At 50.6% G+C, this 272516-nt stretch overlaps 12 protein-coding genes, 2 long non-coding RNA genes and 1 pseudogene across 26 annotated transcripts; 10 read left to right on the top strand and 5 right to left on the bottom strand.

Annotated features, from left to right (window-relative positions):
• The first annotated feature begins 23864 nt into the window (after positions 1 to 23864).
• MLXIPL (MLX interacting protein like) lies at positions 23865 to 45482 on the top strand. 2 transcript variants are annotated; one of them, XM_082776150.1, is made up of 17 exons: positions 23865 to 24325; positions 32035 to 32141; positions 32316 to 32398; positions 32666 to 32755; positions 33503 to 33547; positions 33847 to 34045; positions 34693 to 34773; positions 39426 to 39580; positions 39659 to 40256; positions 41120 to 41193; positions 41613 to 41796; positions 42483 to 42595; positions 42781 to 42900; positions 43119 to 43246; positions 43629 to 43752; positions 44884 to 45013; positions 45232 to 45482. In XM_082776150.1, exons 1-17 carry the CDS (start codon positions 24030 to 24032, stop codon positions 45348 to 45350), a joined length of 2646 nt encoding a protein of 881 aa, XP_082632276.1. In that variant the 5' UTR covers positions 23865 to 24029; the 3' UTR covers positions 45351 to 45482. The 2 variants fall into 2 exon arrangements, with proteins under 2 accessions (XP_082632276.1, XP_082632275.1); XM_082776149.1 differs by having other exon boundaries at positions 39426 to 40256; positions 41616 to 41796.
• A 228-nt stretch (positions 45483 to 45710) lies between these two features.
• On the top strand, positions 45711 to 50098 carry TBL2 (transducin beta like 2). The gene is made up of 7 exons (XM_082776072.1): positions 45711 to 45878; positions 45956 to 46083; positions 46158 to 46342; positions 46986 to 47137; positions 47999 to 48125; positions 49009 to 49161; positions 49523 to 50098. Exons 1-7 carry the CDS (start codon positions 45737 to 45739, stop codon positions 49977 to 49979), a joined length of 1344 nt encoding a protein of 447 aa, XP_082632198.1. The 5' UTR covers positions 45711 to 45736; the 3' UTR covers positions 49980 to 50098.
• A 392-nt stretch (positions 50099 to 50490) lies between these two features.
• On the top strand, positions 50491 to 56083 carry BCL7B (BAF chromatin remodeling complex subunit BCL7B). Of its 2 annotated transcripts, none has more exons than XM_082776377.1 (6): positions 50491 to 50824; positions 51086 to 51161; positions 51412 to 51508; positions 52843 to 53028; positions 53255 to 53334; positions 53790 to 56083. In XM_082776377.1, the coding sequence occupies exons 1-6, from the start codon at positions 50733 to 50735 to the stop codon at positions 53880 to 53882; spliced, it is 624 nt and encodes a 207-aa protein (XP_082632503.1). In that variant the 5' UTR covers positions 50491 to 50732; the 3' UTR covers positions 53883 to 56083. The 2 variants fall into 2 exon arrangements, with proteins under 2 accessions (XP_082632503.1, XP_082632504.1); XM_082776378.1 differs by having other exon boundaries at positions 50528 to 50824; positions 52858 to 53028.
• LOC309885948 lies at positions 51519 to 52661 on the top strand. Its single transcript, XR_014318870.1, has 2 exons — positions 51519 to 52471; positions 52572 to 52661. It is a non-coding gene; the product is annotated as an uncharacterized lncRNA (long non-coding RNA).
• On the top strand, positions 56039 to 59535 carry LOC309886112 (protein SLFN14-like; annotated as a pseudogene). The gene is made up of 3 exons: positions 56039 to 56662; positions 56781 to 56963; positions 57509 to 59535. The product of its transcript is annotated as a protein SLFN14-like (transcript).
• A 7848-nt stretch (positions 59536 to 67383) lies between these two features.
• Positions 67384 to 82996, top strand: MKS1 (MKS transition zone complex subunit 1; the record flags this gene model as incomplete). The annotated part of the gene is made up of 18 exons (XM_082776302.1): positions 67384 to 67463; positions 67537 to 67658; positions 67726 to 67793; positions 68364 to 68519; positions 69600 to 69697; positions 69897 to 70025; positions 70344 to 70448; positions 70873 to 70981; positions 71839 to 71895; positions 72877 to 72919; positions 73434 to 73496; positions 74249 to 74319; positions 75176 to 75245; positions 76575 to 76682; positions 77228 to 77361; positions 78544 to 78626; positions 78707 to 78804; positions 79286 to 82996. The coding sequence occupies 18 exons, from the start codon at positions 67384 to 67386 to the stop codon at positions 79390 to 79392; spliced, it is 1701 nt and encodes a 566-aa protein (XP_082632428.1). The 3' UTR covers positions 79393 to 82996.
• Positions 82997 to 97440: 14444 nt separating this feature from the next.
• STX1A (syntaxin 1A) lies at positions 97441 to 206900 on the top strand. Of its 4 annotated transcripts, none has more exons than XM_082776610.1 (10): positions 97441 to 97541; positions 122777 to 122854; positions 124115 to 124214; positions 161868 to 161942; positions 166301 to 166374; positions 182994 to 183102; positions 199121 to 199194; positions 199865 to 200002; positions 202558 to 202668; positions 203374 to 206900. In XM_082776610.1, exons 1-10 carry the CDS (start codon positions 97512 to 97514, stop codon positions 203449 to 203451), a joined length of 867 nt encoding a protein of 288 aa, XP_082632736.1. In that variant the 5' UTR covers positions 97441 to 97511; the 3' UTR covers positions 203452 to 206900. The 4 variants fall into 4 exon arrangements, 3 of the variants coding, with proteins under 3 accessions (XP_082632736.1, XP_082632734.1, XP_082632735.1); XR_014318889.1 differs by having other exon boundaries at positions 97450 to 97541; positions 202454 to 202668; XM_082776608.1 differs by lacking the exons at positions 202558 to 202668; positions 203374 to 206900 and adding an exon at positions 200806 to 201296 and having other exon boundaries at positions 97442 to 97541.
• A 124-nt stretch (positions 206901 to 207024) lies between these two features.
• Positions 207025 to 212262, bottom strand: BUD23 (BUD23 rRNA methyltransferase and ribosome maturation factor). The gene is made up of 12 exons (XM_082776607.1): positions 212123 to 212262; positions 211996 to 212033; positions 211796 to 211891; positions 211510 to 211592; positions 211320 to 211416; positions 210400 to 210496; positions 210016 to 210066; positions 209336 to 209421; positions 209073 to 209118; positions 208725 to 208786; positions 207542 to 207631; positions 207025 to 207395 (listed from the first exon to the last, which is right to left on the bottom strand). The coding sequence occupies exons 1-12, from the start codon at positions 212168 to 212170 to the stop codon at positions 207341 to 207343; spliced, it is 849 nt and encodes a 282-aa protein (XP_082632733.1). The 5' UTR covers positions 212171 to 212262; the 3' UTR covers positions 207025 to 207340.
• Positions 212263 to 212271: 9 nt separating this feature from the next.
• On the top strand, positions 212272 to 213391 carry DNAJC30 (DnaJ heat shock protein family (Hsp40) member C30; the record flags this gene model as incomplete). Its single annotated transcript, XM_082776611.1, has 1 exon — positions 212272 to 213391. The coding sequence occupies one exon, from the start codon at positions 212272 to 212274 to the stop codon at positions 212899 to 212901; it is 630 nt and encodes a 209-aa protein (XP_082632737.1). The 3' UTR covers positions 212902 to 213391.
• A 6051-nt stretch (positions 213392 to 219442) lies between these two features.
• On the bottom strand, positions 219443 to 221984 carry VPS37D (VPS37D subunit of ESCRT-I). 2 transcript variants are annotated; one of them, XM_082776009.1, is made up of 4 exons: positions 221345 to 221860; positions 220845 to 221016; positions 220429 to 220511; positions 219443 to 220265 (listed from the first exon to the last, which is right to left on the bottom strand). In XM_082776009.1, the coding sequence occupies exons 2-4, from the start codon at positions 220987 to 220989 to the stop codon at positions 219780 to 219782; spliced, it is 714 nt and encodes a 237-aa protein (XP_082632135.1). In that variant the 5' UTR covers positions 220990 to 221016; positions 221345 to 221860; the 3' UTR covers positions 219443 to 219779. The 2 variants fall into 2 exon arrangements, with proteins under 2 accessions (XP_082632135.1, XP_082632134.1); XM_082776008.1 differs by having other exon boundaries at positions 219444 to 220265; positions 221730 to 221984.
• A 4146-nt stretch (positions 221985 to 226130) lies between these two features.
• LOC309885886 (fibrinogen-like protein 1-like protein) lies at positions 226131 to 232581 on the bottom strand. The gene is made up of 4 exons (XM_082776269.1): positions 232421 to 232581; positions 230679 to 230819; positions 228172 to 228234; positions 226131 to 227188 (listed from the first exon to the last, which is right to left on the bottom strand). The coding sequence occupies exons 1-4, from the start codon at positions 232422 to 232424 to the stop codon at positions 226560 to 226562; spliced, it is 837 nt and encodes a 278-aa protein (XP_082632395.1). The 5' UTR covers positions 232425 to 232581; the 3' UTR covers positions 226131 to 226559.
• A 3705-nt stretch (positions 232582 to 236286) lies between these two features.
• LOC309885885 (fibrinogen-like protein 1-like protein) lies at positions 236287 to 239305 on the top strand. Of its 4 annotated transcripts, none has more exons than XM_082776266.1 (3): positions 236287 to 236414; positions 237023 to 237139; positions 238284 to 239305. In XM_082776266.1, exons 1-3 carry the CDS (start codon positions 236345 to 236347, stop codon positions 238925 to 238927), a joined length of 831 nt encoding a protein of 276 aa, XP_082632392.1. In that variant the 5' UTR covers positions 236287 to 236344; the 3' UTR covers positions 238928 to 239305. The 4 variants fall into 4 exon arrangements, with proteins under 4 accessions (XP_082632392.1, XP_082632391.1, XP_082632394.1 ...); XM_082776265.1 differs by having other exon boundaries at positions 238272 to 239305; XM_082776268.1 differs by having other exon boundaries at positions 236348 to 236482.
• Positions 239306 to 242230: 2925 nt separating this feature from the next.
• Positions 242231 to 245170, bottom strand: LOC309885887 (fibrinogen-like protein 1-like protein). Of its 3 annotated transcripts, none has more exons than XM_082776271.1 (3): positions 245072 to 245130; positions 244382 to 244462; positions 242231 to 243451 (listed from the first exon to the last, which is right to left on the bottom strand). In XM_082776271.1, exons 1-3 carry the CDS (start codon positions 245073 to 245075, stop codon positions 242823 to 242825), a joined length of 714 nt encoding a protein of 237 aa, XP_082632397.1. In that variant the 5' UTR covers positions 245076 to 245130; the 3' UTR covers positions 242231 to 242822. The 3 variants fall into 3 exon arrangements, with proteins under 3 accessions (XP_082632397.1, XP_082632396.1, XP_082632398.1); XM_082776270.1 differs by having other exon boundaries at positions 242232 to 243451; positions 244382 to 244513; positions 245072 to 245170; XM_082776272.1 differs by lacking the exon at positions 245072 to 245130 and adding an exon at positions 244724 to 244783 and having other exon boundaries at positions 242232 to 243451.
• Positions 245171 to 245313: 143 nt separating this feature from the next.
• On the top strand, positions 245314 to 255212 carry LOC309886078. Its single transcript, XR_014318890.1, has 3 exons — positions 245314 to 245516; positions 248092 to 248300; positions 254979 to 255212. It is a non-coding gene; the product is annotated as an uncharacterized lncRNA (long non-coding RNA).
• Positions 250253 to 253750, bottom strand: SPACA6 (sperm acrosome associated 6; the record flags this gene model as incomplete). The annotated part of the gene is made up of 8 exons (XM_082776626.1): positions 250253 to 250644; positions 250968 to 251121; positions 251600 to 251703; positions 251970 to 252047; positions 252134 to 252157; positions 252412 to 252480; positions 252821 to 252895; positions 253477 to 253750. 8 exons carry the CDS (start codon positions 253748 to 253750, stop codon positions 250490 to 250492), a joined length of 933 nt encoding a protein of 310 aa, XP_082632752.1. The 3' UTR covers positions 250253 to 250489.
• Positions 255213 to 272516: the final 17304 nt, after the last annotated feature.

Raw genomic sequence — 272516 nt, 5'->3', positions numbered from 1 at the left:
GGGCCGCTTGCTGGGCTTTGTCCTCCGCGCTCGGCTCGTCCCGCTCCCCCCTCCCCCGGCTCTTAAAGGGGCAGGGGCGGGCGGGGCGTCGCGGAACGGCGGCCGTCGCTCGTGTGGGGGCCGCTGCCTTCGGGAAGGGGTCCGGCCGGGGAGGTAGCGAGGGTCCCGGTCCCGTTTCCTCGGTGCGGGGCTCAGTCGGTGACTGCGGGTCGCGGTGCTGCCAGGCCCGCCCGTTCGTGCCGGTAGCCGCCGGGCTGGCGTGGGGCCGGGTCTCGGCTCTGAGGCACGGCGCGGGGCTGTGCCGGCGGCCGCCGCGGTCGGGGTGCCGTGAGGCGGAAGGCCTGGGCATCCTCTCGGGTGCTGCTTCTGTGCGAGGATGTAAGTCCAGGAACTGTGTGATTTTTTGTTGTTGTAGTGTGCTTGTTTTTAATCCAAAATCGAATGTTGTTGTTTCTTTTATTACAATAAAGCATTCGTGCCAAGTTCATGTTACATGTGTTCTTACTAGTGATCCCAGGGGCAGCAGCTCAAGTGCAGCCTGCCAAAAGCTGTCACATAAACACGAGCCCAGGAGTGCACCTTCTAGCCCCTTTTTCAGTGATCAGGAATGCTGATTTTACCCAACATCTAGCGTATTAAATAAGTATGTTTTAGCAATCCCAGATCCCCACTGCCTCATTGCACTGAGGAATATGTTTGCTTTGCATAGACCTGCTATTACTACTTCAGAGTGAAAAGAAGAAGCCTTAATGAACAGTGGGATTTGTGGGACAAATTCATCTTTTCAGACCATAAAGTTAGGTGAAGTTGGACAACGTGGTACATCAACACTATATCCTGCCATTATGCATCTCCACTGAAAAAGCAGCACTGCATAAAACAAGGAGTTACTGTTTTATCATGATTCCTTCCTCTACCACAGAAAAGCATAGGTAAAAACAAGTCCCCTCTTCGCCACCTTGCAAGCAATCAGTGAAAGCACACAGAAATACAGTGCTCCCTAAATGCTAGCAGCTGAAGCTCTAACAAGGTCCTCAAGGGTGAAGCCTCTCCACCTCCTCAGGCCAAAGAAGCCTGTCTTAATGGCTTGTTTTTTGACCATCTGACTCCAGCCACCTATTACTTATATGCTAGAGCAGTGAGAAACTCAAAACAAAGAACACCTTCTCCCCATCCATCTTCTTCCATGTCCTCCCACTGAGTGACTCAGGGGAATGGGGAATGGAGGCTGAGGTCAGTCCTTGATGCTTTGTCTTTGCCGCTCCTTCACAGTCCCTCTCTGCCCCTGCTCCCTGTGGGGGCCCTCCCACGGGATGCCATCCTTCCCAAACTGAGCCTGTGGGGGCTGCCCACAGGCAGCAGCTCTTCAAGTACTGCTCCCACATGGCTCTGTACCACGGGGTCCATCTGTCAGGAGCAAACTGCTCCAGCACGGGTCCCCCACGGGCAGCGGCTCCCCCCAGACCCCTGCTCCTGCATGGGCTCCTCTGCATGGGCTGCAGCGTGGAGATCTGCTCCATGTGGGACCCATGGGCTGCAGGGGGACAGCCTGCTCCACCAGGGGCCTCTGCAGGGGAACTTGTGCTGTGTGCCTGGAGCACTTCCAGCTGCACTCACCTTGGTGGCTGCAGGGTGTTTCTCACTCCTTTCTCTCCCAGCTGCTGTTGTGCAGCAGTTTTTTGTTTGTTTGTTTGTTTGTTTGTTTCCCTTTCTTATACATGTATGTCTGCTCTTGCAGAGGCACAAACAGTATCACTTATTGGCTTGGCTCTGGCCAGTGGCAGGTCCCTTTGCAGCTGGCTGAAATGGGCTCTTATCTAACACGGGGCAGATTCTGGATTCTTCCCACAGAAGCCACCCCTGGAGCCCCCCACTGCCAAAACCTTGCCATGTAAACCCAATACAAGTAGGCATGGGTTTTGGCACAAATAGCTGTGCAAAATGTGCTGTTCTCAAGCAACAGAGCCAAAACTGTTATCCATTTCTGTAACAGACACAACAGTTTCTGTATCACACCCTTCACATGGGAAAATGTATTTACCAGATTATTTTAATAGAAGAAGTATCACATCATTTCTGCTGGTGGAGTGGGAAAAGAAATTAATTTCATGGGGCATTTATTTGTTTAAGGTACTTGTAACCTCAGAAAGCTTTGAGCCTCCCTTGAACATGTCAGTTACCGTACTGAACACAGTGCCAGCTGACATACAGAAATCAGCTGAAAGTATGTTTAAATGATTGTTTAACAAGCTGGAGATAGTGGTAATGCTGTAATGTAAGGATAAAGTTAATTAACAGAATAAGAGTGCCTAAGATGCAGCTACAAATGCATCTCTCTCTCTAACTCCACAAGATGTAATGCAGGGATCAAATAGCGTGCTTAGAGAAAGGAGACAACAGAAATCAGCTCTGTCCTGGATGCTCTCATGGTGCCAGGGAGGATCCAGGTACATGGTGATGGACCTCACTTGGCAATGGGTGCTGAGGAGCGCAGAGCTCCTGTTATTCCCCTGTGCACATGCTGTGCCATGCAGGAGTAATTGACTTCACAGGGTAACTTAATAGTAGAAATGCAGTCACAGAGGGGGCATTCAGTTGGCTTCTCTTTCTCTCTTTATCTGATAGTCTGTATACAGTTGCTAGAAATAGTCTGTCTCTTCACTGCATTGCTACACTTGTTGTCTTTAACCTGGCATCTGTGTTTGGACTAAATTTGGTGTTGTCCTTCGTACATCAAAAGGCACATCGGTGTCCTGCTGTGCTTGGCTACATCTCAGCCCCTCCAAGATCAGCCACCCCACTGTCTGCTCTGTGGTTCACCCTCTGCTTATGCTCAGATCGGTCCCAACAAACACAAACAGTTCTCACTTGGTTCCTACATCCTGCTTTGGTACTGCCAACCCCCAGGCCTGTCCTGCCAGTGTGTGGGGCAGGACCCACCAGGGTTTCCCCCCACTCCATACCTGGCTCCCTGCACACATTAACAGAGCACAGAATTAATGCTGAGATAAGTGAATCTCTATTATGCTAACACTTGTCCTTATTTACTTCTGCTACCAGAACTGGGATTTAATGCCATAAATATAATGGTGAGTTTAGGAATTTCTGTTGAGGTTTCTCTTTACCTTGGTCAGGTGCTGTAGGAGCTATAGGAGTTATTTTCAAAGCAGAGTGGGATCACAGCCATTGAAAGAGGATTGCGTGGTACATCCCATAAGTGTTGCTTTCATTGCTTGCAGCTTTATCAGACCTCAGTTTCTTGGGCTGAACTTTCCTGTCCACTTCCACGGGCTGCAGGGTAAAGTGAGGATGAGAAGGAAAAATGGTGTGTAAGGAAAGCAGATGGGAGTTTGGGTTTTGCGGGGGTCAGGTGCAGATCCGGACCACAGCATAGCTTGGGGTGAGGGGGCTGGACCCATGGGGAGGGGTGGGAGCAGAGCTGCAGTCCCCTGAACCCAGTGCCAGTCCAGTGCCTCTGTCCTGCCAACACCCTTCAGCCATGGTGCAGGGCCACCCAGCTCGGCCTGGTGTCTTTCCGCCCTTCAGGAACGGCAGAGGTGTGCAGGAAACTGCTCCAAAGAGGCAGGCAGGGATACAGCAGTGCTGAGCACTCAGGAAGCAGCCTGCTTGGCCCATCTGGCTCTCTAATTTCTGGTTGAGAGCCCAAAGACACTGCTCATGCTCTGCTTAGTGCATGGGTTAAACACAGAGAAGGCCAGATTTGCTTTCGAAGTAGCCCAATGCTGTGTCTCTCCTCCTTGGGCCATACCCACCATGGCTGTGGCTTCTTGGTCACATGGCCTCTGAATTATTCCAGGGTGGTTTTCAGGGGCTGTTGTAGACTGAGTTTCCCAGCTGCCCAGGAGATGGCAGTCCTGCATTTGGACAATGTATGCAGGCATTCCCCAGACCATGCTTGAGATTTTTTGAAGAGTGGTTTGAAGCTTGGAATAAAACCCAAGTTGTAGGTCATGTGCTTGTCTCTGCTGAGGAAAAGAGAGGGCTATGTCTGCAGCAGGTGATGGTCCATGCTGTGGGATATAAAGTGATAAATCAGGGCAGTGAGCCATCAGCAATGAGTACAGTAGGCTCATCAGAGAATGTATTGATGGTGCAAACATCAGGAATGGCACAGCATCCTTGTCACGGAAGTATCACCACAGAGGACCTGGAGATGGGAGGCTTGTGCAGTTTCAGTGCCTCCAAGTTTGAGGGCTTTAATCAAAGCCAGGTAAAAGCCTTATTGCAAGAATTTAGCTCACACTAAAAAGCCTTCCCAGTCAGAGCCATGGCTACTGCCATTACCTGTTTGTGCAGTGAGTACATGATAGGAACTTTCCCTCCCTACCCTTCCTGACAGCCCAGTCCCCACCAGGAGGTGTAGGAGTTCCCTCTGCTCCACGCTCCCACCCCTCAGCCACTGTCACACTTCCCTTTTGTCCCTGTCCTCCCTTGCCTGCACCAGCAACCCCATGTAATCCTCATCCTGTCCAGGGCTTTCTGTCCCCTTTCCAATCCAACTCAGGGGCTGCATCCTCACTCCAACTCATGTCCCATACTCATTCACCTTTCTTGCCCTTTGGTCTAGGAGAGGTGACAGTTTTTTGCTCAAAGCAAGAAGAGTGGAGATGAGCAAGAGGCACAGTTGCTGGAAGGGTGCCAGGGGCAGTCTTGGATGAACAGCCCATCACAGAGGCTGCTGGACATAACTAGCATCAGTTTGGGATCTAATTCTGGTCATCCTCCTACACTTAGGTGTATTCAGGTAGAATGGTTCCAGTTGGAAGTGATCTGCAGTGATCATCAAGTCCAATTGTCAGACTACTTAGGTGCTATCACAAAGTTAAAATATATTATTAAGGGTATTATCCAAATTCACAGACAGGCACAGGGCATCAATCACCTCTCTAGGAAGCTTGATCTAGAGTCTAACTACCCTCTCAGTGAAAGATTCTTTCCTAGTGTTCAGTGTGAACCTCCCGTAATGCAACTTTGTGCCATTCCTACGTGTCATGTTACTAAATACCAGGCAGAAGAGACCAGCACCTCCCTGTCCACTTCCCCTCCTCAGGCAGTTGTAAAAAGCAACGTGGTCACCCCTCAACCTACTTTTCTCCAAGCTCAACAAACCCAGTGTCCTCAGCCTCGCCTCACAGGGCATGCCTTCAAGCCCTTCTGTGAGCTTTTTTGCTCTCCTCTGTATGCTTTTAAGTATCTTAATATCCTTTTCAATTTGTGGAGCCCAGAACTGCACACAGTACTCAAGGTGAGGACACACCAATGCTAAATACAGTGGGATATTCTGAGCTACTAAAACTTGCCTTTGGCTGTATGTATTAGGAGGCACCTAAATGACTTTTACTCTTGGGATAATGGCAAATGTTCTGTCTGCTAAGGAAAAAGCTTAACCCATCAAGGAAACCCTTCATTGAATCAATTTCAGTTCTCCCTGGGTACAAGCAGATGTGTCTCACATTCCAGGTGCCTGTCCTAGGCTGCAGCTTCAAAATTCTTTTTCTCTTTGTTGTTCTCCTAGAAATACATCATCAGTGTTAGGGTTCATGATGTGGTGCTGCACACAGCAACTGCAAGGCGACTTGAAGAAGATCCCTAGCAAGAGAAGTCATCTAGGGACCTTCAAGGCAAGAAAGCAGACTTTGTAGGATTATTTATAGGGTAGAAACAGAACTTCATAGTGGAAAACACTGTCAACAGTGCTCTGCTCAGCGCTCCAAAGAATGATGGTGGCAGTCACGTTTCAGAGCTATAAAATCCTTCGGGAAATGAGGCCTCTTCATCTCATTTCTCTTTAAAATCACAAAAGCAACTCTAAAAATCCCCTTCTTGAAATCCTGTTATTTAATAGATGCTTTGTAGTCTTTATTTTTTAAACTATGCAAATGTTTATGGTTATATAATGCTGTGCTGATGTTATCAGTTACTTCTTAGTACTCTTCTACTTAAGGATGGGAGACTTCATTGTTCTTCAAACTTTTTTCAAGCCTAAGAGCTTCTTTTCAAATGTTTCTTTGCAAATGTAGGAGAGCAGTGCCTTTATACAATAGCTGCCAGATGACATCTCAGTATGAACAAGGAAATAACTCCATGTACAGACACACTCCCTAAAACCTCCTGAGAATGGTTACTATGAAGTAACCATTTTAGCAAGAAATATTCCCACTAGCTGGGGGAATTTATAGCTATCTGCTATCTTGTGATTCTTTTGCAAAACCAAGACAAGAAGGCAGCCTGCTCTCCTGACTGGTCAGTTCTTCCATTGATGCCTGCCTCAGGCTGAAGGCTCTTTAAGAATCACTGGCAATTAAACAGTCTGTTTTGAAGTTGAAAGTTGTTCATATAGGAAATAGAAGTATTTGGACTCATTTGAAACAGCCTTCAACTCCTGTTAAACCCTGGTGGAAGTAAAGGGATTTATCGAAAAAAAAGAGTTGAATAAAAGGAGATAAAGCTGCCTCTCAGAGGATGTTCTCAGATTTCTCCTCTGCAGAGACAAAAGCAGATTTACAGATCTGGCAGATGCATAGAGTATGAGTCTAAGCAGCAGGTGATCCACAGGAGCAAGCAGCCAGCTACTAGTGGTGGAGGTGACACGTAGGGTGTGCCAGAGTGATCCTGGCAGCTTTCAAACACAGGCTTTAGCTTTCATCTGCTGGCTTGCAAGGTCCTTCCTTGGGTCACTTCCTCCCTCCCTGAATGAATCTTTATTTACACAGGATCCACAGATGTGGCATCCTGCTGATCTTTCAGCTGTTCTTAGGATCTGCACTTGAAAACTCTTTCCTCCTCTGTCTCTACACCATGATCCATGATGAGCAATTCTTCCTCAGCTTCTCCATCTCTCCCATGACTAATCAGACATCCCAGCCATCCCTGCCTAGGCTGGTGGCAGCACCACAGCCCTGTGGCAGCAAGACTGGTGCATGTTCTGCTGCCACCACTCTCACAGTGGACTGCAGCTTGGCACGTGGACCCTGGCCCAGCCTGGAGCCTGAGAGCACCTCATGGTGCCTGCACCCAAACTGAAGGCTGCAGCAGAAAGCCCTGCTGGGCTGTGAGTCTTGGTCTTGCAGACTTTCACCTTCCTGAACCAGGGGCTTGATTGAATGAAATCCATGGACAGGAAGAAAGAGGAGTACAAAAAGACCCAAACAGCTCTGCCGACAGAAAGCTGGAGTCCTGCAGCAGCTCCCAGAATTTCTCTCTGTGCAGTGCTTTGCTTAAATGTGCACTGATGTAAAATGGCACATCTTCCTGTGGTTCATGCTTCAAGCACAAATCTTTATGGTCCTTCTGGGGCCCCTTGGCCTTTTATCTCCACATATAAGCAGATGAGGTTACTGCGGATGTCTTTTCAACCCTTCTTTGTGAGTCTCTTTTTTCTCCTGCCCTGTGTATCCAATGGAAGACTTCTGTTTTTTTTTTTTTTTTTTTTTTTTTTTTTTTTTTTGTTTTTTTTTTTTTTTGGGAGGGGGGAGGGGGGAGAGGGGATGCACTGACTACCAGAAGTCAACCCTGCCAGTCAGAATGACCCTGGGCCATGGCATGCATGTTGCCTGCACCCTGAGTAGGTATTAGCAACCAAAATCAGGGCTTGCCACAAATCCTAGTGGCTGCTGGACCACACAGTGCCAGTATGAGGGCTGAGCACCAGCTTGCCAGGCACTGCGCAGGGCAGGAGCTGCAGACAATAATGCATGACCTCTCCACTGTGCTCACTGGGAGGGCAACGCATGCTCCCTTGGTGCTTTGTGTTCACAGCCATGGGCAGCCAAGGGCCTCATGTCTTTCAGATAAAAACGAGAGAGATGATTTATCCTGAAGCCAGAAGAGCCACAGAAGAGGGGACTCTGGGGAGGATTTAGCTAGCAGTGGCCCAGATACATCAAACTGTCTCCTGCATAAAGCAATATCCCATTAGAGCTCCTCTTGGAGTAACAGCTTACATTGCTTATCACAGAATCACAGAATTCTCTAGATTGGAAGAGACTTCAAGATCATCAAGTCCAACCTCTGACCTAACACTAACAAGTCCTTCACTAAACCATATCACTAAGTTCAACATCTAAATGTCTTTTAAAGACCTCCAGGGATGGTGACTCCACCACTTCCCTGGGCAGCCCATTCCAATGCCTCACAACCCTCTCAGTAAAGAAGTTCTTCCTAATATCCAACCTAAAACACACCTGGCACAACTTTAGCCCATTACCCCTCATCATATCACCAGGCACATGGGAGAATAGACCAACCCCCACCTCGCTACAGCCTCCTTTAATGTACTTATAAAGAGCGATTATCCTATTAGATGACTGATGCTTCTTTGATATGTTCATAGAACCATAGAATCATAGAATATCCCAAGTTGGAAGGGACTCACAAGGATCATTGAGTCCAACTCCTGGGTCCACACAGGTCTACCCGAAAATCAGAATTCAGACCGTATGACTGAGAGCACAGTCCAAATGCTTCTTAAACTCCAACAGGCTCGGTGCAGTGACTACTTCCCTGGGGAGCCTGTTCCAGTGTGTGACAACCCTCTCGGTGAAGAACCTCTTCCTGATGTCTAGCCTGAACCTCCCCTGCCACAGCTTGGCAACATTCCCACGGGTCCTATCACTGGTCATTAAAGAGAATAGACCGGTACCTGCCCCTCCACTCCCCCTCATGAGGAAGCTGTAGACTGCAATGAGGTCTCCTCTCAGCCTCCTCTTTTCCAGGCTGAACAGGCCCAGTGACCTCAGCTGCTCCTCATATGTCTTCCCCTCTAGGCCCTTCACCATCTTCGTAGCCCTCCTCTGGACACTCTCCAACAGTTTAATGTTTTTTTTTTTTTGTACTGTGGTACCCAGAACTGCACACAGTGCTTGAGGTGAGGCCGCACCAGCGCAGAGTAGAGCAGGACAATAACCTCCTTCGACCAACCAGTGATGCCGTGCCTGATGCATCCCAGGATACGGTTGGCCCTCCTGGCTGCCAGGGCACACTGCTGGCTCATATTCAACTTGCTGTCAACCACCGCCTCCGGATCCCTCTCTGCGGTGCTGCTCTCCAGTGTCTCGTCGACCAGTCTGTACATATAACCAGGGTTACCCCATCCCAGGTGCAGGACCCGACACTTGCTCTTGTTAAACTTTGTGCGGTTGGTGATTGCCCAGCTCTCCAATCTGTCCAGATCTCTCTGCAAGGCCTTTCCACCCTCAACAGAGTCCACAACTCCTCCAAGTTTGGTGTTGTTGGCAAATTTGTTCAAAACACCTTCTATTCCTACATCCAAATCATTTATAAAAACATTGAAGAAGACTGGCTCTAAAATGGAACCCTGGGGCACCCCACTAGTGACCATCCACCATCCTGATGCAGCCCCATTTACCACAACCCTTTGAGCCCTGCCCATCAGCCAACTGCTCACCCATCATATGATGTTTTTGTTTAGCTGTATGCTGGACATTTTGTCCAGTAGGATCATATGGGAATCTGTGTCAAAAGCTTCACTGAAACCCAAAAAGATCACATCAGCTGGTTTTCCTTGATCGACTAGATGGGTGATATCATAAAAGGAAATCAAGTTAGTCAAACAGGAACCTAACCCTCATGAACCCATGTTGACTGGGACAAATGACCACATTGTCCCCCAGGTATGCTTCGATAACTTCAAGGATCATCTTCTCCATAATTTTACCATGCACTGACGTGAGGCTGACAGGCCTGTAATTGCCAGTGTCTTTTTTATTGCCCTTCTTGAAATTAGGTACAACATTTGCCAGCTTCCAGTCTGCTGGGACCTCTACAGATTCCCAAGACTGTTGAAAAATAATTGAGAGAGGTCCCGTGATGACGTCAGCCAGCTCTCTACCCTGGGATGAATCCCATCCGGACCCAGGGACTTGTATGGATGCAGGTGGAGCAGCAAATCCTGCACACATACCGACCCTGGTTGGGAGTTTATCATTCCCACCATCATGGTCCTCTAGCTCAGGGCACCCGGGGTCCCGAAGTCCATCATCAGCATTGAAGATAGAGGCAAAGAAGACATTAAACATCTTTGCTTTGCCTATGTCCTTGTCTGTGAGGTGACCTTCCCCATCAAGTAGTGAACCTATGTTTTATTTAGTCCCCCTTTTTCTGTTCACATAATTAAAAAACAGAGAAGCAAAAAAACTTTTTATTGTCTCCCACAGACATGGCCAGCTTCAACTCTAATTGGACTTTGGCCACACAAATTTTCTCCCTACAAATGTGAACAGTGTCCCTGTATCCCTTCCACATTGCCTGACCCTCCTTCCAGCAGCTGTACACTTTCTTTTTCTGCCTAAGCTCCAGCAGAAGATCCCTGGTCAGCCAGGCTGGCCTTCTGCCCCACCTGCTTGACTTCCAATATTTTGGAGTTGCCTGATCCTGTGCTTTTAGGAGGCAGTGCTTAAAGACTGACCAGCACTGATGGATGTCAACACCTTCAAAAGCAGTTTCCCATTGGACCTTGCTAACTAGTTCCCTAAGCAGCCTGTCTGCTCTTCCCATATCCAGGGCTGAAGTTTTGGTGGCAGTTTTCCTTCTGTCACCATAAATTCTAAACTCAACCCCTTCATGGTCACTATGACCAAGACAGCTGTCAATTACCACAACCCCCACAAGACCCTCTCTGCTCTCCAGCAACAGATCCAGGAGGACACCCTTCCTAGTTGGCTCCCATAGCACCTGCACCAAGAAGTTATCATCAAGGTGCTTTAGGAATCTTCTGGACCTGCTCGTTTTGGCTGTGTGGTAATCCCAGTTGATGTCTGACAAGTTGAAATCTCCCATAAGGACAAGGGCAGTTGATCTAAAGGTATTTCTTAGTTCCTCAAAGAATAATTCATCAGCGTCATTATCCTGGCCGGGTGGTCTGTAATAGACTCCCACAACAATATCCCCTTTATTTGTTTGTCCCTTAATCCTTACCCAGAGGCTCTCAACTTTGCCATCACCGACTGCAAGCTCCACAAAGTCCAGCCTCTTCTTCATGTACATTGCCACCCCCCCACCTTGCCTGCCCTGTCTGTCCCTTCTGAGGAGCCTGTAACCATCTATTGCAACACACCAGTCACAGGACTTATCCCACCAGGTTTCGCTTATGCTGATGATGTCGTAGCTGTGGGACTGGGCCAAGACTTCTAGCTCATCCATTTTATTCCTCATACTGTGTGCATTTGTGTAGAGCACTTCAAATGTGTGTCATTGCATGCAGCACCTAGTAGAGCACACCGAAGGACCTCACTAGCACACAGTCCCTCTGATTCTAGTGTGCCATCACTTAGCTTATCACCAGCATGCCTGTTTTTACCCCTTTCCCCCTTCAACTCTAGTTCAAAGCCCTATCTATCACTGCCAACTCCCGAGCCAAAATCCTTACCCCTCTCTGAGAGAGGTGCATCCCATCTGGTGACAGCAGCCCCAATGTCATGTAGACCTTCCCATGATCAACAAAACCAAAGTTCTGCCGGTTGCACCAGTTCTGAAGCCATGTGTTAATGTGACAAGTCTGCTTGTCATCATTGATCCCTCCTATTGGAAGGACAGAGGCAAACACAACCTGTGCCCCTGATCCTTTAACTAGCCGCCCTAAAGCCCTAAAGTCCCTTTTGATCGCTCTTGGACTTCTCCTTGCTACTTCGCCATTACCAGCTTAAAAAAACAGTAGTGGGTAGTAGTCAGTGGGCCGTACCAGGCGAGTGACTTTCCTGGCAATGCCTCTCACATGAGCCCCAGGGAGGCAGCAGACTTTCCTGTGGATAGGATCCAGATGGCATATTGGGCCTTCTGTCCCTTTCAGAAGGGAGTCCGCCATGATGATAACCCTTCTTTCTTTCTTGACAGAAGATGTAGCAATGCGGAGGGTAGATTGCCTTGCCTTCCAACTGGGATGGGCTTTCGTCTACTTCATTGTTCTGTCATGTATTAGAGCCTCATGCCTGTTACATAAGAGTAGATGGGAAAGCGAGGTGGGCAGGGATAGGGCTTGCCTACCCCAAGTAGGAACCTGCTTCCATTCCCTGCCTTGGTCTAGGTCCCCTCCTACTGCCTGGTGGGATGGGGGAACTTTTGTCTTCTGCATAGCAGGAGGCACTGGTGTCATGGCAGGCTTGTGAGTCTGTCTCAGGGAGGGTAGAGTACAGCTCCACCAGTCAATTTTCCTCTCTGGCTCCCTTGTGCTCCTCAGCCTACTCACCTCCTCCTGAAGCTCCACCACCAGGCTGAGCAATTCTGGGCACACCTCCCACAGGCATACCCACTGCTGCTGCTGTTGGACACCAACAGAAGACTCGGACACACCCTGCAGCCTAAGACTTGTAGGGCTGCATGTTTCCCCAAGAGCTCTGTCTGGGTAGCCACATTAGCTGTGGCTGGAGAGGCTGCAAAAGATGTGGAGGCCATGGTCTTCTGCCTGGTGGATACCATTGCTGGGCTTTTCATGAACAGGTTACGACCACTGCTGGAAAAGACCATTGGAGAAGAGCGGTGAGAGCGCCCTCTCCTAGAGGACTGTTCCAAGAGGACTGTGATAAACTTTCTGCCACAGTTTCTGTCTGTTCTGCCTGATTTCAGTCACCTCCAACGGTGATGGCCATCTGCCTGGAGGTGAGGTGGTGTCCATGCCTTGCCAGACAGGCAGGATCCCGCATGCCCAAGGTGGCATGGGCAGAGCAGCATCTGTGTCAAAGACAAGCCTGTGGGGGGGTCTTGATGTGGGGAAACCCCACATCAGATACCACAGTTCATGCAGGTCTCTTGGAGGAAGTCCTAGAACAGCACCAACATCACTGAGCCTCTCCCAGATGTGGCAGTGAGCACTGCTTGGCTCCTGGCTCACAACATATGTGCTGATTACAGATCCTATGGTGACACCTACAGACACTCCTTCTCTTTGCTGCTAGTGGCAAAGCATCAACCAAGGTGTCACTGCATCACCCCACCTTCCCCTGCAGTGCTGGACAGGCTCAGTGGCAATCAAGGAAGGTAACACTTTTCTGCTGGATGCTGGCCTCATACCTGAGCTCTTCTGGCTCCAGCCTGGAGTTAATCCAGTTGGACTCTAGTTTCCTTCTAACATCAGTGACCTATTCAGATGAATCAAAAGGTTGATGTTTTTCCTAATCAAAATCCGTTCTGAGGTTTGTATTGACATATTTCTGTTGGCATTACCTCTTTAACTTCCCTCATGTCCTCCAAGTCCATTTAATAGACATCCCCACACATCCTCTGTCTTTGCCATATCACATGTCCAAAATTGCCAGCTGCTCAGTTATCTTTTTGACTTACCGTCCTGGTCACATTAAAGCTATTTACAAAGCACACCAAGATATGTGGACAGTGTGGACAGCTTTACTTATACCTTCTGTCACCCGAACAGCAGAGAAGTGCTTCATGATAGTCAGAAGGAACCTCCTGCGCTCCTGTTAGTGCCCACTGACTCTTGTCCTGGCACTGGGCACCACTGAAAGGAGCCTGGCTCTGTCCTCTTTGCACCTTCACATCAGGTATTTATGGACATTGATAGGGTCCCCCTGTGCCTGCTCTTCTCCAGGCTGAGCAGTGCCAGATCTCTCCTCACAGCAGAGGGCTTCAGCATCTCCATGTCCCTTTGTTGAACTCCCTCCAGTAGCTCCAGGTCTCTGTCGTGCTGGGAAGCCCAGCACTGGACACAGGTCTCCAGGTGTGGTCTCACCAACACTGAGTGGAGGGGAAGGATCACCTCTCTCCACCTGCTGGAAGCACTTTGGCTAATGCAGCCCAGGATACCACTGGCCTTCTTTGCCCAAGGGCACGCTGCTGGCTCATGGTCAGCTTGGTGCCCACCAGACTCCCTGGGCCTTCTCTGCCAGGCTGCTTTCCAGATGGGTGCCCCAGCCTGTCCTGGGGCCTAGGCTTGTTCCTACCCAGAGCAGGACTCTGTGCTTCTCCTTGCTGAACTGCAGGAGGTTCCATTTCTCCAGCCTGGCCAGGTCCCTCTGGATGGCAGCACAGTCCCCTGGTTATGTCTGACACTCCTCCCATTTTGCCATCACCTGCAAACTTATTGAGAGTGCATTCTACCACATCATCCAGATCATTAATGAAGATGTCAAACAGAATTGTATTGACCCCTGGGGTACTCATCTTTAGTGGCCTCCAACTAGGCTTTTTGCTGTTGACCACCACCCTTTAGGCCTGGCAGTTCAATTTTCAATCCACCTCAGCTCAACCTTGTGGGGTCCCACTCTCCTTTACATAGCATCTGAATAGACAAAAACGTGTTGTCCTTTATTTGTCCACCACTCAGAGCTTTCAAGGTGTGCGTAAGCAGTGCATTTTCACATCACTTACAGTGTGACTGTAATTGCTACTTGTGTTAAGCGCATGAAAATACTACCCAGAGGGTGCTGGTGGCTGGGACTGTACCTGGAGGAAGTGGTGGTGGGTGGTTTGTAACCTTGCGATGCATTAAGCAGGGTTGATCTGTGGGTCTTCCTAGGAGCAAGGGTGAATCACTGATCTCCTTTTATTCTGCCCTGGAGGACACACACCAGATGGCTCCTGTCAGGTTATTTATGGGAGCAGTGTCTTGGTGTAGGTGTTCAGTCAGGACAGCTCATGGCATAGGGTCTGTCTGAGAGGCAAGGGGAAGCACTGAGTTCTGAGGGTCAGCTCTGACCCTGCATCTGGCTGGGGAAAGTGTTAATAAGGAGCTTGCTCAGCCCTGGAGCTGCTTTTCCTTCTGGCTCTCCTGCTTTCCTCTGCCACTCTTGGGACAGCAGACAGGTGAACTGGCCTGTCTAACCTGATAGCAAGGGGGGTGGCGCAGCCCTATAGCTGCTTGTCCTTAGTGAGAGATGATACCCGCTGGCCTTGCCATTTGCTACTTCCTCTCACTACAAGCATACCCTTGGCCCTGATTCCTCCCAAGGCCACATCAGCTGGTGTCTGTGCAAAGAATTTCTTTTGGCACCTAGCCAAGCAGAGTGAGGCAGAACATGGTGTGATGCAGGTGCCTTGTGCTGTGCATCAGTCTGCATTTGCCATAGTGCTCTTGCAAACAAGGATTTTACCCCACAGAGTCTCAGTATGGGCTTGCTTCCTGCCACGGCTGAAGCAACTGCTCGGATGACTTTGTGCTTTTATGCCTTCTGTGGAACAGGGATAACAGAGAGGTGTTTCCAGTTCCTAAATTTCCCTTTTGTGGGTTATCTCCCTCTTCCAATTCAGAGCAATCTGGTGAAACTTTGGCTGTCACACTGTCACTGGGATTCAAATGCCTATTAAGTAAGTCTGCAGGTGATACTAAATTAGAAGGAACTGTTGACTCCCTCAAGGGTGGAGGGGCCTTGCACAGAGATCTTGACAAATTAGAGAGCTGGGAAATGACGAACAATAAGAAGCTTAACAATAGCAAGTGCTGGATTCTATATCTGTAATTCAGCAATCCTGGATATACTTACTGACTGGGGGATGAGAGGCTGATCAACACCATGGAAAGGAATCTGGGGGTTTTGGCCCACAAAAGTGGAACCTGAGTCAGCAGTGTGCCGTGGCAGCCAAAAGGGCCAAGTGTATCCTGGGCTGTGGTAAGCACAGCAGAGCTAGCCAGTTGAGGGGGCTGCTTGTCCCACTCCACTCTGCACTGGTGTAGCCTCACCTTGAGTACTGTGTGCCACTTGGACTGTGTGCCACTTGGGGAGCCACAAGAGAAGAAGGACATCAACCTCTTAGAGAGGTCCCAAAGATATATTTAGCCTTATTACTTGTGACTGACATAATCCAGCTGCTATTCATTTCCTGAAAAACAGCAGGAAAATGAGTTCCTGTCAGAAATGTTCAAAAATGTAAAAGAAAATAAAAAAATCATAGAATAGAACCATTAAGGTTAGAAAAGACCTCCAAGATCATCTGGTCCATCCACCCCCCTACCACCAGTATCACCCACTAAACCATGTCCCAAAGCAGCACATCCAACCTTTCCTTAAACACCCCCAGGGATGGTGACTCTACCACCTCCCTGGGCAGCCCATCCCAATGCCTGACTGCTCTTTCTGAGAAGAAATGTTTCCTCATTTCCAATCTCCCAGACACAACTTGGGACACAGCATTCCCTCTAGTCCTATCACTAGTTATCTGTGAGAAAAGGCTGACCCTTGGCTCCCCATACCTCCCTTTCAGGTAGTTGTGAAGAGCAGTAAGGTCTCCTCTGAGTCTCCTTTTCCCCAGACTAGAAAAAAAAAACAAACAGTTCCCTCAGCTGCTCCTCATAGGATTTGTGTTCCAGACCATCCACCAGCTTCATAGCCCTTCTCTGGACAAGCTCCATGGCCTCAGTGTCCTTCTTGTAGTGAGGGGTCCAAAACTGAACACAGTACTCAAGGTGCGGCCTCACCAGAGCAGAATACAAGGGGACGATCACCTCCCTGGTCCTGCTGACCACACTATTCCTGACAAAAGCCAGGATGCCATTGGCCTTCTTGGCCACCTGGGCACACTGAAGGTTCGTGTTCAGGTGTGCATAAATCAGCACCCCCAGATCCTTTACCTCTGCACAGCTTTCCAGACACTCTCTCCCAAGCCTGTAGCATTGCATGGGGTTGTTGTGGCCAAAGTGCAGGACCTGGCACTTAGCCATGTTGAACCTCATGCCATTGGCCTCTGCCCATCGACTGAACCTGTCCAGGTCCCTCTGTAGGGCCTTCCTACCCTGCAGCAGATCGACACTCCCCCGCAGCTTGGTGTTGTCTGCAAATTTACTGGGGGTGTACTCAGTCCCCTCATCCAAATCATCAGTATGAATGTTAAAGAGGATGGACCCCAACACCAACCCCTGGGGAACATCACTGGTGAATAGATACCAGCTGGATTTCACTCCAATCATCACTACTCTCTGGACCCAGCGGTTCAACCAGTTCTTAACCCAGCAAAGAGTGTGCCTGTCCAAGCCACGGACATTGCCATCTTATCGAGGAGAAAAGTGTGGGAGACTGTGCCAAAGGCTTTGCTGAAATCTAGGTAGACTACGTCAACAGGCTTTCCTTCATCCACCAGGTGGGTCACCTGGTCATAGGAGGAGATGAGTTTGGTCAGGCAGGACTTTTCTTTCATGAACTGATGCTGACTGGGCCTGATCCCCCAGTTGTCCCACGTATGCTGTGTGATTGCATTCAAGATGACCTGTTCCATCACCTTTCCTGGCACCAAGGTCAGGCTGACAGGCCTATAGTTCTCCGGGTCCTCCTTATGACCCATCTTACATGTATATATGGGTGTCACATTAGCAACTCTCTAGTCATCCAGAGAAAGAAGGGCAACAGAGATTGTTGCCCTCCTGCTCTAAGGAACCTGCTTTGGCAGGGAGGTTGGACCCGATGATCTTTGAAGGTTCCTTCCAACACCTACAATTCTGTGATTCTGATTCTGTGATTGTGAAAGACCCAGAGAGCACGACGTAGGAGGAGAGTTTGATGTGGCTTGGTTTGTTAAAGAAGAGAAGGCACGGGGTGACCTCATGGTGGCCTACATCTTCCTCACTGGGGGAGCAGAGGGGCAGGCACTGATCTCAAGTACAGGAACAGCAGGAAGCTGCCTCAGAGCAGGTTCAGAAAGGAACTGTCAGGAAAAGGCTCTTCACCAGGAGGTTTGTCAGGCACTGGAACAGGCTCCCCAGGGAAGCGGTCACGGCACCAAAGCTGCCGGAGGTCCAGAGGCACTTGCACAAGGCTCTCAGACATATGGCTTAATTTTCAGGTAGTTCTATGTGGAACCAGGAGTTGGACTCAATGATCCTCATAGGTCCCTTCCAACTTGGGATAATTTATGATTCTGTGAAATCCTGCCCAGATGGATAAATCCATCTCCAAAAGCGTTCACGCTGTCAGGGCAACCAAGGGCTGGCCCCATCTACAAGTACAGCAAGCAGAAAAGTGAAGCCCTTTAAGCATGATACAGCAGCATCACCACAACTGGGACTGTCACAAGGTGTCAGCCCTCCCCAGATGGCTTCACTTGCAGAGGAGAGAGGACTTCCAGCAGCAGCTAGGGACAGAAACAGGGCCAGATCCCCACAGTGAGTTGCATATCTTCAGAATTAAGAGGAAAAGTCCCCAGTGATTCTGACAAAGCCATCGTCCTTTGCCTGCAATTTCTCATTAAGGTCATATTTGACTTCCACTACTCATAATTACAAGGTCTCTGTTTCTAGCTGGAATGCTGTACTTTATCTGGATGCTGTAGCTGTGCATTTCCCAAGCAGACCACAGAGACATTTTTGGTGATGTGCAAAGTTCATGCAAGGTGACCTTCTCACTTATGTGGTGGTACTTGGCCACACCACAGGTGAGCCTGCCTTGGTGTCTGGACTCTTCAGTGACTTTGGAGTTTGTCATAAGATCATAAGATTAAGGGCTGATATCCAATCCATATAACAGCACTAAGCCAACTGGCTGTACTCTGGGTGGGAAAACTGCAGCAGTACCTCCTGCTTCCACCTCCTCCAACCTCTGCTAATTGAGCTCTGGGACAATAATGGCTTCCGGGGTACTTGTTGACATTTTCTTGATTACAGAAAATCCTAGGAAACAGATAGCAACAGGCACAGTGTATCCGGTTCCAGGCCATTTGGGATGTACGTGATTACTGCTACATCAATTTGGAGATCCAGCCTTCCCAAATTAATGTTTTTCACAGCAGTATTGCAGATGACAATAAACTGGAACACGTCACCATGGGTCCTCAGCCTTACATGTGACAGTATCTCAGCAACACCTTTGTCAGGATTTCCCTCCTATGGCCATCTGTGGCCTCACACACTAGGGCCATGTCATGGTTTCAGCTAAGATAGAGTTAATTTTCTTCTTAGTAGCTGGTGTGGTGTTGTGTTCTGGGTTTAGGATGAAAATATTGATTGATCTTCTTCTTCTTCTTCTTCCTCCTTCTTCCTTCCTTTTCTGTCCTATTAAACTGTCTTTATCTCCACCCACAAGTTTTACTTTATTCTGATTCTCCCTTCTCACTGGGGGCTGGTGAGCAAACAGCTTGTATGGTGCTGAGCTGCCTGCCAGGTTAAACTACTACAGGCTGTGGAAGGTCAAGGTATTCCCAGCAATTCGGGGACAGACACGCTAACTCCTGTTGAAGAGCCTCAGCTCCATAGGCAAGTGGGCACCGTGAGTCCATGACAAGAGATTTCAGTCTCTTTCTCCATTCTTCAACTGTCCAACATTCTCCAACAATGAGGAGACAGCGACCCAATGTGCCAAACATGCCATCACCCCCAGCCCTCCTTCCACAGCTCCCTCATCACTGCTGGGAGGAATACAAACTGTTGGCTGCTATAGTGTGAGTAGCACCACCATTTCCAAGGAAAGGCTAATGCCACACCAACTCCAGGCCAAAGTCCATGCACTGTCTTAGAGAGCAGTCTGCTTTGTTGGCACTTGGCTCCTTATAGATGCTGGTGGCAAGGTAGATATTTGAGTTCTAGTCTGAATTAATGCTGCAAGAGAAAGAAGTGCCAAACAGCACTTCTGGGACATGTGGCTAAATGGCATGGCACCATCTCCTTTCATCCACACCTACAAGGAGAACCTCTGGGTGGTGGACTGCATCCATTCTTCATTTGCCAGCATCCTGCATCCTTTAATATTAATCTCATCTCCTCTGTTGGCCACCATTTGGTGTCAGGGATGTAGCCCAACTACAGGAAGTTCATCCACATCCTGTTGGAAACATGGGTCTCAGAATCATGTTCTAGGACATGTGTCAAGCTTTCATGAGCAGGTGTGATGGATTCAGGAGTTCAGATCCCAGGCTATCTTCTGTTACACTGTATTGGGTTGTAGAGGCAGAGGCACCAGTATGGCAGTCAAAAAAGAAGATTGGAAAAATTTCTTACTGCTTGTCCCAAACATCCTTCTCACTTCAGTGAAGTAGTGAAGGCTGAGAGAAGTTCTGAAGGTCAACAGCATCCATAGCACCATTACTTGTTCATGTTCTGGGTGAGATAGAGCAGTTCATTTATATTTTACAGCAAAAAATACAGGGAAAAAGAGAATGATAGAAAGATATATATATATATATATATATGTATATTTCCAGATCATTTATGCATCTGCAGCCAAAGGAGAAAAGTACAAAAACTTTCTCTGCAGACTTTTGCATGGGCCTGTGGAGCAGATCTCCATGGTCAGTGCAGGCAGTTTTGACAAGATGGAGATGCCTTGCACTCTTAAGTGTTTGGAAGGTCTCATCCTGCACTCACCAACTTCTGTCCATGCAACAGGAAACTGAGTGCGAGCTTGTACCCATGCCCAGAGTTCCCAGGAGGAAGCTTTTATTTGTACATGCAGCATACAGAGACTGTCTAGTTTAATAGTTCCAGTGCTACACCAATTTATCTAATTTCTGTTTGACTTTTAGATTCACAATGCCATGAGATAAACTCACTCGCCATTCCTTTGCCTCGTGCCTGTGGCTCTTGGGTTGCTAAAACTGCCAGATAACCATTCTCCAATCACTCTTTATTCCTACTGCATCAGGTTTATACATCTATAGCACTTACCACCTCATTTGTTTCTTCATGGATAGTCCTAATATATTCTTCATGGATATATTCAGTTTTTTATTGCATGGATTTCATTCTCACCTCTGATTGCCCAGTTTTCTCATCTCTGGTGACTTTTTCCATCTCTTCTAGATCTTTTCTTTGGAGGCAGGCACCAAAACAGTCAGTATACATCTATGATTACCTTCTAGTTTATACAGTCACAAGTGATGTCTTCTGCTGCCTATTCCTTTCCTTGCAGTTTTTAAAGCCTGTATACTCTATAATTGATTGATGTTTTCAGAAAATTGCCCATGATTACCCTCAAAACTGACTCTCCAATTGTAACAGCTAATTTAGAGTCCCTCGTGGAGCACAGTTAGGGATGTACTATCAACATAGAATTTAATTTGCCATTTTATCATCCACTCACTCAGCAGCCTGAAATCCTTCTGCAGCTTTCTCCAGTCACCTCTAGATTTGACTGTTCCAAACTATTTTATCCACCAGAAAATGTTGGCATCATGCTGTTTACTCACTTTTCTCCCTCATTTATTAATGTGCTGAAAAATTCAGCTCCAGTACAGGTACATGTAGCATTCAATAAGTTATCTCTACACTGTGAAAACTTTCCAATTAGTCTTACTGTTGCTTCTGAGCTTTGTAAGACATCAATCTATTCCATCTCAGTGTCGTTGGAGATTCTATGACAGATATTTTTAAAAGCTTAAAAACTTTTTTTTGATTACATTATATTAATCAGATCACTGTTGTCCACATACACCTCCTTCCAAAAAAATTAAACTGATCTCCTTTATAAAATCCATATCAACTCTTCCTCAAGTTATTGGATTTATCCAAGAGTTTCCATTAATTCTATGTTTATTGAAATTTCCGCTGCTTTGGTAGATGTAGAAATGAGACCTCTGACTCTGGAGAGCTTTAGATTAATGACTGAGACTTTCAAGCACTGACAATCTCTGTGTCATCTCCATTCCCTTAGTAGCTAAGTAGCAGGTCACAGCCCACTATGAGCAGATCAGAAATGTCCTGATGGAGTTTGGTTAGAGCTCCTGGCAATGTTCATCTAATGAGTGAGGTTTGTGACTTCTTTGCACTGACTTTTCAATCTGAATTCTCACCACCACCTCTTACAAGGGCTCAGATGAGGGAAACCCTCTCCACTGCCACTTCTGCACTGTGAGTAGTGTCCCCATAGTGAGCACTGCAGCTGTTTTGCCCTGCCTCAGTGCTCAGTGTAGGGATCATTCTAGAGAATTGCTCCAGGGACTTGGAGCTTTAACCTCCCATGTGGCAGTGCCCCTTTGGAACATCCCTTTTGCATTGCACCAAGGACCACAGCTTCCTCACCATCTCTCTCAGAGACTGTGTTGCACCCATATAGCTGTAATTGGCATCACATAATGTGAGATCCAAAGGGCCAGTTACAAAATCCCTCAGCGATTCAGATGGCTCATTCCTGTGTAGGATCGTTGCTCCCACAGGGCATACATCTGGGCCATACCTGGGCCACTGTCTGCTGGGGAAGGTCCCTCTGTGCGGTCTGTCTCTCCTTTCCCCAGCCTGGACGTACTTCACTCATAAACTTTCCCTCCTCTGAAGTGCAAGTACTGTTGGACTGGGGATGAGCACATTATAATGTTCCTAAAAGCCTCACTGATGTACTTCTCTGCTTCTCTTAGACATCTGCTGTTCCAGAAAAACAAAGTCTGCCTGCAGCAGGTGAACAGATGGCAAATGATCCTGAGGAAAAACCTGGAAAGTCCCTTTAGCACAGTGTGGCCCTGGCACAGGAGAGCTCTCAAAAATCCTGAGTGTTTCCAATATTTTTGTTTCTTTTATTTCCTTGCCTAATTCTTAGTTTCCCAGGAAATCCACATGACATTATTGCTCTCAAATGACTGCACACAGTAATTTTTAAATTGCTGCTCTCTTCAGCATTGACAGGCAGCCTGGGAGAAGCTGACACATTTGTAATCAGTCACAAAGGGGAAAAAGAGAGCTACAGAGCAATGTAGACCTGCCTAGATAATGAAGAAATGTCTCCTGAATGAGGTTTGCATCAATCAGTGAGAAAAATATCCAAAGCAACTATTTGTGCATATTCTTCTTCCAGCTCTACAAAATATTCTGGATGGCTGCTCACTCATCTGCAGCACTGGCAGGACCCACCTTTGTGGTACAAAGGGTGTTCAGCTCCAGCTGAGAGCTGGATTAAAGTTCAGATGCCTGAGGCCACCTGATGTTAGCTTTATGCAACTGTTTATCCCAAGTTTTCATTAGGGGCATCCAAAAGCTATGTCTGGGTGCTTCCTATGCACCTATGCTTGTGTCGGATTATGGAACTGTGGGAAGAAGTTGCCAGATACTAGATATAAAACAGATTATTTAAATTTAAAATTATATCTACTTTATCCCCATGTGACTGACCAGTGAGGATGTGCTTGTGGCACAGGTCTAGATGGCTTGGGAAATGCTAAGCCCTGGCAAAAACTCCCAGCATTTATCAAAGATCAGCTACACCAGGTCAGCTCTGGGCCCAGAAGAGGCATGAGCAAGAGCCCTGCCTAGCTGCTTCCCTTGGGCCACCACAGCCACAGAGGGAATCAGTCGGCTTTAAGGACAGCATGCCTACAAGGTATATGAATCCTGAGCACCTGAGCTCATCATAGTCCTCTCCACGGGTCTCGCACACAGTGTTTGCATCCTCTCTCCTGCTGGGTCATGTCTTGGAGCCGGCTTTTGCCTCAGTTGTTCCATAGCTTCGTGGCACGGCTCAGTGACTTGGTGTGCATTGTGCTGAGCTGGATGCCCGTTGCTATAATTTTACTTGTTTGTGTCCCTTAATCTGTATTTGTTCCCTTGGAAGTGCAGGGAGACACGTTAGGGCAGAGGCACTAGGTAAATAACATGTGCTCCTCTCCCCACCGGTGCTCTGGGAGCAGCGATTAGCCCAGGGTAAACAGAGCTGACTGTGCTCCTCCTGCCAGCAAGCCCTGCTGGCAAGGGGTGGGCCAGGGGACCTGGAGCTGATCTTCCCCAGATCTGCGGGGGAAATAAAAGTCAGGGCAGTCGGGCACATGGTGAGAACATGGCAGTGGCACAGAGCTGGAGCACCTGTGGCTAGTGGTGGCCTGTGGCAAGCGCTGCAGCCTGGCTGTGGGTGCGCCATGGGCGGGATCACTGCCACTGCTATAAATAGGGCTCACAGAGAGCTGGCCTGGCAAACCCAGAGCTGAACCAAGCAGCGTGGAGGAGACGGCGTGGGACAGGGGTGGGGCGAGCCACGCTGAGGAGGAGGTGCCTGTGCAGTGCTGGGGAGGGCAATAGTGCGTGCTCCATGCCAGTGCAGCATCTGTAGGGCTCGGGCACTTGCCAGAATATGGACTGCAGTGCTGGGGCAGACCACTAAGGGCTTCCCAGCTTGTGCGGCTCCTGCAGCAGGCACTGGGCAATGGCACAAGCTCAGGTGGGGCTCCCAGGACCCTTCCCGGAACCCCTCGTTGGGTCATGCCCTGACTCCGACTTCGACTCTGACTCTGAGGATGCGACCACGGGTGGTGCAGGGCCTGGTGCTGGGGTGCAGAAACCCTCCCAGGTCATCCATAGTGGCCACTTCATGGTGTCGTCGCCGCACAGCGACTCGCTGCCCCGTCGGCGCCACCGCCATGCTGATCCCGAGGCGGCTGATCCACGGAGCATCGACCCGACCCTGACCCGGCTCTTTGAGTGCATGAGCCTAGAGTACAGGTGAGTCCGAGAGTCTTCGCGCCCAGCATGCGTCTCACTGATCCCCCAGTTCTCTGAAGGTGTGAGTCTGGCATGCTGGAAAAGCTGGGTTCCCCCAGCCCTGCTCCATCTCCAGGAACCTCATCTGCTTGTCCATTGGGTTGTAGTGGGGAATCTGCTCACAGAACACCATCCTGGGAGGTTTCAGGGAAAAAGAGCTGGTGCTGGAGAACTGCTATGGAGCCAGATGAGTTCTTCCTCTCTTAGCACATAGCTTAACCATCCTCCATCAGGAGATCTGGAGTTACTGCACTTGTATGCAGCACCCTGCACCCCAGCCTTGCACACTCTGTAGAGCAGCAGTAACCTGTATGCAGACAACACTTAGTCTTTGGCAATCCAGGACAGAGCTGTGCCCACTTGTCCCAAGGTTATTCTAGGTCATGTGGCAGTGGCAGCACTCCAGCCTGGACGGCTACACAGGGCTTTATCTACGACCTGCTGAAAGCTTCCCCCCTTCTCTCCAGCAAAACCAGATGGGTGACTGTGTCGTTCCCCCAAACATACAAATCACCCAAGCCCAGGGTGCAAGGGACATGCTCAGCCCACATACAGCTCCTCAGTGACAACAGGAGAGCCTGCAACTTGTTTCTTAGCACCTTGGGCCATGTTCTTGGAGGTAGCTCCCCTCTTCCACAAAGACCTCAAGGCTTTGCAATCTCTCAAAGGTTGACTTGCTCTACAGACCTCAGTGCAAAATTATTTGCACAGCTCCCAAAAATCCAAGTGAAAACCTGGAGTGATGATTACCTATTGATACCTTGTGAAAACAAAACCCGGACAAAACAGCCTTGAAGAATTGCCCATGTCCTGGTCCCACGTTGGCCTCTCAGGTGTGCCTTGAAGTCCTTTGGAGCTTGGCATGATGGAATATGTGGTCAGTCTCAGAGTAGTCCTGGTGATGCCAGGTGCTGTGACGGTACTGCGCAGGGTACTAGTTGCCACGTAGCTGTGTACGTTTGGCCCATCGCCATGCGTCTGTGTGCCAGCCTGCATGGTTTGCTTATAGTTGGTGAGGCACAGCTCTCATCTGAGGTGCAGGTGAGGCTGATGCTCTACAGAAATATGGTAAACTTCAGCATAGGGTGGCCCATCCAAGGGTTGGTTGCACTTACTGCCAGCTACTCAGGCAATTAGTAGCCTCGCTTTCCTTTGCTCTCCCAGCCCCACACTTGCCTTACTGTGAGTCTTGCTGCATGGGGCTGGAGGAGCGGACACTGCTGCACCCCAGAATGTGTAGGCTCCTGGCTCCTGAGCAGCCTCCATGTGCTCCTGAGCAATGAATGATGTGTCCCAGGCAGAAGGGAGAGGGGCAGGATGTGAGTGCTTTGGTGGGTGGAGCAGACCAGAAGAGCCAGGACTGGCCTTTTTGATGCAGACATGACTCCATCCCTCCAGATATCTGTACTCCTTAGACTCCTGGGCCTCACTTTCTTCTTGCATGACAAAGCATGAACCAGCCCCAAGCCCAGCAGCATGGCAAACCATAACTGCAGTTGAACAGTAGCACTCAGTGAGGAAGATCCACATCAGCTACAAAGTTTTACTGCCACCACTGTTGGCTACCCCAGAGCCCAGAACAGTAGAGACTTCTTTTGTCTGTCTTGGCGCAAGAGTAGGTCTTGCTCAGCACCTGTGAGAGCATGTCTTTGTCAACCCTGGAGCCAGGGCAGCTGCCAGTTGTGGAATACAGCAGGGAGATTTTGACATTAGATGATACCCAAATTCATGCTCAGTTCTTCTCTTTCTTGAAGGCCCTTCCATGCTTACATGCTCCCCTCCTCCATCTCACAGCCATTGTGCTCTACAGCTTTGGAGCATCCTAAAAACAGATCGACAAGAAGCATTGATCAGAGCTCAGGTTCAGGTGAACTTGGACCTGCAATGCAGCGCTGGATATGCTTCTCCACACATGAGACTGGACCCTGACTGTGGAGCCAACCACTCCCCAGGGCGGGGAGAAGCAGCAAATCTGGACACAATATCCAGACATGGCCTTAGAGGTGCTGAATAGAGTGGAACTATCACTTCTTGACCTACTTGCTGAGAGGTGTCTGTTGCAGCCACATACTCCTTGTTGTTCAAGGCCTGGCTCACACCATATTAAAAGAAGGTAAATAATGCTAAACTGTCTCTAAAAATACTGTTTTTTTTTGTTTGTTTGTTTGTTTTTGTTTTTGTTTTTTTTTTACAACTGTTTTTTAATGACTGTAGCTGAACAGTGTTTTGACTAGCTGTAACTCCACCCCTCTCCATCATTCCTCTGTGGTACTTCACACGTTTATGGCAGTCCCATCTCAGCTTGAGCCATTGCCTTGAGGATCTCTCATATCATCCATGGGTCAGACAGTTCATCACCTCCTTTGTGAGCAAGAAGCACCCTCTCCACATCAGGGCTTGCTTCCAGCAGTAGCTTGTTTCTTCAGCTCCCTCAAAAAGCAGCATCTCCCCCCACCATGGTCTTCCTCTTGGTGCTAGGGGCTGGCGTGAAGCAGTTCCAAGGCTCTTTGTAACCATTTTTCAGGACACTATTCTCTTTTCAGCAGCTCTCCTGCCAAAGAGTTAAGGATTGTCATCCACTCCTTCCTTGCAAGTAATCATCTTGCTGCTTTTCTTGAGTCTCTTCCTCAGACTGCTGTTTCTCATGTCTGTCACGGGTGGACCTCCCTGCAGTAGTACACTTGGATTCCCCAGGTTTCCCCAAGAAGCTGCACGTGTGGAGCCAAGCTCCTTCAGGAACTGTTCACACCTTCGCCCCAGCATAATCGCCCCAGCTGAGCAAACTCTTTCTCCCCACAAGCACGGTGCTACTCCCCATCATTCTGCCTTTCAGGGGCTCCTGGGCTCACACACCATCCCACCTCATCCTGTCCCGCCCCATCCTTTAAAGAATTGGAGGGAATCACTGGGTGGCTGTCCTGAGGAACTGTCCTTCTAAGGGAGAAAAATCGAGTGCAGATGGGAACTGCAGACTGCAGGTTTGTGTGGTCCCATCTTGTGCAGGTCTGTCTTGTGCTTCAGGAAAAACAAAACAAAACAAACAAAACCTCTTGTAGTTTTTTCCAGAGTGTGTTTTAGAATAACCTCCTCTTCTTCCCTTCCTGTACTGGAATGGGAGATTTAGCAGGTAGGGACATCGGAGTGGAGTATCAACTCTGCCACTCTCATACGATTTAAAACAAGACAGGCTTGTTTTGTCGTCTTGGCAAGCTGATAGCAGCCTCTAAGGCTTTCCTAGGAGAAGTGGAATTGCCGCTGTAGCTTTGCCATTACTGATTCTCTAATTCACATTGTCTTAAACACTGATGCACAGAGCAGGAAGAATACAGCAACTTAGCAGGCAGGGACCACCCCAGTGATGAACACACTGAACTATCCTCTTCCTTTCTCTTTCTGTCAGGATTAGTCTGCACTTTCCTTTGCCCTCCCTCCCGGCAAATCACTCAGAATCAATTCACTACAATTCACCAGCATTCGCCTGTGCAAAGTGCGTTCCTATGAACTAGTTCAGGCTGGTTGGAAGTGGCTAGTGCAGATTTGGTTGCATCCATCTGATGAGGCTGCAAGACCGAAGACTGTCTCAATGCTGTGTATGCCTGATCTGCAAGGAGCCAGGGCACTCTGGCCAGAGGAGCAGAGCTCAGTGCTGACAGCAGCCCCAGCTCTGCAGATCTCCACGGGCTTTGCAGCAGTCGGTGCAGCTCCTGCTGTGAATTGTCAACATGAGGGGCAGCAGCAGGCCTGCAGAGGGGGCAAGGTTTGGGCACGGCTGAGCCTATCTGTGCTGCAGTGCGGGTGTGCTGTTGTTTGCAGCAGGAAACTGCTTGTGTTTTCTCAGCCATTTCCCAAAGATTTGGGGGCTGTTCATGCCCAAGCAGAGTGTGGAGCGCAAAGGAGTTGGTCCGGTGTGCAAACCTGTTCCCATGCTGAACCTAGCCTGACTTGCAAGCTGTCCAGCTTCCCAGACAATTATTTGCAAGAGGATTTAAATGAATTCCCTTCTCATCTGGGGCACATTGTGCTTTCTTTGCACTGAGGTAAATGGCTGCCCACAAAGCAGAGCTGTAAGGATGTAGTCACTCCTATCTGCGAGAAAATACACAGCGCACCTCCATATCTAATCCTCAGCATTACCCACACTCTGTTAACACATCTGTCACAGCACTGCCCTCAAATCATCCCAGATACACCCACACCAGCCTCCACCACACGCCTGCCAGGGCAAAGCACATACTTCCCTGGAGGCAGTAGAGCAAAACAGACAAGCTGGCAGAACATTTTTTTTTTCATCAATACCAAAAAAAAAAAAAAAAAAAAAAAAAGCTCATGCAGATAGTAGAGGCATTTTCACAACTGTCTGATTTGAGCACAATCACTTTTTGCTTTGGGGCAATTTTTGGAAAACTGTGGCGCTAGATTTTTAACTTTATCTCCCAGATTCTGGATTATCTATGTTAAAAACAAACAAACAAACAAAAACACCATGATTTTGGTACCAAAATTTGCAAGAAATGGTGTATGAGCTGTTAGGACTTACAGGAAAGGCTGTCATTTTTCAGCCAGCCTGGGGCCAATGGGGTCGCTGCTGCCTGTGGAACAAGGGGGTTCTGGTGGCCCCAGGGGGGCCTGCTTCTGGCCACTGTTTCTGTGTACTTGGGAAGGTCAAGCAGTCTCGTGCCTGCAGGAGGACCTTCAGCTTAGCCTTTCCCCTCCTGCTACAGCCCATTTCCTTTCATGCAGCTCTGCATCTCACCAAGTCATTCCTTCCCCCTCTTCTTGGCATTGATGGAGAGCAAAACACTCATTTTGCCATGGAAGTAGGGGCTGCAATTCTTAAACTTCTGGGCAGGCTAAATAAATCATGGAACAAACAGGTGCTACTGGCTGAGCCAGAGGTGCTGCTGGCCAGTGCCAGGGTTGGTCACAGAGCAAGCTCCACTCCCTGTCACACAGAAACCCCTTTGCCAGTTATGGGATCCAGGTCCCCATTCCTCAAGCTCTTCAGGGCAGCAGGACACATGAACTGTGCCAAGGCACACCAGGGCATCCCAAACCTTTCTCATGTCTCAGTGCAGTGTTTCCATCCATCTCCTTGGGACATAATTTCAGGAAAGGGTGGGGCTTCTTTCAAGGCAAACCAGTGAGCAAAGATCAGCGTGATAAGCTCCAAAACTGAAAGGATCGTTAATGGAAGAAAAAGGCAATTTGTGGTGAGGCTCACAGGCATTCTCTTTCTGCCTCCATGTCCCATGGTGCTTGGTAGCCATGGCCCCACCGGCCTCATGCATGGCCAAGGCACCCAGCTACAGCCCTAGGGCTTGGGGCCACAGTTTCTGGCTGCTCCTTTAAGCTGGCTGGTGACATGGGCAGCACTAGCAAGGAGTGTGTCTGGGTAGCCTTGACCAGCAGGAACTGGCCACGTGCCCAGGAAACCTGTCCTTTCCATTGGCTCCTCTGCTTGGCACCACCGCACTGTTTGCATTGTGCCACTGGGGAAAGTTCAAAATCCCTGGTGATAGTGGAGTGGCCAATGCATAGACAAGTCCTTAACTCTCTATGGGCCAGAGCCATGGGGATGTGGGTCCTTCTCCAGCCCCCTGGGGCCATGGGTCAGGGCTGGGTGAGTGGCCCGCAACCATGGCTCTCCCTGGGGATGGTGTCCCCCCTTGCACCCCTGTGGCTCAGAGCTCTAGCTCCCAGACATGTTCCTACATCAGGCTCTGGAGTTGTGGGGCACCTTGGGGGTCCCTGCGCCTTCTCCCAGCCCCAGCCAGAAGGCACAGGTAGCGCTTACCTCCCATACACAGAGACAGCTGGGGACAGCATGGAGCATTTTGCTATAGGTACTGCTGCCTGATTGGGACACCTGTATGTAACAGCAGCGATGTCTCCCTGTTGCCCAAAAAGCCACCTCACTCTGTGGGGCAGAGGGACAGGAGCACCCTGGAGTCTTAGCCACCATGTCTGGCAGTAGGTGGGTCTTGAGGGAAGCACCATGGGGATGTGGCTATGTCGCTGGCTCTACTACACTGAGCTCCTCCTCGCCAAGTCGCTCAGCCGTAGAGGGAGGGAGCCTTGCGGGCAGGACTGAGACAATTTCTGCCATGGGACTGAGCTGAGTCAAGACATGGGAAGCAGATTTCAAGGCACAGTTAATGCAGTATTGGCCAGAGTCTTCATTAGAGCCTGCACAACAGAGCTTTCAGGAGTTTGAATAGGAAGTGTGCTGCTGCTTAAAGCATTGGTAGGGCCCAGCTCTCCTCCTCCAGCACCTCCCCGTGGACACCTGTCCCATCATCTGCAGGGTACATCCAAGGAGATGTGGCAACAGGGGAATATGCCCACACACACTCAAGCCCAGCCTTTACCTTTCCTCTTCTTTGCATGTATAGGGGATAAGAGGGACCTGAAGCAGCACTGAGATTTTCAAGGGAGAAACTTTTAGCTGGAGAGGGACAGGAAGAACTGCAGCTGTGGCCTTTCACATGCACTGTACTGTGTGTGTGAATGCTGCCCATGGGGAGCAGCCCAGCCTTCGTGAAGCTGTGGGTGAAGCTGTCATCACCCAGGGCCATGTGCTGGCAGGTGGGAGAGCAGGAAGAAGAGGAAAGGAAACAGTTGGGATCCCAAACCTGCGACAGAGAGGCTGGCCGGAGGATCAGGAGAGCCAGGCAATAAGAGACCCTGGCCTCTCTCACAGGGCCCCATGGGACAGCATAACTTTGGGAACCTTTGTGCAGTGCAGTTGGGTGCACAGGAGGGTAATGGGTCCCTCAGATGGAAGGAAATGAGCTGCACTGCTGGCTTCATGAAAGGAAGCTTCCCACACTGCAGGCTGTGTGAGGGACCTCACCACCACCATGGAAAGCTGCACAACAAACACCGCTGCCTCCAGAAGCCTGGAAACATGGAAGGAGGGAGCCCAGGCTGGGCTGGGAGATAGGGTGAGGGGGTGCAGAGTGGCACCAGGTGTAGGGTTGGGTGGAAAAGGAGCCCGTGGCAGTGCTGGGCTGAGGACAGGGCTGGTCCTGTCTCTGCCCCTCCTAGGGCAGAAGCAAGTGTCCCGTGATGTCCTCAAGCTGCATGTCCTTCTGTCCCCAGACCCACACAGACAGCTGTCCCTGCCTGTCTTGCTGCCCATGCCTGATGCTGGCTGAAGGCAGAGTTTCCAAACCTTGCCTGGAGTTAAAAAGAGGCAAAAAAATAGCAGTCCCAATGCTGCGATGAGGCAAGAGCCACAGTAGCACATGCTCCCAGTGACTTGGCTGGGTGGGCGACTTCCCTTCCTGTCCCCTGGGGAGCTAGAACACAGCTCGGGGAGGATGGGGTCCCACCTTGGAGCAATGTTTAGAGTCTCGGTCAGTGAATTCTCGTGTATGCTGTGCTTTAATCCCAGGGGCTCCAGAAGCCTAATGTGGGTCTGCAAAGCTCCTGACTTAGGCCTGTGCTGCTCTCAGTGAACAGGAGCTCAGGGTGCTCCTATGGTGCTCCAATGGGTCCCTAGCAAGAAGCCTGCAACAGAGCTGTGAAGCTGAGCCACATGGCTGTGCCTGCTCCCAGACCTGCTGGCAGCCCTCAGTCTGTCTCAAGGCATGGCCTCCTTGCAAGGCCCCAAAATGGGAGGGCTCTAGCATGGTCCCCTTCAGCCTCTCTTTTGCCTGGCATTTTAGTGGGAAGCTGGTGTCGCCAAAGTGGAAGAATTTCAAGGGGCAGCGGCTGCTTTGCCGGGATAAAATCCGTCTCAACAATGCTATCTGGAGAGCGTGGTACATCCAGTGTGAGTACGGGGCCAGACCCTGCTGCCCATGTCGAGTGCCGGGCAATGCCATGTGGGGTGGGGCTGATGCTGGGGCAGCAGAGCCACAGCAGGCACCCAGCCCTAGAGCGTGCCGGCTCCCTCCCCTGTGCAGGGAGGAGGCTGTGGGCAAAGCTGGCTGTTTTCCCTGGACAGATGTGGAGCAGAGGAAGAACCCCATGTGTGGTTTCATCACCCCCCTGGAAGGATCAGAGGCTGACGAGCATCGAAAACCAGAGGTAGGGTGTGGGCCCTCATTGCTCCTGTAGCCAGGAGCAGGTTGGGAGGGGCAGGGGTTGTGCAGCTGGGAGATGGGGACATCAGAGGAGGTAGAGCCCCCATCCCAGCTTGCTGTCTTTGCAAGATTTGCTGGGGAAGGCATTTATGATGTGGCCCAAGGAAACCAGTCCCATCTGTGGGGGGCCTGGGGTTGGCAGGGGCTGGCTGTGGGGTGCCAGACTGGGGGATCAGCTCCCAGGGTGCTGCAGTACTGTCCACTCCTGCAGGCTGTCGTGCTGGAGGGCAATTACTGGAAACGCCGCATTGAGGTGGTAATGAGGGAGTATCACAAGTGGAGGATCTACTACAAGAAGCGGGTGAGTGGCCCTGTCCCTGCTGCTCCCTGCCCCAGTGCGACGATGGTGGGACAGGATAGCGGCATTCCTGGTGCAGAGACATGGCTGCCTGGGAGCTGGCCAATGGTTGCCCCCATGGTGATGGTGGAGGGGACTTGGCAGGGTCCCGTCCCTGGCTGCCTGTGGTGCTGTGGCATACTCTCGCAGTCTGACCTGAGCTGGTTCTGCCTTGCCTGCTGCATGGCCTGGGGCTGGGCTTGGCAGCACACCTGCAGTGCACGTGCTGGGGTGGGACAAGCGGCGCTCACTGCATCACCCTGGCTGGGCCACGATTCGCTGGCAGCAGCGGCTCAGCCAGGCAGCACGTGCCAGCAGGCCGGCTGGCCCAGTGTCACCCTGAGAGTCATTCCCGGGCAGAATAATCTAGCGGTGGCCCGGGTGGCACCGGCCTTGGCCACCCGCCATGCAGGGAGGAGCATGATGCCAGCCTCCTCCCCAGCCGCTCGCTCAGCCTGAAAAAGGCCAGGGTGCCACGGGAGGCAGTGTGCAGGCAGCCTCGCACCGCCACGCACCTCTCCACCAGCCTCACTACTGTCCTGTGCAGTAAAGGCAGATGTGAAGGGGTGGTGGCCAGGACCAGACCCTAGAGCAGGCAGTGCGCGTGGTCCTGCTCGCTGGCAGGAAGTGACTGAGGGGTAGGACCCACTGCCCTCGCTGCCCTGCCCTGGATCTGCCCACACCCCAGCTGTCACCTTCTTCTCCTTCCAGCTCCGAAAGTCCAGCCGGGAGGGAGAGCTCTCCAGCCCAAAGCAGGTGAGTCTTCTGGGGAAGGATGGGCAGTGGCGAGAGGGGCATGATGTGGAGCCCTGTGCCAGGCAGCTCCGGAAAAGCATAGTTGAAAGCCCCCTGTCCCTGATGTCTGTGGTGGCCACTGGATGGGAGGGAGCTGGGATGTTGATTCACCCTCCAGAAGCACCAGTGTGCCAGGCTGGAGGCCCTGGGATGAGGGAGGCTGCAGTTGTCTGGGAACTGCCGGGGCAGCAGCCAGGGAGGCAGGCATGGGCCCTGCCTGCAGGAGGTGCCCACCAGCTCCTTTTCTCCATCTCACCCAGGACGAGGATGCCTGGAGACCAACGGAGAAATGGTGCAACCAGCTCTTCTGCAACGTGGTGCCCATGCTGCTTGGGAACGAGGAAGAGGAGCTGGGGGGCCGGCAGCACTTCGACTTGGACACCTTCCTATCAGACATCTCTGACACGCTCTTCACCATGACACAGACACCCAGCACCCACCAGGCACTCCCAGAGGATGGTAGGTGCCCCAAGCCATGCTGGAATTGGAAGAGGAGGTCCAGGCAGACAGCATGCCCAAGGCAGATCTCTGCCTCTTGGCTTCAAACTGAGAGCTGCTGCCTTTGGCAGACAGGGCCCCCACCAGTGCTGGACAACCCCAACACTGCTGCTGCCCTGGAAACACAGAGCTCCCAGTGGCTGCACGTGCTGTCCAGGGCAAGATGGGCTGTGGTGCCACAGGTAGCTGCCAGGGAGGCCAGGACTCACCTCATACCAGACTCCATGGCAGCACTGCCAGTCTGGGACTGCTCCTCATTGTCCCTACTGGCCCGGTTCCAGGCAGCTCCTGCAGCACCAGCCAGCGCCAGCTCCTGCACCTGGATCAGCTGTTTTTTCTCCTCTTTCATGGAGGGTTTTGGGTGGATGAGGCCTCAGACGTGCTGGTGGGCAGTATGGTGGGATAGGATGGACCTGGAGGCTGGGTTCCGGCAGGGAGAGAACCCATCTGGCTGGCTTTGCTCTGCTGTGGGGCAAGGTGCAGCAATGCAGGGTGACAATGGTGTGTTGGCAGTGGCAATAGGGCAGGTTTGAGGACAGCCCTGGGGGACAGAGGACACAGGATGACTGGGGGTGCAGTGCCCTAATGCTGTATCTCTGCTCTTCCAGCATATATTGGGAATGCCGACATGATCCAGCCAGACTTGGCTCCCCTGCAGCCCAGCCTGGATGATACCATGGAGATCTCAGGTAAGAGCCAGGCTGGATGCAGAACCACATCCATACAGCCTGGTGCACTGTGCACACCATGGCAGCCCAAAGTGAATGTGAGAATTCTGGCCAGGACCAAGAGCTGATGGGGCCAGAAAGTGCTGAACATAGAAAGAGCAGCAAGAAAGGGCTGGGGTGCCCTGGTCTGCTGTAGCAGCTGAGGAGGAGCTTGGCCAAGAGCTGGTGAAAGGGACTTCTACAGAGTGTCTTTCCAGGTGTACGAAAACACATGAATTTGGCTGCAGACAGAGGAAGGACAATTGTCAAAGAAAAAGAAAAAAAGAAAGAGGAAACCTCTAGAGAGCAGGTTCTGTGCTGCCACGTCCCGCTCCTCAGCCCTCTCTTGCTGGCCAGCCCCAGGCACTGCAGCCTGCATTGGAGCTGGGCCCCTATGATGGGCTGTGCTACATCCCTTGAGGACATGTCACTATCCCTGCCAGGTTGGCCCCAAAAACCAAAACTGCCACTGGTGTCCAGGCCAGACAGCTGGGGCAACGGGGCTGCTGAGGAGGATGAGTGAGCAATGTCAGCCTCTTCCCATGGGATCAGTGCTGCCAGTCATGGTCTGCCTGCGACACAGAACATGGTGCACTCTTTTGTAGCAGTACAGTGTCTGTGAGCACTAGTTGAGCGCTAGTTGAGCACTCTAGTGAGCACTAGAGTATCAGCTGGGACATGTTCTGGTCCCATCTGTGCTGTGCTGTGTACCCATGGGTGGTGTAAGGGCCAGGCACTGCTGGCACACACTGCACCAGAGACTACCTCTGCCCTTGAGTGTGCTGAAGCCAGTAGCCTGGGAGCACTTTCTAGGGGGGGCAGCTGATGTGGCCTGGTGGCTGCAGGCCTCCCATGTAGCTGGTGGCCTCAGACAGCACCAGCATCTCTGGACCCCTCGGTGTGTCTTTCAGTGCCCTGTGAATGGAGCCTGGCTGGGACTCCTGGAGCTCCCTGGCCAGCCTCTCTATTTCCTCCTTCCCTCCACTGGAGGAAACAAAGTGGCTTGCGCCATACAGCTGTGGGCTGATGCAAGACCAGATGCTGACGGGGAGCAGAGGCAATAGTGGGCACCCTCATGTGCGGGGGCAGGTGGTGGGATGCCCCAGGGGTAGATGGGTTGGAAGCTCTTGCCAGCCCTTCCAGCACATTCGCTCCATGTATCCCATTGGGGTGAGCCATGCTGGGAAAAGGATCTGCCCTCACTGCTAGCCGTTGGCCTGTCCCTGGGTGCCCCTGGTGGGCACCAGTTGCTGGGTGGTGGGACAGCTCTGAAGGGGTCAAAATAACACTTGCCATTCCACAAGGAGGTCCTGCATGGCATTGGAAGGCTGCACTGACCCCTTTTAAGCAGCACCTCACAGCAGTGGTGTCACAACAGCAGCCCCAGTGCCTCTTTTTCATGGGCCACACTGTCATCTATGCTGCTGTTGTGCACCCAGTGCGGCCCAGCCTCATGATCAGCAGGAATTGTCAAGTATCACTATGGTACCCATCTGAAGCAACGCATTTCTATGAACAGACAAATTGTCTGTCTTTTCCTGGGGTAGAGGTCTGCATTTTACTCCAGGGTGCTGCCTGCAAATGGGCTGGGTCTTACCACAAGCCACTAAATGGCAGGAAAGCCTCCACACCAGGATGTGTGAGTGTGCCAGGGAGCAGAGAGGAGTGCACACCTCAGGCTGGGCTGGGAGTCTGAACTTGTATTAGGCAGCACAGCTGGGGTGTGCAGGGCCCTAAGTGTGACCACAGGGCCATGGGGTGAGTAGGGAGAGGACATGGTGGTCCTTTTCCAGGAAGGGGAGGCTGATGCTGAAAGCTGGGTGCCGGGTGCCAGAGTAGCAGGTGCCAGTCAGCTTAGGACCCAGGGCTGCATTTGCAGTGTGTGTGATGGCTGATGGTGGCTTGAGCAGGGATCCCCCGGCAGCCTTGCGCAGAGCAGCATGGTGTAAGTGTGCGGGGTGGACACCACAACAGCCCTACTGGGGCTGTGCCCAGAGTCTACACATCTCATGAACAAGGCAAGTGGAGCAGAGATGGGGGCTCAGGACTCCTCAAGGGTCACAGGACTGTCACTGTGCCTGGTGGCTGTCATAGAGCTCAGTGCCTGTCAGTCAGCAAGTGCAAGCCAATCCCCAAATGAGGAACCACCTCATGTCCCCAGCGGGTGCCGGAGCATGGTGTGGGGCAGATGGAGAAGTCCTGATGGCAGAGGCAAGGGAACAACCCGGTGCGGTGCCCGAGCTCTGCTGGCACCGCACTCCAGGTAGGACCTGCTCTGGGTACTGGGTTACAGGGGCCAAGTTGGCCAGCTCATGGGGTGGCATCACCTTGCAGTACCGCAGGGCTTGCCTGGAGCCCAGGGTCAGTGCTGGAGGGTCCTGTATTTGGGAACAGGCTCTGTAACCTGGATCCCTTTGGAGAGCAGCTCCAGGATTGAGAATGATGCCAAAGGCTTAGTGTGCTGACCGCACAGGCTCTTGTCCACCAAGCAGCAGTGTGTCCTGGACACACTGCACAGCCCGTGAGCAGATTAGGTCAATGTGACAGTGGAGAGGAGCATGGGCGAGAGCTACAGGGTGGGTAAGGGGCAGGAGAAGGGGAGGACAGAATGCCCAGGAGGTTGCCAGCTGCTGTGCTGCGCAGGATCCACCATCCATCCTGGCAACACAGTGAGAGGCACAAGAGGAATCGAATCTGCAGTGCTGGGCACCAGAAATGCCTATAAATACACACAGAGCTGCGGTGCTGGTGGCAGGGGACAGCTTGGCATGGGCACAGAGAAGGGCCAGAGGCAGCAAGGAGCTGGGTGCTGCACCTTGGGGAATGCTGAGACCCTTCCTGGCCATGCCACAGCCCACACCATGTACTGGCCCTGGAGGGGCAGGAGTGGCTCTGCTGTGCTCCCAGGCATTTGCCATGCCCCTGGCCTCGGTCCAGGTGGGACTGGGAACAGGGTCTGAGGAGGATGTGCTGCAGCCTCTGAGGACAGTGGGGCCATAAGGACCTGAGCACCTCAGAAGCCATTTCCATCATGAGGGCTCTGGTGCCAACAGCAGCCAACTCTGTCTTGAAACAACCTGTAGCAGTGGGTTGGGAAGAAGTGGAGTGTGAATGTTGCTGCCCATCCCTGCAAGAGACATGTAGACAAATGCTGTCCCCAGCCTGGGGTACGTGGGCTGCAGCTCCTCTCTGCAGGGCTCATGGGGAAGGGGAAGAGTCAAGGAGAGCAGGGCACCTGCCCTGTGTCACACCAGTGTTACCCTCAGCCAACAGTGTGCTGTGCAGTATGGCACTGCTGGGATTGCCACGGCATCCCTCTCTGCTGGCATTTCCTCCTCCAGTGTAGACTCAAAAGGGTCTCAGGCCCAAAGGTTTTGCCTCTCCCAATGAGGACACTCCAGGCACTGGAGCCTGTGCCAGAGCTCAGAGGAGTCATTGCAGGCCTCCTGGTGCCCAGAGCACAGCTGGGCAAGCTGGGCAGGCAGGGTCAGCCTGGTTGTTCTTGAACTGGCTCTGCTGTCAGCAGCATGAGGGCCTGAAGGCAGAGGTGCCCATGTCAGCTGAGGATTTGGCCCTGGGCTGGAGTTGCTCCCCAGCAGACATATGGGTGCTTGTGTACTGGACCAGCTGCTTGGATGCAGAACCTGTGCCACAGGCTGTCGGGCAGCTGCTTGCAAGTCCGTCCAGTGCTCCTGCTCCACCTTACAGGGAAACGTACATCCAGCAGCCCCATCCCCACCCCCTAGTCATTCTCACTGGGGAAAAACCCTCCTGGTGGTCATGTTTGGTCCAGTGCTGGCACAGGCGATGGTAGCCCCAGCACAGAGCTGAAGTGTGTGTGGGGCTGATGTGCCCATGGAGCATGTTTAACAGGGGAGGTGATTGCCCCAGGCATAACGCCAGTGCTTTGTGCCGTGGTGTCTGGGCCTGCGGAAGAAGCAGGGTTGTGGGAAGGAGACAGGAAGGGAGAGGGAGTCGCAGCAAGGTCACGGGGCTCGGCTTCGGGAAGGCCATGGGATGTGGTTAGCCACAGGCTGCACGCAAGGCAGCACCAGACCAGAGATGCAAATGCTTGCCTCAACCCCAGCAGGACTGTGTCGCGTGGCTCAGGGACAGTGCGACCTGATCCTCTGAGTTATGTTGTGTTGGCGGTGAGACCAGCTCCACAGCTGCCCCACAGCCTGGGTGGCATGGTCCCAGCCACCAGGGCTGGCTCAGGAGGAGTGGGAAGGGCCCAAACCCCCAGGGAGTAGCTGGAACATGCAGCTCTCAGCTGGGTGTCAGGGACAGGGACAGGGATGGGGTCCCCACCCCTGGGTGGCGTCCTTGGGTGGGTTTTCCTGTCCCAGTGCCTGTGGCAAGGCTGGGCCTAGGCGCGTGAGTTGCTTCTTCCCTCTCACCATGTGAAACTCCAGTGTTTCACAACAAGGGCACCAAATCTGCCCATGGAGCCAGCAGCTGTCATGCCCCCCCAAGGTGAAGGTGAAACAGGCAAATCTGCACCAGCACCAGGCATGGAGTCTCTCTCCAGTGTGCCCTGGGCTTGTCACCCCTCTCCAGGAGCAACTCATGGCAGCAGGAGCACTCCTCTGGGCCCTCACTGCCCATCACCACCTCTCCACTTTGTCCCGCAGATATTTTCATCAGCCATCGGCCATTGCCTGCACAGACACAACTGGGCTACCAGGAGCCACCCTGCTTTGTGACTATGGCTGAGCCCCTCTATGGTGGCGGAGGGGCCATGCCTACCAGCCCCAATGCCCTGCTCCCTCCCAGCACCCTCCTCCAGGTGAGCATGACCCCAGTTCATGGCCCATGGCTGCCAGTGTCCAAGCCACCCCTCCTGACATGTCCCTATTTCCCACAGCCTGGCAGTGCCTCCCAGCTCAGCCTCCATGGTGCCTTCCTCAGCTCCGAGCAACCCCCGCCACCCCTGGCCCCCGAGCCCCCTGCTGCAGTTCCTGGCAGCCTCAGCCCCCAGCTCAAACACAAGCCCTTGCTGCAGTACAACTTCCCTGGCAAGTGCGTCGGCATGGAGCCGCTTGGCCTCCCCTACACCCCCCCCAGCCCATCCCCTGGGCCCCCACTGCTGGGCCCAGAGCCCTCATTTTCCCCCACCTCCACCCCCTGCTCCAAGTTTCCCTACACTGCATCACCCAGCCCCTCACTCCTTGCCCACCCTGTGTCCCCACTCTCCACACCATGCTTTGCCCAGCACACCCCAGGCATAGGCTATGCTGTAGACATGGTGCCCCCAGGGTACTCTGGCCCAGCTGCCCCCCAGCACCTGCCCCACACCACACCGGGCAGCCCCAGGTTTGCCACCCCAAAAGGGCCATCCCCTGGCGGGAGCGGGCGGTCGAAGGCAAAGGCTGGCAGCACCAAGGCGAAGAGGCTGCCAGGATCCTCCATACCGCCACACCTGGCTGTGCCCAACCCCTGCCTGACCCAGCTGCTGACCACAGGTGAGGGGCCGCAGGAGACCCTTGGGGGGGGGTTGCAGGGTTGGGGTGAGTCAGTGGTGGGTGGGGGTGCTTGAGGGTGTTGGGAGAGCTGCTTCCTCCCTGGGATTTGGATGCTGGGGATGTGGAACTGGGTGTGTGGCTGTCCCCATGGTGAGGCAGGGAGTGGGCAAACAGTGCCAAGCCCATAGGCAAAGACACGTGGGTGAACCCCCCCGCCCTTTGCTCCTGGGATGGAGATGGGGACCAGTTGGCTCCAGGGCTTGACTACCAGCACTGGTGCAAAGTCCCTGTGTCCCCAGCCTGGTGTCTACAGCCTACTTGGTGTGAAAGGGCTGAGGGGACGGCTGTGTCTGCTCACCCTGCTGCCCATGTGTGTGATGGGACAGGTGCCATGGAGGATGTTTTGTCCGTTCCTTTGTTTGGCCAAAACTTGCTGGGGGTATGTGACTGCACCAAGGCTCCCAGGCTCACAACACATGAGGATTTAAGGGGCTGGCTGTAGCCTAGTGGTTGTGCTGCTCGCCTCCCCCTTAGCGGCATGCTGGGGTTGTAGGTTCAAGCTACACCCTAGGATGCCTTGCGGGCTTCTTTTTTGTAGGATGATGGTTGGACCAGATGATCTCAAAGGTCTTTTACAACCTTAATGATTCTATGATCCTATAATTCTATAGAATGTCCCCGATGCAGGGAGCAAAGGCACCTCTCTCCAGTGTCTGCTTCAGTCTTCCCTGGAGCAGATGGGCAGTGAAAGGGCTGCAGCAATGTTGGTGCTCAGGGCTGGCACCCCCATGGGGCAGGAAAAGTTCACCCAAGCACCGGCAGCCTGACGCAGAAGCACCCTTCTAATCCCCTCTCTCTTGCAGCCAAGCAGGAGCCAGCCCTGGATACCTCGCCTGCGCATGGTCCGTCACTCCTGCCTGCATCCCCTGTCTCCCCGGTAAGCACTTGCATACCCTTTTACCAGTTGCCCCCTCTCCCCCTTCCAGGTTGAGAATTGCCCTTCTGGTTGCTGGGGAATGGGTAGGGCCACCACATAGCAGGTGGAGAGAAGGGGGCTTCACGGGGACCCCACTGCAAAATGGAGCTGGATGCAGATGGGGCATGTGGCTGGGGTGCCAAGGAGGCTTAGAGCAGCACTGGGTGGGAGTCGCCCAAGCATCTTTTCAGGTAAAAGAAACTGGGCAGAGCTCGCAAACGTCTCACTTGCAAGGCCCCTGCAGGTCCCCCTGCAGTGTTTGGCTGTTAGTGCTGGGGCGCTGACCAACCAGAGGGGCTCTGTGCTGCGGGTGAGGTTTGGTCCCTGATGCACACAGGACACTGGCCTCCAACCTCTTGCTTCCTTCTACCTTCTCTCAGCAGCAGAGTAGTGTCCCTGACGTCCCTGTCACCTTCCTGTCCAGAGTGGCCCAGCTGAGCCCAGGGCTGTCTCCTGGCTCCAGCCCTTCCCAGGCAGTGCCAGTGCCAGTGATGCTGGCAGGTGCTGCGCCGGGGCCGCTGCTGGTCCCCAAGGTGGAGCGGCTGTCCCCCACATCATCTTGCGGTGAGTCTGGGCACCCCAAGGAGTGGGGTGACTGGGAACTCCCCCAGGGCACCCTGTTTCCTGCAGGGAGCCTGGGCCAAACACAAATTGCTTCTGGGAAAAAATAATTTCTGCTTTGATTCCAGCTTTTTGCAGTTACCTATCTGAGTAAGAATGACTTCTTTCTGCTGAGGAGGGCACAGACCTTTTTATCTGGCTCTTTCTCCAGGGAAAAAAAAAAAAAAAAAAAAAAAAAAAACAGAAAGAGGAAAAGACAAAAGCAGAAAAAAGTCAGAGTGTGGCTTTGAAAACCCAGAGCTTGGTTTTCGAGTGGGAAGCACTCTGCTTTCACCCACAGAAACCAGAGTGGGGGCTGGAAAACCGGCTCCCATGTCATGTCCAGTTTCAGTTTGGTGCTGCAAATCACAGCCTTACTGCCCTCAGGACTCTATCCTGGTGGTTCCCACCCAAAGAAACATTGGGAATTTAAAATATCACTTACCAGATGTTCCCATTTTCTGAGCAGTTGTAAAACGAATGTGATTTGGACAAAGACAGGACAAGAAAAGGTTGGGAACTGGACCATCAGCTGAGGGGGTAGCTGCCCTGGAGCCAGGGCAATGCTGCAGATTGCTCCCCACTGCCCATCCCAGCACAGGACCCTGGTGTCAGCCTGTCTTCCCTAAGCATCCTCTTTTATTATCCAGGCAGTGACTGGCCCAAGCCCAGACAGGCCTCCTTGGGACCCAATGCAGGGCTTGGCACTGGCATCTCCCTGCATCACCCCACATCCCGTAGGGGCAGACCCGAGTCCAGCAAGGTATGGCAGGAGCAAGCGCTGCCTTCTTTACGGGGGCAGCATCTCCATGTGCACCCCCTTCCCTGCTGCCCAACCAAATTCACCCCCACCCTCACTGCAAGCTTTGGGTCAGCCCATATCCAGTGTGGCAGGAGGCCCAGGGCCACCTCCGCTGCCAGGAGGTGCCTGACAGTGCTGGCCCACAGATAGAAAGCCGGCGTATCACACACATCTCTGCTGAGCAGAAGAGACGCTTCAACATCAAGCTGGGCTTTGACACACTGCACAGCCTGGTGAGCACACTGAGCACCCAGCCCAGCATCAAGGTAAGTGTGCAGGGCAGAGCAGACCAGCTGGCCAGCTCTGGGCACGCAGGGGCACAGGGCATCTCCTGGAGATCGTGTGCCCCCAGGCTGCACCAGTATTCATGGAGTCATGCCCAGGTTGCCTCAGGTCTGCAGCCTGTTGCAGAGACTTCCAAGGCTTGGCAGTGGGGCGCACAAGACCTCATGCCTTTTGCTGCCTCAGCCCTGCTCTCCTGCAGGTCAGCAAGGCCACCACCTTGCAGAAGACAGCTGAGTACATATGCAAGCTGCAGCAGGAGCGGGCAGCCCTCCAGGATGAGGCACAGCGGCTGCGGGAGCAGATCGAGGAGCTCAACAGCTCAATCAAGTAGGGAGACACAGCCAGGGGAGGTGGGAGGGAGCTGCTACCTGTGTCGGGGAAGCAAGGCGGGGCAAGCAGCAGTGCCATGGCCAGCAGCCACAGCAAATCTTCTGAGCACCTCCATGGACCTCCATTTGTCTGTGTCCCCCTCCCCCCCCGCCTCAAACCCTACCTGGGGGATTTGCTCAAGAAGTAGAGCTGTGTGGGATGAGTGTGTGGGCACATGCCCCACCACTACCCTGAGAGCAGGACAGTACCAGCTCTAAACAGGCAGAGCTACTGAGCCCCGCTGAGAGCTGATGGCCTGCTGGAGCCTCTCCCTACAGGGTGGCTGCCACAACTCCCAGCCTCCTGACCACAGACTCATACTGCTGCTTGTGCACCACAGCCTGTGCCAGGAGCAGCTGCCAGCCACAGGGGTGCCCATCACACGCCAGCGCTTCGACCAGATGCGCAGCATGTTCGACGAGTACATCCGCTCCTCCACACTGCAAAACTGGAAGTTCTGGATCGTATCCTTTGGGGCTGGTGCCTGTTCCTGGCTCTGCTCCCTCCACCGAACACTGGGTCCACTGGTCTGCCCACTCAGCCCACTGCTATGTCCCTCCGGCTCAAGAGGCTCTGGGGATGATGCACGGTGGGAGCCCATTGAGATGCTGTGGCTAAGGGGAAGCTTCTTTTACAAGGGAGTGAACAGAGTAGGAATAAATGATCAGTCCTTGGGGAAAAGGGAGGTCACCAGTGGAGCTGAGCTCACTGTTGCCATGCAGGGAAGAGCTCCTGATGACCTGAAGAAAGGACCAGGCACAAACCTGGTGACATGAGGACTTCACCTTGGTGGCCAGTATAGCACACCCTGGAAACCAAGTTGTGCCCATGCCTGGGATACAAGTCTGGACTCCACACAGTGGAAAGGACAAAGAGGGCCAAAGGCCAAGGAGTGGCAGACAGGATGGTCAAAGACCTGGGCCAGCTTCTTCATGAATGGGGATTAGACACACTGAGACCATCAAGTCTGCAGAAACCATGAGGTCAGCCAAACCCCGGGTAGCAGAAGCAGCCAGGGCAAAGCAGAGGTGGTCCCTGACACGGACTGGGAGAGGGCTTTGTGATTCCTTCCACACAACAGTAGGGATCCTAAGGCTGACATGGGCATGCTCATGGTGGAGGAGGTGCCTCCCGTGGATTACTACACACACATTCACCAGCCCCCGGTGTTGTTCCCTGAAGCTGGGTATAGCTTGGGAAGCACATGTGCTGGTGTCATGTTCTGCTTTTGGGTACCTGCAGAGGACACAGCACAAGCCAACTCCTTGATCTGGTCTGGAAGAGCTGTGATGCAGATTGTGCAGCTCTCCTGTTGCCTGCCCTTAGCTGTGTGGTGCAGGCCATAAGCTGGACCTGGCTCCCCAGGGCGCCCACATGCCAGAGCTGCAGTGCTGCAGCACCTGGCCTGGCGGGGTGGTTGGGATGGTGGTGCTGGGCCCTTTCCTGGTCCACAGAATGGTCCTGCTGACACTCACATCCCTGTCACCCCAGCGGGAGGCCTGTCCTGCCGCCTGTGGGAGGATGCTACCCACACCAGGAGCTGGTGGGTGGGAGACCATGACCAAGCTGGCCCTTAACTCCTCTGTTCCCCTCAGTTCAGCATCATCATCCGGCCCCTGTTCGAGTCTTTCAACGGCATGGTGTCCACAGCCAGCATGGAGAGCCTCACCCAGACATCTCTCGCCTGGCTGGACCAGCACTGCTCCCTCCCAGCGCTTCGGCCCAGTAGGTAGCCCCGTCCCCGCCCGGCGCCCCAGCGGCAGGGCCGGCCAGGTGGCCCGCACCGACCGGCTCTGCAGCTCCTGGGGGAAAACCAGAGAGAAAGCGGCCGGGGCACGCTGGGGCCGAGGCTGCGACACACGCGGCACCTCCGCACGGGAGGGCGGCGTGCGCCGAGCTCGCCGCCGGCCGCGGGCACCGACGAGCCCCGCGTCTCCCCGCAGCCGTCCTGAGCTCCCTGCGGCAGCTGAGCATCTCCACCTCCATCCTGAGCGACCCGGCGCGCATCCCCGAGCAGGCGACGCGGGCAGTGACCGGGCCGCCCCGCGGCAGCTCCTCGTAGCCGCCTCGGGGCTGCCGCGCGGGCCCAGCCTGAGGCCGCCCGGACGCCCACCGACGGCGGCGGGGAGCCCCCAGCGGGGCTGCGGGGGCGATGGCGGGCGGGGGCGGTGTTCGCGTGCCGGGGCCATAAAGGAGCGCGTGCTGAACAGCCCAAAGCCTCTTCCTGCCGCGGGGCGGGGCGGGGCGGGGCGGGGCGAGGGTGGACGCGCACCGGGGCAGAAGGGGCGGGGTCAATCAGCGGGGTGGGAAGGGGCGGGGCCAGGCAGCGGGACGGAAGGGGCGGGGCGGGGCCAGCCAGCGCGGCGGGAGGGGGCGGGGCGTGCCTCAGCCTCTGTCGCCGTCCGGCGCAGGCGCACTGGGCCCCGCCACGCGCGGTGGGGCGGGAGGATGGAGCCGGCGGCGCTGACGGGGTGGGGGCCGTTGGGGGCCCTCGTCCTGGTCCTGGTCCTGGTCCCGGTCCTGGTCCCGCTGCTGGCGGCCGCTCTTCGCCGCGCCGCCCCGCGGGGGCTGCCCGCCGCGCCGCCAGCCGGTGAGTACCGCGGGGGGCTGAGCTGGGCGGTGCTGCCCCCGTAGACCCCCTCCCCGCTGATTCCCCGCTCCTCCCAGGCCCCGGGGCGAGCAGCGCCGCCGCCAGGCCGGAGGGCCTCAGGAAGGCGAAGTTGCCGGCGCGGGCCCGCAGGGACAAGCCGCAGCCTCACAGCTTCACGCACCGGCTCCTGGTCGCCGCCCTCAAGGTACCTTGCCGTCCCCGCAGCGGCGCTGCCGGGCGCCTCTTGCTCTCCTTCTCCTGACCGCGCGCTCTCCGCAGGGCCACAGCGGCTCCGTGTCCTGCCTGGACTTCAGCAGCAGCGGCAAGTACCTGGCGTCGTGTGCTGACGACCGCACCGTCCGCCTGTGGAGCACCCGCGACTTCACAGCACGCGAGCACCGGTGTCTGCGTGCCAACGTGGAGCTGGACCACGCTGAGCTTGTCCGCTTCAGCCCAGACTGCAGGTGGGGCCTGGCCTCCCTGCACCTCATCTCTGCCCAGCCCAGGGACTGTGAGAGGTGCTGCTGCACCCCAAGGCCCCGCAGATGGAGCTGCCAGACACATGACCCGAGCCCTGGTTGAAATCAGGGCTGCATCACCTAGGCTGCAAGGAGGCTGTACCCCTCTAAGAAGTCTTGCAGGGTTTTGACGGTACCACTGATCTGTGGCTTCTCCCGAAAGCAGCTGGCACTTCAGTACGGTGCTTGGGGCATATATCCCAATGTCCAGCTTGCTGCCCCTGTGGGAGGTGCTTGTTAAGGTCTCTGTCAGCAAGCCAGCTTGAACTGCTAGGCCTCTCTGGAGAACTGGGGTGAGAGCTCTTGCTGCCTGGGGAGGTTGCTTGAAAAGCCTGCCTTGGCATTTTGCAAAGTGGCCTCCTTTAGAGAGAGGAAAGGATCTGGTTTCCAGATGTTGTTTTCCATTCAGTGTTGCAATTGAGCTAACACAGGGAGAACTTGATACCCTCATAAAAGAAAGCTTTTTATCCATCACTGTGTATCCCTTTCTCCAGGTGTCACTGAATGACCTGTTAACTTACGTTATAGATAGACTGAACTGAGGTATCTTGTTTCTTAATGGTTCAGAGTGACATGTCCTTCCACTTAGGGCATTCATTGTCTGGCTGGCGAATGGTGAGACTATTCGTGTCTACAAAATGACTAAGAAGGATGATGGTACCTTCACCTTCACTGCGACTTCTGAGGACTTCCCAAAGAAACACAAAGCTCCTGTCATCAATATAGGAATTGCAGAGACAGGTATGGTGATGACAATCTGCTCGCTTGTCAAGGCTCTCCAGATCTGCTTTGATTTTCCTTTAAAGCAATGGGTGCTGGGTTTAAAGTGTTAGGGTTTTTGGCTTAATTAAGACCCACTTGATTCTCTGTTCTTCTAGATGTGATTTTTTAGCCTTTGTTTACTAGTAAGTAAATAGGAAGGCATAGGTTGCAAAGAAACAATTTTCATGTAAACACAGTGTTACCTCCCTGATACGCACAATCTTTTAATTTAGATTTTCAAGGATACTGTTGCAAAGAGGTCTTGTCTCAATATTGAGAGCATTTCTGTTCTCTGTCTCACCTGTCTCTTTAACCAGTCAGAAATCTCCCCAGTAAGTTCATAGATTAGGAAATGTAGGATCTATCTTGGACTTCTCGGATTTTTCAGACCAGAGCCTGGGAGGGAGTTTGTTAGCAATGAGGGAACTGATGGATGGTTCAGGTATGTGACAATGGGCAGTTGAAAGTAGGTAGATACAAGTTCTCCTCTGCAATAGAAGAGTAGAGAAAATGTTAACTGAGGCCCTTGTTCAGCTGCAAAAGTGAAAATGGAAAGGGACTCGAAAGGTCCTGGGGTGAGAAGCACGCAGCGTTGCCAGCTGACAGCTGCTGAAGCCACAGGTTTGAGCATTAAGTTATTAACCAGGAGCTGAGCCTTCTGACACTGCTTTTCACTCTGTGCCAGGAGATCAGCACTCGAATTCTGGTGTTACTTTTGCTTTTCTTGATTCTTCTGGTGCAGAGAGAGATTGCTCTGCTTAGGGACTGTTCTAGTCCTTTGGAAAGTCTGTGACAGCTTTAGGCCTAGATGCTCTCCTCATCTCTGTCTTTTTTCCCCAGGAAAGTTTATCATGACAGCTTCCAGTGATACTACCATCCTTATCTGGAACCTGAAAGGTGAAGTCCTTGCCAGCATTAACACTAACCAGATGAACAATGCCTATGCTACAGTGTCACCCTGTGGGAGGTGAGGTGCATGCAGGTATTCCAAGCTGTTCCTGCTGAGAAGTGGGAGGCCACAAGAATAAACAACCTTGCTCCTTCTCAGAGGAAATTATCAGATCATCTGCAGCTTGCTGTTACTATAATGCAGTTTTCTGAGGGTTCCACATTATTTTATTTTTATTTTTTTAAAAAAGATTCCTGCCCCCAAGAGCAGTCCCTCCAGGAGTGCTGATTCCCACCTGCACGATCTCAGACACTTAGTGGTTTGTCATTGTGTTTGAGGAACTGCTGTTCCCGTTAACCATCTCTTGAAGAGCTGAGGGAGAGAACAGCACTGGCTTTGGGTGGCAAAGTGGGTGGGCCAATGTAAACGGTGTGTACATAGCAAATAACATTTTTAGTGCAGTTTTTAACCTTTTAAATGTTAATTACAAAATTAAAATCTTTATTACCTAAAGGTTGTTTATCAGGAAAATCTTGTTCTCAGCTCTGTCTCTAACCTGTTGCTGTAGCAAGCCTGTTAGTATGCACTGATCCCACTGAGTTCGGGGATCACAGCACTTAGGTTTTTTATTTTGTCTGAGTAGTTTCTCAACGTTAAGTTGTTGAGTTGCTGCTCTTGTCCCTGGTGGCCTTCCTTGGCGTTCCCTTTACTAGTCTTCCGGTGAAAACTTTTTCAGCAGATCAAAGCAAAGTTCCGAATGTAGGTGTCCAGATAGGATTGACTTCACAGAGCCCTTTCTTATGCGTTCCTCTGCGAGGCACCCTGTAGGACTGCAAGTGGCCTCTGCCTCCCTCAGGAGGCTAGAGGAGAGCTCTGTGTGGCTGTGGCTATAGAGCTCCATGGCCCAGCCAAAATAACAAATTTGTAACAAATACCCTGTCTCACTCTTTCTTCTACCCAGGTTTGTGGCATCGTGTGGCTTTACCCCTGATGTAAAGGTGTGGGAAGTGTGTTTTGGCAAGAGTGGAGACTTTCGGGAAGTGATCAGGGCTTTTGAGTTGAAAGGCCACACTGCTGGCATACATTACTTCTCCTTCTCTAATGACTCGAGGCGGTAAGTTAGTGTTATTTCACTGCCTGAAATAGCACCATCAGGACATGTATGCTCACCCCTTCCAGTGTGCCTGAGCAGCTCATCCGAACAGGCTGCAGCCCTGCACAGTGTGGGGGAACTCTGCTGTGTGTGTGCTCCTGGGAGCACAGGGAGTGCCTTGGGCCATCTTCGCCTTCCACAAGGGTTTCCTCCTGGTGGGTGACCATTGCTCTAGAAAGGAGGATGAAGTACACATGCATACAGGCTCACACTGCCCAAAAGAGCGCTCTATCCACAAAGGAAAGGATTCCTTCTTTGCAGATGTGGAAGGGGATTAGGGGGATTTTTCCTTGCAGTCATGTGGTTTATGTCCTGCCTGTAGGATGGCAACTGTTTCGAAGGACGGTACATGGAAATTCTGGGACACAGATGTGGAATATAAGAAGCAACAAGATCCATACCTGCTTCTGACAGGGAAGTGTGAAGTAACAGAACCATGTCACATTGCCCTGTCCCCTGATGCTCATGTCGCAGCCATCTCTTGTGGTACAAGCATTATGGTGTACAACACTCGAAGAGGAGAAGAGGAGGAGCGCTTTGTTGGTGTTCATGGACAGTGTATAACAGACTTGGCTTTTGACACTAGCAGCCGCTACCTGGTGTCTTGTGGAGACCGGGCCATCCGGGTGTTCCACAACACCGCTGGCTACCGGGCGGTGGTGGAGGAGATGGAGACCATGCTGAAAAAAACTGCCAACAAAGCCACCCGAGAGAGACTGGAGCAGCAGATCACCAGTGCCAAGAAAGCACTGGCAGCAATCTATGGCAGGAAGCACTAGTCCTCTTTGCCCACAGTAGCATTTTCCAGTTCCCTGCAGTTGTAGGGAGCAGTGTGCTGCAGTTGGTTTTTAATAACACTGAACAATTTGTAATAAAAGAGCACTTTGACTGCTCACGCAGAGCCTTCCTTCTGTGCTTTCCGAGTGTGGTAATACAGAGCTGGATGATGCAGGGCTGACGGGGGGGGGGGGGGGGGGGGGGGGGGGGGGAGGGCCTCTGGCTGTCTCCAGCTGCTTGGTCCCGCCCAGCGGTCGCTGTTGTTGCCGGGGGGGCCGTCGTAGTCTCCCCGGCTTCACGGGGCGGGCTGTTTCCACTCCAGAGGAGAGCCGGCGGCGGCGGGGGCTGCGTGCCGGCAGCGGGGAGGGAGAGCAGCGCCGGGCCGCCTCCCCGGCCCCAAAGCCGGCAGCGGGGAGGGGCGAGGGGGCGCTCCACCGCACCGGGGGCTGGGCACGTGGACGCCTCCGCGGGCACGGGGCCCCGGGCCGCGGCCCCGCCCCGGGCCGGCCACCGTTCAAGATGGCGGCGGCCGCCTCGCCCCACCTTCGCGCCTCCTCCTCCTCGCGCGCCGGCGGGCGGGGCGAGCCGCGCAGGCGCAGTGCGCGCCGCTACGCTGAGGCCTCCCTCCTCCCTTCCCCCGGGCACGGCGTTACGCGTTGACGCAGCGCGCGGGGCGTAGGTGGGGCGGAGCCTGCGCATGCGCAGGGTGCGGCGGCGGGTGCTGCGGAGCCGGGGCTGCCGGGGCTGCGGGCGCCATGTCGGGCCGCTCGGTGCGCGCCGAGACCCGCAGCCGCGCCAAGGATGACATCAAAAAAGTGATGGCGGCCATCGAGCGCGTCCGCAGATGGTGAGAGGCGGGGCCCGGGGGGCGGGGCCTGCCGACCCGCAGCCAATCACCGCGCCACACGGCTGTCGGCGGAGGTGCTCCGGGGCCGAGCCTCCAATCGGAGCGCCGCGCGGGGCGGCGGGCGGTGCTAGGGAAGCGGCGGCCAATTAGCGCGCTCGGCTGCTCGGGAGCGGGGGGGGTTGGAGCAGAAGCGCCGCTGACGGGCGGGCCGCGGGACCAATCGCGAGGGGGCGGCGCGGCGCTGACGGCCGTGTGGCGCAGGGAGAAGAAGTGGGTGACGGTGGGCGACACCTCGCTGCGCATCTTCAAGTGGGTGCCGGTGGCCGACAGCAAGGAGGTGAGCGCCGCCCTGCGGCAGCCCCCCCGCCGGTTTCCTCGCGCTGCCCGCGGCCTTGCCGGCCCCGCAGGAGCCGCCCCGGCCGGGCTCTGCCGCCCCCCCGCATCGCCTCTTCCCTCGCTCCCGGTGGGGGCCCGCGGGCTGCCGGGACGGGGAGGGAGCGGGCCTGGGGGGCGGCCTCTGCGGGGCGTGTCCCGCAGCCCGGCCCCGTCGCCTCGTCTTGTGCTTTTTTTTTATTTTTTTCCTCAAGAAAGAGAAATCCAAGTCAAGCGGCAGCACTGCCCGAGAGCCCAACGGTTTCCCAGCTGACACTTCTGCCAACTCCTCGCTCCTCCTGGAGTTTCAAGGTGAGCCTGGCAGAGTCTGCTTCCCTGCCGAGCTGGGGGAAGACTTTAAGGCCTTACAGCAGGGGGGATGTTACTGGCTGATGCATGCTGCCTGTTGGGAAGAGCAGCACACATCTTCAGTGCAGAGTTGTGCTGTTCCACTTCTGGACTGTTCCTGCTGAAACTGCTGACTCTTGCCGTCAAAAAGAATCATAATCAGCCGCTTCTGGAATGTTTCTGTGAGCAGTTTAATGGGGAACTGGAGGAGTGGGGATTCCTATTCCCACTTTGCAGTCTCTGCTGGGGGACAGATGAGTGGCTGCCTGCAGCTGAGGCCCCTGCTTACTGTAAGGACTGGCACAGACTTTGGGATGAAAGCACAGAGGACCTTTAGTTGCTGCCAGCCTGAGGGAAGGCAGTGTAAGATGACAAAGGAGAGGTTTTCTGTGAATGTAATGCTACACCTCCCTTGTTGCCGGATGTGCTGCAGTGGCAAGATGGGCTTGTTTCCTCTTCCCTGGTACTGTTAGCGTGCTTTGGCTGGGTTGGCGTGGTGATTCAGGGTTTTGCTTTCAGACCTACTCAGACCTTTCCTTGTGGAGCAGCATCTCTGTCCTGCGGGTTGCTGCTTGTGATCCAAGAGTGCTGTAGCAGCGATGAGCAATCTCTGATGGAGCTGATCAGTGCACGAGCCCACTGCTGGAGCAGAGTGTATGCCTGTCCCCAGACAACACAATCAACCCTCATTGTGGCTAAGGGACATCAGGCATTGTGTTGGTGCTTCCAGTAGATGCAGTTAACAAGCTAGCACTGCAGGTCTGCAGTTTACCCCCCATGGAACAGCTTTACCTGGAAAAACAGGATTGCCTTCCCTTGTGGGGCAGGTGTGGAGTCTTGCTCTGATGTTAGTTTGCTGCCTTGCAAACAGAAGAGGTACAAAACTCTGGTACAGAAGCAAGAGGCCTCTTGCCCTCAAATGCCCAGGTGCGGGTGCCCACCACAAGCTGCAGATGTGAGATTTCGCATTGCAGAGCTTTGTGTCACCCTTGCATTTTGTGCTCATTTTTTTTTTTTGTCTGAATAGACCCAGGTTGCTTTCCTCTGCCTTACTCAGCCTCTCCAGTTCCCTGGGCAGAAGCTCCCTCTCTTCTGTGGGGCAACTGTGGATCTGGTGCTAGCTGTGTCCCAGTGGGGAGTGCTGCGTCAGGATGCTCTGACTGTTGATGAGTGACTGTGAATCCTTTGTATGAATGCCACTGACTGTTCTTCTGTTTCCATGAGCCCTCCATGGCCCTGGATCTCAGTGCTGCCTTTGGCTGCTTGTGCTGCTGGATCAAGGTACTCTTCTTCACTAGGTGCTGTTTCTGCAGATGAGAACAGTAACCAGAGCTCCCTGTCGGATGTCTACCAGCTCAAGGTGGACAGCAGCCCCAACTCCAGCCCCAGTCCCCAGCAGAGTGAGTCCATGAGTCCTGCCCACACATCTGACTTCCGCACGGACGATTCACAGCCACCCACACTGGGACAGGAGACTCTGGAAGGTGGGCTCTGGGACACCTGGGCATGGCTGCTGGGCTGGGAAGAGAGGAGGTGGCCAGCTGAGGCAGGGGAAAGCACTGCTGGATGGCCTTGTGACAGGGCTTGTGTCTTTCTTATAAGGCGGGTGACTGAGGCACCTCTGCTGGAGGTCTTCTTTCCTGGCTCAGTGGGCTGGGTACCACTGTGCTTCTGGGTCTGCACTGTTGTTAACCCTTCTGTTCCCTCCAGAGCCATCCCTGCCTTCCTCAGAAGTTGCAGATGAGCCTCCCACTCTCACAAAGGAAGAACCGGTCCCCCTTGAGACTCAGGTAAGGGAAGGAGGATTGATACCATGTTAAAATGTGCATGCGTCAAGCTTGCCCTTTTTTACCAGGGCACCTTTACTATTTCATTAGTTGTCTATTGTAGCAGAAACATGAAGATGTATAGACTTGATCTGCAGTCCCAAACTGCCCCCAGGAGCTCCCCAAACCTCCTGGCTTCCTGCAGGGTCCTGTGGTTTAGTTCATGTTTTAGGGCATAAATTGTGTGTGGAAAATGTGTGGAGATGGAGTAGAATAATAATTATAGCTGACTCCAGGACTGGGGTGGATTCTCACTGCTAATGCCCAGGAGCTCATTAACAGCTTGGCTCCTGCTGAGGCTGCCTCAGGAAAACTCAGGGTGTCCCCGCAGGGTGAGAGACAGCCTTGTCCAGCAGGTCAGCACGACCTCGTGGGCGCAGTGAGCTCCTGTCACTGCCAGTGACCTCTGGGTTTTGCAGGTAACTGAAGAGGAGGAGGACTCTGGTGCGCCACCTCTGAAGAGATTTTGTGCTGATCAGAACTCTGTGTGCCACACGGCCTCGGAGAGCTAGCCTGCCCGTCCCTGGGGAGAGCCTTCGCCAGCCCCTCGCAGAGCCGCCTGCCCTCCCCTGGGGGCCGGGGTGCTTCCCCCCAGCCTGCCCTTCCTGAAGGACAGGGCCCTCCTGCCACCTTGCTATCCAGCCTGCCCTGCCCTCAGGGGCAGGAGCCTCCTGCCAGCCCCTGCAGAGGCAGCCTGCAAATGATTCCCCCAGCCAGATGGGGCTGCCACCAGTACCTACAAATTTGCCTCTATTTATTGGCTCCCACTCTCCCTGCTGACCTGTACTATAGTGGTGTGGGGTCTCTGGTGGGTGGTCTGCATGTACAGAGGGAGGGATCCTTGGGGCTTCCCAGTGTCTATCACCCCTACGGCGCTGGCAGATGCTGTTTGCCTGTTTCTGGATCTCATGTCTGCCCTCCACACCAGCTGCTGCGTGCTGGGAACCAAAGAGCTGTGTTCTACCTGCACGAAGTGATTTGTCTGCTCCCTTGTGACCGTAGGCTGGGGTGTTCCTGCCATAGGTTTAAAGTGCAATGAAGGGTGGGGGGAGAGCACCCTGGGAATAAAGACAACAGCCCTTCATGCTGCTGGGCAGGGATCCCATGCTGGGACGCTGTGCAATAAGCTGCTAGTTTAAGCCATTAGTATTGGAAGAGAGAGGAGCGCTACCACTGTGGAGGGCAGGTACTGAACACATCAGTGCAGCTTGCTGCTGCTCTGCTGCCGGGTCCTCACAGAGCCCCTGCTGCCCTTTGCAGAGGGTGAGCGGGGGCTGGAGCGCAGAGAGGCTGGCAGGGGAGGGGGCAGCCAGCGTGGCTGTGTCCTGACTGGGTTTGCACCCCACTCCCCTCCTGCTGCCCTGTACCCTGCACCTGGCTGGCAGAGCAGGGGGAGCTGCCCCTGAGGTACACCCTGTCCGGGCAAGATGTAGGAACCCCCAGGGAGCCCTCCCATGCCCATGTCCCTAAGCTCCCCGCACCAGCACCCTGGCCCACAGCACCACACTGGGCCTCCCCGCCACCACTGCATGTCCTGCCGAGTCTGTCTGTGATCGAGCCTGGCGAAGCCGAAGGTGCGGCCGCGTGTGGAAATGAAAAGATATTTTAGCACTGAATAGAATATTTTTAAAATTAAAACTATTTGAAATACAGTGCTGGGTGACTGTGGGGGCAGGTGGGAGATGAGTGCTGGGGTGGGAGCTTGGGAATGGGTGGTGGGCAGCACTGGGATTTGTGTCCACCCCCCAGCCCCACGGGACAAGCTGGTGTGGAGCCCTCACTCCACCAGACTGGTACTGTTGCCCCCTTCCCACACCACAACTTGCAGGCCTGCTGCCTATTGCCTGTCTTTCTAGTCAAGCCCAGTGCCCCTTGTCAGGAGGTGGGTTGGTGGCCATGGAGCATGAAACCCAGTGGGGCACAGAGCCTGCCCTTCCCAGACCCGGTCCCAGCACATCCACATGGTGCTGCCACCCCCACATGCAGCTGCAGGGGGCTCAACCAAGGGGCTCGGTGCGGAGGCAGCTAAGCTTTACCATTGCCAGTGCTGTGTGGTGCATGCAGTTCCAGTGGGCTCATGAGCTGCTTCTGCTTCACCACCAGGCTCCAGTCTGTGTTCCTGCAAGCTGCGCCTAAATCCAGTGGTGTCCCGCATGGCCCCACAATACTGCCACAGTCATGTCACAAAACTTGTGGCATTTATATCAAATGGTGATGAAGAGGAGGTTCAAGGTTGCTCTTCAGTTATGACAGTGCTGGAGATAATTTTGGAACTCCTGGAGAAACCAATCCTTTACATGGACACTTAGAGCAGCCTTGTGCATAGTCAAAATGGCTGGATTGCGTTTTGCACGCAGCTTTAAGATAACATTTAGAGATGGATCATGGATATACTAAAGTGGCCACACAGGGCCAGGGCAGCTGGATTGTAATAATTCATCAAGGACACAGCTGGGGAGTGTCGGGTCACCCAGCCAAAGGAGCTGTGGTGCAGAGGCTTGCAGAGGAGACCGTCACCTCTACCTGTACAGTGACTGGCACATTCAAGAGCCTTGCCTTCCCACGTAAGCCTTACCTTATGCAAAAGAGCCCAATAAATTAGGTTAATTAACATGATGTCCCTGGGTATCTTTGCAACAGTCTGATTTGTCTTTGTGCATTGCAAGTAATGGTTTTTATTTTCCATTTATTAAATGTAGTGTATAAGCCTGAACTATGGGTGTATGGTTCCTTTTGTTACACTGCCATGTATAATTGCCAAGTGTTTTTAATAATTTCTCATTTCAGGATCCTGATGGCCAGACAAGAAGGGCAGCTGCTGGTAGATTTGAAAACAAACCATCCTGATGTAGTTACAGATATTAGGAAAATAGTTTTAGGAGAGAGATACAGAGGGAGAGCTTCTTGTAATCAGAGAAAGCAGAGATGAGCTTTCTAAAGCAGTGTGTGTATTGCTGAGTTCAGGAGGAGGAGGAGTGAGGATGGAGATAGAGGACAATAATTACTGTTGCCAATAGCATTGTATTGGCCTGGACATATTGCTCAGGGAGTGCATTGTCTGCACGGAGACCGGCAAATACTTCATGAAGATGCAGCAGTAGAGTCACTTTCTGTGTGTTATTAAAATTCAGAGCTGTGGAGGTCCAGAGCATAAAAGTGCATTCACAAAGCCACATATCTATAGCATGAGCACTGGTTTGTCCCACAGGTCTGTCATTTCCATTTTGCCTATTGCTCCAAGTAGAGCTGCTAGACTTCTCAGGCAAAGGGAAAGCTGTGCCAATGAGAATGAGTGAAGCACTGAGAAAGTTCTGCTGAATTTTGAAAGGAGAGCGAATGAGACTGCTTTGAGCACTGAAGAGCACTACATGCAAGATGCCATTGCCAGGATTTTAAGGAGAGAAAAACTGATGGGTTGGAAAGGTCCTGGATTTCAATGAGACAACACACATTGAATTTATGAACTCTATAGAGAATGTCTTGGAATATATTAGCAAAAAACATCCAAAGTATGTCTCTGCCTTTGCAAACACTCAGGGTGGTGGTTTGTTTTGTTGTTTTTTTGTTTGTTTGTTTTGTTTTTTTTTGAGCAGGTGACAGCAGAAAAGTGGAAGCCATAGTAAAATACAGGAAAAAGCTTTAGAAAAAAACAATAGCTGATATCGAGATCAAAGCCCATCTGTCACTTCAGACATATCCTAAGCATTTATGACAAAGAATGCTTGCAGGACCACATATGTGCATTGAGAACTGGTTTGTTCAGCTTGGAAAAGAGGAGGCTGAGGGGAGACCTCATCGTGGTCTACAGCTTCCTCATGAGGAGAGGGGCAGGTGCCGGTCTATTCTCTCTGGTGAACAGTGATAGGACCTGTGGGAATGGTGTCAAGCTGCGGGAGGGGAGGTTCAGGCTAGACATCAGGAAGAGGTTCTTCACTGAGAGGGTTGCCACACACTGGAACAGGCTCCCCAAGGACATAGTCACGGCACCGAGCCTGTTGGAGTTTAAGCAGTGTTTGGACTGTGCTCTCAGTCACATGGTCTGAATTTTTGGGTAGACCTGTGCAGTCTCAGGAGTTGGACTCAATGATCCTTGTGGGTCCCTTCCAACTTAGGATATTCTGTGATTCTATTCTATGAGAGCTAAACCATTTTGCTGTGTTGTTTTACATGACAACCCTGAATCATGGATTGTGATAGGTGACACAGTTGAAAGACTGAGCAGCAAAAAAACAGATGGAGTTCATGACAGGTGCAGATTCCGGTAAAAATTGTGGGAAGTCCGCATTTATGTTAGTGCCAACTTAATTTCTGCCTTGGTTTGTAAACATTTGGGAGTGAAGACCAGCTTCTTTTGTTCTGTGTTCTCACCAAATCTAGAAAAGGGGCTTTGCCATGTAGCATAATTCTATGCAGTAGTGGTCAATGTATTTTAAATGGTCCCCAACCTCAAACCATTCTCTGAAGCACTGCTCTCTGAACTGTCTCAGCAGGACTTTCTGAAGCACTCCCAACTGAAAGAAGACTTTCTAGGGATCCCATATACCTGTAAGTGAAGTTGATAGATTCAAAATTGCGTAGGAGCTTCCATTAATTCTTAATGAGAATTGCAAAAGACTTCTGAAACTAGCTTTGTCTGTTCAGATGCTTAGCATGTTGGAAATCTGGCCACTTTATCTGCCTAAAATTATCTATTTTGGAAAAAAAAAATAATAATTAAGTCCTTACTGGCGCTGAGCACCATGGAGTGAAATTCCCAGTGCTTGATGCACTAGTGAGGATTAATCTCCATACCCTGGCTTGGTTAGTGTAGATGCAACAACTTCCCACAAGCTGTTTGGTGCCGGCTGTAAAACAAAATAGTAATTTTAGCTGTAATGATTGTATCAAAGGACCTGCCTGCAACTTTTCTTCTCCTTTCCCACGTCAAGTACTAATAACATCTGTAATGATGTTAGCAACACTGAAGTAGCTACTAAAGCCTCTTCAGTCCTCTATTCAGAGAATGGCTGGAGGTAGAGGAAAGTCCTTTTAATTCTACAGCACAGCAAGCACAATGCTCAGTACACAGCAGGTTGCAAACTGCTTCCCCTTTTGAGGTGCTCACACATTTCAGGTGTCAATTGAAATTCATTTTGCATACCCAGTGTGGCTCCATAGTTGTTAAGACCCGTGTTTTGAAGGAGCAGGGATGTAAGGCTCTGCTTGTTTTAATTGTGTTGTCCCACTTCATTTTGAAATTTTTCCTTTTCAAAAGCTGTGTCCTGCATTTTCTTCCATCACCCCACAGCAAGACCCGTATAGCAGGTCCTACAGATCTTAATCTGTTATTTGATAGTCCACAGGTTTGGATAAGAATTTTTCAATTTAAGACAAAACTAGCCGTTCTTTCCCTGTGGTTCCCTGTAACATGAACCTCGCACCCATGTGTGCTCATGGCAACAATGGAACAAGTAAAGAATACACTGTCCAAATGGCACCTCTGTCCCAAGCAGACCCCAGGCAGCTTCTCATGTTGTGCACAATCTATCCTGTACTCACTGTCTGCATGTAGATCTGAGACATCTTGTCTCTGCAGATGGTTGTTTCCTGGCAGTGATGATCAGAGCTGCAGATCTTTGACCAATGGATGCTGTTCACAGACCAGCACAGGATTATTCAGAGGCTCAGGTCTTTTATCAAAGGCAGCAACTCTGTCCTTGCTGCAATCCCAGCCCACTGAGAGAAGGAGGTTTAAAGGACAGAGTCAGGTAAAACACCAAGAGATTGATGCTGATGGGAGAACAAAACAGCAAGGTCTTTAGGAGAGGTATATCTACTGAAGAAACTCGTGGTACATGCAGGTAATTCCTGTAGGATGCTGGTGTGCTGAACTGGCATTTCATGTGTCTCTTACATGTGCACTGGAGTCTCAACAAACTCATCTTATGTGGGCCTAGATCTTGCATTTGAACTTTGTCATCTGTGCTTTGAGCCCTCTTCTACAGCAAATCAAGATCATGTTGCTTTGACACAATATTACAGAATCACAGAATTTCTAGTTTGGAAGAGACCTCAAGATCATCGAGTCCAACCTCTGACCTAACGCTAGCAGTCCCCACTAAACCATATCCCTAAGCTCTACATCTAAACATCTTTTAAAGACTTCCAGGGATGGTGACTCCACCACTTCCCTGGGCAGCCTGTTCCAATGCCTCACAACCCTTTCAGTAAAGAAGTTCTTCCTAACATCTAACCTAAAACTCCCCTGGCTCAATTTAAGCCCATTCCCCCTCGTCCTGTCACCAGGCACGTGGGAGAACAGACCAACCCCCACCTCGCTACAGCCTCCCTTGAGGTACCCATAGAGAGCGATAAGGTCGCCCCTGAGCCTCCTCTTCTCCAGGCTGAACAAGCCCAGCTCCCTCAGCCGCTCCTCGTAGGACTTGTTCTCCAGGCCCCTCACCAGCTTCGTCGCCCTTCTCTGCACCCGCTCAAAATATTGTCATTCTTAACTATGTATGCTGTATTTTCTTGAGCAGGATTGAGAAGGGAGGTTTCAAAATATTAATTTCAGTTATTTAGTGTTGTGTTTTAAAAGTTCCCATGGAAGAATGTTGATAGATATAACATATTTTTCCATCCAAGATATTTCAAATCTGCATGAGGAACTTGCAAATAAACTGAGCTTGGCAAATGGTCCTCCATATGAGAGATATGTGTATTCAAAAGCACATATCAAATGTGTGTCTGAACTCCAAGAACACCCCTCTCCTGGTATGCCATTTATTCTGGATATATCTTGGAATTTAAGATTGTGTTTGAGAGAACTTCTAAGAAGATAATGCAGCATAAAATTTAAGATTTTATGTTAAAAAACAAACAAACAAAAACTAAAAACACAACCACTGTTGAGGTATCTAAAAGTTAAAGTGCTCCAAGAATGTTGATTTCCCTAACTTTTCAGGTGTTTTGATCTCTTCTCCCTCATTTTTTCCACTAACTATGATCACAACTATGAGAATATACTCAATGTCACAACGGCTTAGGCACTGGCTGCCACCTGCTATGCTTAGAAATCTTCTCATGGGCAAAATGTAAACAGAAAAGAGAATAATTTATTTCTAGTAAATGAGATTTCTATAGTCTCATCAAATAATTATTATTAGTCTAGATCTAATAATTATAGATGAAGAAAGGGGCAATATATGAATACCACTACATAAATAAATTATCAATAATAATAGTTGCCTGCACTTTTCCTAATATCCAATTCTGCTCTGGGTGTTATGCTCAGCCTTCCTCTGCCACTTGGGGTCCTAATGTTACAGCTTCAGTCTGCTGGGGTCTTTATCGCAAGTTGTCAGCATCCACAGTTACTTTCATGAGGAGTAAGTACATAGTTGAGTAATGAGTTGAGTCTTTTGTCAGGAGTAAGTACATGCTTTTTCCTCATTCCAGGTTCCACTTCAGGTCACTTGCTATTTGTTTACTAAGACACTTTTACACCTTGTTCTTTCTTCACTGGTCTGCAACTTCACCATTGCATCTGAATTTAGTAAGCCCAGTGTGTTTCACAAAAGTTTGATGCTTGTTCTTTATTATCCTTAGAAACAGTTTTGTTGAGCTCTGGGACAGTTCTTTGTCATGTGGCAATCAGATAGCTGTTTCTGGCCTTGGAATCTCCTGTGCCCCATCTCTTACCATCCTGCACCTATGCTCAGCGCCACATCCTGTATCCTGCTTCTCAAGGTATCTGCTTTCCTACCAGAGCTGTATTTCCCTACTCTATTATGGTACAGGCAGAAATATCTCATGATGCACATGACACAGAAAACTTGCTTGTTGTTAATGTCTGTATAAAGCCATGGTTGCACTGCATGAAGATAAACAAAGTGAAATAAACTATCCACAGCCACCTGGCCATTAGAAAAATTGCTATTAGAAGTCCCTCGACCTCCTGTCAACACCCTTCCTAATACAGCTCATTGGCCTTCTTGGCCACAAGGGCACAATGCTGGCTCATGGTTAACTTGCTGTCCACCAGGACTCCCAGGTCCTCCTCCGCAAGGCTGTTTTCCAGTAGGTCAGCTCCAACCTGTAATGGTGCATGGGGTTATTCTGCCCTAGGTGCATTGGCCCTTGTTGAACTTAATGAGGTTCTTCTCTGCCCAATGCTCCAGCCAGTCCAGGTCTCTCTGAATGGCAGCACAGTCCTCTGGTGTGTCAGTTTGCCAGCTACTCTTCTCAGTTTTGTATCATCCACATACTTGCTGAGGGTTAACTCTGTTTCATCGTCCAAATCATTGATGAATAAGTTGAACAGTACAGTCCTGTACCTCTAGTGAGAGAGGGAGTTAGGAGAATACAATAAATCACTAACCTTTTAGCAAAAGAATTTACTAACTTTTAGAAAAGGTGGAACTGAGAGAGGAAGTTAGAGGAATCTTATCAAGTAGAGATTGAGTGATAGACAGCATGAAACTAGGATGCTCAAATTAATTAAAGCAAGAAGCCTTGGGCCCCTTTACCAAGGTCAGTCTTCTAATAAGAGTGTGAGCCTGTCTTAAGAAACTGTTCCTGCGGATGGACAAGAACCAAGAAGCAACTGAATCTGCACAGAGACAAGAGGTCAACTAGCAGTGATGAGGAAGAGTCATCAATCTTCATCCCCATGACCCCCAAAGACCACCACCAGAATACACTGCGCAAGCACAGATGGGAGAAGTTTATGGAAATGACTCCTTGGAATTAATTTTAATATGAAGCGGGGACAGGTTATGAATATGTATAGGCATAGTGTGAAACTTCATGCATATGTAACTCTTTGCTGCATATAACCATGGCAAGTTGCCACGTCAGGTGTGCACAATTTCGGTGGGGTTACCCCCCCCCCCCCATTGCCCAGCACTGAATAAACATACCTACTTTACAATCTTACTAATTGTGGAGTCCATTTTCCGCATGTCACTAGGTTTGATTGTTGAACAGTGTAGTGAGCTGGGAACTCTTTTTTTTTTTTTTTTTTTTTTTAGTGGTGTTTTTGTTTGTTTGTTTGTTTTGGTCCTTTTTGTTTTGTTTTGTGGTTTGTTTTTTTTTTTTTTTGGTTTTAGCAAATTAGTCTTCAGATGGGTCAGCTGCACCTGATCATTCAGCTGTCCAAGTGCTAGAGATGGCATGAAAGTCAGCAGGAATGTACTTCTTGGGGAAGGAAGCACCACAGGATCATGGGCTGCGTTAGGTTAGAAGGGACCTCTGGAGGTCATCCTGCCCAAACACCTGCTTAAGCAGGGACACCTGGACCCAGGATCTTGTCCAGATGGCTTTTGACCATCTCCAAGGAGACTCCACAGCCTCCACAACTGGCAGCCTGTTCCAGTGCTCAGTCACCGGCACAGCACACAAGTGCTTCCTGACGGTCAGAGGGAACGTCTTGTGTTTCGGTTTGTGCCCATTGCCTCTTGTCCCAGTGTTGGGCACCACTGAAAAGAATCTGGTTCTCTCAGCCTTTCTTCATACAAGAGATGTTCAACTTGGACTCAGTCCCAACAGGACTCCCACGGCCTTCTCTGCCAGGCTGCTTTCCAGCTGGGTGCCCCAGCCTGTCCTGGGGCCTGGGGTTGTTCCTCTCCAGGGCAGGACTTTGTGCTTCTCCTTGCTGAACTGCAGAAGGTTCCTGTCACCCATTTCTCTAGCCTGGCCAGGTCCTTTACTCAACATCTCCATCATGCTCCTCACTTGTTACCTGCTCACATTTCTACTCACTCAAGCTGTTTAGAAACTGCAGTGAGTCATGCAGATTTCCCATCTAATCGGGACTATTGAAGTTAACAATCTGTTGCAATATTGTGTCTATGTTGACTGCCCAATTCTTACTGTCATGTCAAATTTGACAAAAGCAATATAGCTATTAAAACTCCAATTGTGTAGAAACCTGTTGAGAATCTACCACATACATGTAATTACATCTTTTCTTTGTCTCAGATGCCAACAGTTGCCAGAGCTTTGCCAAAGTTTTTATTATGACATAGTTCCTGTTACCACTTTATTAAATTTTTAAAAGCTGAAAAAATAGTCGCATGATAATGTCATACTTGCCCAGAAAAAAAAATAATATAATATATATATATATATAGGATATTTTGCTGTGACTTTTGTACAATTGTACCAGTGTCTGTTATATATATATATATAAATATATTTTTTTTTTCTTTTTTCTTTTTTTTTTTTTTTTTTTCTGATTTTGCATTTGTATTTGTAATGGCCAGCATTCCAGGTCTGAAAATGTAAGGGCCTTACAATACCAGCAGGAACTGCTGAGAAATTTCTGTAACAACTAGTCTGAGAAGGTGAGATATCTGAATCCTATCAGGCTTTACACTTCAAACTATGTGTGTGTGTAGTGGTGGCTTTACTTTGTCAGGCAGCTGAACTCCACCACAACCGCTCTCTCACTCCCCCTCCTCTTCTGAGGAGGGGAAGAAGAAAAGGAAAGAAACAACTCATGGGTTGAGATAAGGATATTTTAATTAAAGGAAAAAATAATTATTAAGGAAAAAAAAAATTATTAATTAGATATTTTAACTGAAGGGAAAAAAGGAAAGAGGAAAAGGGGGAAAAAAACAACAAGTAAAGGCTATGTAGAAGTGCAGAGGAAAGAAATTACTCTCTACTTCCCACAAATGAGCAATGCTTGATGCAGGATGCAGGGGCTTGAAGCAGGGACTCAATGCACATAGCCATTGTTTGGGAGGACAGACGTTTTCACAACAGGAGCCCACCCCTCCCCTCTTCTTCCATTTTCCACCTTTTATTGCTGAGTCTGACATCATATGGTATGAAATATCCCTTTGGTTGCCTTAGGTCAGCTGCCCTGGTGATGTGCCTTCCTTACCTCTTGCCCACCCCCAGCCTGCTGGCTCTCTGGGGGTTAGAGGGAGTCTTGATGCTGTGCCAGCACTGCTCAGCAATAGACACCACACCGTTGTGATACCAATGCTGTTCTAGCTACAAGTGCAGAGCACAGCACTGTGTGGGCTGCTGCAGAGAAAGTTAACTCCATCCCAGCCAGACCCGGTACAGTGTGCCAGTTTGATGTGGCACGTCATGTCAGCATTGCAGCACATTTAAGTGAATATGCCCTCCTGCAGTATTTAAACTTGCCTTGACCAAAACATCCCAAGAGTAGCAGTGGGAAGCAACTCCTACCCCAGCAGGCCTGTAACAGGGGAACTCCTCAGAAGTGGGGCCCTGGCTGGCGGAGGTGGGTTGCTGAGCTGGGCCCCGCACTCAGGCATGCCAGGCTGGAGGTAGAGACTTATCTGAAGAATCATAGAATCATCAAATGGCTTGTTTTGGAAGGGACCTTAAAGATCACCTAGTTCCACCTCCCCTGCCATAGGCAGGGATGCCACTGACTAGATCAGGTTGCTCAGGGCCTCATCTAACCTGGCCTTGAACACCTCCAGGATTGTGGAATCTACAACCTCTCTGAGCAGCCTGTTCCAGTGCCTCACCACCCTCTGAGTGAAAAATTTCCTTCTAACCTCTAATCTAAATCTCCCTTCTTTTAGTTTAAAACCATTCCCCCTTGTCCTGTCATTATCTACCTGAGTAAAGAGTCCTTCTCCATCCTTTTTATAAGACAACTTTAAGTACTGAAAAGCTGCAATGAGGGCAATGATGTCACCCCTGGAGCCATATCTTCTGAAGGCTGAACCGTCCCAGCTCTCTCAGCCTTTCTTCATAGGAGAGATGCTCCAGCCCCTTTATCATCTTTGTGGCTCTCCCCTGGACTTGCTTGAACAGGCCCACATCCTTCTTGTGCTGGAGGCTCTAGACCTGGACGCAGTACTCCAAGTGGGTCCTCACGAGTGCAGGGTAGACAGGGGCAATCCCCTCCCTCGATCTGCTGCCCACTCTTCTTTTAATGCAGCCCAGGATGCAGTTGGCCTTCTGGGCTGCAAGCGTGTACTGCTGGCTCATGCTTTCATCCATCAGAACACGCAGGTCCTTCTCTGTGGGGCTGCTCTCAGTGAGTTCTCCTAGCCTGTTGCTCATGTCCAGGATTGCCCCATCCCAGGTGCATCACCCTGCATTTAGACTTGCTAAACCTCATTAGGTTCACATGGGCCCACTTCTCCAGCCTGTCCAGGTCCCTTTGGATGGCATCCTAAACAGCACCGGTCCAAGAACAGACCCCTGAGGGACACCACTTGTCACCGGCTTCCACTTGGACATAGACCCATTGACCACTACCCTCTGGGTGCGACCTTCAAGCCTTATCCACTGAATGGTTCTCTCATCAAATCCATCTTTCTCCAATTTGGAGGCCGGGATGTCATGTGGGACCATGTCAAAGGCCTTGCAGAAGTCCAAGTAGATGACATTGATCGGTCTTCCTTTATCAACTGATGCAGTCACTCCATCATAGAAAGCCACTAGATTGGTCAGGCACAATTTGCCCTTGTTGAAGATCTGCTGGCTGTCTCGGATCACCTCTTTGTCTTGCACGTGCCTTGACATTTTCCATGAATATGCCAGGCACAGAGGTGAGGCTCACTGGTCTGTAGTTCCCCGGTTTCTCTTTTCCACCTTTTTTAAAAATGGGAGTGAAACATGAGAGACCCAGTGAGTAGGCCTCCAGTTAAATCATAGGATGGGGAAAGGTGGCAGCGGGACAAGAGGCTGCAACTCAGGTGAGGCCACAGTAGCTGCCTTGCAGTAGGACAAGGAGTAGCAGCAGTCCTATGAGAAATAAAAAATAAACCCAAGGAAGACTTCAAGAAGATACAGAGAGACCTGAAGTGGTGGTATGCAACTTCTACAGGATGCCAGGCAGTCTGGGAAAGGAGTCGGGTACTTGAATGCAAGTTGCTGCAAAGGTACTGATATGCCAGGTCTGTTGGAGATGTGGTAGAGGAACAAGGACCAGGGAGATGTGTGACCATAGCTAGCTGTGCTGCGCAGCATGATGTTGTGTGTCGGAAAGTATTTGGAGTAAAATCAGACTATCATTGTGAGCATGTCAGTGAGCAGCACAGCCCCACTGGTTGAAATCCCAAGGCACAGCAAGTGCAGTTTGAGCAAAATTGCGTTGGACTGTGCTGCAAACTCTGACCTTTTATAAAAGCCTGAGCAATGTTTCATGTCCAGCTAGGCATGGAGCTGTGAAAGACGATGGCTACTTTGCAATGGGGGACATCACACTGCTAGCGCCAACAGCATGCTTGGCCCCTGCCTTCTTGCAGGAACAACACAACCCCACAATCCCCTCTGTGCTGCTCCCCTTCAGAAACTGCAACTGCATAAAGTGAAGTTTGTTTAACAGGTGCTGCTAAAAGGGGCTCATTTAGCTATTAACTCCTTGCATGCTGCATGCACACTGCCCAGAGACCTAAGAAAATGGCAGACCTGGTTGCCACAGACCAGGTGGGTTTCCATGACGTTTTCACCAGATCCCACCGCAAGCCACGCAGACAGGGCAGGCAGGAGGCTAGGGTGGGTGGTACTGGGTAGGTGGCTGCGAAATGGCAGTGATGCTTAGTGTGCTGGCAGCAGGGCGCAGCACCAGCTCACATCAAGAGAGAGAGAGGCCCACTGCTACGTGGTAGTGAGGCCCTAGCCGACAGCAGTGATGTCCCCTTGAAGATGTCCGTTCCTTAGTAACGTGGTGGGCAGGAGCAGGGAAACAAGCAGCGAGAGGCAAAGGTTCGCAGTCGGCTCCTCACAGCTCTCAGAGCCTTCAGCTCCGCGTATCAGGCTCCGTGGCGCGCAGCCCATCTTCTCGGCCAGCATCGCCAGCGGGCGGCTGTGGGGGCTTCTCTCTGGGGGGCCGCGGGGGGGCTGCGGACACCGCGCTCGCGGGAAGCGCCCTGCCGCGGCCGCGCCGCAAGAGCGCTTCGAGGCCGAGCCGGAGGCCCGCGGGGGAACGGGCCCTGCCGCAGCCCGGCCGGGGCGGAGCCACGGCCGCTCGGCGCCCTCCGGCCGGGTGGAGGCGCCGCGGCCGCCACCGCCCCGTGTCTATGGTGAGGGGCCATGGCGGAGCGGCTGTGGGGCGCTGAGGCGGGCGGCGCCGTGTACCGCTCCCGCGACCCAGTGCGCAACCTGCGCCTCCGGTGAGCGCCCGGCGTGGCTCGGCCCGGCTCCGGGGGTTGCTCCCTCTCACTCTTCCTCCCTGTCCCCCCGCAGGGTCCGTATCCAGCGGGTCACGGCCGCCGGGCCCCTCCCGGCTCAGGCCTCGCCGCCGCCGCCGCCGCTCTCCGCACCGCGCGGCCCCGAGCTCCTGGCGCTGGCCGCCCGCGCCTCGCCAGGTAAGTGGGAAGCCCCGCGGGGCGGCGCTCCTGGGCGCTGCCGGTGGTGACCGACCCCTTACCGCAGATGCCCGGCGGCCCCCGGACGAGGAAGAGGAGGCCGAGGTCGGGTGGCAGGAGAAGCTCTTCAGCCAGGTGGGTGTGCGGCGGCTGTTTCTCCTCGCTGTACCGACCGACGGCTCCCCTGTGTCGGGGCGAGCGGGGCCCCAGCAGGGGGACAGCTTTCAGGCAGATCTAGAGAGTGATGAGTTCTCTCCTTAGCGTCTTCTTCTCCAGACTAAACGGCCCCAGTTCCCACAGCCACTCCTCATAAGTCCTGTTTTCTAGCTCTGTTGCTCTTCTCTGGATGTGTTCCAGCAGCCCAGTATCCTTCTTGTAGTGGTCTTACCAGTATAGGGGACTATCCCCTTGTTCGACTCAGTGATCTTGAAGGTCTTTTCTCCCTAGTCCTGCTGGCTATGCTGTTTCTGATGCCGGCCAGTCTGTTGTTAACCCTCTTGGCCACCCGGGCACACCACCAGCACCCCCAGGTCCTTTTCTGCTGGGCAGCTTTGCAGCCGCCCTTCTCCAAGTCTGTATTGCTGCACTGGGTTGTTGTGACCCAAGTGCAGCATTTTGGTGTCTCCACAAATCTCAGCTGAAAAACTTTGGCCCTGAGCTTGCTGATGAAATGCAGCTTTTACGTTTTACCTGTGGTGCTCTCAGTTTGAGGTAGATCTTTATCAAAATGAGTCAGCCTGTCAAACTCACCTGGACCGGCAGTACCACAAGGAGATCCTGAAACTGGAGAAGGCTGGGGGTCGGAAGAACTATCGCATCTTCACCTACACTGATCATGACCGATTCACCAACCTAGAGGAGGTACCAGCTTTTTGTTTTGCATAATCTTTACAGCAGTATCTGTCAACAACACTAGGCCCACTGCAGAGGGAATGTTTGTCATTTCTTGGCCATGGAGAAGCAATCCATATATCTTGGGAGCAGGAGAACATACTGCTTCTGCAGGCAGCTTCACCTGGCATCCCAGACCCAGCATGAGGTCTCCCTGTTTCAGTGCAATGTACAGGTTGGAGGGACTTGGCATTGTAGAGTTGCTCTGTTAGAAAAATGCTGGCTTGTTACCAACCAAGGTGAGAAGTCTGGACACAGAATACAGAATTACAAGGCACACGTTTATTCATATGCATGAGGTGATTCATGCACAATGCTTTCTAGCAGTCTTAATTCATGCTGTCTTAATGGCCCAAGGATGGGAAGAGACCCCTTTATCCTGTTTACTGTTCAGCCTCACTGGCAGGAAATTGTGAGGGGCAGCATGACCCTGCCTGGAAAACTGGGGATGTTTAGATGGATGATTTGTAATGTAGCTGAGTGAAACTTAAAACAGCTTCTGATCCAGTCATTCCTGGATTGATATTGTAATAGTTGTGACCCCAAATGTGGGGCGTGAGGTTTCAAGTGGATTTTAGAGGGGCTTAGGGTGCTAGGATCTTGGTTGTCTGCAGTTCTGCTTCTTTGATCATCCAAGTAGCAGAATAGCAAAGTACTTACCCCAAGGTTGGGCTGTCTCTGGACCTTGTGATGAGCAGGTGTCTTTTAGTTTGCTTACTGTATGAACAAGAAATTCCACTCATGAGCATAAAATGCAAACTAATATATATACATACATGCCATATGCATACCAACAAAGTTAACACACATTCCTATTACAAGGACCAATCAGTAAAATAGGGAGGGAAACTTTCATCACATCTGTACGTAACTTGCTGGATGGACTTCACCTCTGCTTTTCCACAAGAGCAGTGAATCAACTCTATGGTCTTTTAGCAGTTTGTCCATGTATATGTATGTAAATACCTGTTCTATTCTCCAGGAGTGGAGATGTTTGAGAAAGAAGTCCTGTTGTATTTAAGCTGTTTCTATTCTGTTTCTCTCCTTCAGCACTGCCAGAAGGTAACTGACTCAGATCATGAGGTGCCGTCATATCTGGCAGAGAGGATGGCCAATGTGAGGAGGAGAAGACAAGACCGTAAACCAATGTGAGTGCAACCGGGTTGGAGCTTGCTAATGCAGGTTTCCTGTTGTCCCAGCTGCAGAGCAGCCTGGTCCGTGGAAGTTGGTGGCTTGAGCTGTGTTGCACTCAGAGTCTGGCAGTTTGACTCCTCATTGTGGGAGAGTCAATTGCTGGCTACCTCAGTGAGTTCTGTTGACAATAAGTTGTGCTTGTGTTGTTGACAGAGAAGCGAATTCTCTTAAGTCAAAAATCATCACCTGGGAGCCCTCAGAAGAATTTATAAAGAACAATCATGTGATTAACACTCCTGTTCAGACTATGTACATCATGGGGGACTTGGGACCTTATGGGAAGTAAGTAAAATTCCCAAATAATCTTAATTTCCCAGAAACAAACCCATCTCCTCTCCTTACTCGACTCTGTTTCTCTCAGTAGTTAAGGGGAGGGAATTCAAAGAGCACAGTAACTCAAGCTGCTGTTTTCTCTCTACTTCTTGGGAGGTATGGAATGTATCCCTCCAAAAGGCTTCTTAAACTAATGTAGGGAAGTATTGGTATATTTATTCCCTTATGTACCTCCATGTGCTTTTACCAGCTCTGCTGTTCCGGAGCAAGAAAATGTCCACGTGCTCTGTTTAGACTGTCTTTGTGTTTCTTGATGTCTTCCATTAGGCTTGGTCAAAGGGAATATGAACGTGTTCTTTGTACAATCAAGGTGGATGGCAATGGGGTGATCACAGTGAAGCCTGACTTTACTGGCACCAAAGGAGCCTACTGGTGAGCGGGACAGGGCTGGTACCACATTTGGGACTGGTATGGAGGGCTGAAATTGCTGTCTCCTGATTACCCCTTAGGCAGTGAGTCTGCACTTAAATTGAGGGCTATTATTTAGGTTTATTCCAAAGGTTTCTAAGACAGGGCTATTGTTTCCTTGTGCTTGGTGTTACTGTGCATATGATGTGTGGGGCTTTGGAGCCAGTTCCTAGGAATACAGGTTATGTGTACAATGGACAAAAGCAAGTCTCTCTGAGTTATTGATGCTGTCAGGCACTCAAGAATGAGGAGAGGGCTGTTAGTGACATTTTGTTTCTGTTCAGGCCTTGATGGGGCGATTGGTGTTTTATGATGGAACAGCTGATAATATTGCTGGGTCTGTTTTCTGCATAATGGGGTTTTCCCCGTGCATTTTGGGGTTCTGCAGGATTGAGCTGGATAGACAGAAGCGAGAGCTGTGGAAATACACCATTGAGAATGCATCCATCCAAGTGCAGCAAGAGGAGGAGGAACGTGAGCAGCGTGTGTTCAGAGATGTAAGGACTGGCCTCTGTTGATTATATTGGCTAGTCGTCCTGATTTGACCAAGGGAATAAAGACCTTCAACTAGACATAATTGTTAGAGCTACAAAATGAATGTCGCTTGCAGTGAGTTTCATCATGTTCAGTGATACAAGAACTCCAATAAATACTCCCTGACTGCTTCATTCCTTAAACTAGGTTGAGGGCCTTGTCTTTTTGCCACTGGTAAACTTGTGTTGGCTATTGACTGTAGTTGATATATGTAGCAGGAGCTGATGAAAGAAACCATCAATAGCGTCACCTGCCAGTGGTTTTTCTTCCCTTTCAAGCAGTGGGCAAACCCTTTCATTGGGTTTCCTCCTGCTGCCTGTATATTTCCTGAATGATTTCTCATGACCCATGATGTTCCAGGATACTTGAGATACTCTTTTTGTGCCTTGACCTTTTTTAATTGTCTTTTTGCCTGTGGCAGTCTATAAGGATACTTAGTCTGTTTTCATTTTTAATTTTAGTTTGTACAGTTCCTTATTGGTTTTGTGGCCAATTAGGAAATCCTGACCTAGGTACACTAATCTCCCATTATGTCACATAAGAACTGCTGATTCTTTGGAGCTTCTTTTTACCTCATATTGACCTTTGATGAGGTTTCTTCTGAAGCTGGAGCTTCATGCAGTGCTAGCAGTTATGCATCTTTTGTTCTATTAAATTCTTACATTCTCCGTATCTACTATAAAAGCAAAAAACTGTTAGCTGAGCCTGTCAACAGTTTAAGTTGGTTTTAAGTTACATATCCATTACATTTTTTTGCAGTAATATAAGTAAAAACCTATAATCAAGAAGACACTCTAATCCACTTGTTCTGTGTTTTCAGCTGTACAGTCGACACAAGGAGTACCTCAGTGGTCTTGTAGGCTCAGAATTTGAGACGGTGAGTACCAGCAGCACTCAGCAGGGACCTGGAGCCTTTGCAGGCTGTTCACATGGCTGGCTTCTGTACCAGTCTCCAAAGATTGTGTTGTTCTGGGGGTGTGTTGGCAGCTTTTACCTCATGGCCTCCTACTGAAAATTGGATTGAAAGAGTATGATTGCAATGGATATGGGGCCTGAGAAGGTCCAACATGCATCTATCAGACCTGTAGCAGAGCATGCTGAATGCTACAGTCTCAGTGAGACTGCATCCGTTGTTTGAAGGTCTTTGACTGTAGTAAGACAGAAAGAGGATTTGTATCTTTTGGGATAGAGATTGCTGTTAACTTCTTGAATATCAAATGTATCCATGTCCCACTTTGCTCAAGTAAACAGCTCCTCCCAACCTTCAAACTCATTAAATTTTTCTTTTCTCATGCACAGTTTTCTTGCTCACTAAGTTACCTAGGCTGCAGCCTTTTTTGTTTGTTTGTTTGTTTGTTTGTTTTTTGCTAAAGTATTGTTTGCCAAAGTAGGAAAGTTGTTGTACTCTTTCCTGCAGCTAGTTAAGCTAAGTGTGTTTCAATTTGTCCTATGGATTTTTGGCTTTGTTATTTTGGTTGTTGTTATTTTTTTTCACACTCTTGAGCATATGCAAGAACACTACAGGAGAACCAGGACTATGATTTTATGATTTTTGCAAGTGACTTCTCACTACATTTTTATATCCATCTAGAAATCTGTAGATCTGCTTTACAGAGTAGTGAATTCCTGCAGTACAGGAATTTGGTCTTCATAGGGAGCCTCTATCCAGAGGGACTGCTGACTTCTGGAAAGGATGACAGGTTGATGCAAGAAGTGATGATTTCTCCCTGACCAGCAAAGCAAAGCATTCAAGTACAAATGTCTGTAGGATATCCATGTGAGACCCTGAAGGGGCGGGGGGGAACTGAAAGAGGTTCCACCAGCGGTCTCTAAGCCCTTTATCTGCTTGTTTTTACAGACTCTTCCTGGTACATTGCGTCTTTTTGTGAATGGAGAAGTAGGTGAGTCCTCATTATGAACAGTAACTGTAGGGGCAAATCTAGGTGTGCTGGGATGGCTGAGGCTATGAAAGGTCTAAAGATTTTTGGTTCACAACCTGGTCTAGAGTAGGTGATTCTCTCCCTAAAATTCTCTACTTACTCCCTCTTCTCCACTGTTTTTGCAGACTAACCCTCAAGTGGCATTTACTGATTGGAGGTTTATAGATACTGCAGCTTTTCTAGGAAGACAGAGTTCTGAATAAAGGACAACAGATAGGGGAATTAACAGACATAGCAAAGAAGGCAATTAATTTTGTGATCTCTCTAATCTGGTTAGTTATATGTGGATAGGCTAGTCTTGAGAAAATCTTTTCTGAGGTCTTATTCTTTTACTTCAAAGACCTAGCCTTTTCCCAGCTTCTAGCAGTAACTGGTTGTGCTGAGGTTATTTGTGATGCCTCTCCCAAAAGTCTTCAGTGTATAATGGAGGAGTTAGTGTGGAAGTTAGCTGCTGAAATTCATTCTCTCTTCTCAGTTTCAGCTCAAGGCTATGAGTATGACAACCTCTATGTTCATTTCTTCCTGGAGCTGCCTGGCCGTGAGTATTCATGCTTCCAGCCATATCACAAAGAATAAAGCATGCTTAAGCTAGTCAGTCAGATCAGCTTTGCTAAAAGTTAGTAAAAGGTAATGTAGGGTCTGAGATCTAAATAGAAATCTTCAGAGCTAAAAGTGCAGAACTCGGTGGTTTGAACTAAACTGACATGTTTGAATATGTCAGCATCTTCCCCTCTTGTCTGTTCCAAATTTGGCTGGATTTGGTCCACAGACTTCTTAACCAGAGGTGATCGTTTCCAGCAAACTACCCCAGGTTCATTCCTGATGCTGCAGAGAAAAGCCTTCCTGTCTTTTCTGCCTCAGCAATGACCTTGTCTGATTTCACTGCCCAGCATTGTGTTTTTATGTTTTGTGTTGACACTGATGTATTCAGCTTTGACTGATAAATAAGCTTCCCAACACTAACATGCACGTCCTGCTATGTGTTTAATCCCCCTGAAGCTATGGCCCTGGCTCCCTTCTGGTTATAGCCTGATGTTTGCCTGAGATGCTGCTTTTGCTTCTATGTGCATTTCGAAAAGGTTCTACCATTGTCCAAAGATGGAGTTGGTGCTCTCATATGTCCAGGGTGTTCTGGAGAGCACCTGGAACAAGATGGGGCAGGATGCCCCTAGGGAAATTCAGTGTGGAGGAACATCTGGTTCTGACTTTCTCCTTTGAGCTGCTCTGGTATATGAATCATTCCTCTTACCCAAAGTATTCACCCCCTGCGCTCACATTCTCTTCTCCCAGACTGGTCAAGCCCCGCATTCCAGCAGCTATCAGGAGTGACACAGACCTGTGCCACCAAGACAGAGGACTGGGTAAGGATGCTTTCAGACCTGCAGAGCAGAGTTTGAACAGTCATTCTCTGAACTGAAATGTATAACAACTTACAGATTTATTCAACCAAGATTCTAGCATGATAGCTCCCTTCAAGAGCAGAGCATATTTGGAATCCTCCTTGTTGTTATACTTGAAAAAAAGCATGAAAAACGTCATGTTTTACATGTTCTGCTGTATTCAGATAAAAGGTCAGAGCAGTTTCTGGAACCTTACTTTTTCCTTTCTTCTGGCTGATTGCCTTTGGATCTTTGATTTTTGTGTTCTCAAATGTGCAGAGTTAATGGAGAATTGTTCTGGCTTGCCTGAGTCTGGAGTGCAAACAGTCTCAAAACTGATTTATCAGAATCAACCTTTCTTCCAGCTCTTCTCTGAGAGACAGTAAAATCTGAATTTTATAAAGTTTTAATGTATTAATATAATCAATAAAATTTAATGTATTTTTATGTATTTGATGTGAACTGACTTGCATATTAAAATCATTATCATACAACATTTTGGTAGGACTGTTGTTTGAGGTATTTTGCTTGGCTCCTGTATAGACTGTAGCATTCTGTAATAGTTATGCAAATGGCTGAATGATCATTTGAGGTGTGTTTTGCTCTTTTTCATTATTTTCATTATTTTTATTTTAGCCTGTTCTGTCAACATGGCATAGGATTGTGTGCAGATCCATTGTGCAGTCAAGTGTTTCTTAGCGTGATGAGATTGATCTTGTCTGGATATCATTAGTGCTCTACCATTATTTCTTTTCTCCCTGCTTTCTGTACCCCCTGTGATACCAGTGATGGAACTTTCTCCTCCAGGAATCTGATCTCTGTCTCATTCCTTTTCTAGGATAATGTGGCGTACTTCTGCTACCCCTTCACTTTGGAGATGTTTTTCTCCCAAGAAAATGAATCAGAAGGTACGTCTCCTTGTTTCTCTGAAATATAAAGCTCTGACGTCTCTTGGTTGCAGTGTAGGCATCATGCTGTTTGACTTGTTGATGACTTGTTTGACTTGTTTGACTTGCCAAGGTGAAAGGACATCTGTAAACAAAGGGAATCACAGAATTGTAAAACTATAGAATCATAGAATATCCCTAGCTGGAAGTGGCGCACAAGGATTGTGTTGTCCAACTCCACACAGGACCACCCAAAAATCAGAGTATATTTCTGACAACGTTGTCCAAATGCTTCTTGAACTCCAGCAGGCTTAGTGCCATGACCACTTCAGGGAAACGTTGCTCAATCAGAAGATGTTCACCCCATCACCGCGTAAGCTCAGGACACATACTAAGTTTGCCCTCCCCAGCAATGTGTTAGTATTTGTATGTATTCATTGACATTGTTCTGCTTCCAGGTTGTAGTCAGCTTCATCCATATGCAAAACTACTTGGGTCTTAGCATGTCTGTCTCAAAATGCCTGACATGCTGGTCTGCATTGCCGTGCATGTTGTACTGCATAGAGCAGTGGAAGAAATGGGCCTATTTTTGTACACAGCTAAAACTATGTGCTGAATCTTAAGTTAGTAGACACACTCAGTGACCTGTATAATCTTCATATTGTCTATGTCACTTCGAAATTTCCATCTCTATTTTAGGCTGGACTTCTCTGCTGCCTTTTTCTACTGCTTCATTGTGTTGCTACTGTTTCCTCACCAACCCCTCTGCTCTTTGTTTTGCAATCACCAGGGACAGCTTTACAGCATGTCTGCCACTTGAATCCAGTGTATGCATTGTATTTGAGTATTCAGCCAACACTTTGGATTGGAGTATTCAACATTAACAAACTTTCAGCCTAGAATAAATATGATGAGTTTGTTTCACCATGGAGAAAATAAATGAATGCTTGGAGGCGGGTAGGGCAATCCAAGTTAATAATCCCCCAACAATGATGAGAAAGGTCAGAGATAAAAAGGTTCCCATGTTTTGCATCAATTGTTTGCAGAAGAGTGCCTTGTCTGCCCAAACGATAGAGAAACCGGTTTGGACTTGCTGTCAGAGACTCATCAAAGCAAAGAATTTTCCCAAATTTTTAGCAACTTACCAATAATTTTGTTTTCAGTCTCAAGTCTGAGGGTTCAGCTTTTATAGGGGAAAATAATCACCCATACACCTATGTCTGTCATTTTAGGAGAAATACAGAAAGGGCTCCTTGCTAGCAGAGTTAGTCATTTAGTATTTTTTTCCCCGCTATGATGATCTCCCTCTACAGCTTTTAAAAAGTTGCAATCTGCTCCTTTTCCTTGCAGACTGTCTCCCTCAATGGCCTGTTCTCTACTTTGAGGTTCTGTCCCTTGATTTCTGGCAGAGATACCGTGTTGAAGGGTATGGTTCATTGGTGCTGCCAGCATCTCCAGGTAAAACATCCTTGGGACATTATGTTAAGTGTCTAGGGAAATGAGAGTTGAATGGTTCTCTTGGGAACGGATGCATCCCGTCCTGGCGTTGCTTTACCTTTGCATACTGAAGGGAATAGCTAGCTGTCTGTGAGGCAGCAAAGAGAGATTTTATGTATCGTGCACTGTTATACCTTGTTGAGAAGCATCATGTGTTGCTGTCCTTTCTCCTTCAGTGGTTCCATTGCAAAATTGCATGTTATGATGCTTTTGTGTAGTGCTGCATGTCCATCTTTATACTAGCAATAGACTCCCTTTGTCCCAGATGGAATCTGAGGCTCACAACTAGTCTGACATTCTCATGTATTAATAAGTAGATGCTCCTCATAGGCAAGGGTAGTTTCAATGCTGTCTGTGTGACGGGGGCTTGCTTATTGGGAAGACATTGGGGATCAGTAGGTATCCATCTACTGTGATGACCTCTGTGACTTTACATTGTTGGTCAGAGCAGCTAAATTGTTCTGCTAAATTGTTCTGTTGTCTAAATTGTGCTGTCCCGTGGTCAGGTCTCCATATACTCACCATCCCTACCTGGCGCCCTGTGGAACTGGGGACTGTTGCTGAACTGAGGAGATTTTTCATTGGTGGATCTCCTGAGTTAGAGGATATGACCTATGTCAGGATACCAGCAACCTTCAAGGTAGGCTCAACTGCAGGACATTGCTCTTGCTGGGAAAAGGTGGATTACGCTCTTGAAACTGCAGAATCATAAACTATCCCAAGTTGGAAGGGACCCACGAGGATCACTGAGCCCAACTCCTGGCTCCACACAGAACTACCTGAAAATTAAGCCATGTGTCTGAGAGCCTTGTGCAAGCACTTCTGGACCTCTGGCAGCTTTGGTGCCGTGACCACTTCCGTGGGGAGCCTGTTCCAGTGCCTGACAAGCCTCCTGGTGAAGAGCCTTTTCCCGACAGCTCCTGTCTGAGCCTGCCCTGAGGCAGCATCCTGCTGTTCCCTCAGGTCCTCTCACTGGGCACCATAGAGAAGAGATCAGTGCCTGCCCCTCCGCTCCCCCTGGTGAGGAAGATGAAGGCTGCCATGAGGTCACCCCTGTGCCTTCTCTTCTTTAAGCTGAACAAACCAAGCCACATCGAACTCTCTTCTTACGCCATGCCCTCTAGGCCTTTCATCATGTCTGTTGCCCTTCTTTGGGACTTCTCTGAGAGGTTGATGTCCTTCTCTCATGGCTCCCAAGGTAGCCCACAGTCCTCAAGGTGAGGCTGCACCAGTGCAGAGTGGAGCAGGACAAGCACTCCCCTTGACCGGCTAATTCTGCTGTGCTTACTGCAGCCCAGGATACACTTGGTCCTTTTGGCTGCCAGGGCACACTGCTAACTCAGGTTCCACTTGTTGTTGACCATAACCCCCAGATCCCTTTGCATAGGGCTGATCTCCAGCCTCTCATTCACAGGCTGTACTTATATCCATGGCTGCCCCATCCCAGGTACAGAATCTGGTGTCTCTTGACTTCAGATGTCTGTGGACAGTTTGGACTGGACTTGAACAGATACTCTGGTGGTCATGTCCCTCTGGCTAAATAAATGGATCCCCTTTGATACTTATGAGTAAGACAAGAATGGGCAAACCCTGAGATAGAGCTCTCTGCCTTTTGAGGTGTGTGTAACCTAGAGAAGTGGTTGTATGTGTTCCGAAATCTTGCCTTGCCCTTGCTTGTGCTGTCCTTGTCTGAAAATTGTCTGTCAGGTCACCATTTTTTTTAATCAAGTATGAACTTCTGGTGGGGCATGCTCATTTTTGCCAGGGTCAGCCTGCTGCAACAGGTTGCAGGTTGTTAGGAGAACTTTTGCTGTCTTTGCAGGGAGAGCGTCTGAGCCGCTTTGGTTTTCACACAGAGACAACAGGGAGTGTCACGTTCCGGCTTTACTGCCTGCAGCAATCCAAGTGAGTGCTGCAGTGATTGCAAGTTCCATCTTCACAGCAGTGTTCTTCCAGCCCTGACTTCAAACTGTACTTCTGTGCAGAGCCTTTCTGGAGACCAGTGCCTCGAGGCATCGCATGCAGAGTGTACTGGACCGGCTTGGAGGCTTCAGCCAGCAGAGCTCTGTCTACAATGTTTTGGGTAGGGCTTTTAGTCTCATTCTGCCTGGGGAGCCTCGGGCTCACTTTTGCCCACAGAGTGGGCAGAGAGAATCCATTGCTGTGGGGTTGATTGTCTCCCACTGTGAGCTCTCTTGGGTCTGAGTCCATAGCAGAGGTTAAATGTTCTGACCTGAAATTGCTGGAAACTTGAGGCATCAGCCCTCAGCAGGCAGGAGGGATAGTCACTCCATGACGGCAAAGCCTAGGCTGGGTTGCCTGGTCATTCCTGGCACAAAACATAGCTTGTGGCTGTGGTGCACAGGCTCTGTCTCTGATTCCATTATGCACAGAGCAAAGACAGGGCTGGAAGTCAAGAGAGCAGCAAGATCCTGGTGCTTTGTTGGTGGTACTTAGTGAGACTCCTATTCTGAGAGAGATGATGTTCAGTGGGCAGACTTATCCTTCCTCTTCTCTGAGGCTGTCTGATGCATTCTGACTTGCTGTCACCTGCTGTGTTGCAGAGGCTTTCCAGAAGGCACGGTGCCGGATGCAGGAAGCACGTGAGAGCCTTCCCCAAGACCTCATCAACAGCTCTTTCTACACTGTGCACAAGACACAAGAACCGTGATTGACCACCTCCACTGCCTCTAGCCTGGGAGCACTTAGCATCTTCTCTCTGATACAAGCTTCCCTTGTTCAGGAGGAGTCCCAAGGCCAGTGCCTGCAAGCTTTTTGATTCCCTTCTTTTGTAGCTTTCTCTGGATGGGGGCAGGAGTCTGCCTCACATCTAGATCTAGAGTCTTTGTGTTTCCATACGTATCTGTGGAAGGAACCCTGTTTTTTCAAGTCATTTTGTTACCAGGCCCTAACAGTACAGCTAATTGTTCCCATTTCTGAGGAGCAGACTAAAATGGGACATGGGACCTGTGAAACCTTTAACACATTTTCAAGTATTGAACAGTAAGTGATTAGAAAACATTTCAAGTCTACTGGACTTGGTAAATGTACTTTTCTTCTTAAAGAAGAGGTTACTGTTGAAGGTCAAGGCATGAATATTGTTTGGTATTTAATTAAATGAATAGTTGACTTCTTGAGAAATGCTGATAATTCTTGTCAGGTCAATCTTCAGTAAAATGAATCTGTCCAACTGTGTTTTTAAGATTTATTCATTCCTAGAGAGAGGTCTCTGCCACCTTTGTGTGAAATCAAAGCAAAGTGATGTACGACAGATTCAGAACTGGTGAAAAGGGTTACATTCTGTATTTCTTTGTGTCTGAAATTGCTGGCTCTTGCGTCTCTGTATCAGTTAGCAGAAGGACTTCAAGAATACAACTGACAACATGTGTTCCCTTTAGCTCATAGCAGAACTTTGGCTGGAGCTGGACAGTTTGCAGACAATGAGAACAGATTGTAATGTTTGCACAAGAGCTGAACTTTGAACTGTTCAAGCTATTCTTTTTAACTATGGTTCATTGTATCATCTCTGCTTGCAATTCATTGCTTTAATTGTTTTTACCCAGGTTCTTCTCCTGTTCTTTTCTCAGCCTATTTCATTCCCCTATTTTTGTTCCTCTCTCAAATCCATGTGAACGAAGCTACCTGCAGACTGACAATACTGCGTAGATTTGTACACAAGTCACATCTCCACATGTTCTACTCTGCTCCCAACAGAAGGGATAGGAAGAAAAATCTCAGGATGAGATCACAGATGTATCTGTAAAGCTAGAAGTCACAGGCAGAATAAGAAATAGGAACTGGCTTTCTTTTGCATGTTCCTCACTAGCAGGGGATGTGAGACTCATGGTTGCAGCCATGTGTGTGACTATTAGAACATCGCACTCCTTCCTCATGCTCCGTTGGTATCTTCACCTCATGCTTTCCATTTTGATCTTGTTATCAGCCTTCACTAGGAAAACCAAACTCCCCAGTTTGTTCGTCTTTGTTTTTTCTCATAATTCCTGGCAGAATTGTCTGGCAACTTGAAATGTACCTGGTAATTTCACTTACAAAAGAGGACTTTTGCTCATCTACCTTCCCTGCTACCCCTGCTTTTTCATGGAAGAAACTACCAGAATGTATTACATAGCTTGGCCTGTTAAGCAGAGCAGTGTCCTTGGCCTAGAGCTGGCTGCTGCATCTTGTGCATGAGTCAGATCTCCATTTATGCTTTTTGGTGTGATGTGGCAGATGAGGCATTATAGTTGTGAAGGTAAACACCCAGTTCTGTAACAGCAGAATCAAGGCTTGTCAGGGTAGGGTGTATGTGTGTAGTGGATTTACGTGGCAAGGTTTTGGTAGCAGGGGGCCATAGGGGTGGTTTCCGTGAGAAAGATCTAGAAGCTGCCCCATGTTTGGGAAGGGCCCCATTGTTTTCCAGAGCTGAGCCAATAACCGATGTTGTTTTGCGCCTCTGTGACAGCATATTTAAGACAGGGAAAAAATGCTGCGCCACACAGCAGCTGGGAGAGTGAAAGGAGTGAGGAACGGCCTTGCAGACACCAAGGTCAGTGCAGAAGGAGGGGGAGAGGTGCTCCAGGCGCCGGAGCAGAAGTCCCCTGCGGCCTGTGGTGAGGACCATGGTGAAGCAGGATGTCCCCCTGCAGCCCATGGAGTACCACGGTGGAGCAGGGTTCCACGCTGCAGCCCGTGGAGGAGACCACAGTGGAGCAGGTGGCCCTGCACCGATGGAGGCTGCCACCTGTGGAAGACCCCTGCCAGAGCAGATTCCGGGCCGGACCTGTAGCCCGTGGAGAGGAGCCCACGCAGGAGCAGGTGACCTGGCAGGAGCTGCTGCCCGTGGGGGAGTCAGGTTGGAGCAGTGTTCTCCTGAGGGATGGACCCCGTGGTACAGACCCATATCTGGAGCAGTTCTGGAAGAGCTGCTGCCTGTGGGAAGCCCACGCTGGATCAGTTCATCAAGGACTGCATCCCGTGGGAGGGACCCCACAGCACAGGGGACGAGAGTGACCGAGAAGGAGCGGCAGAGAAGAAGCTCTGTAGACTGACCATAACCCCCATTCCCCCGTTCCCCTGCGCCGCTCGGGGGGAGGAGGTGGAAGAGGATGGGTGGGGGGGAAGGTGCTTTTGTTTTCTTTCCTTTGTTTCTCACTTCTCTAGCTTGTTAGTAATAGGCAATAAATCTTACTATCTCCTTATGCCGAGTCTGTTTTGCCCGTTACAATAATTACTGAGTGATTTTCTCGTCCTTATACCAACCTTTGAGCCCTTTTCACATATTTTCTCCTCATTCCTCTTTGAGGAGGGGGAGTGAGAGAGCGGCTGTGGTGGAGCTTGGCTGCCCACTTGAGCGGAACCACAACAATGCGCTATCAGTCTTTAATGATATGGTCACATTTCACAAGAGATTGATTCATTCAGTGCCCAGGATGAAAAGTGTTCAATGAATTTGTAGCCACTCACCTTCTTTTTCTTTTTTTCTTTTTTTTTTTTTTTTTTTAATCACAGTTCACTTCATGACTCTGTATGTTTATTGCATGTTTATAAGCAATGCTTAATTTCCTTTAGGGTGTTTCTATTGTGCTTATCACTAATAGCTGAATCTCATGTATCTGAAACATGTTTCAGGATTGAGTTACAAGGTAAGAGAATATGCATTTTAGCAGTAAAGTAATAAAACACTCAATTGAGTGAGATGATGCTGAAGGCTGACCCTGAGAGAATGGGCTCTTCTAATTAGGTGACCATTTCCCCAGCTTGTGCTTGCTGCTCAGAGTTTATATGGCAGGATTTGGTGGGTTGAATGTTAAGGTTACACAGAGATACAGTAAGGTTTACATAATTATACTAGTTTTGATAGTTAAAACTCTGACTAGTATAAAATTTTACAGAAACTCAAGAGCAAAATTTAATAATAAAAATCAGTTACAACCAAATAAATATTCTTCTGAAGCAACATATGGTTATCAGTGTTTCATCTTCATACTTGCAGCCTCCTTGGCCTGACAGAACAAACTGACTGATGCTTGTAAAAAAACCTTCAGCAAGTGTTCTTCGAATATGCCCTTTTATAAATTAAATTATGTGATTTCCATATACATGTATATGTATAAAAATATCACTGATCTTTTAAACAAAACTGACACCTGGTGCAGGGTTTGTTCTCTGAGCTTGCTGAGATGCCTGGCCAGTTGGAATGGGGGTTGTGTATACACCAGGTATACGTGGATTAAATAACAGATAGTAGATGGGGATAGATAGGAAGAAGGGGAGGTTGGTGTTTTTCCTCCAATGGTGAATATTTTCCCAGAGGAGTCTCCCTAGAGTTTTCAATGGAGGGGCACCTCTGCAGTGACATTTAGTTGAAACTCAACAGGAGAAGAGAGGGGAAGGGACAGAAGTTGTGGGCACACAAAAACTTGGGGCAACAGAGCAGCATGCTTAGTGGGACTGCCCCAGGCACTCATGGCAAGGGAGCCTGGCAGGCTGCAGGATGCTGTGGACTGAAGATAGAGGCTGGAGTGCAGGCGGAGCAGTTGACGCAAGCTGGGCAATGCTGTGGTCTCTGCAGGTGACCTCTGTGTCTAGCAATGAGACAGGTCTGTGCTGTCTGTGGTGCATGGCCAGCGGTCCCCAGATCTGGTCACATCTGCTGCAGCTGGTTACTCCTGAGCATCAATGTCTTCTGCCTACAGGACAGACTAGAGCTGTAATGTTCAGCACCAGCCAAACTTCCTCATGGGCACCTATGGGAGGCTGAATCCTGCAGCCTTAGCAGTGATGTGGTCTGTGTGGGGGCAGGAGCCAGCTGAGAGTCCCTGGGGGTCTTCCAGGCTTTTCATTAAATAAACTATGCAAAAAAAGGGTAATTGAAGAAATGGCTCGGTGGAAGAAAAGGCTGCCAGCAGTTGGCAGAGCTTGCAGGATGCACATCAACAGTGTCTTAGAAAGTCCAAAATTGCAGTGTAAATAGAACAGAAAAGGAACATGTAGAAATTAGTCATTTGCATGACTGGAGGAACAACTTTGCACAAAAGTCAGACTCCAGAAAGGGGTTTCACTCGACTGAGGAAGACTCATAACTTCAAACTACAGCCTTGCCAGCAAACCTCAAACACCCCTTTGTCTCAGCCCTGACCAACCGTTTGTGGTGGACCAGGGGCTACCAAAGTCTTCTGGTGTGGTTTGGGGGGTGGTCTGTGCTGCCCACCTTCCTGCACTGTTCAGTTGGAAGCCCAGTAGTAACAAGGAGCACTGCAGCAGGGAGGGGAATGTGCTGGCAGGCAGGCGATGTGCACCTCAGAGGTGCATTTGGGAAGGACAGTGGGTTGGCATGTGAAGTGCTGTCGCTGGCTTTGGGAGGAAGAAGCTGCAGCAGACACATCCTACAGGGATTTGTCTTGTCATTGCATGGTATGTTGGGAGGGAGAAGTATTTTTTATCTGCACTTATGTGGGGCTTATGTGATCTTTATTAAATGACTGCTTGTTGCTTGTGGTCTCAGTATGTTTTTATTTTAGCCAGGGGCTTAGGGTATCAGATGAAAGCTTGCTGCAAGCCCTCTCCTGGAAGTGAGGTGAAGGAGTGGGCTGATCTGCCTTCCACCACCAGTTACCTTTTTATTATGCTTGTCTTCTCAAGGTACAGCCTGTATTCTCTAAAGTCAATATCAACATTTCAATACAAGAGTGCAGCTGAGAGTACAAAAGAATACAAAATCACACTTCATTAGATCAATCAAAAATAAGTGTCTGTATATTCCTTTTCCTGTATTGAAATCACTGGTTTAGTTGGAATGAATTTCTTTTACTGCTTTGTTTCAGGCAGTATTCTAAGTGAACCCTAGTACTGTGTAGACCACAGGTACTTCTCTTTCTCTCATCTGTGAAGATCTTGTTCTAAAGTAGCACAGAAAATCAGAAAGTCTGTGATTGTAGCAGACCTATAATTCATTCACAGTTTCTTAAATGTTGAAAAAAAAAATGACTTCCAAAACAGTTGTGAGGATGTCTGTAGTATGTCAAAGAGAAACTTTTGTGTTCTTTTATGCTTTCCAGGTGTTTGAGAATGTGAGGATCAGCCTTTTGGGTAGGTGGGAAAGGTGTATTTTTTATGATTTGTTCTGACCTTAGAAAGACAGAAAGGTCAAGTTGGACACCGAGGTCTAGTCCAGGCAAGGTCACCTTAACTTAATATCAGCCTGAGATGTTTGTCCAAGCTTTCTTTAAATGAAGATGGAGATCACAGAATCACAGAATTGTCTAGGTTGGAAGAGACTTCAAGGTCATTGAGTCCAACCTCTGACCTAACACTAACAAGTCCTCCACTAAACCATATCGCTAAGTTCAACATCTAAATGTCTTTTGAAGACCTCCAGGGATGGTGACTCCACCACTTCCCTGGGCAGCCCATTCCAATGCCTCACAACCTTTTCAGTAAAAAAAGTTCTTCCTAATATCCAACCTAAAACACCCCTGGCGCAACTTAAGCCCATTCCCCCTCGTCCTGTCACCAGGCACACGGGAGAACAGACCAACCCCCACCTCACTACAGCCTCCTTTAATGTACTTATAAAGAGCGATGAGGTTGCCCCTGAGCCTCCTTTTCTCCAGGCTGAACAAGCCCAGCTCCCTCAGCCGCTCCTCATAAGACTTGTTCTCCAGACCCCTCACCAGCTTCGTCACCCTTCTCTGGACTCGCTCAAGCACCTCGATGTCCTTCTTGTACTGAGGGGCCCAAAACTGAACACAGTACTTGAGGTGCGGCCTCACCAGAGCTGAGTACAGGGGGATGATCACTTCCCTAGTCCTGCTGGCCACACTGTTTCTTATGCAAGCCAGGATGCTGTTGGCCTTCTTGGCCACCTGAGCACACTGCTGGCTCATATTCAGCCGACTATCCACCAATACTCCCAGGTCCTTCTCCACCAGGCAGCTTTCCAACCACTCATCTCCCAGCCTGTAGTGCTGCTTGGGGTTATTGCACCCCAGGTGCAGGACCCAGCACTTGGCCTTGTTGAACTTCATGCAGTTGGCCTCAGCCCATCAGTCCAGCCTATCCAGATCCTCCTGCAGAGCCTTCCTAGCCTCGAGAGATCAACACACACACCTAACTTGGTGTCATCTGCAAACTTACTGAGGGTGCACTCAATCCCCTCTTCCAGATCATCGATAAAGATATTAAAGAGAACTGGCCCTAATACTGAGCCCTGGGGAACGCCACTAGTGACCAGCCTCCAGCTAGATTTGACTCCGTTCACCACAACTCTTTGGGTCCGGCCATCCAGCCAGTTTTTAACGCAACGAAGTGTACGCCTGTCCAAGCCATGAGCAGCCAGTTTCTTGAGGAGAATGCTGTGGGAGACAGTGTCAAAAGCCTTGCTGAAGTCAAGGTAGACCACATCCACAGCCTTTTCCTCATCCACCAAGTACGTCACTTTGTCATAGAAGGAGATCAGGTTCGTCAAGCAGGACCTGCCTTTCATAAACCCATGCTGACTGGGCCTGATCACCTGGTTGCCCTGTAAGTGCTGTGTGATGACTCTCAAGATAATCTGCTCCATGAGCTTCCCTGGCACTGAGGTCAAACTAACAGGCCTATAGTTTCCTGGGTCTACCCTCCGGCCCTTCTTGTAGATAGTCATCGCGTTTGCTAGCTGCCAGTCGACTGGGACCTTCCCTGATAGCCAGGACTGTTGATAAATGATGGAAAGCGGCTTGGCCAGCTCCTCCGCCAGTTTTCTCAGTATCCTCAGGTGGATCCCATCCGGCCCCATTGACTTGTGTACATCCAAGTGCCATAGCAGGTTGCCAACCATTTCCTCATGGATAGTGAGGGCCACATTCTGCTCCCCATCCCCTTCCACCAGTTCAGGGTACTGGGTATCCAGAGAGCAACTGGTTTTGCCACTAAAGACTGAGGCAAAGAAGGCATTAAGCACCTCCGCCTTTTCCTCATCTCTTGTAACTAACTTTCCCTCCGCAACCAGTAAAGGCTGGAGATTCTCCTTAGTCGTGTTTTGCGTTGATATATTTGTAAAATTTTTTTTTGTTGTCTTTAACAGCAGTAGCCAGATTGAGCTCCAGATGAGCTTTGGCCTTTCTAGTTTTGTCCCTGCACTGCCTTGCAACATCCTTATAGTCCTCCCTAGTGGCCCGCCCTCTTTTCCAACGATTGTAAACCCTCTTTTTTCTCCTAAGCTCAAGCCATAATTCGCTGTTCAACCAGGCCGGTCTTCTTCCCTGCTGGCTCGTCTTTGGGCACATGGGGACAGACCGCTCCTGTGCCATTAAGATTTCCTTCTTGAAGAGTGCCCAGCCTTCCTGGACTCCTCTGCCCTTCAGAACTGCCTCCCAAGTGACTCTGCCATCCTGAACAGTTCAAAGTCAGCCCTCCAGAAGTCCAATACAGCAGTTTTACTGGTCCCCTTCCTGGCTTCTCCAAGAATGGAGAACTCTACCATTTCATGGTCATTCTGCCCAAGACAGTTTCCAACCACCATATCTCCCACCAGTCCTTCTCTGTTTGTGAAGAGAATGTCTAGCGGGGCACCTCCCAAGGTAGGCTCACTAACCAGCTGTGTCAGGAAGCTATCTTCCACGCTCTCCAGAAACCTCCTAGACTGCTTCCTCTGGGCTGTGTTGTGCTTCCAGGATATGTCTGGGAAGTTGAAGTCCCCCACAAGAACAAACGCTGATGATTTTGCAACTTCTGTCAGCTGCCTGTAGAACTCCTCATCAGTCTCCTCATCCTGGTTCAGCGGTCTATAACAGACCCCCCACCAGGATGCTTGCTTTGTTGGCCTTCCCACTGATCCTAACCCATAGGGACTCAACCTTATCATTCCCAGCCTCAAGTTCCATGACATCAAAACTCTCTCTGATATAGAGAGCCACACCACCACCCCTTCTGAAGAGCCTATAGCCAGACATTGCAGCACTCCAGTCACGAGAGTGGTCCCACCACATTTCTGTGACAGCAAACAAGTTGTAGCCTGCCTGCCACACGATGGCTTCCAGCTCCTCCTGTTTGTTACCCATGCTGCATGCATTACAGAATCACAGAATTTTCTAGGTTGGAAGAGACCTCAAGATCATCGAGTCCAACCTCTGACCTAACGCTAACAGTCCCCACTAAACCATTTCCCTAAGCTCTACATCTAAACGTCTTTTGAAGACTTCCAGGGATGGTGACTCCACCACTTCCCTGGGCAGCCTGTTCTAGTGCCTCACAACCCTTTCAGTGAAGAAGTTCTTCCTAACATCCAACCTAAAACTCCCCTGGCTCAACTTAAGCCCATTCCCCCTCGTCCTGTCACCAGGCACGTGGGAGAACAGGCCAACCCCCACCTCGCTACAGCCTCCCTTGAGGTACCCATAGAGAGCGATAAGGTCGCCCCTGAGCCTCCTCTTCTCCAGGCTGAACAAGCCCAGCTCCCTCAGCCGCTCCTCGTAGGACTTGTTCTCCAGGCACCTCGCCAGCTTCGTTGCCCTTCTCTGCACCCGCTCAAGCACCTCGATGTCCTTCTTGTAGTGAGGGGCCCAAAACTGAACACAGTACTCGAGGTGCGGCCTCACCAGAGCTGAGTACAGGGGGACGATCACCTCCCTAGCCCTGCTGGTCACACTGTTCCTGATACAAGCCAGGATGCCGTTGGCCTTCTTGGCCACCTGAGCACACTGCTAGTGTGCTAGCATGGGTAACAAACAGGAGGAGCTGGAAGCCATCGTGTGGCAGGCAGGCTACAACTTGTTTGCTGTCACAGAAACGTGGTGGGACCACTCTCGTGACTGGAGTGCTGCAATGTCTGGCTATAGGCTCTTCAGAAGGGGTGGTGGTGTGGCTCTCTATATCAGAGAGAGTTTTGATGTCATGGAACTTGAGGCTGGGAATGATAAGTGCATCTATTAGTGTAGATGCACTTCAGTTGGGCCATTGCCTTCTCTCCTGGCCTTGCCATTGTTCCCCCTGGCACAGCTCTAACAAGCCTTGTTTCAGCCCCGTCCCCCTTCTTACCTAGTTTAAAGCCGTCTCAATGAGCCCCATCAGCTCCTGGCCTAGGATCCGTTTTCCCTTTAGAGATAGGGACCCGTCTGTGGCCATCAGGCTGGGTGCCAAGTAAAGCGCCCCACTGTCAAAAAACAACAACAAAATTTCTATGTTGGCACCAGCCTCTGAGCCACGTGTTTACCAGGTGGGCTTTCTGTGTCCTCTCTGTACCCCTCCCTGCCACTGCAGGGATGGACGAAAACACCACCTGTACTCCTGCTCCATCCACTAACCCTCCCAGTCCCCTAAAGTCCCATTTGACAGTCTTCAGGCTTCTCTCTTCAGCGTCATCACTGCCAGCCTGGACTATTAAAAGAGGATAATAGTCAGAGAGGTGAACCAGGTTGGGAAGCTTTCTGGCAATGTTCCTGACCCTGGCCCCAGGCAGGCAGCAGACTTCCCTACGGGTAGGGTCAGGCCAACAAATAGGTCCCTCTGTTCCCCTGAGAAGGGAGTTGCCCACAACAATCACCTGTCTTTCTGTCTTGGTGGGGGCAGTCCTGAGGCGTGGAGTCGAATTCCTCACCCTAGGCATCCTCCTGGGTGCACTTCCTACCTCTTCCTCACCTACCAGTCTCTCAAGCTCCAGGGCCTCAAACCTGTTGTGTAAGGGCACCTGGGAAGGTGGGGCCAGTAGGGGGGGGCATCATCTGCGATGTCGAGCAGGGGCCTGTCTCCATTCCTCCTCAACTCCTAGGTCCCCTGCCTCTGCCGGACAGCAACAGGGCAGGGGGTCCACCCCCATTTGGGGTGTCTCACCCCGGTACCTGTCCTTCAGGCCGCACAGGGAGTTGCTCCACCAATCTATCTCCCGCTCACACTCCCTGATATCCCTCAACCTCTCGACCACCTCCTTGAGTTCTGCCTCTCCTATGATGGAGACTATCCATCGTCCCTCACAGATTTTTTTTTCTCTTGTGAATTTTCTGGGGCACAACAGTTGACGGTGTCAGCTTGTGGATGAGCTGAGCAAAGCCTGTTGTAAGGCTGCTGGTGGAGGTGTGCAGAGGAGGGAGTGTGTGTGTGATTCCTACTCAGTGGTTATTGTTTCTCTGGGGTGTTCCCATCCCAGGTTGCCAATGAGTCTGTGATACATTGTTCTCTCTGCTGTAAATCTTGTGAGCACTGTGGTGCTCTCATGGCTCTGAAGACCGCATTGTGAGTCTGAGAGATCAGGCAAGCTGTTGACAAAAGTAAATGGCCATTTTTCTTGCTGCTGCTGGAAGCACATTGAGTCTGGCTTGCTGGATTCTCTCTAGTTCTGTTCACAACATTTTCCACCTTAGCTGTACCTGCAAGGGCTGGATTCCCTCCATGTTCCTTGGTCACTTCTCCTCCATCCTTTATCTTCTCCAGTACCATGTACATAGAAACCTGTGTTTATTCCTTTCTGGAATGAGTAGTGGCTTTAAACTAAAAGAGGGAAGATTTAGATTACACATAAGGAAAAAAATCTTTACTCTGAAGGTGGTGAGGCACTGAAACAGGTTGCCCAGAGAAGCTGTGGATTCCCCATCCCTGAAAGTGCTCAAGACCAGGCTGGACAGGGCTTTGGGCAACCTGGCCTAGTGGCAGGTGTCCCTGCAGGGGATTAGTACTGGAACAGTCTTTAAGGTCTCTTCCAACCCAGACCATTCTGTGATTCTATGAAGGTTTGTCTCTGCTTTGTCTTTTCTCCCAGCTACCAACCCTTGCCCTGATTATTAGCAGAAAAGCCAATCTGACCCCTTCTTTTGCACCACTGAAGCATTTCCACTCTGAGAGAGCACTGAGCTGCGCTCACCATGACACCAGCCTCTGCCATCAATGCCTTCCTGTGGTTCCTTGCCTTGCCGAGCATTGTGGATTGTGCAGAAACACTGAGACAGTCCAAGGTGTGCAGAACAGCCAGGTGATGTGGATCTGGGATGCCCTACCAGCATGGGCTAGGCAAAACAGCAGCCTGGGGAGGGATCCCTCAGGGGCAAAGTTTTTCTCATATCTGGCACAACAGATATTTACATAAACCTTCCCTCAACCTCTGCAAGTCTTAGCACAGATTCTCTCCCCTCCTTACCTCCTTTCTGTTTTTGCTGAACTCCCCCACTCCTGCCAGGCTGGGCTGGACTCTTGCCCCAAAGGCAGTGTTAAGACAGAAATCTTGCTATCATAAAGAAGGTGGCAAAACATCCTCCTGTCACTTGGGCATATGAGACAGTAGACAATATTAGCTTTTCAAAAGCAACTTTTTAATGACTATTGGCATGGAGGCAAGCATTTTGTGTAATCTCTGTTCAAATTATCTCTGCTTTCCTAGCATGGGGAGTGGGAACCTGCAGCTCATTGGCTGGATCCACTTGTGACTGCAGTCATGTATGCCCTTCTCTGCACTGCTCCTCCCCAGGATGTCCGTGCTGGCATGGGCACATACGGGCAGCAGGGCACTGGTGTGAAGCTTACCGTGCATGGGGCAGCAGGTGGTGCAGAGTGGCCTATCTTAATGACCTACTGCCTGCTCTTGGCCTGTGTTCTTGGCACTAAGTGAGTCTAGTTGGCTCTATCAGCACTGCTGTGCTTACTGGCTCCAGTCTTCACCCTCACTGAGCAGTTTTCCAGTATATTCCTTGACATACTACTTCTGGCAGCTGTTGCAGGACTTCTGTCCTTTGCCTCTGAAGACAGTAGTTCCCCTGAAGTGGCAGCAGTGACTGCAAGATGAATGAACAGCTTCAGCTGCTTTCTAAGTCTCAGCCAAGCTGCAAGTCCTGCAAGCCCCTGCTCCTGTCATGCAGAGTCCGTACTTCAGTCTTGTCTGCACCTTCAGCCTTGCTCAGGGCCAACAGCTTCCTTTTCTCTGCATGTCTGCATGCTTTGGCGAGAATTTATTCTGCACCACCTTGTTGTGCACATCCAAGCTCATCACTCCATTTGCAGTCACAATCCAGTCTCTATGGATACAAGTCCTCAGAAACAGCAAGATCAATCTTAGATCAGTTGCATACTTCAGCAGCCATCCTCCTGCAATCTCTGCTCAAAATACCATAGTAATTTTTCATGTATGAGGAATATATGAGCTTCCTTGGGTTTCTGTGCTGCATTTTCAGTTGATGTCAGGTGCCTGACTCACCTGACAGCTCTTACATACATCAAGTGCTGCAGAAGTAGGCACTGTTAGAATTAAGGGGATGTCTGACTTCCTTTATCGTGGTCCCTGTTGCTTGTACAAATGAAGTGCTGTTTGAGCTTCTTCCAGTTAGTCTTTGTGTCTCCAGGGCTCTTAGGAATCTAGTCCCCCCCCACATCTGAGTCTGAATTCCTGGGGTCAGATGGTGCTCTGAGAGGGTATTTGAAAGGTGTTTGTTCTGTTGTCTCGGTTCCAGTTCTCGCTGCTCAACAGAACAAGTTCCTGTAGCATTCTCTAGTGCCACAGATGAGAGAGAGCTCTGCACCTGTGAGGGCATGTAGCACTGGAGGAAGGGTGCATGGTCCACAGCTGGCTGGAAGGGAGAGGGATCTGCAGTTTTTAGTGGAGGGAGCCCCTGCTGGGCTGCACATGGGAAAGGATGTGTAGGAGACTGGAAGGGACTTGGTTACAGAGTGGGAATATTGGCTTCTATGATTCTCTGCGGAGCTTAAGAGAGGAGGGAAATGTTTATGTGGGATCCTCTTGATAAGACTTAACTAAAAAGGGTGCTTCACGTGGAAGTTCAAAGGCTGTCGTGGAGGAGGATGCTGAGCTGTCTTGCTGGCAGGGGTCCCTGCTCTGACGTCTTGAAACTGGTACTGGAGATCTTCTGGGCAGCAGCAAGGTGGAGAGAGCTGAAAGCCATGCGGCCACCACAGTGCCATGAGATTACAGGCAAAATGAGCTGTTCAGCATTAGCTCTAGCAGGGAAAAGGACTCTGCAGTGTGATGACACACAAAAGCATGGTCAGACCAATCCATGATCTCAGCTGGGACAAGCAGAGCATGGCATCCTGGCTTTTGTGAGAGGTGAGGATTGAGAGCTGGGTTTGGAAGGCTTTTGACCTGCCTCAGGGAGCAGTGAGCACAGGGCATGTGGAATTGTCCCAGGAGCAGCCAATTCCCATAGCAGGAGGCAATGAGCTGCTAGCAGTGGTGGAGATAGGGACAGAGAGGTGTGAGGCCTTGTGGTGGGCAGTTGAGAGCTGAGCTGCCACAGTGTGCATGGACAGCAGGCATGGCTAGGCCAGCAAAGAGTCTGCATGAGCCAGCAGGCTGGGCTTTCTTTGCTGCATTTTGCTGGCTTTGTGTGTGTCCTTCCAACAGTGGGTGAGACCACCCTTTGTGTTAGAAGGATTGGCAGCAACTAGGCCTTTTGTGCCACCAGTGCATGAACACACAGTGAAGTGAGACCCTGCCCTAACAAGCTGCAGCAAATCAGTGCAGTACAAAAATATGAGAGGTGCTGTAACAGCTGATTGGTACAAGGTAAGACATACAGTTAAGCCCAACACTTAAGCTCCACCAGTATGACCTTTCCTTTCATTGAGACCCTTGTTTCTGTGCTCCCAGCTGAGGTGTCTACAATTTTTCTTCGATTTTAGAGCTCTTGAAAGGTACATGGATGTCTAATGACACAAAGACAGACCCAGATGTGTGTTGCACTTCTTTCTAATTGACTAAAGAACTGTTTTTGGAGCTGGTAGGTGTTTGTGATGGGAGCAAGAGCTTCAAATCCTCTGAGAGAAAAACTGATCCCTTTACCTGCAGGAACACCTTGACCAAGACTGTCCCAGCTCTCCACAGAAGCCAATGGGCCACAGCACACTCTGAAGGACACTGGCCCTCTCAGAGTGATCAGAGCCCCAGTATGCATGGAGCAGATCTGTCTATGGAGGAGAGAAGGCTGCCCATGGCAGCATGGGCTCTGGGGGATGTGAGAAGGCACCAGCAGTGTGTCACAGCATGCACGCCATGCTCAGAACTGTAAGCAGGAACCCTCGGGGTGGCTGGAGAAGGTGCTGAGGATGGAGTGCTGAGAAAGTTGCACCAGGAGTGCTTACAGCTGTGTGCATGCTCACATATAGCACAGGTGGGAGCAAAGCAGCCAAGCTGCACAGATTCCCCTCACATGGAACCGGTTTCATGTGCAGTTGGTGGATGAGTGAGTGGGTCTGCACTCACTGCTGCAGCTCCTCCCAGATGAGAAGGGAGCTTGTGTGGGCAAGTGTGAGCCTGGGGACTAAATCAGTGCTGCTCTTCAGGGGGAGCTGCTGTCAGTAGAGACAGCTCCTTGATGGGCCTGCCCAGCCTCCCCAGGCACATTTTGGGGGTGGCAGAGAGAGAAGACAAAAGAACAAGAAGGTGGGCTCCACAGCTCCAGCCATGGGGAGGGCTCATGGGGGTGATGGCAGAGGGGGTGATTTCTCTTTTAGAAATGCACAGCGCTCTTGTAACTTGATTAAATTAAGCCTTGTTCCTGTTGAAGAGAACTCTCCCTGCTGGTAGGTTGTGTGGTAAAGCTCCTCTGCACACCCACAGAGGAGCACGGAGACAATGGCAGGCGGGGACCCCAAGTAACACCCTGCAGAGCTACTCCCAGGCCCCTCAGAGGGGCTGCCAGCCCGTCAGAGTCTATCTCCAGGAACCTGGAGGAGCACAGTGACACAAAGGCAGGCAGGAGCCCAAACTAGGGCTCAGGAAGGGCTACCTTCTCCAGGCCCTTCCTGTGGAGCCTCGGCCCCAGGGCTAGGGCATGAAAGCACAAAGTGTTATTTCTGCCTGAGGGCAGGGAATACAGGGGAAGAGCATGTGGACATTGTACAGAACATGGTATATGATGTTTAAGAGAGGAACCAAAGGTGGGGAAAGGGGTGGATCTGAATGATGTGGAGAAGACCAAGAATGGGAAAGTAGAATATGGGGGCAAAAAAGGCTGGTTGCATGTGGACAGGTTGCTGGCCAGAATGCTTGTCTGGCTGTGCTCTATGCCAGTGATCAGCATAGTCTGTCTTATTAAATTCCATTTCTAACTTTGTTTTGGGTGAGGGCTCTCTGTTCTGTGTACACATATGTGTATGAGGTGTGAGTGCAGCAGCCAGGGTCAGATGCAGTGGGGAGGGCTGGTGTGTTGGCAGTGCATCCCCTGGAGCCTGTGTACCTGTGGAGACATGTGGAGATGTGGGTGGACCTGGGTGATGGGTGGGGTGGCCCTGAAGCAGGGGCTGATGGTGAGGGTAAGTGTGAGAGCTGTCTCTGGGGGACCAGCTGTGTGTCAGGTGTGTGGGGCCAGCCGTGCATGTATGTATGTGCTGTGCATGCATGTGCTCAGCAGAAATGCATGCTCAGCCTCACTGCTGGCTATAACAGCGGCATGGGGCTGCAGCAGCCTCACCACCAGCAGATGCTGGACCCAGCCCAGCTCCCTAACAACTGCTTTCTCCTGTCACTTCTCCTCCCGGGTCAGTCAGGCCTCCACCTGTGCCCCTGCCATGGTCAGGGCTCTGAGTGTCCCCAAAGACTTGCAGAGCAGACAAGTCCTGGGACAGTCTGCTCTGTCTTGCTCCAGGCATGGGACTGGGAGCAGGGAGGGGTGAGATGGCTCACCTGACAGAGCAACATGGGTGTGATGGAGGCCCACTGTATATCTTGTCTGGTCAAAATTACCTTTTTCCTAAATCAACAGTCACTGTTTCTCTGGCATAGATTCCTGCCCAGCACTGGTTCCATTCTCCCTGTTATTTATCTCATGCCCGTGGCTAAACTGCCAAACTGGCAACAGACCCAAATCCACAGCACCAGGATGGGCAAAACCCTCCTGCTAATGTCCCAGCAAGGTGTCAGGAGGGATATAGCCAGAAACCAAGCACCTCTTGTCTGTCCTGCAGAGCTCCCAAGGCTCCTGGCTTGGGCCGCAGGGCTGAGGGTTTTCCCAGGCCCTTGCCAAAGCTGGGACAAAGCTGGCAGGAGAAGAGCTGCTGGCCAAGTCCTCCCGTGGGCTCCTGAGCACCCTGCTCTCCTCCACACACCTGCAGGAGAAGCCTTGCAGGCTCTGGATGCAGTTGTGCAGAGCAGAGGCCTAATATCCAGGCTGCTCGTGACAGGGCCCCGTGCAAAGGTCCCTTTGCCTCGTCAAAGGGCCCGCTGGGCCCGCTGCCGCTCATGTCCCTGCTCTGGAGGGGCCCCACTCCGAGGCGTGGAGGGGGAGAGGCCGGGGGATGGGCACCGGGCTGCGCGGCCCGGGGGCTGAGCCTGGCGGCCCGTGGCCAAGGCGTTGGAGCCGGACCGGCCCCGCTCGGCGCCTCAGCAGGGTTTCGTCGCGGCCGCCAGAGGGCGCCATGCCCCAGCACTGCCTCGGGGGGCTCGGCCCGGCTCGGCCCCGCCGCCGTCCCCGAGCGCCCCCAGCGGGCCCTCGCGCTGCAGCCGCGGGACGGGGCACGCGCAAGGACGCGCGCACGGTGCCGGGGCTCGCGGAGGCACCGGGGAGGTCACGTCCCCTCGTCGGAGCTGAGGGCAGCGCTGAGCGGAAGCGGGCGGCAGGGAAGAACCGCAAGTATCCCGCAAGACCGAAGTCAACTGACAAAAAAAGCTGTGGTGCAGTAGGAAAAAAAGAATAAAAGCTCGCAATGGCTGCACGGGGCACAAGTGATGTGCCCCTGTTGGGGTGATGGGAGCACTGCAGGGGACCCCTTCTGTGTCCCCCGAGCACCTGTACGGCACGTGGCTCTTGCCTGAAGAAGGCTGCAGCTCCCGAAGAGCCACCACAGGAGCAGGCCCGTGGAGAGAACTTGTGCTGGAGCAGGGGGAGAACTGCGGGAAGAATGGGCAGCAGAGACAAAGGGTTATGAGCTGACTGTCACCTCCATTCCCCTGCACTGCTTGGGGGAGGGAGGCTGAAGAGTCAGGAGCGTGGCTGGGGAAGTCCATCTTCCCCAAGCTAAGTTAGTTTTGCCCGTGATGGTAGTGAGCAGTCTCCAAATACATATCACAAGCGACCAGCTTTATAACCTTAATTTCTCCCCCTGCCCTGCCGAGAAGGGGGAATAGTGCAGTTCAGGGACTGTCTGTATGAAGTCTCTGTCATGGCACTGACTTGTGATGAGTGGACATTTCCCAGGGAACAGGGGCAGAGTTTTGCTGGGACGATAATGCCTGGCTGACATATGGCTGCTGCAACACCCAGAGGCTGTTCCTGTAGCATTGCCTTTTGCCATGGTGCCTCTGGAGCTTCTCCCTGGTGAAGGACTGCAGGCAGGAGCAGATCCAGCCATTCTCACCGGGTGTACCCCAGCGCTCTGCTTGTCCCAGGAATCCTGGGGAGCTCTGTCCCACCTCAGGCTGCCCCAGAGCCTCCTATTGTGCCCTGCTGGCAGAGTGAGGTGGGCGGTGGGCACAGGGGAGCCTCCCGACAGTGGCAAGGCCCCTCCCCCAGCAGCCACCTGGCGCCGTTGTTTTGGGCCTGGGTCGCCTCAAGGCTCCTCCAGAGCCCAGCTCCAGGGCCCCCGGGGACCCTGCCCTGCCCCACTGCTGTCCCAGCCCCTCCTGCGGGTGCCCTCCGGGCTGCAGAGTCTGCTGCACCCCCCGGTACGACCCCTCCAGGTGTGACCCGCTCCCAGCGTACCCCCACGCGTGGCACCCCTCAGCGCCACGCCGCTCTCGTGAGACCCCCCCCGCGAGCTGCGCCCCCGCCCTGGCCGCTCCCAGCGTCTCGGGGGCCGCTCCGCTCCGCCGGGCTGCGCGCATGTGCCGCGCCCGCCCCTCCCCCGAGCGGCGGCCGGGCTGAGCGGCGGCGGGGCGCGATGAAGGACCGGACCGGGGAGCTGCGCGCTGTAAGTGGGGGGCACGCGGCAGGACGGGGATCGCCTCGCCCCCGGTACCGAGCGGAGGCGCCGGGGGCGTCCTGGGTTCCCGGGGCCTGCGGAGCGCGGCCGCGATCTCCCCTCCCCCCCCCCCCAACCCCTCCGGGCCGTGTCTCTGCACCGGCAGGGGGCCCCGGCCCCACCCGCCCCGGGGCGAGCCGGGTGCCGGGGGCGCGGGGCACGGAGCGGTCCCCGCGGGCCGGGCAGTGCGGCCGTTCCCTGAGGGCTCCCGCGGCGCCTCTGTCCGCCGCTGCCTCGTTTCAGGCCTTGGTGCCCGGTGCTCGTTCGAGGTGCTCGTCCAGCGCCCGCCGCCGCCGCACCTGCGGCCCCGCTGCTCGCCGAACACTTTTGGCTGTCGCGGCCGCTGCGGGACGGCATCTTGCCTTGTGGTCCTGCCCCGTGTGCCAGCTGTTCGGGAGGCCGGGTGAGCTCCCGTGGCCAAAAAACGGCTCGCTTCCACCTGGACTGGGTGTAGGCTATGTGGGGTGCTGGGTGCGGGGGCTGTCCCATGGCCCCTGCAGGCGGTGGCCTCTCCTTTCCTCTCGCGTTTTGCTTTTTCATCCCTCTTGCTCTGCTGATGTCATCTGGCCTGGGAAGAGCCTGGAGCTGCGCAGCCGTTCAGGTGTGGCCACGCGGGTGGGTGACATGAGTTGGCACCCTTGTCATGGAATGGGTGCTCGTCCCCCGTGGCAGGGCACTGCAGGATGCTTTGTGAGAGAGGAGGGAATGAGATGGGTGATGCGGCTGTGACACTGCATGAGGGTGACTTGAAACAGTATCAGAAATGCACCAGGAGCGTCAGCAAACATTCACCTGGCAGGTCCTGTGCTCTAAAAATAACCATTCCCAGCTTGGCTGTTTCAGGTTTTGCACTGTGCCATAAACCAAGGGCTTTGCTTGGGCTGGCAGGTCTCGTAGCTCCAGACAAAGATGCATGTTGGGGCTGAGTGTTGTCTGGAGAGACCTAGCTGAGGCCACCTGAAATGGGAGGCTGGCTTTGTCTGGAAGGTGCCAGGAATACAGAGCTCTCCTACCGGTGACGCCAGTGAGGTGAAGAGGGGGTGGCTGTAGATGCTTGAGGAGGAAGGGGCTATAAAAAGAAAATCTGCACCCTTCCTGCTCAGCCTGGGTGCTTGGAAAGCACCCAAACAAGGGACTCTTTCTCCATGAACAGTGCAGGCTGTGGAAACAGAATTGGAAAATAGGCTTTTTAATAATAATAGTGAAACCCAGCTCTGTAAGTGTCTTCTTGGCAGCCAGTGCTGGCTGAGAAGTGATGCTGTAGAGTATTTTAAAATCTCTCCATTCCTTTAAATATCTTAAACAAAAACAAAAACCATGCTGCTTTTTGCATTAGGAGATTTTTGCATCTCTCCTGCAGATGATCCTTACTCAGCGGTGGCATGAAGTACCTCCAGCCATAACACTGAAGGGTCTGCAGCCCCTGCGTGCAGGAGCTTTTCTGGGGCTGTTTCTGGCACCTGCTGGGGGGGAGGGTAGGGGGACACACTGCCTGTGCCCCTGCACTCAGAGGGGTCCGCGTGGGGCTGCTGGGTACAGTGCTCGGCTCGGGGTATGTAGGTGCCCCGGGGCTGAACAGAGGTGTGTGCTGTGGCTGGCTTAGAGCCTGCCAGGGCTGCATGAGCAGGGCAGCACATGAGAAGTTCTGGTATAGAGCCGTGCTGGCAGGAGGGGTGTGTTCCGGTATGGGGCGTTGGGGCCCACTTTGTGCTAATGATCTGCTGCCTGTAGCCAGCCTTGTTAACAGCCTCAGACAATTCCTCCCTGTTTTAATACAGCATCTAAATTCTGCCAGGGAGATGATTTAAAAGAAGAAAAAAGCTGTCTTTTTTGGAGTTGAGGAGGGGATGCAGGGCTTTTGCTGCTGTGCAGAACATGAGCTTCCTATCTTAATGGGATTTTTAAAATGATGCTTGACGTTCAACATGCTGATCTGTGTCTTTTCTGAACCTTTGGACCCTGATTGTTTTCAAACTCATTTTAGCATATCTGGTGCTTGGAGGTGGCAGCACTCCCAGGCCTGCTCTGAACTGCCTTGGAACAGGGAAACTTACATTTGCAAAGTGTACTCTGCTATGGAGGAGGAACAACCTGCAGGCCTGATTGTGGAAGATGACCAGCAGAGCTCTGTGCTCTTTGTAGGTGGTTCCCACATGCCATTGAGGCCAACAGGAGCAAACCTGTTTGCCCTGAGCCTGGATTTGGCCCTCTGCTTGACGAGTGCAGATTAACACCTGCCCCGTAGTGTGTTGAAGTCCTGGCCTGTGGGGTGTCCTTCGTGGCTGATGGCACAACCCTATCTCCTGAGTACTCCCGACCTGTGCTGTGTCAGCGCTGTTCTGCTTTGTTGGGTGTTTTAGGGGCTGCTTGGCAAGCCAGGTCCTCTTGTCGTGTTGTCACCTTATTGTAGCTGGGATTTGTCTCTGTGTTACTGGGCAGGAAGAAATGCACCCCGCCTTGCTGCATGAAGAGATTCAACATGACATCTAGGTCAGCCCTAAAGACACTCTGGCCTCCTGCAGGAGGTGTGTCCTCCCAGCAACAGAACTGCATCTTCTCTGCAGCGGTGTTTGTTGGGGATCCCCAGCTGATGGAGTGGGGAGCAGCTACCTGTGATGGGGCCAGGCTGCTGCTGCAGGGGGTGAGGAGGAGCCTTCAGATCCCGCCAATGTGAGTGTGAGCAGTGGTTGTTCAGGGGGATAATGCCAGCAGGCCATGATGGCCTGTCACTGCCGCGTAGTACATCTGTGCTAAATGCACAAAGCTCTGCTGTCAGCAGGGCTCAACATCAGGGGTGCCGTGGGGCCGTGAGACCAGGGCTGGCGTGTGTGTGCAGGGCTTCTAGAGTCACGTGGTGTGCCATCCCCCAGGGAGCCAATGGGTCTACTAGGGTGTGAGGCTTTGCGATCTCTGGGGTGCAAGACAGGTCCAAATGGTAAAATGAATGTGAGGAGAGCAGGAGGAGGTGAGGGATAGCAAGCATCAGGCCATGAAGGTGGTGTTTGGGAATTCCTGGTCCCTGAGTGCTCCATTTCTTGCTGAGTGTGGCTTGCTTCCCCCCTGTTGAAGTAGAGAGATGGCTGCGCAAACCTGGTTGGGTGGGGGTCCCTGTCTCTGGACAAATGCCATGTACTCGGCACTGTGCGCAGTTAAGAAATGTGTGTCTAGGTGATTTCAGGAGGACAGGACTCAGCTTTCAGCTTTTCATGCAGACAATTAGGTTTTCTAATATTTATAGATCTTTGATGACCATGTTAGTTGTTATTCTCTAACAGGGCTGGGAAGGACCATTTGTCGGTCGACAGATCCTTTCCTTGTTTCCTACCAGAAGGTGCTTGCCTGATGTCTTATTATGCAGTGGCCTGAGAAAGTGGTCCTTGAGATGTTGAAATGGATGCTGCTCAAAGAGCATGTTCAGGTGCTGAGTGGGGAGAGGTTGACAAGGAGACTGCGCTTGTGGGATGTTGTCCAGGCTTGTCAGGTTTCCATGCCAGCAGAAGCTTCACCAGTGTGACAAAGACCTTCTTTGGAGCAGCATCAGGAGAGAAGAGCAGCCTGTGTCTGGCTGAACCCTCACCCCAGAGGCAGAGATATGGACCTCATGTACATGGCATTTACCTGCTGGTGGGACTGTGTGTCTGTTTGGAATTGGGTACACATGCAGGGGTTTGTAGGGCCAAAGCCTCAGTGGTTGCTTGTAGCCTACAGCAGTACATGAAGTGAGTGTAAAATTTCTGGTGATCTTCTGATTGAGTCTGAAGACCCTCCTTCCTCAAGTGACATTCATTGAGAACAACCCCGTGGGAGGTAGAAGAGTTGCTCTTTAATGTCTAGTGTTCATTTCCCATCATGCTGCGTTTCAGAGCCGAGGCATGTCCCAAACTGTGGCAGTCACTTTCCTGGCGCTGGCTGGCGGTGGAGGCAGTGCAGCCCTCATGCCCAGCCTGCTGGCAGTGGCAGCAGTGGGACTTTGTGTGGCTGGGAATAGCACATCTCTGTGGGCTTCTTCCATGTCAGTGGGAGAGATGTGGGGATGTGGCCCGCTTGTACACGTTTCTGTTCCATAAAACTGGGTTTGCCTTTCTCAGGAGGTGTCCATGCATTTGTATGATAGCATCCTTCCCACAACAGGATGGAAGCACCTCATTCCTGTCAATGTTGCGTCCCTATTTCATGTGGCCTCCTGTGTGTGGAAGCTGTGGGGAGGAGTACGTTAAAATAAAAGCAGAAAGCAAGGCCAGCCTCAGGTCTGGCTCTGCAGATCCACACTGTTTTCTTCTGCAGCAGCTAGAATCTGCATCTCAGCCCCCTTGTATGCTTTGACTTGCAACTGGGCCTTGTGCCATCTCTTGTCATTGGTAATACATTGATGCTCCTGTAGATGATTTTTTCTCTTGCAGGTACAATAGTAAAGTCGTCTGAAGTTGCTCTTTTTAACAGGAGTTGTGTGCCTTTGTTCTCTGTTTGGACAGGGAGATGTTTCCGTAGCACAGAATTGTCAAACTCCAGTATACAAAACTCACCATTGACCCTGTGAATAGATGTATTTGCTTATTTAAATACTGTCTTCTTTTCCTTAATTTTTAATAACCCTAATAACCCTTTATGTATGTATTTATTTATTTATTTTTACTCCTCTTGGTTGCATACCATGCTTTCAAGCTCTTCTGTTTGACCAGAAGGGTGATGTCGATAATTCAGCTTCACTCTGTCCTTCACCCATGTTGGAGCCGGGCTTGTTGCGTGGAGCACCAACAGAGCTGTGTGCTCCATGTGACATCTGCAGCAGCCAAAGCTGCACAGGCTGGCTGCAGCTTTGTGGCGCAGCTGGGGAGGCGGGTGGTGGTCCTTTTGTGGGATCTGAAGGGAAGAAAGCTGCTCAGGAAGGGTGTGTACTGACCACCTTTGGGCCATGCCTGGCCCTGCTGTGTCCCCGCGGTGCTGCTGTCTGCAGCAGGGCAGCTGCTACATTGGCTTGTTTGTGAGGTCTGCAGAACTGGAGGAGGTGAAGCATGGGTAGTCACTGTTCCTTGGGGTCTACTGGCTGTATGAGCAGGATGTGCTGAGAAATGACCGATGTGACATGAGCGAGCCCACAGCAGTGCGTGCGCCACCGGACTTGCGTGCTGTCCTTTTGGAGCATAGTTCTGCTCCCCAGCAGTTGTGGGATCCCACATGCAGGCATGTCTCTGCTGCTGTGACAGCCCTGCTTCGGGCAAGCCAAGGAACAGCTGAAATCAAGAAGACCCCCTGACATGCTTTCCATAGTCTGGTATGCAAAGCCCATGTTGAGACCCCAGTCTCTGGGTCATCTCTGGACAATGTTTCATGTCCCCTTCCTGGGAGGTTTGCAGGGAAGTGGGAACACAGGAAGTAGGATAGAGGCACAGGGGGGTATGGAGTCATGGAGGCCTCAAGGGGCCTGCCTGTGCCGTGCCCTCGCAGGAGGCACAGCACAGCCAGCACAGGGCATGCATCCCTTTCACGTCTCACAGTCCCCAGTGAGTATCACACTGTCACTGTGGCCCCTATGGATCACAAGGAGTGGCCACATCCAATGGGCAGTCGCAGCCTGAATCCCGAGGTGCTTACGCTGTGCAGGGCAGCAACTGGCACTGTCCTTGGGGTGAGCTGAGGGCTCGTGGCAGAGAGGATGCCTTTTTCCCTGTCTCAGCCTCTGCTGGCACCATCCTTGGAGGGGCTGGAAAAGCAAGACGCTGAGTCCCGGCGTCCTGGGGAAGGGTGGCACTGTCTGCTTGAAAGCTCTTGTCGAGACTCTGGGGGCTTGGTGGTGCTGCTGAATTTAGCCAGAGGTCAGAAATATTCCTTGCCACCTGAAACTTTGTGCCACAATGTGAATGTGATGTGATCTTTTTGGGCTTCAGTAAAGCTTTTGACACAGGTTCCCATAGGATTCTACTGGACAAAATGTCCAGCATACAGCTAAACAAAAACATCATACCATGGGTGAGCAGTTGGCTGATGGGCAGGGCTCAAAGGGTTGTGGTAAATGGGGCCACATCAGGCTGGCTGCCAGTCACCAGTGGGGTCCCCCAGGGTTCCATTTCAGGGCCGGCCCTCTTCAATGTTTTTATAAGCGATGTGGATGTAGGACTAGAAGGTGTTTTTGAGCAAATTTGCTGATGACACTAAACTTGGAGAAGCTGTAGACTCTGTTGAAGGTGGAAAGGCCTTGCAGAGAGATCTGAACAGATTGGAGAGCTGGGCGATCACCAACCGCATGAAGCTTAACAAGAGCAAGTGTCGGGTCCTGCACCTGGGACGGGGCAACCCTGGCTATATGTACAGACTGGTTGATGAGACGCTGGAGAGCAGCCCCACAGAGAGGGATCTGGGGGTTGTGGTTGATAACAAGATGGACATGAGCCAGCAGTGTGCCAGCAGTGTGCCAGCAGCCAGGAGGGCCAACCGTATCCTGGGATGCATCAAGCACAGCATCACTGGTTGGTCGAGGGAGGTTATTGTCCCGCTCTACTCTGCGCTGGTGCGGCCTCACCTCAAGCACTGTGTGCAGTTCTGGGCACCACAGTACAAAAAAAAAACATTAAACTGTTGGAGAGTGTCCAGAGGAGGGCTACAAAGATGGTGAAGGGCCTAGAGGGGAAGACATATGAGGAGCAGCTGAGGTCACTGGGCCTGTTCAGCCTGGAAAAGAGGAGGCTGAGAGGAGACCTCATTGCAGTCTACAGCTTCCTCATGAGGGGGAGTGGAGGGGCAGGTGCCGGTCTATTCTCTTTAATGACCAGTGATAGGACCCGTGGGAATGTTGCCAAGCTGTGGCAGGGGAGGTTCAGGCTAGACATCAGGAAGAGGTTCTTCACCGAGAGGGTTGTCACACACTGGAACAGGCTCCCCAGGGAAGTAGTCACTGCACCGAGCCTGTTGGAGTTTAAGAAGATGTATGGTAGGGCTCATTAAGCTAAATACTATGATAAATTGCTACTTCCAGAAAATTATGTATATTAACAAAAAGGAGGAGAGTAAGCACAAGTGCAGGACCCAGGAAGACTGAGTGCGCCATGCTGCCTTGGCTTCAGATGGTCACCTGAGTGAAAATGTAGGAATGGTCATTTGGATGTCCTCTGACTGCTGAGTCTGCATTATCATCCTTAAGGCAAACACATGGGGAGCAGGTGGCTTGGGAAACAGAAACAGGGCAATGCGGTGTGAATATCAGACCAGGCATAAGGCCAAGGAGAGCGTTTTTACTTAAAGAAATATAAAGAGCCAACTCTGGAAGGGCAAAGGTTGGAATGGCTTTCAGAGCAGCAGGGGCAATGTGCTGCAAACAGCCTGTGCATGTGCCATCAGCGAGCGGAATGGCTGGCTGTGGCTGCAAAGGATGAGCCCCTGGGGGTGGCACTGGGTGACAGGGGATGAGCCCATGGCCAATCAAGCACTGCTGGCTTTGCCTGGGTGGGAGCGTGGAGCAGAGTGGTGGCAGTGAGCTGATGTTGGGCTCTTCTGGCTCGCTGCAGGTGGTGCTGTCTGAAGGGTGGGCACTTTCCCCCAGGTGGGGACCAGTATGTTTGCTGACAGCTGAGGATGGGCATGTGGCACATCTCACTGTGGCATCTGGATAGTGCAGGTGTGAATACACAGGCACCATCTACCACTCCTGCAGCAGGTGCTGCCTTTCTTTGCTACACTTCTTTGCACCTTCCCTGTGCTACTGATTGTGAAAGCCAGCAAGTCACATTGTGGAGAAAGCTTCTTTGAAGCCTCAAATTTGCAGGACTGACACTGGTGCTGTGCACAGTGCTTCAGGTGACAGGCTTCACTGGTGAAGCATCCAGTGGCATCTTTGGGGTTTGGTTTGTGATGAGTGGGTTCATTGTGGTTTACTTTAGTTTTGGCACCCATCTTGAACTGCATACCTGTGTTGTCCATTAGGAATGTCATAAATAAATACTATTATTTGCTTCTTTTGCAAAACAAAACAGCAGCACAGCAAGCTCTGCCTTCCTCACAGCACCAGCCAAAGTTCTAAAAACATTTTGGCTTTCCTGCAGTGCTTTTCTCTGTGAGGTGTTGAGTGAGCTGGGCAGCCTTGAGAGGAGCCCGCATTGTCCTGCCTCATTCTGAATACCTGCACTGCCATCCCAGTCAACTCCAGCTGGGGTGGATTGGCCTCGCTGTGAGTGGGTTGCCTGCTGAGTAGGACACTGAGCAGTGTGACTCTTGGCATTATCTTCTGGGAAAGCTGTGTGCTGCTGTACAGGGAAGCTGATTTAGCTGATTGGGTATGGTGTATTTTTAGGCAAACATCTTCCTTTGGGTGTCAGATCTCAGTCGCCAAGCTGCGGTATTATGGTACTGGCACTGCCAGTGGAGAAAGGACAAACTTGTCCAGGTTCTTTTTGTAAACCAGGGGAAGCTGATGGCAAACCTCTGCACTGGGGGTTAGATTTGTAGAGAGCGTGTTAAAGCTGATGCATTTCTGGTGAAGTGGCTTCAGCAGTAGCTTGAGGTGACTTGTGTGGCAGAGGTCACAGAATGGCTGAAGTTGGCAGGGACCTCTGGGTACTTCTGGTCCAACCCTGCTCAAGCAGGGCCACCCAGAGCACATTGTCAAGGACCACATCCAGGTGGCTTTTGAAGGCCTCCAAGGGTGAGATCCACAACCTCTTTTGGCAGCCTATGCCAGTGCTTGGTCACTCGCACAGCACACAAGTGCTTCCTGATGGTCAGACAGAGCCTATTCTGCCTGTGGTCCAGGCACTGGGCACCTCTGAAAGGAGCCTGGCTCTGTCCTCTTTGCACCCTCCTGTCAGGTATTTATGGACATTGATGAGGTCCTCCCTGACCTCCTGTCAAACCTGAGAGTGTGTCACGTTTTTAGAGGCAATTCACGTGGATGAGTGAAGCCACCCAGCTCAGGGGGTTACCAAGTCCACATCTGGGTTTCCTTGGTCCTCCATAAGGCAACAGGCTGTCCCCTCACCCTGGAGGCCGGTGCCCTCTCTGCTGCTGGGCGCAGGGATGGCAGCACAGCAAATCTGGGAGAGGAGGAGCCGTGTGAAAATGTTCCTGAAGGGCAACCCTGGCTACTCTTGCCTTTGAACCAAACGTGTGACAGTAATGAAGACACTGAGCCAGGTGTGACAGTCCATTTTGTCTTGGAACCAGCTTTCCTGGTTATTTTTGCCATCCTGTCCGTTGACCCTGTCTGTTGGCCTGCACAGCTCTCCGAGGCACCTCAGTGCATTCCCTGAGGCTGTTGCTGTGTGCACATGGGCACATCAAGGCTGTGCTACTGCCCGTGACCTCACTGACCTGTTTCACAGCCACAAACAATGTGGTTTGGCTTTGCTGCTATTGGACTGTTGTTGCTGTGCTACAGTCCTGAGTGGGTTACAAATTCCAAATTTCCTGCCCAGAATTATTTGTGAGGAGTTTAATGTTAATTTGTTCTTACACCAGTGTTTCCCTTTAATTGAGAGAGGTTTCTCCTCCCTGCCGCATTCTGTGCGGAAGCCATTGGGCTGTCTTTGCTGCCGCTGTTTGGCACAAGAGAACAGACTGAGGCTGCATCACATCAGTCTGCTGCAGGGCAGAAATAAGCTTTCTTCATGAGTCTTTCCCTTAATAGTACAGTGTTTCAGTTTTTAGTGGATGTTTACAGGCTCAAGCTTATTTTCATAAGGACTAACTTAAAAAAAAATAAATCTTCTGTCCATGTTGTGTGAGTTTTCTGATGTTAGCTTCGGCCATTTCCCATCCTGCTGTGATGTCTGTTAGAAATTCTTTAATATTAAATCTTTCTTTTTGTCTGCTTTTATTTTCAGATCTTCCATCAAGTCCTGTCAGACATGCAGTATGTGATGTACAAAACAAATGTTCATTTCATTTTTCCAGAAGACATTTCATCTTTGCCTTCTGGGAGGACTGGTGTCTCTCCTGAATCGTGCTTAAGCTTCCTTTACAATCTAGACAAAGGCACCAAAGAAATTCATTGTCATGTTTATAGCCAGTGCAGTCTCATTTGACAGTTGTCGTTTTTATGGACTGCACTGATTTTCTCATCTCTTCTGGTGAAATCAACCAAGGGGGCTAAGGTGCCAGCTGCATCGCTGCCTCTGCCTGAGGCTTTATTTCAAGCAAATATATATGGCTTGCAAACGCAATGCCTCATTTTCTGCATTCATAGAATCATAGAATATCCCAAGTTGGAAGGGACCCACAAGGATCATTGAGTCCAACTCCTGGGTCCACACAGGTCTACCCGAAAATCAGAATTCAGACCGTATGACTGAGAGCACAGTCCAAATGCTTCTTAAACTCCAACAGGCTCGGTGCAGTGACTACTTCCCTGGGGAGCCTGTTCCAGTGTGTGACAACCCTCTCGGTGAAGAACCTCTTCCTGATGTCTAGCCTGAACCTCCCCTGCCACAGCTTGGCAACATTCCCACGGGTCCTATCACTGGTCATTAAAGAGAATAGACCGGCACCTGCCCCTCCACTCCCCCTCATGAGGAAGCTGTAGACTGCAATGAGGTCTCCTCTCAGCCTCCTCTTTTCCAGGCTGAACAGGCCCAGTGACCTCAGCTGCTCCTCATATGTCTTCCCCTCTAGGCCCTTCACCATCTTTGTAGCCCTCCTCTGGACACTCTCCAACAGTTTAATGTTTTTTTTTTGTACTGTGGTGCCCAGAACTGCACACAGTGCTTGAGGTGAGGCCGCACCAGCGCAGAGTAGAGCGGGACAATAACCTCCCTCGACCAACCAGTGATGCTGTGCTTGATGCATCCCAGGATACGGTTGGCCCTCCTGGCTGCTGGCACACTGCTGGCACACTGCTGGCTCATGTCCATCTTGTTATCAACCACAACCCCCAGATCCCTCTCTGTGGGGCTGCTCTCCAGCGTCTCATCAACCAGTCTGTACATATAGCCAGGGTTGCCCCGTCCCAGGTGCAGGACCCGACACTTGCTCTTGTTAAGCTTCATGCGGTTGGTGATCGCCCAGCTCTCCAATCTGTTCAGATCTCTCTGCAAGGCCTTTCCACCTTCAACAGAGTCTACAGCTTCTCCAAGTTTAGTGTCATCAGCAAATTTGCTCAAAAACACCTTCTAGTCCTACATCCACATCGCTTATAAAAACATTGAAGAGGGCCGGCCCTGAAATGGAACCCTGGGGGACCCCACTGGTGACTGGCAGCCAGCCTGATGTGGCCCCATTTACCACAACCCTTTGAGCCCTGCCCATCAGCCAACTGCTCACCCATGGTATGATGTTTTTGTTTAGCTGTATGCTGGACATTTTGTCCAGTAGAATCCTATGGGAACCTGTGTCAAAAGCTTTACTGAAGCCCAAAAAGATCACATCACATTCACATTGTGGCACAAAGTTTCAGGTGGCAAGGAATATTTCTGACCTCTGGCTAAATTCAGCAGCACCACCAAGCCCCCAGAGTCTCGACAAGAGCTTTCAAGCAGACAGTGCCACCCTTCCCCAGGACGCCGGGACTCAGCGTCTTGCTTTTCCAGCCCCTCCAAGGATGGTGCCAGCAGAGGCTGAGACAGGGAAAAAGGCATCCTCTCTGCCACGAGCCCTCAGCTCACCCCAAGGACAGTGCCAGTTGCTGCCCTGCACAGCGTAAGCACCTCGGGATTCAGGCTGCGACTGCCCATTGGATGTGGCCACTCCTTGTGATCCATAGGGGCCACAGTGACAGTGTGATACTCACTGGGGACTGTGAGACGTGAAAGGGATGCATGCCCTGTGCTGGCTGTGCTGTGCCTCCTGCGAGGGCACGGCACAGGCAGGCCCCTTGAGGCCTCCATGACTCCATACCCCCCTGTGCCTCTATCCTACTTCCTGTGTTCCCACTTCCCTGCAAACCTCCCAGGAAGGGGACATGAAACATTGTCCAGAGATGACCCAGAGACTGGGGTCTCAACATGGGCTTTGCATACCAGACTATGGAAAGCATGTCAGGGGGTCTTCTTGATTTCAGCTGTTCCTTGGCTTGCCCGAAGCAGGGCTGTCACAGCAGCAGAGACATGCCTGCATGTGGGATCCCACAACTGCTGGGGAGCAGAACTATGCTCCAAAAGGACAGCACGCAAGTCCGGTGGCGCACGCACTGCTGTGGGCTCGCTCATGTCACATCGGTCATTTCTCAGCACATCCTGCTCATACAGCCAGTAGACCCCAAGGAACAGTGACTACCCATGCTTCACCTCCTCCAGTTCTGCAGACCTCACAAACAAGCCAATGTAGCAGCTGCCCTGCTGCAGACAGCAGCACCGCGGGGACACAGCAGGGCCAGGCATGGCCCAAAGGTGGTCAGTACACACCCTTCCTGAGCAGCTTTCTTCCCTTCAGATCCCACAAAAGGACCACCACCCGCCTCCCCAGCTGCGCCACAAAGCTGCAGCCAGCCTGTGCAGCTTTGGCTGCTGCAGATGTCACATGGAGCACACAGCTCTGTTGGTGCTCCACGCAACAAGCCCGGCTCCAACATGGGTGAAGGACAGAGTGAAGCTGAATTATCGACATCACCCTTCTGGTCAAACAGAAGAGCTTGAAAGCATGGTATGCAACCAAGAGGAGTAAAAATAAATAAATAAATACATACATAAAGGGTTATTAGGGTTATTAAAAATTAAGGAAAAGAAGACAGTATTTAAATAAGCAAATACATCTATTCACAGGGTCAATGGTGAGTTTTGTATACTGGAGTTTGACAATTCTGTGCTACGGAAACATCTCCCTGTCCAAACAGAGAACAAAGGCACACAACTCCTGTTAAAAAGAGCAACTTCAGACGACTTTACTATTGTACCTGCAAGAGAAAAAATCATCTACAGGAGCATCAATGTATTACCAATGACAAGAGATGGCACAAGGCCCAGTTGCAAGTCAAAGCATACAAGGGGGCTGAGATGCAGATTCTAGCTGCTGCAGAAGAAAACAGTGTGGATCTGCAGAGCCAGACCTGAGGCTGGCCTTGCTTTCTGCTTTTATTTTAACGTACTCCTCCCCACAGCTTCCACACACAGGAGGCCACATGAAATAGGGACGCAACATTGACAGGAATGAGGTGCTTCCATCCTGTTGTGGGAAGGATGCTATCATACAAATGCATGGACACCTCCTGAGAAAGGCAAACCCAGTTTTATGGAACAGAAACGTGTACAAGCGGGCCACATCCCCACATCTCTCCCACTGACATGGAAGAAGCCCACAGAGATGTGCTATTCCCAGCCACACAAAGTCCCACTGCTGCCACTGCCAGCAGGCTGGGCATGAGGGCTGCACTGCCTCCACCGCCAGCCAGCGCCAGGAAAGTGACTGCCACAGTTTGGGACATGCCTCGGCTCTGAAACGCAGCATGATGGGAAATGAACACTAGACATTAAAGAGCAACTCTTCTACCTCCCACGGGGTTGTTCTCAATGAATGTCACTTGAGGAAGGAGGGTCTTCAGACTCAATCAGAAGATCACCAGAAATTTTACACTCACTTCATGTACTGCTGTAGGCTACAAGCAACCACTGAGGCTTTGGCCCTACAAACCCCTGCATGTGTACCCAATTCCAAACAGACACACAGTCCCACCAGCAGGTAAATGCCATGTACATGAGGTCCATATCTCTGCCTCTGGGGTGAGGGTTCAGCCAGACACAGGCTGCTCTTCTCTCCTGATGCTGCTCCAAAGAAGGTCTTTGTCACACTGGTGAAGCTTCTGCTGGCATGGAAACCTGACAAGCCTGGACAACATCCCACAAGCGCAGTCTCCTTGTCAACCTCTCCCCACTCAGCACCTGAACATGCTCTTTGAGCAGCATCCATTTCAACATCTCAAGGACCACTTTCTCAGGCCACTGCATAATAAGACATCAGGCAAGCACCTTCTGGTAGGAAACAAGGAAAGGATCTGTCGACCGACAAATGGTCCTTCCCAGCCCTGTTAGAGAATAACAACTAACATGGTCATCAAAGATCTATAAATATTAGAAAACCTAATTGTCTGCATGAAAAGCTGAAAGCTGAGTCCTGTCCTCCTGAAATCACCTAGACACACATTTCTTAACTGCGCACAGTGCCGAGTACATGGCATTTGTCCAGAGACAGGGACCCCCACCCAACCAGGTTTGCGCAGCCATCTCTCTACTTCAACAGGGGGGAAGCAAGCCACACTCAGCAAGAAATGGAGCACTCAGGGACCAGGAATTCCCAAACACCACCTTCATGGCCTGATGCTTGCTATCCCTCACCTCCTCCTGCTCTCCTCACATTCATTTTACCATTTGGACCTGTCTTGCACCCCAGAGATCGCAAAGCCTCACACCCTAGTAGACCCATTGGCTCCCTGGGGGATGGCACACCACGTGACTCTAGAAGCCCTGCACACACACGCCAGCCCTGGTCTCACGGCCCCACGGCACCCCTGATGTTGAGCCCTGCTGACAGCAGAGCTTTGTGCATTTAGCACAGATGTACTATGCGAGAAGACCGAGGGAGACCTCATTAATGTGTATAAATATCTGAGGGGAGGGTGTCAAGAAGATGATTTTAGTCTCTTCTCAGTTGTTCCCAGTGACAGGACGAGAGACAATGGGCACAAACTGAAGCACAGGAGGTTCTGACTCCAAATGAGGGGGCACATCTTTACTGGGAGGGTGACAGAGCACTACAACAGGTTGCCCAGTGAGGTTGTGGTGTCTCCTCCTCTGGAGATAATCAAAACCCACCTGGATGCTATCCTGTGCAAGGTGCTTTAGGTGATCCTGCTCGGCAGGCATTTGGACCAGATGATCTTCAGAGGTCCCTTCAAACCCCGTGCATTCTGTGATTCTGTAAAAGGAGGCAGCAGTTGTTGTGGCATTTTTTTTCCTTCCTTTGTGCCTTTGTGAAGCTTGCATTACCTTTGGTGGACATGAGGTAGCACATGACATGGGACCCCACTGTCATGCATGACATGTGGTAGCAGGAGGCAGGGAAGGGGCTGGCTGCCTCCCGTGTGCTGCCTGGTACAGGCATTTCCTAGGAAGAGTTTGGCTTGCAGGCTGGGGGTGCTGCTGATGGGGCTCATCAGATGATGGGGCTTGGCACTGTCCCTCAGGGCACAGAGGTAGCCAGCGGTAGGTAGCCAAGCCACTGCCCTTGTGAAGCTCTACTGCCAGCTCCACCTATACATCCAGGTGCAGGCAAATTGATCTGTAATGCTAGCAGAGTAGAGCAGGAGAAAAAACTTGCATGTGCCTCTTGCAGAGATAAGAGACCTCATTGCTGTCATGTCACAGCTCTCCCTGCCTGTTGCCTGGGCCTCTTAATTTTCAGGGGAGAGCAGTCTTTGAGTCTTTCCAGTTGCTTTGTGGTTCTCTGCCATTTTTCAGAAAGCATCTGCTGAAGGAATGAGGCTTGTTTGAATCAGAGGGATGTAATCCACTTGATAATGAATTTATTAGCAGTGTGCCTATTACAAAACCCACAGAGCCAGGGCTCTGGACACCCTTCCCATCCCCTGCTCTGCTGTGAGGGTTTTGGTGTTGGCTCTGCCCCCCCTTGGGTTTCAGTCTTCCCAGGCCAGTATTTAGCTGTCTGAAGCTGGTATGGGTGTGAAGGGAAATCATTCAGCCTCTTGGAGCAGATGCTTGTGCTTCAGAGCACACTCACTGAGCCTGTGTAGTGAAGGGATCAGCCTTACTCACTGGTTTCCATGTGCAAAGGCAGGCAGTGCCGTTGGCCTTGTCACATAGATGCTGTGGGGCTTCAGGGTCACAGTGCTAAGCGTGGCCTGCTACCTGGCTAACTATGTTAATTCACTTGGGCTCATCATCTTCTGTCAACTGATTTTAGAGCTGCCCTCCCTGAAAGACACTTAGGCTCACTGTGCTTCATTATGGCTCCTCTTCCTCTCTCCCTGTAAGCCACTGCAGAGCTGAGGTGATCACGGGCTGGCTGCCTGCCTGCAGCACGGAGCCAGGTCAGGAGAAGCACTCAGTTGGGATAAGCGGTGTCTGCAGAAGTAACCCTGTACTGCCTGCACCAACTTTGCCCTGCAGAGGTGCATTGGCAGCCAGGCTTTTGTGGCTTTCAGAGGCAGGGTGGCTTCTGTCACTGGGTGCTGCAAATGTGTCCTGAGCAGGGCAGGCGCGGAGTTGGGTGGGTGGTTGTTACAGCAGGGTGAAGCAGCAGTAGCATGCACAGAGTACTTGTGTGGCTTTGGGAACATGTGTTCCTTGCTTGACTGGACTTTTTAAGGCAATGAATTGTTTGTTGCTGGTGGTGAGTGCAGCCTGCAGGTAGCATTGACCTAGACCAGAGCTTTCGAGATTACTGACCATGGCTTTGAGAATCCGGGATGCCTGCACTAGGGGTCTGTTTGTGGCAGCTTTTGGTAATGTTTCTTATGGGGAAGTTTCTTTGGTTCTCTTTTGGGCTGAAGGCAGTGGGGCAGGGAAACAGCTGGACATCGTGTATTAGACGTGGCATAGCACTGAGGGTATTTCCAGTGATGTGGTTTGAACAGATGGTGCCCTTATCCAGCCTGCAGTGACTTCACAGTAGTGACACATGCCTTTCCTGCCATCAGGCTCCATCCTTGTAATTTCCTCTTTGCAGGGCCCCCAGCCGGGCTTTTGTGCTGCTTTCCATGTGCACAGTAGGGCAGCACCTGGCCTAGATAACCACCATCATGCTGCCTATGCATCAACACTGTGGTGCAGGAGGGGAGAAGGTGATTTGAAAATAAAAGGGCCTTTAACAAGGCTGTGCGTGGCTTTGCCAGAAGCCCTCTCTTTGGGTTGTGTGTTGTTTTCGTCCAGGATTTATTGGCCTAACAAATGGCAGGATCCAGTGATCAGCAGGGTGTGATGAGAACAGGCAGGAACATAGCCTCCTGTGTGCAATGAGCCAGGACCATTCCAGATATGGAAGAGATAGGCTAGTGGCAATGAGGAATGGGCATCTAGGCAGGAAGCATGTTAACCTTCAGTGTTTCCTCCTCTGTTAGTATCCTGTAGCCTGTGTGGTCACATTGGAAGTCTGCACTTAAAATTAGTGATAGGGAATGCTTTCCTCACAGGCTTCGGTAAAGGGCTAAAAATTCCTGAGAATTAAGATACTCTTGGAATGAAAACAAAAAAAATGTGGAAAGGTTCAGAAGAAGCTGTGATGGAGATGGATTTCCCTGTGTGGGACTGTAGAAGCTTGCTCCTGCTTCCCAACATGCATGTCCTGATGGCCCTGGAAGGGTGGGTGCTCTGGATGGATGGCGGGTGCATTGGGTATGCTTGGGAGTGGACAGGCCGTGGACAGGACACATGGCATCTGACAAAGCTGCCCAGTATGCAGAGCCTTTGGGTGCTGTACACTGAGTCTGGGCTGCAGCATGTGACCCCCATGCTGCGAGGGAAATCTCCAGTCAGGACAACTAACTGTGGTGGTGGCATGTCATGGTGCAGAGGGCCAGCAGGCTGTGCACTGGGAGGTCCAGGGATGAGCCAGCCCCATGGTAAAAAGCATCTGTGTGCTTTATGGCATGGAGGTAGAAAGACCCAGCCCAATTGGAAAGAACACAGAAAAGGAGTGGTAGGACTGGGGAAGGAAGGGGCTGAATGGTGCAGGAGGTTAACTGGAGTAACAACCCTACTGTGAGAAAGTTCCACAAAACACTGTCCATCAGCATAACAACTGCACTGAGTTAATGAGGAAGAAACCCCATAGATGAAATCCTCTGTGCTGAGACTGTCTTGCTACTGGCTGCAGTGGCCAACAGAGATGACCTTACTGGCAGGAGAGTCTGGGCAGCGTGGTGGGAAGGAGGCTGCCATGAGCCTGGGGCAGTGTTGACACTGGAGGCTCGGCTTCCTGACCAGGGGTGTGTTTTCTGCCACTTGGTGCTTGTGTCCCCTGGATCTGGTTGCATTTTGTATTTCTGAGATCCCTAGGGAGAGTGTAGATGGGAACTTATGACATTTGTGCTGCTTAGGATAACACCAGCACAAAGAAGGCAGAAAACGCACTCGTTTTTGTGTGCCCAGATGGAGATCTTCTGACAAACTGACCCTTGGTCTGTGTAGGAGTAAAGGGTATGAGACTGCCACTGCCTGTATGTTGGGCTTTGGATTCCCCCAGCAGCCAGCTGTGCTGGCAGTGCAGTCTGTCTTAATTAAAGTCAGACAGTCGATGCTGAAAATGAAGCATGGCACAAACCAAGCAGTATTTCTAGTCACATGTAAACCAAAATGCAAACGTGGATCCAAAGGATTTTGGTAGCTTTTAGAGATAATGCTTTTTAACCTCCTCGGTCACCTTCTGGGGAGAAGGTGACTGCACAGTGCATGGAGGTGGAAGGGCTCATGCGAGGCTGCCACTGGGCATGGATGATATTTGAAAAGGAAAAACGTATTTATCTTTTTGTTTGCATTTTTCCATTTTTGGTTTTCAAGCAGTGCCAAGGCAGGGGCTAGCTGAGGCTGAGGTCTCAGGGTGGCCACTCCCCAGGGCTGCAGCAGGTCTGCAGACTTTGGCGTACAGCTGCAAGGGATGTGCTGGCTTTGCTTGGAGCGTCAAATTAATGAATAGTACAATCGGTGATGGAGCTGGGAAGCTTGAGGGTGGTACCCTTTAGTTTACTAATGAGGGTTTGGGGCGAGGTTGGATCAGCAATAGCAGAGGGATAGAGGGAGGAGAGGATGCCAGGTGCCAATCCTGCTCAGAGGTACTCAGAGTAGGTGGTTGTGGTCTGGCTGCTTAGTGGCGTTGGGGTTTCATAGAGCCCATGCCCAAATCCTGCTTCTGGATCCAGGGCTTCATGGTCGCTGCTGGATGCAGCCCCCATGCTGCACTGCTGCTCTGGCTGCTGGAGCCTTCTTCCCTCACCTCCAAGGGAGCTGGGCTAGCTTCTCCTGCAAGCTGATCCTGTGATAGGGCTTTCTGGGCAACTGCTGTGAGGAATTCAGAGGAATTTGCACAAGTGGTGCTGCTGATGGGTCGGGAGGAGGTCAGCTGCCCTCCATTGTGGGAACCAAACAGGTCCTGTATGGCAGCCAAATCTGAAGCAGAAAGTGTGGCCCCGGCCCTGGCCTCAGCTCAGTAGCAACCCTGGGAGTGTGTCCCCAGGGAGCCCCAGCTCCATGCTTGGCACCACGTGCCCCTTGGTGCTATCAGGGTTGTCTTCTATCACATGGAGCAGGGCCTGATGCTTTTTGGCATGCTCTTTGGCTGTGCAGGCTTGGGTGCACCTGGCTCCATGGGGAGCTGTGACCACTTGCACAGTACCACTTGGAACAGCAATGTCTGTGTGTGTGGAGTGGAGGAGGTTTGCATATACCTCTACTCCCTGATGCAAGAGCGAACTATTGAATTTTGAAAGTGGAAAAACTTCAGGGAAGAAGCTGGATACTGCTTGTTGCAAAGGACATTACCTTGTGGGGGGCTTCTGGGCTCTCACCAAGTTAAGATGGGTAAAGGCTTGCCTGGTAGCCAGAACATGTGCAGGCAGCAGGCTGTAGACCTTGTTCTCTGGGTCCATACTTTTAGCACAATGGTGTATTTTTACAGCAAAGCAGCAGCACAGGGAAGAGTCCAAGTCAGAGCAAGAGTGAGCTCTAGGTGCTCATCCTCAGCTTAATCTTGACCAGCTCCATCAAAATCTAAATGGATTCACCCATTCCTGTTCTGGTGGCTTTCACCATGTCCCAGGCTGACTGTGCAGGCAACTTGTGCCTGCCAAGCCTGGGTCATGAGGGCCCAGCTCTGGCTGCTGCAGGAAGGAGGTGTAGAAGTCCAGATGAACAGCTCTTGAATTCCAGGCTTCAGGAAATGGAATCACATGCTGGTTGAGGCTGGAAGGAACCTCGGGAAATCATTTGGTCCAACCTGGGTCTGCCACCCAGAGCAGGTTGCACAGGACCATGTCCAGGTGGTTTTTGAAGATCTTCAAGGAGGGAGACTCCACAGCTTCTCTGGGCAGCCTGTGACAGTGCTTGATCACTCATGGAATAAAGTGTTTCCTGATGCTCAGAGGGAACCTCTTGTGTTCCAGTTTGTGCACATTGTCTCTTGTCCTGACACTGGGCATCACTGAAAGGAGCTTGGCTCTGTCCTCTTTGCACCCTCCCTTCAGATATTTATGTACATTGATGAGGTCCCCCTGAGCCTGCTCTTCTCCAGGCTGAGCAGTCCCAGCTCTCTCAGTCTCTCCTTATAGCACAGGTGCTCCAGTCCCTTAATTATCTTTGTGGCCTTTCACAGGACTCTCTGCAGTAGTTCCATGTCTCACTTGTCCTGGGGGACTCAGAGCTGGATACAGGTCTCTAGGTGCAACATTGAGTGGAGAGGAAGGATCACCTCCCTCAACCTGTTGGCAGCACTTTGGCTAATGCAGCCCAGGATACCATCAGCCTTCTTTGCCCAAGGGCACGCTGCTGGCTCATGGCCAGCTTGGTGCCCACCAGGACCCCCAGGGCCTTCTCTGCCAGGCTATTTTCCAGCTGTGTGCCCCAGCCTGTCCTGGGGCCTGGGCTTATTCCTACCCAGGGGCAGGACTGCGCTTCTCCTTGCTGAACTGCAGGAGGTTCCTGTCACCTGTTTCTCCAGCCTGGCCAGGTCCCTCTGGATGGCAGCATGGTCCTCTGTTGTATCTGCCACTCCTCCCAGTTCAGTGTCACCTGCAAATTTGCTGAGGGTACACTGTCCTCCATTACTGAGACTGTTAATGAAGATGTCAAACAAGACTGGACCCAGTATGGACCCCTGGGAGTACACTGGTAGTTATTGGCCACCAGCTAGGCTTTGTGCTACTGATCACTACCTTTTGTGCCTGGCCATTCAGCCAGTTTTCAACCCACCTCATTGTCTGTCCTTCCAGCCCATACATCAACATAGATACTTGAGGATCTAATGGATGAGTGTGAAGGGCCTTCCTAAAGTCTAGATAGACAATATCCACTGCTCTTCCATCATACGTCAGGCTGGTCATTTCGTTATAGAAGCTTATCAGGTTGGTCAGGCATGACTACCCCCTTGTGAATCCATGCTCACTACTCCTGATGATTTTCTTCTCCTTCATGTGCCTGAAAATGGTTTCCAGGATTAGCTGTTTCATCACCTTTCCAGGGAATGAGGTAAGGGTGACTGGCTTTTAGTTATTGGGTGAACATTTTTTCCTAATATCTAACATAAACCTCCCGTGGTGCAACTTGAGGCCATTTCTTCTTGTCCTATCACTTGCTGCTTGGGAGAAGAGACCAATCATTACCTTGCTACAAGCTGCTGTGAGGTAACTGTAGAGAGTGATAAGGTCTCCTCGAGCCTCCTTTTCCCTAGGCTAAATAACCCCAGTTCCCTCAGCTACTTCTCATAAAACTTGTTCTCTAGACCCTTCACCAGCTTCCTTGCCATTCTTTGGACATGATCCAGCATCTCAAAGTCCTTCTTTTAGGGAGGGGCCCAAAACTGAACACAGTATTTGAGATGTGGCCTCACCAGAGAAAAGTATGGCGGACAGTCACTTCCCTAGTCCTGGGGGCCACACAATTTCTGATACAAGTCAGGAGGCTGTTGGCCTTCTTGGCCACCTGAACACACTGCTGGCTGATATTTAGCTGGCTATCAACCAATACCCCGGGTCCCTTTCCACCAGACAGCTTTCCCATGCACTCTTCCCCCAGCCTGTAGTGTTGCGTGGGGTTGTTGTGACTCAAGTGCAGGTCCTGGCACTTGGCCTTATTGAACCTCATACTGTTGGCTTCAGCCCATCATTCCAGCATATTCAGGTGTCTCTGCAGACCCCTCCTACACTTGAGCAGGTCAGCATTCCTGCCTAACTTGGTGTTGTCTGCAAGCTTACTGAGGGTGCACTTGACTCCTGGGGATGGTTTTACCCAGCCGGGCGGCTGAGCTCTACCACAACTGCTCTCTCACTCACCCTTCTCAAAGCAAATGGGGGAGAAAATATGATGTAAAGGGCTCAAGAGTTGAGATAAAGACTGGGAAATCACTCAACAATTATTATCATGGGCAAAACAGACTCAGCACAGGGAGATTAATATAATCTATTACCCATCACTAACAGATTAGAGCAGTGAGAAACTCAAAACAAGCTAAGAACATCTTCCCCCCATCCACCCTCTTCTACATCCTCCCCTGGGTGGTGCAGGGAAATGGAGAATGAGGGCTGAGGTCAGTCCTTGATGCTTTGTCTCTGCCGCCCCTCACGGTCCCTCTCTGCCCCTGCTCCCTGTGGGGGCCCTCCCACAGGATACCATCCTTCCTGAACTGAGCCTGTGGGGGCTGCCCACAGGCAGCAGCTCTTCAAGAACTGCTCCCACACAGCTCTGTACCACAGGGTCCATCCCCCAGGACCAAACTGCTCCAGCACGGGTACCCCATGGGTGGCAATTCGCCCCAGGCCCCTGCTCCTGCATGGGCTCCTCTCCATGGGCTGCAGCTCTGGCCCAGGGCCTGCTCCTGCGGGGGCTCTCCATGGGCTGCAGCCTCCTCCAGGCCACATCCACCTGCTCCACTGGGGGCTCCTCCACAGGCTGCAGTGTGGAGATCTGCTCCACGTGGGACCCATGGGTGCAGGGGGACAGCCTGCTGCACCAGGGGCCTCTCCACGGGCCGCAGGGGAACTTGTGCTGCGTGCCTGGAGCACCTCCTGCTGCACTGACCTTGGGGTCTGCAAGGCTGTTTCTCACTCCTCTCTCTCCCAGCTGCTGTTGTGCAGCAGTTTTGTTTTTTTCTTTTTCTTTTTCTCTTCCTTAAATCTGCTCTCACAGAGGCACAACCTTGCTCACTGGCTCAACTCTGGCCATCAGCAGGTCCCTTTTGGAGCTGGCTGGGCACAGGACAGCTTCTGGAGTCTTCTAACAGAGGCCATCCCTGCAACCCCCTCTGCTATCAAAACCTTGCCACATAAACCCAATGCAATCCCCTTGTGCAGATCATTGATAAATACATTAAACAAAACTGGCCCCAGTACTGAGCCCTGGGGGACACTACACACCTCTTCATGCCCACAGAGTGAATACTGGGTTTGGGCAGCAACATTCCTGTTTTTACTTGTCAAGATGAGATTTTCATGTGATCTCAGTATCTCTCAGATCTTTATGTTTGTGAATATGCCTTTCATGAACTGGTTACCAAAGCAAAAGGTGCCATGAGCAGTGGCAAGAATGAAAGCTGGGACCTTCTCTAGAAGAATCCACCCAAATCAGTCATCCTAGGTTGAAAAGATAATTTTAGGGGGAAAAAATAGGCAGTTCATCTGACATTCTTCAGTGTAAGAGGAATTCTTCAAAGTCTACTGACTGTATTGGTTAGGTCGCTGCAGATGTGGAGTGGCCAAAGAGTGTTGAGTGCCTGGGTAACAGCTGACAAAATGTGTGACAATTATTAGATGAGTAAAGACAGTCCTCTGTTTTAGGTGGATAAAGAATTGGTTGGCTGGTCGCAGCCAAAGGGTTGTTGTGGTCAACAGTTCTATGTCTGGGTGGAGGCCAGTCACAAGTCATGTCCCTCAAGGGTCGGTCTTGGGTCCAGTGCTCTTTAACATCTTTATCAATGACACAGACGGTGGAATTCTACGATTGTATGAATCGAGTGCACCCTCAGCAAGTTTGCATATGACACCAAGCTGACGGTGCAGTCAATACAACAGAGGGAAAAGATGCCATCCAGAGGGACCTGGACAGGCTGGAGAAGTGGGCCTATGATAACCTAATGTGGTTCAACTTGAGGTGTTGCACTGGGGCTGGGGCAATCCCAGGTATTTATATAGACTGGAAGAAGAAGAACTTAAGAGCAGCCCTGCAAAGAAGGACTTGGGAGTCCTGATGAATGAGAAGCTGGACATGAGCCAGCAGTGTGCGCTTGCAGCCTGGAAGGACAACTGTGTCCTGGGCTGCATCAAAAAAGGGGTGGCCAGCAGGGAGAGGGAGGTGATTATCCCCGTCTACTCTTGTGAGACCCCACCTGGGGGCCCCAGCATAAGAAGGATGTGGAGCTCTTGGAACGGGTCCAGAGGAGGGCCACTAAGACGATCAGAGGGCTGGAGCACCTCTCTTATGCAGAAAGGTTGAGGAAATTGTTTGTTTAGCTTGGAGAAAAGAAGGCTCCGGGGAGACCTCATTGCAGCCTTCCAGCTGCAGCCTTCCATCCTTTGAAGGGAGGATATAAACAGGAGGGGGAATGCCTGTTTACATGTGTTGATAGTGATAGGACAAGGGGGAATGGTTTTAAACTAAGATGGGAGATTTAGGTTGGAAATTAGGAAAGCTTTTCACTTAGAGGGTGGTGAGGTACTGGAACAGGTTGCCCAGGGAGGTTGTGGATGCCCCATCCCTGGAGGCATTCAAGGCCAGGGTGGATGCGACTCTGGGCAGCCTGCTCTAGTGGTTGGCAAACCTGCCCAGAGCAGGGGGGTTGAAACTAGATGATCTTTAAGGTCCTTTTCAACCCAGGCCATTCTATGATTCTATGATCTTAAATTTTATCCTTTCCACTGGCTATTTCTCTCTAGTGAAGACAGAGTAATAAGAAACTTTTCTACCCAATTATTTTCCATTTCCATCTGTCATCTGTTGGCTTTACATGTTATCTTTTAAGTGTCTCCTTACACAGAGGACATCAAGACTAATTTTTCTTCCCACTGCAAGCTTGTGTTCTCTGCCTTCTTGGGATGTGAGGTGACAGTGACACACATTCTGCTCCTACCCCTCTCAAGGACACCCCGTCACTTGTCTGCTGTGGTTTTACTAGTTCTGATGTATTTTCTGTTCCATCCCTTCTTTCCTACATTCTAACATCTGTTGTGTTTTCTCATCACTGCTGTTTGTGGAGCCATTGTGCTCATGCACAGCTGGGAATAGCTCAATGAGCACATAAAGTTCTCCCTTCAGGTATGCTGTAAATGTGTAGGTATCATAAATCTTCCATGCTTGACTCAGAAGGCCGAGTGGTGGGACAGCCAGCTGCAGCGGTACTTTTCATTGTACTGTTTTTGCTGGAGCTGGATGTTATCTACTCTTCTGGTCTCCCTGCAGTGCTCTGATGTGGTAGTGCCTCTCTCACTGGTGTTTGTCCCAGCTCACAGGAGCAAGTGAGCAAGGTGAAGAGGAAAATTCACCCAAGATAATCTCCTGAAATGGATCTGCAAGATTTGCAGGAAGCACTTGTTGATACTTCTTCCTATCTTGTTGCAGGCGAAGGATAGTGATGATGATGATGAAGTCACTGTTAGTGTGGACCGGGACCGCTTCATGGATGAGTTCTTTGAACAGGTGAGTTTTGTTTTTCCAGTGCAGCTCTGACACCAGTTCAAAACTTCCTGTAAATGCTGGAGCAGACTGTGTGTCAATGATATGGGTTCCCATGGCAGGCAGGTAGCAGTTGAGTGCAGGTATGGGTGTTGTGCCTTGGCTGATGCCTCTCAGGTGGTGCTCAGGCTCTGGGTTCTCAGGGCTTACACTGAGAGCAGTGACTAGTGGGAGCCAGGCTTCCATGCAGACCTGAGGCTGTTTTGTTGTGTTGTACCTAACCCAAGGGCTGCTTTGCTGCTCCACCTGCTCCTGTAGAAACCAACAGGGCAGCTGAGGCAATTAACCACCAAGTGGTAGTGTGGGAGCCTGTGGACACAGGCTGCATTGTAGGAGGCTTTCTTGTTGCAGTGTGCATGCCTCTAGACTGCCATGAAATCAAACAGTTTCTAAAATATCTCCAGAAAGCACCTCTGCAGAGTAAAAATTTCTGCATGGGATTGATGTAATTTTGTGCCTCTCATTACCAAACATGAGGTTGTTTTCTGGCATGTGGGTGGCTGTAAGATATGCATGTGGATTTTTAGCATACCTTTAGTATGACATGTGTGTAGGGGGTGTAAAAATGTATCTGTGCAGGCAATGGAGTGTGGAATGAAAAATATGACATACAGATGGATGAAGATGAGCAAAGTGGTGGTATGAGTCAAAGAAAAAGATGGAGTTGGAGTGTGTGCAGATTGGCAGGCAGAAGGCACAAGTACAGGTTCTCAGTGTCCATGATGCTGGCATGTTTTCTTATAGTGCAGGGAAAATGCCAGTACAGAGAGGCACAGTATCATTTGGCTTCCCTACTATTTGGGGTGAGGCTCAAAACAGACTTCTCAGCCCCTGAAGCTGGGTGACTGAGCTGGGAAGAATCCTGGCTTATGTAACTTGAACAACACACTCCATGCTGGAAATGCTGAGTCTGGAAATTCATAGATCTGATGCTCATTTGGATATACCCTACAAGTTTCTTAGTGTATGACAAAGCATATGGGAAACACAGTCTATATTACCTTGCTCTGACTGCAAAGCTGGTTGCTGTGATATGGAAAGTTGTCTGATTTCACATCAGTCCTACAGTTTAAGAATCCAGATGGAAAATATTTGTCCAGGAGGATGTTTGCTGTGGTTCAGCCATACCATGGTTGTTTTTGGATAGGGTTTAATAATCATGCCCCTTTCCAAAAGTCCAGGCCTCTCACAGGATACCTGTCTTGTTCTTTTCTGTCTCCACAGGTAGAAGAAATTCGAGGGTTCATTGATAAAATCTCAGAGAACGTGGAGGAAGTGAAGAGGAAGCACAGTGCCATTCTTGCTTCGCCTAACCCTGATGAGAGTGAGTGAGCTGGGATCTGCTTGTGTCTCTGCAGGGCTTGGGCCTGTGTGTGGCTGCTCTGTGCGCTGCTGGTTGTGCAGTAGATAGATACAGGCAGAAATCCTCTTGTCTCTCTTGGCCTCTCCCAGAGGCATAACCTTGCTTTTTGGCTCAGCTTTGGCTGACAGTGGGTCCCTTTTGGAGCTGGCTAGACACAGGGCAGCTTCTGGACTCTTCTCACAGAAGCCACCCCAGCAGCTCCCCCACTACCAAAACATTGCCACACAAACCCAATACATGAGGGAGGAATGGGGCCTATGTGGAAGGGAGATGGAAGGACTGCTGATGGCTTTCTGACCTTGAGAGAGAAAGTGAGGTTTCAGAGTGGCTGGTGGAGACTTCCTGAAGGACAGGGCAGCATAGAGGCTGAAAATAGCAAATGACAATTTTGTATCCAGGGTGTTGCTTTCTTACTCTGCCCAGACAAAGTGCTTGTTCTGCATTCCCTTCTGTATCAGTTACAAATAACTGCAGGCAGTGCTGGACCTCTGGGCTGTCACAACTTCAGTGGAAGCTGCAGGAGGATCTCTGTACAGCATTATTATGCCTTGGCATTGCAGAAAATTCAGTATATAATGCCAAAAGCAATTTGGGCAACAAATGAGAACTTCTACCTTGTTAAGTAATCGGTTTTCTGTAATACTGTGGTGCATCAAGAAGGTACAGGTGGAACTTGTGTCTTAAATAGCTATACTTAGGCAAACATGACCTCAGTGCTATACTGTATGTGCTCTACTGTTGCAGAAGACTCAGGTGGCCAGGACTCTGCCTGAGACCGGGATGTGCCCACCTGCCCTGAGCTGGGTTGGAGGTTCTGGGCTCGAGCCTTGTGTCTGTAGGGCTCATCTCTTCCCTCCCGCTGATCTCTCTTCTAGCTGCACAGGCTGTTCTTGGATCCACGTGCCACTGCTGCCTGTGCTTATTTTGGTGCCCTGTGGGTGGGCATCTGTCTCGCTTTGCCATCGTTCCTGTGAGGTGGCAGCCCACCCGCCTGCAGCTCCAGCATGCTTATGCCCAGGGCAGAGTGGTTGTGGGGGGATGGGGAACATCTCCCAGCTCAGCAGCTCTGCGCTGCATGGCCAGTGGTTCTGCAGCTTCATGTCCAGGCTTGGGATGTGCTTGGAGAGGCCCTTGGAGCGGCCAAGGGGCTGTATTCCTCATTGGAGAGGGGCTGTTCTCCTGATTTGAATAAATTTCTGCTAAATCTGTTCCTAAAATCCTTCTCAGTGGGCTGCTGCATCTGTTGCTACTCCTGGTGCTTGAAGAAGCAGGCTGTTGCTGCTTTGGTCCTTTGTCTGGGCTGGTTCCCAGAAGAGGTGGCTTTGAACAGTAAGCCACCAAATTGAGAGGAATTAAATGATGTTTTTCTGGAGCAGTCAGGATGGACTTCTCTGCCATTCATCTTCTCTGTGCACAGCTTTCCTCCTTGCTTCCATGCTCATGATCTCCTCAAGTGCTTTGTTATATAATAGATGCTGTTTGGTGAATGAATCACCTCCGGGAACATAAATCGTCAAATCTGAAGGTCTTTCAGCCTGTCAGATCTGCACACTTCAGAAGACCTGATAAATATTTCAAACCTCGAAGCAGGTCCATTACTGATCTGCAGCAAGAACAGAAGGGGAGGTTCAGTTGCATGTACATTTACCCCCTGTTTTTATAGATTTAAGCTGTGTGAACTCGAGGTGGTAGCTTCAGACACCAGGGTACAGTTCCCACATGACTTGGTTCAGATTCTGTCTGCTGAAGGAGATGCAAGTTATTTGACCTCTAATTTCTAACAGAACTACTTCTGGCAGAGGGATGTTCCAGGTGGTCAAGGAGATTAATTGTAGTTGTTCACCTCTGTCCAACATGAGGAAGCAAAGCTATCCAGTGCTAAAAAGGCAATTCTGGATTGTCTTGATGTCTAGGCTCTGGCTAGATTTCTCCGAACAGGCTCTGTGCTTTCACTGTCAGTATAACCTTGGGGCTCACCACGGCTTTTTGCAAACAGGTGCTTTTGCAACGTGTCACAGCTGAAAGCCTGCTTTGTGTGGAGGAGATGCTGCTGGGGCATTGCCTGAAGGAAGGAAGGCTACTGACTGTGGTTGGTTTTTGCTGGAGCTGCTCTCCCCTGGTGCTGCTTTCTGTGGCCCCTTAACTTCTGCCTCCACTGTGCAGTCATTTTTCTGGGGCATGTGTTCCTGCTGGTGCCTGGTTCAGCCTGGGCAGAGGGGAGGTTTCCCTGAAGACCCTGAGCTGCAGTTGTGCTGTGTTATACAACAGGTTGGAGGCTTCAGGCTCGTGTGATGCTCCTTTGGGAAAAGAAGTGTGAGAGGAAAAAAGGCATGGATTTCTGTGAAAAGCTTGGTTTTGTTCTCCTGTCCTCAGAGCTGTCTTCATTCCTCTGCCCTCTGTGCTGCTGCTTTTCCTGGCTTCCCTGGGGCTGGACATCAGAGCTACTGCAGACTTCATCAGTCCTTGGAGGTGGAGGCAGAGCACCTGCAAAAAAGGCACAGAACAAGGGACCTGTCAAAGGATGTCTGGGCACATTCTGTGCCCAGAAAGCAAATTGATGTGTTCCTGCTGCTCATTGTGCTGCCCTCACCCCTGTTCTGCCACCTTGCAGGTTCCTCCCCTGCCCTGGTTGCATCCTGCTCAGGCCTGGCGGTGCATGGTGTTTGGCATGGGAAGGGCTGTGGTGTTTGTACTTGGTGACATAAAGGGGCATGGTAAAGGCAGCTTCAGCTCCTGAACCTGCAGTGGGGTTGGTGAGGTGTGGAGTGGATCTGATGGACATGAAGGGACCCAGAGGATTGGACAGCATCTACTGGTGCAGGACTGGGGAAGAGGATGGGGCACAAATATAGCCAGTAGCTGACAGGTTCCCCCCTCCAGAAGAGGGATTCTTCAGCCACATGCTGTTAAGCTCTGTGTGTGTGGGGCTCTTCACCGCAGGGTGCTGGTGGGAGTTGTCAGGTTTGGGGTGAGCCTGGGCAGGCTCCTGGAAGACAAACCACCATGGTGTGGGGAGCCCAAGCCAAAACTGGCCAGGACTATGGTGAGGTATTTTCTGTGTGCACTCACTCTTCTCTCTTTTAGCACATGCTTTTGGCTGATGTGAAAGAGGCCCCCCCCCGCCCTGCCCTGTGCAGAGTGCTCGCCTGTGGAGAGCCAGGTGCAGCCCTTCCGTGGAGCAGGGCAGGGCTCAGCAGCAGAGCTGCTCTCTCATCAAAGTCCTCATTTAACTGAACCCTGCTCATCTGGGGAGGGGGTGTCCTCTTCCTCTGTAGCACCCTCTCTTGCTTTCAGTGCAGTGGACATGGGGCCATGGTGTCTGCTGCTCATGTGCCACGTCCTCCTGCAGCAGGTGAGAGGTGCCAGAGCTGGAAGCTGCATCATTTGTGATTCTGTGATTCTGTGATTTTGCTGTGCTGACTTTGCTGTGTATGGAAAGGACTCAGGCACTGCTGGGGACAGCGTGAGAGGAGGTGCCATCTGCTGCCCCGGTTCTCAGCATCTTGCCTGCCTGTGTCCCCAGCTCCTCTTTCTCCTCTGAGCATGTATGTTAGGGGGAAGGCGGGGATGATGCTATGGGGAGCAGGATCCTGACCCTGCTATCAGGAGGGCAGCAGGTTTGCTCCTGACATCCATCCTGTGGGATGAATGAGTTCCTGTATTTCGTATCTCATTTCTCATGTTCTATAGATAATTTCCAATATTTTGCACAGCTGCAGGGGTTTTTGCTGTGCATTTCCTGGCAACAGCTTGGTCAAGGGGGAGTGTGCTTTCCAAGCGTCGGGGCTGGGATAGCAAAGGACTTTGGCCCTTCAGTGCTGCACAGGACGACGTGTCAGCCTGGCATCAGTGGCAGTGGAAGGGTGCTGCTGTCCACAGACTTTCGTGTCTGTTTTGGGTTGTGCTGTCAGGGCTGCCTGTCCAGGCAGCTCTGGTGCAGAACCTGGTGCTGGGGTAGGTCAGGCTGCAGTCCCAGTGCCTGCAAAGGGGAAGGCTACTGTATTTCGGAGCAGTGGTGGGTGGGTAAAGTGACTCTTCCGCTGGTAATTGGGCCTGTGTGAATTGCAGGACACAGTATGAAGCCTGAACTGCTTCACTGGAAATGAGAAAATCAGGTAGCTCTGCACACAGGGAGAGCAGGAGTGGTCCCCTCTACAATCCCTGTGTGCTCGGTGCTGATGCAGCAGGGGATGGGCCAATGGTTCTGCCCAGAGTAGCAAATCCGGTGTGAAATGGGGAAGCTTGAGAGGTGACTGAAGGCAGGGAGGGGGTGCTCCTTTGCAAGCTGGAGTTGGTCCAGGAGCTCCACAGCAATGTGGACATGGGAGCACAGCTGGTCTGGTAGGGGAAGAGCTGGGCAGAGTGGCACAAAGTGATCCCTGAGACGTGTTCCTGCAGCTGATCTCACCGATCCTATCTCTAAAAAGCATCAGTGTAGGACAGGGTTCAGTCAAGCCCTCTGTTGGGTGCTCAGGAAGTACCACCAGATACTGTGCTGCTCTCCTGCTAGTCCTGCACAGCACCTGGCCCTGGGGGCTGCTTGCAGGCACCTGTTCTAAGCATGCTGTTCTTTAGGTAGGACATCTGCATATGTCTTCTGGTCCCTTGGAGACACTGGGAAGCTGCATTTCTCCATGCTATGAAGTGGAGGCCAGGAGCTACTGATGCATTTGGACAATGCTCTCAGAAATATGGTTTGAGTTTTGGGTGGTTCCAAAAGATTTTGCTGTGGCTCAGAGGAAGCTTCCTTTCCTCTGAAGCAGAAAATCTTCCTGGAAATGCAACTCTGGTCACCTGGTTGCTGCAGAGTGGCTCCAGGGCCTTGCTCTGCCTTGTCTTGGACGTCCTGAGCAGAGCTGTGCTTGTGATGTCCATGGTTATTAAAGCACTACTGTAATAACCTGGCAGGAACCGCCTGCAATTCAGCAAGGAGAAGCACAGAGTCCTGTCCCCGGGGAGGAACAAGCCGAGGCCCCAGGGGAGGCTGGGGCACACAGCTGGAAAGCAGCCTGGCAGAGAAGGCGCTGGGAGTCCTGGTGGGCACCAAGCTGGCCATGAGCCAGCAGCGTGCCCTTAGGCAAAGGCTGATGGTATGGTATCACTTTGGCTGTATTAGCCAAAGGGCTGCCAGCAGGTTGAGGGAGGTGACAAACTGGTGTACAAAGTGGAGCACAGGAGGTTCCCTCCGAACATTAGGAAGCGCTTCCTTGCTGTGAGGGTGCTGGAGCCTTCTCACAGGCTGCCCAGAGAGGTTGTAGAGTCTCCTCCTTGGTGATCTTCTAAAGCTGCCTAGATGTGGTCCTGGGCACCCTGCTTAGGGTTTCTCTGCTTGAGCAGGGGTTGGACCAGGTGGATCCAGACATCCCTGCCAACCATTCTATCATCCTGTGAATGCCCAGGATTTGCTAAGGAAAGGGCTTTGCTCAGGTATTGTCTCTGGGTTACTGCATCTTGTCTGTCTCGCACAGAGATGCTTTTCATAGTCCTTTTGTGCATTTCTGCATTTCTCCCGCTCCATCTTGAACTAGTTTTGTTTCTTGTCCCAGTAATTCTTGTTGAAAGGCCACTCTAGGATTTAACCTTCAATGGTCAGGATCCATCTTCTCATTTCCAGCCTGAGTCTATTTACGATCAATTTAAATACCAACGTCATCACAAGAACAAATATAGTTAGCTTAAGTAGCTGTTTGCCCTTCTTGCTTCATCCTGTCAGGTCTGTGCAACAGTTTGTTCATTTTACAAGGGCTTTACACAATCACTGCCTTCCTGGTCTCCCTCCTTCTGCTGGAGGACTGTCTTTCTTGTACCCTGGAGCTCAGTTTGCTGGAATGGAGCTTTTCCCCTCATTTTACCTGAATGTCTGCGCAGTCTGGGATCAGACTTCTCAGCTGCCCTGAGCTCCTGTAGCTGGCTGTTCCATGACAGTCTCCAGGTCCTCACTCTTCTTTTCCCATGTAGCTTTTCTATTTGTGTCCCCTTGATGTGCCATGCGTTAGTCCAGGTAAGATTGCCTTTTTACCATGCAGCTACTTTAAGCTCCCTTGCATGCCTAGGCTTTGTGATCACTGGTGCCTATTGTCTGCTCTGTCATCCTGAACAATGCTGGATGATCTGTAACACTGAGTGAATGCAGAGTAAATATCAATTAACTGTAGTCTGATTCATGGCAACAACAAAAAGAATCTGCTGCTCTGTAATTATTTTTGGCTTAATGTAGACCAGACAGTTAGTGGTCCTCCTGGAAGATGTGTTCTCATTGTCACAAGGTGATTGCAGTAAAGATGGGATGCTTTGGTGAAAATGCTTCTGCTAAAAAAACTTACCTCCTTTGGGCTGTGCACCCTTGGGCCCTGTTACACTGCACTTCTGCTTGTCAGCATCCTTGTAGGAAGTATGTTTTGGAGCAGAAGCCCACCTTTACTGCCAGAGGTAGCAAAGGAGAGCTCCCATGTCTCTTTGGCTCTGTGCAATTTGTAGCAGTGTAGGCAGTATAATAATGCTGCCCCTGGTTTTGTTACTTCTTGAGTGGTTTAATCTACATGTTACTTTAATGCCCAGGTCCCCTGGGGCTTCAGGAACCCTCCTGAAGGGCTTGGTGCTGTGCTGAGTGTTTACCTGCTGGGCAGCTGCAGGCAGGAATGTGCCACCTGGTAACCTGCAGGACTGTTCTGGTAGTTTTGCTGTTGTGCTTTTTATTCTGCTTGTGTTTGTGCAGGACATGCTGGGTCCCAGACTTGCCTGCATGACAGCAGGATCATGAGCTGGACTTCTTATGAAATGGAGTGGCTAAGGTAATCCAAGTGCTGGATTGGGCATAGATTGCTCCTCTTCTGTCTGTGTGAAATAATTTTACTTACAAGTACAGGGTGAACTGTGAGGCAGAGTGAGTAAGACGCAGGGCAGAGCCAGCAGATCAGCAGCTCTGGGAGTCAGAGGGGACAGGGCCATCTCTCCCTTGGGCCCTGCTGCAGTGTTGCTGGCTGTCACACGTTCAGGTGCCCCTCCACTGACTACTCTTGTTTGTGTCCCAATTAACCCCTGCTCCCCACTCCACTTCTGCCCCTCTTTGGCTTAGCTTGTGCTTTCTAGTGCTTGCTGATCCTTGAGCTGAGCTGTACTTTGGTGCCGCAGCAGGATGAGCAAGTGGTCCTGCATGCATGGTGAGGCAGTTTGTGCTCCCCTGTGGTCCAAGCCCAGGCCTGATGTTTGGCCTGAGGAGGCTGGAAATAGGGAAGAAGAAGTGAAGGGGAAGAAAAATGAGGGGGGATGCTGCAGCTGCACCTCTTGCAGTGTTCACCAGAGAAGTTAGGTCATCTTCCTCAGTAGGTTGGCCAGGCTGGGGCTGTGGCACTGGTTCAGCAGGCTGGGAGGCTGCCGGTGGCACCTGGCCACACAGCTGTCCTCCCCTGTCCCTGATGGACTCCATTGGCATCCAGGCAGGTGTTGAGCTGGGGAGCAGTACTGGTGTGAACAGGCAGATGTTGGGTGACATGAGAGCACATGCTACAGTGGCACAGTTCCTGCATGCGTGCGTTGCAGGGGCCTGCAGGAGCAGCAGTTGCCCTTTCAGCTTGTGCCTAGGGTACTGAGCAGCATGTAGGTCTAGAGAGGACAGACCTGCTAATGGTGTTTGCTTTGACTCTGGCCCATGGTTGAGTTTCTCTTGTCTGCTTATAGCAGCCTGGATTCCCTCCCCCCCCGCTTCTGTACTCGATGTAGCTTGAAAATTGCTGTTATTTCTTGTGCTTTTAGCTGTCAGGCTCAGAGCTGGCAGGGGAGCCAGATGAGAGGTACATCCCTGTGGTACGAGCTGTCCTGTCACCCAGAAGAACGGCTCTGTGCCTGGCAGTGTGCCCTTGCTTGGGGCTGCCACACTACAGGCATCTGGGGGTGCTGCCTCTGCAGACAGGAAAACAGAGTCTCCGGGGTGGGGTGCAATGCCCTCCAGAAGATCACATCCAAACACAGCAGCGTATCCTTTGCAGCTAGATCTCAGCTTTCTCTTGCTAAATCTCCATTGTTTTGGTGCTGACAGATGGAGATAATCCATTATTTGCTGAAATGAGTTTAGTAGGACTGAGATGAGCAAGCCGTAAATCCTGTTACTGTGGATTACTTTGGCACTGCTGCATGTTGCAGAGCTAGGGAGGCTTTGTGCTTTCTAGGCATGCCAAGAGCAGCCTGTGTCTGGCTGGTGCTTGTGGCTGTGGGGTTGTGTGGCATGGCCAGCCACCTTCACGGAGGAGGAGGAAGAAGGGGGTGGACAGAGACCCTGGGATTGATCGCCTAGCTCCTCGTTGTCACCCGTGGTTTGGCTTCATACCTGGGGATTGTGTGGCAGGTGCTGCTGTAGTGAGTGGCTCCTGCTGTGGGGGACTACAACAACTGTCTTTGCAAAGGGAAAACTGATTTGTTTAGACGTGAAGTCTGGGACAATGAAGTGGAAACTGCTGGAAACAGCTTCTGTTTACATGCTTCTGTAAAAACATGTCTGGGTTGGGGCAGCTGGAAAAATAGCAGTTGTGTGTGTGTCTTTGTGCAGTCATTACTCAGAAAAGAAGTCATTGCTCAGAAAAGAAAGGTCAAGGAGAGCGTACCCCCTCTGATGGATGAGAAGAGTACTCTTTAATCAGGTAGACAATGACAGGACAAGGGAGAATGGTTTTAAACTAAAAGAGGGGAGATTTAGATTAGAGGTTAGAATGAAATTTTTCACTCAGAGGGTGGTGAGGCACTGGAACAGGTTGCCCAGAGAGGTTCTGGATACCCCATCTCTGGAGGTGTTCAAGGCCAGGTTAGATGAGGCCCTGAGCAACCAGGGTGGCATCCCTGCCTATGGGAGGGGTGTTGGAACTAGGTGATCTTTAAGGTCCCTTCCAAAACAAGCCATTTGAAGATTCTGTGGTTTCCTGTCTGTGGCATGTGGCTGGGCAATGTACATGGTTATATTTCAGGTGGAGAGAGGGGGAGGAGAACGAGTGGACTAAAGTAGAGATTTTAGGTAATAGGAGGGAACAGGTGGACAAAGCAGGAAATCAGAGTGCTGAAGGACCCTGAGAGATTTTAAAGTATGAAGATACAGGAGGAATTGTAAAGTTGCCATTTTGAGCAATCTTAATCTGGTTTTCCAGCAGCAAAAAAGATGTCATTATTTGTAGCAAAAGAGAGATGTGTTCCGCAACTGTGTGTAGTGTGGGAGAAAGCCAGGCAATGCATCATGTGGTGACCTCTGGTGCAGACCCAGGTTCACTCAGGAGGGTGCCTGAGAGCTGCAGAGGAGCCAGGTAGGTTACAAGGGTCCTGAGCAGGCTCCCAGGTGTTTTTCAGTGAGCAGCAGCAGCAGTCTTCTACAAGAAGTCTTCTGGGTGAAGGGCCAGGAAGGGTTGGTAGTCACAGGACTGTCTCAGCTTACTTATGTACTTACTTACTCCCCTAGCAAAGGAAGGGGACTTAACTCAGACCAGAGGATGCTGTAATTAATGCATTGAACTCGTCTATGGAAGACAGCTATTCAGCCCCTTGTTTCTTCAAATAAGATGTGAGTTGGTGCTTGTGGAAGTTTTGATGTAGTAGGTGTTTAGAAGAAGTTGGATTTGTAGCCACTGGCATTTGGATGTATGTAGTGCAAGGCTGACTGTTGGAAATGGGAGTCATTAAATGATCAGACTGTGGTAGCTGTTGGCCAGTGGGCATTAACATAGTGTGTGGTAGGCATCTGCCTCCATCGGTGGTTGCGACAACAATGCCAACACTTCCCTGAGCACTGCAGGGAGAGTGTGTGGGTTTGGCCTGGGAGGAATGTGAGGAACAGGGCTCTGGCACAGGGTGGTCTGGATGTAGTATGGAGCTGGTTTGTTAGGTTTGCAGTAAGGAGTAGAGATAGTGGCTGTGAAATGGGAGACTTTATTTGAGGAAGGGTTGGTGTTTGCTAGAAGTGGCCCCTTTTACTGCTTGGGCTGTAGCCAAGCTGCAGCAATCAGAAATGGGGAGTTCCTGAATCTGCTGTGATTTCTTCTGGCGTGAACGTGGCTTTGGAAAGCTGTGTCATCTCACTGAGCAGCCTGGACCAGTGCTTCACTGTCCTCATGGTGAGAAGGATTCTTCCTACATTTCTGCATGAATCCTACTTGCTGCAGTTTATGCTTGTTGTGCTCACTCTGCTGGTCGTCGTGTATGACTGTTAAAAGCCTGGCCTCATCTTCCTAAAGGCTTTGTAGATGCTGGCAGGCTGCTGTTAGGTTCCTCGGGAGCCATCTCCTCGCCCAGTGAGCAAGTCCAGCTCCCTTCATCTTCCAAAGCAATTACTCCAGTCTGTTAGCATCATGGTCCCCCTTTGCTGAACTTGCTTGTCCTTATCAATGTCTTTTCTGTGTCATGGGGAACAAACCAGTCTAGATGGGGTCTAAATGCTGAGTAAAGGGGGAGAAATGTTTTCTGCTGGCCGTGTTCCTGCTTGCACAGCCTTGGTTATGGCTGATGTCCCCATTACCAGGGCATGTTGCAGGCTACTTTCCCTCAGCAGGGCCATTGCCAGCCCGTTGCTGCCTAACCTGTAGCCACACTCAGGACTCCCTGCATGGGACCAGGCTTGACACCTTCCCTGGCTGAATTTCCCATGGTTTGTGCTGATCCCATGGCATGGTGGTGGGGCTGCGCTGCACCTCGATACTCACGCAGAGGGATGGAAAGCCCAGAGTTCTTGAAAGGGCAAGTAAGAAGAATCCTGAAAACAGAGAGAATCTCTACTCTCAGCTTGGAGACCAAGAAGAGTGTTTTATTAAGTGCTCAAAAATAGCACTTAACAGAATTGTGGCCTAATATAGCAATGTGATAAAGAAAAAAAAAATGTTTTTAGAGGAAGGTTTGGAAAATAATCATGTTTGTTTTTTAGAAAGCAGTTAGCACTATACTGAAGTGTGTCTGGTTGAATTGCTGCAGTAATCAAGTTCTTGAATTTTTCCAAATCTTCCCAGTGTTCGTTTTGGGAGAAAATATTCACAAAGAAAATACCTCCTATTTTCCTCTAAACTCCCCCCAAAATCCTGTTAGTTTATTACCTTGCAACACCACCTACCTTCAACATGTAACTTCTGCTTACTCTTCCGGCATGTTACAGCAGCCCCCTCTCTCCTGGGTCTGTGGCTGCCATGCTCCTACTGCATGATTTTGATCCCAAGGGCTGCTGCCTGCACACCTGGTGCTCAGCGTGGCTGCCCTGCCCTGGGGTCTAGGTGCCCCAGGCTGCACGTCCTGCACTGTGAGATGGGTGCACTGGCAGCTGCACGGTGGTGGTTGGAAATAACTTTCCTGCAATCCAGGAAGGTGATTATTCACTGTGGGGGGTATTGCTGCCCATTTGCTGTTAATGGGAACCCTGCAGAGAGCTCAGTGGTGGGAGCTTGCCTCCAGGCAAGTGCCTGGGAGCTGTGAATCTGGAGCAGTCACTGCTCCCTGTGTGGACGTCTGCCAACTCTCTCACAGGGTGCACGTGGATATCTGTGCAGGTATTTGTCAGCTCCGCTGCCTGCATGTTGGCCACATGGCATGGGTGTCAGTGGAACATTAACTGGGTGCAGCTGCAACCTCTGAGCTGGACAGTGGTTTTGGCTGGGAGCTGTCCAAAAGCTTGACTAGGACCTAGGCTTTGTTTTGTTTCACTTGTCAGGCTGTTATGCTGTCTTCCAAGGTGCCTGGATTGGGTGGTTTGAGTTGCACCTCCCTTCTGTTCAGCTTTAGGTGTTGATATAGGGGATCCAGAAACAGAAGGAAGTCTTCCAGGCCTGAAGGGAGGTGCTGGTCTGATGCATATCCCAGAGGCTGGAGCAGTGTCCCTGCCTTTCTGCCCTGGTGTGGAAATGGGCTCAACAAGACACTAGCTTATCTTGAGTCAGACAGTACACTTGAGTGTACTGCTGGTGATGCTGACTGTTTGCTCAGGGAATGCACAGTGAATGACTGCTGTTGCTTTTTAAGTCTGGGGATGAAAAGGTGCCAGGGAGCTTGTAGATGGGCAATAACTTTAGGTGTCAGGGCAGCTTCAGTCTGTAGACTGGAAAAGCCTGAGTTCTGCTATTGTGCCAGTGAGATCTGGGCCTGAGAGCTAGGAGGGTAAGCATTTATCTCTTTCCGTTTTGTCATAGCCTCAATGCATTGCAAACTGCCTATTCAGAACAGTTGCAGCTGTTTTCCCTGCACTGCTCTGGTCTGGAAGCCTGATGCCTGTGGCAAGGCTGTGGGTCATGGAAATCCAAGTTGCCAACTTAAATTTGCTTAAAGGCAATTTATTTTCTTAGAGCCCTTCAAAATCCTGCACCTGGCTATGAAAGAGAAGGTTCTGCAGGATGAGGCATGAGCAGGAGCTTGTAGCAGCTCCTCAGAAGATAAATCAGGCTCTGCTGCAGTGTGCTGTAATGTGCACCTGCCTGGCAAAGCAAGAGAAATCCTGCTTTAGACATCAACTTTCTGAATGTCTAGGATTTCATTAAACCTCTCCAGACAGGGATGGCCTTTGTAAAAGCTCAACATGTTTGGGATTAACAAAGAATTAGTGGCTTGTTGGTTGAACAAGCTGAGCTGTGGGCCTTGGTCTCTAAACCTCCCTCCCTTCACTCTGGTGTGCCTTTAATTCCCTTCATGTGTCATGGGTTGGCTGTGCCCGTGCCTACATCTGTTCCCATCCCAGCAGCCTCCATACCAATAGGTATGCAAATCCCCGCGCTCTTCCTCTGGCAAGATTTCTGCTTTTCTGTCACTTCACATCAGCGGTGATTTAGCAGCCATGCTAGAAGCCATTCTGCCTAGGAGAGCACCTCTTTGGCCTCCAAGGTCGTGTCCAAGCCATTGCCAGACAGCAGTGGTGGCTGCAAGGGGTCTGCAGGGACCCCCCAGGTCCCTACCACGTGCACAGTGCTCCCCAGGGCCCATTGGTGCGGCTGCAGCAGGTGACAGAGCTCTCTCCCCTCTGGCTGCCTCTTTGGAGGCTGATGCATTCTTCCAGTGAGGCAATGCCAGGCACAGTGTTGTTTTTATTCTTCTCATTAGCAGAGAGCAGGGCCTGCCTGTGGGGATGCAGGCTGTGGGGTGGGTGGGCTGTGCACTTCTGCTCTAACCCCAGTGCCCTCCCCCACCAAAAAAAAAAAAAAAAAAAAGCAACCCCAGCAGCACCTGGAGTACTATGTCATATTCTGGGCCCCAAAGTACAAGAGAGACCTGGATGTACTGGAGACAATCCAACAAAGGGCCACCAAGATGCTTGAAGGGATGCTTTCTGATTAGAAATCTGTAACTCTTCAGCCTAGAGAAGAGCAGGCCCAGTACATAATTATACAATGGGGACGGAGCCAGGCTCTTTTCAGTGCTGACCAGGACAAGGACAAGAGGCAGTGGGCACAACAAGGAGCACTGGAGACTCCCTCTGAACATCAGGAAGCACTTGTGTGCTGTTTGGGTAACAGAGCCTTGGCACGGGTTGTCCAGAGAGGTTGTGGAGTCTCCTCCTCGAAGATCATCAGATGGTGCCTGCATGTGGTCCTGGGCATCCTGCTCTGGGTGGCCCAACTGAGCCACCCTCAGCTGTTTTGTGGTTCTGTTATTCTGTAACTCTAGGTTCTCGCTGGAGAGGAAGGGTCTCACAGCTTCGCATGTGCCCCCTGTTGATGTGCTTTTTGTCTGTGGTGGCTGACCCTCTTTGTGGGTGCTGGCCCTCGACTTTGTTACTTCAAGCTAGAGCAGAGCTACAGAAAAGGGACCCTGAGGTATTTTAAAGTTAATTCATTGAACAGGTTTAAGTAACAGATATAAGGGCAGGGAACTGAGACACTGGGAAATGAAATACCAAGGGAAAACACTGCCATAATTTGGGACAGTTGCTGGGTATGAGCTAGAGATTATTCAGAAGGAAAAAAAATCCATTTAACCTGTCATTTGGCTTATTCCCCTGCATTTTTCTGCTTAACTATTAGGGCTTGATCTCTATGGGTGATTAATTGGTGCTCACTGGTACATGTTGTAGGTTCTCTGCACCTTTGTGTGCAGGGGGCTGTGTGGAGATGTGACTGTGCACCCTGGACACCTCGTCACCATGTGGTGACAGCGCAATGGGATTACTGGTCGACAGCCAGCTGAACATGAGCTGGCAGTGTGCCCAGATGGTCAAGAAGGTCAATGACATCCTAGCCTGCATCAGAAATAGCATAGTCAGCAGGACAAGGGAACTGATAGCCCCTTGTATGCAGCGCTGGCGAGCTCATGCCTCAAATATTGTGTTCACTTCGGTGCCCCTCTATAAGAAGGATATTGAGTTGCTCAAGCACGTGCAGAGAACAGCAACAAAGCTGATGAAGGGACTAGAAAACAAGATGTATGAGGAGTGGCTGAGGGAACTGGGATCATTTAGTCTGAAGAAGAAGAGACTGAGGGGAGACCTCATCACTCTCCACAGCTGCCTTAACAGGAGGCTGCAGCAAGGGGGGTATCGCTCTTTTTTCTCAGGTGACAATTGATATGATGCAAGGCAATGGCCTCAAGTTGCACCAGGGAAGGTTTAGATTGGATACCAGGAAGAATTCCTTCATAGAAAAGGTGGTTAGGCATAGGAACAGGCTGCTCAGAGAAGTGGTGGGTTCACTATCCCTGGAGGTATTTAACAGACATGTGGCTATAGTGCTTAGGGACATAGTTTAGTGGTAGACCTGTAGGGTTAGGTAATGGAAGGACTTGATGACCATAAAGTTGTTTTCCAACCTCAATAATTCTATGATTCTAAGTGTTAATGTGGGTCTGGAAAAGCTGGTTGTTTTTTATGGGTAGTGCTCTGACAGGGCTGTGAGTGAGTACCTGCCAGTGGTTACTGACTCGGGGGAATTGTATTTACTGTTTGCTAAATGGAAAGTTTCTCAAAATGAATAGTTTATGCTGGGTAGGTGCCTAGTTCAGCAGCAAAGAGATCTCACTTCCCAGCACCTGGCAGATGCTGATTCTTCTGTCATCCAAGTCTCATGGCCTGATTGCAGTAGGAATGGTGACATGCAGCAGCGTGGCAGGGACTGGCTATCCAGCAGCTACAGACTCTAGCTCCATTTTCATGAAGTATCTCCTGCTGCCTTCATCCCATTTCCTGGGCCAGCTGGAACGCAGGGAAAAGCAGGGAGACAGGTAGCAGAGCAGGAAACACCATGTAGGCTGCTGTTGAAGCCTACAGCCTTGCAGCCTGGGAAGATGCATCTTGTTTGATTTTGCTGCCAGTTATATTGATGCTGTATGCTGTGAGGGTCTTACCAAATATTTCTGTCACTCTGCCATATTTCACCATTATGGTCTTTTCCATCACCAGACATCATAGCCTGATTGGTATTGTTCTCTGTTATTTTGGCAAACTCCTTGGATGCACCTCTTTTACTACCACTTCATCACGTTTTTCATCGCAGTGCCCTGATTCTTCTTCAGGTGTGCCGGCTACATGCCAATTAGCTGCTCCACTCTTCTCCTTACCTGGCTGCAAGTGGTCTCCCCATCCTCAGCATGGCTTTGTGCGTGTCTTGTTAATGTCCTGTGCTTGCGTCTGGTACAGAACAAATACGTGATGGGAGAGAAGACAGGACAGAACAGACTCAGTTGCACAGTTTAAAAAAGCAGCAAGTGTGCATTCTATATCTGATACAAAAACAGCCAACCTCAACACAAAATGCAAGCTGAGAGTTAAAGCATCTGGGTGGGGAGAAAAATGGTGCTGGCAGGGTGGAGGGGCTGGTGTGCAGCATGGTGCCAAGGTTGTTCTGCCTGGCAGGAAGAGAGGAGAGCAGCTTGGGAAAGGGGGGAGGAGAGGTGATGCTGTTCCTTGAGCTCAGCAGCATGACCAGGGTGTTCTGATACTCAAGGGATACTCTACTGCTGAGAGATTAGAGAGGTATGGTTCCTTTGGGAGAGGATGTCTTCTCCTCAGCCCCTAATGCCAGTAACTGGGTTTTGCCTCTAGCTTGGCTGTGTCTGGTGTGTGATGAAGCTGAATAATCACTGGCATGATGCATTTGGTGCACAGGAGGAAATGCACTTCTGTTTTTCAGTACGAAGCATCTGAAGGCTGTGGTGGTTTTGCTGGGGAAGGAGCAAGCAATGTGCATGCTGCCTGTACTCAGGCTGGTACATTCAGTGCATGCTGGACCTGGGGAATTTGCTCTTGTTGGTGAGTTCAGCTGAACTGTTGAGAGTTGCAGACTGTCCCTTTCCTAGCACGACTGCTGTCAGCATAGACCATAGAGGTATGCTTTCCTGCCCAGAATATCCAAGGTAGAATAGTGAGAGGAAACCAGATGTGTGAGATGGATGGGGACTTCATTCTGTTGTTGAACGCACCCCTGTGTGGTTGTGGCTGTTGAAATCATGGCTGTTGCAGGGGTTCCTCAGAGCCCGGGAGTGCTGGAGGACTTGGCTCTACATCTTGGCTCTACGTCTGCTTTCATAAGCAGGCTTTTGGTGCCTGTTACTTGATGGAGACTTTGGGTACATGGTTGGTTCTCATTACTAATGCCAATTGTGTCACTGGGAGACAGCAGCCACGTTTTGAATGGAAACAGTTAATGGGGTCCATATGAAAAAAGGTGTCGTGTGTTCTGGGTGTCATGGTGTGTAGGGCTTGGCTGCAGGGTTATTTGGAGTTTTCAAGCAGCTGCAGGACAGCTGGGCATGCTGTATGGTAGAGAGGTGATGAAGAAGTGACACCCCCACCTCATCCACCTCTGTTTTTCATCATTCTGTTGTTGGGAGCTCAGGTGGTGGGTTTCCCCCAGAGTGCAGTTCAGAGTTGGTGATCAGCAGCTGGTAGCATCTGTCTCACACTCCTCTAAGGGCACAAAAACGAATGTTTTGGGCTCCAGACAAGAAGGTGATGTTCCTGGGGGAAGTGGGCCCCACGTGGCAGCCACGTAACACCACAGTGCAAGCAGGCAAGGAACTCAAATCACAGACTTGTCACCTGGATGTGGGAAACCAAATTCCTTTAAAAATCCAAGTCTAAGTTCTGAATTCACTAAGCAAATTAAGCTGAGTGGTGTGTGGAAAGACCACACCTGTGTGGGAGTAAGATGGAAGGGTTTGTGGACATACAGGCTCAGGAGGTGACAGACTACGAGCATCAGAGCAGTGCAAAGGGGCTAGGAGATCTTGGTACAAGGTTATTTGGGGACTTTTTTTCTCATGGAGTTACTACCATCCAGGAAATCTTATGAGTTGTAACTTCATATTAAGCAAAAATGGAAATCCTTTGACAAAATAAAAAGCAAATATAAATGGATTCAAAAAGCTATGGGGAATCTGTGCATTGCTCATGGATGCAGATGCAGTTACTTCATATGGGAAGGGGATGAGCATTGCAGCAGGAACAGCAGGAACCCGAATCATTTGGGGATGGACTCCAGGTATGTGCACCCTGCTGAGAGCTGGCGGATTTGAGTTCCTGACAATTGCAGCTGGCAGCCCTGCAGCAAAACATACATGCCTTGTGCCAGCATCCACATGTGGAGCCTGCAATATCGAAGTCTGTACATGCTACCTGAAATACTAACATCAATTTACTAGTAAGTACATTTGATTTTAAGAAAATAGTTCCCATGTGTTGGGAAAATGGGGAAAAATTATTGTCAGTTCAGGCAGGATGGCTGTGGAGATTCTGGCTGGACTGCACCAGGTTTCAAGGCTCTCTGATGAGAGCACAGCTTGTATGTGGCCCAGACACTTCCATTTCAGTGACTGTGCTTCTCCTGTGGCCCTGGAGACTTCCCCACCAGTCCTGCCTGCCAGAGCTCATCTGGGTCTGCTGAAGGGAATTGTTTTCTGAAGACAAGCAGCATACATGTAAATCTTGAGCTTACTTTTAATGCCAGCTTTGCCTGCTTAATAGGTTTAAGCTTCTTGCAATCTCTTAGCATTGATTAATGAGTTTCCAGGACCCACAGAGGTGGAGCAGAGCTCTGTTTTCATAATTGAGTTATCAGATTATTAACAAAAATACAAATAAAAGAGCTGTTTTGGTTATAAGTTTAAAAAAAAAAAAAAAAGGGCAGCATCTGGAGAATCACTCTGTTGTGAGCACCACATAGTGGATAATGGTGGCTCAAGCAAGGCCGAGTAACTGTCAGGGAAAGAAGATAAAATGCAGCTGGGATATGGCCTCCTTTGATTTCAGGGCTGGGACTGTCCTATGAAAGGTTTTGGTTCTTAATAATATGAAGCTGTAGATGCTAGAAGCATTTATTGAATTACTTCATGAGTGTACCCTACTGGTAAAAGAGCTCATGAAGAGTTAATAGATGATTAATCAGCATTGAGGTAAATAATTAGTCAAATGGTGTAGAATCCAACAGGTCAAAACGGGTGCAGGTGTGCCCTGCTTCAGGGACTCCTCGAGCAGGTGGCTGGGCTGCAGCGAGAAATCGGCAGCCTGGGGGAGTCTCTGAGGGTGACAGATAGGAGGGGTCTCCCCACCCCTGCTGTTCCTCAGCAGCCCTCTCCTATGTCCCGACAAGGGGTAGAGGCTGCCCCCGTTGAACACATGCAGAACAGAGGGCCAGACTGTCCACAAGAATCAAGGGGCTGGGCCTTTGTCTCGGCTCGGAGCAGAAAGAGACGTCTGCCCCCTACACCCACGGTGCCACCTACCCCCACGCTGTCCCTGGGAAATAGATCTGAGGCTCTCAGGGAGGTTGTGGAAGAGGCTGAGGGTCTGGACAGTAGTCCAAACCTGGGAAGCAACCCTGAGAAGAGAGTCAAGATTGGGGGAAGTGCAGAAAATAAGGATCAGGGCCAGATGGAGCACCGCATTGTAACCTGTGCCACAAAAAAAGAGCGGAGAATCCTGGTGATTGGGGACTCCTTGCTGAGGGGCACTGAGGCTCCTATCTGCCTCCCAAATAACCTAGCCAGAGAAGTGTGCTGTCTTCCTGGGGCACGTGTCAGAGACATTAGGAAGGCTCTGCCACGACTCATTAAACCGGAGGACTGCTATCCTCATGTAGTCATTCAGGTTGGATCCCAGGAAGCCGCTATTAGAAAAATGAAGAATATTAAAAAGGACTTTGCATCCCTAGGGAGGATTTTGAGGGGATCGGGGGTGCAGGTAGTGTTCTCCTCTGTCCTCCCGCTGGGTGACTGGGTTGCAGATAGAAGGAGCAGAACAGGACAGGTAAATGACTGGCTAAGGGGGTGGTGTCTGGACCAGGGATTTGGGTATTTTGATCTTAGGCTGTCCTTTGAGAGGCCAGATATGTGGGCTACGGACAGACACCAACCAAGCAAGTGGGGCACAAGTGTGTTGGGGAGCAAGCTCTCTGGGCTGATTACTAGGGCTTTAAACTAGGTTTTATGGGGGAAGGGAGGGAAGCTAAAGGTGACAGAGAAGGGCTGGGGGAAGTCGTCACTACTGTCACTGTTGAAGACAGGGAAAAACTTCTGAGCTCTCCCATAGGATTGTCTGAGGGCTCCTCAGAGAAGGTAGCGTTCCTGATCCCCTGTCCAGTATCTTCTTCTTGCATCCCCCCAGGGGTAACTGTACCTGCTGCTTCCCTAAAGTGCCTGTACACCAGTGCACAGAGCATGGGAAATAAACAGGATGAGCTCGAGATCTGTGTTCAGTCACAGGGCCACAATCTCATTGTGATCACTGAGACGTGATGGGACAGCTCGCATGACTGGAATGCTGTCATTGACGGCTATGTCCTCTTTAGGGGTGGGGTTGCCCTTTATGTGAGGGAGCAATTAGAGTGTACCCAGCTCCAGCTGGGGGAGGGTAAAGGACAGGTGGGGAGCTTGTGGGTAAGAATTAAGGGATGGGCTGGTATGGGAGACACAGTGGTGGGGGTCTACTACATGTCTCCAGATCAGGAGGAGGAAGTCGATGAGGCCTTCTACGAGAAGCTGCTATTAACCTCACGATCATGAGCGCTGGTCCTCATGGGGGACTTCAATTACCCAGACATCTGCTGGGTAAGCATCTCAGCCAGGCACGAGCAGTCCAAACGGTTCCTACAATGCGATGAGGACAATTTTCTGACACAGGTGGTGGAGGAGCCGATGAGGTGGGAGGTGCTCTTGGATCTCATTCTTACCAACAGGGATGGCCTTGTTAGGGATGTGAAGGTTGGGGGCAGCTTGGGATGCAGCGACCATGAGATGGTGGAGTTCAAGATGAAACTAGGCAAAGGAAGTAAGGCTAAAAACAGGATTGATACCCTGGACTTCCGAAGGGCCAACTTCAGCCTCTTCCGGGACCTGCTTGGGAGTATCTCATGGGATAGGTTGCTAGAAGGCAAGGGTGCTTGTGAGAGCTGGGCTACATTTAAGCAGCACTTCTTCCATCTTCCGTGCTCAGGATCGGTGCATCCCGAGGAATAGGAAATTGGGGAAGGGGGGCAGGAAACCTGCATGGATGAGCAAGGAGCTCATCAATAAGATCAAAAGGAAGAGGATGGTCTATGAAATGTTGAAAAAGGGCCTGTCCTCTTGGGAGGAGTATAGATGTGTTGTCAGGGCCTGCAGGGACACAACGAGGAAGGCTAAAGCCCATCTAGGGATGAGGCTTGCAAAAGAGATAAAGGATAATTAAGAAGGGTTTTTTCAAGTATGTAAACAGCAAGAGTAAGACTAGGGATAATGTGGGTCCCTTGCTGAATGAGGGGGATGTCCTGGTCACGGGAGACACTGAGAAGGCAGAGATACTGAATGCTTTCTTTGCTTCAGATTTGCTTCAAGGATACTCCCCCGGGACTCCTCGCCCCTGGCAATAGGACAAAGGGTCTGGGAAATGGAGGGCTCCCCCCTGGTGGATGTGGGAGTGGTTCGGGAGCATCTGAGTGGGCTCAACGCACACAAATCCATGGGTCCCAATGGGATGCATCCGTGTGTGTTAAGGGAGCTGGCAGATGTGATTGCCGAACTGCTCTCTATCATCTTTGAAAGGTCCTGGAGAACGGGTGAGGTGCCTGAAGACTGGAGCATAGCCAATGTCACTGCGGTCTTCAAGAAGGGCAGGAAGGAGGATCCGGGAAACTACAGGCCAGTCAGTCTCACCTCTGTCCCTGGAAAGGTATTGGAGCAGCTTGTTCTGGATGCCATCTCCAAGCAATTGGAAGAGAAGAAGGTTATGAGGAGTAGTCAGCATGGATTCACCAAGGGGAAGTCGTGCTTGACCAACCTCGTTGCCTTCTATGATGGGATCACGAGCTGGGTAGGTAAGGGGAGAGCACTGGATGTCATCTACCTTGACTTTAGCAAGGCTTTCGATACTATCTCCCATGACATCCTACCAGCAAAGCTGAGAAAGTGTGGGATAGAGGAGTGTACAGTAAGGTGGGTTGAGAACTGGCTGACTGGCTGAGCTCAGAGGGTGGTGATTGGCGGAGCAGAATCTGGCTGGAGGCCTGTGATTAGCGGTATTCCCGAGGGGTTAGTGCTGGGTCCAGTCATGTTCAACATCTTCATCGACAACCTTGATGAGCGAATAGTGTCTGCCCTCAGCAAGTATGCTAATGACACGAAGCTGGGAGGAGTGGCTGACATGCCAGAAGGCTGTGCTGCCATTCAGCGAGACCTGGACTAGCTGGAGAGATGGGCAGGAAGAAATCAAATGAGATTTAATAAGAGCAAGTGTAGAGTTCTGCACCTGGGAAGGAACAACCCGAAGTATCAGTACAGGCTGGGGGACGACCTGCTGGAGAGGAGCTCTGAGGAGAAGGTCCTGGTGGATGACAGGTTGACTATGAGCCAGCACTGTGCCCTTGTGGCCAAGAGGGCTAATGGGATCCTGGCGTGCATTAAAAGGAGTGTGGCCAGCAGGTCAAGGGAGGTGATCCTCCCCCTCTACTCTGCCCTGGTCAGGCCTCATTTGGAGTACTGTGTCTAGTTCTGGGCTCCCCAGTACAAGAAAGACAGCGATCTCCTGGAAAGAGTCCAGCGGAGGGCCACAAAGATGATACGGGTCCTGGAGCATCTTCTTAATGAAGAAAGGCTGAGAGACCTGGGTCTGTTCAGCCTGGAGAAGAGAAGACTGACATGGGATCTCCTCAGTGTATATAAATATCTGAGGGGTGGGGGACAGAAGGATGTAGCCAACCTCTTCTGAGTGGTTTGTGGGGATAGGACAAGGGGCAATGGCTGCAAGTTAGAGCACAGGAAGTTCCACACTGACATGCAAAAGAACTTCTTCACGGTGAGGGTGACGGAGCATTGGAACAGGCTGCCTAGGGAAATTGTGGAGTCTCCTTCTCTGGAGATATTCAAGGCAAGGCCTGTCTGGACACCTACCTGGGCAGCCTGCTCTGAGGAACCTGCTTTGGCAGGGGGTTTGGACCCGATGATCTTCCGAGGTCCCTTCCAAGCCCTACAGTTCTGTGATTCTGTGAAAACTTGGCTGCTAATCTATAAATACTGATGTATGCACAGCTGAAGAACATCTTGTGCAGACATTTATTATTAGCTTTTGTGAACCACTTATTTGTGCACCTTTAATAGTGAGTGATCCATCATTTGATTGTTCAGGTAACTGCCAGAGGATTTCAGGACCTTTAGTGGTACATAGGTAGTAGCATTTTGACCTTTAAGTCCAAAATAACTCTGCATGGGAAGGTAAGTGCAGCTCCTGTCCAGTTGCCATTCTATTGTCTATTGACAAGACTGAGAATGAGAAGTTTTTTGATGAAAGACAATTCAAAGCACATGCTGAATCCCAAGTTTTTGGGACTAAGGCCTACCTTTATGCAGTGGTACCTGTAAAAGTATCAGCCTGTGATGATGGGAGGAGGTGACACTATTGTGTCCTGGAGCGTGACATCCTAAGGTGAGGAATGCTCTTTGTGAAGCTCCTAGAAATGACGTAGTATTGTTTTTTTCCACTGAGCTTAAAGTTTTTAAATCATTAAGAAAGGCCAGAACTGTCTTGTCCATGCCTTTATAGTGCCCTTTTTGATAAGCATGTTAGGTATGTGAGAAACCAGGATTTTTCTTTATAGGTGTAGGATTTTGGAAGAATGCAGCTGAGTGACTCATGAAGCTATTGTGTGCTCATCCCAAGCCAGAAATTAGAACACTTTCATGCAAGGCACGTTAACATCTCTTAAAATGTTACAGCTGTAAGAAGTGCCTTATTCTTGACATCCATCTGGGTTCTTGCAAAGACTGTGCTTATAGTAATGGTACCATGTGTGGATTATATATCTCACTGTGACTGAAAGGAACCTGGAGCTCCCAAGTTGGGAGATAATTCTGTGTCTTGAGAGTACTGCAAGGGCTTTTAATAACTTAAAATTAAAAGGATGCTACAGGAAAGCAGCCTGGTGAGAAAGCAATTTGAACGTAAGCAGAACCTCACCAACTTTATTTTCCTCTAAGTTTTGGGAAAATTGTGCTTAGTTATTTATAGTCCCAATTCTGAAGTGTGAGCACAGTAAGCCCAGGTGGCAAATACTGTCCCATCTTCTCTTCCTGTATGAAGTGTGTAAGACTGGATTAAACTTTGGTGAAGTTTGCAAGGCTCAGAAACTTCTGCATCTGTCCTGTTTCCTCTCCTTAGAACTGCAGGAGCTGCCAGAATGTGATAATTCAGTCCTGTTTGTGTGCTTTGTTGTGTTTCTGCTTCGTTGTTTCTATCTCTAGAGATTGATCGTTAGTTTTAACATGGAAACCATGTCAAGATTTAGCCATGGAAGGATGCATATTCCCAGTGCAAGCTATGGCCAGGAGGCTTAACCTTTTGATACAATACACAGAGAAAGAGGCAGCCAGTTGGTTTACCAGCCTTAGACAGCTAGTATCCAGATAAGAAAGCTCCCCTTGCTTGTGTCCACCAAGGTGCAGGCTGTCCCCCTTACTGATCCTTATTTTCCAGCTCGGAGTCTAGTGCCAGTGGTGCTGCATGGCAGTCATGTAACTTTCTGAAAGACAATTGCTTTTCAAATATGTCATAGAGTTGCAGAATAGCACAACAACTTAGCTTGTTCTGGTCTGATACAGCACAGGCCGGTACAGCTCCTTAATTTTTCAGGATCACAGAGCAGCTGAAGTTGGAAAGGACTGCTGGAGGTCGTTTGGTCCAACTCCCTTCTCAAGGCTGGGTCACCTACAGCAGGTTGCTCAGGAGTATGTCCACATGGCATTTGAATATCTACAAGAATGGAGGGTCTCTGTGCCAGTGCTTGGTACCCTTATAATAAAAAAAATCCTTGCAGAACCACAGGATGGTAGAAGTTGGCAGGGACCTCTGTGTCACCTCTGGAGACTGTGGCAGGTCAAAAGCAAGAGACCAGAATCCTCCCATGCCAAAGGAGCTGGGGGATACGTGCTCCATGAAAGAGAAAGAGCCCCCCATGGTAAAAGTGCAGGTTTGGTGATTACTTTGGACCTGACCATGAGCTGTAGATCAAAAACTTTTTGGGGACACAGATCTTCTTTATTAGGTAGGCCATGTCCGGACATGGTTAGTGTATGGTCTTCAGCAGAAGTTCACAGATTGGGATAAACATGAGAAGAGCATATCCCTCCTTAACCATTGTGCACAGGTGTCCCACATTCTGCAACCCATTCCCTGTCTCCACTCTGCTCCACGCTCCGTACTGTTCCTCTTAGAGTCATCACACCAAGTTCCCCCCATGTGATTAACATCTAAGGCCTAGGAAACTGTAGTGCAGATGCACTCCACCCTGAAAGCTTCTTCAGTATTTTACCTTTTCTTAAAAATGTGAATATCTGTTTAATTTCTGAGTCACCTCAGGCAATTATTCCACAGTGTGGGAAATCTGGATCTTCCCAGACCTTTACCCCAGAAGGAGGGTATTGGACAACAGATTAAGTATCAACAGACCACAAGAAACAAGCCAGCCAAGCATTAGTGAACAACAGCTGGAGAACTTCTTCCAGAAAATTGGATTAACTAGATCTTTTGCTGAGTATAGGTAGATTTCAGACTGTCGCATGCGTGGTCAGCTTTTCTATTGGCCAGGACCTGTATGCAGCAATCAGCCAGCATCTTCTTACCTCCCTAGATCAAATCCTGCTTCCTAGCATCGGTGACACTTGATTACTTTTTTTTCTTCTTGGTGTATCATCATCTAGGAAATGTGGAAGTACTGCTGGGATGCAGGGTCAACGTTGTGTTTGGAGGTGGGATCATGATCCCCTTCTGTCCTCACTGTCTACCCTCAGCATGCTGCAGACCGTTTCTGTCCTCCTGCCACAGTACTGCATTGAACTTGTGGGTGGGCAGTTGTCTACCTGAATCCTGCTCAGTTGCTGTTTCCCAAGCATAACACCTTCAGTTCCCACACATACTGTCCTGTCATCATCTGCTGCCTTCCTCTCTGACTCTCTGTAATGTCCTCTAAGTGGATGACCAGATATAAGGTCCTGGATTTGGGCATTACTGCCTTCCTCTGGAACCAGCTGAGGTATGTCCTTTTTCAGTATTGCTGTAATTGGTTTTTAGCTTGGTTTTGTCATTAATCAAGTGTGTTTTTAAATCATATATGTAAGGCAAGCACAGCTCTTCTGTGCCTCCTCTGTGAGTTGATGTGAGTGAATTTTCTTCCAGCCTTACAAGCTCTTAATGAAAACACTGACTTGAACTTGACCAAGGACTGACTCCTGAATGGAACTTGTTCATCATTTTTTTCTCAATCTGACTCTGAATATTTAATTGTCTGCTCTCAGTGTCCAGTCTGGCAGTGCAGGTGTGGTATACCCATGTTGCCCTGCTTAGCCAAACTCCTTTGTACTACAGGAATATTAAAGACACTCTCCTCACTGCTTTTCCTTCCTTGCAAATTTTGCTTTGATTAAAAACTTATCCTCAGCCTAATTTTCCTTCTGAGTAGTGTTAAATTCAGCCTCACTGAAATAGTCTCAGCAGCGGTGCCTTTTTCGCCTCTGTAACAGCTGGAGGTTGTCTTTCCTGAGTGTTTTCTGGGTGCATTAATGCAGTCTTTCACTCATAGCTGAGAGTTATGCCTTGTAGTCTTACAGGAAAGTGTTACTTTCCTTGTGAGAGCAGGTTCTGCTGCATTGCAGAACAGCGTGCACATCTGATAAGGAAGTGGAGGCAAGGGCTGCGTGCTTTTTTCCCAGAGCAGCCAGAAATATGAAAAAGGCTAACATGGAAAAAGGCTAGCATGGAAAAAGGCTGTAGAGCCTGGGTTAGAGCCTCTGGGAGGGTTTGGTGTCAGCTTGACAAGGAGGGCTGGGATGTACCACAACTGTAGTGTATGAGGTGGGGGACCACAGCCATGTCCTGTGACACAGTGTTCAGGATGCCCAAGGCATGGCCACAGATGTTCAGAAGATGTCCCAGTATGAGGATTCCCCCAAGGGAGTACAAAACCTGCTATGTAAAAATAGAAGTGCCACTCTTGCAGGGAGAAGGATGTCTGTTCCTTAGCAAGCTGGTGAGAAGGGCTTCTGTGGTCATGCTAGGGTTAATGACATCCTGTGGGAGTGTGAGTTTTGGTCAGTGCTCTTGTGGGAGGCTGTTTTTGTGCCAGAAGTGTGTGACTGCACATCCTTGTCTGAGTCCCTCAGAAAGTGGCTGGTTGAGCAGGAGCCATGCAGGGGCTGTTGCTCTGGAGCATGGAGGTGTTGGGCTGCAGCCAGGACTTTTGGGTTGTTCATCAAAGCCCCTGTTAAAGTTGCACAGCCCCGTGTCAGCAGGGGAATTGCTAGGAGACTGCAGGTACTTCACCTTATGCAGATGGCTTTGCTTGCACAATAGTTAAATTTTAAAGAGATTTTTAAGTTTGCATGCAAATGATTAGACAGGTAGCAGTGTTTGGCCAGCCAGCTGCCAACACCAGATGCTTGTGGCAAAGTGTGAAAGCTTGTAGGGCAGAGCCTGATGTCATGCTCAGTAATTAGCGAAGAATGAGCAGCTCTGCAAATGGGAAAGCAAATCTTGGCAAATAAAGAAATCTGGAGAGTTAAGTGGCAGGGGAGGGTGAATTCCAGCATGCAGAGAAAGAGAGGCTGGGGATGCCATAATTAAGGGAGACAGACTAACTCCTCTGCAGGAGCAAAATGAGTCTGATGTAACTTGCCCTTCTCTGAGAGCTGCTGAGCAAGGAAGGTACCAGGGCTTTGGAGCTGTGAGACAGGGAGCAAGTGAGTTTACTGTTATGCTGCTGAGTTGCTTCCTGGGTTTGCTGGTCACTGCAGTCTTGTTGCTTTTGGCATTTCCAATTTTCTCCTCAGTCTAGTGCTCCTTGTTGCTGTCATGCTGGTGGGTGTGTTGGGTGCAGTCCATCTGTGAAGGCAGGATTGGACCTCCTGCTCTGGGGAAGGGACCATGAAGGCTTTGGCTGTGGTGCCCACGATGACTGCCATGAGTTCCTTGTCAGAGGAACTTAGCCATGTTGAACCTCATGCCATTGGCCTCTGTCCATCAACTGAACCTGTCCAGTTCCCTCTGCAGGGCCTTCCTACCCTCCAGCAGATCGACACTTCCCCCCAGCTTGGTGTTGTCACACTCAATCCCTTCATCCAAATCATCAATATAGATATTAAAGAGGATGGGCCCCAACACTGACCCCTGGGGAACACCACTGGTGACCAGACATCAGCTGGATTTCACTCCCTTCAACACTACTCTTTGGGCCTGATGGTCCAGCCAGTTTTTAACCCAGCAAAGAGTGTAGCTGTCCAAGCCATGGACTGCCAGCTTCTTCAGGACAATACTGTGGGAGACCATGTCAAAGGCTTTGCTGAAGTCTAGGTAGACTAAGTCAACGGGCTTTCCCTCATCCACCAGGTGGGTCACCTGGTCATAGAAGGAGATGAAATTGGTCAGGCAGGACTTGCCTTTCATGAACCGATGCTGACTGGGCCTGATCCCCTGGTTGTCCTGCATATGCTGTGTGATTGCATTCAGGATGACCTGTTCCATCACCTTTCCTGGCACCGAGGTCAGGCTGATGGGCCTGTAGTTCCCCAGATCACAGAACCACATAATGGTTGAGGTTGGAAGAGATCATCTAGTCCAACCCCCCTGCTCAAGCAGGGTCACCTAGAGCATGTTACACAGGATGGCATCCAGGCGTGTTTTGAATATCTCCAAAGAAGGAGACTCCACAACCTCTCTGGGCAGCCTGTTCAAGTGCTCTGTCACCTGAACCGTAAAAATGTTCTTTCTCATATGGCAATGAAACCTCTGTGGTTCAATTTATACCCATTACCCATGGTCCCATCACTGGTCACCACCGAGAAGAGTTCGGCCCCATCCTCTTTACATTATCCCCTCAGGTATTTATAGAGGTTGATAATATCCCCTCTCGATCTCCTCTTCTCTAGGCTAAACAGGCCCAGCTTACTTAGTCTTTCATCATAGGACAGATGCTTCAATCCCTTAATCACCTTCATGGGTCTATGCTAGACCCTCTCGAGATGTTCTATGTCCCTTCTGTACTGGGGAGCCCAGAACTGCACACAATACTCCACGTATGGCCTTGCCAGTGCTGAGTAGAGGGGGAGGATCACCACTGTCCACCTGCTGTCCACACTTCTCTTGATGCAGACTGAGATCCCATTGGCCTTCTTGGCTGCAAGGGCACGCTGCTGGCTCATAGCTAACTTATTGTCCACCATGACCCTGAGGTCCCTCCCTACAGAGCTGCTCTCCAGCAGGTCAGCCCCCAGCCTGTACTGGTGCTTGGGGTTATTTCTCCCCAGGTGCAGGACTGTGCACTTGCAGGGTTAAACCTCATGAGGATGAACCTCATGAGGTTCCTTTCTGCCCACCTCTCAAGCCTATCCAGGTCCCTCTGAATGGCTGCACAGGCCTCTGATGCATCAGCCACTCTGACAAGCTTTGTATCATCTGCAAACTGGCTGAGGGTGCACTCTGTCCCTTCATCTAAGTCACTGATGAATTAGTTGAGTAGCACTGGACTGAGTACTTACCCCTGGGGGACACCAGTAGCCACAGGCCTCCAGCTACGCTCGGCACCATTGAGCATAACCCTCTGAGCTGTGCCATCCAGACAATTCTTGATCCACCCCACTGCCCACTCGTGGATCCCACACTTCTGGAGCTTGCCCAGGAGGATGTTATGGGAGACAGCATTGAAAGCCTTGCTGAAGTCAAGGCAGACAACATCCACTGCTCTCCTTTCCAGCCAGTCGTGTTATTGTAGAAGGCTATCAGGATGGTTAAATACAACTTCCCCTTGATGAATCTGTGTTGACTGCTTCTGATCACCTTATTTTCCTCCATGTGCTTAGAGATCTCCTCAAGCATGAGCTGCTCCATCACCTTTCCAGGGATGGAGATGAGGCTGACTGACCTGTGGCTTCCTGTGTATTCCTTCTTGCCCTTCTTGAAGACTGGAGTAATGTTGGCTTTCTTCTAGTCCTTAGACACCTCTCCTGTTCTCCAAGATTTTTGAAGATGGTAGAGGGAGGCTTAGCAATAACGCTCTCCCTCTCAGCACCCTCAGGTGCATCCCATTGGGGTCCATAGATTTGTGGGTATCTGGATTGTCTAAACAACCTCTAACCCAATCCTCTTCAACCAGGGGAAAGTCTTCCTCTCTCCAGGTTTTCTCTTGTTTCTGGGCTCAGTAGTGCATGGGGGATAGCCTTAGCAGCGAATACATGTACTTAAGCAAAGAAGGCATTCAGTAACTCCACCTTCTCTGTATCTGCTGTCACGAAGGCACCCGTCTCATTTAGCAGTGCACCCACATTTTCCTTAGTCTTCCTTTTGTTGCTGATGTATTTGAAGAAGCCCTTCTTGTTATCCTTGACGTCTCTTGCTAAATTTAATTCTAACAAGGCCTTGGCTTTCCTCGTTGCATCCCTGCATTCTCTGACAATCTGGCAATGTTTCTATATTCCACCCAAGTGGTCTGTCCCTTCTTCCACATCATGTACACTTTCTTCTTCTGTTTAAGTTTTCCCAAGAGCTCCTCGCCCACCCACGCAGGTCTCCTGCCCCCCTTCTTCCCCCTTGACTTCTTTAACATAGGGATGCTCTGATCCTGAGCTTGGAGGAAGTGGTGCTTGAATATTAGCCTCAATCCCTTTTCCTTGTAGGGCCTTGTCCCAGTGGATTCCTCCAGTTAGGTCCCTGAAGAGGTCAAAGTTAGCTCTCTTGAAATCCATGGATGCAGTCCTACTTTTTGCCCTGCTTCCTCTTCGCAGGATCTTGAACGCCAACATCTCATGATCACTTCAGCCAAGACTGCCCTCAACCTTCATGTTTCCGACTAGACCATCTCTGTTAGTACCAGGTCCAACAGCTCCCCTTCTCCTTGTTGGCTCACCTACCACCTGCATCAAGAAGTTATCCACAATGTTCTGCAGTAACCTCATGGACTGTTTGTTGTGAGCTTTGTTGTCTCCCTGGCAAATATTGGGGTGGTTAAAATCCTCGAGAAGAACCAGGGCCTGTGAACACGAGGCAACTTGCAGCTGCCTGTAGAAGGCCTCATCCACTTCTGATTCCTGATTTGGTGGCCCATATTAAACACCCACCACAATACCACCCCTGTTGGCCTGCCCTTTAATCCTTACCCACAGACTCTTGATTTGCATCCTCCTTACGACCCTTCTTATGGAGGGGTGTCACTTATGGATGTCACTCAAATGTCCTTAAACAAAAAGAAAACTATCAGTGGTTCTAGTGCAGTAATAAATGAAAATGGTTGAATAATGCAGAAAGGATGGAAACGTAATGGAAATGCTTTTTTTTTTGAATGTTTGAGATAACATGATATATTATGATGATTAAATTCTTACATTCTCACAGCAATTTGGATGGTTGCTAAACATTAGGTACCAAAAATAGGCCCTGCTGGATCTAACCTACCTGTAACCATTGATTAGAAAGCTTTCAAAGAGATGAGTAAGATGGTGCCACTGCCATTAGTGTTGATTTCCAATAAGTCTCTGAATACTTGATAGGCACCAGGAGCTCAGAAGGTGGGACAGCATTAATTAAAAAAAAAAAAAAAAAAAAAAAAAAAGATAAATGGAATGAGCTGGGTAATTATTGATTGATTAACCTGACATTGCTTCTGGGCAAAATAATGGACTACTTGAAGTGGAATTCGATCAACAGAGAATTAAAGGAGGATAATACAATTACTGCAGTTCAGCAAGGCATTTTAAAAATAGATCTGATCAGCTTCACATTGTATCTTTGCCTGCTGAGGATCAGGTCAGCTCTGCTCTTAGTCCTTATCCCACCACGGTCTACACTGTTTGAGGAAGGCTGGAAGGAGGCATCCACCCAGCTCGTGGTCACGGAAGGACCAGGTTGCTTATCTATCAAAGGAGTACTCCTGGAATGGCAGGTGCTAGGAGGGCTGGAGACCTCTGACAGACTCAGTTTTTTTGGATGGTTGCCTTTGCAGACAGTGGGAGCAGCCATTCAGAGCTGTTTGTTATCTTAAATCTTTCTGTCTTTATTCATTGCTCCTGGAGGAGACGGCTTCTGCATGAGTCAGGTGAATTACTGCCTGTTGAATCCCCAGGATTAGCTGACTGGCAAATATCTGCCCTCCCCTGCATAGCACACACCAGAACAGTGCTTCTGTACAAAGGTGCTGCGGTTTCATCAGACTCATTATCTGCTTTAAGCCACATTTTGGGAGGGTCTCACCACTGTGCAAATAGAATTATGATCTTCAGTTTGCATTGTACTCTATTCTCTAAACAGCAGGTCCTATGGAGCCACAAACTGGAGTACCTGGCTTGTGATGTGAAAGGCTTGGGGTGCCAGAGGCAAGCTGTGGCTCCAGTTTGCTTTGCTGTTAGACATGTTAGACATGTTAGACGTGCTGTTCTGCTGTGGCTGTCCTGTTAGGTGGCTCCACAAGTGGGACAGGCCTCAGAAGCCCTGGTGTTACATGAGTTGAATTCCAGCTCACGCAAATGTCCAGACTGGGTTATGGCATTTTCATGGCTCCCCTTCACTTCTAGCTCTTCATCACCAGACAAAACCTGTTGCTTTTGTCTCTGAGTAATTGGAAAGAAAATCAAGACCCAACAGTTTCCCGAAAGGAGGAAATACAGCAAGGCACTGAGCTGCACCATCTCTATTTCCTCCACCTTTTGCACAAGTTAATCACAAAAACAAAATGCTTTTTTTACAAGCAAAATTCAACCCCATAATTTGTGCTGCTGTATTATAAAAGAACAGCCAGAGTGACTGCTGATGAAACAAATAATGTGTAGCACATTCTGAGATTAAAGAAACATTGGGCACGTGGCACCTGGGTCAGCTGTCTCCAAGCCCAGACAAGAGCAGCAGGAGCAGCCAGAGGGTAGCCATGCATGGGGACTCCCCAGGAGCTTTACACAGTGGGTTTCTGGGTTTGAGGCTGTGCGTGGTTGCAGATCACAAAGCCCAGGTATTGATGCAGAGCTACCCAGTGTCCTGGTCCTGACAGTGAACCCATGTGGACACTTCCATGCTTGCCGTGGCTGCAGTTGGGTGTTTGCCTTGCTGAATGGGCAGCCTGTGAGGAGCAGGCTGAGTTTCCTGGGTGTGTGAAACAGGATTCATCAGCGCTCATATCTCGATATTTTATTAGTGCAGTCCCACTGGTAAGTAGCTTTGAATTACCTACAAATATCAGTTAAACAGCTCACCTGCTTCTTTCATTAGTGAATTAAAAAAAAATAGAAAAAAAGTCAAAGGCTACGATTTTAATCTGTTGCAGGTTACATCCAAACACTGTTGGACAGTACAGGCAAGGTGTTCAGGATAGCACCTTTAGTTCCAGGGGATCTTTAAGAGCTTTTTTAACCTTTGTGCCCATCATCGCTGTTCTGCTTTCATGTAAAAGCACTGTGACATTTTGCACTGACACTGAATCCCAGCAGCACCTCTCCTTGATGCATCTCAAGCAGTATTTGTCCTTCCTGTAATGCTGGAAGTTAAGTGGGCAGCTGTCTCCTGCCCACTGTCTATTTTTACATGTCTATTTTATACATATCTAATTTTTACTTCTTGTTTTACTTAGCTTGAATAAATAAGTTGCAATATTAGACTTTCAACTTGGTTTCCAAGAAGGAACATTGGCCTTTGAAAACTTAACGACTGTATAGGGTTTGTTGATATCCCAAGTCTCTTTGGGCAAATGGGACTTTATCTAGAAAGTGCATATACAAATGCAGGGCATTTACTTCTGAGTTACTTCTCAGCTGGCATATCTGCCCTCTTGGTGCTTTCACTGCCAAGCCAGCCTGACCAGCTGCCCACACTTACTGCTGGGAGATGCTCTGGTAATGACCTGGAACATTCAGGAACTCACGAAAGCTTTCCTGGAGATGGGGAATGCAGCCCAGATGCTACTTGTGTCCTGTTCACTTGCCATGCTGAATGCCACCATGTCTCAGGTCATGCTGGCTCTGCTGCACCCACTCGAGGGGCAGGTTCTTGCAGTGCGTGTCCAAGGCTGCTCTTTCTTCATGGGCTTGGCCCTTCCCATTGGGAGTGGGGCAGCCAGTACAGGAGGTTTGTGCATTCCACACAACAGTGTGAAGGCTTGTGGCTGAAACAGCCTTTCTAGCCAGTTCTGATGTTTTCATTTTTATTACTTTAAGGCCATAAAACACTATAGAAGAAGTTCCAACCAGCTCTGTAGGCCCCATCTTGCTTGTGGCTTGTCCAGAGACCACATCGTTTGTGTGGGCTGCCAGGCCATCACCAGGTCCTGTGCTTCATCTTTGTTTGCACTCTGCAGAACTATCCAATGTTTTGCAAATGTAAATGCCACGATAAGCAGGCATGCCAAGGATAACCTTCAAGAAATGAAAGAAGAGTTTTAAGACAAGAGAAATTAGTTTTTTAAAAAATGTCCTTGCGGGAACTGTGGTCAGGATTTTCTTTAATTTTTTATCGAAAGAGTTAAATCTTTACCAAAAAAGATCCTTTTTTTTCTGGCTTTGTTAGTTAACTGAGGTATGAGTTAAAATTGTGCTTTTGTTGATTGCATCGGTTGGTTATCAGTAAAGAATTCCAGGTCACAAGAGGTGATGTTTCATTAATCCAAGTAACAAGGAAGTGAGGAAGCTCAGATGCCTGAGAACCATACTGTGTGTATGTAGTCAGTGTTGGGGTGATGCTCAGAAGCGCTGCAGGTTCCCAGCACACAGGTGAGTGGGTTTCAGTCACCCATGATTAACTTTGAAGGGAAGATCTGGTGCTGTGATGCCCTTGCTGTGCCACTGCTGCTGTCCAGATAACTTTTTCCCCCCTCCGTTATCGATGAACTTCAGTGTCCAGTGCTTGGCTGTAGGCACAAGTCCCTTGAGAGCATCCCCTGTAGGAGCCTCCGCTTGCCATTGGACATCCCTCTTCCTGTGCTGTGCTCCAGGCCAGCAGGAGCTGGACTTGGTGATCTTTGGGGGTCCCTTCCAACTTGGGATGTTCTGCTATTCCACCATTCAAGGAGTGGGACCTAGCCCTAGGGCAGCAGCTCTGACTTCTAGGATGTGTGTGGGGTGCAGGGAACCCAGCCCTGCCATTGGGCAGCACATCTTGTCCCTGTGTGCTGTGCCTGCCACTGCAGGATGGCCTTGGCCAGAGCAGTGGTGATGTTGTGGTAGTTCAGCATCCTGTTGCTGAATGTTACTCTCCATGAACAGTTCAATAGACTTGAGTGAGTCACTTAAACAGACACCATCAGTGCGAAAATAATTGTCTGGGAAGCCTGTGCCTGCCAGATCGCCAAGTAATCCTCACAAGTCCTGTGACTGGAAGCCATCCAGAAGGAGTGTTTTCTCTTTGATGTTCTGTTGAAAATGTGTTGAGGAAAGGCAGTTTCAGCCTTTCCCACAAAAGTGCACAACCCACTGTCCTGTGCCCCTCCACCTATTGCCTGGCCCATCATCTGCCTCAGCTGCTGGTACTGTGGGTGCCCCTGCAAGCTGATGGCATTACTGTGGCATGTCCCTCACCCCAGATCAACATGGGGAGGGGAAAGTACTTGGCAGTGAATTGCGTGAAATTGTTTCATAAGATCAAAGATGGATACAGGTGGGAAGCAACCCCTGGAGGTCCCTGGTCTTGTGCACCCCAGCAGGGCCATTAGGTCAGGTTTTTCAGGCCAATGTCCAGTCATGTGATGAATTGCTCTAAGGATGGACATCCCATATAATCTCTGAGTCCAGATTGTGTTCACAATGGCAATCTTTTCCAATCTAATTGGAAATTCCCATGTTCCATCAGTGCTTGTCCTGTTCCATTGCACCTCCAAGGAGAGTATGGTTCTAACTTCTATCCTTCCTCCTTCTGGGCAGCTGCAGATGGCATTGGGATCCCCTTTCATGTTCCTGTTTCCAGCTCTCAACTGTCCTTGTGTTCATGGCAGCCCTACAAGTACTTTCAAGAATGGGGAAAAAAAAAAAAAAAGTAGTAATTTAAATGAGAACTCAAACTGAAAATGTTCTCTTACTTTCCATGCCTTTGAGCTTGATCTTTGTCTAATATGTAATCATGCCACTTTCTCCAGTGAGGCTGCTGAGCTGGTTTGTTTAGAAATTCCCGGAGCCTGGGAGAAGGTATTTGCAGACATGCTCATTTCCTCATTTTCCCAACACTGCTAAAGCTAAGCTCTGAGTCAGAAAAGTGTACAAGCATCGATAGGATGTGATCTTCCCCTAGTACATTCCCATCATCATGATTTTCTAATTAAGCCTGTGACTGCCAGCTAGAAGCGTACAGCATCAAAGCCACCACAGTCATTGAAATGACTCAGTTAATGTGTCTACACTTTATTAAAGAAATTTCTATTTAATTAAGTCTTGATCCCATCAAAATCAAGAGGGAGTGGTAGGATAGCAGGATTTCTGAGAAATCGTATTTTAATGGCAGGTAGTTTTTACTTTCTTTAGTATCTGCATCCTGAGACACTGTGATGTGCTGGTCTTGCAGGTGACTTTTGGGGTCAGCTGGTCTCGTGGTCAGGTCAGGGTTATCACAGAATCATGACCCTGTTGAGCCAGCTTAACTGCCACAAGCCTATGGATGAGCACAGAGAGGGACTCACTGTGTCTGCTCTGCACCTATGTGCTGGTCCCATGCTGAAGTGGGATGCTGTTGGAGTGCAGGAGGTTCTTGCCATGTGCCCTTTTTGCAGGTGCGTCAAGCAAAGGTTTATGCAGGCCGAGCACAGACGGGTATCTGTGTGCTGGGCACAGGAGGTATGTGACCTGCTCCAGCTTTGCTGTGCTTCTTGCCTGGGTCTGGCAACTTCTGAAATATGGAACCATGAGGTGCACATCTCAGCTCCATCAAGGACACTCTGGTTTCTGGGAGAGGATCATGATGGAGATCAAGGAGCTTTGTTCTAATCCAGGTTTGCCAAGCAGGGATGGTTGCTTGGAGATGCTGTGGCAATGAAAAGTCCTGCAAGACACAAGTGTCTAGAGACACTATAGTAATTCCAGTGTTTTTAATGATGAGTTCAGAGCATTACTGCCTGATCTCTGACATTTGTGCATAAGAGAGAGGATAGATAGATAGTCCTGTGCCAAACCTCTTCAGTTAGTCAGGGCTTTCTCAGCTGATTTACTGCTCTCAAGCATGTCATATGCTTTAGTTTCCTTCTCCCTGTACCCAAGTCAATATTCCTGACAGTCCAGGAGAATCACTGCTGTAAAAGCCTTTGTAATCTTGGAGAGAAGGACCTGAAGATACACAGGGACTCAATGATGGGCTCCCTTCACTTGATAGGGCTGTTCTCCCAGTGGGAGCCTGAAGCCGCATGTCCAGTGCTTTGGCCTGGTCACACAGGAGGATGTGGGTACATAGGGATGTAAATGAGTACAGAGACAAAGGATGTACTTGCACTTGTTTTTATTTGCATCTTCTGTGTTCCTGCACACTGAAATATGGAATTGTTTTACAGTCCTGTTGCTGTTGTGCTCCCCAGAGCCATTTCTGAGATACAGGCTGTAGGACTGGGAGTGTTTCCTGGCACTGTGACACTGCAGCTCACAGATTTTTGTCAAAAGCAGTGAATTCAGGCTGGGGAGTGAATATGCACAAACTGGCTATTATTAAGACAGTGTCAATGATAGCTGCTGGCTGCAGGGCAGAAGAGAGCCTAGGCATGGCCAAGCTAAATCCCTATTGCTGAGCAAAGGGAAAGCGAGCACAGGAACACCAGACTTTCCCTGAGGAAGACATAACTATTTATAATGGCCTGGGGAGGGCTTGCCAGTGTGGCAGAGCCCTAGGGAAATTGTCCCACACTGTGGCACTTGGTGTGCAGAAGGGCTTTGGTGTGCAGCCAAGATTTTCTCTTCACTGCAGGAACCAGCACTGTCACTTGTGTATCTCTTCCATTTCACTTTCTGCACAGCCCTGAGCATGTGGGAGTTTAGCTTGGTGTGCAGGCAGGAGTCCTGCAGTATGGCTTCTCTGTCCCCTGGTTTTCCTGGCCACCAGCTGGGTTATGGCCAGGCTCAGGACTTGGGAGGAGAATCTGTCTGGGTCCATGGAGTGGAGGTGCTCCACCAATTCTGCTAGCCAGGAAGGGGCAGTGCTGTCAGCTCTGGGCCCCATATACTGTGGGACTGGGGGACAGATTTTAACAATGTCTACAACACACCCATGTTTGCTCTTTTATTTCTCCTCAGAAACAAAGGAAGAGCTGGAAGAGCTGATGTCTGACATAAAAAAGACAGCGAACAAAGTGCGCTCCAAGCTAAAGAGTGAGTATTTGCCTGTGATGCTGCTATGGGGCACCAGGTAAGGGGGTATGCCCGCTGCACTCCTGCCTTACAGCCTCTGGGCTGGCAGGTTCAGCACAGGGAGGGGATACCATTGCTGCCCTCCTGTACTCAGGTTGCTTCCCTGCCTCCTGCTCTGTGTCCCCAGGGCCAGCACTGCTTACTCATCCCTCTTGTGCTTTAATGTTCACTTATCTCAGCTCTCTTAACCACATGCAAACTCATCCTGACAGCAAGAGTAACCCCAAACATCAGTGGACACATGCTGCTCTTCTCTCTCCATGGGTCCAATCTCACCTGGAACAGCTGATTTACCCTGCATTTTGCTGTCTAACAAAAATTACTTTTGCTGGGGAGTGATCACATTCAGAATGAACTATGTGCTGAGTGTGGAAACAACATAGGTTTTGGGGATGTGCCATGACCAGAAATGCCTGTTGGCTTGGCTCAGCTTACCATGGGGCCTTGGCTGTCATTTCAAGCCTGTGCCAGCAGCAGCTTGAGTTTGTTGCAGGCCAAGGGAATTTTGGGGTGTTTTTCTCTAGGCAGGTTACAAACAGAGCCCTGTTGCAGCCCAGTCCTATCTGTGTGTGCTCAGGCAACCTGGGGAAGGGACAGCCAGAGGTAGCTTCTGCCTTTGCTTTGTGGGGATCACCTGGGAATACGCATCACCTTCCCTTCTCTAGCATCCTCTAGCTACTTCTGTTTGCCTTTTATGGAGTCACCCCATTGAGTCTCTGTCCCAGGACAAAGGTGAGGGAACAGGGGCATGAGCGCCCAGCAGGCTTATGCACAAGTCCCTGCTGCGGAGTCTCAGGCCAGCCTATGCCAGCATTGGCAGGCAGGCCATAGGGCTCTCCTGGTGTGCTTGGAGCCCAAGCACACCTGTGGCAAGGCCAGAGGGGTTGGGTTGGCAGGGCTGGTCTCGTCATCCCTTGCTTTTCCATCTGCAGTGCACACTGCCTCACCAGTGGCAGCAGGACAGCTCTGCACTGAGTAGTGGGGCCTCCTGCTGTCCCAGCTGTGCTGCCACAGGGTCCCAATGCAGAGGCTCTGTGGGGCTGGTGGTGGGCGAGAAACAAGCTGTGGGCGTGGGGAAGGCTGTCCTGTCTCATTAGTATGCTCCATTGTCTTGGTGTGTCTTCTGCCATGGGTGGCATGGGGACAGAGTGTGGTGTGACTCACAGTTTCTGCAGTCAGAAGAATCAATCTCTTTGACAAGCAGAGGGAGGACGATGTGGCTGTCAACACGCAGATGGCTGTGGTTGCACTGGAGCACTTGGCTGAACCCATTTTGCTGAGGGAGTCTGAGTATCCAAGATCAGCCCCCAGGGATGGTGGCATCTCGGGGCAGGACGCAGGTTGCACTGGCAGGGCTCAGGTTTGTTGGCACTGGTCTTGGGACCATGTGGGATTTGGAAGAGCTCATTGCAGGAGACTGGCTGTACCTGAAGGGCTGCACAAGGAGCTGGTGCTTCCCCTGCACCGACAGCATTTTCCTTGATCCTGAGGTTTTGTGGGAGCCCTGCAGTCATGGAGGACTTGGATGTGGCTGGGGCTGTTTGTCAGATTTGTCTCCACTAGTGTGACTGTGGCCTGTCTGGAAGCCAGAAGGAGCACTTACACTTCTGTTATTCCCTTGCTCCCTCTGTCCTCCTGAGACGTGATCTCACCTAGACCCAGGATGGAAACTGAGGTATCAGCTTATGTGTTCTGCAGACCAGGGGATCCCTTCCAAAGAAGCAGGGCCCCTCTGGCTGGGTAGCCTCACAGTACTGAGATCTCTGGAGCCTAGGTGGGGACAGGGTGTAGTATGTCCTGCTGCAGTGATGCCTGCAAGCCTGCATCCAGAGCGCCCAAGGAGCTCTCCCTGTGCAAAGTGACAGAACAGAGTTTCTTCAGGGGGCACTCTGGGAGGTGCCCCACTGCTGTCCCCTCCAAACGGAGCGGTGGCACCAGCTGCTGCTGCTGCTGTGGTTACTTCAGACTTCACAGCAGTTACTGGAAGAAGAGCTAAGCACTAATGGTTTCTTTCAGGGACATACAACATACTCTATAAATCACAGGTTTTTATGCTATTGCACCAAAAAAAAATCCTTTTCTATACATGTTTTGTTTTGTTTTTAAGAGGCTTTGAGAGCCTGAAGAATTGCAGAACAGGTTCTGATTCCCATTTCCTTCTTCTTCTAGAAAAGACTGACCAGTATTGTATTTACCTGGAGAAGCAGACTGTTAGTCCTTGTGCCTTGTCCCAAATCACCTCATGACCAGCATGATCAATGAAAGAAAACAGTCAGGAATGATCAAAAACACCATCTGCTGACAATGGATTGACTTCTTTAGGAGAGATACTGTTCATGCAGTGGCTAATTCTAATTACCAGCTTCTTGGGAAAATGTGATTTTATTAATTATTATAAACGTACAATGTTTGCCAATACTGTTCCTTGGGAACAGGGAATGATTTATGACAAATGCTGAGGAAGACCAATTGCTGATGAAATGTGCTGTGCAGGCAGCATCCAGTCACTCTCCCAGGCAGGGGTATGCATGTGACAAGTGCCACGGCTGTCTGGTTGTGTGGGATGGAACCTTTCGAGATATCCCCAGATACAGATGCTTGTTCCAGAAGAGAATAGGAGGAAATGCAGAATTTGTGATGATATTCTCTAGCACTTCCCTAGAGCACACTGTGCTATATGACTCCCTCTGCAAGCACCACGATATGTTCCCTAGACCCACTCTTCCTTAGAAGCTTCGGTGCTGCTGCTGTCTGCAGAGTGGTGCTGTGGAGCCACCTGCACTGACCAGCACATGGCAAGCACAGAAATGCCCATGTTGCTGGTGGTGCCCCTGATGCACTGGCTGGCCCTGGGGAGCCCCTGCTGCAGGAGGGACCTGTCCTGTGCTGGGCTCATGGGTTGTGCTGCAGCATGGAAGCTGCCAGGGTTGGGCTTGGAGAGCTGTGGAGATGTCTACATCAGGAATGGGGCATTTCAGCCTAACCTAGGGAGTGCCACCAGCTCACACTGATCTACTGGGAGGTGTGTAGCTCTGTATGCTGTGCCAGCATACAGATTGGAGATTTCTTCCAGGCTTTTAAACTCCCTGTAAAGATCGTAACATAGGAGCTATTGAATTAGCATGTTCTGAGCTGACTGTGAGGGGATTTGTACTCTCTTCCTCTGTGGCAGACCTACTGTGCAACACCATGCCCTCTCCCTGCCTGGGCCCCAGAGGGGCACTGAGTTGTGCAGCGCTCCTATGTGCTGTTATTTGTAGTCTTAGGGCAAGTGAAAAATTAATCACAGTTAGTTGTACTATGGCATAATTAAAAGGACAAATCTCTGCTTTGCTGAAGGCGAATGTTCAGCAAGATGAGGCCCTCTCTCCAGCCTGGGCATTGTGGTCTCTCCTGTGCAGGGCTGACCTGGAGAAGTCTTGAGCTTTGGTGTTTTGCAGAGACATTTTAACTCTGTATTTCCTCATCCTGCATAGCAGGGGGAGAAGAGCACTGTGTTCCCTTTTGTCTGAATACCAGAAAGTACAGAGATCAGAGCTGAACATCACATCAGTTTTGCCGAAAACCTTGCTTACCAGCCTGGGAGTGACTAATGCTCTTCACAGCACAGAGTCGGTCCTGTGGCCAGGCATAGCTGTAATGCACGTAAAGGATAGTGCCTTCCAGAGAGATGAGTGCCCTCACCTTCTGAGTCTTCACAAACACTTCCTGGCATGCCTTCTCTGAGCTTCAGGTTGGGCTGCATGACCTCCTGAAGTTCATTTAAGGCTGAAGTATTCTATAATTCTGAATAATTCCCCTTCTGCTCCCCTCAAAGTCAAGAAATAGCCTAGAAGTAGCTTGGGAGACCTTGCTATAAAGCAGCCTTCTGGTACCTAAAGGAGGCCTATACAAAAGCTGGGGAGGGACACTGCCTGGCATGCCTGACCACGTGCAGGTGAAGCTGCAGGAGCTGGTGGTGAAGAGGACTCATGTTGGTCAGTTCTCCTGTGCCCAGGTGCCCAGGTGCCTGGGCACAGTCCTGCGCCCTGCCTAAGCCCCCGCCACTCCTATGGAGACAGTCATTGATTCCTCCTGCCTGAATGGATAATTGCTGAAAATGGAGGAAGTGGGTTAGAAGGGGAATGTGTGCATTGCATTAATGAAATGACGCTGTGCTGCCCAGCTAAACCAACAGGCTGGAGTCAGAAACTGGGGATTGCTCAGTGCCAAATGCTCCCCAGGTCACAGGCTTCCATCTTTTAAAATCACTTTGCCATAGAACCTCTTTTTCTTTTCTAAACAGCCTAAAATAATCCATGTCTTTCTTCTCTAATCAGGTATTGAGCAGAGCATTGAACAAGAAGAAGGACTGAACAGGTCATCTGCTGACCTGAGGATAAGGAAAACTCAGGTGAGTTTCTGCCCTGGTGTCACCGGGGCAATCTAAAAAGATTGGTTATCTGCCAGAGTGCAAGCCTGCAGCCTGTTGGGAATGTTCTTCCCTGCCGGGGCTGTGGTTACTGCTCCATCTCTGTGTAGCCTTGCAGTCTGTGAAATGGTAGACTTGAAGGGCTGATGCAATTCTCCCTCTTGTTCCAGTGAAACTACCAATAACGAGCAACTTCTTTCAGTGGGCTTCTTAACAGGGTTATCCACAGATACAGAGGTAGAGACTTGGTTTATTGCCAAAGCTTTTCCAGGGGAGTACCACAAAATTGTTCCATAAGAAATGAACATGTTACATGAGATTAACATGCTGAATCGAGTTTTGTTAATGAGACTGAGGCATGAAGGGGTGCACCTCCCTTTCCTCCACCCAAGTAGGTCCTGAGGCTGCTTTATGCTCAGTTTTGACAGGGGGTCATGCTTCTTTTGATTCTTGTCTGCAACCAAGGGAGATGGGTAATGTTGGCTTTACAAGAGATGAGGGTTGAGGGACACAGGGCTCTGTAAGTCCAACATGCACTAGAAAATGGGAGTCACTGATCCTTCTCTGAGCTGCAGGTTAGGCTGCATGACCTCCTAAAGTCCGTTTAAGGCTAAATTATTCTATAATTTTGAATATTTCCCTTTCTACTCCCCTCAAAGTCAAGAAACAGCCTAGAAGTAGCTTGGGAGACCTTGCTGTAAAGCAGCCTTCTGGTACCTGAAGGAGGCCTATACGAAAGCTGCGGAGGGACTATCAGGGAGTGTAAGTGATAGGGGAAGGTGTAATGGCTTTAAACTAAGAGATGGTAGATTTTGATTAGACATTAGGAAGAAATTCTTCACTGTGGGGGTGGTGAAGCACTGGCACAGGTTGCCCAGAGAACCTGGGGATGCGGCATCCCTGGAAGTGTTCAAGAATAGGTTGTATTGGGCTTTGAGCAACCTGGTCTGGTGGGAGGTGTTCCTTCCCCTGGCAGGGGAGTTGGAAGTAGATGATCTTTAAGGTCCCTTCCAACCCAAACCATTCTGTGATTCCATGAAATGTTTAATCAAAGATATGTTGGAGTGCCTTGTAGAGAGGCTTTTCTCTCACAAACAGCTGATTACAGCCACTGCAGGTGGCTCTGCTGAGCACTGCTTAGGTCCTGGCCTGTGAGGACAGATCACAAACATCTCTGTGATGTCTGCAGTGGGTTCGAGTACTAGACTTCAAAAACAGCAACAGAGAGCACAATCAACAGGCTTGCTCATGGCAAGGCCGACAACTTGGCAGAAATTGTCAAAAGAAAGTTTCCTCCAGGAAACAGTAGGCAGGCACAACTAGGGAGAGCTGTGCAAAGCACCTGAGAAGTGCTGAGGGAAGGGACATAGTGGTGAGCTGGAGGCAGGGGAGATGAGCAAGCATCACACCCCACTTGGACATCCTGCGGCATTCTTACAGGTCTCAAGTTAACACAGAAGCATTTGACCACTGATGAACTGAGGTCTCATAAGACAGGGTTATTGTTGGTCTCCAACTGCTTTTGAAGCCAGAGCTTTGGTTCCTAAATAACATGTACCGTTAGAAAACGGGACATGCTTTTACAGATTTTGTGTGGAAGTTAAAGTTATGCAGTTGTGCACTGTCCTGGATATCCCATTATTGCAGGGTACATTGGGATAGAGGCAGGAGAGACCAAAGCCATGGCTCCAGTGGCTTTGTTGGATCAGGCAGTGGTGCAGATTTATCTGGATCAGCCATAGGTATGTGTTGGCATTTTGGCTCCAGCACATCTGCCAGCCTTAGAGCTGCTATACTCTGTCTGTGGCATGCACAGAAGGGTAGGTGGTTCCTGGCACTGTACCTCCTAGCACATTGTTAACTCCAGGTCTGTACATTAAGTCTATACATTGTTGGCTACGTCTTGAGTTCTAAAAGTTGAACTAGTTTAACTTGATGAAATGACATTAGACAAAGACAAGATAAATTATCTCCAGAACAAGTGTACAAAGCAAAAAAAGTATTTCATTTACAGATGGTGTAACTTGACCATACTACTCAGTAATGGGCTGAAAATGTGGGCTAATTTGTGTGGGGAAGTGATTTCAAAAGAACATGATCTTTTATAACTTTGGATCCTCCATCTCCCAGAAGGAAAGTTAGAGACTTGATTACATGAATCATTTAATGAGCATTTCTCCTGTCATTCACATATTGTCCTCTGTGGAGCAGCTCCCTGCTGCACAAATCTTAACTAGAAATGGACAAGCAAATAGAACCCTAATACTCTGAAAAGAAAAAAACAAACGTGCCTGCCAGTAAATCATCCCTAACCTCATTTCTTCCTGATAAACATGTGAAAGCTTTCAAAGGTGACATGAGAAGAAATATTTTGGTGACGCGCTCACTAATCTAAAAGAGCTAAGCCTCTTTTTCTAGGCTGTTCCTGCAGGTCATGCTGTTGTGTGGTGGATTTCTCCATTTCTAGTTAAGGGGAGGCACTGGGCCCATGAAGGCCAAGACTCCCATACCAGATCTCAGAGAGTTCATGCCAAACAGATGTTGGCAGCACTGGGCTGCTTTTATTCAGCCTAGCCAACATTGTGACAAGGGGTGGTGTGTGCAGTTCTGGATGCTTTTGACTTCAGTTGCTCCTCAGGCCTGCAAGGGCAATGATTCCCATCCCATTAGCCTGTGGGGAGGGTCCCCCTCTAGCAGCCCCGCCTCCATCAGCATATGTTCCTCTTCCCTGTGGGCAGCTGCCTTCGTGCTCTGGCTGATGAGAAGCCTTGGATGCTCTTGTGGCAGGAGGCATCAAGCCCTTTTAGAGAGGCATTAGGTGTGCTCAGTGTTGGCCTCCTAGCCCCAAGCCCCGCATGCCTGTTGTGCCCCAAGCCATGGGCACAGTGGGGAAGTGTGTCTGCAAGGGCTTTCTCAAGCATGGTGTTGTGGCTTAACCCCAGCTGCTCACTCACTTCACCTCAGTGGGATGGTGGGGGAAGAGAATTGGAAAGGCAATTGAGAAAACTTGTGGGTCAAGGTAAAGATAGTTTAATAAAAAAAAAGAAAAAAGAAAAAAGAAAAAAAAAAGAAAAAAGGGGGGGGGGAACTCAGCCAAACTAAAACAAATGATGCAAATTGCAATTGCTCACCGCCAGCCAACTAGTGCCCAGCCAGTCCCCAAGCAACAGTAGCCCCCCTGGCCAACTTCCCCAGCTTCACTGTTCAGCATGATGCTGTTAAGTTATGGAATACCCCTTATGCCAGTTGGGGTCAGATGTCCTGACTCTGTCCCCTCTCAGCTTCTTGTGTATCCCCAGCCTCCTCACTGGCAGGGCAGCATGAGAATCTGAAAAGTCCTTGGCTTCATGTAAGTTTGCTCTGCAACAACTAAAACATTGGGGTGTTATCAGCACAGTTTTCATTACAAATCTGAAAGCATAACACCTTACCAGCAACTATGAAGAAAATTAACTCTATCCCAACCAAACCAGCAAGCATGGTTTCTCCCTTCCTCGTTCACTAAGCTACTGCTGCCTTTGTGGTGATACTCCAGGAGACCCACAATGAAGGTGGGTTTATCTGGCCCTGCTGAGCAAGGGTTATCAAGGCCAGACAGTTGAGTGTTTGAAGCCATGACTGACACCTGGGTGCTGCTGCACCCCAGCATTGGGTCTGACTTCATCACTGCGCTTGCTAAAGCAGCCTGGTCTATAAAGCTACTGGCTGCTGGCTCATGTATGGGCTGAAACCTTCACTTTTGGCCTCGACCCTGTAAACCACCAAGAGGTGCAGCTGTCACAGTGGTTGTGCTGGGGGAGGTGGGTCACTCTGAGGTGACCTCAGCTGCCTGCTCAGTCCACAAGTTCCCAGCTTCTTACATGTAGTTCTTGGTTGTAACTTCTCTGTGTGTTTACTAGCTTGGTCCTTGCTACAGAGGACCAAGGATTCTTGTTGAAATGTTTATGCCTTAGAAAGCTGCACAAGCACTTCTTTGTCCTCTCTAGTCCATAAGAACTCCTTACCTTCTTTGTGGGAAGTCCAGCATGCAGTATTTTGCTCCTCTTTGCCACTTTGCACTTAGATTGAGGTGAATTAGCCTGACACCTCTGTGCTCAAAGATTTGGGATCTAAGATACAAAGGGCTGTTGCTTCTGGTGCACATCTTCCCACAGCAGAGACCATTTCAGTATACAGAGGCAGCCAATTCTGGTCCTGAATTGAGGCAGACTCTGGTCCTGGCAGGTTATCTGTATTGGTGATTGATGAAAACAGGAGCAGCTCTGTGCCTTTCCAGTCATATAGAAGTGGCAAGTCTGGTACCGCTGCTCAGGATTTCTATCAGCCTGCTTGTATGTGGCAGCTGGGAACATACTCAGCAGATCCTGCTGTCTTTCAGGACCCCCCACTCTATCTGGGTTTGCCATGCAGCATTGCACGTGGCTACCTGTAGAGACAGGTAATAGAAAGATTTAGATAATTTGAATGGAAGTGTGTACAGGTGGAAGAAGAGACTGACATGGGTTGATGGCACCCAACGCAGAAGGTTATCAAGATGCCAGCACAGATACATACAGCTTCTAAGAAAGCTTAGGGTAGGTAGCAAACCACTGGGCATCTTACTCCAGAACAGATGAGAAGGACCTCTAAAGGCCCTGGACAATTTTAATAATTCCATAATTATGTATCAGCTGTGCTGCCTCAAGACCCAAGGCAGGTAAGGGTGAAAGGGTGTAAGATCAGTGTTGCTGTCAGCTCTTGAAGAGCACAGAAGGTACATCCCAAGCCAGTCTGTGGCCACCAGTAACAAAGATCCCAGGACATGTGAGGAGGACTCGTAAGATGTGTCACACACAAACACTGCTGGCCATGTGTGTTTTTGGCCTTGTGAATTCGGAGCATGAGAAAATAAGTGAATCCAGGAGTGAGTGTGAGTGAAACACATTTTATTTAATAAATCAACTTATTGTTCTGTGCAGTCTTAATGAGCTTCACTAGGTTAGTTGCTGCACTCTGGTGCTGAGCCTCTGTGTCTTAAGCAGTCTTGCCCATCCCTGCCTTGTTGGTGATGTGACCTACCAGTCACATCGCCAAGTTGGTGATGTGACCTTGCAGTGTTTTCAGCCAGTGCTCAGCCATACTTGAGCCATTCACCTTGGGTTAGTCATGCTGTGATGGCTGGGCAAACTGAGTTGTGATAGACTGTGTTCAGGGCATGCATGGGGTGTCTGTGTGGTTGGTGCAGGGCCATGAGCCTTCAACAGGTGTCGCATGGTCACAGCTTCTTAAAACAAACTTGCCCAGGGCTGAAACTTTAATTCCTCACCACATAGTGCTGCTGTGTAGTTTTTATTGCGGGTTGGCCAACACACTGGTGAGCTTTCAGTGGAAGAGCACCTTACAAAATGGAGCCGTTGCTCTGGTAGTGCTTCTTCAGCATTTGCCTCTTTTTTACTTCAGAGTGAGCTCTGGTACTTTGTTCTCTCTGGTCATACTGGCAAAACATGAGTGGAAAAAAAAAAAGATAGAGCAAACAAATGAGTCCTTGTTCCTCAGCAAAGGTCTTGTTTTAGCAAACAATTAAAGTGATAATGCAAATAGCAGCTGTCAGCACTGCTCTTCATTGCCTATGCGTGGGGATCCAGGCACCTCTTGTGCCTCTCTCGCAGAGGTTTTACACACAAATATAAATTATACTTTCTCAAAGTGCTGTGCAGGGAAGCAAGAGGATATGGGGTATTTCTACTCCTTTTCAGCCCATAAAGCCACTTGTGTAGTCTGCTCCACTATGCTGCAGTCAATGCCTAACCAATACTAGTAACACTGACTAATTAATTCTGCAAAGGCAGCTTCCAGCACAGAGCCCAGCATCCTCCAGACCCTGCACAAGTGGTGAGAGGCTGTCATAGCTGAGCCTCAGGCAGTGGGGAAACTATGCTGTGCAAAACAGATGCAAGAGAAAGGCTTGAAATGTGTCTCAAGAGCAACTGGAAATAACAACTGCTGGGGCTTGCTTTTAGCAGGACATAGCAAAGCCAAAGCAAAGCAGAGTGAAACAGTATACAGCAAAGCAGGACAGCATCTGTGTGCCATCTCTTCTCTCCTAACCCTGGGAGGGGCCCTGGCACAGGCACAGCTCTGCACAAACTGGGCAGTGTGTGTGGGGATGTCAGCAGGTCTCTTACCAGAACAAAAAACAAACAAAAAAACCCAAAACACCTCTTCCTTTACCACTCCAAAGACACTGCTGTTGCTGCGTGCTTCCAGCAGTGCTGTGAAACCACCACCACCAAGCTTTCTTCTCAGCTCTGCTCCACAATGCGCCTTTCAGGAGTGGTTTGCCATCAAATACAGGTGTGGGTGACAGTGGCAAGAAGGTGGAGACCAGGCATGTGATACACAGGTGTGCCCAAACAGCCTGCAGGAAAGTAGGAGCACACAGGGCTGCACAGCCCCAGGGACCAGTCCCAAAGCTCATTTTCCGGTAAAGGGTTAGCAGCAAAGCTTGGAGCTCTTAATCACGATCTCCCTTCATCCCCTGGAAGGAACTAAAGAAATTTGGGTATCTTTTACCTCCTCTTGCTCTCCTGAATCCCAGTGCCTCCAGATATGGTGAGGCTTCCTTCCATCAAAGCCTGGTGGGGACCCAATGCAAGTTGAAAGCTCAGAGCCCCTGCACTGCAATGCTGAAGTGGATGATGTAGCACAATGCTCTTCTTCTGGGCTTGGGCTTGTGATCCAGTCAGTCTCTGACTGTTTGTCTTCTCATGGATGCTGACCCTGTGCTGGGACCCTGTGCACAGCAGTGTGTAGTTCAGCATGTACTCAGGATGGTGGAGGCTGGGAGCAGAGCTGGGCACGGAGCAGCGTCATCCTTGGGCTGCATTGCTGGCTTTGCTCGTCATCATGCGCTGCAGGTGAGTAGTGCTGATAGCTCTTGTGGGTCTGGCAAATGGCACTGCTGGGCTGTGAGTGCCTGATGGATGAGCTGTGCCAACACAAATTTTGTAGCTGTCCCCAGGGAAACAGTGTGGGGTGAGCTTATGGTAAGGCAGTGACTTGGCTCTGAGTTGAGAGTTATCTGCATTCCAGTTTGTTGTAGAGTTTGGGAGGATGCTGATCCCACTTTCCCTACAGGGCAGCTCCAGCATCTCCCCGCTAATCATTTGTATTTGTAATTTTCTGGCTTGGATATACAATTAGTGTGAAAATGTCCATGGCCCTTGATGGCTTTGCCCTGTTATTTGGTGCACTGCTGTGCAATTTCAGACTTTTGGTGCTATGGGACATATTCACTGCCACAGGGAGTGTAATGGAGATATTGCAGCTGGCACTGTCTGTGAGCAAGTGTAGGTGTCCTCTTTGGACGCAGCCATCCAGCAACAAGCCAGTGGCCCAGCTAGAAATCTGCCATCTGGATTTGTTCCTTATCATGGGATCACAGTGTATCAGTGAGAGGGGAAGTCAGGAGATCTTAGTCCCTGCCCCAGAACCATGCCAGCCATATCAGGTTGCATTGTCAGGCTGCATTCTTGGTATCTCTAAGGATGGAGATGCCATGGACATCAGGTCCATGGGTCCTCTAGGCCCTCGTCCAGTGTTTGACCACTCTTGTGATGATTTCCAGTTAAATTTCATATAGGAAATTTTGCAATTTCCCATATTCCAGCTTGGTCCATCACCTCTTGTCCTGCCACTGTGCACCTCCAAGAAGAGTCTGGTTCCATCTTCTCTCTTCCCAGGGTGTTTCTAAGATCCCCCTGAGCTTTGTCACCTCTAGCTGACCTAACCTGCTTCTCTCAGCCTGTGCTCCAGCCTAGACCATCTCAGTGGCCTCAACTGTGTTCACTCCCATGTGACTTCTCTAGGGAAGCCCCTTTCAGAACACAGCACTTTAGGTGTGGTCTCACAATTGGCAGGTGGAAAGAGTAATCCCTGTCCTTGTTCTGCTGGCTGTCCTTCTGCTCACTGCTGACTGCTGACTCATGGGCGCGGTCTTCTCTCCACCAGGACTTCAGGGGCTTTTGTAAAGCTACTTTCTGGTCACCTGGCACCTAGCCCATCTTGCAGCGTGCATTCCTGTCCCCAGTGCAGGACCCTGCATTTCCCTTTGAACTTCATGGGATTCCTGTCAGCCTCTTTCTCCAGACTTTAGAGGTCCCCCTGAATGCCAGCCCTGCCTTCCAAATTCCCAATTTGATGTATTCTGCAAATGTGCTGAAAATGCATTCAACTCTGTCATGCCAGCTTGGTGATGAATCTTTTTAACATATAGTCCCCAGCATCACACATGGAGGGATTGTCATTAGGAACTGGCCACTTGTTGGACTTTGTATTGCTGTTCACAACCCTCTGAGTCTAGCAGTCCAATTTTCCATCTACCTTATCCAGCCCATCTCTTATCAAAATGTCTATAAGTATACTGCGTGAGTCTGTGCTAAAGGCCTTAAACTCATGATATATACCATTCTTTATTCTCCTCTCATCTGCACAGCCAGGCATCTCATTGGAAAAGGCAAACAGGTTAGTACAGCATGATTTGCCCCTGGTAAATCTACACTGGTTGTTTCCAATTACCTTCTTGTCCTTCCAGGAGGACTCAGGGGAGGCTGAGCAGCCTTGGGTTTCCCAGATTCTCTTACCAAAAGTTTGGTCTAATGTTTACCTTTTGCCAATCCTCTGGAATCACCCATGGTCACTGCTGTCTTTTGAAGATGATGGAGAGGCCCTTTACAGTGACATGGGCCAGGTCCCATGGACCTGTGTATCTCCAGCTGGTGTAAGCTCTCCCATAGCCTACATCCTGCTCTGTGGGTAGTTCTTCATGTCTCTGGCAGAGGACTCTAGGAGGCCAAGAGGACTGAAGCAAAAGAGAAAAATCTAACCCTTGCCTTGGCCATTTCCCTAGTCAATGGGGCTCCTTCAGGCTCACTGGTACTTTTGGCAGACCATCTTGCTGTCCTGCGCAACACTGACACTGTTCCAGCTGAGCTTTGGCTTTCCCAGCTCCTTCTTGGGCACTTGGCAACATGTCTGTGCTCGCTGGAACCTGGCCCTGATCCCAGCTCTCTCCTAGTGTCTGAGATCCTGCCTGCCCTCAGTGCTGCTGGTGCTGCACATTACTGCCTGGGCTCAGCACAGCACAGTGGAACCATCTCTGCACCTCCCTAGTGCAGGAAAGTGGGAAGGGGTTGCGTGCAGGGCCTGGCATGTGGCCAGGCTCACCTTCACTTGCTTATGCTATCTGGAGCCAAGGAAACCAGTAGGAACCAGATTGAAATTAATTTTAAATCATCAGTCTGAGAGAAAAATTTGCAATTGCTAAGCCTACCAAGGTGTTAAAATTGTCATTTTAAAACTCTTTTTGTGCCATACATTCAGCAGCATGCTCTGATCTGTCTAGAATGAAGCCCAAAGAAGCTGCCCTGCTTCTGAAAAGTGCTTTTGTGTGTGGGAGTTGGGACAGGTTGAACTGGAGATCTGATTTAGATGTCTGGTACATTAAGTGTGATCCTTGTGTAGGTATTTCTGCAACAAGGGCTTTACTCTTTCATACAGACTTTGCTGTGAGCAAATCACTGAGTAAAAGAAAAAATGAGAAGCTAGATTACCCGTGTCAGCATGTTGTAAAGTAGGAGTAGCAGTGGTATCTAGGCATTAAGATTATGGACTTTCATTCTGGTTTTGCTGTTGTCATTGCCAGCCAAAAGAGCCCCATTGGACCTGGAGCCTTCATAGGAACAACTTCCACTTCCCGTCCATTGATGTGGGCTGGGGTACCCATCTGCTGTTTGACTACTTAAATTGTCTGGGCTATGTTGAAGCTATGAAGGCAGGGAAGACCTGTGAGGATGTGTACCAGAAGATCTGACAGGGCTGGTCCTCCAACTGTGGTCCTGGGGCAGATGAGGGTGCTGGCCTCTTCCACAGGAGCATGAGTCTATCCTTGGTGCTGGCTCAATCACAGAATCATCTAGGTTGGAAGAGACCTCCAAGATCACCGAGTCCAACCTTTGATGTAACAAGTCCTCCACTAAACCATATCGCTAAGCTCTACATCTAAACATCTTTTAAAGACCTCCAGGGATGGTGACTCCACCACTTCCCTGGGCAGCCTATTCCAATGCCTAACAACCCTTTCAGTAAAGAAGTTCTTCCTAATATCCAACCTAAACCTCCCCTGGTGCAATTTTAGCCCATTCCCCCTCATCCTATCACCAGACACGTTGGAGAATATGGAGAATAGACCAATCCCCACCTTGCTACAGTCTCCATTAAGGTACCTGTAGAGTGCAATAATGTTGCCCCTGAGCCTGTTCTTTTCCAGGGTGAACAATCCCAGCTCCCTCAGCCATTCCTCATAAGACTTGTTCTCCAGACCCCTCACCAGCTTCACCACCCTTCTCTGGACTTGCTTGAGCACCTTGATGTCTTTCTTGTAGCGAGGGGCCCAAAACTGAACACAGTACTTGAGGTGCGGCCTCACCAGAGCTGAGTACAGGGGGACAATCACTTCCCTAGTCCTGCTGGCCACACTGTTTCTTATGCAAGCCAGGATGCTGTTGGCCTTCTTGGCCACCTGAGCACACTGCTGGCTCATATTCAGCTGACTATCAACCAATACTCCCAGGTCCTTCTCCACCAGGCAGCTTTCCAACCACTCATCTCCCAGCCTGTAGTGCTGCTTGGGGTTATTGCACCCCAGGTGCAGGACCCAGCACTTGGCCTTGTTGAACTTCATGCAGTTGGCCTCAGCCCATCAGTCCAGCCTATCCAGATCCTTCTGCAGAGCCTTCCTAGCCTCGAGAGATCAACACACACACCTAACCTGGTGTCATCTGCAAACTTACTGAGGGTGCACTCAATCCCCTCTTCCAGATCATCGATAAAGATATTAAAGAGAACTGGCCAATACTGAGCCCTGGGGGACACCACTAGTGACCGGCCTCCAGCTGGATATAACTCCGTTCACCACAACTCTTTGGGTCCGGCTATCCAGCCAGTTTCTAACCCAACAAAGTGTACGCCAGTCCAAGCCATGAGCAGCCAGTTTCTTGAGGAGAATGCTGTGTGAAACGGTGTCAAAAGCCTTACTGAAGTCAAGGTAGACCACATCCACAGCCTTTCCCTCATCCACCAAGCGCGTCACTTTGCCATAGAAGTAGATGAGGTTTGTCAAGCAGGACCTGCCTTTCATAAACCCATGCTGACTGGGCCTGATCTCCTGGTTGCCCTGTAAGTGCCGCGTAATGACACTCAAGATAATCTGCTCCATGAGCTTCCCTGGCACTGAGGTCAAACTAACAGGTCTATAGATTCCCAGGTCTACCCTCTGGCCCTTCTTGTAGATGGGCGTCACATTTGCTAGCTGCCAGTCAACTGGGATCTCCCCCGATAGCCAGGACTGTTGATAAATGATGGAAAGTGGCTTGGTCAGCTCCTCTGCCAGTTCTCTCAGTACCCTTGGGTAGATCCCATCTGGCCCCATTGTGTACATCCAAGTGCTGTAGTAGGTCGCCAACCATTTCCTCATGGATTATGAAGGCCACATTCTGCTCCCTGTTCCCTTCCACGAGCTCAGGAGACTGGGTATCCAAAGAATAACTGGTCTTGCTGCTAACGGCTGAGGCAAAGAAGGCATTAAGCACCTTAGTGTTTTCCTCATCTCTTTGTCACTAAGTTCCTCCCTGTATCCAGTAAAGGATGGAGACTCTCTTTAGTCCTCCTTTTTGTGTTTATGTATTTATAAAAACATTTTTTGTTGTCTTTAACAGCAGTAGCCATATCTGAAAAGATACAGGTACTTTGGGGTCACAGGGAGTTGTGCAGCTCCTGAGGGTATCCCCATCTCAGAAATATTGCCAGAGATGCAGGTTCACAGAAATGGTGACAGTATTTTCAGTGTTTCTATAAGTATGAAAGTTTTTTCAAGTTCATAGCAGAGTGAACACTAGTACTGTCATTCTTCCAAATGTCAGTATTTGTTATTTAGAATAGCTTTTGCTTTAATTGCTTTTGGGCTTGGTTTATCCAGCTGGTGCAGTGGAAATTTTCAGCTTGGTTGGACTGTTTCATACACTGTGAAAGAAACCCAGTTGGTGGAATCTCAGAAGCAGGAACTCTGCTTCCCCTGTATACCCAGTGGGAGCTCTGGAGGAAGGCTGGGGTGACCCACAGGAATCCACACAGGATGAGCATTTCAGAAATATCTTTCTCTTAAATAGAAAAATGTTATAGGACAAGGTCTTTGGTTTCAGTATATGCTTTGTGGGTGTTTTGTAGCACTCCATAGGTACCCCGAGACTGCTGGTTCTGCATGAGCTCTTTGGAAATCCATCTTGGTGGTTCAGCATAGTGGGTTGCTTTCCCAACATTTGAGGAGTAAATTGTTACTGGCCCTATGTGAAACAACCCCATTTCATAATGTTACTTTTTTTTTTTTTCTTTCAAATGCAAGAAATTGCTTTTTATTTACTCTGAATATTCAAGCAGTTTTTATTATTTAATGACTAAAAGCCATTTAAAATGCTTTTTCTAGTGCATTTTTGTGAAACTGTGTTCTTTCAAAATCAAATGCATTTTATAGATATGTGGGATGCCTGTGGGAATGTAAAATAACAATCTGACAGAATAAACACTAAGTTGAATAACTTAAGTAAAAGAGAGGTGGTGTGGTATACTGATTAGCAGAAAGGAATGTCTTTCAACACCTAAGGCTGTATTTGGCTGCAGATCAACATATGTTGATAGCTTTCAGCTGAATGAGAATGAACTGGATTTTAGGAAAATGATTTTGAAAAGGCAGAACAGGAGTCACTTGGACAGTATATCACATCTTTGCAGGATTTGTAGCTATGACTTGAAGATGATCAGGAGCTATTCTGACCTTGCTTTGGGCTGGGCGCCTCGAGCAGAGGCTGCTTGCTGAAGCTGACGCTGCCAGGGTCTTTTGTGTGAGGTTTGCCAGCAGAAGAGGAATCAGATTGGCGGAGCCTGAGGGTCTGCCATAAATGCTGACCTGCCTCTTGCTTAGAATAGCTGCAAAGCAAATGCAGGTGTTTCTAAAGATGTCTCCAGTGCTGTGCCCAGGAGGTAGGGGTAGGGGTGTGTTGGTCAGGGCTGCTCAGGACACATGGACACCTGGTAGGAGCATCTGAATGCATGTGTGCATCATGCATGTTTGGCCTGTTGCAGTGACAGTGCAGGGAGTGCAGGGACATGCTGTATTGACAGTGTCCTGCCCACGTACAGGCTTTGAAGCATACTCCAGCTGGGCAGAGCTCAGGTACAGCCCTTTGTTTCAGCTGTCCATGGGATGTAACTCACTGTGAGCTTAGGCCATTCTGGTGGCTTGCCAACAGTTCTTTGTTTTACCAAGAGTTCCTTCATCCTGTCAGTCACTCTCAGTGTTCTCTCTCCTTACATTCTTTCTGGATATCTTGTTTTCCTGTCCCTTTTCTGTCTCCTATTCTCCTTTCTCCCTCCACCATTTTTCTATATCACCTGTTGCTCCTGCTTCTGGAGTCTGGCTGCATGAGCAGTCTGTGGGGTGTGAGGCTGGGGTAACACAATCCAGTGGCTTCCCACCTTGCACCATTGGCTTCCCACCTTGCATCTTCCCACCTGGGTACCATTGGCTGGCCCCAGCTTGTAGATGTCTGTCGCCTGCAGGTGGAATGCTGACTGTTCAGGCTGTGCGGTATATGTAGCCAGTCCCATCAATCACAGAATCATAGAATCATAGAATATCCCGAGTTGGAAGAGACCCAGAAGGATCATAGAGTCCAACTCCTGGCACCACGCAGGCCTACCCAAAAATTCAGACCATGTCGCTAAGTGGACAATCCAAACACTTCTTAAACTCCAGCATGCTGTTACTTCTGCTGCATGGATGAAGAAGGTCATGAACGGTTCTTGCCTGACACAGCATCAAATTTAGCTTCCCTTGAGACTCATGCATGAGAAGCTCAGTTTTCTGAGTTTCTCAGTTTTCAGGAATGTTGGGAAAAAGGCTTGTTGATGAAGTGTAAGTGTTTGGATGTTGGATGCATGTGGTGCTCTGTCCTGGCTTTCCTGGAATATCTTCATCGCTGTTTGCTGTTCTCTTGTTAGTGGGCATCTCTATCGTATGGCACTCCCAGCACAGATGGGTTCTGGGTGGGTGAAGGGGGATGAGCTCCCACCCAGGGGCAGCACCAGCTTTGTGGGTGGGTGATGCTTGTCAGGGGTCAGTATGTTTGACTGGCTGTAGTTGGGATCTGGTTGCCTTTCCTTGGTAATGGAAAGTAGACTAATATAATGAGGGTGATCTGTGTGCAGGGGCTGACAGCTCTGCTGTGACATCAGCCCCAGGTGGGCAGGAAGCTCTGCAGGCAGCAGATGTGCAGCCATGCCCCTGTGTCCCCATGGGACCAGCATTCAGGGTGAGCAGTTTGTGTGCGAAGCTGGGCTTATCTCGAGTACTGTGGAGTATTCACCTTGAGTACTCTGTTCTGTTTTGAGTCCCTCATTAGAAGAAGGACTTTGAGGTGCTCAAGCGAGTCCAGAGAAGGGCTACAAAGCTGGTGAGGGGTCTGGAGAACAAGTCTTATGAGGAGCGGCTGAGGGAGCCAGGGTTGTTCAGCCTGGAGAAGAGGAGGCTCGGGGACGACCTCAGGGGCGACGCTCTTTATAAGTACCTTAAAGGAGGCTGTAGCGAGGTGGGGGTTGGTCTGTTCTCCCATGTGCCCAGTGATAGGACGAGGGGGAATGGGCTAAAGTTGCACCAAGGGAGTTTTAGGTTGGATATTAGGAAGAACTTCTTTACTGAAAGGGTTGTTAGGCATTGGAATAGGCTGCCCAGGGAAGTGGTGGAGTCACCATCCCTGGAGGTCTTTAAAAGACATTTAGATGTAGAGCTTAGGGATATGGTTTAGTGGAGTTCTTGTTAGTGTTAGGTCAAAGGTTGGACTCGGTGATCTTGGAGGTCTTTTCCAACATAGATGATTCTGTTAGCTGCACTGCAGTGGCAGGCAGCTTGGTGGTGAGACTCAGATAAATAGTCTCATTGTTTATGAATGGCTGGAGGGCTGTAAAGAGCTATTTCAGCTTATTTTAAGGCTTATGGAAGACAGAGAGGCAACTGGAGATAGGCAACATAGCTTCATAAAGGGCAAATCATGCCTGACTAACTTGGTGGCCTTCTATGACAGCATTGTGGGGCAAGAGAAGGGCAACCAATGTCATCTACTGTGACTTGTACAAAGCCTTTGATATAGTCCCAAAGAACATCTTTGTGTCTAAATCGGCAAATGTAAGCCAACCGTATTCTGGGCTGCATCAAAAGAAGTATGACCAGCAGATCAAAGGAGGTGATTCTTTCCCTCTGCTCTGCTCTCCTGAGACCCCAGCTGGAGTACTGTGTTCAGCTCTGGGGCCCCCAGCACAAGAAGGATGTGGAACTGTTGGAGCAAGTCCAGAGGAGGCCATGAGCATGATCACAGGCTGGAGCACTTCTATGGGGACAGGCTGAGAACTCTCAGCAGAGAGAAGAGTCTCCAGGGAGACTGTATAGTGGTCTTCTGGTACTTAAAGGGGCCCTACAGGAAAGCTGGGGAGGGTCTTTTGGTCAGGGGGTGTAGTGATAGGACAAGGGGTAAAAGTTTTAAAGCACAAGAGAGTAGATTTAGGTTAGATATAAGGAAGAAATTCTTTACTATGAGGGTGGTGAGGCACTGGAACAGGTTGCCCAGAGAAGTTGTGGGTGCCCCATCCCTGTAAGTGCTCAAGGTCAGACTGGATGGGGCTTTGGGCAACCTGGTCTAGTGGGAGGTGTCCCTGCCCATGGCAGGTGGTCGGAACTGGATGGTCTTTAAGGCCCCTTCCAACACAAACCATTCTATGATGCAATTTATAAAGGCTCTGTTGTCTTTGAAATTCCTGAAGTGGATGGGTGGACAGAGTTTGGGGGAGGTTTAGGGGGCATGGGGAATGTCTGGGCCCTCCAGTATGGGGAGGGAAAACAGGGCTGTCCTAGAGCATGCTACATGCTAACAGGCTAGCCTGCTCGGCCCAGTGCTCCACGCCAGCCTGACTGGTGGCTGGCCCCTGCCTGTGCCTGGGGAAGTGCAGCAGGCAGGAAAGGCTGGGCAGCAGCACTACCCACTCCCAGCAGGACAGACAAGTTCAGAACCAGGTTGGTGATGTTTTGTCTGTCTGCTGTGCTAGACCTGCTTCTCTACCAGCACATTACCCATTTCTTCTGACAGACCACTAAAATGTTCTCAGATCGGTGCTGCTGTAGGAACAGTCAGGGGCATGGGCTGGGTGGCACTGGGGTTCCAACTCCAGTGCTGCTATCTGTTGGCAAATGTCCCCTGCCAGGTAGCTGCCATGGGATCAGCCCAGTCACCTGTGTTGGCCTCAAGGGGACTGCTGCCTGCCACAACCCCCAGTGAACTCTGGAGGCTGAGAAAAAAGCCTAGACTGGGGTGCAGGGTTCAGGGTCAGTCCTAGCCTTGTCATGCACTGTTGCCCACCTTGAATTCTCATACAGTTTGAGAGTGGCTGCCAGGCTGGAAATGGTGTTTGGATGCTGGAAGCAGCCAGGTTCTGAACCCCCTCTGTTGCTCTTCCCTCTGCAGCACTCAACGCTGTCGCGCAAGTTCGTAGAAGTGATGTCTGAGTACAACGCCACACAGACTGACTACCGGGAGCGCTGCAAGGGCAGGATTCAGAGACAGCTGGAGATCAGTGAGTAAATGCAGTGGGGAGTACAGCTGGGCGGCCAGGGGCTGCATCCTGCACTATCTGTGGCAGAGCCAGAGGTGCCCACACCTGCACACGCTTCTGTGTCCAAGCCCAAGTGCCCGTGGGCTATGCATGCACTCAGGAGCGGCTAGGATGTGCTCCTGCTACAGGGCAGACAAGTGACAGTCCCTTGTATTTTGCTGTGTTTCATTGTTAAAAATATAGTCAGTAATGCTGGTGTGCCCACCGGAGCTGAGGAACAAGTGATTCCCACACCTGTGCAGTCCCTACAGCTGACATGGCTGGGCACTTCTGCTGTTTGGGTTTTCATCACATTTGGATTTGTGCTCATGCCCCACTGCAGAATGCTGCTCACTGCACACCCGGCACAGCTCTGAAGCACCCCAGGTTGGCCATGCATGCTGCTGGTGTGGGCACTTAAGACAGCTGGCAGCAAGCCTCATGCACTGCTGGGCGCTGGCAGGAGCACACGTGGGCTGCGGGCAGTGAGGAGAGCCACCATTAGCCCAAAGGTTTTCAGCTTAATCATATCAAACTTATTTAGCTGCCCTGGTTAAGAAAGGCAAATAGCAGTGCCTTACTGGGGAGTTGGCTCCATCCATCTAGCGTCTGCACAAGGTGGGTGTTGTCCTAGATGCTGTCATCCCTCCCAGTGTTGCAAGCAGACTGCAGTGCATGGCACCTCTGCTCCAGGCACTGAGAGCATTGCTTCACCTGCAGGGCTGGAAAGGTGTGTCTTCATCCTGCAAAGCACAAAAACTGCAAAGGTTTTCTTAAATGCTGCATAGAGACCACAGAGAGAGAAATTTCTCTCTCTTGTTTGCAGCTAATTTTGAACTCCAACAGGCTTGTGGGAGTTCCCGACTCCCATGTATATCTGTGGCATCAGTCCCTGCCCAGGTAGTAGCAGTGCTTGACTTTCCTCTGGGCGGTTTTCATTTCAGGTATGCTGAAATATATATAATAACAGACAAATGAGCTCTTGAGATATGGGCATTTTATGTTCTCAACATTTTCCCTTATAGCAACCTTGCCCCAGGATGGTGGTAGTTCTCTGCAGTGGTGGTGTCTTCTGGCTGAAGGTGGGCCCCAGGTGACACCTCTGAGGTCATTTAGCCACTGTGGCACTCGGATCTCCTTAAGATTTCACTGTGTAATTCAGAGCCCATCACTGAGAAGTCTGTCTTTGTCTGCCCACAAAATCTGCTTTCCTAGTGATTATTCTGGAGAATCAGTGATACATGGTTAGCTTCAGAGAAATGTGGTCATCTCCCAGCAACGAAGAATCTTAACACCACCATAATTAGGGGCATAAGCAGACAAGAGGGAAGTTAGGGCGAGTAGATACTGAAAGACATTTTGCAAATAATTTCATGAGCAGACATGTGTCATGAGTTTTTGTGATTAAAATGTAAAAGTCTGAAACACAGTCCATTTTTTTCTCACAAACAAATGATTATTTTTTCGTTTCAAGATTCAGCACGAATAAAAAGGCAGATCTCTGAGTCCTAACGGTTTCCTTGAAGGTCACTTGTGGAAATGTCCCTTGTGAGCTGCAAATGCCTGTGAATCTGGATGCAGTGGGTAGCTTCTGTGGAAGGATAAAAGGAGACTTGACTGTGCAAATCTTTCCTTTGTTAAGATTATTCTTTATAATGTATAATAATAAGAAGAATATTTCACACCGGCTGAATTGATTGACATGAGGCTCAACAAGAGCTTGACATTTAAAGTAAAGCAAGATGACGAATGTGTGTCACTGCTCCAGCTGACAGTGACTAATTTGTTAGCTAATGTCATTCTGTAGGTGATACCCAGCCACAGGGGTGTCTTACAACATAACAGGAATTTAAAGTATCCCTATTCCTCCCTTTTAAGAGAGGAGAAGGTTTGAAAGGATTTAGCCAGGTCCTTAATCATCTGCAGAGAAACCATGAAAGAATCCTGAAAGAAACTTTCCTCTTGTTTGTCAGGTTTTAGAAGGACTCTGCTGCTCTGTTTAAGTTATGCAGTAGTTGTCCGTGCATTGTCTATCCTAATTGGGCTGGCCTGTAGAGCTGGCAGAGCATTGACAGGGCATGAGGAAAAGGCTCACAGTGGTGCAGTTGTTGGGTGCAGAGGAGGTGTCCTAGTCAGTGACAGTGAGGAACCTGCCTTCCCTTTTGGGGCCGAGATGTAAGGCAGATGCATGTGGAGGATGGGAGTCTGTGTTGTGCACAGCCCAGTGCACAATCCTTTGCGAAAGCTTGGTTCCTTTGGCTGGTGACAGCAGAAAATCCCTGTTGGCAAAAAGAAGTGACAAGCTTACTGGGGTTTTGTCAGGAGTGCTGTCTGGACAGAGAGCTGTGCTTTTCCCTGCATGTAACAGCCAGCACTGCTGAACTGAGCTCAGCTGGGAAGTGGTGGCTGCACAAAAATCTATGAAATCTGTAGCTCTCGTTTTCCACTGATGGAAGTGCTGGGAGCTCTGACAGCAAAGTCAGTAAATCACTAAGGTTCTGAAAGTATGAGAGCAGGGATTTATCAGCTGTTCTGTGGAGGCTTTCTGGCAGCTGGTGAGCTTCTCTGTCCTAACTGCTTCTACATCTTGCTCCGGAAATGGGATAGTCACTCCAGCTTCTTTTCCTGGTCTGATGTTTGTGACATACTTGTTCTGTACGTGGCAGCCTTACGCCTCCTCTCCATGTGGTGCAGAGATGGTAGTGGGCATGCAGAGAAATAGCTCTCTGTTGAAGTGCTGCTGTCTGCAGAGGAATACTTTTCCTTTCTGGTGCTGGAAGTGTCATGGCTGGTTGGGACATGGTGATGAGTAAAGTCTGGGGACAGGGCCTGCAGGGACATAATGAGTGGGAAAAGCTCAGAATGTGCTTGTTGCAGAAGAAACGATGATGTAGGAATACTGCCATGGCACTTTCATGGGCAGTGGGTCATAGGCCCGGGCAATGCTGTTTTTCACAAAGAACAACTAACTGGTGAACCCTTGGGGCTCTTCACAGCCCCCTCAGGACCTACCTCTTTTCCTTGTGTAGGCAACTTGTGCATGACAGAGGTTATGCCTCTGGTCCTTACTGTCACCTTGCACATACAGTGTGTGCTGAGTCCCTGAGTCTGACTTGGTTAAGTGGGTATCCTCTCCTCTCACTGCTTCTGTTCTAGTCCTAGCAGTTGTCCCCTTTTCGCCTACCCACTCACTGCTTCCAAGCACACCAAGACAGAGGATGTCACAGAGGCATGCAGTGTCCTCAGGTTGCTGAGTGCTGGACAGATCCTTGGTGGCTGTTCTTGCTCAACCACCTCTTGCTGAGATGTGTCCCCCCTCTGTGGCATCCCCACGGATGCAACTTGGAGCCGTGCTTTCACTAGTGCTTTCTGGAACCTTAGTGTCATTGCTGCATGCAACAGGAGGTGTTGCTCCTTTGTTTTCTCCTCTTGATTTTGGCCATTATGAGGAATGACATCTTAAGTGATTAGGTTTTGATCCCAGAGAATTTGGATTTGAGGCCTGGAGGAGCTTTCTATGGCACTTGTGTAGCTTTGATGCCATGGAGGTACTGCATAGAGACTGATTTTTATGAACAAAAAGTTATGTGTGAGACCGAGGATCCAAAAATAAAGAATCTGTTGTCTCCAAAGGCACTGAGAGAACTAATCAGCCCCCACCCCACTATGTGAGACGGGGTTAATTGATGTGCAGAAGTGCAAGCTGTAGATGCTTCATGAACTGCCCATGATGTAGGACAGCCTGGGGCTGGTCCAACGCAGGTAGCTCCTTTGAGTAGCCCTGAGCAGCCTGAAAGGCCATGGTGCTCCCCATGTGTGCTGGTGGGTTGGCAGGGCAGGAGAAGCTGCATGCACAGTGCTACATGGGAGCCTGAACAGATTCACATGGGGTTCCTTGTGGCACTTCCATCTCACAACTTACCACTCATTCATCTACCCTACAAAGGTCCTCTTGGGTCAAAATGCCTACACAGCTCTGGAGGCTGGCACCTGCAGTCCTCCCTGCTGGAGCAGAAGGGGTCACAGGGCAGGGATCCAGGCAGCAGTTTGTGACATCCTGCTTAGGCTTTTACAGCTGAAGTCTGCTCCCCTCAATACCACTGCTGCCGGTGCTAGACCTGTCTATGCTGGGGGACAGCCAAGTGGGCTGGGTCCCCAGCACTTGCCGCCTCTGCATGCACAGATAGACAGGACAGCGTTATCCATCCCTGTGGGAGTTGTATAGATTTGTATCTACAGAGAGCTTGGAAGTCTGATTCAGACAGAGGATCCCAGCCTCCAGGGAAGGTGTCTGGTTCTCTCTGTGTCCAGCCTGAGCCCTAGTGTCATTCGGTGGGTGCTCATGCAGCCTTGCTGCTGGGGAGGAGGGATGCTTTGAGCACAGCTGACTTGTTACAGTTAATGCAGCTGTGGCATATTGGACTTCTGCAGTCCAGAGGCACCTACCTGGCAGTCTTTACTATTTATAAACAGCGTGATGTGCAGAACTCTGCAAACTGATGTTTTGCACAGGCTGTATGACCAGTGCAAGCTGCAGTACCAGCACCTTCCCCATGGAGCTTCCCCAAATCCCTGCACATCCCGGAGGGAGCCGCCCCTGCCCTCTCTCTGGGAAGCTAGTTGATCCCTGCGAGGGCCACAACCCCTGCAGTGGCACTGAGGGGAGTTTGGTGGCAAGTCTCCTTAATGGCTTCATGTCTCTGCCTGTCCCAGAGCTTCATGACCTGTCTTGTGCCATTCTCTCCCTTCCAGCTAAGGGCTGAGTTTGCTTCTCTCTCTGTTTCACAGTCAATAGCAGAGCTCTATGCTGCTTTGTCTGTTGACAACTCTCAGAGGCTTTTCTTAGGAAAGCTTTAATTTCTAAAGATGGCAGGAGAGAGGAAGATGCATTCTGGAGCTCTCTAGGGAGGCAGAGGACCAGTTATCATAATTTTCCAGTATTTTGCCAAATTTCAGGGCATAGATTTTCTCCTGGGCTCTTCCTGCTTTATAGGCACTTTCCATTGACTCAGCACTTTAATCCCATTTGTGGTTATGCAGTAATTTTGTGGTAATGTGGAAAGACAATGGATCAAACAGGTATCTGACACACATTTATCCGTTTTTGTTGCTGTTGAACATCTAACAATAGCCTTCCAAACTGTGAAACCTAGCCAGAAGGCAGTGGACTTGCAGGACCCCAGAAGACTTCCCTGGAAGTCTTTGGTGAGTGCTGTGCTGCATGGTGTGGACAAGGTGTAGCTTCCAGGCCTCATGCTTTGTCTTAACATTAAAGCAAACTTTCTGACCAGCTACATCCTTTGGTCAAGCCTGCACTGCCTGGCTCCTTGTTAACCCACATGATGTCTGTGCTCTCATTCTTTGCCTTGAATGCTTCGAGGCCTTTAACTGCTCTGTGCTTTGCAAGAGTGGAATGGGACAGCAAGGAGACAGTGAGAGACAGGGCAAGGGCACATATCCTGCATTCTGTCCTGTCTCTGCCTGCAAGACATAGCAACCCCTGGAGCTGATACTGCTGCTTGTCTTCAGAGCTTTCTTCGGGACTTGAATGGGACAGTGCAGTGGGTCCTTGAGATGCACCGTACTCAGCACCCTCCTCTTTGTCACTGTGCCAGTGACCACTCAGTGCTGAGCATAATCAACATGAGGGTTAGTAAATTTGTGCTGTTTGTGCCTTGTTTTGCCTTCCTGGGTCCAGGGCTGCCATGAGCAAGGAGCCAATAGCAACCAGAGAAGCCAGCATGACTTTCTGCAAAACAGGCCCTGTTACATGAACCAATTAATCTTTCTAGTGCAGTAAAAGGAATGTATTAATTCAAACACAAGACAAGATCTGACAAAAGTCAGATGTTTTGATTAAGAATTTAGGTCCTTTGGCTCTGGGATTGTGTGTTGGACACAAGCATCTGTGCAGGCTGAAGCTGGGTCATGCTTGGCACAAGCAGGCTCTGGATGATCTTCCACCAAAGCTAGAAAAAAGCTTGCAGAGCTTTTGTCCTTGGAGATGTCTTTTTGGAAGGCTTGATAACTTGTCCTAATTTATATGAATCTTCAGAAATCTCTGGCTGCCAGAAATTTTCCAGTTGACAAAAAAAAAAAAGCTTTTGGACTGTCCTTTGGAGTTATGGAAAGTTTTGTTTGGAGGTAGTTTTGTTTGCAACTACAAAGACTTTTCTCTGATTGATGGCACTTGCACAACATGAAGAACCACCAGCAGCGGAACACGGGACTCAGCTTTGCCCACTGAGAGTCAGTGTGGCAGAAATGGCCTGTGGGGCTGGGAAGGGGATGTCATGGGTTGCCCTTGGTGATTGTAAAACTTGAAGCAGTGACTGGAAGCAGGCTGTGGAGCCCTTCCAGGAGCTTGGGGAGGTAAGGAGGATGTTTCAACCCAGGGGCACATCAGCATTACACAACTCCTTCAGACCTGTGAGCACACAGGTTGCAGAGTTAAGCCCTGATCTGTAGTTACTGAACAGGCTTCACTGAGCTCACGTTTGGTATAAAAAAATGTTGAATGCCTGGAGATCCTCTTGTACTTCACCATTCACAGACCTGGGGATGAGGAGAGGTGGCAGATGCTGGCAGAGCAGTATGCAGAGGTGGTGGAGCCTCTTGCCAAGGCTCCCAGCCCTCCTGCAGGAGGATGGAAGGGGGTCGGAATATGTCAGCAGGAGTGGTGAAGGACTCTAGCAGAGTGTGGTTGCCATGGGTAATTTCCATTAGAAATTTCCATTTCCATTGGGCTAAAATAGAAAAGATTTTGCTTCTTGGAGTTGCCAGCCATGGTGTGAGCAGAGCTAGGAGGAGGACTTGCAAAGCAGCAGCTTCTCAGGGCTTTGGGGGCCACTAGCAGTTCTTAGTCATCAAGACAAGCCTCTCCCAGGACTTCCACCTCTGCCCATGGATCCTGCAACTGTATAGGATCAGGCCTGGGCTACCCAGTTCACATCTGAGATGTGTTGCAGATGTACCTGTCTCCAGCTCTGTCTCCTGGGACTTTGGATCTTTGTCTTAGTCATGTCCCCAGTCTTTCTCTGGCCATGCCTCCTGGATAGACCTTGGCCCTACATTGTAGCTTTGTCTCCAGTCCTGTCTCCAGTCCCATTTCCTGCTGTTCCTGACAGGACACTTTGGAGCTACCCCAGATCTGATTTCACAGCTTGCCTTGTCTGACACCACTGCTGGACTCTGTTATCACCACTCATCTTTCATGCTGTGGGATTGCACCCCAGTTGGTGAAGGCCCCACGTGTGCTGGGGTCAGTCCAGCTCCTGTCTCAGACCCTGCCCTGGAGCAACGCCACGCTTGCTTCTCTAGCACAGCCCTGGGGAGGTTGCCAAGGCAGGATGGCATACCAGCATTTCAGCATTCCCCAGGTTTCTGAAGCCTTTGGAATGCCTGTGACCACATTGCCCAGAACTTGAAGAAAACATTTAAAACCCACCATTTATGTAAGGGCTGTGGGCTTGTTCTTGCTGTTCATCCAGGGAGATGTGGGGACAAGGAACCATGCCTGCCCAAGCAACTCCAGGAACGGGGAACCACTGGATGAGCTCATGCCAGCTCTGTTAAGGAACAACTTCTGCTGCAGGGTGGTGATCTCTGTTGTCTGGTTCTGGTTGCCTCTCTTTTTGGGGCTGCAGACCAAACATGGAGGAGCAGTCTGCTGCTCCTCACCCTCTATGGTTCTTTGTGCTTATGTCTTATGGGTGGAGCATTTCTTTGCTTTGTCATATGGTCCCTTTTCTTCCTCTTTATAATCTTTATTATACTTTTTAATGTTGATATCTAACATCTGCTCAGTTTGTGATTTTGTCTCCTTGCAGTATGCAGTCAGATTTGAAGATTTACTCCATTAAGTGATGAGCTGTGGATTATGTTCCCCTTTGAGCCATTTGGCTCAGTGTAGTCCTTCCTTACAGAACCGCTGGGAGGGATGCAGGCTCCATTTTAGGCTCCTTGAGCCCATCAAATGCAATTCGTTTGACCCCAAGTGGTAGAGCAATAGACTACTGGGAGGCTCATAGCTGGGAGAATCAGTGTTGCTGAACCGGTGTGCTGCTCACTGAGCTCAGCAGCAGGTTCTCAGTGCATGATTTGGGCTGCAATACTTTGCATCTCTCTGCTCTCTCTGTTTAGTGTGGAGGCCTGGAGAGGTCTGAATGCTCCAGTCCCCCACATAGCAGCACAGCTTGCTGTGACCTGGACTGATGATAGCCCAGGAACTGTCCCATATTCTTGAAAGCTTGGTGTCCAGCCAGGCACAGTGGGGCAAAGCTCAATCCATTTTTCTCTCTTCGCCTAAATCATGGGCTGCCTGTCCCAAAAAAGCCCCAGACATGCCAAGAAGAGTGTCCCACTATGGTCTATGCCTTGGTTTCCCACTTCAAGAGCCAGCTGGGCACTGTTGCAGGCTTATTGAGCCATGCCTATTGGTTATTAAAATAAAAATCCTATTAACTTTTTAGATTATTTGTTAGTCACAAATAAAATTCTTTCCTGGCCATGGGCAATTAACTTTGAAGATAAAGTATTTCGTTTCAACAAAACCTGTAAAAGAGAAATTTCTTTCTAAAGAATTTCCATTTTTCGTTCCTGGCTATTGTTTTTTCTCTTGTTCTTTTTTATTTTCTATCTATCTGTCTTCTAACTGTATTTTTCAGACATCCCAGTAAATGGCTTCCTTTCTATTTCCACCTGTCCATCTCAATTACATCTAGCTTTTAGAATCTCTATCAGCTTCAACGTGCAGCTCGCAGCTCCTGTTCTCCCTCCTGCAATGTCTCCTCTGCTGCTTGCTGGTCTGTATGACTTGCTGGAGGTGTTGGCGGAGCACTGGATCCAGCTCTGCCCAGATACTCCTGGGGTGATATGGATTTAGATGTCACCAGGTGCTGGGCCTTGTCATGTCATATGCAGGTTCTGTTCCCCATGCTTGGGGCACTCTCACGGCCCTCCACCTGCTCCTTTGAGGCTTCTGGAAGAGCTGATGAGTTTCAGTTCTCCCTTTGCTGCCTTCCCTTTGTCTCACTTCTTACTTGCCTGTGTGCCCAGGAAGAGGAACATATTCAGTGCAGGCATCAAGGAGCTGTGCAGCACTGATAATGTTGGGCAAAAGAGGAGCATGGGTGAGGAAGATCAGAAAAGTTATCCCAGCTACCCACTGCACACATCAGTGTGTGCCCTCCTGACTCCTAAATCTTCAAGTCCCACTCAGTGTCTGCAAGAGACCCCAGCATGTTTCTGCATCCTACTGTCCTTCCTTTTCTTGTTGCTCAGATGGCCCAGAAAGCATCTATAAAGCTCCCCACTTTATCTGCTTTTTGTAAGAAGGTTGCACATTGCTGTTCCAGCTGTGGACATAAACCGCGTTTGTCTGATGGGGAATCAGAGCTAATGAGTGTTAGCCAATTTAAGACTTCTGGAGTCTCCTGCTCACCAAGTGTGTGGTTGGGTTTATTCGCTCTCTCTTCCAGTAACCTTCTGCTGCCAGGAGACAGCAAACAACCTTCATGTGACATGGATATCACTGCCTGGAGCCGGCAGTCTCCAGTGTGTTCCTGACTGCTGTCACCATCAACATCTGCTGATATGGCATTGTTTTCTTGAAGCAAAGCCAGAAACACACTTCCATTGCAGATGCTTAGAGCACCTACATGTGATAAGGGCCTCAGGAAGTAAGCACAGGAGCTCCAGGTGGTCTTCTTGTTTCTGTGTTTCATGACAAGAAAAAGAGACCTGAAATTAAGTGTGGAGGTGTCCTTTTCTGTGGAAAATCTTCAGGCAGGGAAGCAGCATTCACTATGCTGCTGTGCAGCATGGCTTAAAGCTCCTTTCTTTCCTTAAGGAAATACCAGAAGGGAGAAATTGGGTATAAACCTATGTGTGTATCCAGCCCTGACACAGCAGTGAATGTAAAGTCTCCAGAGTCAGGAGTGCTGCAGGGAAGAGCTTGTTTCCATCCTGAACTATGGTACTGGAGCCAGCCCCAAATAGCCCCATTGTCTCCTCAGCCATGCTGCAGAGGAAGGGACTGGTGCATGGTTATGGCTGGAGGAGCAGGAACTCACTGCATTTCTGGGGTTTCTCTTCAGTGGGGCTGTGCTAGTAGTGATGCACTCCCTTTGCCTCGCCTCTCTGTAACCATGTGGCAGCTACTGGCCTTATCTAGGGCTTCTTCTAGATTGAGCAAACCTCATTTGGCTTCTATGAGTTCGCTGTTTTTTTATGTCATATCATTTTTTTGCTAAGGCAATCAGCTCCAGGGCAGGCACGTTCTCTAGTGGAGTGGGGGACCACGGCATTCAGGAGGGGTTCCTTCGTGAAAGCAACCCAGGGAGTGGAGGGAACTGCCAGCACCCAGCAGCCCTCACAAAAGCAGCTGATGAGGGCTGGGCAGGGCCAGCAGCAGCAGCAGCCAACCCCAGGTACAAAGGCTGCCTCTGGGGAGCATGAGCACCCAGGGCAGGCAACCATGGTGCGGCACCTCAGCCAGGTGTGGCCATTGGCACAGCAGTCTGCATGGGAGGGCGCAGGATGGGTCATTTTTTATTCTGGGAGCAGCAGAGGAAGGGCCTTCTACTGCAGCAGAAACTGTGTCCACCCACTGAACCTGCCAGTCTGAGGCTGAAACCCAGATTTAGGGGCCGCAACCTCCTTGGGCAGATGCCTACACCCAAACAGAGGATCAAAAAGGGGATTGAAAGAGCTGCCTAGACCTTCAGTTACAGGGAACTCCAGTCTCTGGAAGTTCCACTATGTCCTGAAGGCATAGGTAGATGTCATAGGTGTAAGTGTGCCCAGCTGGATGAACTTTTCAAACAGGTGGCTCTGTTACAATATGTGCACACCAGGCCATGTAGCATCCAGCAATCTGAGAGGGAGATTGACAGGCTTTATTATGTACTGACATAGGCTGATCAACAGCCCTGCCTTAAGTCCTGGTAGGAGGAAGTTAAACAAGCTTCCAGCCCTGAACCAACAAACTGGAATGACTTACAAGACAAAGGAGACTGGATCCTCACCTCTTCTTGGAGCAGGATAAGTCTCCCCTTGCCCATGAAATGCCCCTGCACAACAGATACGATTCTCTAGGGCTGGAGAGAAGAGACTGTGTGAGTAATGGTAAAGACCTTGGAAAGGGCAACCATACAAAGTTGGCTCAGTCTATCACCTGCACAAAAAACAGTATCACAAAAAAGGCTCAAAGGTTTGGGATCTTGTAGGTAAAAGTTAAGGACCAATAAAGGGCACCTTGTGGTTGGGGTCAACTACTAGCCTTCTGATCAAGGGCAGCCTGTTGACAAGGCCTTCTTGTTTCAGCTACAAGAAGCATCGCATTCACATGCTCCCATCTTAATGGGGAACTTCAACCACCGGGATGTCTTCTGGAAAAGCTAGACAGCAGGCTGTAAGCAATCCAGAAGACTCCTGGAGTGTGTTGAGAGTAACTTCCTGGTAATAGACAAACCAACCAGAGGAGAAGCATTACCGGACCTGGTGCTTACCAGTGCAAACAAAATCATTAAAGAGGTTAAGCTTGGAGGTAGTCTGGGCTGCAGTGACCATGCTTTGATTGAGTTTGTGATCTCAAGGAATATTGGCCTGGCAGAACAAAGTCAGGACCATGAACTCCTAAAGAGCAAACTTCAAGTAATTTAAAGACCCAGTGGACAAGAGCCCCTGAAACACTGTCCTTAGGGACAAAAGAGCTGAACACAGCTGGAAACTCTTTAAATATGTTTTTTCTTAGAGCACAAGAACTCTCCATTCTCCTGTGTGAGAAAGCAAGCAGGGAGGGCAGAAAACCAGGATGGTTGTGCAAGGACCTGCTGCTCAAAATGAGGTGCAAGAAGGAAATGCAAAGGCATTGGCATGAAGCAGGGACATGTGGCATGGAAATAATACAGGAATGAAATCAGGAAAGCCAAGGCACAGAGGGAACTGAGCTTGGCAAGGGATACAAAAAATAACAAGAAGGGATTTTGTAGGTACACTGCCCAGAAAAGAAAGGCCAAATAGATCGTAACCCCTCTGATAAACAAGAAGGGTGAACTGGTAACAACAGACATGGAGAAGGCTGAGGTACTCAACAACTTCTTTGCCTCAATCTTCACTGGCAGTCAGGCTTCCCATGTCTCTCTTTTCCCTGAACCTGTACGTGAGCGCTGAGGGAGCAAAGACGCTCCCACTGTAAGTGAAGAGCAAGTTTGAGAACACCCGATGAAACTGAACAGGTGCAAGTCTATGGGGCCCAATGACATGCATCCTAGGGTCCAGAGGGAATTGCCAAGCCTCCCTCCATCATCTTGAAAAGTCCTGGCAGCCAGGTGAAGTCCTTGGTGACTGGAAAAAGGAAAACATCACTCCCATTTTTAAAAAGAGTAGAAAGGAGGACCTGGGGAACTACAGACTGGTGAGCCTCACCTCTGTGCCTAGGAAGATCATAGAAAAGATCCTCCTGGAAGCAATATCATAGCACATTCAAGACAAGGAGGTGATCCAAGACAGCCAGCGTGGCTTTACCAATGGTAAATCTGGTAGCCTTCTATGATGGACAGGTACACTCTGCTGGGTTAAGAACTGGCTGGACTGTTGGGTCAAGAGTAGTGGTGAACGGAGTGAAATCCAGCTGGCAACAGGTCATGAGTGGTGTTCCCCAAGGGTCAGTCTTGGGGCCCATCCTCTTTAATATCTTTATTGGTGATTTGGATGAGGGAACCGAGTACACCCTCAGTAAGTTTGCAGACAACACCAAGCTGGGGGAAAGTGTCAATCTGCTGGAGGGTAGGAAGACCCTACAGAGGGACCTGGACAGGTTCAGTCGATGGGCAGAGGCCAATGGCATGAGGTTCAACATGGCTAAGTGCCAGGTCCTGCACTTTGGTCACAACAACACCATGCAATGATACAGGCTTGGAGCACAGTGGCTCAAAAGCTGTGCAGAGGAAAAGGATCTGGGAGTGTTAGTTGATGTTCACCTGAACATGAGCCGGCAGGGTGCCCAGGTAGCCAAGAAGGCCAAGGGTATCTGGCTTGTGTCAGGACTGGTATAGCCAGCAGGACCAGGGAGGTGATTGTCCCCTTGTATTCTGCTCTGGTGAGGTTGCACCTCGAGTACTGTGTTCAGTTTTGGGCCCCTCACTACAAGGACATCGAGGCCTTGGGGTGTGTCCAGAGAAGGACTACAAAGCTGGTGAAAGGCCTGGAACACAAGTACTGTGAGGAGTGGCTGAGGGAACTGCGGTTGTTTAGTCTGGGGAAGAGGAGGCTCAGGGGAGACCTTATTGCTCTCCACAACTACCTGAAAGGAAGTTGTGGGGAGCTGGGGGTCAGCCTTTTCTCGCAAATGACTAGCGACAGGACTAGAGGGAATGGCCTCAAGTTGTACCAGGGGAGGTTCATGTTGGAAATTAGGAGACATTTCTTCTCAGAAAGACCAGTCAGGCATTGGAATGGGTTGCCTAGAGAGGTGGTGGAATAACTGTCCCTGGGGGCGTTCAAGGAAAGGTTGGATGTGGTGCTTTGGGACATGTTTTAGTGGGTCATACTGGTGGTAGGGGGATGGATGGACCAGATGATCTTGGAGGTCTTTTCCAACCTTAATGATTCTATGATTCTATGATTTCAAAAAATCAGACTGTCCTTCAGGATGCTGTTTGCTGGGCTTCCCAGGTCCCAGCTGCATCTCTGGGAGACGATGGGGATGTATTCTCCTCCTCCTCAACCATGTATGGAAAAAATGAAGACAAATGTAAATAAGTGGTAAGAGAAACTCAAAAAGTAGGAGTTACAGAAAAGCGGCAAGAAAAGAATGCTTTGAGAACCAATGTAGTGTTTTAAATTTATTCGGTGCACACATGATATAACCTGCAGCAAACTTCTTGCATTTAATCTTGTCATTGGTTCCCCTCTACCTGCCAAGTGAAATCCAGGATCAAGGCTCAGATGACCTTGGAGGTCTTTTCCAACTTTAATGCTTCTATGGAGTGACTGTATCATTTGAAAGGGAAAAGTGACCAGTGTCACCTACCTGGAAGTCTGTAAAGCCTTTGACACAGTCTCACATGACATCCTGGACAACAAATTGGAAGGAGATGATTTTGATAGGTGTACCATTCAGTTGATAAGTAATTGGCTTGAAAGCCACACCCTGAGAGTGCTGGTCAATGGCTCTATGTCCAGGTGGAGGCTGGTGACGAGTGGCATCCCTCAGGGATCTGTCTTGGGACTGGTACTGTTTAGTGTTATTATCAATGACTTGGACAACGAGGTCAAGTGCACCCTCAACAAGTTTGCAGGTGACACTAAGCTGAGTGGTGCAGTTGATACAACAGAATGAAGGGATGCCATCCATAGGGATGTGATCAAGCTAGAAAACTGGGCCCATGTAAACTGAATGAGGTTCAAAAGTGTAAGTGTAAGGTGCTGCACCTGTGTGGGGGCAATCCTAGACATGAGAACAAACTGGGTGAAGAACTCATTGAAAGCATCCTTGCAGAGAATGACTTAGGGATTCTGTTGGATGAAAAGCTTGACATGAGCCAGCAGTGCACGCTTGCAGCCCAGAAAACCAACTGCATTCTGAGCTGCATCAATGTGGCCAGAGATGTGACCAGCAGGTTGAAGGAGGTCACTGTCCCCCTCTACTCTGCTCTTGTGAGGCCCCACTTGGAGTACTGCATCTACGTCTGGGGACCTGAGATGTGCACAAGAGATGCGCAAGATGATACACAAGAGATGTGGACCTGTTAGAGAGGTTCCAGAAGAGGGCCTGAAGATGAGCAGGGGGCAGGAGCACCTGTCCTATGAAGACAGGCTGAGAGAGCTGGGACTGTTCAGTCTGAAGAAAAGAAGGCTCCAGGACACCTTATTGTAGTTTTTCAATATGTAAAGGGGGCTTATAAAAAAAAGATGGAGAGCGACTTTTTGCTCGGGTAGATAATGACAGGACAAGGGGGAATGGTTTTAAACTAAAAGAGGGGAGATTTAGATTAGAAGTTAGGAGGGAATTCATCCCTCAGATGGTGGTGAGGCCCTGTAACAGGTTGTCCAGAGAAGCTGTGTATGTCCCAATCCTGGAGGTGTTCAAGACAAGGTTGGACGAGGAACTGGGCTACCTGATCTAGTGGGTAGCATCCCTAGCCATAGCAGGGGTCTTGGAACTAGATGATCTGCAATGTCGCTTCCAACCCAAGCTGTTTTATGTTTCTATGATTAGCTGCTCCTGCCTGTCTGCCCCCATCTGCTCCTGGTCGCACCAACGGGATGTCCTCCACCTTCTATGGAGGTGTCATCCCTGGTAAAAGCCTGCCCAGAGTGTTTGTCTCTGTTTAGCACTGCAATTTCATGGGTACCACCTGGCTATTAGAATCATAGAATCCTGTAAGAATGAAGTAACTTATTCTGGAGGACTATTGTAACCTTCAGAATGACTACTATGTCTCACTTCTGTAGCTATGAAGAATACGTCTGTGGGGAGTGGGAGGCAACTGTGATCAAAGGATGAGAAAATTGCCCGCAAAGGAGCTGTGGGGCTGAAAGTACCACAGTGGGGCCAGGTGTGCTGCCAAGAATGAGGGCAGGAGAAGGAATGAGTCTGATCTCTCTGTTAAACAGCTGCAGGGCTAAAACTCAGGCAGCCCTGAGGGCTAAAACACCCTTGGGGCATTAATGAGGCTTTGAGTAGCTGCAGTAGGGCGTGTCAGGGCAGTGAGCTCTGCTGAGCTGGATGTCTTTGTGGGCTTTGACTGTCCTGGGATAGAGTTTGTTAGGATAGCCCTGCAGTGCATCCTTGCTCTTGGATTGCTGCTCTCCCATCCCTCCTGGATGCTGGCTGCCAGCATCCTCGTAGCAGGCCTCTGAGCTCATAGGGCTAGAAGAGCAGCTCGGCTCTGCTTCTAGGAGATGTCACAGAGACAACAGAGCCCTGTGGTAGGGTTGCTGGACCTGTGGCCAGGATAGGAGCTCACAAGTGACCCATGTATGTTGCTTGCAGCTGGCAGGACCACCACCAGTGAGGAGCTGGAGGACATGCTGGAGAGTGGCAACCCAGCCATCTTCTCTTCTGGGGTAAGCACCATGGGTTGGCCCTGCTTCAAGCCCAGCATGGTTAAAAGCCAACCCAGTCCTTGTCCCTTGGGAGTTGTCTGTTTAATGTGCTCCCAGCACAGGAATGACAAATACTGCCCATACTGCAGCAGGATGCTGCATGAGCAGGGACTATGTCTTGGCTGGAAGGGCAGCTCTGAGCTGGGGCAGGGCAGGGGGGTGGCTGCTGCAAACTGCCTGGCTGGGGTGGCTAGAGGCTCTCCCTGCTCCATGGTACTTGTGGGCTAGAGACTATATGGCAGCCAAGCCTTTCACACTCTGGCACCAGCCACAACCCCAAGGAGGATTGGCTTGCACCAAGGCCCTGCTCTGCCCAGATCCCTGCCATGCCCAGTGGCCTCATGGGCAGGCAGATGGTGCCAGCTTGCAATGTTCCCTCTGAGTCCAGCGCCAGCCTCCAAGGCTTTTGTGTGGCTCCATGGGGCCTGGCTATGGCCTCATGGTTGCTGTGAGGCCAAACCCCAGAGTGCTCTTCCAGGATCTTGCTCCATTTTCTCCATTGCCCCAGAAGATACCTCCCATTTAAACCATTCCCCTATCTCTCTTGGTTCCCCTGGTCCCAGAGGTGAGGGACAACATCTGGGGCACAGAGGCAGGACCGAGCATGTTTACTGGCTTTGTCTTCTTGCAGATCATTATGGATTCAAACATCACCAAGCAGGCACTGAATGAGATTGAGACACGGCACAGTGAGATCATCAAGCTGGAGAACAGCATCCGAGAGCTGCATGACATGTTCATGGACATGGCCATGCTGGTGGAGAGCCAGGTAAGGAGACCTGCAGCCCATAGCCCAGATGCCAGCTCACTGCGGGGGTGGGGGCGGTAGGAGGGAGGGGATGGCTGGAGAGAAACTGATGTGCTCTGCCTGGACACAGAAAGGGCACTGGGGCAGACAGCTTGGGAGGGCAGCCATGAGCCCATGAAAGCACCTCTGTGCTGGCGTCCTTTCAGGGTGGGTGCTGAGGTGAAAACCTGCATCTGGCCACCTGGTACCTACACTGCTCCCAGCAGGGCTGAGGTGAGCTCTCGAGGGCTGGAGGTATCTGTCGTGTGCCCCAGAACAGGAGCTGCTGTGTGCTCAGGGCGGGTGGTGAAGTGAATTGCCTTTTAGGAGGGCACCTGCTGATGGCTGGCACCCAGGTGGGGATGGGTTCTTCTTCCCCAGAGCCTGAGCAGTTCTGGGGAGGCCCATGTGGGCTCACATGTGAGCACTGGGCCCCACTGACAGAGCTTGGGGAGCCCCAGGCTGTGCCACCAGCCTGCAGGGCATGGCCCTTCAGATGGGCATGCTCTTCGGTGTCTCTGCTCACCCCCCTTCTTGCCTGCCATGCTGTCGCGGCCGAGGAGACGTCAGTGGCAGGTAAAGCCCCGCCTGGCCCTTGCCAGTGCTGCATGCTTGGCTCTGCATGGCTGCACTCTGCATGTCTGTGGCTCTTGTGTGGCGTCAGGGCTGGCCCTTGGAAAATGGGTGAGGGTGGCTGTGGCATGGAGGTGTTTGTCTGGCCTGCCCTTGACTAGCTGGCAAACCTGGCCCTGTGTGTCTCCTCTGTTTTCCCTTGATGTCTGCAGGTCATTGGGTTGTCAGCTCCTGGGACAGGCTGGGACAGTTGGCCCAGGGTCAGAAGATTTTGGCAGTGCTGTCATGCTGTTCCCAAGAGAAGGGCCTTCGCATCTTCTGTCCCCTCTGGCTGGCCCCAGTAGGGGGGAAGGGGGAGGAGGTGCCAATCCATGCAGGGCCACCTCCACCTTGTTCAGAGACTCTAGGTCCTGTTTCCTATCCTCACATTCTTTGGGCTCCTTATGCCACTCTGCCAGCAGGAGTTGTCACCATTCCTGGGAGACCTGCTTGTCACAGCCTGTCACATGGCCATGTCCGGCTCCTCCACAGGGCCCATGGGTGGCACAGACCCCATGATACACACACATAGGTGGAGGCAAGGGGTGACAGGCCACTGTGACTGTCTCTGGCCCTGCCTGCTGCTGTGGCCTTGCCTGCAGCCAGCACCCATGCTGCCACCCCACAGCCCAGCAGGTCAGGGCAGTGTGGGCACAGTTACCTGAGGACACTACATTGTGCTGGTCCCTGTGTGGGAAGGGGCACCACCATCCCTTATCAGCCTTCCCTGGGAGAACTGGAGGCATGAAGCTGTGCAGGAGGCTTGATGCACTCTAGGAGGATTTGCGGCCTTCTGCCCTGCTGTAACTGCTAGACCATGTCAGCATCCTGCAACACCCCCGGGGGCAGAAGAGGGGGGCTAGTCTCTGACCTGCTGGCACAGGGAAGGCAGAGAGCAGAGGGGTATCAGACTCACAGCTGTGCTTGGCAGCTGTCTACTCTGCCCTAGGAGTGGCACCAGTGGGCAGGGGAAGCATCAGCTTTAGGCACAGCACCCAGGCCAGCATATCAGGCATGGGACAAGAGCAGCAGGGTGCTTGATAAGGGTCAGTGCTTTGACCTGGGTGGGAGGGTAACATCCCTGGGCTTGCAAGGCTTGTCCTCTCTGGTGCTGCCAGGTGTTAAAGCTCAGAAAAGAGCGTTGCAGAGTTGCTGGCCATGATCCTCAGCTTTGCAGCCCAGATTCTCTCTGTGCTGTGCAGAAGGGTGTTGGGGTTCAAGCCTCTGCCCACCCCTGGAAAGCCTGTCATTCACATGAACCATCAGACAGTCTCCATCTGCTGTAGGACCCAGATGCGCTTGGTGGGCAGTAAAGAGGGGGCAGAAGGGAGAAGGTTGGCTAGGTGAGGATGCCTCAGGCCATGTCTCCGTATCCTGGAAGAGGAGTGGGGCAGGAGTCCCTGCAGGACCCAGTGGTCCAGACTGACCAGCCTTGCTTCAGGGATCTCTGCTCTTGGCAGGGTGCTTGTGCAGATCTAAGTAGTCACCTGTGCATGTTTGTGGCTTAATGAGTACCCCACATGGTGCTGCTGGTATGGTCTTTGCCCTCCCCTGCCACTCCTCCTGCTTCTCCAGTGTGCAGCACCATGATGATGCAAATCCTGTTGTGGCTGTGATGCTCACCTGGGACATAAGACATGTGGCCACCAGGCCAGGACTGGGATGGGGAACCCGCTTGACTCTTACTTGCCTCTCTGCTGGCGTGTGTACAGAGGTCCCAGCCCTCTTGGACAAAGCCTATGGTCTGGACCCACACCCCAGGGTGTCCACAGTCTGTGTGCCTGCTACAGGCAGGTGATTATCCCTTTATCTCCCATGCAGGGCCACTGGGCAGGGTGATGTCTGCACGGTGCCAGGGAGCAGCAGGGAAGGAAGGAGCTCACGTATGTGCACATGGGCGTGTGGGCTCTGTCCCTACTCTGCAGGGTGAGATGATTGACCGCATTGAGTACAACGTGGAACACTCTGTGGACTACGTGGAGCGGGCTGTGTCTGACACCAAAAAAGCAGTGAAGTACCAGAGCAAAGCCAGACGGGTGAGTCATGGCACTGGCTGGGTCATATCTTCCTCTGCATGCACTTCTGACACTGTCCATGGACCAGGTCCCAGCCTGGCACCCCTGCCTGCCTTGCTGCTTACACAAAGGAGCAGACAGCAAAGTGCAGCCTTGTGGGTACTCAAGCACTACTTTACTCCACACCGCTGGGTGCAGCATGGGTCCTGCTGGTGACATGGACTGAGGCAGAGCTCTGTAAGGGTGCTCCTTGAGCACTGTCAATGAGTCATGGGGCAGGAGTGCTCATTGGTGGGAAGAGGAGGGACAGGGTGGATTCCATGGGCCAGGCTAGATGTAGGATCCATGTCCCTTGCCAAAACAAGGTGGAGGTGGTAGAAAAAGGCATGTTACAGCTCTGGCCCCAAGCGCAGTGCCAGCTGCCTGTCCCATTCCCCAAGCCTGGCCCTACCAGCATGCTCCTATGTCTCTGCAGCAGTTTAGCAGCTCAGGGGATACAGTGGGCCACCAGGTTTGCCAGTCCAGTGCTGAAGAGGGAGCCTGGGTACCCAGCCATGTCCCAGCGATGGCCAGAGCCTGTCTGGCTCGCCTGGTGCTGATCAGAGCCCACCACAGACACACAGGGATGGGGCACATCGCAGGCCCCAGCTCTTGGGTCCAGCTTACCCCTGGCACTCATGGTCCCCTCTCCCTTTTCTCCCTGCCGGTGCTGCAACACCTGAGCAGAAGAAGATCATGATCATTATCTGCTGTGTGATCCTGGGTATTGTCATTGCCTCCACCTTTGGCGGTATTTTTGGATAGACTCACCCCACGGGACTGTTTGTGATGGATGGAGCCGCGCGTGCCATGGGGCTGCAGCCACACTGGAGCGAACCACACAGCCCCCGGAGCCTCCCAGCAGCATTTCAGTTTCTAATGCATGGTTGTTTGTGATGCTGTGTGTGCGGTACGTCTGTGTGGAGGGAGCACCAGCCTTGGGGTGCAGGCGGGGTGCAGGGGACAGTGATGGGCGTGAGGGGGACCTATGGGGAGAACCTGAGCTCTCATCACTGCACCAGTCTGAGAGGCTGGCTGGGACCAGGTGGGGACAGAGGTACCATTGGGCACTGCTGCTCTTCCTGTGCTAGACAGTTTGTGTTAGTCACACCTGAAGATGAGACCAATGATGGGTAGAGTCCTCAGGAGCACAGAGCCCAATCAACTTTCCCCAGCTTTTCCCATCGCCTTCAGCCAGAGCTCTTGTGTCTGTCAGCCACATCAGTGTTTGCAAAACACTTTTCCTCAGGCTGCTTCACTCATGGGGCACTTCCCCAGGGGTACACTCTGCCAGGCTCTGCCTCCCCCCCCCCCACCATGCCCATGCCTGGCTGCAGTGCTCCATTCCTGCTGCTTTGCTAGTGGTGGAGCTGCCTTCTGCCCTGTGCAAGCCCTCGCCCCAGTGCAGGTGCCTCAGGCTGGATTTGCTGCTGCTGGCCAGTGGTGCTGCTTGGGGCCATCTCTGATGCTTAGGGATGGGGACAGTCACATGGGGCTCAGTGCTGCACCTCAGGCAGGGCAAGAGGCCACAGGTGGTTTGAGGCCACCAAGTTCCACTGGCTGCTTACCCTGCTCCAAATCCTCCTTGTTCTGTTACCAGCTGTGGCACACAGTGGCCCTGGCTCTTGCTGTCCCCAGGCCTGGGCTTAGGCTGTCAGAGTTTGAGGACAGCTCTGACACCCACAGCCCCAGGTGGTGTTTACCTGGGAGCAAGGCTTTACCCAGCCTGACTCCTCCACATATGCACCCTTGGGCTGGGGGCTGGAGGCAGGGGGGCTTTCTCCTATCACAGTCCCAGGAAGCAGCAAAGGCTTGCATCCACACCTTGCAAGCTAAGAGCAGCAGCCTTCTTTCTCCTCCTTTCCATCACCAGCTCCTGAGCAGGGCAGGGCCAGACCTCTCTTTCCACCTCTGCCACATCTGAGCATCTGCCTGCCACCTCCTTCTGGCACAGTGTCCTGCTGCCTGCTCTTCCCCGGGACCATCTGGGAGACACCTGTACACTGTGGGCTGCTGTGCCAGCACCTAGGTGCCCCACGCTGTCAGCGGTATCTACTGCCTGCTGGCAGCTCAGAGGGGCCCTGTTGCCACCATCCTGTTACTCCCATGCTGCTGCCTCAGTCCAACAGCAGGTGTCAGCCCTTATATTCCTCAGGAGAGTCTGGTGCTCTGGCTGGCTCATGAAATCCCAAAGCACTGTGGAGGAGCCCGAGCAGTGTAGGTGCTGGTGCCAAGCTTGCAGACATGCACCAGGGTGGAGGCTGGATGTGAGCCCAGATGCTGGTAGCAGAAAAGGGGCACTTGATGGCAGTGAGTACTCCAGCTGCAGGCAGCATGCTGCCTCACTGTTCCAATCAGGGGCAGCTGAGTGCACCCCACCTCCGTGTTCCCTGAGGGCTAAGGCATGCAAGCTGGAGTGGAAGGGCGAGGGCAGGCCTGGTTGGAGCTGAGCCCTGCTCCCACCCCACACTCCGCCATCCTGCCTGGCTAGTAATAGCACTGGCACTTGCCTTGTGCAGTGTGCCCACAGGTGTAGGGTGCAGGACAGCAGGCTGTAGCCAGGACACAGTCCTGCTTTCCCTGAGCACAGCCCTCCCTGTCACTATTACCAAAGGTCCCACAACACAACTCTGCTTGCATTCGGTCACTGTTGGGGAGCGCGTCCAGCCCAGTCCCCCATCCTGCCCAGCCCAAGCCCCCAGCACCTGTGGCCATGAGAACATCCAAGACCACAGTCCCCTTCTTTCACAGTCCTGTGACATCTAATATTAGCTACATCACTGCAGCCTGCGTTCAGCACAATATCTTGGGGCACTGGGACCCCTGCAAGCAGGGGAAGGCAGGCTCTGGAGACCCCTCCAGAGTAGGAAGCAGGCACTGGCATAGCCAGTGGCACATCTTTGTGGGCACATCTGGCTACAGGAGAGAGAGGTGGAGGTTATGTACAATGCCTGCTGCTTCTGCCCCAGTGCTGGTGCCTGCCACTGCAATCTGAACACTGCTGTGATAAGCCAGTGAGAGCACTAGGCCCCCTCCTCTGGGAAGCAATAACACTACTGGTAAGACTGCTCCTAGGCAGGCAGGCAAGAAAGTTCATCTCAGGCTCTGACCCCACAGCAATGCCCACTGCTAGCTCAAGGGGACTTTTTTCTTCCAAGAAATGGTTTCTGTGATACAAGCTCAGATGATGTCAGTACCCACCCCCGTCAAGCCACAAAGCCAAGAACAGCACTGGTGTGGTTACTGACCCTTGCTCCTTGTTGATACCACCACTGCCAGCAGCAGGAGCCAGACGGCACTGTGATTTTGCCACTGGCACTTTGCTGGGCTCATGCAGGCAGTGATGGCTGCATGCTCTGACATGATAGAGGCAGAGGAGCATGCTGCCTTCACTGCCTTGCAGGCTGTCTCTCACTGTCCTCGCTGTGAGGGGAGGGTGTTTTGGTGCAATAATTACCCCTGCACTATGGGAAGCCCCGTTCAGTTCCTTTTTACCTGCCTGTCATTGCATGTACAGACTGAATCACCAATAGCGTGGTTGTGCTTTGAGGTAACATTTCACTTTTTCTTTCTAGCCCCCAACCTCAGACCACTTATCCTTTGGGTTATGACACCTCTGTTCCAAGTGCCACCTGCCCTCCTAGCACCATGAGCATGTTGATGCAGTATTCTATAAGCAGTGTGGGGCACACACAGCTAGCACTTGAATTGGGGATTGGGGATTTATTTTTATTAGTTGTTTTTTTTTGTTTGTTTGTTTTTTAGTAATGTACTTGAAGGCTTTCTAAGCCCTCTGTGGAGTTGTACTGTTGCTGTACTGTGAGCTAAGTGTCCTTGTTTTCTATGTGGATCTTGACCCTGGCTTGCTCTGTCTCACTGGGCTGGATGACACTGTATTGTTGCCTCTTTTTTCCTTCACCCTTTTCCCTCCCTGCTAACCTCCCTTCCTTCTCCCAAAGCTTTGGGTGCAAAACAGCTTCCCATTTTGTGGAATTTTTATGTAGAATAAACATTTGTAACTGTAAAGCTCTAGGCTGGCACCTCTATTTACAGGGAAGGGAGGGAGTGACAGGCAGCAATGGTTGCAATTTAGATTCCAACACCCTCAGAGCATTAATGCATACAGGGTGGACCTGATTTGAAGTGGATGCAGGAGGAATCACCACAGTTCAGATAACATTTCTGCCATTCTGCCTAGAGGAAGATTGGCCCTCATGGGACACACACCTTTATGCTGCCTGGCTACCTGCCTGCAGGCAGAGGGGAAGCTGATAGTAAACCTGGTGCTGTTTTCTACCTCAGCTCCCCTGCACTAAGAACACAACACAGGAGACCAGCAACACTTCTTACTTGTTGACTGTTTAGTGAAGAAGCTGGATATAATGTTCTGGCTCACTGCCCCATTGGGAAGATAAGCAATGGCATGGCAGACACCAATTGGACAGAACTCTGTGCCACTCTGCCTTCAGAGAAAACAGGTCTGGCAGCTTTGCAGTTGGCAGTTTGGCTGCACCTGAGCCAGTCTACACCTGCAAGAGCCACAGTGACCTGTTCCAACAAGTCCCAGGCCTGGGGTGCCCATCTGTGCCATTCACAGGAGGCTCACTGGAGAGGCCAACACACCGTCTTCCACATCATCAGTGTCCGCAGCAATTCAGAAGTGAGGGCGGCGCTTTCGACCTGTGTATTTGGTGTCTGCTCGTACCTCCCTGTGAAGAAAAGCAGAGAGCAACTCAGTGCGATACACAGGGAGGGGAAGGGAAGCTAGTTCATGGCAGGAGTTTGAATGGGTGACAGACAGCAAGCCAGTCTAGCACAGTCAACCTCAGCTGAGGCAGGACCCAAATAAACTTACTTGCCCTGTCGTCGCCTGCGCTCTTTCTTCTCAAGAATCCAGTCCCGGCTTTTCTTCACAGACTTCCCCTTGGTGTTTCTGAACCGTGTCCTACAGAGACAGCAGCTGGGGAGGAACACTTCTGTGCCCCGGAAGATTTCTACCCAGACCTGGGCATGCCTCATAAAAACAGCAGGTGCTTTCCCACTCCCCAGGGATAAAAGAGGCTCAGCAGCACTGTGGACAAGGCCCACACAGTCCAACTCCAGACACACAGAAGGAGGGAGGCTACCACCAACCATAGCTTTGAGCCAAGGGACACCTACCTTCCACAGGCTGCAGCAGACCAGCACTCCTCTGTGCCACGTGTGACATACCAGCAGCGTGCTTAAGCACAGCCACCTTGCCCTTGTCTGCTCTACTCTGAACAAAGCAGACAAAGCCTCTGGCTTCCCAACAAGTTGCCAGTTCTGCTATTGCCTTCCAAGATGAAGTACCCCCTGGACTAAGCAAGCAGAGCACAGCAGTGTAAGAGGCAGGAAAACATGGCAGCCACCAGCTGCTAGCAGCCATGACGATTTTCCTCTGTTTTTTTTCTCTGTCTCTCCCACTGGCTGCAGGGGGGGGGCTCTTCCCTGCACCACTACTATAGGAGGAGACCTCACCAGCAGGAGAAACCACACAGGACACAGCTGCGCAGTCAGACAGCAAAGAACTTGACAGAGGATGGATGGGAACACCAGGTTTCAAGCACAGCAGCCTGCCTCCCCGCCAAACAAACAAACAAAAAAACAAAAACAAACAAACAAACAAACCAAAAACAAACAAACAAAAAACAACAAACAAAAAACAAAACACCACACCACCAACAACCTATACTACAGTGCTGAGACAAAGAGCTGAGTGCTGGACAGGAAGCGCACCTCAATCTGAATGCTTAGCTGAAGTTCCAGGGTAAGCATCAACAGCAGCTCCCTGATGCCATAGCAAAGCCCTCTAGTCAAACCAACCTGTTACAGTCCTTGTATCTGGGGCCCTTCAGTAAGATAAAGCAGTGCCCATCTGGGCTGCCAACGGTCCTCCCAGTACACTCCGTCCCTTCCCTCCCACCACTTCACACATAGCAGCACTGTGGTCCGCAAAACTGAGCACTTACATCCCCTGAAATTGGGGAGGACTTGAAACTTCACCCCACATACAATACCTCTCACTGGTGAACTTTGCCTGTTGTATCTCTTGTCCATCAGCACACTCAGTACCAAGGCCCTGAAGAGCAAAATTAGGAACTTTCACCTGGTGCAGACAGAGCTAGTGCTCACTGCCATCTAAATAAATTAAGGGAAACACAGCGCTCTGTAAGGGGAGGGACTGGGACAGGAGTAAACAGATCTCCCAGAAACTGTGGCACAGAAACCAGATGAGAACAAAGAAACGTAAGAGTGAAGCCACATCTGCATATGCAGTTGTCTGGTGTGACTCCTGCTCACCCACAGCTCTTCCACATTACCCAGCAGCCAGGAAGGCATTTCTGCTGCTAGGCAGAGTTCCTCACCTTTGGTAACGTGCCAGAAGCCCCAACAAAGAGACAGAGGAAGAACCTGAAGGGAAAAAAAATATGAGGAACATGAAGCTGACATTCAGCATGTGATTCCCAGTCCCCAAGCAAGACTGAGTTCTTCTATTTTTGAGTCAGATCTAAACTGTCACCTCTGCCCAGGACTGAATTGTGGGAAAGAGAATAACAGCTTGTAAAAATCACTGCTGAGGCTATGCCTCACCCCACACATTGCCCATTCACAGAAAGACAGGACTCACTTCTTGGCTTTGGTGCTGTTGGGGTAATCTACCACCATTCCCCCCGTAAAGCCAGCTCTCATGGCCTGGGTCGTGATGAGCTCCAGCTGGAAAAAGAAGCACATGCAAACATTATTCACCCACAAGCAAAGCCCAAGAGACTTCTAGGCTCAGTCACAGCTAACTGTGTATGCACACGACAGGTCAACCCTGCTTTTATTAAACCCTATACCAAGCCCCTAGCTCTGCAGTTCTGTCCAGGCAGCAGCCTGCAGTATTTTTTTGTTCTCCCTGCTCTTCCACCTTGCCTGGATTCAGTGGGGCAGCAGACTCTCCAGGAGAGTTATACAAGGCTGGATTTTCCAGCCTTTGGGAATCATAGTACAGTGCTGACAAGTACAGTCCAGTCTTCAAACCCAGTTACACAGGCAAAAATCTAGCACAGCACATTTAGATCAAGTCCTGTCAGTTTCTTTGATTTTAAGGCTCAGCCCAAAACAAACTGTGAAGCGGCAGAAATTGTGTGGGGCTTTCTCCTTATTGTTGTTTTTTTCCTGGCTCTTGCAGAGCTTTATGGATGGCAGGAAGGACAGAGACACAGACCTGATGTGGGCCAATACCATGCATTCAAAGCCTCAAACAGCACAGGTTTTCTGCCTTGCTCTGCCTGTTCATTTTCCCCACCAAGTGGTATCTTGTACCTGTTCTGAATTCTCAGGGTACAGTTGCAGGACGGCTCGGGATCCTTGGGCCTATGGGAAATAAAGTCAGTCACAACCCTGTTAAGACAGGGTTCCCCTCTGGTCACCCAGTCCCTAGCCTCCAATGCCTAAAACCTCCTAGAGAACTCTCCCAGCAGAGCTGCTCAGACTGCAGAGTCAGCTTCTCCACAGCACAGCAGGGCACGAAGCTAACAGCAGGGATTACAGAAACACAGGGCACCATGCAAAAAGGAATGCAGACAGGAAATAGGTGCTCCTGCTAGTCTTATATTTCAGTAGCATTTACTTAAAAAGTCTTCCTAGAAGGCAACAGTGACGACACAAAAATAGGCAGAGGCCTGACTGAGAGAGCATGACACTTACCAAGGCAGTATAAAGAGTTGAGAAGAATTGATAAAGGCGTTTTGGAGGACTGTGTGACTTCTTATCAGCATTACAAAGCCACTGCACTGCGGAAATACTGAAAAAGAGAGCAAGACCCTCAAGACACCGAGCCATCAATTCTTTAGCAGAGCCCATAACCTCCCTTTGAGCTTCCTTTCAGTGTTAAACATGTGTTAGGCATCAGGGAAACTAATTAATTTTCTCCATGTAATTTTGCCTTCCACTCTGCAGTCAAGACACTACAGGAATCCCTCTTGAGACTCCCTAAGCCATGCCACAACCCAACATAGTACAGCAGTTATTCAAGCTTATTCAAGCGCAATGAAACACCAGACATCTCCCCCAGTCCAGGTGCTCAAATAATTCAATGCTTGGTTGGGACCCTGGCATAGCCCACAAGCAACCATGCAGGTTTTGACAATGAGCAATCCCAAACTGATTCAGATCAGTAACAGACAGCCCCTACTCCTGTCCAGTACCTTTATGAGGTATTCTCTAAGAGAACTATTTCTTTCCCCTTCACCTCAAAATCAACCATCAAGCTCAGCTGTGAGGTCAGTCCCTAGGTCAATGTCACAGGAATACTTTAGGTTTTCATCCTAGGTGCATGTCTCAACTCTCCTCACATTATCCCCAACTTCACTTTATTTATTTCAATACTCTTCCCAGCTCACTACCACAAAACACATACAAGCATCTCTTTGGAAACTGCTGCTTCTACAATCTAGAATCTCAGCAGCTTGTCCTAAAGAGCTGGAGTCAAGTTGGCGTGGAGCAAACAGAGTGACAGATAAGGACAGTCAGTCATCTGTTATGCAACATAAGCAGACCATGTATACAATACAAAATATGTAGTTATGCAGAGTATCAGAAGAGCTTGGTTAGGTGTACAAACTCACCTGATACAGCCATCAAACATGCCAGGCCTGAAGGGAATGCCGTGACCCACATCTGCAAGAAGAAGGTCTCCTTCCACCTCTCTCTCCACAGCCACATCTGCACAGAAGACACCTCATGGTACCAAGCTCATGCCTTCAGCAATCACCTCTGAGGTGAAGTGAGAGCTTAAGGGGAGGAGGGGCCTCTCACCCAACATTGCAGGGCTAATGTCCATGCCAATCCAGTAGTGCCCCTCTTCAGAGATAAAATCCCCACTCAGCCCAGAGCCACAGCTGAAGGGAGGAAGGGGTGGTAACAGAGATCACAAGCCTTGCCAAACAATGCTCTAGGACAGCCATCACACAACAGTGACATCCCCCTCTGTTAGTCCGCAGCAGACACCAGCACTATGGGGACCCAGTGCCCCCCTCGGCGCCATGCCGGGCTGAATCCCCACATGCCTGTGTGCTGCACCCTGCCGCTGGGCCCCCCTCACCCCACATCCAGAAGGAGGCATGGCCGGTCCTCGGGCAGCCCCAGCAGCTCCACGGCCCGCTCCGACATCTGCGCCTGGATCTCCATCACCCGGGAGCTGCAATACAGAGCAAGGGAGGGCTCAGGAAATCGCACGCCGGGCCCAGTCCTGGGCCCCACAGCACAGCCCAGCACAGCCCAGCACAGCCTGCCCCGTCGTACTTCTGCGTGTACTTCCGCGCTTCCACTTCATCGTAGAACTGCAACGAGAGAATGGAGGGGAAAGGCGTGAGGCCCGGCCCCGGCCCCGGCCCCGGCCCCGGCCCCGGCCCCGGCCCCGGCGCCTCACCAGCTCGGGCGGCCCGCGGTGCTCGGGCCGGCGCCCGCTGCCCGCCATGCTGCTGCGTGCCGGCACTGCCCGACGTCACCGCCAGGCGCCGGCGCACAGCGCGCTGCATCCAAGATGGCGGCGCGCGGACGCTGAGGCGGCGCGGCCCGATGGAGCCGGCGGCGCTCGGTCGCCTGCGGCGCCTCCTGCTCGCCGCGCCGGGCCTCGGCTTGGCGCCGGGCCGCGCCGGGCACCGGGGATGCGGCGAGGCCTTAGGGCCGCGCCGCGACCTGTACGAGGTGCTGGGCGTTCCGCCCACGGCGACGCAGGCGCAGATCAAGACGGCGTACTACGAGCAGTCGTTCCGGTACCATCCCGACCGCAACGCGGGCAGCGCTGCCGCCGCCGAGCGCTTCGCCGCCGTCAGCGAGGCCTACCTGGTGCTGGGCAGTGCCGCGCTGCGCCGCAAGTACGACCGCGGCGTCCTCAGCCGCGAGGACGTGCGCGGCGCCCCCAAGCCCTCGGGCCGCCCGCTCACCCCCGCGCCGCCGCCCGCCCGCTCCGCCGCCTCCTCTTTCTCCCGCCGGGGGCCCGTCCCGCCGCCCTTCGACTTCGACGCTTTCTACCGCGCACACTACGGGGAGCAGCTGGAGCGGGAGCGGATGCTGCGGGCGCGGCGGGAGCAGCTGCGCCTCCGCCGGGAGGAGGCTGCGGCCCAAGGCCGTTTCCGACTCGTTTCCGACCTCTCGGTTGGGCTCCTCTTTTTCTTGGGCGTTGTCCTGCTCTACAGCCTCAAGTAACGTGTGGGCACCAGCCCAGCTCCACCACTGCAACAGGACAACAGAGCTCACTGGTGGGCAGGGCCCCTGCACCCACTTCATGCCTGGGCTCAGCTCCTTAGACCGTGACATGTCCTTTCTGCCAATGTGGTCTTCAGAGATAGTGTGTGACCAGCAGGCACTGATGTGGGCACAACTTCTCAGAATGTGACCTGTCCCTTTTGCTGTGATCTTTAGAGACAGTGCATGGCCACTGTATGTGGCTGTAATGTGTTACCTCTGCAAGTGTGACCTGCAGACTCCATATGACCACTGGGAACCACGTGTGGGCCCTTTTCCAGAGGCTGCAGTGTGCCCCTTCTGCTAGTATGACCTGCAGATGTTGTGCCTGACGGGTTCGTGGACCTTGGTTTATGGACTCTGACATGTCCCCACCATCAGTGCTGCTCTTTGACCCTGGTGGGAACCACATGTCTTGAGCCGCAGTGGAGATTAAATGATTGACAATGGTGTTTGTGTGCTATGTGTGTTCATAGGGGATGCTCTTGCCAATGCTGACTAATGGCTCCCTGTGGTTTTCCGTTAATCTGAAACTAGCCACCTCCATGCTTTCACACTTGTTACTATGTATTTGGGGCATTTTGGGAGCACTGGTTTCTGGACTTCATTGTTGCCTTTGTCTCCATTCAGGATTTGCCTCACTCTGTGGCAAGTACAGAAATTTCAGCTTCAGCAGCCTTACAAGAATGAAACCTCATCCTACAAGAATGAAACCATGTCCTAGTCAGTGTATGACATCACCTGGGGATGCCCAAAATACTTTGGTATTCAGAACAGCCTGTCCTGTCTAGGGCTTGTTAGGAACTTTGCACAAGACTATCTTGTACAGGCCTTTATGGCTGCAGTGGTACGCTTCTGGGCACTGAGTGATGTTATTTGTGCTTTACATGTGTCTAAGAATCATTTGTGTATAAGAGTATTTACCTATTTATTTACAGAGTGTTTTAGGAACTAAATATTGTCTCTAAGAGCTTCTGTGTTTCCTTTGGTGAAAGTTTCACCTGTACTATTTGAAGAGAATGAAGCTTGCTATAACATGGTATTGCAATGCTTAGCATGCCTAAGGTATTGTCTGCATTGCTTTGCATTATATTTGCTGGGCTTGGCTATGCCTTCTGTGCAGAAGCTGAGCCCTCCCCTCTCACTGCAGTGACCCTGGGTTATGTTTTCTTCCGATATAAACTTGTGAAAGGAAAACACCTAACATTTTCCAGCTCTGGAGTTCCATGATACTGAACTGAGCCTTATGCAGTAGCATGTCAGAGTGTAATGTGTACTGGTGCAGGGTATATGCTGCTATAGGAGAGTTTTCCTCTTCTGGAAATAATTTTACTAATTCCAACTGCAGGCGCTCAAAAGTGCTGCGTGTTTGGAGAAATGCAGCCTGGGAGCACATAGAGGGCTTTCCAGGATCCTCTTTGGTTGTTGTTCCACCCCCTCTTTGTGGGATAATAGTCCTGAAACATCAACATGTGAAGGGCAGAGGGAGCTTGGTGTTCAAATTTGGTTATGAATTGAAAGCTTCTAGAGCTCTGGCTAGTGCCGTCGCTGATGTATTTTTGTGCTGTAATAAGGCAAGTTTCTTGAAAGACCAGAGGCTGTTTCCCAGTCAGAGTTTGGCGAGTAATAGTCTTTTGCAGGCTGGAAGAGCTTGGCAACAGCCATGCAAAGCAGTGGGTATTGTACAGGAATACATCTCTAGTTCCTGGTATGGGTTGTAAGGTTTTTCAAGGCAGCCCTGCCAAACACTTGTCTTCAAGATTGATCTTCCTGTGTATAGTGCCGAGGCCCAGGGCTGTGGGCTGTTCCTGCAGTCAAGCCCTGTATCCAGCTATGAACTAACTTGCAGGCAGGGAGTGGGTTGGTGCTGCACAGAACAGGAGGAACTGCGACTAGTTAGTGTGCTCCCTGCTTAACGCTGGGGATAGAGAAGCACTCCTATAAGCCATCTGTTTCTCCTGCTCTATGCCTGATGCTTGTGTCTGAAATTGGAGGGTGAAGTATCCAGATGCCAAAGCTGAGCTAATCTATGTACCTAACTGTGAGTGGCTTGGGCAGTGTAAGAAAAGAGCAAAAACTCATGGGCTGAAATAAAGACAGTTTTATAAAGAAAACAAACAAACAAACAAAACAAAACAATAAACAGTAATCAACAACAAAAAGTCACCAAATGATCCACAATTCCATTGCTCGCCATCTGCTGATGCCCAGCCATTCCCCAAGCAGTCCCCTAGCTTTATTGTTCAGCATGATGCCATAAGTTATGAAATACCCTTTTGACTGTCCTGGTTGTGACCTATCCCAGCTTCTTGTGCACCCTGTCTCCTTGCTGGCAGGGTAGTATGAGAAGCAGGCAAAACCTTGACTTGATGTAAGTACTGCTCAGCAACAGCTAAAACATCGATGTGTTATCAACATTCTCATTCTAAGTCCAGAATACAGTGCTATACCAGCTACTAAGAAGAAAATTAACTCTATCCTAGCTGAAACCAGGACACTGGTCTCCAGGTCACCATCTCCGTACTGGTTGGGCCTGAGTGCTCTGCTGCTCTGGGATAGATTTTGGATCAGGCACATACTGGCTGGAGGTAGTCCAGATTCACAGACCTACTGTCACCTCCCAGCACACGAAGTTTCTACACCTTCATTGTCTTGTGTTAATACTGTCATCATGTTTAATATTTCTCCTCTTTTCCAAGTTGTTTCCTTAATGGAAAGCTGCCAGGGGTGATTGGTTTTCCATTTGCCAAGTGAGCACAGTCCTTGTGGGGTACCTTTGCTATGAGTGCCAGAGGAAATCCATCAGTATCTAACTGTGACAGCACTGGTGTAATGGCAAGGGATTGTGTGAGTTGCCAACATCAGAAGCTTAAGGTGGAAAAGGGGAGGAAGCAGGAGAAAAGGAGAGTTTAGCTGTTGCTACACTAAGTTGAATGAAAGCTCCAGGTAAACTGAGATAAGTCTGGATTAAGCCTGCCACCACCTGAGACCTTTCAAGGTCAGGGCATTGCCCGGAAAGGAGCAGGCTGTGTGAGCAGGGTCCTGAACAGCACCAAGGTGGCAGCCCCAATGCTCACCTGCCCTGGAGTTGCTGGGCAGACCTCTGTACCCTAGCCCTGCTGCTGCTGGGCCCCAGTGAAAGGTCCTGTGGAAGGGCTGCATGGTTGGCAGCACCTGCAGCTGTAGGGACAGGTGAGGCAGCTTCCCATCAGCAACTTCCCCTGTGGCAACTCCTCTGTTAATGGAGTTCCCTATTAACAGCCCGGCTGCCAGCTCAGCACCTGCTGTGCAGGGAGGCCCAGCTGGGGCACTTCGTTGTGGTTATGCCACTTGCTGGCCAGCTCCATCCTGCTTTTTTATCTTCCAGCAGAGCAGGGTTGTGTCTCAAAAGGTCTCTGGGAGGCTGACAGGGGTAGCCCTTCTCTGCCTGGTCTCCTCTCCCTCCCAGGCTGGGTCTGCTGCTCACCTACCTGTCTGGGGAGGGCAGAGAGGTCACAGCCAGCAGGGCTTGCGCTCCAGACCACCTTTCCCCAGTTTGACGCAGGAATGAATGTGGGGGCACATTCCACACACAGTAGCAGCTCTTCCTCTTCCCTGGGGCAAGTGGAGGCAAATCTCCTCTTTGCCTCCCCACCCCAACAGGTCTTGTGGTGGTGGGCGGTGGCCCCGTGGGGCATGGGTACTGCTGAAAGTGTCACTGCACAGTAAGGAGAGTCACAGGAGGATCGTCCTCCCCAGCAGGACCCTTGCTGCTTCTGCCAGCTCCTACCTGTTACCGATGCTCCCATCCTGTGGCTCTGTGCAGGAATTTGTCCTCCCAGGTCTGCCTGTGTAAGGGACCGGAGCTGCCAGAATGACAAGGTGCTGTCCATGTACTCTGGGAGCCAAGAGGCAGGCAGCCAATGGTGCTGTGCTCTCCAGAGGCATGCACTGCACTAACCCTGTGTGTGTTTCCCATCAGGACCACTGCCCTGACCTCAAGCTGGATAGACCCAGCTCCAGGTTTGGGGCTTGGAAGAATCTCCTCAGTGCAGGAGATTCATCTTGTGCCAGAGTCTGCCAGGCGGCCTTGGATGAAGAAAGGTAATGGACTACTGGGGTGCCAGGGCCTAGCCATGTCATCCCACCGAGTGGGGCCAGCACCCAGGGGTGCTGCAGGACTCCTACAGACAGAAAGCCATCCAGGGCTGCTGCAACTCAGCAAAGGCTCCTGAATCACTGTGGTTTTGGACTGTTACCTTCAGAAAGATAGAGACACTACCTCCCTGGACTTGGGAGAGGTAGCTGCTCACTTTGAGGATTCACTCATGGGACCGGATTTGGCACTCACTGTAAGGTGACTCAGTAGCTGCTTGGGCTAGGGCAGGTTGTTCTGGAGCTGCTGATAAACCCATGCAGCACTGTCTGGGAATGCCCAATCTGGGGAGCCATGCAAGGCAGGGACTGGGTAGAAAGACCGACCATTTGTGCCTGGCTGTTTTTTGGATGGCTTGGCTCCTCAATGGTCACATGCTCTAGCGCCCATCCCAGGGCTGATTCTGGTCCCATCTTGCAGGGAACTGACACAGCTTGTAAGTGTTACTGACATTCAACCCACACAGGTGTCTGGATCTGGGTTCTGGCATGCTCTATCCTCGTACCATTTCCTTGGGGTGTTTTCGTCTTGCAAGTGCCTTTCCTCAAAAGCTGTGAAGGCCTTCCTCTCCCAAATGAGCATCCAGATCCCTAAGGAGAAGCCTTGTGCTTGCCCAGCAGAACCCCCTCTTGTGTGCACGTTCACAGCTCGCATAGCTCAACATGCACATCACTTGGGCCCATGTCCCTATGCTTTTCCCACAGCTCCCAGTCATCTCAGGCAGCCTCCCATGCAGCCCCTGAGGGAGCCTGGATGGCTGTCTGGGGGGCTCCAGGACACTGTGCATCCCAGCCCCTGCCAGACACAGCCTTGAGGTGGTCCTACGTGGAGTTTGCTCCAGGAGAGGACTTGGCCAGTGGCCACAGAGAGGAGGATGAAGCAAAGACCAAAATTACCCTCTAAAAGATGCTGGTTTGGGCCAACAGGGTCCTCCAGGACAGGTTGTGCACATCCTCCCTGCGTGTGCCGTGGGCGGTACTGCAAGAGAGCACTAGGCACTCAGCACCATGCCCAAGGCACCTGCCGGGCCCTTTCCCTTCTCTGGGAGCTGGGTATGGTAACATTGCGCTTCAGTGGCTTCAGGTCCTTCCATGCCTGCACAAGGTGCAAATAATGGTCTGTGGGGTGAAAGCAACAGTGCAAACACTGTAGTGAGGGATAATGAGGCCACAGCCAGGACCCTTGGCCAATGTGTCCTGCACAGAGGCTCTGGCCAGAGCCCGGGCACTGGCCTCAGGGCACTGGGTTGGAGGAATAGCAACTTCTTGAGATCTGTAGCATGAACCTTCCTTACAGTAAAGCTGAGAGTTAAACTGGCCTCCTATGTGCTCCTACTCAGTCCCCTTATTTCCCTGGTCACATCAGTGTTGTGGGGCAAGCCAGAGCCTGACCAGCAGTCAGCCATGTCCTGGCACCATTTGTTGAAGGGATGAGCACAAACTGAGCACGGTGGGACCCTGGAAAGGAGGTGTTCTGCAAAACAACAAATATTCCAGCCACCACAATCTTCTGGCCTGCCAATAAAGTGACAGCATTCATCTCGGTGGCTGGTTTCTGATTTATCTTAGTCTTAAACCTGTTTGAACTGGTTAAATTGAATGACTGGCCTCAGTGCCACAGGTGAGGGCAGGGGTTTGGATGATGGGGTGAGGTACCATGGGTGAGGTACCCCATGGGTGAGGTACCCCAGTACTGCCCATCTCCTCCCTGGGTGCAGGAGCACTCATGGGACTCTGTAAGCTGCATGGCAAAGGGGGTGATAAGCACTACCAGCCTACAGTCCATATTTTGGGGTGCTTTGAAGCCAGAGCCCTGTGCTTCTTTGGAAGATTTCTAAGCTGTCTGCACAACAGGGCCTCCTAGCTGGAGGGTAGATAGACAGCTGGAGAAAACAAACAAAAAACCCTGCAACCAGACACGGATTGAAAGCATAAGAGCCTGAAAGCAAATCAAAGGCTAGAAACAGCATCAACACACTAGCACAAGAGACATCCCAGTACACGGAGCAAGTAGGCTGCCTGAGGACTATCCTGCTTCCTCCCAGCTTTGTCTCACCATCCATTGCATGAGTTTAAAGACTCCCAGAGGAGTCCCTGGGGAGCCAGGACTAGTACAAGAGGGTGGATAGGGAATGTGTACTAAAAAAACTGCAGGGCTGGGGAGAGACCTGCACTTCCTGCACCCTCCTTGTGCCCTCACTATCCTCACAATGTTGATGGACTGGACCAAGCACAAGGGCGCTGCCTACGGTCACCTCCAAACCTGGCAAGTGTCGCCCCCCAGGGCACCTCCTCCCCACCCCTCCTGTATATCTGTTCACAGACAGGCCAACAAGAGAACACAGAGCATGGAAAAAAGTCTTTATTTAGAAAGCATGTGGCACCCAGAGCTCCTGAGCCCTCTTCCCTGCCTCCTCCAACCCACCTGGGTTCTACTGACCCCCACCCCCATCTCCCATCACTGTTCCTCTTGCTGTGGACACAGAAATATCTTCCCTCCCAACAGCTCACTAAGTGCAGCATCTACTGCCTAGCCACACTTGCTACCCCACCGCATCCTCAGCCAAGCAGGTCCTTCTCCACAAGTACCCACCCCCTGTACGTGCTCAACAGCCACCACAGCCCCTCAGGGCCTTGTGGACACCCCTGCGTGCTCCCTGGCCAAGACCATGCAGCCCACAGGGCACAGCCCTGTCCCTGTTCTGTTATCGGTGTGGTGGCTCCTGCTTCTGGTGGCGTGGCAGCTGCTGCACGCAGAAAGGACGGGGGCTGAGCAGGGGGACATGTTGGACAAGGCGCAGGGGCAAGTCCATAGGGGTGTCAGGGCAGGGGACTGCTGGCTGCTTTCCCAGGGCTGGGAGATGGCATTTCAGAGGTATAGCTGGCATGGCAAAGGGCGCAACAGCCTCTGAGGAGATAAGACAGGCAGGCACAAAATGGTAGCAGAGATGGAGGTCTTTGGGGGTTGCTCTGCTTGACAGAGGGGCAAGGCGGACTGGCGATGGGCTGACTTGGACACCTGGGCACCCCACAGGGCCTGCAGGGTCCCTGTCTGCCCTGCCTTTCTGCAGCAGTTCCTGCAGTTTCTCCAGCTGCACCCGGCAGATGTGAGAGCGTGTGCGACTCTGGCAAAAGGATTCCAGAAAGGCATCAAGGGGCAGGTCTTGGGCCAGGAACTGCTCCATCTGTGCCTGCAGGACAGGCAGTGGGCAGTGTCAAGCAATGAGAGCTGTGGGACCATGGAGGGAGCCCAGGTGGCTGAGCCCCTGGACTGTTCTCCAGGGTCCTGCACACAGAAGGGCACAGGCCCCAGGTGAGGAAGGGGCAGTAGCACAGGGGCCTTATCTGACTTACCTCTGACTCTGCCTCGGAGGCATCCAGCTTGGCTTGGAGCTGGCCAAGGGCACTCTGTGGGCTCCACTTCTCCAGGTACGTCTCTGTGCCGGGAAAGGATAGAGCTGCCAAAAAACCTCCCCACAGATGTCCCCACTGCTGGGATTGTGGTCTTTCCCACTCCCAAGCATGAGGGGAGCTCTCCCCTCCTCAACAAAAAGCCCCCAAACACATCCCTGGAGCCATCTTCACAGCAGAGCTTGTATCTCACCATGGCAGCTGAGCACCAGTTACACCTTACACCACTCCTGATCATGAATGGGCCATATCCCCATGCACGTCTGAGGGTGCTGAGCCCACCCTGGCCTTCCTGTTAATGCAGCATTCTCTGGACATGCCAGCCAGCCCTGCACATCTCTGTCTTACCCCCCACTCACCTAGGCGCTGCTGCTTGTCCCAGCACGCTTCTTGTATCTCCCGTAGCTCCTGGTACTTGATGGCTAAGGAAGCCTTCCCGTCCTCCAGCTGTGGGCGCAGGGACAGGTTCTCCCTGGCCAGGGTACTGTTTGATGCCAAACACATCTCCCGCTCCAGCTGCAGACTCTGAAACTATGGGGATGCAGGGTTCACACCAGGAGGCAAAGCTGAAGCCACTCTGAGCCACAAAACCTCCCCCGTCCCCACCATCTCCTCTGCCTCAAAAGGGTCATGTCCTAGGAAAAACTCATCCACAGCACAGGATAGGTTACCTTGAAGGTTAGCAGTGCTCACAGCTGGCCTACCCAGCCTCCCTTCTGCAGCGAGTCACAGCTCCTGAAAGGCCTCATTAGCTAATGAGGACGTCAGGAGAGAGGCACCCCCTTTTGCTGCACACACATCTTCCACCCATGGAAAGTGGAGAGCAGGCCAAGTGGAAGTATGCTGAAAACAGGCTTACATTAACTTTAAAATGGACAGCTGGGAGAGGGGTCCAGGCGGGGAGCTGCTACCCCCGGGCTGCGGCACATCCCTCGGCCGTTTCCTCCCTTGCTGCCGTTCTCCTGCAATCGCGGCTTTGCTTCAACAGCGAGAGCAGCAGGGGCAGAGGCTCTGACCACGCTCAGGTTTTCGATGGGTGCGATGGCTGCTGCCCCACCCCTCCCGGCGGCAGCAGCAGCACCGGAGCAGCCGCGAAAACGAACAAAGCTTCCCCCGCGACCGAGGCGGCGCGGCTGGGACGCCAGGCCGGCCAGTGCCCGGCCAAAGAGGGCCGGGGTCCGGACCGCCCAGCCCCGCTCCTCGAACGGAGCTGCCGGCGGCCCCGAGCCCCGCCGAGCCCCTACCTTCCTGCTGAGGCGGGCGGCGCGCTGCAGCCGGGGCTCGTCCTGCAGCAACGCCCGCAGCTGTACCGTGCTCAGCGCCGCGAAGCAGCGCGGGGCCTCGGGGGGCGCCAGGGGCCGGGCCATGGGCCGGACACCCCGCCGCCCGCCGCCGACCGCGGCACCGGGAGCCGCGCGGCCGGAGCTCCGCCCCGCCCCGCCTGCCCTAACGGGGCCGCCGGGATCGAGGCGCTTCCGCCACGCACTGTCCTGGGTTGCGGGCATGCTGCGCCTGCTGTGTGCTTCCTGCGCTGCACTGCACTGCGCCTCGCTGTGTGTATGCTGCACCTGCTCTGTGCATCCTGCACCCCGCTGTGTGCTTCCTGTACCCATTACGTGCATCCTGCACTGAACCCTCTGTGTGCATCCTGTGTTGCATTGCACCTCGCTGTGTGCGTGCTGCACCTGCTGTCTGCATCCCGCACTGCATCTGCTCTGTGCATGCTTGTTTTGTTTATGTGGCAAGAATTTTGTTGCGAGGAGGGGAGGGGTACAGGGGAGATGGGGCGGAAAGGGGACTGCTGCAGGGATGGCCTCTGTGAGAAAAGTCCAGAAGCTGCTCCATGTTAGATAAGGGCATTTTCAGCCATCTCCAAAAGGAACCCGCCACTGCCTAGAGCCATGCCAATAAGCAAGTTTGTCTGTACCTCTTAGAGCACATTTAAGCAATGGAAAAAAAATGCTACACAACAGCAGCTGGGAGAGAGAGGAGTGAGAAACACCCTGCAGCCACCAAGGTGAGTGCAGCAGGAGGTGCTCCAGGCATGCAGCACAAGTTCCCTTGCAGCCTGTGGAGAGGCCCCTGGTGTCCCCCTGCAGCCCATGGGTCTCACACGCTGCAGCTTGTGTGATTTGCGGAAGAACTCTATAACTCAAAGCAAATAAGTTATAAGTAGGTACGTGGTTTATTTCGGTGCTAGGAACAGGCAGGATAGCTCCCAAACGCATGCACACCCTAACACGGCAACTTGCTTTGGTTATATGCAGTAAAAAGTTACATATGCATGAAGTTTCCCTATATATATGCATATTCATAACCCATCCCAATATTAAAATTAGCTCCAATAAGTCATTTCCATAAACTCTTCTGATCTGCACCTGCGCAGTGCCTTCTGGTGGTGGTCGTTGGGGGGTTGTGGAGATGAAGTCCGATAACTCCTCTTCATGACCACTAGTTGACCCCTTGCCTTTGTACAGACTCAGCTGCTCCTTGGCTCTTGTCCAAACCACAAGGTCGGTCTCAGCTAGTTTTTGAGACAGGTTCCTCTTTTTTGTCAGGAAACATCTTCTGTGAGGGGTCCCAAGACTCCTTGTTTTGGTCAATTTGCACAGTAGTAAGCAAAGACACTCAGCAATATATATTTTAAAGCAATTAAGTAAGGCCCCATTCTTTCATTCCTGGCTTTAATAATTACAATTGTTTTATTTAGAAATCATTAATATGATTAAGCAAGCCCCCATTCTTCTATCCCTGGCTTTGACTCGTGGAAAACAGACTCCACAATCAGTAAGATTGTAAAGTAGGTACGTTTATTCAGCGCTGGGCAGCACGGGGGGTAGTACCGCCAAAGTCGTGCGCCCCTGACGCAGCAACTTGCCTTGGTTATATGCAGTAAAGAGTTACATATGCATGAAGTTTCACAATACACCTGTACGTATTCATAACCTGTCCTCACTTCGTATTAAAATCAGTTCCAATGAGTCATTTACATAAACTCCTCCCATCTGCGCCTGTGCAGTGTATTCTGGTGGTGGTCATCGGGAGTCGTGGGGATGAAGATTGATGACTTACTCGTCACCGCTAGTTGACCTCTTGTCTTTGCGCATACTCAGTTGCTCCTTGGATCTTGCCCATTCCACAGGACCAGTTTCTACCACTTTCATCAGAGAAGCTCACCCTCTTATTAGGAGACTGACCTTGGTAAGGTCAGTCTCTTTGTCTCTGCCTCTCCTGCTCAGTCCCTCTCTGCCCCTGCTCCATGCAGGGTCCCTCCCACAGGATGCCGTCCTTCCTGAACTGAGCCTGCGGGGGCTGCCCACAGGCAGCAGCTCTTCAAGTACTGCTCCCACATGGCTCCATACCACGGGGCCCATCTGTCAGGAGCAAACTGCTCCAACATGGGTCCCCCACGGGCAGCAGCTCACCCCAGGCCCCTGCTCCTGTGTGGGCTCCTCTCCACGGGCTGCAGCTCCAGCCTGAGGCCTGCTCCTGCTGGGGGTCTCCATGGGCCACAGCCTCCTCTAGGCTACATCCACCTGCTCCACTGGGAGGCTCCTCCATGGGCTGCAGCGTGGAGATCTGCTCCATGTGGGACCCATGGGCTGCAGGGGGACAGCCTGCTCCACCGGGGACCTCTCCACAGGCCACAGGGGAACCTCTGCTCTGGTACCTGGAGCACCTTCTGCCCTCCATCTACACTGACCTTGGGGTCTGTAGGTTTGTTTCTCCCTATTTTCTTACTCTTTTGTCCCAGCTGTTGTTTCACAGAAGTTTTCCCCTTCAGAGTACTCCCCCAGAGTACTAGCATTGCTCATTAGATCAGCTTTGTTCAGTGGCAGGTCCTTTTGGAGACATCTAGAACCTGCTCCTCTCTAACATGGAGCAGCTAATGGGCTCTTCTCTCAGAATTCACCCTTGCATCTCCCCTGCTACCACAGCCTTGCCATGTAAGCCCAATACAAGGTGTCACCTCAAACCAACTCTGGCTACTGGAACTGTGCAAAGTAAAGCTGCCATTGAACTGCTGGGAGCTGGAGGTCACTACCATTGGGTAGCCAGGAGCCAAGCAGGACTTAGAAAGCATTTGGATTTGGAAAGCAAAGCTTAGAAGGAGCTGTGTAGAGCTAGTGCTGTTGTAGGAGAGATGACAACCTGTCTGCACACTGGGATGTGCTGTTTTGTGGGATGAGGATCATTTGCTCCTTAGACTGGCCGTGCAAACGCAAGTCCAGTTTTGGAGTTCCACTTGGAAACCTCAGAGGCCCAGGAGCAGCAGCAGTGTCATTTCTCAGTCTGCCTGGTGCCACCTGAAATCATTGAGCCTTCTGGCTCTGAAAGCCAAATCTGCTCTGAGGACAGTGTATGGCAGGGAGAACACCTTCCAGCCACCCATTCTCCTCATCTGCTGCTATGGGTGTTTCTCTACCAGCTGATGCCAAGTCCCATCATTGACCTGCCCTGTGCACTACCTCTCTGCACTGTGGTGCCCATTGCAAGGAGACACTATAATGAGGGAACCAAAGGCATAGCTTTTGCTCAGAGTGAATGTTCCCTTTCTGTCTTAGAGGATAACTGGTGTCAGGAAAGGCACTTTTAGGATCTCTAGTCCAACCCTTGCATGGTAGAATTGACCCCCAAAGCAGATCAGACTGCTCAGGGCTATGTCTGATTTAATTTGGATTGTTTCCAAAGCTGGATATTCTCCCATCTCTGGAAAGGGCCAAGTGACACTGCAGAGTCTCTAATGGGTCACTCTCCAAGGCCAAGTGGGGATTCCAGCCAAAGTAAGAGACTTTGGCATGGGCTGGATTCTGAGGTCCCACCAGTTCTCTGCACTCTGTCTTCATGGGTCATTGCTTGGTGCTGGAGGCTCTCAGGAGAGCAAGTGAAGAGAGAGCAAGCACTGCTGGTGCTGTGCTGCCTCAAAACAAAGCCAGAACCCTTTGTGAAGGTGAAAGTGCTTCTTGAACAGTATGTCCTGGCAGCACCATAGTGTCATGGGATGAAGGAGCTTCAGGGACCTTGTCCTGCAGCCTCACAGCATCAGCTCAGTCTGCACCTTTCCTGACAAAGGTTCATCTAAATTGATCTTTGGAATTTTGATATGATGAGCAACACTCTGCTCATTCCTGTAATAGGCTCTTTCCTCATTATAATCTGTCCTAATTCAACCAACTCCTAACATCTAACCTACCTTTCTTTTGCTTCCATTATGTTCAGTGCTTCTTGGTCACAGCAGAAAGATGTACGTACATCTTTGATATCATTTTTATGTAGGATCAAAGCATAACTTTGCAGACATGCAGGTGCCATGACCAACTCTTGACAGACACAGACTCCCAGCAGGATGATGTCATCACAGGGACATCACCACAGAATTTTACACTGGACTGTGAACATGGTGATGATGTGTAAAGAGTTCTTTCATGTGTTGCATCCCTTCTGAAACCTCCTGCACAGATTTACAGGTCCTATATCTCAGTGTAACTAGTTTTAAATTCTCTTACATCCATTTCTATGAGAAACACTCCAGACTTTTTCTCTCTATAAGCTCCATTGCTTCAGTCCTAGCACCTGAGATGGGATTTCTTTGGTCTGAGTGGGAGCACATCAGAGATATAGAACAGACATTCATTAATGGAGAATAAGCTCAAGGAAGCAAATTTATTTGGCTGCTTTACCAGACAACACAGAGAGACACAGAGTGTATGGAATTCATGGCACATAGCTGTTTTGCTTATTGTGAATTCTGGAGGCAACTAATAATCACTGACAAAAAGTCATTACAGGGTTCAGTGTCTTCCTCCAACAGGGAAGGTATATGCAGAATCCACGTTTCACTTTTTTTTTTTTTTTTTTTTTTTTTTTTTCTTGATTATGAACGTAATAAAAAGGAATCATTGGCAAGCACAAGGAAAGAGCTAAAGAAAGGGGAAGCCACTCAGAGACAGAAAAAAGAAAGTGGCATTTCAATAAAACCCTGATACTCTTAGGCTCTTCTCTCTGCTACAGAATGGCTTAAGCTGTGCAGAGCCTTTGAAAGCACCCAGTTCATACAGGAGCGGGAAGAAGCACTAACAATATGGAGCTGGTTTGATGAGGATAAGGGAGGATTTGCAGTCCCCTTTACACAGGCTACCCCATGTCATGCCACCCTTGAAATTCAGCCGTACAGAATAACATGCTGAGTACCACCACCCGCCCTCATAGCTATAGGCACAGTTCTTACTGTAAGTATCCTGATCCCGATCTTTTGTGGAAAACTTCATGTTGTCATGCATAGTGTTGGGATTGTCTGAAGTCATGGCATCTCCCGCTGTCCCTGTGTAGGAGCCCAGCCTCAGCCGGTAGCCATGGGATTCATCTTCCACACTGAAGAGGTTGTAGTCTGCAAATTTGATGTTGTTTTTGGTGTCCCAGATGACAAATCTGACCTGGTAGACCTTCTGCTTGGCAATCTGATGAATATACTCGGTGCCCAGCCAGTACTCGCTGCGCACATTCCCAAAGCCATATTTATAGGTGCTCCAGGACTCAGCCCAGGTGACAGCTGTGTCTTTCTGGTTCCTTTGGATGACTGTCCAGCCCCCATTTGTCACATTCATTTCACAGTACACCACGAGCTGGTGGAGTCCTTTTGGCTGGATTATGTAGACACCACTGCGGCTACCAGCAGGGATCTCGCTGCAGTCCTTGGGCCAGCCTGGGGCAGGAAACAGAGCTGGTTATTGCATTGCATTGCACACAATGAGACACTGAAATCACCTGGTAATTCTTTTGTACCTATATTTTATTGCACATACATTCCTGAGCTGTATTCCTGACATATTCAACAGGAGTAAATTAAAGTCTTGAAATAATCAAAAACATTGCCTTCAACCAGCACACAATACAACTTTGTCCATTTCAGTGTCTCTGCCACCACACCACTGCAGTGCTGTGGTGATTCACCTGTAGCATGTTGGTGATATATCACCACAGAGATAAATGCAAATCTGGGTTCTAAAGCCACTTGCACGGAAGGATTAGAGATTTATAGTCATTTTAGAAAACCCAGAGTGTGGTCCAGACATCCATATTGCTCATAACAAAATCAGCCTTTGTGATCTCAATAGGACAAATCCACTGGTTTTCTTTGGGCTTACCCAAGAGCTTTTTAGAGGTTTTCTGACTTATTTTATTTGATCAGTCTTTCTATTCTTTAGAGTGTCAGCCCCTTAAACAATGAAGTGATGTGTTCACCCACATACCAGTGGTTATTTCTACCCAGTGAAACCTTATCTTGTGGTCATATGGGCTGATGTTGACTTAGTGAGTTCTGTTATGAAGTCAGTCCTTTTCCCACACTGCCTTGTCTTCAAATGAATGGCAAAAATAGGCTAATAACCAAACACCACAACCTGAAGGCAAATAATGAAGCATGACTTTACAGTTTAGATCTTTAGATAGAAACTTCATGTTAAAATCCCTCATCATTAAATCCAGGACATGGCTGGTGTTAAGGTCCATCTGAGACTATGAGCTGTGACACTTCTGTAGCCTATCAGAAAATCAACATTTTTCCTGGCAGGAGCCTGTGTACATGTAGGATATGGACTGAGGTGGCTGAGCACTTTTCACGAGCCTCTAGGCTCTTAGTAATGGTGCAATCTTGTGAGCAGATGTACTTCTTGAGAATAGACTTACCATGAGCCACTGGTGGATGAGGGGCAATGTCTCTGACCTGCCGAACATGTTTGTCATCCTTATCTGAATTGAAAAGAACAGAGGAGACAGGACTGAGTGTTGAGAGTACATATCAAATGCCTACTGGGAGAACATAATCTTCTCCAGATGATATTCCAATTTTTTGGCTGTTGTTGCTCCTCACTCCAGAGTAGCATACCTTTACCACTTCAGGTATCAGCCAGATGGTAGTTCAGGGCAATTTACCTCTACAAATACCTGAGGGGACAATGTAGAGAGGATGGGGCCAAACTATTCTCAGTGGTGGCCAGTGATAGGACAAAGGGTAATGGGTATAAATTGAACTACAGGAGGTTTCATTGCCATATGAGAAAGAACTTTACAGCTTGGGTGACAGAGCACTGGAACAGGCTGCCCAGAGAGGCTGTGGAGTCTTCTACTTTGGAGATATTCAAAACCCACCTGGATGCCATCCTATGTAACATGCTCTATGTGACCCTGCTCAAGCAGGGGGGTTGGACTAGATGATCTCTGGAGGTCCCTTCCAATCTCAATCATTCTCTGTGATTCTGTAATTTACATGATGTTAGTATGGGGCAGATGCTTCCTTGATGAGAATGGTTAGAGCACACTTTGTGTGGGAAGAACCTTAAATAATGGTAGCAACAGTAGGAAGACAGTTGCTAATTTACAGTAGAAGTTAGAAAGGGATTCAGGAAGAAGAGGGATTAGAGGGGAAAGAAATGTGAGAGATGACACAGCAAAACCAGTTCTGGTATCAGGAACTTTAAGAGGAGCTCTGCTCAGCTGGCTCAGAAAGGAATTTGAAGGGTGTTGCTGGATGGTTCACATTGAAATAATGCAACTTGTTCACAAAGACACCTTGTGTGTATACAATGATGGTTAAAAAACAGACTCATGGATCACAGGCCTGTGAGCCATGCCCATCACAAACAAACAAACAAACAAATTAATCCCATCCCCTCTCCGAAACAGACATCTAACCCTACAGCTGCTGTTCTCTGCCATCCTCAAATATCTGCTTCCTGCTTTCTCTCTCAACTAGTTCTTTCATGTCCTCTCCCTCTTACGAAATGTTTAACTTAATCCTCTTTCACAGTGTATAAGCCCATTCCTTCTCTTGCTATACAAGAGTACACTTCTTCCTGCAGCTAGACTGTATATTGCTAACACATCCTCCTCCATAGTCATCTGATTTTGGAGCTGGACAATTCAATTCTTCAGTTTTCCCTGGCACAGTCTATCTGGCATATTTCTTACCCCCTTTCTGCAACTCTCACTAAATATCTCTTGAAACTCACCAGTAAATGTGGTGGTTGGCCTGAGCCCGTGTAGAGTGGAAAACACTCTTGCAACTTCTGTGCACTTTCTAAGCAGGGTATTTACTTTTACTACAGCGATATGAAGCTATTCACTAACATTTGTTTGTAAGTCAAAGTCTGCCCCTCTTCTCTTCTGCTTTCACTTCCTGTCCATTTGGATTCATACCTCCACAAGTTGAAATGGTCTTATCTGGCATGTCTCCCTGCTCACCTAGCTTACATTCATGCTGCTTATGTTTTTAGAGAACCATACCAGTGGTCTGAGTGAGAGATGAGGGTGAAGCTCAGAGCACACTTCTTTTTATGTATTCAGACTTGCACTTCTCAGGGAAGCTTGCCAAGCGCTCAGTCATAGATGCTCTCCGTGTTGGCGTTTTCTTGACAGATGACCTTTGCAGTGAAGGCTGATGTGAAACCAGTGTTGAACACTTGGACCTTGTCCCTTTCTGCCAAAAACTCATATTCCATTGTAAGTGAACCATCTCTTTCTGCTCACACAGCCACCCATTTTTTCAAGGAGGCTTCCTCATAGCTCCAATGCTCCCTGGTAGTTAATAAATTACTCCATGCTGTCATCTGACTGGCCTATGTCAGTGACACTACTTACTACAGATTCTGACTGTTACTACAGACTCTGTTGTAACTTCACTCATTTCCTCTGCATTCAGTTTTCTCTTGAATTCCCTCTCTCTGCTAACCTTGTGATTTCCAGAGGTGGCTAATGTTCTTGCTGTCATCAAAACAGTGTGATCGTTTGGTTTAACACTGTAACACTACTTCAACACCTGTAACACTACTTCTCCAAGGAAGCACCCATTGTCCAGAGCACCCTTGCCTTGGTCTTCCTGCCAGTGAGATTGGACCTGTTCCTTTTCCTGTGATCTTGGGAACTCTGGGTTTTAGACTATTGCACTCACATATGGGCAGAAGAACTTAATGTCACACAGAAGATGAGGCAGGCTACAATCAGAGGATGACTCTGAGATTATTCTTGTTCCAGTAAAGTAGCCTAAATTGGTAGCAAATTGGTATTGTCTGTACATAGAGTAATATTTAGTCCTTCCTCCATGGCACAAGGGTGGGGTCAGGTTGGGGTGGAGAGCTATCTAGGATCTTACTGAACATGACTTTGTCTGCCTCTCCCTGTTACAGTGGTATACTTACCAAGCTGGAAGGACTCTGGGTGAAGATTCATAATTTCATCCAGTGTGCCATTGCAAAGATGTAAGTTTTTTATGTCAAAGGCAAGAAGTGCTGCCGGAGCCAGCAGGGAGGTACAAATCAGGAGACAAAGGTACCGGGTAGCTAATATGGGAAGAAATTGAAAAAAATAAAAGAAGAAGAAGAAAGGGCACATAACTCTTCCATGAGTCCCGCTTGACTCTTGCAGGGTAAAATACAAAAATAAATTTCTTTATTTGTAGAGCTCCCTCTTGGAGCTCAAAGTCCCAATTCACTACCTTAGATGAACTACCAAATACTCATTGACAGGAGTCATCAGCAGTGGCAGCTTATGTTGGTGATTTCTGAGACAGATAAGGTGTGAAAACCTTGTCCAAACCCAAAGTAACTGTAATCAGAAATTCCTGTGAAAACCAAGTCTTGGGGCTAGAGATAACAAGTAGGGTGAGGATGGAAGGAGGTATCCTCTTTCCTCCCAGCTCCCATTCATATGTATTCTCTGGTGTGAACTGGGAGTACACTTGCTCCCAGCCCAGGGTGGTGGGTAGTAAGAACCCAGATGTGTAGGAGGAAGCAGAAGAAACATTCAAGAGCCACTGCCTAGCTGTTGCAAATTATCTCTTCTATATATGGCTACTTCAAAAAGTCCACATGTAGCCATCTGACCCAGACTGTTCTTGTTTGGAGAAGCTAGGAAAACCAGCACACTTTTTGTAATATTAAATCTATATAAAATGACAGAAAATTTATCATGGTACCTGAACAGCGGGGCATTACAGAGATACCTACTCATAGGGAAAACAAATCCATGATATAATAGATACAACTCATCCTGTCAGGTTACTAGTATGATCCCTCTACTGTTTGAACAGGAGCAGAGCCTATCCCAGCACTGCCATGGGATACCTAGGTTTGGCAGGTTCTTAGAGATGACTGAGAAGGAAAGCGTTCAAACTGGCATTGTCAGACTGGAACTAGTATGTGTGCTCATTGCCATCCTAGACATAAACACCCCTTTCTGGGAATACTGAGAGTTGTCCAAATGATTTGTGCTGGATACAGTTCTACACCAGAGCTCTTTTAATCACTCTCCAGTCCAACTGATTTGTTTCTCAATTGCTATCTGACATTGAGTGTCTTGATGCACTTGTGTTTAGGGACCTGTTTAAAGATATCATGTCTTCAGGCCACTAGAGAAGCAATGTTCCTTCCACTACTGGCCCATTCCTCCATAAATAGTCTTGAAAGGTCTGACTAGGATGGAGATGCAAAGGAGAAGAACAGCCGCTCCTGGGTGTTCTTCTGGGGACAGCAGTGTGTTTTCAAATCATCTAAACTCTAGATCTTGATACCTGTTCAATATTATATAATAAGAATATCTAAAAAAAATTAATAATTATAAAATCTATTTTCTGTGCTAGAGTATTTAATATTTTCTCTGCAGAACTGAAAATTACAAAGAATGTTTGGTAAACTTGCATCTTGTAAAATGGGCTATCTGGCACTGCAAGGCTACACTGATACAGCGTGTACATAGCAGAAAATGCAGTCTTCTGCTCCAGCTCTCACCCCAGGGCACAGTGAGTCTGGGCAGACTAATGGACTTAGTGTTGCAATAGCCAGGGTGTGGGCAGAAGTGAGCCCTGCAGCAGACAAAGTGCTCTGGGATCCACAGCACATTCAGCAGCACAGTGCCATTCCCTCCCAGCCCAGCCCACACTCACCCATGCTGTCTCTGAGGGGACCCTGCAGAGTGGGAAGCCAGGCAGGTTTGGCTTGGCTGGAGAGGTGTCCAGCCTGAAAGTTATAGGACTCGGCAGGTAAGGGGGTGGAGGCACGAGACCCAAACCGCAGCACTTATGCTCTGGCTGGCAACAGCATCAGTGGTTTATGGCTTATTTGCTCTTCATCATTAAGTAATATGTCCTCAAACAAAGAAGGCTGTGTTTTAGAAAGATGAAGATATTTCTTCAGAGGCAAAGCAAATAATTAAGAGCTCATGAGACAGTGCATTGAACAACCTCAATTTACAATGTCTGCCTCTTCCCACCCCCCTCCACTCCCACTTCCCTGCTTGAAGGGTTTCCCCAGGGAACAGTATCCTCTGAGCACCCTGAACATTTCAACTTGAAAGTAAATACCCAGATGACATTCCCTTCCTGGATGGAAATCAAATGTCAATGGGTAAATCGCTCTTTCCAGAGGAGGCATTGAGCTAAACAGCCATTGGGGACCCATTTACATCCTGTACTATTTTCAGGAAAGAGGTACTCAAGTGTTCCTGGCAAATTTTGCATTTTTTATCTGAGCACTGAACTTCAGAAAGGACTACTCCATGTGTCTCCTGACATGCCTGCCACAACCACCCTGCCTCTTTTGCAACATGTGCTGTGCTTGTCCCTGGTACCACTGCCCCAGAAGCAGTCACAAGGGAGTTTTAGGAAGTGTGACATGGCACTGATGTAAATGGTCTTAGTTCAAGCCTCTTTCTGCAAATTACAGCATGTAATTCTTAAAGGAAATTCCAGTCCATCTTTTTTTTTTTTTTTTTTTTTTTTTTCCTAGGGATCAATACCTTAGAGAAAAGAGCAGGCAAAAGGAAGACCTTAATGCTGTCTACAACTACTTCGTGAGATACAGAGAACATGGAACCAGATTGTTCTTATTGTGCATAGTGATGGGATGAGAAGCAATAGATCTAACTTGGAATATTGGAATATTCCAGTTAGAAATAGGGACTATTTTTAGCATGAAGTTGGTCAAACACTGGAACAGGTACCCAGGGAGGCTGTCGGATTTCCATCCTTATAGGTTTTCAGTACTTGACTGGACAAGGATGTGAACTTTATAGATCTGCTTTGAGAAAGGTGGTTGGACAAGATGACTTCCAGAAGTCCCTTCCAACCTAAATTAATGTATGACCCTGTGATTCTGTGAATCTGCTATGAGATGCACGGGGACAGGATGAGAGGTGATGGACACAAGAGAAGGAAGGGAAATTAAAATTCGATTAAAAAAAAAAAAAAAAGTATTACGCTGAGGCTGTTCAAACACTGGGAAAAGCAAACAAACAAACAAACAAACCCACTTGACATGACCCCAAGTAACCCATGCTAAATTTTCCTTGCTTTGTCCTAGAGGTCAGACCAGCAACACTCAAAGTTTGTCCCACTCTTTGTTACCTCGTGTTTCTCTAGCTCCCTGAAGAGCACTCCTTCCTCAGCCCCTATGCCCCTGTATTTCTTAACAACTACAGCCATGGTGCCAGGTGTTGTGCAAGAGGTGGATGCAGCAGAACATGCATTGTACTCCCAGGAAAAGGCACTTTATCAGTGTGAAGAGCAATAGCAAAGGCTAGGGAACACAGTGGAGCCTGTGGAGCATGAGAGACTTGTACAGCCAGGTGTGATTTACGCTTTTAGGATTAACTGCTACTGGCATGGCCTTGAGCACATTGGTGTGCCCTAATGGCTCAGCACCCCCTGGCACCAACTCCACTTGGGACCTTCAGTTAGTTCAATCCATGCATCCATGAAGTTCCAGCTCAGCCCTAGGCCTTTAGTCTTGACCTGAAATACTTGTATGGGTAACTGGGCTCCAGTCCTGTCTATGGCCTTGCTTTCTGAATGGATCTTAGACCTATACCGTAGGTAGTTTGTCTCCTAGATTGACCACTCAGATCCATGTTGTAGCTTATCCCCAGACCTGTCCCTTGCCTTTTGTCCTTTTGTACAGTATCCCTGACCTGGTTAATCAACCAGGTTTGCCTTGCCTAGGGGTGTTGCCAACACTCAGCTGTCTGCTGTGCTCAGCCCTTGCAACACAGAGCCCCTTTGGTGAGGGTACTGTTTTCTTGACTGAGCTCCTGACTTGCCTGCCCTTAAGGAGCAGCCAGCCTTTGCTTCTCCCAGAGATGTAGCTCATTTTCCCTTAAGTCCTGCACAGTGCTGTGTGCTCTCCCTCTCTGGAGCGCAGTGTTTGGATGTTGACCTCAGCTCTGCTTCCAACTTTTATCTTCTCACAGTTTCTCTTGCATCTTTCTTATAAACAGATCCCACTTCAGAGTGATTTAGAAAACACTTGTTTTATCGCCTTGAAGACACCATTGACTGGAATATTTGAGCTAAAGTTACAACAGAGTTGTCTGTTATCTGCTGAGTTGCAGATAAGCTGTCCTGTTGACACAATGCTTCTTTGAAAGAAATACCATATGCGTTCATTTGGCACAGTCTAGTGGAGTCTGCTATGCAAAGGAGCAGGGAGGACTTTCTCTCCATGCCCCATGGGGCTCATGTTCCCTCTGCATCGAGCAGTCCTGTTGTGAGCAGTGGGCCAACAGCAGTTCACCAGCCAGCCCTGGCACAGGCAACCTGAGACCTTCAATTTCTCACCTCCAATGGCCTCTGACACAAGGTGGCTCATGGGAGCTCCTAAATCACCCACTTCCCTCCCCTGCCTACACAGAACGGAAGTATAACCGTTCTGCCTGGGGTCCTTCTTCTCAGGGTAACCTGGGCTTTCCTCCACCTATGGACTTGGAATTGCTGCTTTTATGCTTCTCTCAAACTAAAGAAGGCTAAGGGCAAGGGGATTGGGATGTTCAGACTCTAACCAAGCAAGAAGGGGTGAGATGTAAGGGTGCAGATGGAATTTGATCCAAGGAGCCCTTATCTCAGAGAGGGCTGGATGCCAGTGTCCATCCAGACCTCCAAGCTGCATTAATTGACATGGGTTCCTGCAGTATGGAAAGTTCGGTTGGAGCCTCAGCTTTATTGTTTGGTGTGCACACTGGATTTAAAGCTGTGACAAGAAGACAACAGATCTGGTCTATACACTGCTGAAAACAGTGCTTGTCTGCCAGGAGAAAAAAGCAGAAGGGCCATATCTTTAAACTCTTAGAATTGGCTTGACAAAGTGATAGAGTTGTCTGCATCTTCTGGCCTAAAAGGCAGCTCTCCCAAACCACCTGTTTTGAGAGCATTTTGCCACAGGGCAACATTACTGGGGCTGGGGGCTCTGAAAGGCTTTGCCAGGCCAAAGATAGGGTTTTGGAAGGAGAATGGAAAAGGGAACCACAGGCACCTGTTTGTCACCTGGAGCCATGCTCTCTGCTTAGCCCATGCAGGTTGTGGTGCCTTGGGACATTCTGTATGCAACAACTTCTGGCTGCTGGACACTGGCTCCAGCCCAATGACTTAACTAATTGATCCTGAAACCTGCCAGTGGAGAGTTAGCAAGCAGGAAGGTCTCTTGAAGATGTGTACTCATTTTTCCAAGGTCTCCTTTGAAACTGGACAAATGGAAACCTAACCTCCCTTCCCTTGATAGTCTGTGTCCTTAAAAAGCTGGCTCTCTCCACTTGAGTTTGATCATGGCTCTCCAGAAATTGTTCCAAATGGGCAATTCACATGTAGTGTTTGTGTAGCTGAAAGAGTCAATAACTGAAATCCCTCCTTATGGAGGGGATTATTTTGTACTTCTCTGGATGGAAGGGCATGACTCCCTCCCTCCAGTGAGCTTACTTATGCTGTCATGCGATCTGAAAGCTGCTTGAGTCACAGTCAGTAAGTGTCTACTGTAAGTGTCTACTAGTACCTCTACAAATAACAACTGTGACCACAAGTGGGTGCAGTACCTATAAAGTCACCATGCAACACTTGGCATGGGAGGCTGCATCATTGAGTTCCTGCTCTCTGCTCAGCTGTGCTTTTGTGATGGGTGAGTTACCTTCCCAGAGGCACACTGCATTCATATGTGGTGCTGGGCTCAAATGAGACCTGCACAGGGTGAGTATACAAAGGCGCAAGATTACTGTCAGGACAGCAACCATGATCTTGCCTGGGTGATACAAGGCCAGGCACCAAGGTAGCAGAAGGAATACAAAACCAAAGCACCAGACAACACACATTCATGGTGCCAGATTATGCTTTTTCCAGGCTACCTATGTCCTGTATTCCCCTGTCCTGTCAGAGGAGGTTACTGAATTCCAACCTGTTTCTTTTCCTTCCTGGTCGATACATGTGGCACTTACGGATGCTCAGGGGTCCTTCCCCAGGCATGACTGGCATCTCCCCCAGTACTGAGCTGGTGCAGGGCTTAGGGGTGTGCCGGTGGCCAGCAACAGAGGGGTTAGGCTCATGTCAGTGTGTGGGACCAGGAGACTTCCTCCTGTCTGCTTGGGTGGTGGTACGTGTACAGTAGGACCCATCCTCTGGATCTGGGTCCTGTGATTCTGCCTTCTCTGGTCAGGGCTTTCTGGGGGACATTGGCAGGGGCTGGGAGGGCTGCTCAGGGATCCTGACAGTGCTGGGCCTTCCCATCCCCAGGGCTCCAGGCTGGGACACGCCTGCTCCACAGGAACCTTGTCATCCTGCCTGTGGTGATGGTGATGCTTCTCTGTGTGAGTGCAGGCCCAGCAGTACCCACTGCCAGCTCCCGGACTGGTAAGTATGGATGGACTAGACTGGGGGCAATTGCTGGGTACCAAGGCAGGAAAGTATATGCTTGGCTCAGCACTGACCCATGGGTCTGCTAAGTGCCAGATAGGCCACGATGCAGTCAGGCTTAGGCACAACACAACAACTCCTCATGCACACTAACCCCTGGACCATATCTTGTAAGATAAGAAGCCTGACACTCATTAAGCCAGCCTAGAACCCTTGGTGGCTTCAGGCTGAAACCAAGGTGTTTCTGCCTAAACATTGTAACTTGGCAGGATTGCTCTGCAGTGCTTTTTTCTTTTTACACCTCAGCTCCATCAGAGATCCTCCCAGCACATTATCTATCTATCTATCTATCTATCTATCTATCTATCTATCTATCTATCTATCTATCTATCCATCCATCCATCCATCCATTCATCCACTTATTTTTGTAGCTCTTGTTGATTAGGAGTCTTCCCTTCCTTCTTGAAGGGAGGGTAACATTCCATGCAAGACCTTTATGCCCAAGATAAGCAGAATTTCGAAGGCTGAATCTGAAGTATCCACAGAAAGTTGCCCATCATCAGAAACAAAACAAGAAAAACAAATTAGATGGCAAACTAGTTTGGCAAGTTAATAATGACAGATCAGTCCTGCTAACAGATAAACTGCAACAAGCTGGGGGAAGACATCTCCATCAGATCTAGGTAAAACTTCTTAGTTCTTAGTCTTCTTTTGCAATGCCATGACCTCCAGGGAAAACATAATTTTTCACACGTCCTCATCCAGTGGAGCATTTTGCACACTTCTGATCTTTGCAGGAACTGCAGCTCAATATTTTAAGGGCTCAGTGTGCAGGTCAGCTATGCTTCTAAGATGTGACTGGTATCTGGAAGATTTTCTTCCCCCTCCCTTCTTGTACAGATGCATCAGCAGGATCCAAATGAAATATCAAGTCATGAGCAATAGATCCCAGGGCATATCTATTAGATCTAATAGATCCCAGCCAGTGGAAGCACCTATGCGGATTAGACCACAGATAAAAACAGCCCTTTTTGTTCTGGGTCCTTGCTCTCTGTTGTTGGAGCTCCTTGTTGTCCTGACGGACTCATATGGCCCTCCTCTTTCCCACCCTACTCTCTGTTTACCACAGCTGCTTTTGCAGGTTTCCCCGCCGACTGCAGCCATCTCCGCAAGACCAGCCCCAGTGGGGTGTATGTCATCCAGCCAGCAAAGTCTCCCCCACGGGTGGTGTGGTGCGACATGGACACCGAAGGAAAGGGCTGGACTGTTGTCCAGAGAAACTCTCATGACACTGAGCTCACTTGGAAGCAATCCTGGACCACATACAAGTATGGCTTTGGGAATGTGCAGGGTGATCACTGGCTGGGCACCGAGTACCTGCACCTGCTCACACAGCAAGGCACCTACAAGGTCCGCTTCGTTGTGCGGAATAAAGCCAATGTCACCCATTATGCTGAATATGACATCTTCAGGGTGGAGAGCGAAGCCACTGGATACCCACTGAGGCTGGGTCGGTTTTCTGGTGATGGGGATGACTATCTGACCAGCTACTATCCCAAGAAGGGGGGAATACATGACAACATGAAGTTCAGCACAACCGACAGAGATCAGGACCAGTACAGTGGGAACTGTGCCAGCAGCTACGGGGGCTGGTGGTATGACAGATGCCAGAATGTCCTGCTCAATGCCAAAAACCACATCCTCTGGCCAGGATTCTGCGACAGTGGTGACTGCGCATCCTCCCTCATCCTGGTCAAACCCACAGATGTGTGTTATCTGTATTGAAGGGGCCAGCCTCCCAGGAGGCTGCAGGAATGCAGTGTCCTGTTCCTGTGCCTGCCAGCAACTCTGTACCAACCCTAGTGCTTGTCCTGCACTGCCTGCAGCTCCTGCACTGTAATCAGCTGAAACACCACAGCTCTGGGGCTCAGGAGCCATCTCCTGGAGCCCTGGGCATGTGGGCAGCTTTACCCAGTGCTACTATGCTGGCCAGCACTGAAACAGGGGCACTGGTTTGGGGTGGATGAAGGAGAGAAGTGCAAGTTCCATTCCCTGTGCAATCCCTGCTTTGCTCAGACCCTGCTCACTCCTCAGGCCCCATCAGCCCCTCAACTCTGCTAACCATGGTGGAAGAAATCAGCTACAATAAACCCTGGAGCCAGACTTCACTGCCTTCTCTCTCCCTGTTGCGTCAGAAATGTGTGTGTGTGTGTGGGGATGGTTTTGTCTAGTCCTTCAGGATGGTCGACCTGGGGGATAGTGGGTGCATTATGATCCCCATAGATCCCCTCCTAGGCAAGAATATACACCTGCCTAAGGAATTCCAAATTTCCCATGAACGTAGAGAGCACATCACATGTTCCCCAGGCCTAGCATGGTGGCTGCTCATTTCAAGATGATTTTTTTCAGGCAGTGGAGTCAGCCGTGAAGCTGATTTTCCTTCTCTGCTGAGCCAGTGAAGAGCTGGTGTGCTTTGCAGAGCTTTTGTGTTGATGTTTCTCTTTTTATGAAATGCTTGAATGTTCCTCATTGAAAGGTCTGAGGGCAATTCTCCCTGCTACTGACTCTCCCCAGCATCAGCCTGTAACATAAACTTTTGTCCCTCTGATGTGGTTGTTGTACACAGCTAGGTACAGCTGTTGTACCTAGCTGTTGTTCTGTCTGTGGTTTGGTTCTCAGGTCTCTGGATGCTTCCAATGACTTGTTCCAGCCACTGTGCACAAGACTGTGGCTGTAAGGCTCTAAGGCTTATTATTGTATCAGTCAACAGGGCCAGCAAAGCCCATGGTATCACAAAACCCTTGCCCCACATCTGCCCCTGTCCGTGGCTGGGTGGTTGTTCCATGCTGGGAATGGGAAGACAGGCACAAACACACAAACACCAATTGGGTTGTGGTGCATATGGTGGGCTCTCTAAGAGCATGAGGGGAGGACAGGTGGCATGGGTAAGTCAGTCCCATTGTACTGCAGAGGGTGAATGTGGCCATGGATCTCCTTTGCAATGGAGGAAAGTTTGAACTTAAGGCCTGAAAGAAGCCACTGCTCTCCTGTGTCTTTGAAATAAAAGCTGAGCTCTGGGAAGGTTTGCAATTGTGAACTCTGAACAGCTTGGACTCTCAGGCCAAGATCTCTGCATGAGTTCTCAAGGCAGTCAGCAGAGCTATGGCTGCACTGTGTTTCTGAGGTGGCAGCACAGGCACTGTGCTGTCCTGAGTCATTGGTGGGCCTGCAGCCCCCATGTATGGGAAGATGAACACATGAGGGTGGTGCTGGCTGAGAAAGAATCACAGAATCATAGAATTGCTTGGGTTTGAAGGGACTTTAAAGATCATCTAACTCCAACCCCACTGCCACAGGCAAGGATGTCACCCACTAGATCAGTTTGGTCAAGACCCCATCCACGCTGGCCTTGAACACCTCCAGGGATGGGGCATCCACAACTTTTCTTGGCAACCTGTTCCAGTTCCTCACTACCCTTACAGTGAAGAATTTCCTCTTAATGTCTAGTCAAAATTTATCCTCTTTTTGTTTAAGATCATTTCCCCTTGTCCTATCGTTATCTACCCAAGTAAAGAGTCCTTCTCCATCTTTTTTATAAGACCCCTTTAATTATTGAAAGGTCTCAATGAGGTCTTCCTGGAGCCTCATCTTCTTCAGGCTGAATATGCTCAGCTCCCTCAGCTTTTCTTCACAGGAGAGGAGCTCCAGCCCTCTTATCATCTTTGTAGCCCTCCTCTGGACTCACTCTAACAGGTCCACATCTTTCTTGTGCTTGGGCCCCAAATCTGGACACAGTACTCCAGGTGGGACCTCATGAGTGAATGAGTTTTTTACCCAGTTTGTACTCCTGTCTGGGATTGCCCCAGCCCCAGCTGCAGCATCTTGTACTTACACTTGTTGAACTTACACTCATTCAGTTCACATGGGTCCACTTCTCCAGCCTGTCTGGGTCCCTTTGAATGGCATCTATCTTTGAATGACCTTCTATTGTATCAACTGCACCACTCAGCTTGGTGTCATCTGCAAACTTGCTGAGGGTACACTCGATCCCATCATCTATGTCATTCATGAAGATATTGAAAAGCACCAGTGCCAAGACAGATCCCCAGGGGACGCCACTCATCACCTGTCTCCACCTGGACATAGAGCCATTGACCACCACTCTCCGGGTGTGGCCATTGAGCCAATTCCTTATCTACCAGATGGTCCACCCATCAAATCCATTTCTCTCCAATTTAGAGACCAGGATGTCATGTGGGACTGTGTCAAAGGCTTTACAGAAGTCCAAGTAGATGTCATTGGTCAGTCTTCCCTTTGTTGACTAATGCAGTCATTCCATCATAGAAGGCCAGCAAATTGGTCAGGCATGATTTACCCTTGGTGAAGTCATGCTGGCTGTCCCACATCACCTCCTTGTACTGCATGTGCCTTAACACTGCCTCCAGGAGGATTGGTTCCAGGATTCTTCCCAGGCACAGAGGTGAGGCTCACTGGTCTGTAGTTCCCTGGGACTTTCTTTCTACCCTTTTTAAAAATGAGTGATGTTTCCCATTTTCCGTCACTGGCAACTTTGTCTGAGTGCCATGATTTTTCAAATATGATGGAGAGTGGCTTGGTGACTACATCAGCCAATTCCCTCAGGACCCTGGGATGGATGTCATCAGGGCCCATAGACTTGTAGTTGTTAAGTTGCGTCAGGAGGTCCTGAACTTGCTCTTTGCTTAGAGTGGGAGGAACTCTGCTCCGCTGGCCCTTCCTAGAGGTTTGGGGACATGAGAGATGTGGGAAGCCTGACCACTAGTCAAGACTGAGGCAAAGAAGTTAAGTACCTCTGCCTTCTCTCCACATCTGTTGTTACCAGTTCTCAGTCTTCATTGTCAGGATTTCATCAATGTCAGGACCATCTTCATCTTCATTGATGTCAGGACCATCATTCACAAACCTGACAAGGCAAGATGATGCTGGCCTGGCAGCCCTGTTTAGGTCTCCAGGTCAACATGGGTATGGCTGAACTGAGATGGTGCTTCCTCCCACCCTCACCTCTAGCTGTTGGCCATGCGGTACTGCATCCCCTTTTTGAAAGATCCATACCTTGAAACTCAGCTCTCTTAAGTGCAGGTTTTATTTTTAATTCCCCATTTGAATCTTGTGAAAAATTTCTCTTTTGCTTTCTTACTGCACCAGGAGCCCCCTGGCAGAAGCAGGCATCAGATGAAGGACATTTTCATGTCTGTGCAGGTTCTGAAAATAATTTTATTCTGCAAGATGAACACAGACTACAGCAGAGGTATGGCCTGCCTGGCCTCAGAGCACCTTAGGACAGGTTACTGAGTAATGAATTATATTCTTCTGCTTAAGTCAGTGGTCATCATGCCTAATTTCAAAGGAGAAAGAGAATAAGCTCTTGCTGGATCAGGAGGGTTTTATAACAGTTTTCTCCCCAGAAGCAGCACACTTGGAAACTGAATTGTTTATAAAGTCTTATTCTACTAATGATCCTAAAAATGTATCACAGGTGATAGGCCATAGATAAAGCAGGGAACATCACTACTTTTCAGGAGAAGAGCAAAAGAAAAGAGGTTTGGATATGCTGGAACACCCCTATTCATCCCCAGCCCCCCAGACAATAAAGAGTAGACCAGCAGAGCACAGATCTGGCCATGTCCAGTGCAGAAGAATGCTAGTGGTATGGAGCTGGTTTGATGAGGATAAGGGAGGATTTGCAGTCCCCTTTACACAGGCTACCCCATGTCATGCCACCCTTGAAATTCAGCCGTACAGAATAACATGCTGAGTACCACCACCCACCCCCAGAGTAGGATGCACAGTTCTTTCTTGAAGTGTCTTGATCCATGTCTTTTGTGGAGAATTTCATGTTGTTGTGCACATTACTAGGATTGTCTGAGTCCATGCCATCCCCTGCTGTCCCTGTGTAGGAGCCCAGCCGCAGCTGGTAGCCATGAGACTCATCATCTAGACTGAAGAAGTTGTAGTCTGCAAACTTGATGTTGTTTGAGGCATCCCAGATGACAAATCTGACCTGGTAGACTTTCTGCTTGGTGATCTGATGGATGTACTCGGTGCCCAGCCAGTACTCACTGTGCACGTTCCCAAAGCCGTATTTATAGGTGCTCCAGGACTCAGCCCAGGTGACAGCTGTGTCTTTCTGGTTCCTCTGGATGACCGTCCAGCCCCCATTTGTCACATTCATTTCACAGTACACCTTGATGGGGTGGAGACCTGTGGGCTGGATTATGTAGACACCACTGGGGCTGCCAGAGACAAGCTCGTTGCAGTCTTTGGGCCAACCTGGGATAGGAGAGAGAGTACTTTACTAAAAACCTGTGCAAGAGAACAAGACCACACCTCACACTATGGCAGGATGGACACGTGGCCAGAATACCCTGGAGATGCTCAGTTGTCCCAGTCCTTAAAGGTCAATTTGCTTTGCTGGAAGTGAGAGTGGGTTGACCTCAGCCCTTTGCTCATTTTCTCTAACAGGATACCTAATAGAAAGGCCCTAGTGCAAAAGGCTACCAACGTAGCCTACTGGGCTACGCTGGTATCAGGCCTGGAGACTGATAGGGACACTGGTGGGCTCCTCTGGGTCTCCTGAAAAAGAGGCTGTGTAGCTAAAACGGGGTCATACTGGGCAGGGAGGTGAAGAAGAACTTGTCTCTGCCAGCAACTTAGGGAACTGAGGAATGGCCCTTTCTTGCACACATACACCTTCATCATTGTGCATGGTGTATGTGCACACACACACAGAGTACTGCAGCCTACACTGGGTATGCTTCCTCACATCCACCGCCCTTTATCCTGGAGCAGGGTCAGGGCTAGGGATGATATAAGGCTCTTCTCCAGATAGAGCTGGCAGTACATGAGCACACAACACTGGATCCACCCTGTGCTGGCTGGTGTGATCTCCCCTTGTCTTCAACTCACTTCGTTTAGGATTGCACTCTCCCAATGCAGTTAAGGTTGTCCTACAAGATGAGCAGAAATCTCCTCAAATAAGCAAAGCCTGAGGCTTATGCTGCCTCTCTGCATCCTGCCTACCAGTATATACTATGGACGAGTTTTATGGATCTGAGGCACTGTCACACACTTTCCCCCATGTGTTACTTTATCAAGCAATCACTGATTGAGAGCACTGGTTGTGCCACCTGGGCTGGCCCAGACCAAAGAACTGAAATGGGATTGGTGAGAGCACTGTGATGCCCATGGGATGCTACTTACTGGTTTTCTTCAGAGCACTTGCTGAAGTGTTGGTGAGAGTTTTCTTGAAGATGGTTAGGGTTTGTATAGGCATGGACAGACCTGGGGCAGCCAAGACCAGAACACAAGCAAGAGGTAGAAGGCACTGTGTTACTAGGAAGGGAAAAGATGTAGAAAAGATGAAAAGTGACCCTCCCTCCACAGAAGTGATAAATCCCGTAGCTCCAGCACTGCACAGTGTATCATGACCATCTGAGATGCTGGAATGCACCAAGTATGCTTGTAGCATCAGACAGGTCTGTGCAAGCTGGAGAGCATGCCAAAAGGCCTCATCTCTTTTACCCAATGGGTAGGTATCCTTGCCTTTTTTTCCTTTGCCAGCTCTCAAAAAGCCATGTATGTGACGGTCTCAGTTGGAGCAAAGCACCCAACAGCTAAATGAGCCAAGTTCTCACAGGGAAACATTCCTAGCCTGCAAAACAGGGAACTGGCTGGGGGGCTGGGGTGAGTCAGACAGCGGGGTGCTGGTATATGAAGGGATGTCAGGTGAGCAATGCCCTAAGAGGGCACTGGTGTCACCATGCACTGATTTGTGCAAGGAACAGTGCACAGACTGTTTCCCTGTTGTTGGGCTGCCCTATCGCTGCTTCCAGCAAACGGGCTGCTCCCATTGATGGCAAGGTGTGTCCCCCTTCCCAGTCCCTCACTCACCCATGGCGTCAGTGTAGGAATGTCTTCTGAAGCACAAAGATGTGGAGCTGCAGGTCTCACAGAGGCCTTTGTAGTGTCCTGTGCAGTGGGAGGGGTGAGTGGGTCCAACCCCTTCTCAGCTTTTCTCCTGGAGAAGGAAATCACACTGTTTTTTTTTTTTTTTTTTTTTTTTCCACTTAGAAAACACAACCTGAGAAGAAGGTGACTGTGGTTCTTGGTACTTAGCTTTCTGAGCTGGAAAAAAAAAAACACCTGTGCCCGTAAGAGTCCTTGGAATGTTCTCTTCTGTGAGTGCTGTTCTCCTTGGATGAAATTTCTGTTGGGAGAAGTGTATCTGGGAGCTTTGAAGAGTGCTGCTCAGTAAATAAGCGATTGGATGACAGTCATCGTTCAGCATGGAAAGCAAACACTGAGGATGCCCCCACCCCCCACCATTTCAGCAAAGGTACTGCCAAGTCAAGTGGTTCTTGTTTATTGTGTTTTTATCAGGCCCAGCCTGGCTCTTGGTAAGGAATTTTCAGCAGCCTCAAGGCTCCCAGAGAGACTGGCTGTTGTGGGGCAGAATTTTGAAGTGTCCAATGGTCTCTGCACTGCATGACAGCAGGCAGAGGGGTGTGGTGGAGGTGGTCAGGGAAAAGCAGGTGAGCCCTCTATTCCCCAGTGGACAATGGTCCTGAGCTGCAAGGAGCCTGCTGAAAGAGATTCACAGAATTTCTAGGTTGGAAGAGACCTCAAGATCATCGAGTCCAGCCTCTGACCTAACACTAACAGTCCCCACTAAACCATATCCCTAAGCTCTACATCTAAACGTCTTTTAAAGACTTCCAGGGATGGTGACTCCACCACTTCCCTGGGCAGCCTGTTCCAATGTCTAGCAACCCTTTCGGTAAAGAAGTTCTTCCTAACATCCAACCTAAAACTCCCCTGGTGCAACTTTAGCCCTTTCCCCCTCGTCCTGTCACCAGGCACGTGGGAGAACAGACCAACCCCCACCTCGCTACAGCCTCCTTTAAGGTACCTGTAGAGAGCAATAAGGTGGCCCCTGAGCCTCCTTTTCTCCAGGCTGAACAACCCTGGCTCCCTCAGCCTCTCCTCATAGGACTTGTTCTCCAGACCCCTCACCAGCTTTGTTGCTTTTCTCTGGACTCGCTCAAGCACCTCCATGTCCTTCTTGTAGCAAGGGGCCCAAAACTGAACACAGTACTCAAGGTGCAGCCTCACCAGAGCTGAGTACAGGGGGACAATCACTTCCCTAGACCTGCTGGCCACACTGCTTCTTATACAAGCCAGGATGCCATTGGCCTTCTTGGCCACCTGAGCACACTGCTGGCTCATATTCAGCCGACTATCCACCAATACTCCCAGGTCCTTCTCCACCAGGCAGCTTTCCAACCAACAGAATCACAGAAAAGTTTGCTAGTTTGCTAGCTGCCAGTTGACTGGGACATCCCCTGATAGCCAGGACTGTTGATAAATGATGGAAAGTGGCTTGGTCAGCTTTTCTGCCAGTTCTCTCAGTACCCTTGGGTAGATCCCATCTGGCCCCATTGTGTACATCCAAGTGCTGTAGTAGGTCGCCAACCATTTCCTCATGGATTATGAAGGCCACATTCTGCTCCCTGTTCCCTTCCACGAGCTCAGGAGACTGGGTATCCAAAGAATAACTGGTCTTGCTGCTAAAGACTGAGGCAAAGAAGGCATTAAGCACCTTAGTGTTTTCCTCATCTCTTTGTCACTAAGTTCCTCCCTGTATCCAGTAAAGGATGGAGACTCTCTTTAGTCCTCCTTTTTGTGTTTATGTATTTATAAAAACATTTTTTGTTACCTTTAACAGCAGTAGTCAGATTGAGCTCCAGATGAACTTTGGCCTTTCTAATTTCATCCCTGCACAGCCTTGCAACATCCTTATAGTCCTCCTGAATGGCCCTCCCTCTTTTCCAGAGGTCATAAACCCTCTTTTTCTTCCTGAACTCTAGCCACAGATTTCTGTTCAGGTCTTCTGAGCCAGCTTGTCTTTGGGCACGTGGGGGCGGTCTGCTCCTGAGCCATTAAGATTTCCTTCTTGAAGAGTGCCCAGCCTTCCTGGACTCCTCTGCACTCCACACTCTGGACTCCTCCTTAGGTTCCTTACCTGGTCTGAAACTTGATCTTCTTCAGTAGTCAGTTCTTCATTCTCCTAGTGCCTGCCTTTGCCTTCTCCATATGGTCCTGAGGTGTCCTGGAACCCTCGGTGGTTTCTGAGTATGCCTGGCATTCTCTTTTCAGTCAGTCAAAAGCAATATTTTGCTTTTCCTTGGGGAAAAAAAAAAAAAAAAAAAAAAGCTGTTGAAAACTATCTGAAACATTAGACCAGAAGCTGGTGAAGTGATAACTGGATTTCATGTTGAACCAGACTTCTTGTGAAGAAATACCTTTTCCAGAGCTTTTCCAGAGTGCCGGTTCAGGTGAAGGGACGGTGTTTGGAGTGCCTTAGCAGTGTTGACAGGTTATCATGAGAAAAATGAGCCCAAGCACAGGGCTAGGCCAACATGACATGCTTCTGGGCCCTAAGACAGCAGCTCTGTGCCACCAAGGGCCTGCAACATGCTCTGTGCTGGCATAGAGATCCCTGCTCTGCACTGCATCCTCTATGCACAAACTGTGGTTACTCACAGAGTGCTGGCACTGGTGTACTGAACCCTGATGGGATAAAAATCTACCACAGAGGGGACTGATTGCTACATGGGCAGTTGTCCAGACAATGCTGATCACTAACTGAGCTGCCTATTCATGTCTGCCAGAAAAGTGTTTGGCAATCAGGTGGTGAGGCGCATAGGCTGTCCTCTCTTCTCTACATCCTCCCCAACACCCCACACCTTCAAGGCTGTGCCAGGAATCTTTGCATGTCAAGAGGTTGCTGCAATAATTCCTATGCCACCTGTTAGGAAGCCAGAGGAGAAATTGATGTCTAATAACTAGAGCATTTCTGCCAATGTGATCCTTTCTTACATCAGAAAAAGGAAATTATTTGTTTAATACAGGCAAGAAAAAGGAGTATCTGCTGCCAGATATCATGAAGCAGCTGCAGGATGCCGACAAAGGCATCAGCACATGAGCTGTCGTTGTACTCAGGAGCATGTTCGCTCTCATGGGGCAGAAGAGGGATGGTCCCATCACTTTGCAGCTGGCTGAGAAGCTTATGACATCCTTTGATCATGCGAGGGCAACAGGAGAGCTGAAGGCTCTGTCTGTGAGTATGTGGGCATACCTGTGGTTTGTGCCTGATGCATGCCTGTGAATTGTGCCTTCCACTGGAGACATCTCCCTGGGTGTTGTCAGAAATATTTTACCCCATGTTTCTCAGACTGCTCTCTGTCCTGCCCTGGTTGTGCCTTTGGTGTCTCTGTCTTTGGTGTCCTCTGCTGTGGGGCTGCAGCAAACCGGTCTTCTTTCTGCCTTCAGCTGCTCCATTACATGTTGATTCCCCTCCATGCTTGCTGTGGCATGGGACAGAGACAAGAAAAGAGCCTGAGAGGTCTGAGAGTACGGGAGAGCCCATGTCCTATGTCTGTCTCTTCCTGTTACCCTCCATTTCTTGTGTATGTTCCTGTCATCAGTATTTAGGCTCAGAATAGCCCCTTCACACTACATGACTGTCCATCTGAGGGAAAATAGTGATTGAAAAGATTGCAATACTTTTTCATTATTTTTATAGCATTATTTTTATTTTTATTTATTTATTTTTATTTTTATTAGAAATATGAGATGCAGCCTTTAGGTGGCCCCGTTGTGTTATCAGATAGCTGCAAGACAAGAAATTCCTCGTTCCTTGCTCAGGACTGCTGTGCTGTCAATGTCCTGTTGCTCTGGAGGAATTCAGATGGGAATCCAGATGATGAAAGATTTTTTACCAATTATTTGAGACCATAAGAATCAAAAGGATATGGGCATACTCTTCTGAGTTTGTTGCCTGTTTTTTTCGTATCTTTATGGTAACTTTTGTTTGTAAGATAAACACGAATAGTAACAAAGGTATATATGACTAGAGTCACTCAAGCTGCACCTGATTAATAAAAAATGATATAAATTAGCTTAAGGGAGAGAGGGTGTTGGGGAAGATATCATTGTGAAGGAAAAGATAGTATCTTAAAAGATATCTTCTGACTTCTGGGATCAGTCGGTGGGCTGAGCCTCTCTTCCCCATTTTGGGATGACTTTTGGTAAGATTTGAACACGGTCATACCAAGTGCCTCCTCAGGAAACTTAGAAATTTCTATAGAGTTGCTTCATATCTTTTAACATGTTTGTAGCCAGGCTGTATTACTCATACTTTTGGTATTTGCAAATTGGTATTCAGACAGTGAATTTATCACTAGCAAACCAAAGAACCTGTGTATCTGTTGCGTTAATATTGCACTACTCATTAAATCTAGCTGTGATAGTTCTCATTGAATGTGACCAAACTCTTTCTAAGTGTGGCCGTGGTAGTTCATGGTATGTGACTAGACTGAGGGTGTATTACATTGTGAATTTGTAATCATGATAGTACAGTACCCTGAATGCAACCAGACTTATAACAGATAACAGGTAATAAATTATAATTTTGCAACAGAATCAAGTTCTCTACCCCTCCACACAGGAAGAGAGTTAGGGGAATGACCCAGGTGTCCTAGTGCAACAAGAGCAGCTGCAAATATTTCAATTCTCAGGATTTGATCCATGTATCAAGCTCCTGTGGTGTAAATCCAGGTAAATCTGAACTCTCCTTGGGGTCCCTGTTGTCTGGGTCTTTGGGATGCCTGGGAGTCACAGGGGAGGCTCTGGAGGTTTCCGGAAACACCACCAAGAGGCCCTGGGAGGAGGAAGGAAGAATGGAGAAAGAGTAAGAGGCCCTATATCACCATTTTTTTTTGGGGGGGTGGGGGGGGGGAAGGGGATCATGGGGCAGCTGGGGATACTGGGAACCACTGAGGTGACTCAGGATGAAAGTATGGGGTCTTGGGGGGTCTTGGGCAGCTAGTCCCCCAAATGTAAATTGGGGGGGGTGGAGGGGAGGAGGAGGGGGCAAAGGGATTATGGGAGTTCTGGGGAAAATGGGTGAAAGTGACTGGGTCTCAGGGGCAATTAGGGAGACCTAAGTCTGGGGGAAGCAAGAAGGCAAAGTGGTCTGAGGTAGTCCTGGGCAAGTAAGGAGTCCCAGAATGGGCCTGAGGATGATGGGAGTTCCAGGGGAAAATATGAATGATGCCCTGTCAGTTTATGAGTCACAACAGTCTATGCCTCCGCCCCCACACACACCCTCCCCCTTCTTCTTCACATTTGTAGGGATTCCTGCTTAGGGACTGGGAGATCAGGGGGATTCAGGAATACTGTGCTGGTCTGTGAGGGTCTCCAGAAGCATGGTGATTTTGAGGGTTGAGTTTATAAGGTTAGGAGTACTCACACCAGTAGCAGCACTAGCCCCATGAAGCCAAGTGCCAGCCCCAGCTCCAGTGACACTGTGGGCTGCAAGGGGGTCCTGCTGTGGGGCCAGCGCAGCACAGCTCTGAACTGGGCCTGGAGTCCCTGCTCTGCCTCCACACTTCCCCCTGATACTGTGGGGATGCAGGGACCTAGGGTCAAAGGGTACTCCTCCCCAGGAAACAGGTGCTCTGGCAGCCCCTACTCCAGTCACAGACATAACAGCCCTCACGGACCCAGGCATCTGAGGGTTCCTGCCCCACTCCACATGCTCCATTGCCCCTGAGAGGAGGCAGGCATCGGGGAACACCTGCTCCACTCCAACCTCTCTACCATGGATCCAAATATTCAGGCTCACACACACCCCAGTTCCTCTCCTTTTGAACCAGGTGTCTGGGGGTCCTGCTCCATCCCACACTACTCATTGCCCTTGGGAGACTCAGGTTTCTGTGCGTACCATTGAGGTAGAAGTACTTGCGGGCCAGGGTCTCAGATGGGGCCCCCAGGCGACAGGCAATGGTTCCTAGAGTGGGGTCCTGGAGGGTCAGGCTGGGAGGTTCCCCCAAACTCTCCTGCAGTTCCTCAAACAGTGCTAGGTCCTGTGTGCGTATCTGGACATGGGGGAACATGTCAACATTGCCTCGTCCATCGGGATCATACAATAGCACATGTGCTGTGCAAAGGCATCTGTGTCATGTGCATGCTTGTCATGTCCCCCTTATGCTCCTTGTGCCCTTTGTCTCATGCATGTGCATCGCACCTTGTCCCCCACATGCTCTTCGTGCCTTTGTGTGTACCACACAGGGATGCATAAGCACAACATATGCACAAGTTACTTCCTTCACGAGTGGACAGGAATCTGTACACACAACTGCCCTACCTCCTGCTCACTCACCCTTCATATGGGTGCTAGCTTGCTTCCATCCTGTGCATACTCTCACACATGCTATTATAGCACATTTATATCTACAGTATAAGCAATACTTCCATCTATTGATAGTTCTCATGCCAAGCACAGAAGTGGTCTTGCTATGCCCACTCCTCTCATGAATGTCTATACATACTCTTGCACATGCATAAGCTACTCACATCCTTTGCAAACATCCAGGTAATGGGCAGGTCTGGAGGGACAGCAAAGGGCACATCACAGTGCAATGTGATGGCTTCATCCTCATGGACCCACACATCTTGAACTGGGAACATTGGCAGGCATGTTAACTCACATATGCTCATGCATTCACAGAAATATTTGCACTCCTCTATGAATGCACGTGCTTATACATTCACAGTAGGCATGGACTGGCATGTATCCTAGAACATTCTCACGCACTCATGATGGACTTAGCAGGCATGCCCACGTATCAGAAAGGAAGGTTGTCCCAAGAGCCCTTGAGGCACCCAGCTCTGGGGTAGTTCTTAGTCCAGTCTGGATGATCTGGGTTGAAAATGGCTCCCCTACCTGGGCAGTCCAGGGGGAACTGGCAGTCCACAAGGCGGCAGGTTGCACACTGGAAGATGCGGGCAGCTGGCTGGTACCCTGGGAGGGAGATGTTTGGTGGCCCCAGAGAGATAGGAGGTGTAATAGGAGAAAGGGGGTAACAAGCCAGAGGGATAGGCACTCACCACAGGGGGGGATGCAGGCTGGAGCTGGTGGGGGAAAGCATAGTTAAACTTGAGATCATTAGGGGTCCATATCCCTGTGATGAGCTCAGCCCTTGTCCAGCCCTGGTCTGGCAACCCTGGAGGCATCTCCAGGAAGGGTATGCCCAGGGTGGGAATCCCAGGGGTATAGATGTCCAGGGGAGGGGGAGTGTCAGTCCCTGGCATGGGAAAGCTGGGGTGGGAGTCCCAAGGTTCACCCAGGTGGGAGTCCTGAGTGGGGATCCCTGCTGGGCCCATACCTTCTTCCAGCTGGCTCAGCTTCACCCAGATTATATTGATGGCTTCCTGCAGAGACACCTCAAAAGGCTCTGGAGGCTCCCAGATGTCCAGGTGAGACAATGTTCCTCTCCCCAGTCCCCCAATCTCAACCCCACACTCCTCCACCCCCAACTCCCCAGATTCCCTTTACAACACATCTGGATCCAATATACCCATCCTGGAGTTTCATGCATCCCTAAATATCCCCTTAAAGCCCCGGACTCTCTATATGCTGAAGCTTCTATGTCCTCAGGATTCCCCAAATATCCCTTCACACCACCCCAGACCTCCATAAATCTCATAGTCCCAAATCCCCATTCATGTCCTCCATATCCCATCCCTCATGCCCTTATCCTCTCACGTCTCATCCCCATACATGTTGCTGCTTACTTATTTCCTTCTGCTTCTCCAGAAAATGCAGGGCATCCATGATGATCTCCCGAAGTGCCTCACGCTGACTTGACCCTGAGACCAGTACAAGGCACTGGGACCTCTACAGGGTCAGGATTGGAGGTTCAGGGATGGAGAGGGTTCCACTAAGGGCTGGGATCCTGATCAGGGTTTAGGGGTTCTGGGAAGGGTCAGGTATCCCTGGGGATCCCCAAGCTCTTGAGTAGGGCTGGGAGTTGATGGAATTCCCTAGTGTGTTCCTTCCTGGTCAGGGCTGGGTGATCATCAGTGTTGAGGCAAGGCTGGGAATCCCAGAGATACTTGGGGTCCAGGTCATAGTTGGGGGAGTGTCAGACAGAGTCGAGAGGTGCTGGAAGATGGTCCCTGGGGTCCAAGTCAGGACTGGGGAGACCTTGGCATGGTTGAAGGTCCCCAGGATGCTTGTCTAAGTGGGGTTCCTCTTTAGGAAAGGGGTCCCCAGCTACCAAGGTTCCTGTTCAGTGTCAGAGTGAGGGCCTTGGTTTATGAGGGAATCCACTGAGGGCTCTGGGATCCTGTTCAGGGTGGAGATCTCCACTGAGATGGTTGTTCCTAGGGTGCCAGTCAGGATGGGGGTACCCAGGGAGGTGGGTGTCCCCAGGGGTCCTACCACGCACCTACAGTGACAGGGGCAAGTGGCACAGAAGCCTCAGCAAGCGCCTCCAGGCAGTGTTGCTGCTGAGGGCCCTTGAGGGAGGTCCTGGTGATGTCATGGCAAAGACGGGTCCACTGCATGGGAGGCCCAAAGCAGAGCAGGCAGGGGTGAACCCCAGGAAGCCAGGGCACCAGGACTACCCACTGCCACAGGCCAGGTTCCACTGGTTGGATGACTGGGTGTCCAGGGAGCCAGGGGGCCAGCACCAGCAGGAGGGAAACCCACCACCACCCCATGTCCCCAAACCATAGCACCTATATGCCTAGGTCCCCGGGGAACAGGTGGGTTCCTGGATGAGGCCCAGCTGCTTGCGTCTCCAGGGAACACGAGGGTTCCTAGGTGGGGTCCTGGTGGTTGGGTTCCCTCCTTTGGGGAGGTCCCTATGGGGATTGGGGATACCCAGACATGTGTGTCCCCTGGGGTTTTGGGGATGCAGAAGGGGCTCCTAGTATCCTCATTTTGGTCTCCCCAAATTCTTCACCTTCATTCCCCACCAATCATTTTATTTGGTACCCCCAAATTACCTGTATTTGAATGTCTAATTCCCCCCACCTCATCTCCTATAATCTTATCCCTCAGCACCCTCAATCCAGTTGTTGTCAGTCTCCAAATCCCATCCTTTGGAAACCACTCAAGGGTTTCTCCTTATCCCATCTGATGAATACCTTCATACTCTTGTTTGCGATCACTGAAATAAGTATTCTTTGAGGTCACTGACCCCTTACGCTGTCCCCATCCCTTTCCCTGTCTCTGGTCTCTGCTTGGAGGGAATTCAGGTGTCCCAGATGAAATTTGGCAGCCAAGATGGGGCACAGGGGTAGAGGGCCCAATGTATATAGATCAAGATGGAGGTCTGTGGCAGAAGGTTATAGGGATGCCTGTATTCCTCTGCTCCATGCCCCAGTCCAGGCTGTCCTGTGATACATATTCCCTAAGACCAGGTTGATGCTGACCCTTTGGCAGCCAAAAAATGTTGCTATGCTGGTGAGCAGTGGGGTTGTCTTTCAAAGTGGGGGTGTGAGTCTGGGGAACTGGAGGGGAATTTGGTCTCCTGTAACCCCAGCTGGGATTTAGAGTTGCTCTGATGCCCGTTTACATGGCAAGGTTTTGGTAGCAGGGAGCTGCAGGGCTGGCCTCTGTGAGAAGAGCCCAGAAGCTGCCTCATATTGTAATACACCATAAATGTTTGTTCATTGTCTTTTGTATTATAAAAACAAGGAGTTCTGTTTGAGGAGCGGGAGTTGCGAAAGCTCCCTGCTGAAGTAAGGAGCTGTATAATGCTTGGCTAGACACTATGAAAATTCTTTTGCTTAATGTAACAGAAAAAGAGAATCCCCTCCCTTTCTGTCTTTCTGCATCTCAGTTGCCTCTTTTGTTCAAAGACACTGTTGCAAAGCTCATGTAACCACCTCCTGATAAGTTGCTAAACTAGTGTATCAACATCCTGCCTTCCTGTCTCAAAAGTTGAACCACAAGGCTGAGGAAGACTACGACCTTCATCTTCACGACCACCAGAGGGACAGAGACGGCCCCCTAGCAACAGTGTGCGCAGTCGCAGAATGTACTGGAATGTGCTGTGTAACCCCGGAATTACCAAGATATAAAAAGGGACCCTGGCGGGGGTGAGGTGTGTGCCGTTGGCGGAGCAGAGACTCCCCGGCCGCCCAGCACTGTTTTGCTTGCTGATTGCTTACTCAATAAATTCCTTTATATGATTAAAACAATAGTCTCTGAAAATTAATTAAGGGGGCAACTTATAACAAATTTGGTGCCGTGACTCGGATGAAGGCAATTTGATTGAAAAACCCATTGAAGGGGGCGCCCCACTGATTTCAGCGGCCTTCACTAGGACTACTTTCATTCAAATCCTTCACTGACGAATCCTAAATTCAGCAGCAAGCAAATAAAGCCGGCAACCCCTAGTAATCTTTGTGCACGAAGACTGAACGAAGACTCAGGAGTGAGTAAGTATAGGCTGGTGATCCGTTCGGTTGGGGTTGGGTATCCCAGAGTGTGGCGTTGTGAGATGTCCAAGAGGACGAAGTGAGTGTGGACCCCTCGGTAGTGTGGTTCCCACATCCCGCGAGGGACTGGGCCACGAAAAGAGGGAAGCGATTTGTGTGTGTGTGTGAAGGCGCTCCGGAAGATGGGACAGAAGAAGAGTAAGCCTTCTGGTCCCATGGGTGGGGTAATGTCTGATGTTAGGTTACCCCCTGTTCCTCCAGATAGTCCCTTGGGATTAATTATTAAAAATTGGGATGATTCCCCTTCTAGGTGGGGAAAGAATAAAGTAAAAATGATACTTCATTTTGTTGAAATTTGGGGCGGTAAACAAATTTGAGGAGACAGCCTTTATTGGCCTGTATTTGGGTCCTTTGAAGACTGGATTTGTCAGGCCTTAAATATCTATGTGAATTCAAAGGAACGTTTTAGTTTAGAAGAGAGTGAATATGCACATTTTTGGATCAGCTCGGAAAGTTGAGCCAATTTATACCCTTTAAAAGAAAAAGGAGGGGATGGGAGGTGTAAGAAAAAACGAGAATTAGAGATACCAGCCCCACTGCCTCCCTATATTCTACCACCCCCACCTGCAGCCCCTCCGACTCCCGGGCCTCCTAATCCCAGGGAGATGCCAATAGCGACTCTGACTCTAGCACTCAGGGACCAGTGATTAGGAGTCAAGCCAGAAGACAGCAGCTTAGAAACAAAGGGGGGTTGTATTCACTAAGGGAAATAGCAATGGGAGGACCACAACCTGGTGTGGGATATGTGGCCGTCCCCATTAACTCCGGGGATGTCCGAGATTTTAAGAAAGAGATGGGAGGAGGGTCAGCGAGCTTTAATGGCAACTGGCATAATGTTTGCAGTTGCTGGGGAATAATTCTAACTGGAATAATAACTGTATGTTGTATATGTAAAAGCCCGGGCATTTTTGTTAAAGTGTTCTTTTAAACATATATTAATATGCAAATATGTAAGTATAATATAAGAACTGCCATTGAGGTGTATGTCTAAGGGAACAAAATTTGCCCAGGCCTAATATCGGCTCGTCAGGTTTAAATGTCCTACAGGCAGTTAATTTACAGTGGTCTGATTTTACTTGTGTATCTATATATTGTGGATTTTGGAGGGATTGGGATTGACTAGTAAAGAGCTTCTAGGAAAACGGTGGAATATTAACCACTGTAGATTACAATAGGAAAAGGTCAAAGCAAAGAAATCCCGCGGAAACGCCCCCTAGGATGTATACTAACACATTGGAGGGATATAGCGGGGTGAGGGGGTACAGAGAGTAAAAGAACTCTTATCAAATATTGTAATCAGTGGTGGACACTTTATAAACTAGAGGATGGAGAGGAGTGGCCCCTAAATGGAACTATTAATTATAACACCATATTACAGTCAATGTTGTTTTTGTGGAGAGAAGGAAAACAGGATGAAATGTTATTTCACCATCTTGGAGGGAAAAGGTACAGAATTAAGTTGGCCCCTGACTGAGCCTTTGATGTTGGCATTAGAAAAATAAAGGCTAGAGAAAGATAAAGGAAATGTTAAAAGGGTTGTTGAAAGTGTTAAAGGTATTTGAAGTTGAATGAGCAGGGAAAGAGGACGTAGGAATGTTAATAGCTCTGCCTCAGCCCAAGGCTGAGATCTCAAAATCAGGGTTGTTAGCCCTCTGGGGCAAAAGGATCATGATGGGTCCAAGAGAGAGTTGTTATGGAAACAGAAAAGCAGTTAATTCTTAAAACAACCTGAGTTCATGTGCGAGCTCAGATTGCCGATGGGACCGCTCAGGGAACTGTGAACAATTGCATTCCCCTGACCAACCCCACTGAGACCCTAATCATACCGAAAATTATGATCGGTTAAGTAAATACTAAAATCTGGTTGAATTGGGAATTGAGAATATTGTTCCTAGATACAGAGTTATAGAAGCAATTGACTCTGACCAAGGCCCTCATTTTCTCTCCAAAGTGTCTCGAGAGACTATGAAAGCTCTAGGAACAAGTTGGGAATACCACACTCCGTGGCATCCCCAAAGTGCTGGAAAGGTAGAGCGAATGAATGGTGAAATTAAAAAACAACTAACTAAACAAATGCTGGAAACAAGAGTAAATGGGGTAAAATCTTTACCTCTTGCACTGTTAAACATATGGACACAGCCCATAGGCTGTCACTTTCAGAACTGGGTAACAGATCTAGGGAGATCATGGGGAGAGGGCGCCATGGGTACTCTGCTAGGCATCAGGGCCCAGCGGGAATTGCCAGACGGGGTCTGCCGAGGGACCAGGGGCCAGCCGTGGCTCGCCGGCGGAGGTCCGCTGCTGCTCCCATGGGCCTGCCGGAACTCGCAGCAGGAGGTCCACTGGTCCACTGGCATACCCAGGGACCTGCCAGGGCTTGCAGGGGGGGGTCCGGTGCCATGCTGTGGGACCACAGGGGCTTGTGAGGGGGGTAAACCGGCATGGTTGCCCAGGAGCTTGCCAGGGCTTGAGGGAAAGGGGGCGTTCCACGGCACCTACCAGGGGCCCTCCTGGGCTCGCACGTGGGGGTTTGACCGTCCTTCCCTGGGGCCCCACCAGGGCTCGAAGGGGGGAGGTTAACCGGCATGCCCAGTGCCCCGCTGGGGCTTGCAAGGGTGGTCCACCACAACTACTGGCCACTGGACTTGAAGGGACGGATACATTGGTGTGCCTGGGGTCCCGCGGCTGGTCACTGGTGTGGTGTCCTGGTTTCAGTTAGCACAGAATTAATTTTCTTCCTAGTAGCTGGTGGAATGCTGTGTTTTGGCTTAGAATGAGAAGAGTGCTGATAACACCCCGATGCTTTAATTGTTGCAGAGCAGTGCTTATACTAAGCCAAGGACATCTCAGCCTTTGCTCTGTCCTGCCAACGGGCAGGCTGGGGGGTGCAGTAAGAGCTGGGAGGGGACAGACCCAGGACAGGTGACCCAAACTAGCCAAAGGGGTATTCCATACCATCTGACGTCATGCTAAACAATATATAGGGGTGGCTAGCCGGGGGGAGGGGGCCGGACTGCTCGGGGTTAGGCTGGGCATCGGTCAGCGGGTGGTGAGCAATTGCATTGTGCATCACTTGTTTGTACATACTATTATTACTTTCGTATTATCACCATTGTATCATCATTATTATTATTGTTATTATTATTTTGTTATTTTTTTTTTCCCTGTCTTATTAAACTGTCTTTATCTCAACTCACGGGCTTCACTTTCCATTTCTCTCCCCCGTCCCAGAGAGGGAGGGGGGAGGGTGAGCGAACGGCTGCGTGGTGTTTAGCTGCCGGTCGGGTTAAACCACGACATGTGGGTCTGCCACTGTTGTGCTCGAGGGCCTGCAGAGCCTAGCAGGGGGGGTCCACCAGTGTGTCCAGGGGCCGTCAGGGCCTTGCAAAGGGGGGGGTGTCTAAAGCCTCTCCCGGGGGCCTGCCGGGGCTTGCAGTGCTGTGTCCACCGCTGCGCCCTGGGTCCCGTGATGGGTCGCTGGCGTGGGTCTGCCAATGCATTGGGGGCCCACCAGAGATTGTAAGGGGGGGGCAGTCCACCAGTGTGGCCAGGGCCTGCTTGGGCTCACAGTGGGGAGTTCACTGCAGCTACCAGGGGCCAACCAGGGCTTGCTGGGTCCCACTGGGGCTCACAGGGGGAGTTCACCAGCACACACATGGCCAGCTGGGACTTGCGGGTGGGGGTCTACCGCTGTACTGGGGGCCCACCACGGCTCTAATGGGGGGTTAACGGTAGCGACCGGTGTCCCACTGGGGCTGTGTCGTGGTTCCGCTCGAGTGGGCAGCCGAGCTCCACCACAGCCGCTCTCTCACTCCCCCTCCTCAAAGAGGAATGGGGAGAAAATATGTGAAAAGGGCTCAAGGATTGAGATAAGGACGAGAAAATCACGCAATAATTATTGTAACGGGCAAAACAGACTCTGCATAAGGAGATAGTAAGATTTATTGCCTACAACTAACAAGCGAGAGAAGTGAGAAAACAAAGGAAAAAAAAAACAAAAGCACCTTCCCCCCCCATCCACCCTCTTCCACCTCCTCCCCCCGAGCGGCGCAGGGGAACGGGGAATGGGGGTTATGGTCAGTCTACAGCACTTCTTCTCTGCCGCTCCTTCTCGGTCACTCTCGTCCCCTGTGCTGTGGGGTCCCACCCACGGGATGCAGTCCTTGATGAACTGATCCGGCGTGGGCTTCCCACAGGCAGCAGCTCTTCCAGAACTGCTCCAGATATGGGTCCGTACCACGGGGTCCATCCCTCAGGAGAAAACTGCTCCAACCTGGCTCCCCTACGGGCAGCAGCTCCTGCCAGATCACCTGCTCCTGCGTGGGCTCCTCTCCACGGGCTACAGGTCCGGCCCGGAATCTGCTCCGGCAGGGGTCTTCCACAGGCGGCAGCCTCCATCAGTGCAGGGCCACCTGCTCCACCGTGGTCTCCTCCACGGGCTGCAGCGTGGAACCCTGCTCCACCGTGGTACTCCATGGGCTGCAGGGGGACATCCTGCTTCACCATGGTCCTCACCACAGGCCGCAGGGGACTTCTGCTCCGGCGCCTGGAGCACCTCTCCCCCTCCTTCCACACTGACCTTGGTGCAAGGCTGTTCTCCCACTCCCTTGACTCTCCCGGCTGCTGTGTGGCGCAGCGTTTTTTCCCTGTCTTAAATATGCTCTCACAGAGGCGCAAAACAGCATTGCTTATTGGCTCGGATCTGGAAAACAATGGGGCCCTTCCCAAACATGGGGCAGCTTCTAGATCTTTCTCACAGAAACCACCCCTATGGCTCCCTGCTACCAAAACCTTGCCACGTAAACCCACTACATTCCACCCCTCGCCTCTGTTAAAAGCATATTTAAGACTACTCACAACATACTCTCACTTTACAATTATCACAACAACCTTCACAAAATTCACTTAAATCAAAACGAAAAAGAATTCACCACACCAAAATAAACATAACATCATCACAGCACCGACAAGGTGGACATTTTACACACACACCACCCCTCGTCCCTTCACCACACTAACATCTCACAATTACTGCTTTCTTAAATTCTTCACAACTTGTACATTCCTAACAATCATCCTGCACATATTTTTGCCCGTTACTTCTACTAACTATCATCCTTATCTCAAATTCCTTGAGCCCCACGTTGGGCGCCAAAAAAGACTGTCGTGGTTCCGCTCGAGTGGGCAGCCGAGCTCCACCACAGCCGCTCTCTCACTCCCCCTCCTCAAAGAGGAATGGGGAGAAAATATGTGAAAAGGGCTCAAGGATTGAGATAAGGACGAGAAAATCACGCAATAATTATTGTAACGGGCAAAACAGACTCGGCATAAGGAGATAGTAAGATTTATTGCCTACAACTAACAAGCGAGAGAAGTGAGAAAACAAAGGAAAAAAAAAACAAAAGCACCTTCCCCCCCCATCCACCCTCTTCCACCTCCTCCCCCCGAGCGGCGCAGGGGAACGGGGAATGGGGGTTATGGTCAGTCTACAGCACTTCTTCTCTGCCGCTCCTTCTCGGTCACTCTCGTCCCCTGTGCTGTGGGGTCCCACCCACGGGATGCAGTCCTTGATGAACTGATCCGGCGTGGGCTTCCCACAGGCAGCAGCTCTTCCAGAACTGCTCCAGATATGGGTCCGTACCACGGGGTCCATCCCTCAGGAGAAAACTGCTCCAACCTGGCTCCCCTACGGGCAGCAGCTCCTGCCAGATCACCTGCTCCTGCGTGGGCTCCTCTCCACGGGCTACAGGTCCGGCCCGGAATCTGCTCCGGCAGGGGTCTTCCACAGGCGGCAGCCTCCATCAGTGCAGGGCCACCTGCTCCACCGTGGTCTCCTCCACGGGCTGCAGCGTGGAACCCTGCTCCACCGTGGTACTCCATGGGCTGCAGGGGGACATCCTGCTTCACCATGGTCCTCACCACAGGCCGCAGGGGACTTCTGCTCCGGCGCCTGGAGCACCTCTCCCCCTCCTTCCACACTGACCTTGGTGCAAGGCTGTTCTCCCACTCCCTTGACTCTCCCGGCTGCTGTGTGGCGCAGCGTTTTTTCCCTGTCTTAAATATGCTCTCACAGAGGCGCAAAACAGCATTGCTTATTGGCTCGGATCTGGAAAACAATGGGGCCCTTCCCAAACATGGGGCAGCTTCTAGATCTTTCTCACAGAAACCACCCCTATGGCTCCCTGCTACCAAAACCTTGCCACGTAAACCCACTACAGGCTGGCAATGGGCATACCCTTTCCCTCACCCTTACCCATACCCTTACTCTTACCCTTACCCGTACACTTTGCCTTACAATTACCCTAACCCTTACACTTGCCCTTACCCTTACCCTCACCCTTCCCCTAACCCTTACCCTTACGCTAACCCTGACCCTTACCCTTACCCTTACCCGTACCATTATTCTTACCTTACCCCTACCCTCACACTTACCCTAACCCTTACCGATACCTGTTCCCTAACCTTTACCATTACCCTAACCCTTACCGTTACTCTTAACCTTACACTTACCCTTACCCTAATCCTTACACTAATCCTTACCCTAACACTTACCACAGCACTTACCCTTTCCTTTACCCTTACTCTTACCCTTACTCTCCCCCATATTCTTACCCTTACCCTTACCCTTACCCTTACCCTTACCCTTACCCTTACCCTTACCCTTACCCTTACCCTTACCCTTACCCTTACCCTTACCCTTACAATAACCCCTACCCTTACCCTAACTCTAAACCTTACACTTACCCTTACACTTACCCTTACGCTAAACCTCACCCTTACCCTTACCCATAACCTTACTCTTACCTTTACTTTACCCTTATCCTTACCCTTACCCATACCCTTTCCCTAACCTTTACCATTACCCTTATCCTTACCCTTATCCTTACCCTTACCCATACCCATTCCCTAACCTTTACCCTTACCCTTACCCTTACCCTTACCCTTACCCTTACCCTTACCCTTACCCTTACCCTAATCCTTACTCTATCACATACCCTAATCCTTACCTTAACCTTTACCCTTATTTTAAACCTTACCCTTTCCCTTACCCTTACCCTTACCGTAACCCTTACCCTTACCCTAACCCTTACCCTTACCCCCACCCTTACCCTAACCCTTACCCTTACCCCTACCCTTACCCTAACCCTTACACTTACCCCTACCCTTAACCTTGCCAATATTCTTACCCTTACCCTTACCCTAACCTTAATCTTACCCTTACACTTCACCTTTACCCTTACCCTTACGCAAAATTTTACCCTTTCCCTAATCCTTACCCTTACCCCTAACCTTAACCTAACCCTTACCCTAAACCTTACACTTATCCTTACCCTAACCCTAAACCTTACCCTAACCCTTACCCTTACCCTAAACCTTAGCCTTGCCCTTACACTAACCTTTAACCTTACCCTTACACTTTCCCTAAACCTTATCCTTACCCTTACACTAACCCTGAACCTTAGCATTGCCCTAACCCTGAACATAACCCTTACCATTACTCTTACCCTTAACCTAACCATTACCCTTGTTATAAATTAGACCACACAATTTTCTGGTCTATTGAAATTATTTTATTAATCAAGTAAGCAAACACAAGCAAAACAGTGCTGGGCAGCTGGGGAGTCTCCACTCCGCAACAGCACGCAATTTCCCTTTCCAGGGTTGCTGTTTTATAGCAGTTGAGTTCTGGCTTGTCGGGACTTGTTGAACTGGCTGAGGCTGCGCAGTCTATTGTCGAGAGGGGGGTCATTGTTCCTCTGCTGGTGATCACACGTTGTGCTTGTGTTCAGGTGGGGGCAAAACAGGATGTCTTGCGGTGGGTGGGTGGTATCTTACAGAATCTTTGTTTTAACAAGGATGTTTACCCAACACCCCCTCCTGCTATCTGCTTGCTTAATCCTCCCCCTTATCAAGGCCGTTTAATTGTGCAACCTTATCACCTCAGCAGATTCTCCAAATTCCTCAAAGACAATGAACAAACCCCCACTAACTTACCACAATCCTAAACCTTACCTTTACCCTTACCCTAACCCTATACCCTTACCCTTAGCCTTGCCCTAAACCTTACCCTTACCTTAACACTTACCCTTACACTTACACTTAACCTTACCCTTACCATTTCCCTAACCCTTACCCTTACACTTACCCTTACACTTACCCTTGAGGTAATCCTTACCCTTAACCTAAACCTTACCCTTACCCTCACCCTAACCCTTTCCCTTACCCTTTCCCTTACCCTTTCCCTTACCCTTATGCTTACCCTTACCCTTACCATTAACCTAAAACTTACCCTTAACTTTAGCCTTACCCTTACCCTAACCCTAAGCCTAACTCTTACCGTTACCATTACACTTACTCTTAACCTTACACTTAACATTGCCCTAATCCTTACCCTTACCCTTACCCTAAGAGTACCCGTACCCTTACCCTTACCCTTACCCTTACCCTTACCCTTATGTTAAATCTTACCCTTAAACTTACACTTAAAGTTACCCTTACCCTAACACTTACCTTTACCCTAACCATAAACCTAACCATTACCCTAACCCTTACTCTTACCCTTACCCTTTCCCTAAACCCTGCCTTTACCCTTACGATTACGCTTACACTTACCCTTATGCTTATCCTTACGCTTATCCTTATGCTTACCCTTTCCCTTACCCTTACCCTTACCGTAACCCTTACCCTTACCCTTACCCTTACCCTTACCCTTACCCTTACCCTTACCCTTACCCTTACCCTTACCCTTACCCTTGCACTAATCCTTAACCTTACCCTAATCCTTACCCTTACCCTTACCCTAACCTTACCCTAACCCTTACACTTACGTTTACCCTTACCCTTACGCTAAACATTTCCCTTACCCTTCCCTTGCCCTTACCCTTACCCTTACCCTTGCCCTTGCCCTTGCCCTTGCCCTTGCCCTTGCCCTTGCCCTTGCCCTTGCCCTTACCCTTCCCTTGCCCTTACCCTTACCCTTACCCTTACCCTTACCCTTACCCTTACCCTTATGCTTACGCTTACGCTTACGCTTACCCTTACCAGTACGCTTACGCTTCCTTACGCTTATCCTTATGCTTACCCTTTCCCGAACCCTAACCCTTACCCTTACCCTTATCCTTGCTGTAATCCTTACCCTTACCCTAACCCTTACCCTAAATCTTACACAAACCCTTACCCTAGGGATCCAGCTGTCCCGAGCCCCTGGGCTCCAGTCCTGGGCAACGTGTGTGATAGCTGCACCGGGGTCCGGGTCCAAACTCGGGCGGCTTGGGGACGGTGATCCCAGGACATGGGTGTCTGGCCACGAGCGGCGTGGGTGTCAGCCGTGCCGTGAAGCTGGAGTCTGTCGTCTGCTGGCTCGGGGACTGGCTGACCCGGTGACCGGGGGTTCTGTCCTGTATGAATCAGCAGCCGGCTGTCCCGAGCCCCTGGGCTCTGGTCTTGGGCAAAGTGTGTCCTAGCCACACCAGGGTACGGGTCTGACTTAGGGGGGCTTGAGGATGGTGGTCCCGTGTGCAGGAGTTCGGCCTCGTGCAGCACGGGGTCTGTCCCTTGCTTCTGGGCTCCAGTCTTGGGTGACTCCCAGCCAGCATGGGTTTGTGAAGGGTAGGTCCTGCCTAACTAACCTGATTTCCTTTTATGATAAGATCACCCGTATGGTGGACCAAGGGAAACCAGCTGATGTGATTTTTTTGGACTTCAGCAAGGCTTTTGACACGGTTTCCCATAGGATCCTACTGGACAAAATGTCTACCATACAGCTAAATAAAAACATCATACGATGGGTGAGCAATTGGCTAACAGGCAGAGCCCAAAGGGTTATGGTAAATGGGGCTGCGTCAGGCTGGCGGGCGGTCACCAGTGGGGTCCCTCAAGACTCCATTTTAGGGCCGGTACTTTTCAATATTTTTATAAACGATCTGGATGTAGGAATAGAAGGTATTTTGAGCAAGTTTGCTAATGACACCAAACTTGGAGGAGTTGTGGACTCGAATGAGGGTGGAAAGGCCTTGCAGAGGGATCTGGATAGGTTGGAGAGCTGGGCGATCACCAACCACATGAAGTTCAATAAGAGCAAGTGCCGGGTCCTGCACTTGGGATGGGGAAACCCTGGCTGCATGTACAGACTGGGCGATGAGACGCTGGAGAGCAGCCCCACAGAGAGGGATCTGGGGGTTGTGGTAGACAGCAAGTTGAATATGAGCCAGCAGTGTGCCCTGGCAGCCAGGAGGGCCAACCGTGTCCTGGGGTGCATCAAGCACGGCATCGCTAGTAGGTCAAGGGAGGTGATTGTCCCGCTCTACTCTGCGCTGGTGCGGCCTCACCTCGAGTACTGTGTGCAGTTCTGGGCACCACAGTATAAAAAGGACATGAAACTGTTGGAGAGTGTCCAGAGGAGGGCTATGAAGATGGTGAAAGGCCTGGAGGGGAAGACGTACAAAGAACAGCTGAGGTCACTGGGCCTGTTCAGCCTGGAGAAGAGGAGGCTGAGGGGAGACCTCATCACAGTCTACAACTTCCTCGTAAGGGGGTGTCGAGAGGCAGGAGACCTTTTCTCCATTAACACCAGTGACAGGACCCGCGGGAACGGTGTTAAGCTGAGGCAGGGGAAATTTAGGCTTGACATCAGGAGGGGGTTCTTCACAGAGAGGGTGGTTGCACACTGGAACAGGCTCCCCAGGGAAGTGGTCACTGCACCGAGCCTGTCTGAATTTAAGAAGAGATTGGACTGTGCACTTAGTCACATGGTCTGAACTTTTGGGTAGACCTGTGCGGTGTCAAGAGTTGGACTTGATGATCCTTAAGGGTCCCTTCCAACTCAGGATATTCTATGATTCGATGATTCTAGCCGCACTGGGGTCTGGCGCCGACCTTGAGTGGTTCGGGTACAGTGATCCCGGGGCCAGGGTGTCTGGCCAAGGGCTGCCCGGAGCAAGCTCTCCCATGTCCCGGGGGTCCATCCTCAGGCACCGAGTTTGCAGGCCGTGCCATGAAGTGGGAGGTTGTTGTCTGCCTGCTCGGGGACTAGCCATCATGGAGACAGGGATTTCGGTCCCGTGCGGAGTGGCGGCCAGCCGTCCCAAGCCTCTGGTCTCTGGTCCTGGGCGACGCGTGTGCTAACCGCACCGGATTCAGGGTCCAACCTCAGGCGGCTCTGGGATGGCCATCCCAGGACCAGGGTGTCCGGAAACGGGCAGCGTGGGTCCGGCCATGCCGGGAAGCAAGAGGATGTCATCCGCCAGCTCGGGGACTGGCCTTCTCGAAGACCGGGGGTTCTGTCCTGTGCGGAGCTGCAGCTGGCCTTCCCAAGCTACCGGTTGCCTCCATCCGGAGGCGAGGGATCCGACCGTCCCGAGCCCCTGGGCTCTGGTCTTGGGCGATGTGTGTGCTAGCCGCACCGGGGTCCAGGTCCAACCTCTTGTGGCTCTGGGACGGTGATCCCAGGACACAAGTGTCCGGCCACTAGTGGCGTGAGGGCCAGCCGTGCCGTGAAGCGGGAGGATGTCGTCCGCCAGCTCGGGGACTGGCCGTCCAGGAGACCTGAGGTTTGGTCCTGTGTAGAGCGGTGGTGGGACGTCCCGAGCCTCTGGGCTCCGGTCCTGGGCAACGTGTGTGCTAGCTGCACCGGTGACCGGGTCAGACCTAGTGCAGCTACGGGATGGTGATCCCAGGAAACGGGTGTCTGGCCACGAGTGGTGTGGGGGTCGGCCTGCTGTCAAGCGGGAGGCTGTCATCCACCAGCTCAGGGACTGGCCATCCCGGCGAACGGCGGTTCGGTCCCATGCGGCTGTCAGTCCTGAGCCCCTGGGCTCCAGTCTTGTTTGACGTGTGTACTAGCTGCATTGTCGTCCGTTTCTGACCTCGAGCGGCTCGGGGACATTGGTCTCGTGTGCGGGAGTTCGGCCAAGGGCTGCGCGGGGGCTGGCTGTCTCAGGTTCCCGGCATTCGTCCTTGGGCGCCGTGGGTGCTGGTCGTGCTGTGAAGTGGGAGGCTGTCGTCTGCCGACTTGGGGAATGACAGTCCTGGAGACCGGGGCTTCTGTCCCGTACAGAGAGGCAGCCAGCTTCCCGAGCTCCTGGTTACCTCCATCTGGAGGCGCAGGATCTGGCCGTCCTGAGCCTCTGGGCTCTGGTCCTGGGCGACGTGTGTGCTAGCCGCACCGTGTCCCGGGTGTCTGTCCTCGAGCACCGTAGGTGACGGCCGTGCCGTGATCGGGAGGCAGTCGTCCACCAGCTCGGGGACTGGCTGTCCCGGAGACAGGGGCTTCTGTCCCGTGCGGACTGGTTGCCAGCCATCCCGAGCCCCTGGGCTTCAGGCTTGTGCGACGTGTCTGCTAGCCGCACTGGGATCTGGAGCCGACCTCGAGTGTCTCAGGGATGGCGGTCTCTTGTGCAGGAGTTTGGCGAAGGGCTGCTCGTGGGCTGGCTGTCCCATGTTCCGGGCGTTTGTCCTCGCGCGCCATGGGTGCCGGCCTTGCCGTGTTCGGGAGGCTGCCGTCTGCTGGCTCGGGGATTGGCCATCCCAGAGACCGGCAGTTCTGTCCATTGCAGAGCAGCAGCTGGCCTTCTTGAGCTACCGGTGGAGTCCATCCGGAGGCGAGGGATCCAACCGTCCCGAGCCCCTGGGCTCCGGTCTTGGGCAAAGTGTGTCCTAGCCACACCGGGGTACGGGTCTGACTTAGGGGGGGCTCGAGGATGGTGGTCCCATGTGTGGGAGTTTGGCCTTGTGCAGCGCGGGGTCTGTCCCTTGCTCCTGGGCTCCGGTCTTGGGCGACTCGTGTGCTAGCCGCACTGGGGTCCGGCGCCGACCTTGAGTGGTTTGGGTACAGTGATCCCGGGGCCAGGGTGTCTGGCCAAGGGCTGCCCGGGGCAAGCTCTCCCATGTCCCGGGGGTCCGTCCTTGAGTGCCGAGTTTGCAGGCCGTGCCGTGAAGTGGGAGGTTGTTATCCGCCTGCTTGGGGACTGGCCGTCATGGAGACAGGGGTTTCGGTCCTGTGCAGAGCAGCGGCTGGCCGTCCTGAGCCTCTGGTCTCCGGTCTTGGGCGACGCGTGTGCTAACCGCACCGGCCTCCAGGTCCGATCTCAGGCGGCTTGGGGACGGTGATCCAAAACATGGGTGTGCAGCCTCGCGTGGCTTGGGGGCCGGCCGTGCCGTGAAGAGGGAGGCTGTTGTTCGCCAGCTCGGGGACTGGCTGTCCCAGAGACCAGGGGTTCTGTCCCATGTGGAGCGGCGGCCGGCCTTCCCGAGCTACCTGTGGCCTCCATCTGAAGGCACAGGATCCGACCGTCCTGAGCCCCTGGGCTCCGGTCCTGGGAGATGTGTGTGCTAGCCGCACAGGCCTCCGGGTCCGACCTCTTGCGGCTCTGGGATGGCGATCCTGGGAGCAGGGTGTCCGGCCCTGACAGTGTGGTTGCCGGCCATGCCATGTAGCGGGAGGCTGTCATCTGCCGGCTTGGGGAGAGGCCATTCCGGAGACCGGCGGTTCGGTCCTGTGCTGAGTTGCGTCCGGCAGTCCTGAGCCCCTGGGCTCTGGTCTTGGGTGACGGGTGTGCTATCCGCACCGGGGTCCATGTCCTACCTCGGGGGGCTCGTGGATGGCAATCGTAGGACACGGGTGTCCGGCCACAAGCGGCATGGGGATCAGTGTGCCGTGAAATGGGAGGCTGTCGTCCGCCAGCTTGGGAACTGGCCGTCCAGGAGACCGTGGGTTCGGTCCCATGTGGAGCGGCAAGCAGCCATCCCAAGCTCCCAGTTACCTCCATCCGGAGGTGCATGATCCAACAGTCCCAAGCCGCTGTGCTCCGGTCCTGGGCGACGTGTGTGCTAGCCTCATGGTCATCCAGGTCTGACCTCGGGCAGCTCGGGAACGGCTGTCCCGTGTCTTGGTTGTCCGTCCTCAGGCGCCATGGGTGCTGGCCGTGCCGTGAAGCGGGAGGCTGTCGTCCGCAGGTTCGGGGACTGGCCTTCCAGGTGACCGGGTGTTCTGTCACTTGCGGATTGGTGGCCAGCAGTCCTGAGCCGCTGGTCTCTGGTCCTGGGCGACGTGTGTGCTAGTCGCACCAGGGTCCGGGTCCGACCTCGGACTGCTTGGGGCTGGCGATCCCGTGTGCTGCAGTACGGCCACAGGCTGCATGGGGGCTGGCTATACCGTGTCCTGGGGGAAAGTCCTCAGGCACCATGGGTGCTGGCCGTGAAGTGAAGCGGGACGCTGTCGTCAGCTGGCTTGTGGACTGGCTGTCCCGGAGACCAGGGGTTCGGTCCCGTGCGGAGCTGCAGCTGGCCTTCCCAAGCTCCTGGTTGCCTCCATCCGGAGGCGAGGGATCTGACCATCCCGAGCCCCTGGGCTCCAGTCTTGGGCGATGTGTGTGCTAGCCGCACCGGGGTCCAGGTCCGACCTTGGGCGGCTTGGGGACGGTGATCCCAGGACACGGGTGTCTGGCCACAAACAGCGTGGAGGTCGGCGTGCCGTAAAGCGGGAGGCTGTCGTCCGTCGGTTTGGGGACTGGCTGTCCTGGAGACCAGCGGTTCGGTCCTGTGAGGAGCGGCAGCCAGCTGACCCGAGCTCCTGGTTGCCTCCATCCAGAGGCACGGGCTCTGAACGTCCCGAGCCCCTGGGCTCCGGTCCTGGGCAATGCACATGCTAGCTGCACAGGGGTCCAGGGCTGACTGCTCAGGAACGGTGGTCCCGGGACCAGGATGTCCAGCCACGACGGCGTGGGTGCCGGCCGTGCCGTGAAGCGAGAGGCTGTCATCTGCCTGCTTAGGGACTGGCCGTCCAGGAGACAGGGGGTTCGGTCCCGTGCAGAGCGGCGGCCAGCCGTCCCGAGCTTCTGGTCTCCTGTCCTTGGTGACACGTATGCTAGCCGCACTGGATTCAGAGTCCAACCTTGGGTGGCTCTGGGACGGTGATCCCAGGACCCGGGTGTCCAGAAACGGGCGGCGCGGGGGCCGCCTGTCCCTTGTCCAGGGGGTCCGTCCTTGGGCGGCGTGGGTGCCGGCTGTGCTGTGAAGCGGGAGGCTGTCGTCTGTTGGTTCGGGGACTGGCTGTCCTGGAGACAGGGGGTTCGGTCCTGTGTGGAGCGGCAGCCGGCCGTCTGGAGCTACCGGTTGCCTCCATCCAGAGGCGAGGGATCCGACCGTCCTGAGCCCCTGGTGTCCGGTCCTGGGCAACGTGTGTAAAACTTACTCATACACTTACCCTTACATTTACCCTAGCAATTACTCGTACCTTAACCTTACCCTGACCCTGACCCTGACCCTTACCCTTACCCTTCACCTTACACTTACTCTTACCCTTACCTTTACCTTTACCCTTACCCTTACCCTTACCCTAACCCTTACTCAAACCCTTACCCTTAGTCTAAGCCTTACCCTTACCCTCACTCTTTCTCTTTCTCTTACCCTAGCACGTACACTGACCCTTAACCTTAAACTTTACCCTAACAATTACACTTAACCTTACCCTAATCCTTACCCTAAACTTTACCCTTACCCTAAAAGTTACCCTAACCCTTACCCTAACACTTAACCTTACCCATGCCCTTAACGATATCCTTACCCTTACCCTCACCCTTAACCTTACCCTAAGCCTTACACTTACCCTTACCCTAAACCTTAGTCTAACCCATACCCTAACACTTACACTTACCCTAACCCTTACCCTAACACCCTTCTTACTCTAAGCCTTGCCCTAACCCTAACCCTTACCCTTAGCCTTACCCTCATCCTATCCCTTACCCTAATCCATACCCTAACACTTACCCATTCCCTAACACTTACCATTACCCTTACCCTAACACTTACACTTAGCCTTACACTAACCGTTGCCCTTACCCATACCTGAACGGGTACCCTTACCCTTACTCTTACCCTTACCCTTGCCCTTACCCTTACCCTAAGCCTTACCCTAACCTTTACCCTTACCCTAACCCTTACCCTTTCCACTTACTCTTACATTTTCCCTTACTCTTACATTAACCCTTACCCTTTCCACTACACTTACCCTCACCCTCACCCTCACCCTCTCCCTCTCCCCCTCCCTCTCCCTCTCCCTTTCCCTTTCCCTTTCCCTTTCCCTTTCCCTTTCCCTTTCCCTTTCCCTTTCCCTTTCCCTTTCCCTTTCCCTTTCCCTTTCCCTTTCCCTTTCCCTTTCCCTTTCCCTTTCCCTTTCCCTTTCCCTTTCCCTTTCCCTTTCCCTTTCCCTTTCCCTTATCCTATCCCTTTCCCTTTCCTTATCCTATCCCTTATCCTAACCCATACCCTAACACTCATAACACTGTGGTTATGAGTTGCCTCAGGATGTGCTTTTTTTCTTGTTTCCGCCCTTCCCTCGTGCAGCCTTGGAGAGGTGAAGTCCCCATGTTGTAGAGTGGTGCAAATAGGTGAGAGGGTTGTCAGCCCAGTCAGTTTCCTTCACCAATGCTAAGGCAAGTCTTTGAAGAGAAACAGCCTGGTTGCTTGTGCTGCACCCTGTTGAACTTAGCCAGACCAAAAACAGGGCTGCTGTTCCTCCTGCTCTCTTTACCTCTTCTCATCTTGCAAAGGAATGGTCCAGCAATTCGGGTCAATAGGGGGCAAGAGAACAAAGGGGTTTCAGAATAACTGCTAACTGTTATGACTATTGCATGGGGCACTATGCAAGTCTCTGACATCCTGCCAAAATGGACAAAGGAGAAGGACAAGGGAAAAGCCTGGGAGGAAGACTATGAGCCTTTAGTATGAGAGACCCCCAGAGGGACCACCGGAGACTGAATGCATGCGCCAGTGGGCAGGTTCGGATTCCAGGAACTAATTATAACAACCCTGCCTTTTCTAAGAGTAGTAATGAATATGTATGAGCCTAGCAGCATAAAAACCAGCCGCCTGATGTAACTTCTGTGCGTCTTGGTGGAGCAGAGACTCCCGGTGCACCCAGTGCTGTTTGCTTACCTCTATTCATTTAATAAATTGTAAACTTTGATTGTAATCCTATGTG

This window comes from Aythya marila (genome assembly GCF_965140915.1).
Source record: "Aythya marila genome assembly, chromosome: 20".
In the NCBI taxonomy this organism is placed as follows: Eukaryota; Metazoa; Chordata; class Aves; order Anseriformes; family Anatidae; genus Aythya; species Aythya marila.
The sequence above is the reverse complement of the archived record's forward strand: the minus strand, read 5'-3'. Positions and strand labels throughout refer to the sequence as shown.

What these genes read in the sequence shown, in the direction of transcription:
- MLXIPL (XM_082776149.1), top strand. Translation starts at nt 24,030, where the DNA reads ATGGCACAAGCTCAGGTGGGGCTCCCAGGACCCTTCCCGGAACCCCTC. An exon ending in GCACCCAGCCCAGCATCAAG is followed by an intron (nt 42,901 to 43,118) that starts GTAAGTGTGCAG and finishes GCTCTCCTGCAG; the next exon opens with GTCAGCAAGGCCACCACCTT. An exon ending in GAGCTCAACAGCTCAATCAA is followed by an intron (nt 43,247 to 43,628) that starts GTAGGGAGACAC and finishes TGTGCACCACAG; the next exon opens with CCTGTGCCAGGAGCAGCTGC.
- TBL2 (XM_082776072.1), top strand. Translation starts at nt 45,737, where the DNA reads ATGGAGCCGGCGGCGCTGACGGGGTGGGGGCCGTTGGGGGCCCTCGTC. An exon ending in GCCCGCCGCGCCGCCAGCCG is followed by an intron (nt 45,879 to 45,955) that starts GTGAGTACCGCG and finishes CGCTCCTCCCAG; the next exon opens with GCCCCGGGGCGAGCAGCGCC. An exon ending in TCCTGGTCGCCGCCCTCAAG is followed by an intron (nt 46,084 to 46,157) that starts GTACCTTGCCGT and finishes CGCTCTCCGCAG; the next exon opens with GGCCACAGCGGCTCCGTGTC.
- BCL7B (XM_082776377.1), top strand. Translation starts at nt 50,733, where the DNA reads ATGTCGGGCCGCTCGGTGCGCGCCGAGACCCGCAGCCGCGCCAAGGAT. An exon ending in ATCGAGCGCGTCCGCAGATG is followed by an intron (nt 50,825 to 51,085) that starts GTGAGAGGCGGG and finishes CGTGTGGCGCAG; the next exon opens with GGAGAAGAAGTGGGTGACGG. An exon ending in GCTCCTCCTGGAGTTTCAAG is followed by an intron (nt 51,509 to 52,842) that starts GTGAGCCTGGCA and finishes CTTCTTCACTAG; the next exon opens with GTGCTGTTTCTGCAGATGAG.
- STX1A (XM_082776610.1), top strand. Translation starts at nt 97,512, where the DNA reads ATGAAGGACCGGACCGGGGAGCTGCGCGCT. An exon ending in CCATGCTGGTGGAGAGCCAG is followed by an intron (nt 200,003 to 202,557) that starts GTAAGGAGACCT and finishes CCTACTCTGCAG; the next exon opens with GGTGAGATGATTGACCGCAT. An exon ending in ACCAGAGCAAAGCCAGACGG is followed by an intron (nt 202,669 to 203,373) that starts GTGAGTCATGGC and finishes ACACCTGAGCAG; the next exon opens with AAGAAGATCATGATCATTAT.
- BUD23 (XM_082776607.1), bottom strand. Translation starts at nt 212,170, where the DNA reads ATGGCGGGCAGCGGGCGCCGGCCCGAGCACCGCGGGCCGCCCGAGCTG. An exon ending in CAACTCTTTATACTGCCTTG is followed by an intron (nt 210,067 to 210,399) that starts GTAAGTGTCATG and finishes TATTTCCCATAG; the next exon opens with GCCCAAGGATCCCGAGCCGT. An exon ending in AACAGCACCAAAGCCAAGAA is followed by an intron (nt 209,119 to 209,335) that starts GTGAGTCCTGTC and finishes TTTTCCCTTCAG; the next exon opens with GTTCTTCCTCTGTCTCTTTG.
- VPS37D (XM_082776008.1), bottom strand. Translation starts at nt 221,852, where the DNA reads ATGGCCCGGCCCCTGGCGCCCCCCGAGGCCCCGCGCTGCTTCGCGGCG. An exon ending in CCGCCCGCCTCAGCAGGAAG is followed by an intron (nt 221,017 to 221,729) that starts GTAGGGGCTCGG and finishes GCATCCCCATAG; the next exon opens with TTTCAGAGTCTGCAGCTGGA. An exon ending in GGACAAGCAGCAGCGCCTAG is followed by an intron (nt 220,512 to 220,844) that starts GTGAGTGGGGGG and finishes TTCCCGGCACAG; the next exon opens with AGACGTACCTGGAGAAGTGG.
- LOC309885886 (XM_082776269.1), bottom strand. An exon ending in CCCAGAGTCCTTCCAGCTTG is followed by an intron (nt 228,235 to 230,678) that starts GTAAGTATACCA and finishes TTTTCAATTCAG; the next exon opens with ATAAGGATGACAAACATGTT. An exon ending in TCATCCACCAGTGGCTCATG is followed by an intron (nt 227,189 to 228,171) that starts GTAAGTCTATTC and finishes TTCCTGCCCCAG; the next exon opens with GCTGGCCCAAGGACTGCAGC.
- LOC309885885 (XM_082776265.1), top strand. Translation starts at nt 236,345, where the DNA reads ATGCAACACTTGGCATGGGAGGCTGCATCATTGAGTTCCTGCTCTCTG. An exon ending in CAGCTGTGCTTTTGTGATGG is followed by an intron (nt 236,415 to 237,022) that starts GTGAGTTACCTT and finishes TCCCATCCCCAG; the next exon opens with GGCTCCAGGCTGGGACACGC. An exon ending in CACTGCCAGCTCCCGGACTG is followed by an intron (nt 237,140 to 238,271) that starts GTAAGTATGGAT and finishes TGTTTACCACAG; the next exon opens with CTGCTTTTGCAGGTTTCCCC.
- LOC309885887 (XM_082776270.1), bottom strand. An exon ending in AAGTGCTCTGAAGAAAACCA is followed by an intron (nt 243,452 to 244,381) that starts GTAAGTAGCATC and finishes CTCCTATCCCAG; the next exon opens with GTTGGCCCAAAGACTGCAAC.